General features: G+C 43.0%; 1 protein-coding gene across 1 annotated transcript; it reads left to right on the forward strand.

Annotated features, from left to right (window-relative positions):
• The first annotated feature begins 45108 nt into the window (after nt 1–45108).
• pth1r (parathyroid hormone 1 receptor) lies at nt 45109–231861 on the forward strand. The gene is made up of 14 exons (XM_055228263.1): nt 45109–45121; nt 45226–45257; nt 59864–59966; nt 102039–102149; nt 117177–117295; nt 148087–148181; nt 160044–160230; nt 191120–191273; nt 193525–193585; nt 214591–214657; nt 215362–215456; nt 225618–225759; nt 225989–226030; nt 228615–231861. The coding sequence occupies exons 1-14, from the start codon at nt 45109–45111 to the stop codon at nt 228984–228986; spliced, it is 1593 nt and encodes a 530-aa protein (XP_055084238.1). The 3' UTR covers nt 228987–231861.
• The last annotated feature ends 12332 nt before the right edge of the window (nt 231862–244193 follow it).

Raw genomic sequence — 244193 nt, forward strand, 5'->3', positions numbered from 1 at the left:
GGGAGCTAACATGGCCAAGACCAAAGAATTGTCAAAATGCACAAGAGACAACATTGTAGACCTCCACAAGGCTGGAAAGGGCTACGGGGCAATTGCCAAGCAACTTGGTGAAAAAAGATCCACTGTTGGAGCAATTATTAGAAAATGGAAAAGGCTAAACATGACTGTCAATCTCCTTCGGCCTGGGGCTCCATGCAAGATCTCACCTCGTGGGGTCTCAGTGATCCTAAGAAAGGTAAGGAATCAACCCAGAACTACACGGGAGGAGCTGGTCAATGACCTGAAAAGAGCTGGAACCACCGTTTCCAAGGTTACTGTTAGTAATACACTAAGACGTCATGATTTAAAATCATGCATGGCACAGAAGGTTTCCCTGCTTAAACCAGCACATGTCTAGGCCCGTCTTAACTTTGCCAATGACCATTTGGATGATCCAGAGGAGTCATGGGAGAAAGTCATGTGGTCAGCTGAGACCAAAATATAACTTTTTGGTCTTAATTCCGCTCGCCGTGTTTGGAGGAAGAAGAATGATGAGTACCATCCAAAGAACACTATTCCTACTGTGAAGCATGGGGGTGGAAACATCATGCTTTGGAGGTGTTTTTCTGCACATGGGACAGGACGACTGCGCTGTATTAAGGAGAGGATGACCGGGGCTATGTATTGTGAGATTTTGGGGAACAACCTCCTTCCCTCACTTAGAGCATTGAAGATGGGTCATGGCTGGGTCTTCCAACATGACAATGACCTGAAGCACACAGTCAGGATAACCAAGGAGTGGCTCCGTAAGAAGCATATTCTGGAGTGGCCTAGCCAGTCTCCAGACCTAAACCCAATAGAACAAACTCCGTGTTTCTTAGCAACAGCCCAGAAACCTGACTGATCTAAAGAAGATCTGTGTGGAGGAGTGGGCCAAAATCCCTCCTGCAGTGTATGCAAACCTGGTGGGAACCTACAGGAACCTCTTGACCTCTGTAATTGCAAACAAAGGCTACTCTACCAAATATTAACATTGATTTTCTCAGGTGTTCAAATACTTGCAGCAGTAACATACAAATATATATATATATATATATATATATATATATATATATATATATATATATATATATATATATATATATATATATATATATATATATAAAAAATCATACAATGTGATTTCCAGATTTTTTTTAGATTATGTCTCTCACAGTGGGCATACATCTAAGATGAAAATTTCTGACCCCTCCATGATTTCTAAGTGAGAGAACGTGCAAAATCCCAGGCTGTTCAAATACTTATTTGCCTCACTGTATATTAAGGCTGTAAAATCCCTCACCACACACTTCATACACTTTTCTCAGACTGGCATCAACATTTTCTTACATTTCTCTCTTGTTTAAACACTCTCAGAGTTTGTAGATTTTAAAACATAAGCACAGTATTATAGAACAAAACCAAATACTACTGTACTGTAAATAAAAATGACAGCTTTCAGAAATACTGTAACAAATTGAATTTTAATGATCAACCTACGCGGTTGGACACATAAGAAATGATTAATAGTGACTCAGGTGTATTTCTCAGTTTTTCTCGTATTTTCTCAGTTTCTCAGTTCCTCTGACCACGCCTCTTCGTCCTGGCGCTGCTCCGCTGTAGTGTCTCGTAAGGTTATTTTTCCTGCAGTCACTGATCCACAAAGCTATCCTTACTTGTTGCGGTCAGTTACAACTCTTTTTGCATCCTTGTTAAAACTTATTGCTGCTGCCTTATGTTATTTTCCACCTTCTTTATGTTGAGTTTACATGCAAAGTCTCTAGTGGAGGCGCGTGTTAGCCGCCCTGCATTTCTGCGGCACATTTTCAATCATCAGAATGGCGCGAATCTGGCGTTGATGCGGCACGTCTTGAGCGTTCAGGCGTCAGGCGCTCTGTTTGTGCGTCCAAAAGTTGAAAAAGTTGAACTTTTAACATTTGATGCTCAGCGTCAACCAATCAGAGAGTATGCTCCAGTGACAAAGCAACATCATTATCTGGAAAAAGTAGAAAGACATCAGCCACAAACTAGCGGCAACTTATTTATGCTGGGTGTACCGGCTAGCCTAAAGGTCAATCACGGATCCAGACACGCCGCAGAGCTGATCACCTCCATTGATGGGTTTTATGTAATAAATACACTAAAGTCACTCTCTCAACCTGCTTTGCATCGTTCAAAAAGATGGGGAAAACAAAACATCCAAAGGCACTCACAGAATGCAAAGGACACTCTGGACGTGCTCATATCGCTTTGAAATGCATTCTTATTTTGAGTGGGCTTGACTCTCCGCAGATCTGACCTGTAACTTGGCTTAGTGTTGCCACCTGCTGTCTCCATGGAGATAGATGAGTTTAATGCCACACTGTGAAACATTCCAGTCAAAGCAATAACATCTCCCTCCATAGTGAGCAAGATTCAGTAGGAGCTAGGAGCTCTATGTGCTGAGTGAAAAATACCTTTTTTTCATATGCAGATTTCATAGAATATTTCTCTCTTAAACAGCTCAAAACACTCTGTTGCACCTTGTAACATCATTTAGTATTCTGTGTTTTTAAAGGTTTGAGCCCAGACTCCTCAGACTCTGATCACACACGGCTCATTTAGTCCATTTTGACCTTTGGAGCTACTCCACTCCACACGATTTACACTACCACACAACACCCTTCGATTTACACCACCACACAACACCACCTGATTTACACCACCACACATTACTCAATTTACACCACCACACAACACCACCCGATTTACACCACCACACACTACTCAATTTACACCACCACACAACACCACCCGATTTACACCACAACACCACACCACCGCACAACACCACCCAATTTACACCACCACACACCACCACCCGATTTACGCCACAACACCACAGAACACCACCCAATTTACACCACAACACCACCCGATTTACACCACAACACCACACCTCCACCTGCTGCAACGATGGAGACTGAGTTTTCATATGTCTAATGCCACCAGCACTGCTCCGACTTTACTACTACCTCCAGTACCATGTTTATTCCTCTGCTCCAAATCAGTGAAATACTTCAGGCCTGTACAATTAAATATTATTCATTTATTTTATTGTAATGTAAACATAATTTTGAAAATGAGCTCTGACAGTTGGATTTGTGCATGCTGAAGCTGTCACTCACAAACATCTGCCATGAAGCGCTAACTCCCAGGTCCAGGCTGAATCACCATTTACTTTGGACAGTAAGTGAAAGATTCCTGGGATTCCTTGTTGCTAATTAAATTTCCCCAGCGTGTGTTCATGGACCACATTAGCTGCCATATACCACGGTGAGCCATGTGCTAGCTTGCGCGTTAATGGTGCAGGCTTGGGTTTCGTGAGGCCGTTAGCTTAGACCAGGCCTATGTTTGGCTCAGGAAAGGGTCTTGTTTTCATAACTCCCAGTGACCTCTCCTCTCCTCTTCCTCCCCTTCTGCTCTCTTCCCCTCCTCCTCTCCTCTTCCTCCTTTCCTGCAGGTAGTATGGCACTGAAAGATACACACTGTATCTTTAACCAGTATAAAATAGTTACGTGTTTGAAAAAATCTGAGTTCTGAGAGTAAAGCAGTTCAAACGAGGTTTACAGCAATAACTGTTGGCAGCAAAAAGTGAACATGATTTAAGCACTGAAGTAAAGGAGTGTCTTGCTCAAGTACTGGAGATCAAACCATTGAGTTAATGTGTGAACAGCTCTACATGTGACCAGACTCATGTGAAACTAAAGCATTAAACAAGTAAACAAACCAACAAACAAGACATAAACTAAAGCAGTAAACAAACAGAACAGTTTCAAATTTTTCTGTGGAGAAGGAACTGTTTATTTTAAAGTGGGTGTGTTTATTAACCCTTTATACTTCAGTGTTATGTTACAACGGAAAACAAAGTGATTTTTTCATTTGAGAGGTTTGTATGAAAGGAGAAATTGGTCCTCTGGTCAGGGACAGCTTAAAGAAAAAACAAAGTATTGGCGCGGTGTCTCAATTGTCTGTTTTAAAAGAGTGAAAAACAGAACTGGTTCATTCGTTCTTATTTAGAGTGAGGACTGGTACCTCACTTATGCAATCTGAAAATCTTCATTATTCACCACGATGAGCTTGTAAGCACTTTTCACAATATTCCAGACCAGAGCGGAGTTCTGACGGTAAAGCTAACAACAGCTAACAAACTAACACCTGCCTATTCCTATTTACCTTTCTAATGCTGACAGGACACAGCAAATGTATTTTGACCTCAAGATCTGCTTCTACAATAGATCTGTACTGGACACAGACTAGATAGATCGATAGATAGATAATACTTTATTGTCAGATCAGAAATCTGAAATTTGTCTTGCACATAAAACAGTGGCTCCTTTGCTACACATTAACATCACAACACATGCGACACAGACACTATACAAACAGTACTGACTGGACACAGTCTGTATAAAGAAGTGGACTAAGTGAATGTGATGTCACCACAGTGTTCAGCTCCAAATGAAGCTCATCAAGACTAACAGTTTGGTCAAAAACTACAATTGGTGGAAGAATGTAAGTACCTTGGCATCGTAATCGACTCACATATTAATTTTAAGTCACATGTTAAACAAACCATCAAAAGGGTCAAATTCAATTTATCAAATTTCAGATTCATCCGAAATTCTATGTCCACACAAGCAGCCAATATTTACATGCACGCCATGATTTTCTCGCACCTGACTTACTGCCTGATGAGCTTGTCCCAGGCCAACCATACCACACTCAGACCACTACAATCACTGTATAAACAGACACTCAAAGTTCTAGACAAAAAAACATGCCACATCCATCACTGCAGCATTTTATCTAAATATAATATTTTAAGTTGGGAGAATCTGATAAGATTCACAGATGCCTGCTTTGTTTATAAAATCTTACATGGACTCGCCCCTCCACCGCTCAATGACTTTGTTAGCCTAAGATCAAGCTCAACCCGCATCACTAGAGGAGCCTCAATAGGAGACTGTCTGATTCCATTCAAAAAGACAGCATTTGGTCAATCAGCCTATTCTGTTAGAGCTTCTAAAGGGTGGAACAGCATCCCTACAACTATCAGGGAGCGCTCCACATACAACTCTTTTAAGTCTCAATTTAAATGTTGGCTTTTAACAAATCAGACCTGTCAACACCAAACTCCTGCTGCTGCCATCTAGTGTTTGTCCCTTTGCATGTGCGCCTCTGTAATTCTGCTTCAACAAATCTTTTTATTGGCCCTTTGTTTATTTTCTTGTGCTTTTTTAACATAATCTTTTACTGTTATTAATTGCATGCTGTTTTTAATAACCTGTCTGTTTTAATTATTTCGTTTGTCTTCGCTATGATTCACTTCGCTTGTCTTTGCTATGATTCACTGCTCAAGACTTAATGCTTTTCTACCTTTTTACCACACCTGTAAATGCACATTTATTTTTATTTTATTCTATGTGTCCTTTGTAAATTATTTAAATTTGCAAGGAGCCATTTGTACATCATGGCACCGGACAACAGATGAAAACTAGCCTCTTGGCTAATTCTGGCATGTTAAACAGTTACTGTTGGTCAACATGCACTTTCCGCTATAAATAAATAAATAAATAAAGTTATAGGAGCCAAATTGGAGCAGAGTTCCATATTTGGAATTCCCGTGAGTATCATAGCAACCAAAGAACAAATCTGGAGCGAGACTGTAACGCCCTTCTTGCCCACATCACTGGTTTAGCAGGGAGCAGGTGCTTAGCAACACTGTCAATCAAACCTGTTGCTAATGCTAGCTGGAGAGACCTCGGGAGCAAGAAGACGCCTGATTTGTCTGTTAATTTTCATATCTTGATTTACAGACACAATAGTATAAATAAAATCCCCAAGATCATCACTGACAGACGTTGGTGCAAAGTGTACTTCATCATGTCTCATCTCCTTCATTATAGTCCATCAAAAACACACTGTTTTTACACTGCCATTTTTATTTGAAATAATAACATGGTGTTATCTTAGCTGTAAATCACTGCTGAGATGTCACTTTGACATGTTGACAGTGGTCTGACCAGGCTCGCCTGACCAGGCATGTCCAACTGGGCCTGGGCTGAAATGTTGTGTAAATGTCCCTGTTTGGGCTAGTTTCATTTGGGCCATTTTTTTGTGGGCCAGTTGCACTCTGCATTAATCTTGTGGTGGGTCTCCAGCGCTTGTTATGCCAGGAATCCCCCCACTGCTCGGACCACGTTCTGTTGTTGTGTCTTTAGGCAAGACACTTCACCCACATTGCCTAGTATGAAAGTGGTGTGTAAATGATTGATAGTGGTCGGAGGGGCCAATGGTGCAGATTGGCAGCCTCGCTTCCATCAGTCTACCCCAGGGCAGCTGTGGCTACAACAGTAGCTTATCAAGTGTGGAAGTGAATGAAAACTGAATATAGTGTAGCGCTGTGAGAGGCTTTGACAAGCCTGTGAAGCTCATTACAAGTGTAAGGCATTATTATTATTAAATATTATTATTATTATTACTACACGATCCCATCTAACCTCTCCCCTCATTCACCCTGCTCCTGTCTCACCCCCTCTCTCCTCTCTCTCCACCTACTCTTCCTACTCCAATCTCTCCCCCTCTCTCCTTTCTCTCCTCTCTCCCCCTGCTCCTGTCTCTCCTCCTCTCTCCACTCCCCCCCACCCCTCCTACTCCTGTCTCTCTCCCTCTCTCCTCTCTCTCCTCTCCTCCTACTCCTGTCTCTCACCCTCTCTCCTCTCTCTCCCTGCTCCTGTCTCTCTCCCTCTCTCCTGTCTCTCCCCCTTTCTTCTCTCCCCCCTCCACTCTTCCTACTCCTGCCCCCCCCTCCTCTCCCTCCCCTCTCCCCCTACTCCTGCCTCTTCCCTTCTCTCCTCTCTCTCCCCTCTCCCCCCACTCCTCGTACTCCTGCCTCTCCCCCTCTCTCCTCTCCCCCTGCTCCTGTCTCTCCTCCTCTGTCCTCTCTCTCCCCTCTCTCCTTTCTCCTCCTGCCAGGGCCGTTTACACTCACAGCTCCACCTCTCAGACTCACTGGGTTGACTCCCGCTGTTTTTGTAATCCTGTTTTAATTTGGTTATTATTATACATGCAAAAGGAATCAGGCCTGTTTTACATAAGTAATTTGTAAAATAACTGTAATTAAAATGTTTTGAATTTTTATGTTGTTGGTAGCAATGCTTTATTCTGTTAAACAAAAGCAGGCCTAATATGGTCCCATGGGGTACACTATCTATGTCAGAGGGCATCATTGATAAGAAAATGTACAAAATCATTTATCGAAAAATGAATTTAGATATGTACAGCAGTGTTGTGTTTCATAATGCACTGCTCTCTGTTCTCTGTTCTCTGTTCTAATGTTGTTTCCTCATCACAAACAGATCTGGAGTTGTGTTTCTTTTATTCACACATGTTTAACACACAAATCCTGCAGACTTAGGTGTTCTTCTGTCAAACAGAAAACACTCTGTTCCACTTTGTGATGTCATGGGGTAATACAGGAAGTGTGCCACTGTTTTTTACACCTTCACTAGAATCATTTGGATCATTTCAACCCTGGAATTGACTATCCCTACTGAACTAAAGGTAAAAGGAGCTGTTAGGTGGAACAGAGCATTTTGAGCTTTGGAGATGTAGACAGACTACTAATAAAGTGTCTGTGTAATCCCTCAGTCGTAGAGGTCTGATCCATAGTAAAAGCCGAGGTTAAATCTGTCAACTGGACATTTTGCTGCTCATCCAACCTGCTTCTTCAGTTCTGATCAGATTGCTGGTGGACGCTGTCCTATATCTATCTGAAAGGAGGGGCTACTTACACTGAAATTGTAAACAGTTATTATTTCCAGTTTCAGTCTTAATGGCCTCCATTCAACCTTTAATGGTCCTACTAGCTCACCCTATTTTTCTCTTTGTTTCTTTTGTTTTAGGTCTGAGGATGGAGTTGTAGATGGAGGAGAGATTATGTCTCAGGTCCCCATTCCTGTTTAAGGAAGTCTTTCCTTTAACTCCCCTCTCAAACCATTTATTTTCTCCGGCTAAGATCTTTACCTCACTATCTTCATGTGATTAGAGGCTTTGTGATTCAAGATCTGGAACCCTTTACTGCACATATTAATGCTGTGGATCCAAACATCAAGTTCACACGGGAAGAGTCCAAAGAGAACTAACTGGCCTTCTGAGATTGTGCAGTAACAATAGGAGAGGACAGGTGTCTCCAGGTAGAAGTCTTAAGGAAACCCACACACACTGACCAATACCTGATGTTTGATTCACATCATCCACTGAAGCACAAACTTGGAGTTATCTGTACACTACAGCACAAAGCTCAAGTGGTGCCCCCAAACACAGAGGAAAAAATGAAGGAGGAACAACACGTGGAGGAAGCCTTCTCTACTTGTGGATATCCAAAATAGGCCTTCAATAGATCTAAGAGAGTGCAGGACAACAGGGAATCTGAACCTAGAAGGAAAGTTGTAACTATCCCTTACACAGCTGGTGTGTCTGAAAAGCTTCAGAGAATTTTCAGACAGTATGAGATTCCAGTCTCTTTCAGACCTACAGACACTTAAAGACAGAAACTGGTTCACCCAAAGGACAAAACCCCATGCCATAAACAAAGTAATGTGGTCTACTCCATTCAGTGTAATGAAGAGTACAGTAGGCGTTACACTGGAGAAACTAAACAGCCACTCCATAAGAGAATGTACCAACACCTTTGAGAGAACAGCTCAAGACCACAGTCTGCTGTACATCTCAAAGCCACTAACCACTCCTTTGTAAGGTACAGATCTTAACCAGAGAAAATAAATGGTTTGAGAAGGGAGTTTAAAAAAAGCTTTTTTTGTTAGCAAAGAGAATCCTTCCTTAAACAGGAATGGGGGCCTGAGACGTAATCTCTCCCCCATCTATAACCCCATACTCAGACCCAAAACAAAAGGAACAAAGAGAAGAAAAGGGTGAGCCAGTAGGACCATTAAAGGTTGAATGGAGGCCATTAAGACTGAAACAGGAGACTGGAGACTCACTCCAGGCAGGTGAATATCTGACCTCATTCAGGTGAATATGTGACCTCACTCAGGTGAATATCTGACCTCATGCAGATGAATAACAGGTGAATATCTGATCTCACAAAGGTGAATATCTGACCTCACGCAGATGAGTAACAGGTGAATATCTGACCTCACGCAGAAAGGTGAATATCTGACCTCACGCAGATGAATATCTGACCTCTCACAGGTGAATATCTGACCTCACAGTTGCCTTTTCCATTGTGGCACTGATCTCAAAACTAAATCATTTCTTTACAGACCACAGCATTTTTCCAGCTGCTTTTACTTTTTGTCACAGACACACTGCACATTTTACACAAATAAAACTAGGGCCAAAACACATATCAGTTAATTCAATTTTAAGTTTAAAACGATTTGTTTGGAAGAAAATTTGATTTTTTTAACTCCACTTTCTTGCATGATAAATACAGAGCGTTCTATGGCCTGAGATCACACCTGCAGAACACACACCTGCAGAACACACTCACAACCACAGAACACACACACACCTGCAAAACATACACACCTGCAGAACACACACACACCCGCAGAACACACTCACACCTGCAGAACACATTCACAACCACAGAACACACACACCTGCAAAACATACACACACCTGCAGAACACATATACACCTGCAGAACACACACCTGCAGAACACACTCACACCTGCAGCAGACACATACACACACATCTGCAGAACACATACACACCTGCAGAACACACTCATACCTGCAGAACACACACCTGCAGAACACATCTGCAGAACACACTCACACCTGCAGAACACACACACACACACCCACACACACACACACACACACACCCACCTGTAGAACACACTCTCACCTGCAGAACACACACACAGACACCTGCAGCAGACACATACACACACATCTGCAGAACACATGCACACCTGCAGAACACACTCATACCTGCAGAACACACACCTGCAGAACACATCTGCAGAACACACTCACACCTGCAGAACACACACACCTGTAGAACACACACACGCCTGCAGAACGCACTCTCACCCGCAGAACACACTCACACACCTGCAGAACACACACATCTGCAGATCACACTCACACCTGCAGAACACACCTGCAGAACACACACACACACCCACCCCCACACACACACACAATGGACAAATGTACCATGCTTTAGCGGCTGAGTTTGGGCCCAATCCGTTTGGGCCTAGTTCTTATGGGCTTGCATGAACGCTTCTTTAGAAGTGATGTGCTCTTTGTGTTTGTAACTCTCAGAGAAATGGGGAGTTTATTCCAGTGCCAGAGGGACTCCCCACATCAGCCTCAAGTTTAACATAATTGTTCTGGTTAAATGAATGTAACATCAGTGTTCTGGTTTGATTAACATAACATCAGTGTTCTGGTTAGATTAACATAACATCTGTGTTCTGGTTAGATCAATGTAATGTCAGTGTTCTGGTTAGATTAATGTAATGTCAGTGTTCTCGTTAGATTAACATAATGTCAGTGTTCTGGTTAGTCATTGTAACGTCATTGTTGTGGTTAATTTATCTCATTCATAAAATGGAGATGGATTTTCCCGCTCACCAGTGAGTGAAATATCATAACTTCTCTATATGGATATTAAAGGTGATGCAACTTTTTTCTTTACTACATAATTCCATACATCTTGCTTCATATATTTGATGTCTTCTGTGTGGTTATAAAATGAGTGCATGAAATGAGTGTCCAAATTTTTAACTGGTCATGTAATATACAGTTAGACCAGCTGTCAGACACGCAAAAGGAAATGTGAAGTTACAAATTGATAAAAAAAAGTTCTGTGGTACATTGCCTTTGAATTTCACAAAGGATCTTCGAATTTTTTTTAAAAACAATATGGCGTCATTCTTCACACGTTAATGGTAATATGTCACTGTGTTGAACATGTCTGATGGCTGGTCTTGTTGTCTCTGTATTTAAAGTCTGAGATCTTAAAGGGATTGTCATAGTAATAAAGACATTTAATTGGCTTTCATATCACATTTGATTTAAATGAGCGCACACAGTTTGGCCAAGGTCATTCTAATCCACATTACCACAAACGCGAGGGTCACCAGTTCAAAACTCCAAGAATTACATACTGTTGCTGTGTCCCTGGGCAAGAAACTTGGCCCTATATAGATTTCAGAGTTGGGAATAAAGCTGTTTAAGTATAATGGTGTTAGTAACATTGTGTCTGTACAGCTGTAACTTGTGATGGTGTGGTTTTGAGCAGTGTGGAGGAGAATAGAACTCTGGCTCTGATGCATTTGGTGATTTGGTGGATTTGCTTTGAGAGAATTTATGGTTTTGGACTGGAAAAGAATGGCATTAATTATTAACAAAAAAGGTCTAATATATATGGCACAATATGCAAACATAAAATAATATGAAGGAGAGATAAAATTAGAATATCATTACATCATCATCTAAACACATAACATTACATAAGCCTCATTTGTATTCAGTGTTTGTGTTTTTGTGCGGCTTGTTCAGTGGATCACATGGGCTCCACTTATAGAGCACATATTACACAAAGACCTTTCAATCGTGTTATAAAGTCCTCTCCTTTGAAAAACATTTGGAGCTGTGTTTTGTTTCATTTACATTTGTTAATCCATGAGTCTAAAGTCATCTCTGAGAGCTCAAAATACTCAATCTCTGATAAAACTCCAGATCTCTGATAAAACTCCAGATCTCTCTTTGCAGTTTTTAAACCATGAGACACTAAACTCATTCTATGCCAAATTTACTTGCACAGCTCTATCAGCAAGACAGAACACGTTTTTAAGAAGACTCTAGTCCACTGGCTCACTCCCGGTTCACAGTCTCACTCCTGGTTCATTATATCACTCCCACATACTGTCTCACTCCTGGTTCACAGTCTCACTCCTGGTTCATTATATCACTCCCACATACTGTCTCACTCCTGGTTCACAGTCTTACTCCTGGTTCACTGTATCATTCCCACATAGTTTCACTCTTTGTTCACTTTTAATAGCATAGCATTTCGGTCGCTGTCAACTCCCTCCCTGTGTTATACCTGAGGAAGGTCAGAGGGACTGAATTGTACTAATAAAAGTGAACCAGGAGTGAGACTGTGTGTGGGAGTAAGACAGTGAACCAGGAGTGAGACAGTGTGTGAGAGTCTTCTTAATCATTTTTTGAAAACATGGTGCGTGTCTCAATTTGGCTGAACTGAATCATATTCATTGAGCCAATGTTCGATGTTTAAGACCCTCAGCTTCTCCACGTCTCCACATCTCCATGTCCCTACATATCCACATACCCACATATCCACATCTCTACATATGCACATCTTGACGTCCCCACATATCCACATCTCTACGTCCCCACATCTCCACATCTCCAAGTCCCCAAATCTCCACATCTCCTCATCTCCACGTCCCCACATCTCCACATCTCCACGTCCCCGCATCTCTACAGCTCCACGTCCCCATATCTCTACATCTCCACATCCCATATCTCCACGTCCCCACATCTTCACATCTCCACATCTCCACATCTCCTTGTCCTGATGTTTGTGCTACAGGAGAGAATGTTCAATGTTCTGACACAATATAAATACTGGGAATGTTCTAGAGTCAAATTTTACATTAAAACATTTAAAGAAGGTTTCCAAACTGTGAATATAAATCTACTCAACTATGTTTTAGTTCTTACGGGGAATGTGAGCTAAATGTCTCTGATTGGACAGTGTAACTGTCCTTCTGTTAATCAGTCTACGTGGTGTTACTGTAGATATATCTCGATCACAGGGCCTCAGCATGATATTAGTTTTTTCATGACTGTATGTCCTGAGACAGCAGAGACCCTGTGTGTCCTAGCTCTTGTTGATAACAGCTCTGGGGGAAGGCAGGGAAGGAGGAGCAGGGGGGAGTTTGGGTGAAAGACGAGGGGCATAGGTGGGTACGGGGAAGAGTTCTGTATAGTTGATGCCAGAACTCTTGATCGCACTATATTAGGTGTGAGGGGAGCCATCTTAATTCCTGATCTGATGAGGCTTTCTAGATGGTTGGGAAGGGCCATGGGTGAAGGTGGGGAGGAAAAAGAGAGTGAGGAGTCCCTAGAGGGAGTAGATGTAGCAAAGGGGACCCAGGGCTGGTCTGTGGGCAGGGAAGGTGATGGGGGTGCTGCTTGGACTGAAACCTCTGCTGGGGCAGACAGGTTCAAGGCCTGTAACGAGGGCCATGGAGAAAGTAACGCTGGAGATGCATCCTTCACTTTTGAATGTGGTGGTGCTGCTTTTTTTTTTCTCTGGGGGAGGTAGTGGTGCTGCTGAATCCTTTGCCGGGGGAGATTGTGGTTGTGAGCGGCGGCAGACAGATCGCCTGTCTACCGCCACTCTTTTGCCAACGTCATTGCTCATGTTTTGTGACAAAAATCTATTTTCTGTGTGTATAGTAACATCAACATCAGTCTGTGACAGTGGTAAAAATCAGTTTGTAAGCTGTATTTTGAGTGATGTAACTATATTAGCATTGTCTCTTATCATTTGTTGCGTTGGCTTGAAATTCTTGTCTTTACAAAGTTTTGGAAAAGACACCGTATCAGGTTTAATTTGAAAGTAGCAGTTTTTTCACCCTCTTCTCTGAAAGTAACTGTGGGTTGCTTACCACTGGAAGGCACAGGGAGAGTTTGGTGAAGTCTTTTTTCAGATTCTAAAACAAATATCTCTGCTTGTAGCTCATTAATTTGTTGTTGAAAGTTCTGGCAGCATTCACAGAAACAATACCTTCTGTTTCTTCCCCCGGACATGTCGCTGGCTCGTCAGAAATTTAGTAAAAAAATGTAAAAATGGTTTAAAAGTCTTGGTTTACTTAAAAGAATCATAACTAAACAAATCTCCCAGCACTGGAAGAGGTAAAATGATTAAAAAGCAAAGTAAGGAGGGAAATTTACATAAATGTTCCATGCTAGCAATGTGACTGAAACACCAGGGCGTCAAGAACATCCATCCGTTGCGTTCTTTGAGTGCCTTTGGATGTTTTGTTTTCCCTGTGCCTTTGTGAACGATGCAGACCAGGCTGAGAGAGTGACTTTAGTGTACCGGTATTTATTACATAAAACCCATCAATGGAGGTTAACAGCTTTGTGGAGGCATGTCTGTATCTAGCTGGAACCAGCCTTTATGCCAGCCTGTGCACCCGTCATAATTAAGGTGCCAATAGTTTGTGGCTGATGTTTTTCTACTTGTTCTGGATAATGACATCGCTTTGTCACTGGAGTGTAGTCTCTGATTGGTTGACACTGCGTGTCAAAAGCGAAAAGGTTCAGCTTTTTCAACTTTTGGACAGAGCGTCTGACGCCTGAATGCTCGAGATACGCCGCAGAAACACAGCACAACCAAGACGCGCGTCCACCAGAGATGCATGTAAACTCGACATAAAGAAGGAAGAAAATAACATAGGACGACAGCAGTTTTAACAAGAACGCAAAAAGGGTTGTAATTGCCCGCAACAAGACCTTTGTGTGGATGGAGTCTACTTTAGCTTTGTGGATCAGTGACTGCAGGAAAAACAACATTACGAGACATTACAGCAGAGCGGCACCAGAACGAAGAGGCACAGTCAGAAGAACTGTAAAATATGCATGAGTCACTATTCATCATTTCTTATGTGTCCAATCTTGTTGGTTGATTATTAAAATTCAATTTGTTACAGGGTTTCTAAAAACTGTAATTTTTATTTATCCCCTTAGCATTCTGGGTGATTTTGGTGAAATTGCCTTTGTTCTGACCTCTCCAAATTAAAATAATCACCATTATTGAACCCTCAGTAGTAACTGCACTAGTTTGGGGTCTTTGTAAAGGTAACACCCTATAGTTTTACCCACAGGTGTCAGAATCACTGTAAGTTTGTCTGCTGAGCATTTATACACTTTGAAACACACATAAAAAAATTTTTTTCTCATCCTCGCCAAAAAAAAATTGTGAAAATGAAGGTGTAGAAAGCTGCAGTGGGGAGCTGGGGACAAAAATACACGACACCTCAACTGACAAGACTGTTGACCACTTACATTTCAAATTTGAGGTCAATACCTATAAAAATGAGAGTTTTACAATCATTTTATCATGAGTAAGTCCAGGCCTCTCCAAACATAAATGAAGACATTTGGAGAACGTTTGGAAAAAGTGCAATAACTTTTGAATGTTTCAACCCACAGACATCAGTGAGGGCTCTACTGAAAACTCACACTGAGAGGAGTCTGTATCTGCACACCCAGCTGCTCTATTACTGTACATTTATATATCATATCAAAACACAATATAAAATGTATATTTGTATATAAAATACAGTCAAAACAAGTGCTATGGGTCAAAATAAATATATATTTACAAACCACACACTGCAAACAATCAACAAACACACAAACGCTTCAAAATGTAAACAAACACACTGGAAACTGAGAACACACTGTACATGATCGTACAGTGAGCCAGTCATTCTGCAACAGTGGCTCAGTGGTTAGAGCTTTGGTCCCGCAACCCGTAGGTTGGAGGATCGAGTCCCACTCGGACCAATTTCTGTCATTGTGTCCTTACTTCTGTCATGTGTGTCCTTAGGCAAGACACTTCACCCAAGTGGTGTGTGCGTGATGATTGGTGTTCCGCAGTTCATGGGCTTTAAGAGGAAAACATCACTAAACGTGTGTAATGTAACAGCTTGATTCTACAAGGGGGAGAGTGGGGCGTACTCTTCCAGTCATCTGTAGCTCTCATTCAGTGTCCGCGGCTCCAGTAACCCACAGCCCCCACCTTATTGGCCAACTTTGGTGTCAATCACAAGCTAACAAGTTTGTTTTGCACTGAGGAACAAAGTTGGCGCTGTCAGAAGTTTATTATGCCTGAAACTGACAAAAGAAATGCAGAGAAGCGACAGAACAGATTTCACTTTCCTGCAGCAGATTGGACATGGAGGCTCTAACTTCCTTTGTGGACATAATTTCTTGACTGGATTATATTCTCTGGACCTTTACGGAACGAATGAGACCAACTTTGTGTGAATATGTTGATGTTCGCGGGCAGGCCGTCGGAACGCTAAGTGGTTATAGTACAATGTAGTATTTGGTTTTGTTCTATAATACTATGCTTATTTTTTTTTTTAATCTATGAAGATTTGAACTTTGAGAGAATGTTTGAGAAATGTGAGAAAATGTTAATGCCTGTTTGAGAAAACTGTGAAAAGTCATCATTTATTTTTTCTTTCTGCATTTCACACATGACCTGGGGACAACCACTCAAAACTATCTGTACAGGAATGTTTATTATTTGCGTATTGTTCCCTTTCAAATAAGCTAATAAATATATATAATAGTATATTCTAAATCTTAATTCTCATTGCTGCCAGCGGAGGAAATTGGAAACATTGATGAAGTTAACGGAAAATAAGGTTCAGCACCGATGTGATATGTGTGTTTTGTGTTGACTTTTATGTGAAAGTTTTTGGTTCAGCTGAAGTTTTAAATGTGTTTTAGAAATCATGTTGTATGTTTGTACCGCGGGTCAAAGGTCATATATGGACATTTTCAGACTTTCAGCCTCAAATGCAGCAAGGCATAAAAAACATGTTTGAGAAGTAAAGCTTAAGTAAGAGCAGAGTGGGCTTTCCATGTCAACAAGCTTCAGAAAGGACATAAGGATGGGCCTTATATATTCACATGTAAAGATGAGTCAATACACTCATATAAAGATGAGCCAATACACTCACATGTAAAGATGGCCCAATACACTCACATATAAGGATGGCCTATATACATTCACATATAAAGATGAGCCAATACACTCACATATAAAGATGGACCATATAAACTCATATATACTGTAAGGATTGGCCATATACAATTACATATAAGGATAGGTCATATACACAGGGCTTTTGTCCTAGCTCATGTGTGTTTGTCTGTGCCCCATAGCTGCTTAAAAAAACCCCCCCAAAACCCCAAAAACAAAACAAAACTTTTAACAGAAATGAAACAATGCACCAAATGTGGAGACTGTAGGAAATATAGGAGCTGGAAGTGAAATTAGGTCTGCAACATACTTAATATATTTATGGGACAAAGTGGGCCTTTGTCCCTTTTAATATCACCTTTTAATTTAATCAAACACACTCGTTACTTTCTTTTTGATGAAGTGATTAGAATTTTGTCTTTCTTTTCCCCATTTTTATTTGACAAACCCACAAACCCAATGTGACATTAAAGCATCATTCTGAAATGTTCTGTAATAGCTGTGATTAGCGTTCTGGCCCTCATCCCGCCAGACATCTTTTTTCTGTTTTTTTTTTTGTTAAGACGTTTTTTCTGTCCATGCTCCAGTGAAGGTGACCATCTGCTGCAGAGCGCCGCCTCCACGCACTGTGTCACACAATGAAACACCTGATAATTAAGAAGCTCCAATTAGTCCACAATGAGGGCCTTTTATTTACAATTACAGCTCAGTTTTTACCATTAGCAGCCTTGTGCAAACTCAGTCTCCTTGTCCCTAATGACGAGACACTGCAGGCCGTTAGAGGAGCTCTGATTGGTGCTTGGGGGTCCGGCTCATTGTCGCCGCTCGCTCAGACCTGCTTGGGGAGCGCTGATTGCCGACTGTCTCAGAACTCATTTTCATCACAAGGAAAGCGAAAAGTCACAAGGTCACAATGGCGTCATTTGAGGAGGTGAGCAATTAGACGAGCTGTACCCAGACAAGTATTTCACATTTACAACAAGAGATAGAGGTCTAAAGCAGGCCTAAACCAGGAATAAACCAGTACTGAACAAGGTCTAAACCAGGACTGAACCAGGACTAAACCAGGACTAAACCAGGACTGAACCAGGACTGAACCAGGACTAAACCAGGACTGAACTAGGACTAAGGTAGGAGTGACCTAGGACTAAACTAGGACTAAACCAGGACTAAACCAGGACTAAACCAGGACTAAACCAGGACTAAACCAGGAGTAAACCAGGACTGAACCATAACTAAACCAGGAGTGAACTAGGACTAAACTAGGACTGAACCAGGTCTAAACAAGGTCTAAACCAGGATTAAATCAGGACTGAACCAGGACTAAACCAGGAGTGAACTAGGACTAAAAATTAGGACTAAACTAGGACTAAACCAGGACTAAACCAGGACTGTGTGTCTCTCTGTCTGTCTGTGGGTTTGTGTCTTTGTGGGTTTGTGTGTCTGTGGGTTTGTGTGTCTGTGAGTCTGTGGGTACTTGGGTCTGTGCATCTTTGGGTCAGTGGGTCTTTGGGTCTGTGGGTCTATGGGTCTGTGGGTCTGTGGGTTTGTGAGTCTGTGGGTCTGTGGGTCTGTGGGTTCTTGGGTCTGTGGGTCTGTGGGTACTTGGGTCTGTGGGCCTTTGGGTCTGTGGATCTGCGTTTGTCTGTGGGTCTGGGTCTGTGGTGTGTGGGTCTTTGAGTCTGTGAGTCTTTGGGTCTGTGGGTCTTTGGGTCTGTGGGTCTGTGGGTCTGTGGGCCTTTTGGTCTTTGGATCTGTGGTTCTGTGGGTTTGTGAGTGTTTGGGTCTGTGGGTATTTTGGTCTTTGGGTCTTTTGGGCTGTGGTCTGTGGGTCTTTTTGTCTTTGGGTCTGTGGTCTGTGGATCTTTGGGTCTGTGGTCTTTAGATCTGTGTGTCCTTGGACCTGTAGGTGTGTGGGTCTTTAGGTCTTTCGGTCTGTGGGTTTGTGGATCTTTAGGACTGTAGGTCCTTGGGTCTGTAGGTCTGTGGGACTGTGGTGTGTGGGTCTTTGGGTCTGTGGGTCTGTGGGTCTTTGGGTCTTTGGGTCTGTGGGTATTTGGATCTGTGGGTCTGTGGGTCTATGAGTCTGTGGTGTGTGGGTCTTTAGGTCTGTGGGTTTTTGGGCCTGTGGCTCTGTTGGTTTTTGGGTCTGTGGGTCTGTGTGCAGGTTTAATTTACCGATTGGACAAGATGATAATTAACTGTATGTGTAACACTGCACAGTAATATTCACCAATGTGAATGAGATGTATTTTCTGGGAGGGCATCTGGCCTTTGCATGAACCAGGTGCTGAATGATGAGACTGTAAGTTAATGTGACACAGTTCAGTGGGGCAGATACGGTGACATTATAATTATAACCAGAGTAATGGAGCTTCAAACGAGCTTCCACATACAAAGGGCATTGTGGGTAATCTGTGACAGTGTCTCAGTGTGTGTCATGATGTGCAGTGGGATTCAAACTCAGCTAATGCTAATGCTAATCTAATGTGATTTGATAATGCACCACCTTCTGTGTCAGCTGCATTGCCAGATTTAGGCTTTTAATCCTGTTGCTGAGCGCTATCGACTTGTTCAGTTTGGTCCAACTGTTCTCACCAGGAAAATGTTTGGAAAAAATTGTTAGAATTTTAGAAATATGGTTAGTTTGGGATCCTGTTTTACATTTTGATTTGAATCCACCATTCCATTTCGAGTCATTCAGGTGAATCTGAATCAGTACAGAGGAAATACTGAGGCTCAAGTAAACAAATATTTAGGATTCAAGCAGCATTCCAGATGTGGATCTAAAAACATTACTAACTGCTGATTTACAGATGAAATCGTCCAATTATATTGAGTATAGGGGGACAGTGGCTCAGTTGGTAGTGTTTGTCCACTGATATGAATGTTTGAATCTCATCGACATTAACATCACTGGTTGAGCGGTCAGATCCACTGAGTCAAAGATTGGTTTTGCAATTCCAGCTCCCACAGATGAATGCTGTTGGTGGGTCCTTGGGCAACACACCTAACCTAGATTTCTTTTCTAGTTACAAAGTGTATAATGTTCTGAGTCATTAAAGAAATGATCAGGTTGAGCATTTGTGAGTTTACCTTTGAGGTATTACAGAACACATAATCAGAATATGGAGAACTGTCTTTTGCTCCCGTTTGGGAGACAGACCTCACTGCATTATACAGTCTGAAAACCACTAAATGTAAAACAGTAAAAAAAATATATTTTCAAACCTTGAAAGAATAAGCCAGATGAAGAGCTTAAAGTTTAAAGATCTTAAAGGCCCCTTTGGCTCGTCCCATTAACACAGATCCTTCAGTCACTTTAGAACAACTTTGAGAAGACCATCTCCAAGACAAGCATACCAATGTGTCCCATGTATTTGTCCTGATTTACAAACAATAAAATGCTTTTCAATTGCAAACAGTAGTGCTGCTATGCTGTGCCAACCTGATACTCAGTCATTATCTTAGGCTACGTCATCAGAGGTATAATACTCCTTACAACATAAGAACAGGCTGGCTTGAATGGACAGTACCATAATGCAGTTTAAGGGTCCATGTTCCGCAGTGATGGGAAATAAATGTCACCAGTTTGTGTTAAAACTCACTGATACAGCTCTTCCAACTCTGATACCGATTTCAATACTTTGGTTGCAAGTGTTTGCTGATACCTGATATCAACTGATACCACTGTAGGGACTGAGGATGACCTTTAACCCCAAACTGAGGATGACCTTTAACCTCAAAAAATATAGTTGACTTGTTACAAAAAGAATCCATTTGTGTTATGTAATAGTTTATCCTCCAAGTAACTACTGAACAGATGCATCAGACAGTAAACAGTCTATATCAAATTAAAGGCACAACCAGGATTAACCGTTATCACGAGACCAGTATAAGGGGCCAATATCACAAAACTGATATCATGGGCCAATATTGTGGGACTGATATGACCAATATCCAATATCGGGGGCCGATATCAGAAAACCGATATCATCTGATCCACCTAAATTTCCTGGATTGGTGCGTCTCTAGAACTTTGGAGCAACTTCAATTTATTCTACAACAGTTTGATTCACTGCACCGTTAATACTGTAATGATTTTGTTTATTTCATTTTGATATAAAGAACATTTGAGTCTTGATGATGTACATATATGTACACATACACATATGTATTCATGTGCTAGTATTGTGTACATATGCCAGTGTTGTGTACATATGATTGTGTTGTGTACATTTGCTGGTGTTACGTTCATTTCGTAGTGTTGTGTAAATATGCTGGTGTTGTACATGTGCCAGTGTTGTGCACATATGGTTTGGTTACATTTGCTGGTGTTGTGTACACCACTCTCTGTTGGCACTCTGTTCTGTGTCACTGGGCATTTTGGAGGTTTTGTTTTTTTCCAACACAATTCTCAGATGTGCCCTTTTCCTGACTCGTTATATGTGTGAATGTTGACTAAAGCATGCTAGCGTAAATGTGCTAGGGCATGCTACCAGGAGCCATTGCATCTGCCTGTTTTAAAGTGAGATAGAGTGTCTCTGTTTGGAATCAATCAGAGCTGTAAAGCCCCGACTCGTAGAACAGCGTGTTTATGTGATTCCTGACATCAGACACATCAGGGTCTTCCGTTTATTCATTCATGAGTTTTTGTGAAAGCTCTGGGCATTTCAAGGCCACATACCTTTTTTCCTTCCATCATTTTTGGGCAAATGTGTGATTTAAAAATAGTGTCCATTAGGTCAAACCTGGTCTCGTCATAAATATTACACAGTTCTATTTTCTACCACCCACCACACTCCCCCATAGCAAAAAACATTATACAAAGCAATCAATGAAAATGACACATATTTAAAGGGGCTCTGTGTAACTTTTCTGGGGGAGGAGCTGCGTATCTATCTCCATGGAGACAAATAGGTGACAGCACCTGGCCAAGTTACAAGTCAGATCTGTGGACAGGCGATCCCACTCACAAGTGCTTAACAAGTGAATTAAGAACAATAAAATCAAGTGTATAAAAAATCTAAACAGTTCAATGCAAACAGTTCAATGGAACATTTCAGGCAAATATAGACAAAAAGTTACAATGCGTACCTTTATTAAAGTACATCGTCTGAATATTAGTTTGTCGATGTTATCAGATTCAATCTCATAGAACCTGAAGCTTTTTGGTTTTGAAAAATCCACGCACAGGAACATGAATAAAACATGTTGCTATGTTGCTTCATCAACATCAGGCATAAACAAAATGTCACTACTCAATTTTAAAGGGATTACGGTAGAGTAAGCTGCAGTAAAGCTGCCTTACTGTAGATGTTGGCTAGCTGGTAGTGGCTATATGACATGCTAGCATCAAATAACCATATCTTTCCAATCTATACCGCTAATCCACACACGCACTTAATCTGCATTTTAATGCCTTTGCTATAATAGTCATGCTAATGCTAAGAGCTATGTTTATCTTTGTGTTTTTCATAAGCTATTGTCTGTAAACCTTTATGGGATAACGTTATGTAAGCAGCTCATGTTTGCTCATTTACATAAGAGGAATAGTGCTTTTAATTCATCTGACTAAAGCGTAGACGTTTTATTTTTATTATTGATATGGCAAATAGAACACTCCCACCTGGCGCTAAGAGAAAATGGACACTTGGTTGTGGATGAGATCATTGAGCTGCTGATGTGTTAGCGACATAACGGGCCTGGCTAAATGGAACCTGCCAATCGCTTTTGTCTGCAATGTTTACAGCAGTATAACCTGTGTAACTGTAAATACGTTTGGAAGGAATCCTGAATAGAATAGACCCTGTTATTTGTGAGACAGACTAAAAGATAGTAAGAAAAAAGAACAACTTTTTGAGCCATAATGAGAAAACCCGTAAATGAGGAAAGATGTTAAATAAGAAGGACAAAATAACAAGGCTGGACAATATAGAGTGTGTATATATACTGTATACATATATAATGTGTGTATATATAACGTATGCATATATAGTGTAGGGAACGCCTTGGGGTCCCACCGGAGGAGCTGGAGGATGTGTCCGGGGTGAGGGAAGTCTGGGAGTCCCTGCTTAGACTGCTGCCCCCACGACCCGTCCCAAGATAAGCAGAAGAAAATGGATGGATGGCTATATAGTGTGTATATAATGTATACATTTATAGTGTACAGACAGTGTACATTTTACTCACAATGAAAAGGTTTCAAATTTGCTTTTTTGAAAGTCATATTTGGACCATAGGCTGTATATATAAATGGACATAGCTAACCTTTTAGCCGCTGCATTCCAAATTGGACGTGGTGATGGGCGTGCTTCAACTCCCTCGACTCTAGCTCCAATTCATTTTCTACGGAAGAACTGTGGCCACTTTCCCTGTAACTGCTGCTGTCGCCATTTTGGTCTTAAAATGTTCGTATTAATCCGCTCTACGTAATCCTGATTAATAACAGACAGATCAGGTGCCCCTGCTAGTGTTAGTAACAGGTTTGCTTGACAGTGTTGCTGCTAAACCAGTGGTGTGTTTATCTTTAATGCTCTGGATTGCCTCTTTGTTTGCTATGATACTTGCAGTCGCTCCAAATTGGCCGCTATAACTGCTAGCCTCAATGAGTTTCATTTGGAGTTGAAGGCTGTGGTGACGTCACACTCAGTCCACTTCTTTACGCAGTCTATGATTTGTACAGTTGTGGCTCAGTGGTAGAGCTTCACACTGTAAAAACTAAGGTTACATACGTAACTACAGTTCTATGAATCCTGGATGACTGCCAGAGGCGGTGCTTCAAGCACTGAATGACCACTCTTGCACATGCACAGGTCCAGGTTCCATTGACCCATGTGAGGCTATATAGTCACCTGACTCCGGAAGCACAGTCCCTTATCCTTCTCACGAGAGCACGAGGATTCCGAGGGACAGAGACCTCTGGCAGTCATCTGGGATTCATAGAACCATAGTTACATACGTAACTTTCGTTCTATTTCATCCGTTCTGATCGCCAGAGGCATTGCTTCAAGCACTGGATGACTTGTAACAACATGGTCACGAGGAATGCACAGACCACGTCAAGCAAAACCTATGTGGAGGGTGAGGTCCAAGAGGCTGCAGCAGAGACTCTGGTTGAATGGCATCTCACACCTTCAGGCATCAGCTGCCCCTACGAGGCATCAACATGTTTAATGGTCTCTACAACCTACTGAGAAAGGCACTGTGTAGAAAGAGCCTGACCCTTATGTGGACCGGCATAACACACACACAAACTTACCGACCATCGCATATCTGCCGTAACCTGTATATAAGCCTCCAATAAGCGAACAGGGCATAAAGGTTCTGTGGTAGATTCCGTGCCAAACCTCGCCAACTGGAGCGGTTGGGCACCTGCAGAAGATAACACCTTAGGGAGGAAAGAGACATTAGGCCAGAGAGTTACGCCTGAGCCACCAGCATGCCATCTACAGCAGGACTCATTGACAGACAGAGCCTGCAGTTCACCCACACGCTTACCCGAAGGCCTGGTGATGAGAAATGCAAACGAATGTAAACGACAGCCACTTAATGTCTGCCGTGTAGGTGGGTGAAGCCATCTGGCACCTTTCAAGAAATGAAAAATGTTCTTATTACTGCCCACAATGCTACCATTCACACCACTGTGCCAGCAAGATATTGCAGCCACAGATACTTTGAATGTCGAAGGCGACAGACCGCAATCCAAATGTTTCTGTAAAAAATTTTGAAAATTTTGAGCTAAAACTCTAAGCTAGCGGAGACTGAACAGCGCACCACATCTTGTCCACGTCTCCTGCACCATTTCTCAAACAGCTTCCACCTTTTCTGTTTCTGTACAGCCACCACATTGATGGTGCCCAGGCATTACAGATTGTCTGTCCTGGCGGGAAGGCGCATTGGAGAGCTGCAACAGAGTCTGTGCAGAAGCTGGAACCAGATCCTTGCTGGCCAGAATGGAGCAACCAGCAGAAGCTTGTGTCCCTCCTGCAGAACTCTCAGGAGATTTTTATAAATCAGGGGAAAAGGTGTAGATGGGAACGTGAGGCCAGTTGTGAGCCAGTGCATCCTGACCCAGTGGGCTGGTGTTGTCCCTCAGAGAGAACCAGAGAGGGCAATGGGTCACTTCCTGCGAAGCAAACAGGTCCACTTCAGCCCTGCCAAAGACCCTCCAGATGGTAAATTGTTCAGCCACATCTGCATCGGCCGTAATGAAAGTAGCCTCAATGGAACCACACTGGAGACAGTGTTTAAGGCCATCCCCTCCAAAAAACAGTGTCCTGCATTGGGGCCAGATTGCTCTTGTCCATATTCACACAAAGACCTAAACGGCTAACATGATCGAGTACAAGTTCTGTGTTGTGAATGGCCTGGTCGCAGCTGGGTGCACAAATCAACCAGTTGTTGAGGTAAGGTAGAATCTTCAAACCCCACACCTGCAGGGGAGAGAAAGGCCGCTGCCACCACTCAAGTGAACACCCTGGGTGATAGGGACAGCCCAAACGGGAGGACCCTGAACTGAAAATGTCTCCCCTGAAAAGCAAACGAAGGAACTTCCAATGATTGTGTGCCATTGGTACATGAAAATAAGCATCCTTCAGATCGATCGTTGTGAACCATTCACCTAGGGAAAGTGCTTGAAGCACCTTTGAGGTGCGTAGCATGTGAAACGGCATGAGTTTTAAAAACACATTGAGACCTCACGGGTCTAAAACTGGACGTAGGTTGCCAGTTTTCTTCGGGAAGAAAAGAAAGTATCTTGAGTAAACCTGGAACCACAGATAATCCTCTCAAGGTTCTCCTACACATCTCCGTCAAGGGAGATTGTGTTAACCAGACCTGCCAACGGACCTGGGTCCGGGCGGATAGCAGTCGTCCAAGCTCTCTTGACATAAAGCAAATGCTTGAACAGACGTGTCGACCAAGCCTTGCGTAGCCATGTCGATATTAGAAGCCTCTCATGAAGTCGCTAGCCCCAACAATAAATGGGATAGGAAATTGCCAATACGACCCATGCGCGCCCCAGAATTGTAAGCCTCACACAGCAATTCGTCAGTAACCCTATCATTGGGTCTCAGAGCCTCATCTGGAGCCACAATAAGAGAGCCCACAGCTAGTTCAATCACCAAAACCTAGGCACATCCTGTACGGCAAGAAGCCTTCCATCAGACATTGGTTTAGAAAACACTTTTTTATCTGACCAGCAGGCATGTAGTTCCTTAATATACTTCGTAGAGGGGGAAACCAAAAAGGAAGACGCAGAGCCCTGTCATCTAAAAAATGTACTTGAAGCCATAGGCTGCGCCGTTGGTGCCTTCAATTGTAAACGTGCAAAAGCCATGCGTAAAGCTGAGTCATTATCACCTCCCTGACAGCAGGTGGAGTTCTGTGAGCTCAGCTTTGATATGTCAAAACACGCATCCAAACCGTGTCCAGTATGTGGGTCAGTGTCATGGAAGTGCGTATCTGATGCCGCCACAGACAGGGCATTGTCCTTGTAAACAGAAACCAAATCCCGCTGAGCAGCTTGCTGGTCCCTATCCGTAGTCTGTGTAGTGGCTTCCCTAAGCAAACCTTGAGGCCGCGGTGACAGCCAGAGTGGGTCCTGGGCTGTAGCTTTGTGACACGCTGGAAGTTTATTGAGGACAAATAGGCTGAGATCCGATATGCGTTTGTTGTTGATTTATTTCGACGAACACGCAGGCACACGGAGCATTCAGCAGCGCAGCAGAGAAAATAGAACATGAATTGACATAGATGGATGTAACAGGTTATGGCATAATAGGTAAATGGAAACAAAGCTTGTGGTCAACAAAAATTACGGCTACTCAGCCCTGACTCACGACACTGTGCCCCAAGCAAGTGTTGCCTTTTCACACGTACGTGCATGCGCACCTGCCCATGTGAGCCCTGCTCCCTTGGCTCTCAACCAATCACACACACTCACAGAGCAAACACTGTGCACCCCTCTACCTGTCTCCTACAGTCTGCATGGACTCAATGAGAGCTTTCATTCTAGTGAGCTCTGAAGTAAGACTATCCACCTTTGAGGATAATCCCGCAGAGCGATCCCCTTTGCTACAATTAAGCAGAATAGGGGAAGCGCCAACAGCAGAGCGATTTCTCACCACCTTCCCGCTCATTGGCAACTGGGTGTCCTGTATATCAGAGGGCGCCAAGGTCCCTGCTCCTCCAAGCGGCCAGGCGGTCAGCATGCAGGGATCTAGGCATAATGCGGCAATTCATGCTTGCTTGAACCGAACACGGTTCTAAAATAACAATGATAGTTTAGTCGAATGCAGCAGTAATCAACACAAAAGTCAAGCTGAAATGGCAACAAATACAAACCAGCTCCAATGAACCTACTATTCAAATCTAATAGAAGTAAACAAAAATAACTCCAGATTTCTGTTCAGCACTGTAGCCAGGCTGACAAACTCCCACACTGCTAATGAGTTCACTGCTAATGACTTTCTTAAATTCTTCGATTACAAAATTACAACCATTAGAGACAAAATCAACAAAGCTACTCCTAAAATCAGCTCTAAGCAAATCCAATCTGTAATACCAATATCCCACATAGATCGTCTAATAATATTAGATAAATTTACTCCTGTTGATGAGGTAGAGATTACCTCAGCCATCATGTCGTCCAAACCATCAACCTGTATGCTCGACCCTATTCCAATCAGACTCCACAAAGAAGCCCTCCCCCAATAATAGATTCCATCCATAACATAATAAATATGTCGTTAGAAAATGGCTACATTCCTCAGTCCTTTAAGTATGCTGTGATTAAACCCCTTTTGAAAAAACCTAACCTAAATCCTGATGAACTAGCCAACTACAGACCTATCTCTAATCTTCCCTTCCTCTCAAAAATTCTAGAACGAGTTGTGGTGAAACAGCTCTGCAGGACAATAATATATTTGAAAAATTTCAATCTGGATTCAGAGCTCACCATAGCACAGAGACTGCACTGCTTAAAGTAACAAATGACTTACTACTAGCTGCTGATAATGGGCTGGCTTCAGTCCTGGTCCTACTGGACCTCAGTGCAGCGTTTTACACCATTGATCACAACATTCTACTGCAGAGGTTAGAATATGACATTGGAATCAGAGGGACCGCCCTCAAATGGTTTAAATCCTATCTATCAGATAGGTACCAGTTTGTTAGTATAAACCAGAGCACCTCTCCCTGTTCTAAAGTAGCCTGTGGTGTTCCACAAGGATCTGTGCTGGTCCAATCCTATTTACTCTGTATATGTTGCCATTGGGTAACATTATCAGAAAACATGGCATTAATTTTCACTGCTATGCTGATGACACTCAGCTGTACTTATCAATGAAACAAAATCAGACTGATCAAATAGATAAACTAAGTGCCTGTGTGAAGTACATCAAAACCTGGATGACCTTGAATTACCTGCTCTTAAATCCTGAAAAAACAGGGGGCATTGTCATTGGTCCCAAAGGTCAAAGAGATTCTCTGATTCTCAAATAATCTCACTCGACAAAGTGAGTATAGCTTCGAGCCCTACTGTAAAAAATCTTTGAGTCCTATTTGATCAAAATCTCTCATTCACAGCCCATACAAACCTAGCTTGTAAAACCGCATGCTTTCACCTGTGAAATATAACTAAAATTAGAAATATTTTACCTAAAAACGATGCTGAAAAACTCATCCATGCATTTGTTACTTCCAGACTTGATTACTGTAATTCTCTGCTCGCTGCCTGAATCAAATTCAAAGTCCTCCTCCTGACATACAAAACCCTAAACTGTATGGCCCCATCCTATCTGCAAGATGCTATTGTCCCGTACCAGCCAAACAGAGCACTTCACTCTCAGAATGCAGGACTACTACTGGTTCCTAGAGTGTCCAAAAGGACAGTGGGAGGGAGAGCATTCGTTACCAAGCACCTGTGCTATGGAATCAACTCCCTGCTGATGTTAAACAGGACCCCACAGTCTCTGTATTTAAGACCAGGCTTAAAACCTTCCTCTTCGGTATAGCTTATGACCAGGTTACTTAGGGAGTGACATAAAACCTGTGATAAGATAGGCTGCAGTAGGAGATAACTAGCTGGGGGAAGTATGGCAACCTGAGCACTATCCTGCTTCCTCCTATTTTCTCCCCCTGTGGAGAAAATAGGAGATCAGATGCCCTGATGACAGCTGGACCATCTCCTCCTCCCCGCCTGGCCCTCCTCCACCCGCTTCCCTCTCCTCCTCGCCTGGCTCTCATCCTCCTCGCCCGGTCTTCCTCCTCCTCGCCTGGCCCTTCTCCGCCCCCCTCCCTCCTCCTCGCCTGGCCGATTTTTCTTGTTTTGTCTGATTTTTCCTGTTGTTTGATTTTCCTGTTTGTTTTTGTGTGTAGGCAGCACGGTGGCTGAGTGGCAGCACTCATGCCTCACAGCAAGAAGGTTTGGTTCGATCCCCGGGTCACCCAGGCCTTTCTGTGTGGAGTTTTGCATTTTTCTCCCTGTGTCTGGATGGGTTTCCTCCGGGTACTCCGGTTTCCTCCATCAACCAAAACATGAACGCCCTTCGAGACAACTGTTGCTGTGATTTTGGGCGTTACAAAAATAAAATGAATTGAATTGAACCCAGTATTGCTTCCAACAAAAAATGCAGAAACTACTTACCATAGACTATCTTTGTGAAAACATGCACCTCACTAGTGTCGCTCCAGGTATTCGCCAAGGCCCGTGCAGCTTACGCAGCCCCTGAGGAGCGAGTCACACTTGCTACCTCGGCTGTGATATACTTCAATCACAGGTCATGGAACTTTGAGCAATAAGCTGCCACCAAAGAAAGTGGGAAAACAATTGTGGTACGAAATAGTATCCGCGAGTGGCCACAACACACTCGACCTAAGCGAGAAGAAAAAAGGGACTGTGCTTCTGTAACTATAACTGTATCACCGAGTCACCAACAGGTCATAGCTGAATTTGTTGTTATTACTTCTCGACCAGCCATGGTTCTCGACCGGAAAAAGGTGGTTTGCCCTCTCCGGGTGGGTGGTGAGTCTCTGCCCCAAGTGGAGGAGTTCAAGTATCTCGGGGTCTTGTTCACGAGTGAGGGAAGGATGGAGCGTGAGATTGACAGGCGGATCGGTGCAGCATCTGCAGTGATGCGGTCGCTGTATTGGTCCGTTGTAGTGAAGAAGGAGCTGAGCCGGAAGCACCCTTAGGGATAGGGTGAGGAGCTCAGTCACACGGGAGGAGCTCGGAGTAGAGCCGCTGCTCCTACACGTTGAGAGGAGCCAGCTGAGGTGGCTCGGGCATCTGCTCAGGATGCGTCCTGGACGCCTCCCTAGGGAGGTGTTCTGGGCATGTCCCACCGGGAGGAGGCCCCGGGGAAGACCCAGGACACGCTGGAGGGACTATGTCTCTCGGCTGGCCTGGGAACGCCTTGGAATCCCACCGGAGGAGCTGGAGGACGTGTTTGGGGTGAGGGAAGTTTGGGAGTGCCTGCTTAGACTGCTGCCCCCGTGACCCAGTTCCAGATAAGCGGAAGAAAATGGATGGATGGATGGATACTTCTCGACCTGCGCAAGCGCAGTGCATGAACCACCACCACTGGCAGTCGGAAGGGTTGAAATAGTATCAATTTTTGAGATTGTGCCCTTGAGCAAGACACTGTCTACTTTAATGTATGGCCCAATCTGTTTGTGTGATTGAATGGTCTAGTGTTGTCATGATATTAAAATTTCAAACTCCTTTTCAATTTTAAGGAATAGACTTGATAGTGATCTCGATACCACAATGATAAAAACTCTCTTTTGACACTGTGCTGTTCCCCATTAAATTTTGTTTTCTATTCCCAAGTGGCCTTATATGTGTGTAATCCCTGTCCAGTAGGTTCATAGTGGTCCATGGGTGTATACTAGTCTGTGGGTCTTATACGAGTGAAAGATATAGCCCAGCTTTTTAGTATTGATACCAGAAAAAATTAGAATTTAGTTTCAATACTAGTTTTAGTATTGATTTGTGCCTTGTTTTCAATTCTTCTGATAGTTCTAGAGTGGTTTTATACTGACGTTTGCAGATGAGTGCATGTCGTCTCACTCAGAGCCTCAAATGTCCAGATTTTACTGTTGGACTCACAGACACAGACCACATTCTAACTCTCTCATATATTACTTGTAATTACAGGGGCCTGTGCAGTTACCGTAAATTGTGTCACCGCTGTCATATCCAACAATAATTCATGTGTTTGGGAGGTTCTGCTGCCAGCACAATGTCTCCACCAGGGACAGAAGTGTGGCCTGTAATTAGGGGGTAAATGCTGTGCTGAGCCTGACTGTGGTGTGCAGCGTCTCCAGAGGACTGGTCAGGGTCCGGATCTGTGCTGTCAAACACTGGCCCCAGGATGACCACACATGAAACACAGGGAGCATGTCTTCATTGTTTTAGAAAAAAAAATTAAAAAGGGGTATTGTATGTACCATAATTATAATGTCATAATGTTCCCTCATCAGAAACACGGCTGAAGAAGTCACCTGTGCAGTGTGTTTGAGCACTATTCAAACACTCCATACAGTGAGCAAAGTTAGCAATTAGCATTTTTTTCAACTGAAAAAATGTGAATGGAAATCTGCTGCTGCTGCTGCTGCTGCTGCAGAGAAATACAAACAGAGGCTAAAGACTCTAGAGAGGCTAACAGCTCTGTACAGGCTAACGGCTCTGCACAGGCTGACAGCTCGAGGCTAACAGCTTGAGGCTAACAGCTCTGCAGAAGCTAACAGCTTGAGGCTAACAGCTCTGCAGGTTTAAATAGGAAGTCACTGAAGCTTTTTTATTAATTCATTATTATTATTCATTATAAATAATATAAATAAATTATATAAACCTTTATATCAGTGATGTAGTAAATCGAATGTTCAACTATTATCTTGGTGGACTCCCTTCTACAAAAAACGTACTTAGACCAGATATAACTTTTACAATTTGCATATACAAATTGTGTTATGTTATATTTTACTATTTTAAACAAAATAAAAATGTGTTACATAATATATCTGAGCGACAGTACTTTGCCTAATACGACTTGAGTGTCCCAGTCTGATCTTTTACTGCGTTCTCTTCTTCAACAGTTTAAACACTACAGGACAGGATCCTGTTACTTTTCCAGCCACTTTTGGCAACTGGCCTCTCCTCATTTTTATTTAGTCAAAGAAACTGTCCAGGAAAGTCCAGTAGCCCTGAGGGATTCGAGTTTGAATTGGAGCCAACAACAAGGAAGTAAGTGTTAGCCGAACGGTGCAAAGAATGGCAAGGGACCAAATCCTTGTGCTAAACAAACAGAGCAGTGTATGGCTGTATAGACGAGCGCCGACTCAAATAGTTTCCCTATTTTATTTATCATGATGTGATGAAGTGGGACTTGGAAACTTTAGGAATTTTGAAAAGTGAAAATTTGGCCTCTGGACGTCTCCTTTGGATAACACAGGGGGGCATTACAGAAGGGCTGTGAGACCTGCAGAGCGTGATTTGATTAGCGGTTAGCAGTGACACAACATGCTAGTTTCTGGTTCAGGTGTTTTGTGCAGATGGGCTTTTAAACAGTAATATCTGTGTTTTGCTCTGGGACATTTGGAGTTTTGTTTTATTACTAAGACACAACTCTCTCTAAGTGACTCATTTTATGACATTTAAATGATCTCAGAAAAGCAAACACATTCCTGCGTTTACTTATTTAGAGCTAGACTTAAGTTAGCAGGATTGTTTACTTAATTCAATTCAATTCATTTTATTTTTGTAACGCCCAAAATCACAGCAACAGTTGTCTCGAAGGGCGTTCATGTTTTGGTTGATGAGGGAAACCGGAGTACCCGGAGGAAACCCATCCAGACATGGGGAGAAACATGCAAAACTCCACACAGAAAGGCCTGGGCGACCCGGGGATCGAACCAAACCTTCTTGCTGTGAGGCATGAGTGTTGCCACTCAGCCACCGTGCTGCCTACACACCAAAACAAAACAACAGGAAAAATCAGACAAAACAAGAAAAAACGGTCAGGCGAGGAGGAGGGAGGGGGGCGGAGAAGGGCCAGGCGAGGAGGAGGAAGACCAGGCGAGGAGGAGGAAGACCAGGCGAGGAGCAGGAGAGCCGGGCGAGGAGGATGACAGCCAGGCAAGGAGGAGAGGGAGGCGGGTGGAGGAGGGCCAGGCGGGGAGGAGGAGAGGTTCCAGCTGTCATTGGGGCAATTATTTAGAGCTAGATTTATTTAGAGCTAGACTTAAGTTAGCAGGATCAGTTAGTTATTTAGAGCCAGACTTAAGTTAGCCTGATTGTTTACTTATTTAGAGCTAGACTTTAGTCAGATAATTTAATTATATAAAGCTAGACTAAAATTAGTGTGATTGTTGACACCACCAACACCACTACCAACACCAACAACACTAACACCACCAACACCGGTGTCAACACCACCAACATGAACACCAACAACACCGTCACCACCACCAACATCATCAACAACACCATCATCAGCAGCGGTGAAGGTGGTGGTGGGTTGGGAGGTACTCACCCGAAGGGAGAGATACGGCTGTGTTCTTCTATGGGCAGTAGCGTCGGTCCAGATGTTATGTGAAAACAGGGTCAAACGATGTCATTACTAAAAGGGGCTTGAGGTGACGTGTGACTCCTGAGCTCTGTAAACAGCGACTGAGTGATTGTTTTAAATGAGTCAATGTGTGAGACAGTTTGAGGTGTATACTGGGTAAATGGAATTGCAGACTTCAGGCTGGAGTGGGCAGCAGAAGAAGGGGGCAGCAGGAGAAGGGGGCAGCAGGAGACGGCAGGAGGGGAGGGCAGCAGGAGAGGGCAGGAGGAGGGGACAGGAGGTGGCGGCAGGAGGAGAGGGCAGCAGGAGGAGGGGGCAGCAGGAAGGGGAAGCAGGAGAGGGCAGGAGGACGAGAGGGCAGGAGAAGTAGGGGCCAGCAGGAAGAGAGGGCAGGAGGGGATTGCAGGAGGGGGCAGCAGGAGGAGAGGACAGGAGGAGGAGGGGGCAGGAGGAGGAGGGGGCAGGAGGGGCCTCCCTGTCGCCCCCTCCTTGTCGCCCCCTCCCTGTTGCCCCTTCCCCCTTTCCCTCTCTCTGTTGCCCTCTCTTCGTTGTCCCCTCCCAGTCTTGCCTGCCCTGTGCCTCTGTTTCAGAGTTACTGTGGCTTCTCACTGATGTCACTGATAAATGTCTATTGTTGCTGCTTAATGGTCCAATATTACACAAAGTGTATTATTGCTTCTTCTTCTTCTTCTTGTTGAGCCTCTGAAGTTGTATTTGAAGTGATTCATGTTTGAGAGATCTTTAATCTCTTATTTTTAAGACGCCATTTTGTCGATCTACCCACATTTTCACCTCCATCGGTAGAAGCCCACTGTGACGTTTGTGCTCACTGCGACTTGCGCGCCCACTGCAATGTAGGCGCCCACTGCGATGTACATGCTGTGATTTAATATGTGTAAATTATAACATAATGATCCATGAGGGTCAGAGATGAGAACTATAGAGACACAAGCACAACAGGGCTGCTTTAAGCCCTGTTCTAATGCTGTTTCCTCCTCAAAAACATACCTGGAGTTGTGTTTTGTTTCATTCATACATGTTTGAGTAACCCTTTATTATTAGTCTGTCTACATTTCCAGCTCAAAATGCTTGATTCCTCCTTGTGATGTCACAGAGTTTTCAAGTTAAGAGCTCCTTTTACCTTTAGACAGGGTAAATCAGAAATTACTTCTTGACAGTTACTTTTTACTCTTACTTGAGTAATTTCTTGGACCACTACTTGTACTGTAGTTTGAAGTGGGACCTGGCTCCAAATCCGCCCCATAACTGCTTGCCTCGATGAGCTTCATTTGGAGTCGAATGCTGTGGTGACGTCACACTCATTTAGTCCACTTCTTTATGCAGACTTCACTTTTATTTACTTTTGTTTCCCCAAATACTTTTTACTCTTTCTTGGGTCACTTTGTACTTTTATTTGAGTATTATTTTGAAGTAGCATTACTTTGACTTGAGTACATTTTTGTCTCCTCTACACCTCTGCCCCAGATGATACTTTTCAAGACCATATTCGCCCGTGTGTTTTGACGTTCAGCTTCATCTCCTAAAGACACAGGTGGATTTAGAAACTTCAGCAGGAAGATTTAACAACGTTTATTTAAAGAGGTGCAAAGTGCAAAATGATGGTTCAATCAGTCGATGAGTTGAGAGCAGGGTGTTTGCCATGGTCCATGGGCTGAGCAAGAGTAGCAGAGTCCAGGGAGCGTGATCACAGAGATATGTGGACGATCTGGCGCTGAGTGTCAGGTCCTGGCTCCTCTTATCCTCCCCAGGTGCAACTGATTGCAGATTAGCTCTAGGTGTGCATGGGAGGAGCCAAAATCTCCGCCCCAGCTCCAGGCTCAGACACAGAAGGGAGGGGAGAAAGTACAAAAAAGGGCAGAACTGACAGGGATCTTGACAGGAATGAGAGTTTGTAAGGACACATTTAGCATCTCACAGTTTTTAAATAACATAATTTTCTCCACAAATAAAATCTTCAGTTTTATTCTGCAGATAAACATCTAACTCTGTAGCTTAGATCTGTGCAAACATGTTCTGAAATGTCTGTGTGTGTCAGATGCCCTCCATGTGCGTCACACTTCCTCTTGGCTGGCCTGGGAACGTCTTGGGGTCCTACCGGAGGAGCTGGAGGATGTGTCTGGGGTAAGGGATGTCCGGGAGTCCCTGCTTAGACTGCTGCCCCCATGATCTGTCCCCGGATAAGCGGAAGAAAATGGATGGATAGATGGGTAGACTTGGTTTTATCCTAGTCCTGGTTTAGATCTGATTTAGACTTGGTTTGGTCCTAGTCCCGCTTTAGTCCTGATGTAGACTTGGTTTGGTCCTAGTCCCAGTTTAGTCCTAATGTAGACTTGGTTTGGTCCTTCTCCCAGTTTAGTCGTGGTCTCGTCCAAGTTCCGACCCAATTTATCATTAAAGAGGAACTATGTATCTTTTCTGGTGGGAGGGTCCATCACTAACTTGTCTCCATGGAGATCATGTTGCTTTGTCTGAAAAATTCCATAGTATGGCATTTAATCACATCTAGCTTGCATTTATTCAGTTATCTGAGTTTTTATTGTTCAAAAATTCCAGAAAAACACACATTCTTACTGTGAGTGGGGTTGCCTCTCCACAGATCTGACCTGTAACGTGACCTGATGCTTGTCTCCATGGAGATTTTTATATTTAATACAATATTGTTGAACATTCCAGGCAAAGCAACTACACCCCCACCACCAGAAAAGTTAATTAACTTTAAAGCATAGCATTATTTTGCAGAATGAAATTTGTTAAAGAGGGGATATTTTTCCATCCATCCAATTTCTTCCGCTTATATAGGGCCGGGTAATGGGGGCAGCAGTCTAAGCAGGGACTCCCAGACTTCCCTCACTCCAGACATGTCCTCCAGCTCCTCCAGTGGGACCCCAAGACGTTCCCAGTCCAGCTGAGAGACATAGTCCCTCCAGCATGTCCTGGGTCTTACCCGGGGCCTCCTCCCAGTGGGACAACCCCAGAACACCTCCCTAGGGAGGCATCCAGGAGGCAGCCTGAGCAGATGCCCGAGCCATCTCAGCTGGCTCCTCTCAACGTGTAGGAGCAACGGCTCTACTCCAAGCTCCTCCTGTGTGACTGCGCTCCTCACCTATTTCTAAGGGTATGCCCAGCCACCCTGTGGAGTAAACCCATTTCGGCGGCTTGTATCCGCAATCTTGTCCTTTCAGTCATTACCCAAAGCTTATGACCATAGGTGAGGGTAGGAAAGTAGATTGACTGGTAATCTAGAGCTTTGCCTTCCGACTCAGTTCCTTCTTCACCACAACGGACCGATACAGCGACCGCATCACTACAGATGCTGTACTGATCCGCCCGTCAATCTCACGCTCCATCCTTCCCTCACTCGTGAACAAGACCTCGGAATACTTGAACTCCTCCACTTGAGGCAAGGACTCACCACCCACCAGCAGAGGGCAGGCCACCTTTTTCCTGTTGAGAATCATGGCCTTGGATTTGGAGGAGCTGATTCTCATCCCAGCCACTTCACATTCGGCCGCAAATGGGCCAGTGCCTGCTGCAGGTCCTGGCTCAATGACGCCATCAGGACAACATCATCTGCAAACAGTGGAGATGATATCCTGTGGTTCCCAAACCAGACCCCCTCCAGCTGCTGTTTGTGCCTAAAAATTCTGTACTTAAATATAGTGAACAGAATCGGTGGCAGAGGGCGGAGTCCAACATGCACTGGAAACAGGTCTGACTTACTGCCATCAATGCGAACACAGCTCCTGCTCCAGTTATACGGGGATCAGACAGTCCTTAGCAAAGGGACCTGGACCCCATACTCCTGGAGCACCCCCCAAAGGACACCACGAGGGACATGGTCGAATGCATTCTCCAGGTCCACAAAAAACATGTGGACTGGTTGGGCAAACTCTCATGAAACCTCGAGGACCTGATGGAGAGTATAGAGCTGGTCCAGTGTTCCACAACCAGGACAAAAAACACACTGCTCCTCCTGGATCCGAGGTTTGACTACCGGTCAGATTCTCCTCTCCAGAACCAGGTAAGGAAAGGAAAAGACCATGTCCCCAGCCTCCCCCACGATCAGGGAGAAGCTGTTCCGGAGGTATGAGTTGAAGACTCCCCTGACAGAGGGCTCTGCCAGGCGTCCCCAACAGACACTTACGATACGCTTGGGCCTGCCAGGTCTGTCCGGCTTCCTCCTCTGCCAGCGGATCCAACTCACCACTAGGTGGTGATCGGTTGACAGCTCTGCCCGTCTCTTCACCTGAGTCCAAGACATGCGGCCGGAGGTCAGATGACACGACAACAAAGTCCATCATTGACCTCCGACCTAGGATGTCCTGGTGCCACGTGCACTGATGGAAACCCTTGTGCTCGAACATGGTGTTCGTTATGGACAAAATGTGACTAGCACAGAAGTCCAATAACAGAACACCACTCGGGTTCAGATCAGGGAGGTCGTTCTTCCCAATCGCGCCCCTCCAGGTGTCACTGTCATTACCCACATGGGCAATACAGTCTCCGGTCGGCGCACTGTCTAGTACCCTTCCCAGGTACTCCAAGAAGGCTGGGTACTCTGCACTGCTGTTTGGCCAGTAGGCTGCCACAACAGTGAGAGACCTGTCCCCGACTCAAAGACGCAGAGACGCAACCCTCTCGTTCACTGGGAAGAACTCCAACACAAGCCAATGAGCAAGCTCACACTAGCTCACCGCCTCTCCCCGCGGGTAACACCAGAGAAATGGAGAGACCAGCCCCTCTCAAGGAGTTGGGTTCCAGAGCCCAAGCTATGCGTGGAGGTGAGGCCGACTATATCTAGTCGGTAACATTCAACCTCCCGCACAAGCTCCGGCTCCTTCACCCCCAGCGAGGTAACATTCCATGTCCCCAGAGCCAGTCTCCATGTCCGGAGAGCCGGTCGTCGAGGCCTCCACCTTTGACTGCCTCCCAGATCTTTCTGCACCGGCACCTTACAGATTCTCCCATGGGTGGTGGGTCCATGTGAGGACGGCCCCACATCGTTCCTTTGGGCTGAGCCCACCCAGGCCCCATGGGGAAAGGCCTGGCCACCAGGCGGTCGCTGCCGAGCATTCACCCCAGGCCTGGGTCCAGGATTGAGGCCCGGTGATGCCGGTCCGGGCGACGTAAGTAGCCTTGATTGTTCACTTGACATAACAGGCTTCTGAGCTGCTCTTAGGTCGTATTCACACTAGCACTGGTTAGTACGCTTTAATCGAACTCTAGTTCTTTTGGCCACAAAGTCTGGTTTGTTTGGTCAGGTGTGAATGCGCAATCGAACTCTGATACAGTCCAAAAAAGCGAACTCTGGTCCGCCAAAAAACCTAGGTAAGTGAACTCTGGTACGGTTCGAATGCATATGTGAACGCCAAGCGGACCACAGGCCACTCCAAAGACAGGAAGCGGATTACATGCAGAGCATTCTGGGTAAATAAAACCAAAACAAACATGGGTGCAAAGCTAGCGGAGTGGAGAAATGGCTCGTGGTCATTACTATATCATTACTAAAACCTGACACCACGCCATTTTGTTTACATTTCCCTGTGGAAAAGAAGTTGCGTTGTATTGACCAATAGACGAGCGGCGTTTCTTCTTCATGTTTTTTTTGTCTCGTTTCCTTCCATGGTTTTTGGTACAGCGCCACCACATGTGAAGGATTAGACAAGCTTCTCAAAAGGTTTGGTTCGTTTGACAAAAAGCAGTGTGAAAGCAAACCACTCCAGTTGAAACTGTTAACAATGTTTCAATTTTGGTCCCGAATCGAACCGAATCTACTGGACTATTAGGTGTGAAAATGACATTAGTCTGACCCGTCCCTCTAGACCTGTTTGCCGTGGGTGACCCTACAGGGGCATGAAGCCCCCGACAACATAGCTCCCATCATTTGGGTGCTCAAACCTCTCCACCCTGTTAAGGTGGCGGTTCAGGGAGGGGGGTATTCTTTTTTTTTTTTTTAATCTTTATTCCATGTTCTAGTGCTGTTGTCTCATCAAAAACAGACTGAAGAGGTTTTAGTTACCAGTGCAAGCCTGTACAAGGCTCCACCCACAAGCCTATGTCACCCATGCTCCCACACGGCAATTGTTCCTAAATATAGAATAACATGATACAAACTGTACACAGCAACTTGACAAACCTGATGTGATGTGCAGTAGTTTCATTAGTGGGATGTAGCTTATTGTGTTGTGATATTGCTCTGAAGGGGGAATGACTTAGCACCATGATCTGCCCGTTAACATAAGCCTTATAGTATGGCAGTGGTAACATTTAGTTTGGGGCAGCCCCTCTCCTCTATCTCCCACTGGGCTATAATTGAATTTAAAATGAAAAAAGAAAACACAGCAGTTCTCCATTAGGGTCTAATAAAAATATAATTGTGAATCCTGGTTTCCGTGTCTGTGAATAGATCTGAACCCAAACACCTCTGGACTTGTTTCTTTGTCTCGAGCTTTGGGCTGAAAGCTGAGCTTCTAAAGTGCCTTATTCTCCATAAGGGCTGTGCAGGAAATGGCTTTGGTCAACCACAGCTTTGAGTGAAAAAACTATGCTTCGTAATGTTCCGGAACCCAGTGTCTCCGACACAGCCAGAGAGACTATATATAAACACACTGTTCTAATGCTGATTTTACTTTGCGTGCAAAAAACCCTCAAAAACTCAATGTTACGAGGTCACTCTGTGGATACACTTCAGTGTGTGCCTGTTGTAATGGAGCTCAGCTCAGTGCAAACTCTCCATTCACTTTACCAGGGACTTTTCAAAAAAAATCAAATAATTAAAATTAAGACAAATTAAGACTTCAAAGGCATTATGGAGGCTAACCAGCTATGTACTAACCAGCTACATGCTAACCTACAACATGCTAACCAGCTAAATGCAAAACAGATACGTGGTAACTAATATCCATAACACAACAGTCCAAATAGCACATTTAAAACACAAGATCCTGTGAACTGTTTTAATAACTTTGTGGTTTCTAAAGCTTCAAAAACAGATTTTAAAAGTTTTAAGTTTTAAAAGTACAGGTCTTGTGCTGTTAGTTCCACGTCACTGATTAGCCCTGAGCTTTAGACTTTTAATATTGTTTTTTTTTTTTTTTTTTTTTAAACTTTGGTTATTGTAAATTTTAAATTCCCTGTACCTGATTTTTTCCCATTTATTTAAGAAAATGTGTCCTGCCCCAGCACAGATGTATCGTATAAACAGCTCTTGAGGTGAAAATAAGTCTGCTGCGTGCTGTCTGAATCTAATTATAAAGCATTTTATTGTCCAAGAATCAAGAAGTGGACGTTAGCATGCTAGTTGTTGTTAGCTGTACAGTCCTGGCAAAACTCCATTCTGGTCTCGTTGTGGAAAGTTGTGAAAAGCTCTTAGAAAATGGTTTAGATATTCAGAAAAGACAGTAAAATCTGGTACAGCACCTTCACGTCTCTTATGAAACATCTGTGTACAAAGTGACAGCAGAGAGCCCAAGATATTCATCAGTTCTTGCACAAAGTGAAGCAGTTATAATGAAGCTGATTGTTTCTAGCATTGCAATGATTATATTAATGACCAAAAGAAACACAAACATAAACTTCCATTTTTATTTCATTATTTGTGTTTATTATTGGAGGGCCTCAAAGAGATTCTGGAAAACCATCCGACGCCTCAGGAGGGGGAAGCAGTTCTTCACCAACAGGAGACCTGCTGACCTCGACTGGGAATGTTGTCGGATGGTGGAAGGAATACTTTGAGGATCTCTTCAATCCCGCTGTATTGTCATCCCAGGAGGAAACAGAGACAGACTCGTTGGCAAGCTCCTCTGTGGCAAGGCTCCGGGGATGGATGAGATCCATCCTGTTTATGGTCTCTGGATGTTGTGGGACGTCTCTGCAACATTGCGTGGCAGTTGGAGAAAAAGGTCGCACCCTTTGCAGGTGGGTGACGAGTCCTTGCCTCAAGTAGAGGAGTCCAAATATCTCGGGGTGTTCCCAAGAAGTTTATCAGTGAGGGAAGGATGGAGGTTGAGATTTACAGGTGGATCGATGCATCGTCTGCAGTGATTCGCTTACTGTATCGGACTGTTTTGGTGAAGAAGGAGCTGAGCTGGAGCTGATTTACTGTTCAGTCTATGTTCCTACCCTCACCTATGGTCATGAGCTTTGGGTAATGACTGAAAGGGCAAGTTTCCTCTGCAAAGTGGCTGGGTGCTCTCTTAGAGATAGGGTGAGGAGCTTGGAGTAGAGCTGCGTGTTTATGTAATGTTTTTATTGTGTTTGTGTTCTTGTGTTTTTGTAGTGTTTTTATCGTGTTTGTTCTTGTGTTTGAACTGCTCAATCAAGTTGCCTCCTGGATATTAAAAACAAATTATACTGATTGACAGATTATTAATCTGTGTTATAATATTAATTAGAAAAAATGAGGTCATCCATCAGGCTGTGAAGTATTGATCCACTTTTGGCTTTGACATTTAATCAAATTGACACAAAAATGAAAGGTAATGAGACGACATCTGAACTCAAACTGAAGCATCTGGTCACTGTTTCGATCAGTGTTTGAAGTGTTGTGGTCAGTGTTTCTGAAGTGTTGTGATCAGTGTTTGAAGTGTTGTGGTCTGTTGTGGTTAGTGTTTCTGACTGTCCTAAAATATTGTGTGCTTTTCAAAGCTAAACCAGATTTGCCTGAATATAACTCTGTGTTTACCTGGTTAAACATATGGCCCATTAGATGTTTAAATTAGAAGTGGATGTTTTGCCAAAATTTAGCTCTCACAATATTAACTTTTCAGCACCAGGCAAACACCAGCTCACAGCCACTCTGAGCCCGCGGCCCCTCTCAGCCCACTGTCCCTCAGAGCCCTCAGCCCCTCAGAGCCCTCAGCCCCTCTGAGCCCCTCTGAGCCCCTCTCAAGCCTGCCCGCAGCTCCCCTGAGCCTGCCCTCAGTCTCTCTGAGCCCGCCCGTGGCCCCTCTGAGCCTGCCCATGACCCCTCTGAGCCTGCCCATGACCCCTCTGAGCCCAGAGTCCCTCTGAGTCTGAGGGCCCTCTGAGGCCTCACTGAGAGCCCTCTGAGAGCCCTCTGAGCTTGTGACCCCTCTGAGGTCCCTCTGAGGTCCCTCTGAGCCTGCAGTCCCCATGAAGTCCCTCTGAGACCCCTCTGAGCTCGCTTTCCAGAAGGAGCAGGAGGGGCAAGGGGAGCAGAAGGGGCATGGGGAACAGGAGGGGCAGACGCTGAATGCAGGAGGGGCACAAGCATTACCCAGAACCCCCCCTCTGCAGACATCAAATATTGTCTTTGGTAACTACAGTGGTCCGGGGACTAAAATATTGATAATAGCACCATATGAATTCTGCTCTTGACATAAACACTGTTAGAGTGGTCAGATCCATTGACCCATTGGCGGTGCTGTCGTTGTGTCCTTGGGAAAGACAATTAACTCCCCTATCTTCAGTGTCTGTGTACACTGGTGTGTGAATGGGTTTGTGAATGTGTGTGTGTATGTATGTGGGAATGTGTGTGTGAATGGATGAGTGTGATGTAAAGCGCTTTGAGCCTTGAAGGTGGAAAAACGCTGTATATAAAATCTGACCATTACCACATGTGATAGCAAGCCACAGGGGTGTTGCTTCCCAACTGGTAAGACAGGTGTTAGCTGGGGAGCCCAAAGTGAATAGGGGGCCTGTATTAAGTTTGTCGTAAAGGTTGTCTGTCACGGCCATGGGGCCCGGGTTAAGTTAAATTCAGTGATATTATCCTGCTTGTTTAATGTGCGGTGTTCCATTTGTATGGAAGCTTTATTAGCCCACACAATGCACGATGCACTGACAACACAACCAAGACAAACTGGTGCTGGAGTTAAGTGGAACAAAACAATTAATCCACTTTTTTCGCTGTCACTATCACTGTGAAGATATATATCCCAGACCCCCCCCCTTCCCCACAGGCACTAGGCACTAGGTTTAGCAGCTCTATTTCCAACTTTAAACTAAAGCTAGACTAGTACCAACCTGGACTAAACCTGGACTGAACCAAGACTGAACCAGAACTAAATCAGGACTAAACCAGGACTAAACCAGGACTAAATCAGGACTGAACTAGGACCAAACCAGGACTGAACCAGGACTGAACCAGGACTGAACCAGGACTGAACTACAATTAAACCAAGACTAAACCAGAACTGAACCAGGACTAAACCAGAACTAAACCAGGATGAAACCAGGACTAAATCAGGACTGAACGAGACTTAAACTGCACAGTCCACACTCATGTTGTGAATATGATGACGTGAGTTGTGTGTCATTATGAAACAACTGTCAGCTCTGTCTTAAATGGTTTCGAAGCTGAGCTCTGGTCATAAAAAGAGCATGTTTTATTTGGCTGTTACCTGGACGGTCCACATATTTATTTAAATCTATTTATTGTTATGGTTTTATTTTCCATTTGATCCTGTCAGCGCTCACAGATGCTGCAGTGATCCAGACTCTAGATAATGTCCTCTGTAAATAACAAAAGTCTTACTGTCTTGTTACAGAAAAATCGAGCTGTGCCTGTAGACTCATATTCTGAAATGCATGCGGCTCCTGTGTATCTGTATTAGTTAATCTTCTGTCAGATGTTAATGATGTTGGAGTTCTTTATAATGAACTAAATCCTACTTTTTAAACAATTGTCAGAAAAATTGCAGTTAGAATTTTTAATCAAAAATGCTAATGACTTAGCACTTGTGGCGTCAAATGATTTTACCTGCCCAGCCCATCCAGCACAACAAACAGGTCCAAAACACAACAACCACAGGTCCACAACACAACAAACACAGGCACAAAACACAACAAATACAGGCCAAAAATACGACAAACACAGGCCCAAAACATAACAAACACAAGTGTAAAACACAACAAACACAGGTCTAAAACACCGGCCCAGAACACAACAAACACAGGCCCAAAATACGACAAACACAAGCCCAAAACACAACAGACACAGGCCCAAAACATGACAAACGCAGGTCCAAAACACAACAAAGACAGGTCCAAAACACAACAAATACAGCTCCAAAACACAACAAACACAGTTCCAAAACACAACAAACACAGGTCTAAAACACAGGCCCAGAACACAACAAAGACAGGCCCAAAATACAACAAACAGAGATCCAAAACACAACAAAGACAGGTCCAAAACACAACAAATACAGGACCAAAACACAACAAACACAGGTCCAAAACACAACAACAAATACAGGTCCAAAACACAACAAACACAGGTCCAAAACACAGTGGAGACTTGGAACATTATTACCCCATGCCTCAGATTCAGACGGACCTGTATTACCCCATACTCCAGACTCAGACGGACCCTTTTACACCATGACACACAGATCGCAAACTGTTCAAATGAGAGTGGTTAGGGTCCTTGTCCTATCTGCCCCCCTCTCTCTTTCTGCCCTCTCCCTCTATCTGCTCCTCTCTCTCTCTGCCCTCTCTCTCTATCTGCCTCCCCTCTCTATCTGCCCCCACTCTCTTTCTGCCCTCTCTATCTGCTCCTCTCTCTCTCTCTCTGCCCTCTCTCTCTATCTGCCCCCCTCTCTCTCTCTGCCCCCTCCTCTAAAAAAGTAACAGCATGTTTCAGTTGGTGAGATGAAAATAGAACGCCTCTCGTCTGTGGAAGAGTCTGAATGTGCAGGGCTGGTAAACAGTGGCCATGTTTTTCCAGTCGTGGCTGTTTACTTAGCGTGTCCATCGGCGGCTGTGTTCTGTGTCCGTCGGCGGCTGTGTTCTGTGGGCCCATTGAGCTCGAGGACTGGACACTTTTGAGCATCCCAAAGTGAGAGAAAACATTGATGGACTGTGGTCTTATGGTTTTGTTGAGACTTGGCTGTGTTCTGTTTACTTTTTCATTTTAAGAATTGCTTTTTATATACCAACGCTGGAGACAATGTACCCAACAGGTTTAGGGGCTAGAAATGGACTTTTACCTGGAAAAGTTCACATGACAGGCATTGCTTTTTTCTAGTTTATAATATCGCTTCCTAGTTGAACATGGGCATTAGATGGAACATACATATGCATAATTTCATAACTGTTACCTAGCAACCATAATGTAAACAAGTGACAAAAATAAACAGCTCAAGTTTTATGATTAAACAAAAATGAATGACAACAGATTTATTTAGTTATTTAGTAAATTATTGTTTAAAGTAAAAACAAATATTTTGTGGAAAATGTATCTGTGTTTTAGATGGTAGATAGTTTTTTTTTTTTTTAGAGTTTTTGGAGTTTTGGGAGTTTTAAGGGTTTTTAGAGTTTTTAGAGTTTTTGGAGGTTTGGGATTTTTTAGGGTTTTTACAGTTTGGGATTTTTTTGTGTTTTGGGAGTTTCTGGAGTTTTTGTTCTAGCTCACAGAGGCAGAGAGATTCAGTTTTAGAACTCACTGCTGCCTCATGCATTTTTGTCCTTATCTTTTCAATGTTTTTATCACAAACTGATGTTAAATGTATTTACCACAGATTTTGTCCCACCAATCCAAGTAAAACACAGAAGAACATGAAACTGTCATGGGCTCAGTTTGTAAATGCATTAGGCTTGATACAGAGGCTAGTGTCTCCAGGCAGGTCTTCAGCTCTTAGGCTGATCTGTCTGTGTCAACTGGTGTTTATTTGCTATAAATCTATTGAATTTTTAGATTTATAAGGAGCCCAAATTGCATTAACAACAAGGAATAAGTCACACAATTTTATCATTTGCCAATTTATAGACTTAAACTGCCACAGAGTTTCTACCTCTGGGCAAACTTACTCATAAAATTCAATAAACACGTGTTGATGAAGCAAAATACAACTCCAGGCATGTGTTAGTCTTTATGTGTCCTGAGCTTCACCAGCGTCACAGCTTCATGGTCCTCTGATGAAGCTTGTTCACACTGTTGTGGAATTTCTAATGGTCAAGAAGTCTTAAAGATATAAGAATAAACAGAGAAGTTGTCTTGAATCAAAGGTCTGGTTTATTGAATCAATTGTGCACAATTGTCAAAGAGCTGTGTCCCTAACGGTGTCGTCTCGCCCTCAGCTGACAAATGTAAATAATACAGAGTATTTATACCACCAAAACAATCTTGCCAGTTTGGTCTAATCGAAGCGGCTTTGACGCCAGACACAAAAGACATAACAACATAACAGATAGTATTATGAAGGTTAGGTCAAAATGATCCATAGTAATACAAATAAAGATTTATGCTAAAGAATGCCATAACACCTCTTCCACCGCCACAGACCTACTCAACCCAGAGATGTGACAAAGATCCATCTGAGCCTCTTCTCCAGTCAACTTCAAGCATGTTAGCATTTAGCATGATGAGCATTTAGCATCATGCACTAAACTGTGGCTAATTCAAATGAAAGAGTTTTAATTTGCATAAATCAATTTGCTTTGTAAATTCTGAGAAAACTTTAATGTGGTTATGTTGAGCTTGTATGTTGATCACTTTATGTGGTTGCGGTCTCCATCTTCGAAATACAGCTGCTTCTATCACCCAGTGCATCTGTTTATTTTCTGTGTTCACTTTCAAAATAAGAAAATACATGAGCCATTAGCCTGTATGTTCAGACTTCACCTTCAGAATGTTACCCACTGTCTCCACTGACACACACACCCATCATAACCCCCTTCATTAACATGTGCAGAGCCGAACACACTTTATACAGTTTTTGAAAACACTGGGGCGTGGCTGTAGACTCAGACTTGTATCAGATCTGCCTTATTAAGGTTTTTTGTAAAGGCGAGCCGTGGCGTCTGGTCGTTGCCTGGTTAAATAATAAGTAGAACAATCATCGTTTGCGCTTTTCACTCGCATCCAGGGAGTCGCTTTCAGGCATCTCAAACATTGGAGCTGTCCTCGCATCAATGAACCACACGAGGATTTCATTTGGTGATTTATTAAAGACAGAGCTGGAAAGTAACAAAGACCAAAATGAAAAGTATTATGAGGAAGAGCAGTGTTAAAGCCTCAGTGTGTTATAATCACAGATTGTATGAAGAAGTGGACTAAATGAGTGACATCACCACAGCATTCGGCTCCAGTCAAATGAAGCTCATCGAAGCTAGCAGTTATAGGGGCCAATTTGGATCAGAGTTTCAACTGCAAGTATCATAGCAACCACAGAGCATAATATCTTATATATGTAGATTAGATATAGTGTATATTTTGTATAAGCAGCTCTGGAGGTCAACATAAGTCTGCTGTGTTTTGTCTGTGTGTAGTTATAAACTGTTTTACTATGAGAGGATCAGGAAGTGTGCAGTTAGCAGACCATTTCTTGCTGGCAATACTCGGCTTTGGTCTTTGAGAGTTGTGTAAAGTGCTTATGAACTCATCATGGTGAATAATTAGGATGCTGAGAATGCAGTGAGGTCAGTGAGGAGTAATTTGTCCTGTTTCAGGTACAGCGTCCTTAAGAACATTTTCCTCTTCTTCTTCTGCTGCCTCGGAGCCTACTCTGCACAAACACTCGTTGCATGAATGGTCTGGATGAGAGTTTGATTTATTTCACTTACATCTCTTGAGTTTGCTTCTTCGAACACTGTAACAAACCTGAACTCAGAACATTTATAGAAAATCTGCCCTTTTTGAGTTCAGGGGTCACTGCCCCGAGTGCTCCAATGACCACGGACATCACTGATACCTTCACCTTCCAGGCCTTCTCCAGCTCTTCTTTGAGTCCATGGTATTTCTCTAGTTTCTCATGTTCCTTTTCCTGATGTTCCCATCACTCGGTTCTGCAATGTCCACCACAACGGCTTTGCTCTATTGTTTATCCACCACCACAATGTCCAGTTGGTTTGCCATCACCATTCTGTCAGTCCCACAAGATCTTGGCTCGATCATTCTCCACTACCTTTGGGGGTGTTTCCCACCTTGACCTTGGGGTTTCCAGTCCGTGCTCTGCATAGATGTTTCTGTACACCATGCCCACCACTTGGTTATGCTACTCCATGTATGCTTTCCCTGCCAGTATCTTACACCCTGCAGTTATGTGCTGGATTGTCTCAGGGGCCTCTTTGCACAACCTACACCTTGGGTCTTGTCTGGTGCGGTAGATCTGGGCATCTGTCAATCTAGTGCTCAAGGCCTGCCCCCGTGCAGCCAGGATGAGGGCCTCTGTGCTGTCCTTCAGACCAGCTCTTTCACGCCATTGGTACGATTTCTTGATATCAGCCACTTCAGTTATGTTCCGGTGGTATATATATATATATATATATATATATATATATATATATATATATATATATATATATATATATATATATATATATATATATATATATATGTGTGTGTGTGTGTTGTCTTTTATGCATTTGGTTTAATGAATAAGTTAAATAAGTTTATAAATGTAAAATGTATTAAGAAGTTAAAATAAGGGTCTGTAATACTGTATAAATGTTTTGCATTATTATTTTATGATTAACTGTAGTTTAGATTAAAATATATATATATATATATATATATATTGCGGGACGTTTCCACTTTCGGTTTACCGCACCACTTCCGGTTTCCGGTCTAATGGAAAACGAGAGCGCGTGTCATCTGGCATGGGGCTAGTCACAATCTGTCGCCATCCACCTTGAAACTCGCACATGGCAATGCCGTAAGTTGTAAATATGTTAATTGATGTCTAGAGAGTTATATTTTTGTATTATTTAGGAAAAATATGAAGTTTGTTCAAAGATGAATGTATATTACGTTTGTGTCATATGTAGTTCATTCACTAAGAGCATGTTATTGTACCCTTACAGTTTTTACCGTTTGGAGAAGGAAAACAAAGCAACAAAACGTCCCCTGTGGTCCTGGTCCTTCTTCAGTGATTTATCTTGGTGTCATATTGATGACATTACAGTAAAAAGGCAGCATTTGATGTTTCATCGTGGTCAAAATGGCAGCCAGCACCAGATCTACAGCAACCAGGAGCAATATCACGTCATCATCTTTAAGCAGTGTTGCCCGTGCTCGAGCTAAAGCAGAAGCGGCAAAGGTGAGAGCATCATATGCAAGCAAGGAAGCACAGCTAAAAGTAGAAAAAGTGAAAATTGATGCAGAGCTAGAAGTGCTAACGCTAAAAAGAAAAGCAGATGCTGCAGTGGCTGAAGCAGAAGTGCTAGAGGAAGCAGAAGCAATTCAAGATGGGATTGAGGGCAGAAGATCAGTATCAGACAGAGCAAAGGAATATGTGCAGTCTCAAATGAACTTTAGTAAACCTCAAAGTTCCCCACCAGTGTCAACTGTCTATCACCAGGAAGTACTCCCAGATGCTACATTCATTACCTGGCACTCACCTGAAAATGACATTTTAGAGCTACCACCTATTAGCAGTAAGCCAGAGCTCAATAATCACGATACAGCTTTGCCCATTCAAAGTACATCTGGTCCTCCTGAAGTCGAGACTAAACCAAAAGTTGAACAAAATAAGAATGTTCTCAGCCCATTCTCCAACTCATTCACGCCTCACTATAATGCCCCTGCAAGCATGTCACATCTATCTGAGCCATTTGCACAATACATGGCACGTCGTGACTTAATCACTTCAGGACTCTACCAGTATGATGACAGGCCAGAGAATTTCAGAGCATGGTACTCCTCATTCACCGGCTCAACCACAGAGATCTGTCTCACGCCAACTCAAGAGCTTGATCTCATGACGAAATGGTTGGGAAAAGAGTCAAGTAATCAGGTGAAGCGCATTCGAGCGGTGTACATCAATAACCCCATAATAGCTCTGCAGAAGGCCTGGGAACGACTTCATGAGTGTTATGCAGCTCCTGAAATAATTGAAAAAGCGCTGTTTCAGAGACTGGACAGTTTTCCCAGGTTAACAGCAAAGGACAATGTGAAGCTGCGGGAGCTAGGGGATCTCTTACAGGAGATCCAAGGAGCAAAGGAGGATGGATACCTCACTGGTTTGCTCTATCTGGACACTTCTCGAGGAATTGGACCAATTGTCGACAAACTCCCATATGCACTTCAGGAGAAATGGATGTCACATGGTTCACAGTACAAAGAGGACAATCACGGCTGTTTCCCACCTTTTGACTACTTTTGTAAGTTCATATGCAGAGAAGCAAAGAAATGCAATGATCCAAGTTTCAGCCAGCAAAGTAACCAAGCATACTTGAAACTAGAAAGACCTAACATAAAGAACTTTACCTCTGCAAAACTGATTGCTGTGCACAAAACAAACATTACATCCTCTAACAAGGACATTAACAAGAACTGCCCACTGCACAACAAACCTCACTCACTCAATAAATGCAGGACATTCAGGAACAAGTTACTGGATGAAAGAAAGGCCTTCCTCAAAGAGAAAGGAATCTGCTTCAAATGCTGCGCTTCAGACACTCATCTCGCTAAGGACTGTAAATCTACAGTAAAGTGCTCTGAATGTGATAGTACAAGACACGACACAGTCATGCATCCTGGTCCTCCACCACGAACCAACAAGGCTCCCACCACCCCTGCTCAACAGGATGGCGGGGAGGGAGAAAACTCTGATGGCATCGAAGTAACTACAAGCTGTACAAAAGTATGTGATCCAGGTCAGTGGGGTCGTTCTTGTTCTAAAATATGTCTCACTAAGGTGTACCCTAAAGGTTACAAAAGCAGTGCAGTTAAGGCTTATGCGATCCTAGATGACCAGAGCAACCGTTCCTTAGCTAGGCCTGAATTCTTTGAACTTTTTAACACTAAAAACGAACCTGTCTGCTACAACTTAAGAACCTGCTCTGGCCTTGTAGAAGCATGGGGCAAAACAGCTGAAGGCTTTCAGATTGAGTCTTTAGATGGGTCAGTAGTAATACCACTGCCTCCTCTTATTGAATGTCAGGACATTCCTAACAATAGAAGTGAAATCCCAACCCCAAGCGCAGTATTGCACCAACCACACCTTCGGTCCATAGCAAAATACATTCCAGAGTTAGACCCAGAGGCACAAATACTCCTGCTACTAGGGCGAGACGTTTTACGTGCACATAAAGTCAGGGAACAAGTCAATGGCCCTCATCATGCACCCTTTGCCCATCGCCTAGATTTAGGGTGGGTCGTAGTAGGGGAGGTGTGTGTAGGTAATGCCCACAAGCAAACAGTTAGCTCATTCAAGACAGTAATTCTTGAAAATGGCCGCCCCACACTTTTCGGACAATGTGATAAATTTATGCAACTCAAAGAACTGCCACATCCTAATAGGCCGAGCAAAGCCCAAGAGCAAACTCTAGGACAGACAGTTTTTAACCGCACTGAAAGTGACAATAAGCTAGCACCCTCCATCGAGGATGCTCTCTTCTTAGAGATAATGGACAAGGGCATGTACAGAGACGATGACAATAGCTGGGTCGCCCCTCTCCCCTTTAAAGAGCCTCGTCTGCAAATGCCAAACAATAGAGACCTAGCACTCAGTCGGTTCTCTTCCCTAAAACGAAACATGCAGAGGAAACCCCACATGCAGCAACAATACGTGGAGTTTCTAGAAGGTGTTTTCTCTAGTGGCCACGCCGAAGTAGCTCCTGCACAAAAGCAGGGAGAGGAGTGTTGGTATCTTCCTACATTTGGGGTTTACCACCCTCAAAAGCCCAACAAGATCAGAGTAGTTTTTGATTCAAGTGCCCAGTACTCCGGTGTCTCACTCAACAATATGCTTCTTACTGGCCCTGATCTAAATAACAGTCTCATTGGGGTGCTCCTTCGCTTCCGCAAAGAAAGCATTGCAATAATGGCAGACATACAGCAAATGTTTCATTGTTTCAGGGTACGTGAGGACCATCGCAACTACCTCCGTTTTCTGTGGCATAAGGACAATGATGTGAACAAGGAGGTTATTGACTATCGAATGAAAGTCCATGTGTTTGGTAACTCACCATCTCCTGCGGTAGCTGTTTATGGACTGCGCAAGGCCATTCAAGCAGGAGCAAAAGACTATGGGGCCGATACAGTTAAGTTTGTGGAGAGGCACTTTTACGTCGATGATGGCCTGATCTCTGTGCCTTCCCCAGCCGAAGTAATTGACTTGCTCCAAAGAACTCAAGCCTCACTCGCTGAGTCCAATCTGCGTCTCCACAAGTTTGCTTCCAACTCTCAGGCAGTCATGAAGGCCTTTTGCCCCGATGATTGTGCAGCAGTTTTGAAAGACCTAGATCTTGGTGGCGAAGAAACTCAATCACAGCAAAGTTTAGGTCTCATTTGGGAAACAAAGACGGATACTTTCACTTTCTCAGTGGCTGCCACAAACAAACCATTCACTCGGCGAGGTGTCCTGTCATCTGTTAATAGTGTCTTTGATCCTTTGGGCCTCTTAGCGCCAGTCACAATCCAAGGGAGGGCTCTACTCCGAGAGCTCACCTCAGAAAGTTCAGATTGGGACACACCACTTTCGGAAGATAAGCAAAGTAAATGGGAAACATGGAGAGATTCTCTCAAAGACTTAAAAGAACTCCATGTCTCAAGAATGTACACACCTACCTCTCTCAGTCAGGCAAAACACAAAGAACTCTGCCTATTTTCAGATGCTTCAACCAAAGCCATTGGCGCTGTAGCCTACTTAAAAGCAGTTCAACAAGACAACAAAGTTGAGGTCGGATTTCTTATGGGCAAGGCGAGACTTGCTCCCCAGTCAGAACCCACCATACCAAGACTTCAACTATGTGCTGCTGTCTTGGCTGTTGAGTTGGCCGATCTTATTCTGGACGAGTTGGATGTAGAATTTGATGCTGTTCACTTTTACACGGACAGTAAGGTAGTCTTGGGCTATATCTACAACCAATCAAAGAGATTCTACACGTATGTTCACAACAGAGTGCAGCGCATTCGACAATCCTCAAAGCCAGAACAATGGCACTATGTGTGCACTGAACAAAACCCAGCAGATCATGCTTCACGCTCGCTGACGCCATCCCAACTAAACGAAACAACCTGGTTTACTGGACCTTCCTTCATCCATCGTCCACCTGCAGAGTCAAAACAAGAAAGCAGAAACTTTGAGGTAGTTGAACCAGACAAAGACTGTGAAATCAGGCCACAAGCAAAAACTTGCGCCACCCACCTCCAAATGCTCACCTGCAAACCCTTTGAGCGTTTCTCCACCTTCAAGTGTTTAGTTGGAGCTATAGCGTTCCTCATCCACATTGCAAGATCTTTTAACGGCATTAACCCAAAAAGTGAATGTAAAGGTTGGCACAAATGTAACTTACCTCGCACACAAGATGAAATGACTCAAGCAAAGCATATTATTCTTCAAGAGACTCAAAAGGCCACCTTTGGGAAAGAACTGTCCGCCCTTAAAGCTGGTAAATTAATCTCCAAACAGAGTACCCTGCTAAAACTTAGCCCGGTCCTTGACAATGGTCTTATTTCAGTTGGAGGCCGACTCAAACACTCTGAGTTCGAGAACTTCGAAAAGACTCCAGTAGTTCTCCCCAAAGACAGCCACGTCTCGCTCCTGCTCACTCGCCACTACCATGAGCAGATCAAGCACCAAGGCCGTCACCTGACAGAAGGGGCAATCAGGGCAGCAGGTCTATGGATATTAGGTGGCAAAAGACTTGTTAATTCAGTGATCCACAAATGCATCGTCTGCCGCAAACTACGTGGAAAACAGGAAGAACAACGTATGGCAGATCTTCCCCCTGAACGACTTAAAACATGTCCTCCCTTTAGTTACGTTGGTCTTGACGTTTTTGGACCTTGGACTGTAACTACCAGACGTACTAGAGGTGGACAAGCACAAAGCAAGCGTTGGGCCATCATGTTTACTTGTATGAGTTCTAGAGCCGTGTATATTGAGGTGATCGAGTCTTTGGATACATCCAGCTGTGTAAATGCCCTAAGACGCTTTTTTGCACTACGAGGACCCGCTGAAAAACTTTTATCTGACCGTGGGACTAACTTTATTGGAGCTTCTAAAGAGCTAGGAATGGACCAAACATTGGAACAGTATCTAAAGGACCAAGGTTGCAGCTGGGAATTCAACCCGCCACATGCTTCCCACATGGGAGGCTCCTGGGAGCGCATGAGAGGCATTGCTCGGACTCAATGCTACTCCAAAGTAAGGTACAACTCACTCACGATGTGTTGTGCACACTCATGGCCGAAGTCACCGCAATCATAAATGCAAGGCCGCTTCTTCCAGTCTCTTCCGACCCAGATAACCCCTTCATTTTGTCCCCTTCAATGCTGCTAACCCAGAAAACGTGCCTTTCACCCCCTCCTGGAGATTTCCTGGACAAAGACCTTTACGCCAAGCACTGGAGACAAGTTCAGGCTCTTGCCAACCAGTTCTGGACGCGCTGGAGGCGAGAGTACCTACCCACACTACAACAGAGACAGAAATGGACTGTATCACGTAGAAATCTGCAAGTTGGTGATTTAGTTTTGCTCAAAGACAAGCAGGCCCCACGCAACAGTTGGCCCATGGCTAGAGTCACTGCCACGTTCCCAGGAAAGGACAATCATATAAGGAAGATCGAGGTTAAGGTAAACGATCAAGGAGGTGTAAAGACTTTCATGCGGCCAGTTACTGAAGTTATTCTTCTTCTACCAAAGGACAATTCTTAGGTTTAGTTCATATTAGTGGCCCCTTAGAGGCCAGGCGGGGAGTGTGTTGTCTTTTATGCATTTGGTTTAATGAATAAGTTAATACATTTTACATTTATAAACTTATTTAAGAAGTTAAAATAAAGGTCTGTAATACTGTATAAATGTTTTGCATTATTATTTTATGATTAACTGTAGTTTAGATTAAAATATATATATATATATATATTGCGGGACGTTTCCACTTCCGGTTTACCGCACCACTTCCGGTTTCCGGTCTAATGGCATGGGGCTAGTCACAATCTGTCGCCATCCACCTTGAAACTCGCACATGGCAATGCCGTAAGTTGTAAATATGTTAATTGATGTCTAGAGAGTTATATTTTTGTATTATTTAGGAAAAATACGAAGTTTGTTCAAAGATGAATGTATATTACGTTTGTGTCATATGTAGTTCATTCACTAAGAGCATGTTATTGTACCCTTACAGTTTTTACCGTTTGGAGAAGGAAAATAAAGCAACAAAACGTCCCCTGTGGTCCTGGTCCTTCTTCAGTGGTTTATCTTGGTGTCATATTGATGACATTACAATATATATATAGAAGCTGACAGTGGAGTTCCAGCGTCTCCTTGTTTCACATTGAAATAAATATTCAAAGAGTAACACTTTAAAAGGGCAGGAGTAACATGTTGTCACCTCGTCCGCCTTGTTCTCTCTGTGACGGACAGTGTGACACAGCTCCACTGTGGTTTAAGTGTAAGCTAATGTGACCTTTAGCTTAGCACCACAGAACTGTCACTTTTCTGGGCCAATTTAGCTTATATGATGTTTATAAAACGTCAAGCCTGGACAGTCCAGACAGGTCAGACTGAAGGAAACAGCTCAGCCTCACATCACTCTGCCTCTGTTCAGCTTATATATAAAAACATGAAATTGTTTGTGCAGGGAGGAGGGAGGGCTAAACTTTTAAATTGTATTTTACTGTGTCACATTTGACTGTAAATTAAAAGTGGACTATGCAACTTTTACCGGCAAAGATCACCATGGAGACAACCTGATGGCAGACTATCCTCCAAAAAGTGACCTAGTACACCTTTAATACATTTACCAATAAATTCACAAACAACATGAACGCCTCTATGACGTTTCCTCATTACAGAAGTTGACTTACACTTAAACTTATACTAAAGCGGTGGACTGAGGGGTTGTGACTCCAGCCTAATGAAGCTGGTCCAGGCTAGCATAGTAGCTAATCTGATGACATATTTCCATATATGGAATTCTGGTCGCAGGTATCATAGCAAGTCGTCAATCAAACCTAGCGGGAGTCGATCTTGGGCAAAGAAGGCGCTTCATTGGGCTGATGTTTATACCTTGGTCTAGGGAAAAAAATGTGAAATAAAAACTCCAGGATCTCCAGGAACTCCAGGTTAAAAGCAACATTTTAAGATCAGAATAATGAACCTGACAGCAGCAGTTACAAAGAGGGGTGACGCTTTTTACATAGAGAGTGAACTGGGGCCAGAGTTGAATCACTCCCATGCTCACTTGCTGTTTGGAACGCGGCTGCTGACAGGTTAGCAATGTCCATTTATATAAGCTATGATTTATACTGGCATCTGTTTGTTTGAATGTGAGCTTAAATATCTGAACAAATGAGACTCATAAAACCTCACACGTGTGAGTCTGTTTACATTCACAGAACACACGTGGGAGTAAATCACGAGTGAGTTTAAAACAGAACATGGGTGTGAGTAAAACAGAACATGAGTGTGAGTAAAACAACACGAGTGAGAGTAAAATAGAACACGAGTGTGAGAAAAACACGAATGTGAGTAAAACAGAACACAAGTGTGAGTAAAACAGAACACAAGTGAGAGTAAAACAACACGAGTGTGAGTAAAACACAAGCGTGAGTAAAACAGAACACAAGTGTGAGTAAAACACGTGTGAGTAAAACACGAGTTTGAGTAAAACAGAACACAAGTGTGAGTAAAACAACACAAGTGTGAGTAAGACACGAGTGTGAGTAAAACAGAATGATTTACTCACACTCATGTTTTACTCGAGTAAAACAAGCGTGAGTAAAACAGAACCCAGGTGTGAGTAAAACACGAGTGTGAGTAAAATACAAGTGCGAGTAAAACACGAATGTGAGTAAAACTGAATATAAATGAGTAAAACTCAAGAAATGATATATTCTTGGTTTTGTTCAGTTTGTTGGAGCTGATGAACCAGCTGAGACATCTGAGTAATTTACTGTAAACACAACTGGACTACATATATAAGGTAAATGATAAAAGTAATAATTTTTACACAATTAACAAAAATTAGATCTGATATACAGACTTCAGTCAGTCAGAAGTCCATATTACACTCCACGACAGATCAACATGTTGCAGAGTGTGATATGGGCATTTGAGGCTCCAACCTTGCAATATACAAAGCATTGGTAACATGGTAGGAAAAGTGCCTTGCCCAAGAACACAACAATAGTTTTCATGTTGAGAGCTGGGATAGTCCCAGGTCTAACGTGACTGCCAGCTTGTTTTGTTAATGACGCTAGCCCTGTGCACTAAATGTCTGTCTTTAGAGTGCTATTTTTAACTTTATTGGTGGTAGTGGCTTTAGTGTCGTGCTAATCTTATCCACATTTGTCTTGAATTGACTTTCATGTGAAGTCACAATTTCCTGTCTTGTGTTTTGAGTTATTTTGAGTTCTGTTCCAGTCTGAGAATAACATGGTCTGAAGTTTACAAAATAACATGGTGTGAAGTCAACAATGGCATGTGGACATAGTGCACTCAGTCTTGTTGTTGTTGTATTTTCTTGTATTTTCTTGTATTTTATTGTCTGGATTTTGTTTGATCAGAAGCAGCTTTACAAATGAGACTTTCTAATTCTAATTCCCTTTGGTAAAAGTATGTCTGGTTCCATAGTGACATATCTGTCCCATCAGAGGTGAAGTATTCAGTAGTTTACTGTAGGTGCTGGTTCTGGTTTGGTTTTGGTTTGGGTCAGCATTAGTTAAGTTTCGTTTAGTTTCACCCCGGACGAGAAGGTTACCAGTTTGATAACCCACTTCCTCTAGTTTATGATGGATTAAAAGAACCTTTGAACACAAAGGTGTTTTATAGTTTTTGCTTTAAAAATAGTTTGCATAATTTGATAATAACATAAATATTTAATCTTCAAGAAACGTGACTCCTCCGTCAGTTTGGAACAGTGTTTTATAAAAAAAAAAAAAAAAAAAAAACAAGCACGTTTTTGACTCATTCATGTTTCAGTGTTACAATCGTTCATGTTTCAGAGTGTTGTAATGGTTCATGTTTCAGAGCTTTAGAATCATTCATGTTTCAGAGTGTTATAATGGTTCATGTTTCAGAGTGTTATAATGGCTCATGTTTCAGAGTGTTATAATGGTTCATGTTTCAGAGTGTTATAATGGTTCATGTTTCCGAGTGTTATAATGGTTCATGTTTCCGAGTGTTATAATGGTTAATGTTTCCAAGTGTTATAATGGTTCATGTTTCAGAGTGTTATAATGGTTCATGTTTCCGAGTGTTATAATGGTTCATGTTTTAGAGTGTTATAATGGCTTATGTTTCAGAGTGTTATTCAATTCAATTCATTTTATTTTGTAACGCCCAAAATCACAACAACATTTGTCTTGAAGGGCGTTCATGTTTTGGTTGATGGGGGAAACCGGAGTACTCGGAGAAAACCCATCCAGACACGGGGAGAAACATGCAAAACTCCACACAGAAAGGCCTTGGCGACCCGGGGATTGAACCAAACCTCCTTGCTGTGAGGCATGAGTGTTGCCACTCAGCCACCGTGATTTTGTATGTCAGGAGGAGGACTTTGAATTTGATTCTAAGCTCGACAGGAAGCCAGTGCAGATATTTTAGTACAGGACTAATGTGGTCTCTTCTTTTAGTTCCTGTTAGGACTCTGGCCGCTGCATTTTGGACCAACTGGAGGCTCCTTATAGTACTTTTGGGGCAGGCGGTGAGCAGAGAATTACAGTAATCAAGTCTGGAAGTAACAAATGCATGGATGAGTTTTTCAGCATCGTTTTTAGGTAAAATATTTCTAATTTTAGTTATATTTCGCAGGTGAAAGTATGCGGTTATTCAAGCTAGGTTTATATGGGCTGTGAATGAGAGATTTTGAACAAATAGGACTCCAAGATTTTTTACAGTAGGGCTAGAAGCTATACTCACATTGTCGAGTAAGATTATCTGGTCCGACAGAAGATTATCTGGTCCGACAGAGTGTTATAATGATTCATGTTCCAGAGCTTTGTAATGGTTCATGTTCCAGAGCTTTATAATCGATCATGTTTCAGAGTGGTATAATTGTTCACATTTTTATCTTTGTTTTTTTTATCTGTGTTTGTTTGTTTTTTATGCTGTTGATTTTCTTTTTTAGCAGTGCTGACCCATCTCCAGATTAGACATTGAATATTATGGAAAACGTTTATGTGATGATGTAGCAGTAAGGTATGAGCGGGGTTACCTGTCCATAGATCTGACCTGTAACATCACCTGGTTGCGCCACATGTTTGTCGTCACAGCAATATAAGTGTGCCGTACTGTGGAAGACTCTATGCACTGTTGTCTCAGCGGATATTGAACCCAAACCTTATGGACAAACTGTCCATTGCCTGAGCACTATTTTTGAATCCACAGAACTCATGATTTTTCAACACAGGACTGACCAGAACCGTTTCAGGTCTACTCTGAGAATGTGGGGCGTCTGGGAGTTGAAAATAAATAATTAAGTTAAAAATAAACGCCGCCTATGTCGGTGCCATTATGTGTGAGATTATTCTGAGCTGTTTCTGCTCCTCGTTTAGGTTCACGCCGACGACGTGCTCACCAAAGAAGAACAGATAGGCCTTCTGTACAAAGCCAAACGCAAATGTGAAGGAAACATCAAGTCCAGCAGCTCCAACAGAGGTGAGTGTGTCTATGTCTATATATCTATATATAACAGAGGTGAGTGAGTCTACGGGACCGGCTATCCATCTATCTATCTCTCTCTCTCTCTCTCTCTCTCTCTCTCTCTCTCTCTCTCTCTCTCTCTCTCTCTCTCTCTCTCTCTCTCTCTCTCTCTCTCTCTCTCTCTCTCTCTCTCTCTCTCTCTCTATATATATATAATATATATATATATATATATATATATATATATATATATATATATATATATATATATATATATATGTAATATCTCCATGACGACTGACGTGTCATGTCATCGCTGTTGTGTTGTGGTTGTTTCTTAGGCCTTAGTCTGAACAGTAGAGTTCACTCAGACTGCTACTGTACAGAACAGGACTCTGGACTGCTTTCAGACGGACCATGGATAGAATCATTTTAATAATTAACATTTAGTGTCTTATAAACATGACCAAGCCTTTAAAGTTACACTATGTAACTTTTGAGGTGAATGGTCACATGTTTATATGGCACTATCCACCTTACACTGAACAGGCACTTTTTTATTGTTAGTGAGATCACCTCTCCACAGATCTGACTTGTAACTTGGCCAGGTTTAATGCCATAATGTTGAACAAAGTAATATCATCCTTATGGAAATGAGAAGGTGTCAAAAAAGTTACACTGCAGAGCACGTGACTGTGAGTCATGTGACTAAGTCGTGTGACTAAGTCATGTGACTGCAGTTTCTCAGATTGAAACTAAACATTTGACATCATTTTTTCTGAATAATAAAAAAAAACCCCATCAAATCCACAAGAACGGTTCAGATGATGAAGCTGAGACCAAACGTGGTGTGATTCTGTTGAAGAACGTTTCTGTCTGCGTTCCAGAATGAGCCCGTTGCAGCCTGAGGCTTTATTGATTTGACCCTTTGAGGCTTTAGTAGTGTGACCCTCAGAGGTTTTAATAATTTGATCCTCTGAGGCTTTAGTAGTTTGACTCTCTCGGGCTCCTGTACTCTGAGTTAGCCGGACTTTTGATGCTGTTATGGGCAGAGATTCAGGACTGGAATTGCTGACCCCAGTTCAGTTTATGGTTGTGGGACTTGAACTTTGACCTGAGACCTTAAAGGAGCTGTATGCTATGGTTTTAAAGGAGGAGTATTCTATTTTGACTTGAAGAGGGTTAAACATGTTCAGATCAAACATCAAACAAAAACACTGGACATGATGGACATGTTATTTATGTTATTTATTTCCACGGGGAGATCTAATGAGAGACCAGACTTTCTCCCTTTCAAACACAGAACAATACAAACAAAAACAACAACAAACCAAACACCTGCATACGTCCATTTAAAATATTATTTTTAAAAAAAGTGATTATATATGTTTATCATTAAAGTGCTGCCGTGGCGCCGGTCTGTCCAGTTTTAGATGTGCTTGATCATCCAATCCAATCTCTCATTTGGGTTGCCAGTTTCAATAACGGAATCCAGATGTTTTAAACCTAAAGTGCCTCTCTCTCATTTGAATAGTCAAACCCCAGAAGCTACAGCCAATTCGGGCTCAGTGCTAGTGCAGCCTCTGCAACTCTGAACATGAGGCCTGTCCATATACCAAGAATGAGACACACTTGTATGTGTCTCTATCTGCAGGTCAAGGCTGTTGACACAGAATCATGCTCTGGACACAGGGTCAGGCACTGGACACAGGGTCAGGCTTTAGACACAGTTTGTGTGTTCTGTAATAGTTAAAGCATCTTTCCAAAAACATGTCAAAAAAGTTTCAGAGCTGACGTCATCGATGGCAGTAAACCTTCTTCAAATCTGTTTCTTTAAACATAATTATATTTGTTTCATTATCACAATATCAAAGTATTTGAAACACACATGTGACAATTATTACTTTTGAAACATCTCTGAAATATTTGTATAGACCCTTTAATGTTCCCCTGAGGACTTGTACCTGACACACGCTGATCACCGCCAAGGCTCTGAGTGACCACATTTGAACATCCCATAATGCAGGAGGCTTTGATGAAGAGGAGGAGAGACAGAAGAAAGCGGACAGGGCAGAGGACAAGAGGCCGTGCTCTGATTGAACCTGATTGGTGGAAGATTATGGTAATTGATTGTATAAGCACTACTCTGAATGACTTCAGGGGTCGCCAGACCTGAACCTCTGATTCAAGTCGAGTCAAACACTAAAAACCGAAAGATAAAATTCTAAAGGGAACATTTTAGTGTATGTGTTAAAAGATTTGTGTGTGTGTGTTTTGTTTTGTTTTTTTTGAAGAAGAATTCAGATGAGCTTGATTGACAGGTGGATTAGCCAATCAGGGACAGACATGGTCAGTCTGTTTCTAAATAAATACAAACTTGCTAGTAAAAAAAGATGATTCTTAAATGATGTGTGCAATGGGAGTTTAGTTTCCTGGAGCTGGGTTTGCAAGGCACTACGATATTAACATAATAATAATTAGAATGTCTCATTATTTATGTTTAAATTTTTTTTGCGTTTTCTTGATCTTGATATTCAGACATTATTTTACCAAAGCAGCAGAAATGCGCCAAAATGTGCTTTTAAATGTTTAAGTTCAGATAGGCCAAGAGGCTTTTTCAGATGTTTGCTGCCTGTCCAAGAGGCTTCTTCAGCGGTTTGGTGCTGATCCTTGAGGCTTCTTCAGACTTGTGGTGTTAATCCAAGAGGCTTCTTCAGATGTTTGGTGCTGATCCAGGAGACTTCTTCAGTGGTTTGGTGCTGATTCTAGAGGCTTCTTCAGATGTTTGGTGCTCGTCCAAGAGACATCTTCTGACGTTTGGTGCTTGTCCAAGAGGCTTCTTCAACCATTTAGTACTATATGTAAACTTATATAAATGTATTTCTCTGTGACAGTGTTGTGTCCATCCCCAAGCCTGGATAAAACAGGAGCTTTGTCCATTTGCACAATAGAAGCCTGACAATGATTCATTTACAACAGAGCATCATTACAGTATGATTATCTGAGGCTCTAAAAACAGGAATGATCTCTGTTTTTATGACGTGTTCAGGCTCTGGACACCAAGGCTCTGGACACACAGGTTCTGGACACAGGGTCAGGCTCTGGACTCAAAGGCTCTGGACACACAGGCTCTTGACACACAGGCTCTGGACACAGGCTCTGGACACACAGGCTCTGGACACAGGGTCAGGCCCTGGACACACAGGACAGAGCCTGACACAGGGATCTGCAGATTTATGCACAAAATCACTTGGAAAAAGTTTTGATCCCAACCGCTTCCTGCTCTTGGAACAGATTTTTAAAAGTACTGTGGAAAAAATGCATAAACACATTCAGTTTTCTAGTGATGGTGACCTATCCATGGGTCAGTGTGATGAAAAATGTGAACCATTGTTGTAGCAACCAGCCATTTAAATCCAAATATTATTATATATACAACCCCAATTCCAATGAAGTTGGAACGCTGTGTAAAACTTAAAAAAAATACAGAATACAATCATTTGCAAATCTTTTTCAAACTATATTGAACTGAATAATTCAATTCAATTCATTTATTTTTGTAACGCCCAAAATCACAACAACAGTTGTCTCGAAGGGCGTTCATGTTTTGGTTGATGGGGGAAACCGGAGTACCCGGAGGAAACCCATCCAGACACGGGGAGAAACATGAAAAACTCCACACAGAAAGGCCTGGTGACCCAGGGATCGAACCAACCTTCTTGCTGTGAGACATGAGTGATGCACTCAGTCACCGTGCCGCCAAGACACAAAAAACAAAACAACAGGAAGAATCAGACACAACAGGAAAAATCAGACACAACAGGAAAAATCAGACACAACAGGAAAAATCAGACACAACAGGAAAAATCAGACAACATAAGAAATCGGCCAGGCGAGGGGGAGGAAGACCAGACGAGGAGGAGGAGAGCCGGGCGAGGAGGAGGAGAGCCAGGCAAGGAGGAGGTCCAGCTGTCATCGGGGCATCTGAAAGAGATACACTCCACAGGGGGAGTGGGACAGGGGACAACATGTGAATAGCATTGCTGATGAGAAAATAGGGCAAAGTAGAGGATAGTGCTCAGGTTGCCATACTTCCCCCAGCTAGTTACTCCTACTGCAGCTTATCTTATCCCGGGTTTTAATAACCCTAACTCCCTCACTAAGTAACCTGGTCATACGCTATACCGAATAAACTACAAAGACATGATATTTAATGTTCAAACTGATAAACTGATTATTTTTTTATGCAAATATTAACTCATTTTCAATTTGATGTCTGCAATGCATTCCAACAAAGCTGGGACAGGGGTATGTTTACCACTGTGTTAGATCAGCTTTCCTTTTAACAAGAATCAAGTGTTTGGGAACTGAGGACACTAATTGTTGAAGCTTTGCAAGAGGAATCCTTTCCCATTCTTGCTGAATGTACAACTTCAGTTGCTCAGCAGTCCAGGGTCTCCATTGTCATATTTTGCACTTCATAATGCGCCACACATTTTCAATGGACAGTCCAGACAGGTCTGGACTGCAGGCAGGCCAGTCTAGTACCCGCCCTCTTTTACTACAAAGCCACGCTGTTGTAACACATGCAGAATGTCGCTTTACATTGTCTTGCTGAAATAAGCAGGGATGTCCCTGAAAAAGACATTGCTTGGATGGCATACCATACCATCACAGATGCTTTTGAACTTTGCGCTAACAATCCAGATGGTCCTTTTCCTCTTTGGCCCACAGGCCATGACATCCATGATTTCCAAAAACAATTTGACATGTGGACTCGTCAGACCACAGCACACTTTTCCATTTTGCGTCAGTCCATCTCAGGTGAGCTCGGGCCCAGAAAAAAAAGGGTTTCTGTGTGTTGTTGATATATGGCTTTCACTTTGCTTGGCACAGTTTTAACTTGGCCTTGGAAATATAGTGACAAACTGTGTTAACTGACAATGGTTTCCTGAAATGTTCCTGAGCCCATGTGGTAATATCCTTTACACATTGATGTCTGCTTTTAATACATTACCGCCTAAGGGTCACGGACATTCATTGTTGGTTTTTGGCCTTATGTGCAGAGAGTTCTCCAAATTCTCTAAATCTTTGGTGATATTATGGACCTGATGAAATCCATAAATTCCTTGCAATTGTATGTTGAGAAACGCTGTTCTTAGACTGTTGGACTATTTGCTCACACAGTTGTTAACAAAGTGGTGAACCTCGCCCCATCCTTGCTTGTGAATGACTCACCTGTTTCCATTTAACTTGATCACTTGTGGAATATTCCAAACAGGTGCATTTCTCAACTTTCCCATTCTTTTGTTGCCGCTGTCCCAGCTTTATTGGAATGTGTTGCAGGCATCAAATTGAAAATGAGTGAATATTTGCATAACAACAATACGATTTATCAGTTTGAACATTAAATATCATGTCTTTGCAGTTTATTCAATTCAATATACGTTGAAAAGGATTTGCAAATCATTGTATTCAGCAGCGTCCCAACTTCATTGGAATTGGGAATGTGTAATATTATCTTCTGAAGAGTGAAAAGATTTGAATATGTTGTGCATAACTGGAAGCTAAAATGATTAAAATAACAGTTTTGTGTTGTAAAAGTGAGCTGAGTTCCATATTTGGAATTTCGACCGCGAGTATCATAGCAACCAAAGAGCCATCAAGTGGGACTTGATGTTTACGTTCTCCCTCTGCTGTTCTGCTCTGACGTCATTGTGGCTCTTCACTGTGGCTTGTGGAAAGCCCTTATTTTTGTGGGTGCCTTTGAACGCCCCCCCTCGACCCCTCCAGTACCCCCCCCCCCCCCCCCCCCGTGGTTGTGCCATTTCAAAACAGCCTCGCAATCGCAGTGTTTACGATTCTTGTGTCAAACCTGTTCTGTTATTTTGTCTTAAAGGTGATGTACCTAATTTTCCCCTTGTACCTCCCCAGTACAGAGCTACTGTACGAGCAGCTCTTGAGGTCATAATGAATTTGCTGCATGCAGCCTACATCTAATTAAAATGAGATTTATTGTCTAATAATCAGAAATTGTATGTTAGCAGTGCTTATAAACTCATTGTGGTGAATAATTAAGATGTTCAGAATGCATAAGGTGAATGAGGAGTAACGTTGGACCAAACTGTTTAAAATGAACTTGTTTTGTGTTTCATGTTTTGAACACAGTAAACATCAGGTAAAGCGCCTTTGCCCCGGGTCATTGTGGCTGCGCTGGATGGGCCGACCACAGAAATAATATTACAGTTCTAAATGAAACACATGATTAAAATATTTCGTCGTTCGCTGACCCCGCTCTGGAAGTTTTTGTGGTGAGGAGCTGGGCTGTGTACATAATGATTTGGTTTGGAAGAGATGGGAGTTTTTGGGGCTGCATTGGTCCAGGCACCATGGCCTTTTGTCTGTGATGTTACTGTGTTTTTCTGTGATATATCTATGTGTTTGTCTGTGATGTTTCTGTTTGTATGTATGTGATATTTCTGCGTGTGTATCTGTGATGTTACTGTGTTTGTGATATTTTTGTGTGTTTATCTGTGTTGTTACTGTTTGTCTCTGATTTTACTGTTTGTCTGTGGTATTTCTGTGTGTTTGTGATATTTATGCGTGTTTGTCTGTGATGTCACTGTGTGTTTGTGATATTATTGTGTGTTTGTCTTTGATATTTCTATGTGTTTGTCTGTGATGTCACTGTGTGTTTTTTTGTGATGTTACTGTGTTTGTGATATTTCTCTGTATTTTTCTGTGATGTTCCTGTGTTTGTCAGTGAAGTTACTGTGTGTTTGTCAGTGATATTTCTGTGTTTGTCTGTGATATTTATGTATGTTTGTCTGTGGGGTTACTGTGTATTTGTCTATGATGTTACTGTGTTTGTCTGTGATATTTCTGTGCGTTTGTCTGTGACATTACTGTGTGTTTGTCTGTGATGTTACTGTTTGTTTGTCTGAGATGTTACTGTGTGTTTGTCTGTGATATTTCTGTGGTTTGTTTGTGATACTTCTATGTGTTTGTCTGTGATATTTATGTATGTTTGTCTGTGATTTTACTGTGTGTTCGTCTGTGATGTTTCTGTGTGTTTGTCTGTGACGTTACTTTGTGTTTGTCTGTGATGTTACTGTATGTTTGTTTGTGATATTCCTGTGGGTTTGTCTGTGATATTTCTGTGTGTTTGTCTCTGATATTTCTGTGTGTTTGTTTGTGATGTTACTGTTTTTGTCTGTGATATTTCCGTGTTTGTTTTTGACGTTACTGTGCGTTTGTCTGTGAAATTTCTGTTTGTCTGTGATATTACTGTATTTTTATTTTTTTTTATTATTATTTTTTTTTTGTGATGTTACTGTGTTTGTGATATTTCTCTGTGTTTTTTATGTGATACTGTGTTTGTCTGTGATGTTACTGTGTGTTTTTCTGTGATATTATTGTGTGTTTGTCTGACATTTCTGTGGTTTGTGATATTTCTATGTTTGTCTGTGATATTTCTGTGTGTTTGTCTGTAATGTTACTGTGTTTGTCTGATATTTCTGAATGTTTATCTGGGATGTTTCTGGGTGTTTGTCTGTGATGTTACTGTGTGTTTGTCTGATGTTACTGTGTGTTTGTCTGTGATATTTTTGTGTGTTTGTCTGTGATATTTCTGTGTGTTTGTGATATTTTTGTGTGTTTGTCTGAGATATTTATGTATGTTTGTCTGTGATGTTACTGTGTGTTTGTCTGTGATGTTACTGTGTTTGTCTGTGATGTTTCTGTGTGTTTGTCTGTGACGTTACTGTGTGTTTGTCTGTGATGTTACTGTATGTTTGTCTGTGATGTTACTGTGTTTGTCTGTGATATTCCTGTGTTTTTCTCTGATATTACTGTTTGTTTGTGCCGTTACTGTATGTTTGTCTGTGATGTTACTGTGTTTGTCTGTGCTGTTACTGTATGTTTGTCTGTGATATCTCTGTGTGTTTGTCTGTGATGTTACTGTGTTTGTCTGTGATATTTCTGTGTGTTTGTCTGTGATATTTCAGTGTGTTTGTGATATTTCAGTGTGTTCGTCTGTGATATTTCTGTGTGTTTGTCCGTGATGTTACTGTGTGTTTGTCTGTGATATGTCTGTGTGTTTTTCTGTGATGTTATTGTGTTTGTGATATTTCTGTGTGTTTGTTTCTGATATTTCTGTGTCTTTGTCTGTGATATTCCTGTGTGTTTGTGTGTGATATTTCTCTGTTTTTCTTGATGTTATTGTATTTGTCTGTGCTGTTACTGTGTGTTTGTCTGTGATATTTCTGGGTGTTTGTGATATTTCTGTGTGGTCGTCTGTGATATTTCTGTGTGTTTGTCCGTGATGTTACTGTGTGTTTTTCTGTGATGTTACTGTGTTTGTGATATTTCTGTGTGTTTGTCTCTGATATTTCTGTGTGTTTGTCTGTGATGTTACTGTGTTTGTTTGTGATATTTTTCTGTGTTTGTCTGTGATATTTCCTGTGTGTTTGATATTTTTGCAAATTTGTCTGTGATGTTACTGTGTCTTTGTCTTTGATATTCCTGTGTGTTTGTCTGTGATGTTTCTGTGTGTTTGTCTGATATTACTGTCTTTCTTTGTGATTTCTCTGTGTTATTCTGTGATGTTATTGTGTTTGTCTGTGCTGTTACTGTGTGTTTGTCTGTGACATTTCTGTGTATTTGTCTGTGATGTTACTATGTGTTTGTCTGTGACGTTACTCTGTTTGTCCGTGATATGTCTGCGTGTTTGTCTGTGATATTTCTGTGTTTTTGTCTGTGATGTTACTGTGTATTTGTCTGTGATATTTCTGTGCGTTTGTCTGTGATGTTACGGTGTTTGTGATATTTCCTGTGTGTTTGATATTTTTTCGTATTTGTCTGTGATGCTACTGTGTCTTTGTCTGTGATATTCCTGTGTGTTTGGCTGTGATGTTTCTGTGTGTTTGTCTGTGATATTACTGTGTTGCTGAGCTCATGTTTTGAAGAGGCTCCTCAGTTTTCTTCATGAGGTTTGATTGAAATTCTCCTGCTCTTCAGAGATGATTGTAGAACAAGAGCCTCCAGATGGGTCTCACTACAACAGACACATCGCTGCTCCTCATGAAGAGCCATATTTGTTTACTGGGTCATGGGTTTTTACGCCAGTCATCAGAGCACACAGAGGTCACACAGAGGCTTGTATAACTGTGTAGATAGAGATATATCAGTATTTCATTATCAACATATCTGAAAATATAAGAACAAATTTCCACTAACACCACCTGCTTGTCGCCATGATGATGTTGCCACTTTGCCTGAAATGTTCCATAGTATACTATTAAACTTTTCTATCTCCTTGGAGACAAGCAGATGATGCCACCAAGCCACGTTACATGTCAGATCTATGGCGAGTCTCCTCCAGTCACTGTAAGAATGCTGTTTAACTAAGTGTCATCCTGTAGAACATTCCAGACAATAACATTTCTGATCAATAGTGGATGCATCATCAGAGGTTACACAGTGCAAATTTAAAGCTAACTGTGGCTAACCTAAAGGACCTATGAGCTCTTTGGAGTCAGCAGCTCATGAGGTCAAAATAATCTACTGTGTTCTGTCTGCATCTAATTACAAAACATTTTTATTAGGATAAGGTGTGGTTAGCATGCTAGTTTTTGTTAGCATGACCATGATGACCAATTTTCACTCTGGTCTTTGAAATGCACTAAAGTGAGGAGTAACTTTGGACCACTGCAAACTGTTTCAAATTAACTTTGTATAGAGCAAGGGTTACCAACATTTTTCAGAATCAGAATCAGAATCAGAATCACTTTTATTGATCCCCGAAGGGAAATTCTCTTAGTTAACAAATGCCACAACCACAGGATAGAATTTAAGAATAAGAATAAAAAGTCATTTAAATAAGAATAAAATTGTGCAATAAGAATAAGTGTCATGCAATAAGAATAAAGTGTCAAGTGTTAAACAAAATAAATAAATAGATCATCACACAAAATCACACACTATTTACATCTATGTACAAAGTGGAATATTGGAGTATTGAAGTGTTTGGTTACAGAACGGAGTTTAGCAGTTTGATGGCGACAGGCAGGAAAGATTTCCTGTGTCTCTCAGTGGAGCAGCGTGGCAGTAACAGTCTGTGGCTGAACGAGCTCTTCAGATTGGCCAGCACCTCGTGGAGGGGGTGGAGGGGAGAGTCCAGAATAGTCCTGACTTTGGTCAACATCCTCCTGTCCGACACAACAGTCAGAGAGTCCAGCTCCTCCCCCACAACATGACCAGCCTTCCTGATGATCTTATTGAGTCTATTAGTGTCCCTCACGCGCAGACTGCTGCCCCAGCAGACCACAGCGTACATGATGGCACTGGCCACCATAGACTCATAGAACATCCTGAGCATCGTCCTGCAGATGTCAAAGGACCTCAGCCTTCTCAGGAAATAGAGGCGGCTCTGGCCCTTCTTATAGACTGCGTCCACGTTTCTGCTCCAGTCCAGTTTATTGTCCAAGTACACTCCCAAGTACTTGTACTCCTCCACCACGTCCACACTGACCCCATGGATGGAGATGGGAGTCACAGCCGCTTTGGTCCTCCTCAGGTCCACCACCAGTTCTTTTGTCTTGGTCACGTTGAGTTGAAGGTAGTTCTTCTCACTCCACGTGACAAAGTTGTCCACAACAGTCCTATACTCCCTCTCGTCACCACCGCTGATGCATCCCACCACTGCAGAGTCATCAGAAAACTTCTGAAGGTGGCAAGTCTCACTGCAGTAGCTGAAGTCCGTGGTGTAGAGAGTGAAGAGGAAGGGAGAGAGGACTGTCCCTTGTGGAGCCCCGGTGTTGCTGACCACTCTGTCTGACACACAGCCCTGTAAGCGTACATACTGTGGTCTTCCAGTGAGATAGTCCACAATCCAGGACACCAGGGAGTCCTCCACCTGCAACACCGCCAGCTTCTCAGCCAGCAGAGCCGGCCTGATGGTGTCAAAGGCACTGGAGAAGTCAAAAAACATGACCCTCACAGTGGCAGCCGGTGTGTCCAGGTGGGGGTAGACTCTGTGGAGTAGGGTCCACAGAGCTACTTCATGGGTACTGAGTCAGACGAAGGGCTACCAGTTTGATACGCTCTTCTGACATAACAAATTTGCTCAGTTTGCCTTTAGTTATACATTATTAATAATGATTAATAATAATCATCTGTGTGAAGACACCGATGCGCTTCCTGGTGGGTAGCTAGCGTGGTAGCTTTTGTGACATGTAGTGAAGTGTCTTTCCACATTGTGCCACTTTGCCATCGCCAGAGTTGCCCCGCTAATGAGACACATACAGGTTTCTTGTACAGTCATAAAAAAAAGAACTCCTCTTCCCATTCGTTGTGAAAGTGATAGATTTTCTTTCTTTTTTCTGCCATGTTTTTGGGGTGAGAAACTGCATTCAGCGCCCGTCTTCACAGCGCCTGCAAGCTTACTATCCACGAGCACTGATTTTGTCATGCGTACAATACTAATCTTTGAACTAGAGTAGGTCAGAGTTAACCTTAACATATTTAAAGTAATGAAATGAATGAAAATACTTTTAAGATATTGTCATTTTTAAATGTAAATGCAAGGGTAATAAATAAAAAAATAAAAAATAGCAACAGAATAAGATAAAATTTTAGATGCAGACTCTTTTAGACTCTTACAGAAGTGTGAGTGTTATGGGATCAGAGGGGTGGTTAATAGTTTGTTAAAAAGCTACTTAAATAACAGGCTTCAATATGTAGAAATTAATGGAACAGTATCACTTCATAAAGCTCTATCGTGCGGAAGTCCCCAAGGATCTGTGCTGGGTCCAAAATTATTCATTCTTTATTGGAATGACATTTATAAAGTTTCTAGAATATTGAAGCTGATTATTTTTGCAGATGGCATAAATGTATATTGTTCAGGATTTGATGTTGATCAGTTAATTTCACAAGTTGAAACAGAGTTGATACAATTTAAAAAAAATGTTTGATTTAAATAAGTTATCATTGAATGAGAAGAAGAGAAAATTAATGATTTTTGGAGCTAGTACAGTAAATTGTAATGTAAAATTGTTTTGGAATGAAATTGAAATAGAATGGGTTTATGAGACAAGGTTCTTCGGAGTGATCATAGATCATAAGATATGTTCGAAACCGCATATACAGTACATCAGGAGTAAAATGTCAAAAACTGTTGGTGTACTTCATAAAACCAAATCTGTATTCAATAAGAAATGCCTGCATATATTATATTCATCACTTTTGCTTCCGTATTTATCTTACTGTTCGGAAATTTGGGGAAATACCGGTAAAACATATGTAGATCCTATAATTAAATGACAGAAAAGGGCAATAAGAATTAATAAAGCAGGATTCCGTGATCCAACTAATGAACTATTTATAAAATCAAATATATTAAAATTTACGGACATAGTTAAGTTAAAAATTTTGACAATTCTGTTTTGTGTTGTGAATAAGGATATCCCCATAGGAATTCAGTCCTTCTTTAAATTAAGAAGTAGTTACTATAATTTAAGAGGTTTCCTTCGGTTTTGAATCCAGAAAAATAAGAACTAATGTGAAACAAAGATGTGTGTCTGTTTTAGGAATACAATTTTGGAATGATCTCAATGATGAATTTAAGTTAATTAAAACTCTGTCTAAATTTTAAAAAAAAACTTTAAAGCATGAATTCATTCATGCATATACATTGCAGTAGGTCATATGAGCCAAGATATTTGTGTTTAAGATATTGATTTAAGTAAATAAATTGTGTTATGTTACTGTATTGTGGAGTTATGTGTTGGTCAGGATGGGCTTACATAAGCATGTGGCTTCAGCCCAATCCTTTTTTGGTTGTAGTTAATGAAGGAAATGTTTTTGTTTTGTCTTTTTCATTAAAAAAAAAAAGAAAAATGTAAACAACCAAAAATCACAGCTCACTAGTGAGTTGTGGTATTTTTAGAACTGGCATGCTGGCGACTCATATAAAGTGTTCTGATTTATGCCTTTATTACATTAAGCCTTTAATCGCCATGGTACCTCCAGCGGATCCAGCAGAATTGGATCCATATGAAGGAGGCTGAACGGACCTGGCAGGCCCAAGTGTACAGTGAGGGTCTGTTGGGAACGTCGGGCGGAGTCCTCTCTCAGGGGGATTTTCAACTTACACGTCCGGGAGATCTTCTTTCTGATCCCGGGGGAGGCTGGAGACATGGATTCTGAGTGGGCCATGTTCTCTTTCTCTATTGTTGTTTCGGCTGCTTGTAGCTGTGGTCGTAAGGTACCTGGCGTGGTGGCAACCCCCAAACCCGGCGGTGGACACCGGAAGTTAGGGATGCCGTCAGGCTGAAGAATGGGTCTTATCGAGCCTTATCAGAATCAGAATCAGTATCCTTTTATTGCCATTGTTTGTGAACACAGTTCACAAACTAGGAACTTACGTCGGTGATAAAGTGCAACATAAAACACACTGAATAAATACAAATACAAATAAGGGCATGCACAAAGTTAAAAAAGATATGCTTAAAAAAAAAATCTAATAAAATACTTAAAGGCAGAAAATATATACAACAGCAGCATCAGAACAACAGAACAACAGTGCAAACATGGCTTGTGGGTGTCCTGAGGGAGCTGATGAGTTTGGGGGGATCAAAGCGTGCCATGACTGGCACAGTCACTGAGGCAAAAACTTGGGATTGATAGATAGATAGATACATACTTTATTAATCCCCAGCCAGGGAAATTCACCTGTCCAGCAGCAAAACAGAGACACAACACAAATTGCACACAGGTATAAAATCACAAAGAATACAAAGATAATAAAGTACACCCGATCAACAAGAGCTGTTATACAGTCTTATACAGTCATAGCAGCAGGAATGGCTGATCTACTGAACCTCTCAGTTCTACAGTGCAGCGAGAGAAGCCTGGTACTGTGGCTGCTTCTCTGAGCTGACACAGTCTCATGCAGCGGGTGTCTGCTGTTGTTGAGGATGGTCTGCATCAGACTCCTCATCCTCTTCTCCACCAGCTCCCCAACAGAGTCCACCCACCCAGCACAGTAATGCTGTTTCCCCAGCACACCACTCCAAAAAACACAGCACTGGCTACAACAGAATGGTAAAAAGTATGCAGAGACTCATTACTGACATCAAAGGATTTAAGCTTCCTAAGAAAGAAGAGTCTGCTTTGTCCTGTTTTGTAAGCTGCAGTTGTGTGCGCTGACCAGTTCAGTTTGCTGTCAAGATGAACTCCGAGATATTTATAAGACTGGACAACCTCAATGCTCTCACCAGCAATTACAACTGGATGATGGGGAAGGAGTTTCAGTCTACGGACGTCTACAATCATCTCCTTTGTCTTAGATATATTTAGAACAAGACCGTTTCTCTCACTCCAGACTGTGAAGGCAGCAATAAGGTCTCTTTACTCCATTTTGTTCTCTCCTTTTACACCACTGCTGTATCATCTGAATATTTCTGGATGTGACAGGATTCAGACTTATATGTGAAGTCAGCAGTGTATAGAGTAAAGAGAAACGGCGACAGTACTGTCCCCTGCGGGGCCCCAATGTTTGTCACCACTGTCTCAGAGATATTGCCACCCACCCTGACGTACTGTGGACGTTCTGTGAGGTAGTTGTGAATCCAAGTGATTAACATGGGATCCACTCCAATCACCTCCAGCTTTCCTCTCAGAATTTGAGGTTTGATTGTATTGAAGGCACTGGTGACGTCAAAGAACATGAGTCTAATTTGGAAGGAGTTTGGGTGAGGCCATGGGGTGTTTTCATCTTTTGAGTATGTTTCCTTTAAAATGGAGCTAAAATAATCACCCTCCGCACTACACACACCCTCCATAGTCATATACAAACCTCCCCAGTACTGTCTGAGTTTTATTGATGAGTCTGACTCAGCATGTCAGCGAGCCCACCCACAACAGAGGCCCCACTCTGGACCTGCTCATTACAAAAGGAGTAAATATTTCAAATGTCAAAGTGGTAGATCTTGCTCTGTCTGAGCATTTCTGTGTCTTATTTGATCTCTCCATTATTGCCAAGCCAGTGGCTGGTCACAGAAAAGGGAGTGCTGGAGGGCCGAACGAGAATGGCGCAAGTCAAAGCTCCAGGTTTATTATGAGATTTACAGAGAAAAGATGCACATGTACAACCACAGTTTATGTAGAACAAGGGAGAGGTATTTTTCTAACATTATTGGAAGTTGTAGTAACAACTCTCTTGTCCTGTTTGCAATAGTAAACAGATTAACAAACCCCACAGCTCCGCTGCTGTGAGAATTAATTTCCACATCTAAGTGCAATGAGTTTGTAGTATTAATGACAAGGTTCAGGGCATTAAAAATGCCATAAATTTCACAACACAAATAAGAACCCAGCACCCACTTAGACACTTAGCGCTGATTCATTTTGCACCTGTAACTGACAAAACTGTCCAAGAGATTGTCACCAGTCTGAGTTCATCTACATGCTGCCTTGATGTTTTACCCACTAAATTTCTAAAGTCTGTGCTCAACAGTTTGCTGTCATCACTCACTTGCATAGTTAACATGTCACTTCAATCTGGAACATTCCCAAGAGCTTTGAAAACAAAAGTTACGTATGTAACTATGGTTCTATGAATCCCGAATGACTGTGTCATAACGGGTGTGTGTAGCAGACCAAGGGATGCAGACTCGGGGCAGATTTACAGTATTGATTGTAACAATTGAACAAAGTACGAACAGCGGGTAATCCGGAGGTGAGCAGGTGAGCAGGTGAGCAGGAACACAGGAAACACAGGGACCGGGGACATGAAGGGACCACAGGACGACAGGCAGACCAGACGGGCGTAGGGCAGAGCGGGCAGGAGACATCCAGGGCCGGAGCACGACAGGAACACAGGGATGACAGGAACAAGTGAGGACGACAAACACAGCACAGACAGGGTGAGTCCAAACAGATGATCTCGCCCCGAGTGTCTTCTCCCATCTCCTCTTATCCATGGCAGGTGAGGTGATTAGCCAGATAGACAGCAGGTGCGCACGAGAGGAGCCGAGAGCTCCGCCCAGCTCCAGGCACAGGCAGGTGAGGGAGGGGGAAGAGCACACAGGGAGAAAAACCAGGAGCGGACAATGCGGATCATGACAGACTGCTTGAATGCTTCAAGCACTGAATGATCACTCTTGCGCATGCGCAGGTCGAGATTTAATAACAAATTCTCCTATGACCTTCCGGTGACCCACTTGAGGCTATATAGTCACGTGACTCCGGAAACACAGTCCCTTAACCAGGGGTGTCCAAACTTTTTGCAAAGAGGGCCACATTTGGTGAGGTGAAAATGTTTGGGGGCCGACCATTCAGCCTGATCATTTTTTGAACCATTAATATTACATGCAAATTAACTATTTAATTATTTTTGTTTTACTTTTTATTGCAAATGGCTTTCACCTTTCACAAAAATAATGTAAAAAACAGTAAACATTTAAACTGTGGTTTTGATAATCACAATAAAAATACAATTACTGAGATTTTAGAATTTATTCACCTCAGAAGGCGAACAAATAACCTGCACTAAGAGTGAAACTGAGATCTGGACTGTAGTAAATAAACCAGGTCTGGCTCAAAGACAGTGGTATTGATGCGCAAAATGTCACACAGGTGAGAGTCAGACTTGTCCTCGCACCAAGGATGTCTTCTCACACAAATATGTCGAAACAAACAAAGTCAGCATTTTCTTAGCAAAAGTTCAAATTTCTTTAAACCTGTCTTTATCCAGTTGTCGATAAACGTCAGCGAGTTTGAACACGTGTATTACCGGTCAACAGTGCAGACGGGCCACACATAATTTTTTTTATTCCAGAGGCTGTGGGCCAGTGGAAATTTGTACAAGGGCCGCAATTGGCCCCCGGGCCGGACTTTGGGTATGCCTGCCCTTAACCTTCTCGTGAGGGCACAAGGATTCCGAGGGACAGAGACCTCTGGCGGTCATCTGGGATTCATACAACCGTAGTTACATACGTATTCTATTTCATCTCTTCTGACCGCCAGAGGCAGTGCTTCAAGCACTGGATTACTTGTAACAACATGGTCATGAGGAATCCACAGACCATGTCAAGCAAAACCTACCTCATAGCAAAGCATGATGCTCGCATTGCACCCCATCCATGGGGGACCGCTACATTCACCCGGTAAAATCTGGCAAATGTGGAGGGTGCAGTCCAAGAAAACGCAGCACAGATCACATTCAGGGGAACTCCATGCATAGCAGCCCAGGAGGTAGAAAGGCCCCTGGTGGAATAGCATCTCACACCTTCGGGCATCAGCCGCCCCTGTGAGACATAAGTATGTTTAATGGTCTCTACAACCCACCAAGACAGACGCCGTGTAGAAAGAGCCTGACCCTCACATGGACCGGCATAACACACACTTTCTGACCCTCGCATACCTGCCGTAACCTGTATGTAAGCCTCCAATGAGCGAACAGGGCATAAAGGTTCTGTAGTAGATTCCGTGCCAAACCTCGCCAACTGGAGCGGTTGGGCATTACCTGTAGAAGATAACACCTAAGGGAGGAAAGAGACATTAGGCCAGAGAGTTACATCTGAGCCATCAGCATGCCACCTACAGCAGGACTCATTGGCAGACAGAGCCTGCAGTTCACCCACACGCTTACCCGAAGCCATGGCGAGGAGAAATGCAGTCTTAAATGACAGCCACTTAATGTCTGTCTGGGCAATAGGCTCAAATGGATGAGCCCGCAGAATCTCCAGGACCAACGAAAGGTCCCATGATGGAGCCAGTGGCTGTGTAGGTGAGTGAAGCTGTCTGGCACCTTTCAAGAAACAGGAAACATTCTTATCACTGCCCACAGTGCAACTGTTAACGCCACTGTGCCAGCAAGATATTGTAGCCACATATACCTTTAATGTCGAAGGCAACAGACCACGATCCAAAAGTTCCTGTAAAAACTCCAAAATAGCAGAGACTGAACAGCACGCCGCATCTTGTCCATGTCTCCTGCACCATTGCTCAAATAGCTTCCACCTATTTGTAGATGTACGGACTGGGGTACAGAGGAACTCTCTCACAAAAAAAAGTAATGTAGTCTACTCCATTCAGTGTAGTGAAGAGTGCAGTGAGCATTACATTGGAGAAACTAAATAGCTACTCCATAAGAGGATGTACCAACACCAGATTGGGGTCCTCTGGACCCAGTCCCGCTGTACATCTCCATCTCAATGTCACTAACCACTCGTTGGAAGATAGTGAAGTTCAGATCTTAGCCAGAGAAAAGAAATGGTTGAGAGAGGAGTTAAAGAAGCTATTTTGTTAGGAAAGAGAATCCTTCCTTAAACAGAAATGGGGCCTGAGACATAATCTCTCCCCCCATCTACAACTCCATCCTCAACCCAGAACAATGAGAACAATAGCAGGGTCGTTAAGGGCTGAGTAGGGTAGTCTCAGCTGAAACTGGAGACAAAAGCTGTTTACAGTTTCAGTGTGGGTAGCCCCTCCCCTCAGATAGATTGAAGGTAGTGGCCACCAGCATTCTGACCAGAACTGAAGAAGCGGCATGGATGAGCAGTCCAGTTGACAGATTTAACTTCATCGTTTGCTATAGAGCTGATGTGCCTTGACAAAAAGTTCCATTTTTGTCTCATCTGTCCATAGGACATTCTCCCAGAAGTTTTGTGGCTTGTCAACATGTAGTTTGGCAAATTCCAATATGGCTTTTTTTATGATTTGTTTTCAATTCAATTCAATTCATTTATTTTTGTAACGCCCAAAATCACAACAGTTGTCTCGAAGGGCGTTCATGTTTTGGTTGATGGGGGAAACCGGAGGAAACCCATCCAGACACGGGGAGAAACATGCAAAACTCCACACAGAAAGGCCTGGGCGACCCGGGGATCGAACCAAACCCTCTTGCTGTGAGGCATGAGTGTTGCCACTCAGCCACTGTGCTGCCTACACACAAAAACAAAACAACAGGAAAAATTAGACAAAACAAGAAAAATCGGCCAGGCGAGGAGGAGGAAGGTCAGACAAGGAGGAGGAGAGCCGGGCGAGGAGGATGAGAACCAGGCGAGGAGGAGGGCCAGGCGGGGAGGAGTTGTTAAACAATGGTGTCCTCCTTGGTTGTCTCCCATTAAGTCCACTTTGGTTCAAACAACGATGGATGGTGCGATCTGACACTGATGTTCCTTGAGCTTGAAGTTCATCTTTTAATCTCTTTAGAAGTTTTTCTGGGCTCTTTTGTCAACATTTGTTTTATCCGTCTCTTTGTCATCAATTTTCCTCCTGCGGCCACGTCCAGGGAGTTTGGCTACAGTCCCATGGATCTTACATTTCTGAATATGTGCAACTGTAGTCACAGGAACATCAAGCTGCTTGGAGATGGTCTTATAGCCTTTACCTTTAACATGCTTGTCTATAATTTTCTTTCTAATCTCCTGAGACAACTCTTTCCTTTGCTTTCTCTGGTCCATGTTGAGTGTGGTACACACCATGTCACCAAACAGCACAGTGACTACCTGTAGCCCTATATATAGGCCCACTGACTGATTACAAGATTGTAGACACTTGTGATACTAATTAGTGGACACACCTTGAATTAACATGTCCTTTTGGTCACATTATTTTTACATTATTTTCATTTTTTTTTAGGGGTACCATCATTTTTGTCCAGGCCTGTTTCATGAATTTATTTTCTTAAATAATTCTGTTGAAGCATGGTTGAAAAGCAATGTCTGACTTTCAGTGGTTAAATTTCAAATAATTTTTAGTTATTATTCCTTTTGTCAGAATCAAGTTATTTCTGTGACTATTGTGAGTTTTTCTTTCATTAACCAATGGGTACAAACAATTTTGTCCATGTCTGTATCAGTCATGATCCTGTTAGATCTGAGTGCTGCCTTTGACACTGTGGACCATGGAATTCTCTTACAGATAGTAGAGGACTGGGTGGGCATCTCTGCTACTGCACTAAACTGGTTTAAGTCCTATCTAGAAAACAGGGAGTACTTTGTTGAAATCGGAAAATGTGTCTCAGATAAAATGTCCCTGACCTGTGGTGTCCCCCTGGAGTCAGTCCTGGGACCCCTGTTGTTCTATCTCTATGGGGTGACAGTGGCTCAGTGGTTAGAGTGTTGGTCCCCCAACCCGAAGGTCAGAGGATCGAGTCCTGCTCGGACCAAGTTCCGATGGCGCAGATTGGCAGCCTCGCTTCCGTCTGTCCCAGGGCAGCTGTGGCTACAATAGTAGCTTACCATCACCAAGTGTGGAAATGAATGAATAATGACTATAGTGTAGCGCTTTGACAAGCCTGGAAAGCGCATTACAAGTGTAAGCCATTATTATTATTACATGCTGCTGACTAGAACCAGAAAGTACAAGCACATAAGTCCTGTGTTCAGGTCTCTGCACTGGCTTCTTGTAGCTCAAAGAAGAGACTTTAAAGCAGCTCTGCTTGTGTACAAGTGCCTCCATGGCCTAGCACCAAAGTACATCCCCGACATGTTAGTGCCATATGAACCATCTCGCACTCTGAGGACTTCAGGGACAGGCCTCTTGCTGGTGCCCAGAGTTAGGACTAAATATGGGGAATCACTGTTTCAGTTTTATGCAGCTAAAACCTAGTCCTCTACTTTCACAATATTTAAATCCAGGCTGAAAAGAGTTCTGTTTAGCTGTGCTACACTCTTCTGTTTTAATGTTAATTTTATGATCATTATTTGTGATTATTTATGTTTTGATTTGTGTGATTTTAATGTCTTTCTTATTCTGTAAAGCACTTTGAATTACTTGGTGTACGAATTGTGCTATACAAATAAACTTCCCTTACCTTGCCTTGCCATGAAAGAGGAATATCGACGGCCTCAAAGAGATTCAGGCAAACCATCTGACACCTCAGGAAAGGGAAGCACTGCTTCATCAACACTATTTACAGTGAGAGAGCAGAGAGCTGTTGACCTCGGGATATTGTCGGGTGGTGGAAGGAATACTAGGTTTCCTTAATCACACCGTCATGTCTTCTGAGGAGGAAGCAAAGACTGTTGAACCAGAACCCTGAAGCCTTTGAGGTGGCTGGCAGAGCTCCTGGGTGGCTAGGCTCCGAAGGTGGACAAGATCTATCCTGGGTACCTTAAATCCATGGATGTTGTGGGGCTGACTTGGCTGACATGTCTCTGCAACATTCTGGCCAGAGACATGTTAGCCAGAGACGGTACCGCTAAACTGACAGACTGGAGTGCTGGTCCCACTGTAAAACAAGGGGGACCGGAGGGTGTGTTCCAGTTACAGGGGAATCACTCTCCTCAGCCTTCCCGGTAAGGTCTATTTCAGGGTACTGGAGAGGAGAATCCAACTGATAATCGAACCTCGGTTTCAGGAGGAGTGTGGTTTCCGTCCTGGTCGCGGAACACTGGACCAGCTCTATACTTTCCATTGGGTCCTTGAGGGTTCATGGGAGTTTGCCCAATGAAGTAGTGAATTAGATTCCAGAGGGAGCAAGCCAGATCGAGATTAGTGGACTGTAGAGCCCTATTCAAAAGGGACAGGCTGGTTTCCAAACTTGCCATGGGGGAGTGGGGAGTGGGGAGTGGTCAGGCTAAGAAATATCTGAATGATTAAAGTTTTACAAGTACAAAGAGAGTGGAATAAATAAGTGGAATTGGAAATATGCACAGATTATAACTAAAAGTCAACTGCTATTGTTTTAGTCTCATTTAAACTGCTGCTATCCTTAGTGTGCAGTAGAGAGGACTGTGTAACATTTGTGCCACCTGATTGTCTCGATGGAAATGTTCTTTTGCCTGGAATGTTCCACAGTGTGACATCTTATCTGTTCACATGGGGACAAGAAGGCTGAGTTACAGGTCAGATCTGTGGGGAGCAGAGCCCATTTGCAGTAAGAAAATATGTTTTTTTTAATAGTATTTTTAAAAGAAATAAAACTGAACTAATGCCATACTTTGAAACATTCTCATTGTTTAACTGTGTACACAACTGTGACTTTAAATGACTAAAGCATTTGTTTCTGTTAAACCTTTGAAGTTGAGCGCCTGGGACCAAACTTTAACTCAAATCTTTTTCCAGTGTGTTCCCTATGCCTTCTGAATCTTTCAAACATCAACGCATGCTAAACAGGCTAATGCTATTAGCACACGCACAGCCCTGTCAGGAGTGCACAGTTACCTTGTTGCGCTGACCTCCATCATGTCAAATAGATCCTGACAGGGTAAAAAAGCCAGCTCTCTGCCCCTTTGGCACGTAGACAGCAGCTAGATTGGATTTGTGAGTGGTGAGCGCCTTTCATGCCCCTCGAGCAGATCTGGCCCACGACATAGGTGCTATAGGCAAATACAAACTGATGAACTAATTTGTCTGTAGTTTTATTAATGCCCATTACCACAGTGATAACCCACACACAGAGACCTCTCTGAAACAATATTCGTTAAGTTTCTATCCCGGGACCTTTAATTATCAGACTGATGTGCCAAAAGCATCTTGGCAGAAGTTACCCAATATTAGAGTATGTATATCCGTGGGCAGGAGGGAGGTTGGGGCGGAGGCAGGCGCAAAATCCGCGAAGTATAGACTTTTCTCAGACAGGCATTAATTTTTTCTCACATTTCTCTCTTGTTTAAACTCTCAAAGTTCAAACCTTTGTATATTATAGCCCTCTTCCTCGATGATCATTTTAAATGTGTTGTTCACGTGCCTCTGCTCCAGCGGTATCTGCATTCCGTGCATCTCCGTGCACAGAAACACTTAAGTCCAAAGCGTTTCTGAAATTTGTCGGTGCAGAATGTTTCATCGACATTGTGGGTTTTGTTGTGGAGAAAACTGGCAAACATACAGTACTTCAGAGTCACACTGTAATCGAACATTTATGGAAATGTAACCCTAATATTTTGTTCTCACCAGTCTCTTGAGGCTATGGTTTGGCAGGTTACAGTTAGATTTAATATGATGTATTTTCATGCCATCTTCCTTACTTAAATAGACCAGCGCGGTAGGTCAGTGTAAAGCTCATCTTTATTCACCAACTTAGCTCATCTCACCTCATGTGCGCCCTGTGCACCTTCATTCTTGTTACATTTTTATAGGTGCGCTCCTCAAATGTGCTGTACAATATGTAGGAACCAATATTATTATGAAGAAAGTAAATAATGTATCCAACATAATATAATAAATGGCATTCATTGATAATAATTAAGTACAAAGTAATAAACTAAATGTTAATGACCCAAATAAATGTTAATACATAAAATAATATACGTCAAAAAAAATTAAAGGTTACAGAAATTTGGCTGAACACGTTCTATACTGTAAAGGAAACACTGCATCCTAATTGGCTAAGGGATGTCCCTTAGCCAATTGGGACACAGTGTGTATTCATGTGCTGTAAAAAAAAAAAAAGCATGCAGAATTGCATTTTTTTTTTTTTTTTTTTTTTAATAACGTTACAGCATTTTACAGCATGACCCAAGGACAAAATCAATTTATGAAGAACATTACAGATGACACTAGTGACAAAGTGACACTAGCCATTTCCAAATTAACACCAAATGACACCTGTTATGAGGCTGTTACGAAGATCCAATCCTGTTCAATCAGACAGAGAGAGTAGCTGCTGCAGTCGAATGACTTCCCACCGACATCCATGCCAATAAAAACTCTAAACGCTCACCTCCATGTGAAAACAGGGTTATGATGCCACAACCATCCCCTGGCAAAAAGGGATAAGCCTCAAATGTTATCAAACGGGCTGGAGACAATGGGACATCCCAAAACTATAGCAAGCTGGCGAGTTTGGTTTGGCGAGTTTGATTTGATGAGTTTGATTTGGCGAGTTAAATTTGGCGAGTTTGATTTGGTGAGTTTGATTTGGTGAGTTTGATTTGGCTAGTTTAATTTGGCAAGTTTGATTTGGTGAATTTGATTTGGTGAGTTTAATTTGGCGAATTTGATTTGGTGAGTTTGTCGAGAAGTCGTATGAATGTGTCAGTAATCTTCTTCCATTGGAGTAAATTGACTGTAGACTCACTGCAATAGGTTTTTACTGCACAAAATGTCCCCAAATATCATAAACTTAAAAGGGTGAGAGCAGCTGCGGCCTCTGTGCAAGGAAGGGGAGTTTGTTTGTTTTTTGGAGGACAAAAGGAAGAAGCTGAAGTAGCAACATTGAAGGTTATTCTTATAATAATAATAATAATAATAATAATAATAATTTAATTTATTATCTCCCACCATTTTCACACTATGAGGGTGAAGCGGACACAATGACAGTTTTTGCCACTGGATCCCTCCTGTGGCTCTTGGTATTCCCAGCGACCTCGCAAGTCCTGGCCAGACCCAGCCCTGCTCCGCCTCTGAGATCTGACCAGATCAGGTTATTTATTAATTTATTATGGTTTATTTTTTCTTGATTGTGATAAGATCATGTCCTTCCTTGACATATTTTTTGTGTTTTTGTTCTTGTTTTGTCCTGTTATTCTCTCGTGGGTCCTTTGTTTTCTTTTATCTTTGTCATATTTAATAATAGTTTTAAAAACCTGTATGAAACATGTCTTCCTCCCTGGTGGCTTGTACCGTGTCCACCTGAACGGGCAGTTTTGTTGAACTTTAGCTAGTACACAGACATTTAAATGCCCATTAGCCTGGGAGTGAACTGAGTTCATGTTCTTCCTCCTCCTCACTTGCTCACAGATGTTGTGGCTGATTCCACGACCCCTTTTGGGAGGTTGCACACGTCTGTTTCTTTCACATTACATTCCAAGATATAAGCATATGAACCCTGGTACACAGCCAGTACAGTACAGCCAGGATAATTCCCATAAGGCTTTGTGCTTGGGTAAGAACACAGCGTCTATCTGGAAATGCCGGTTTGAGATTGGAACTTAAATGGCACAGCAGCATTCTGAGCGAATTAATGAATCAAGATGTGTTTTCCGAGAAAAGGACGCAGGTGGAAAGCATTTAAAGATCAGGGGGTTTTACAGAGTCGATAAAATTCACGGTTTAATACAGCACTAAAACATTAGCACTGTGATTTTTGTCACTAATCTTTGTGTTACATAAAAGAGGAATCAAGGGTTAAACGGAGATGTGTTAGAGCAGGGGTCACCAACACTTGGGGGCGCCATGTCGCCCCCAAGCCCCACATGAGTCGCCCGGAGACCGGTTCTAAAAATAGCACAACTCACTAATGAGCTGCATCTAAAATTTAATTTGATTCCGTTGCTGATTTGATTTTTTTAAATCACCCTTGTTTATATACATTTTAAAATGACAATATCTTAAAAATATGTTCATTATACGTGAAGTTTAGATAAGTTAAGGTGAACTTTGACCTACTCACTTCAAAGGTCAGTATTGTGCGCGTGACAAAACCAGTGCTCCGCTCACGAGCGCTGTGAGGATGCGCTGAATGCAGTTTCTTACTCCAAAAGATGGTAGAAAATAAAGAGATCACTTTCACAACGATTTAAGACTGTAAAAGAAACCTGCGCGTATTTCATCTGCAGAGCGACTGTGGTGACGGCAAAGCGGCACAATGTGGAGGGACACTACATCTCACAAAGCTCCACACTAACTACCCACGGGGAAGCACACTCCCCACGGGGACGCACACTATGGACAGAACAAGCCCAGAGCTAAATGCAGCCTAGGGTAAACAACTTTCATGACACATGAAAAAGTCACACAATGCAACCGAGATTTATTTAAAAATATGTAAGCTTATTTTTCTTTAACATTACATAATTGATAGTGAAAATGGGACACTTTTCCTCTGAGATGTAGTGATGTGTCATCTGGAAATTTAACAATTACCAGGATTAGTAAAGTTAAAGTGCTGAATACTGATATCTGTTTCCCTCCTTGCTCATTGTTGATAATTATTTTGAGTAATCATTAATGTGATCAGTGTCTTGAAACATGATCAGTGTGTTCACATAGATGATTATCATTTATCATTATTAATAATGTATAACTAAAGGCAAACTGAGAAAATTTGTTATTTCAGAAGAAAAAAAAAAAGTAGCTCTCAGGTTAAAAAAGGTTGGTGACCCCTGTGTTAGAGCATGGGGATGATACAGGGCCAGACTGAGATGTTTGAAAATGAACTGAAGTGGGACAGGAGACATGTAGACAGAGGAGGAAGAGAGTGAAAGGAAGAGAAGGAGAGATGGATGAAAACAGTGCAAGAAGAAGAGGAGGAGGAGAGGAGATGGATGAAAAACAGAGTGAGAGAGGATGAGGAGGAGAGGAGATGGATGAAGAGAGTGAGAGGAAGAGGAGGAAAGTAGATGGCTGAAGAACAGGGTGAGTGAGGAAGAGTGTTAGGTTGAGGCTTTACCTAAGTGAAAGTATTTCCTGACTGCGTGTGTGTGAGCTTGTGATGATGAGGAGTGAGTTGCCTTGAGGACAGGTGCAGAAACAACACACAAAATGGACTCTTCATTGTTGGTGATTCAGGATTTTATTTCAATTATTTCATTTAACTGTCCATCCATCAATTTTCTTCCGCTTATCCGGAGCCGGGTCGCGGGGGCAACAGTCTAAGCAGGGACTGCCAAACTTCCCTCACCCCAGACACGTCCTCCAGCTCCTCCGGTGAGATCCCAAGGCGTTCCCAGGCCAGCCGAGAGACATAGTACCTCCAGCGTGTCCTGGGTCTTCCCTGGGGCCTCCTCCCGGTGGGACATGCCCAGAACACCTCCCTAGGGAGGCGTCCAGGAGGCATCCTGAGCAGATGCCCGAGCCACCTCAGCTGGCTCCTCTCAACGTATAAGAGCAGCGGCTCTACTCCGAGCTCCTCCCATGTGACTGAGCTCCTCACCCTATCCCTAAGGGTGCGCCCAGCCACTCTGCGGAGGAAACCCATTTCGGCCGCTTGTATCCGCGATCTTGTCTTTTCGGTCATTACCCAGAGCTCATGACCATAGGTGAGGGTAGGAATGTAGATTGACCAGTAAATCGAGAGCTTCGCCTTCTGGCTCAGCTCCTTCTCCACCACAACGGACCGATACAGTGACCGCATCACTGCAGACGCTGCACCGATCTGCCTGTCAATCTCACGCTCCATCCTTCCCTCACTCGTGAACAAGACCCCGAGATACTTGAACTCCTCCACTTGGGGCAGAGACTCACCACCCACCTGGAGAGGGCAAACCACCTTTTTCCGGTCGAGAACCATTGACTCAAGGAGCTGATTCTCATCCCAGCCACTTCACACTTGGCTGCAAACCGCCCCAGTGCCTGCTGCAGGTCCTGGCTCGATGAACCCATCAGGACAACATCATCCGCAAACAGCAGAGATGAAATCCTGTGGTTCCCGAACCAGACCCCCTCCGGCCCCTGGCTGTTCCTAGAAATTCTGTCCATAAATATAATGAACAGAACCGGTGGCAAAGGGCAGCCCTGGCGGAGTCCAACATGCACCGGGAACAGGTCTGACTTACTGCCGGAAATGCAAACACAGGTCCTGCTCCGGTCATACAGGGACCGGTCAGCCCTTAGCAAAGGGCCCCGGACCCCATACTCCCAGAGCACCCCCAAAGGACACCACAAGGGACACGGTCGAATGCCTTCTCCAAATCCACAAAACACATGTGGACTGGTTGGGCATACTCCCATGAACCCTCGAGGACCCGATGGAGAGTATAAAGCTGGTCCAGTGTTCCACGACCGGGACAAAAACCACACTGCTCCTCCTGAATCCGAGGTTCGACTATCGGTCGGATTCTCCTCTCCAGTACCCTGGAATAGACCTTACCGGGAAGGCTGAGGAGTGTGATTCCCCTGTAATTGGAACACACTCTCCGGTCCCCTTTCTTATACAGAGTCTGCCACTCCAGTGGTACTGTCCCCGACCGCCACGCGATGTTGCAGAGACGTGTCAGCCAAGACAGCCCCACAACATCCAGAGACTTGAAGTACTCGGGATGGATCTCATCCACCCCCGGAGCCTTGCCACCGAGGGGCTTGCTAACCACCTCGGTGACTTCAGCCAGGGTGATGGACGAGTCCGCCTCCGGGTCCCCAGTTTCTGCTTCCTCCTCGGAAGACATGACAGGGGGATTGAGGAGATCCTCAAAGTATTCCTTCCACCGCCCGACAACATCCCCAGTTGAGGTCAGCAGTTCTCCACCCGCACTGTAAACAGTGTTGGTGAATGACGGCTTCCCCCTCCTGAGGCGTCTGACGGTTTGCCAGAATTTCTTTGAGGCCGTCTGATAGTCCTCCTCCATGGCCTCCCCGAACTCCTCCCAAGCCCGAGTTTTTGCCTCTGCAACTGCATGAGTCGCGGCACGCTTGGCCCGCCTGTACTCATTGGCTGCCTCAGGAGTCCCACGAGCCAACAAGGCTCGATAGGACTCCTTCTTCAGCTTGTCGGCATCCCTTACTTCTGGTGTCCACCACCGGGTTCGGGGATTGCTGCCGCGACAAGCACCACAGACCTTACGACCACAGCTACGAGCGGTCACATCGACAATAGAGGTGGAGAACATGGCCCACTCGGAGTCCATGTCTCCAGCCTCCCCCGGGATCAGGGAGAAGTTCTCCCGGCGGTGTGAGTTGAAGACCCCTCTGACAGAAGGCTCTGCCAGGCGTTCCCTGCCAGCGGATCCAACTCACCACCAGGTGGTGATCGGTTGACAGCTCAGCCCCTCTCTTCACCCGAGTGTCCAAGACACGTGGTCGGAGATCAGATGACACGACAACAAAGTCGATCATCGACCTCCGACCTAGAGTGTGCTGGTGCCACGTGCACCGATGGACACCCTTGTGCTTGAACATGGTGTTTGTTATGGACAAACTGTGACTAGCACAGAAGTCCAATAACAAAACACCACTCGGGTTCAGATCAGGGAGGCTGTTCTTCCCAATCACGCCCCTCCAGGTGTCACTGTCGTTACCCACATGGGCGTTGAAGTCCCCAGGAGAGCAACAGAGTCCCCAGTCGGTGCACTGTCTAATACCCCTCCCAGAGACTCCAAGAAGGCAGGGTACTCTGCACTGCTGTTTGCCCCGTAGGCCGACACAACAATGAGAGACCTGTCCCCGACCCGAAGGCGCAGTGACGCGACCCTCTCGTTCACCGGAGTAAACCCCAACACGAAGCGGCTGAGCTGTGGGGCAATGAGCAAGCCCACACCAGCTCACTGCCTCTCCCCGCGGGCAACGCCAGAGAAATGGAGAGTCCAGCCCCTCTCAAGAAGTTGGGTTCCAGAGTCCAAACTGTGCGTGGAGGCGAGGCCGACTATATCTAGTTGGTAATGCTCAACCTCCCGCACAAGCTCCGGCTCCTTCCCCCCCAGCGAGGTGACATTCCATCTCCCCAGAGCCAGTCTCCATGTCCAGAGATCCAGTCGTCGAGGCCCCCACCTTCGACTGCCGCCCAGATCTTCATGCACCGGCCCCTTACGGATCCTCTTGCTTGCGGGTGGTGGGTCCACATGAGGACGGCCCCACGTCACTCCTTCGGGCTGAGCCCGGCCGGGCCCTGTGGAGAAAGGCCAGGCCACCAGGTGCTCGCTGTCGAGCACCCACCCCAGGCCTGGCTCCAGGGTGAGGCCCCGGTAGCGCCGGTCCGGGCGACATAGCTTGCCTTGTTTTTTTCATTTAACTGTTTCTGTATTAATTTGAAAGCTATTAACAGACTCCAAACTGTGTAAAACTCTGCTGTCAAGCTTTGAACAGGAACGAGAACAGCCACATCTCTGCTGTTCTGCCCTCCCTCCACATCACTCCAGTCCTCTCCTTCCTCATTTCCTGTTATATTTGTTTCATGTTGTATTTGTTTCATGTTGTTGCTTGTGTTGTTTTTGTTTCCTTCCTAAGCACTACCCACTCCCTGCTATACCAGCGGTGCAGGCAGGAAGGGGCTTCAACAGCCTTACTCCAGATTGGCTCTTTGGTTACTATGATACTGGTGGTGGGGATTTCAAATATGAAACTTGTGTTTGTTTTGTGTTGTATTTGGTTTGTGTCTGTTTCGTGTTGTATTTGGTTTGTATTTGTTTCGTGTTGTATTTGGTTTGTGTTGTGTTTGACAAAACGAATCAGGTGCCTTCTTTCCCCGGGGTCGCTCCTGCTAGAGTTTGATTGACAGGTTTGATTGACAGCGTTGCTAAGCGCCTGCTCTCTGATAAACCAGCATTGCAGGTGGGAAGAGGCATTGCCTTCAACAGCCTCGCTTCTGATTAGCTCTTTGGTTACTATGATACTCGCTGTCAGAATTCAAAATATGAAACTCTGCACCAAATTGGCCGCTATAACTTCTAGCCTTGATGAGCTTCATTTGGAGCTGAACGCTGTGGTGACGTCCCATTCAGTCACTTCTTTACAGTCTGTGGTGTTGAGGAAGCTCTTACACCGAACAGCAGTATGTGCTCTCTCACATAATGAAAGAAAAAACTCTGTCCTGTAACTGGCCAAAGGTTTAGAGTGAAGACAATTGGCCGGACTTGGACGACTGAGGGACACAGACAACAATCCCTGTAACTGTTAAAGCTGCTCTGCGTAACCTTTCAGGTGGTGTGTGTGCTCAAGTCTTATGTGACCCTCTCATATAAACACAGGGACGCTCATGTTCTGGACATATGTACAACTCAAAACATGTGATTCAAGTTTTTCAGTCCCTTTGTACCTCACATTTTCTCTGTAAGAACAATACACTCATCTGTACAACCTCCAAAAAACATTAGGACATTCACATCACAACAGAGGCTCAGCTGGTAGAACGCATTCTCACTGATTTGAAAGTTGGTGGTTCAAATCGTGCTCTCGACATAAACATGAGAAGGTGAGCAGTCAGATCCACTGACACACAGGTTGGTGGTGCGATTCCAGCTCCCACAGATGAAAAACATGGCAATCTCTTTCTGCTTGTCTTGGAGTAGCTGACGGCTCTGGACTCTCCCTGACCCTGTTGTTTTGTGCTGTTTTCTGTCGTTCTCTGTTGTGGCCAGACCTTGAGATCTGGCCTCTGCATTTTTAGACCCTGAACTTTTTCTCCATCTATATTTGTCTTCCCTAACCACCCACACAGTGTTAGCACAGCTTTAGTTTCTTAGACCATAAACCTCTGGCTGTTGTGTCTCATGATTTTTTAATGTGGCTACGATTTGAACAAAGTTAGTGTTATTTAAAGTTGATTAAAGTGAATCAGACACATTTTAATATTTTTTTTAATTATCACTTAATATGGTGGAATAGTACACACCATTAATATTTGTCATAGTTTTAAGTGCCATGTATTTGAGCCTGGAGCCTTGGGTGAGTCTGGACCATAGACTGAGTAAAGAAGTGGACTAAATGAGTGTGATGTCACCACAGTGTTCGGTTTCAAACGAAGCTCATCGAGGCTAGCATTTACAGGGGCCAATTTGGAGCAGAGTTCCATATTTGGAATTCCCATGAGTATTATAACAACCAAAGAGCCAATCCGGAGCGAGGCTGTTGAACGTAGCACCCCTTTCCGCCAAAACTTAGCCACATTGTTAATCAAACGTGTTAATCAATGCAAGCGGGAATGAAGGGAATGAAGGCACCTGATTTGTCTGTTATTAATGTTCATATCTTGATTGACAGACACAATAGGGAAATAAAACCCCAGGATCATGTAGAGCGGGTTAATACGAACATTTTAAGATCAAAATGACGAGTCTGACAACAGTAATTACAGTTACACAGTTTTTACTTTAAGTGAATTGGAGCCAGAGTTGATGAAGCCAGAAGTGTGCCAATCATCACTTCGTGTTTGGAACACAATGGCTAGCAGGTTAGTTATGTCCATTTACATATGCAGTCTAAGCTAGTAGGTTAGCTCTGTCCATTTATATATGCAGTCTATACTAGCAAGTTAGCTCTGTCCATTTATATATGCAGTCTATGCTAGCAGGCTAGCGTGGTCCATTTATATATTCAGAATGTGTTGACTGTGTACTATCTGCATCTAAATATAATGTTTTTTATTGTCTCATAATCAGGAAGTGCACTGTTAGTATGCTAGTGATAATTAGGATGCCCAGAATTAATAACAATAATAACTTTGAAAGACTGCACTGTTTAAAATTGACTCGATCTGTTTTTCATGTTTCTCAGGCAGTAAAAATCAGATACAGCTCCTTTAATGTAATAAATCATAATCAAAATAAATGAATAAAACCTAGAAACACAAGCCAGTAAATGTAATGATGTCAGCTGTGTGTGAGTCAGATTAGCACTCCGACCTGTCAGATGAGAGCTTGAACCGGTCAGATGAGCGCTGGGACCGGTCAGATGAGCACTCCGACTGGTCAGATGAGTGGTCTTTGGTCATTTTGGTTTTAATGGGGATTTGATCATGTTTTGTTCTCATTTCCACATCTTGTTCACTGGCAGAGGGCGTTTTATTATTTTGATATTCTGGACCTCGTTGTGGGCAGTTGGAGGGATGTGGCTTGAGTGAATTCTCCCAGCGTTGCACAAACAGCCATCCTCTGGAGCTTGTGGTCAGCTGTAGAATAACATGGCTGTCGTTATAAAACAGTGAATTTAAAGCCATGGGAAAATATAAGACCACTTTTGCATCACAGAATCTGCCGCGGTTTTGAAATTAGCTGTAATGATGTGTTTTTAGCCGAGGAGGAAAGGGGACAGAAGCGGAAACTCAAACTACGGCAACTCTACAGGATCATTTTTCAGGTTAAAGTACATAGAGTGGTGTAGTGGTTAGTACTCTTGACTCACAGCATGGAGGTCCTTGGTTTGATTCTTTAACAAGATGTGACTTTTCCATCTGCTAATTATAAACTGGCACACTGTTGTAGTTCTATTTCCACTACTGTCCATTTATATATGCTGACCACGACGACACACGCGCACCCCCCCCCCCCCCCCCCCCCCACACACACACACACACACACCCACGCACGCACATACAAATACACACACATACACAAGAATATTTGTCAAAGTATTTTTGATCATTAATCAGATCTGGGGAGAGGCAAGCCCTCTCATGAAAAGTAGAAAAAACTCAAAGTTATATAGTGCAGCTTTATGCAAACAATCGACAACAAAGTGAATATTTTAACATTTTGACATTTTTATTCTGAAATTTACTATGAGATTTGGCCTTTGGATCCCTCCCTCCCTTGTACTTCTCCTGCTCCTCCTGCTCCTCCTGCTGTTCCTCCTCCTGCTCCTCCTGTACTCCTCCTGCTCCTCCTGCCCCTCCTGTTCCTCCTGCCCCTCCTGCTTCTCCCGCTCCTCCTGTTCCTCCTGTACTCCTCCTGCTCCTCATATGACTCCCATTACACGAGTATGTAAATGAAAGCGATGGTAGAAGTGTCCTGTTTCTGTTAGTAGGTGGTCTTGTGGTCAGAACAGTCCCAGGTGATGTGGTCAGTGCTCTAAATACAGCATCCTGTCTCGTCCAATCGCTCAGCCACTCGGCTCCTGCTCTTTCATTTGTGACAAGGGAAAAACATGAAAACACTTGAAGCCAAACCATCATGGCTCCTATGTTCCGTTGCAACATTTGATTACAGGAATGAGAATATAATAGCCCTGGTGCAAAGCTGGGGGATAGCCGGAGTGTTATCCCAAGCTAGCTATTAGCGGTCACGAGCTAGCATATGTTTTCAATAAGACAATAGCTTTGCCAAACCAAAACACGGAAGCTAAAGCCAGGAGTTCAGTGGAGAATGTGGAACTTGCTTCCTAGCGCCGCCATCTTAACAGTTAAAAGACTACAAGTATTGTGCTTTTGAACTGTGAGATTTTCTTTGATGGCATCTCCGTGGGATTCAGCGAGGAGGGCGGGGTGTGTGTGGAGTGTGTGTGTTGGGGGGGAAGTGGGGGTTTAGTATCTTTAAACTGGTGCGGAAACGAGGCTAGAGACGGTTTCTGTCACATTTACACTGAGCTGAAATTAAATTATATTTAAACTGCAAGCAGTGATTAAGGGCTCGTGCATATTGTTCCCCATTATGAAGAGCCTTTCTGTGATTTCTTTTACAAGTCCTTGACAAATAAATTAGATTTTTATTTTTTACAAAAAAATTGAAGGGGGTGCTATAGAGCCATCTTAAAACATAGAGCCCTGTTTTGCATGTCTTTATGGCCAGCTCAGAAATATGCACAAACACATCATTGGGCTCATTCAAATCCAACAGTGACAGTTTGTGATTTTTTTTGTTTTTTTTTTCTTCCAAAACTGGACATTTTGTTGAAAAATAACCATGATGATGCCCAACATTTTATTTAAAATCACCATGACGACAGCCAACTTTTTTTTTTTAAATGGCCATGACGAGGGCCAAAATTTTATTTAAAATGACCATGATGACACCCCACATTTTATTTAAAATGTAACTGATAACCTTTTATTGCACATGGGTTTGACTCAAAGGCACAGTGTAAAGCTCATAAATCAATAAAACTACAGATTAATAATAAAGTGTTACTCAAACATGTGCGAAATGTGTGGAAAAAAACAAACAAAAAACAAACAAAACAACTCCAGGTCTGTTTTTGAGGAGATAACAACATTAGAACATGGATTAAACCCCACAAGAGTCATATGTGTGTAATACAGGATCTTTAAGTCTATTTCCAAAGAATCAAATAAAAAACTGACATCGATCAATATTTGGGACAAAAATGTGTAATATTTTTTTTTCCGCATGTGCTCCAGCGAAATATTTAAAATGTGAACCGCATCTAGAAGAATAATTCAAATCCAAATAACAAAAAAATTTAATTTATATAAATTCAAATTTCTCATCATTCTGAAACCAATGGATACAGTAAAAGTGTAAAAAAGTAAAGTAAAATAAATAAACTTGAAGCAGTGTCAAAGGCTCCTCACGCCCCTTGCGACTGCAGAAGGGTGTGCTTCAGTGGGAGGGCTTTCTACCAACTCTGTCTTGATATTTGATAAGAAATCGCAACTATCACATGGGAGATAAATGTTTCATTTTTATTTTATTTATTTATTTTATATATTGGGTCTGTTTAGATCCGATGATGTTTGCAAAAGTTTCCAGGATATTTATGCTTACAAAGTGGCAGCTTCACTAAGAGCTTGTTATGAACACACCCTGAGACTTATGGGCATTGTTTTAACAATGTTTGACCCCAGATATGTCCTGATGATGCTGCCTCAGTTTGGAGTGTGTCGGATAAAAACCCTAGAGAGTTTGGTAATGAACGAGGGCTATATTTTGGACATTTGCATAATTTCTTTGTACCAAACTTCATTGGATTATGTCTAACAAAATAATTTTACATTTTGTTGACTTTTCCATACAATTACAGCATTGTTATGTGAATATGACAACACAATTATTCAATCAGAGAGCAGAATGAGCCTGACATGACTCTCTGATTTGGGTTGCCAAGTTCAAAGCTGAAATCCAGTTGTTTTACACCTAAAATGCCTCTCTCAGATCTGAGTGGTCACTGCCTAAACCCCAGCACCTGCAGCCAATCAGGGCTCAGTGAAGCCTGTCCATATACTGAGAATGAGACACATCTGTATGTATCTCCAACTCCAGGCCCAGGCTCTGGACACAGGTCTGTAAATATACTGGGAGACAGTGGCGCAGTGGTTAGAGTGTTGGTCCCCCAACCTGAAGGTTGGAGGATCGAGGGCCAAGTTCTGTCCTTAGGCAAGACACATTCACCACTAATACGAAAATGTGCACAAATGATTGGAGGTTGATGGCGCAGATTGGCAGCCTTGCTACAGTCAGTCTGCCCCAGGGCAGCACAGCTGTGGCTACAATAGTAGCTTAACATCACCAAATGTGGAAATTAATGAATAGTGAGTATAGTATAGTGTGTTGAAGCCTGTAAAGTGCATTAGAAGTGTAAGCCATTATTATTATTACTGAGAATAAGGCACATATATGTCTCTATCTGTAGGTCCAGGCTCCGGACACAAGACTGTCCACATCATGAGAATGAGATACACCTGTATTGGTCTCTATTGGCAGGTCAAGGCTCTGGACACAGGGTCAGAAAACCTTTTTTTAAACTAAATCATTATTGGCGCACTAAGTCTGGTCTTATCAGTGAGGTTATGTTTTCATTTTGAGTGTATTTGCTGGTCATGTGAATAATGTACAGTACCTGATTTAATTTTATTTTTTAATTCTTGTTTTAACTTTTTTCAGACAGCACCAGAGATACCAGTCACCAGGAAGTTCATAATGATTACTTTTTGATCCAGAACTCCACATTCTCCAGGTCTGGGGTTAACTGGATTGGGAACATACAAATATGTCTGAATTCTTCTAGTTTTTAAATGATTTTTTATTGAGGTACAACACTGCAAAAGAGCAAGCCTCCCTGCCTTGTTCTGTACAATGAACTGTGGCAAATGGCTTTAATAATACCTTTAAAGAGAAGCCCTCAGGGAGACATTAGTGCTAGCAGCTCCCAGACTCGCCTATATATTCTGTGTCCTTTTGTGACAAGTAAATCCCTCTTGGTATAGATGAGTCAGTATGTCTCTCCTTTTACTACATCCCAGAGCCATTAGTTTGAAGTAGCAGCGTTACCTTTTGTCAAATTGGTTTACACAATGAGTAAACTGCTTTGTGTACATTGTGTTGTTATTTTGTGTTGTTATTTGTTTTTAAAACTTTTGAATCTGAAAAAGCTGATGCAAGGGGACATCACTATATGCACTTTTTCTCTCTTGCTTGTCTCCATGGCGAGGTTACTGCTTTGGCTAGACTGTTCCACCGTATGGCATTAACACATGTTATTAAAAAAATGTACCTTTTGCTTCATTTAAACTTGTTTAATGAAACCTGTTGAGTTAGTCCCTCTAAGTACTCACAATACCTGTGATTGAATTTCCCAGAACTGTAACAGATAAAAGTTCAGAGGTCTGCTGTATTGTTTTTAAGTCCATAAATCAAAATCCTCACATTTCTACTGTCAGAGCACATTCATCATGAATTCTAACCCTCATGATCATGACTGCTAACCCTTGTTACTATGAATGCTAACCCTCATCATGACTGCTAGCCCTCATCATGACTGCTAACCCTCATCATGACTGCCAACCCTCATCATCATGACTGCAATCCCTCATCATCATGACAGCTAACCCTCATCATCATGAGGGTCCATAGTGCACCTTTAATTGAGACTCATTGTGACAATATGGCCACTCTTCAATCCAAGAGAAACGTGTTTACATCTGGGGAGTATTTTATATTCCACAAACCAGCAGCACTCTGATTGGCCATGCTTGGGTGGCCCACCCCAGTGATAAATGCTAGCGCTAACCTAAGCTAAGCCCGCACTTCCTGATTATCGGAAAATAAAAGGCTTTATAATTAGACACAGTCAGTGTGCTGTGGACATTTATCTGTACTGCACAAACACATGGGACCATCAAGTACAGGGTCTATAAATAAATATGTATACATACTTTAATATATATATGTACTTTGAAAACACTTCACTGCTAGGTGGTTCTTTTCATTTATCTTTGAGACCTTTAATTTTAAGAGCAGAGCCGTTTGTTGTTCACTATTTGACATCTGACCTCCAGCTGAATCAGAATCAATGTCTGTGTACACTGGCGTATGAATGTGTATGTGTGTGCATGTGAAAATGTGACCGTTTACATTCATCTGTTAGTCAGCTGTAGCTTATATGAACTACGGAAAATAGGATTTGATTCGCTGAGGTGGGGGGATGGACAACATCAACCATTTTGTGTTATAAATCATTATTTATTTAAAAAGCACATTACTTTTTCCTCAAATTGATCCATCTCTTAAATTAAAGGCAAGGCAAGTTTATTTGTATAGCACAATTCGTACACAAAGTAATTCAAAGTGCTTTACAGAATAAGAAGGACATTAAAATCACACAAATCAAAACATAAATAGTCACAAATAATCATCATAAAATTAACATTAAAACAGAAGAATGCAGAATAAAAACCTTTCAGTTGCTAAACAGAACTGGATTTAAACATTGTCAAAGTAGAGGCCTGTCTCACATCTTCAGGAAGACTGTTTCAGGTTTCAGCTGCATAAAAAGTGAAACGCTGATTCCCCATGTTTAGTCCTAAGTCTGGGCACCAGCAGGAGGCCGGTCCCTGAAGTCCTCAAACTGAGAGATGGTTCATATGGCACTAACATGTCAGAGATGTACTTTGGTGCTAGGCCATGGAGAGACTTATACACAAGCAGAGCTGCTTTAAAGTCTATTCTTTGAGCTACAGGAAGCCAGTGCAGAGACCTGAACATAGGACTTATGTCCTCGTACTTCCTGGTTCTAGTCAGGATGCAAGCAGCAGCATTTTGGATGTACTGCAGCTGTCTTAAGGCTTGTTTGGAGAGGCCAGTGAGTAGGCCCTTACAGTAGTGTAACCTACTGCAGACAAATGCATGGATAAGTCTCTCTAAGTCTGGTTTTGACAGTATACCTTTGATATTTGCAATGGTTTTTTAGATGGTAAAAAGCTGCAGATGTTACTGATTTGATGTGGCTGTTAAAGTTCAAGTCTGAGTCCATTATTACCCCTAGATTTCTAGCCTGATTTGAAGATTATAGAGAGAGAGACTGGAGGTGTCTGCTAACATTTTCTCTATGTTTCTGTGGGCCAAAGATGATGGCTTCAGTCTTGTCTGAGTTTAGCTGGAGAAAGTTGTTTTGCATCCTCACACTGATCTGTTGGATGCAGTGGCAGAGTGAATCCACTGGTCCATATTCACCTGCTGCCAGTGAGACATAGATCTGAGCGTCATCTTCATAGTTGTGGTAGGACACATTATTGCTGCGTATTAACTGGCCTAATGGCAGCATGTAGAGATTAAACAACAGGGGTCCCAGGATTGACCCGTGGCACAGGTCAGGGACATTTTATCTAAAACACATTTTCCGATTTCAACAAAGTACTCCCTCTTTTTTAGATAGGACTTTAACCAGTTTAGTGCCGTACCTGAGATGCCCACCCAGTTCTCTAGTCTCTGTAAGAGGATCCCATGATCCACAGTGTCAAAGGCAGCACTCAGATCTAACAGGATCAAGACTTAGACTTTGCCTGCATCAGTGTTCAAGTGGATCATTTACGGTCATTTGTCACCTTGATAAGAACAGTCTCAGTGCTGTGGTGGGGGTCTAAAACCTGACTGGAAAACATCAAAGGAGTTGTTCATTTGGAGAAAGTTGGTAAGCTGTTGGTAAGCATCTTTTTCAAGGACTTTGCCTAGAAACGGCAGATTTGAGATTGGTCGGTAATTGCTTAATATTGTGGCATCAAGACTGCTCTTCTTTAGGAGAGCCTTGATAACCGTAGTTTTCAAAGCTCTTGGGAGTGTTCCAGATTGAAGTGACATGCTAACTATGTAAGTGAGTGATGACAGCAAACTGTTGAGCACAGACTTTAGAAATGTATTGGGTAACACATTAAGGCAGCATGTAGATGAACTCAGTCAGACAGTTTTGTCAGTTACAGGTGCAAAGTGAGTCAGCTCTAAGTGTCTAGGTGGGTGCTGGGTTGTTATTTGCGTTGTGGAATTGATGGCATTTTTAATGTCCTGAACCTTGTCATTAAAGAATACTGCAAACTCATTGCACTTAGATGTGGAAATTAGTGCTAACGGCAGCAGAGCTGGAGGTTTATCTTTTTACTGTTGCAAACAGGACATGAGAGTTGTTACTACAACTTCCAATAATGTCAGAAAAATACCTTTTACATAAAGTGTGGTTGTACATGTGCATCTTTTCTCTGTAAATCTCATGATGAACCTGGAGCTTTGACCTGCGCTTGGCCCTCCAGCACTCCCTTTACTGTGGCCTGACCGAGTCATCATTCCTCCATGGCGCTTTCTGCTTATCTTTAACCATTTTAACCTTCATCGGGGCAATGGTGTCCAGAACATTCAAAACACTCGAAGTCACAGAGTTCAACAAATCATCAACATTAGAACATGAGGCATTTTCAATTTGTATAATTTCCATGAACAGTGCACCTGTGTTATCATTTATGTGTCTCCTTCGAACAACTGCAGGACCAGCTGCTGGTTTGGGAATAACAGACAGTTCAAAAAAGACACAGAAATGATCAGACAAGGCAACATCCACCACATTGACATTTGAAATATTTACTCCTTTTGTAATGAGCAGGCCCAGAGTGTGCCCTCTGTTGTGGGTTGGCTCGCTGACATGCTGAGTCAAACCAAAGCTTTCAAGGACAGAACTGAGCTCTTTAGGGTTTCTGTCAAACACATTATCCACATGTACATTAAAATTACCTGTAATGACTAAACCATCAAAGCCTGTGCATACGACTGAAAGCATCTCAGTAAAATCATCAATAAACTCAGACAGTGCTAAGGAGGTTAGTATTTGACTAAGTAGACTATGGAGGGTCATTTATTTTAGCTTCATTTTAAAAGAAACATACTCTAAAGATGAAAACACCCTAAATGATAACTTATGAGTAACTACATTTTCTCAAAAAAAAACCCCCAAAAAAACGTGCACACACACCTCCACTCTTTCTGTTTACTCGTGTTTCAGATTAAAATTTGAAGTTTGGTGGAGTTGATTCCACTAGAATTGCATTACCTGTGTTTTGAGCCATGTTTCAGTTAAAAACATAAAATCAAGATTAAAAGAAGAAATAAAATAATTAATAAAAAATAATTAAAAATTACTTGTTAAATAAAGATCTGACATTGAGCACAGCAAGTTTCAGATTAGTTTCAGTAGGACTGGATGTTATCTTCTTACAGGGAATGTGAGCTAAATTCCTCTGATTGGACAGTGTGACTGTCCTTTTGTTAATCAGTCTTAAATTAAAAATAAACAAATAAAGCTTTCAATGTTCATTTCCCAAGTACAATCAAACAGATTAATCAGGGCCATTTAACACAAAAATATATCAAACTATTCCCCCTAACTCCAGACCACAAGGCTCCAGTTCACTTCACATCTTCAACAGCCTGGCTCCTTTGGTTGCCATGATACAGTCAGAACTCATCAGTGACATGGAAATGACTGAATCTTGATCTAAACTCCGAGACTCACCAGCTCTTTTGAAAACACATTCTGGTTGATTAACAGCATATCCAAAAATGAAATTTGAATTTGAATTTATTTGAATTTGAATTTGAATTTTATTTGAGTATGTTCATAAATCATGTAATACATGTCATTACAGTCCATAAATAAAATAAATTATCTTCCACAAAAAACATTGAACATTCTCAAAAGGGATGTGGGAAGAAGTGTACACTTATTCAATCCCACCCCGTTCCTCTGATTCAAACTTTGAACAAAAATTTCATCCAGCTTCCTTTTACTTTACTTCTTAGTATTAACTACTTTTTCTTCTTCTTCTTCTTCTTCTTCTTCTTCTTCTTCTTCTTCTTCTTCTTCTTCTTCTTCTTCTTCTTCTTCTTCTTATTATTATTATTATTATTATTATTATTATTATTATTATATATTCATTATTCTTGTTATTCTTATTTTCCTTGTTCATGTTATTATCACAAAAATCACCATAATCTTTCCTGTACATCATCACTGAACCATTCTATCAACAAAAAAGTATACATATAACCACTGCTACCATTAATTAGGATTTTCTTTTGGTATATCTGGACAGAATATGACATTTATACAGTTTTTTAAATTGCCTAATATTTGAACATTGCCTTAAATCTTCACTCAGCCCATTCCATAATCTGACCCCACAGACTGAGACACAAAAGCTCTTCCTTGTAGTGTGCACTTTAGCGTGTCTAAATTTTGCCATTCCTCTAAGATTATAATTCCCTTCTCGCTCACTAAATAAGTTTTGAATGTTTGGAGGCAATTGATAATTTCTTGCTTTGAACATAATAAGCATGGTTTGGTATTCCACCAAGTCCTCAAATTTTAGTAATCTAGACTGTGAAAATAAATAATTTGTGTGCTCCCTAAATCCCACTTTGTGCACAATTCTAACTGCTCGTTTTTGAAGAATAACTAAGGGTTGTATATTTGAAATCAAAATAAAAAACAAAAAACAAACAAAGTTTGTTTGGTTCTGATTGGGCAGAGGTTGTTTTTGTGTCTGTTCAGATGGGTTTTGCTCACCCGAATGGGACGGCATCGTGTGCTGGCCAGAAGGTACCCCGGGCAAGCTGGTCTCCACGCCGTGTCCCGAGTACATATACGACTTCAACCACAAAGGTGAGTCTCTGTGTCTCTACTAAGGTAAAGATATTTATTTATTTTTTTACTGTTAAGTCAAAGCTAATGTCCCCTGTTTTTTTTGTGTGTGTGTGTGTGTGTGCTCCACTGACCAGTCAGAACAATGCTCCACTGATCTATTTGGACAAAGACAGGAGCATGGCTCTTGTTTAATGATTGATAAAAAAAAACAAAAAATCATTGTAACTTGGAAAATGCAAAAAATTATGATAATTCAAAATGCCTAAAAACATGAATGAGATTATGAACAATTTGTACTTTTAGTTTTCTTTATAAAATATATACAGACTGTGATATTTTCATGATTTCTATGGACATTACATTGATTTACATTTTACAACATTGATCAGAACCAAAATGACCAGTACCTTACCTAAACTGACCCATTTCTTAAAGCAGCACTTGGTAAATTTCTATAGCTGTTAAAGTTAAAGCCACACTTTGGAACATTTCCACAGAGATAGATAAGCTTTATGCTATACTGTAAAACATTATAGCTAAAGAAAAAACAGAACCCATGGAGACAACTCTTTAATCTCAATTTTGATTTTTTTTTTGCTTTGTGGAGACATTACATTGATTTACATAAATCTTGATAATACTGACCCAAACAGTATCTTTTATCATTACGAACCTCCACCTAAATTACCCCAACCCTGTAATACTGATTTACCCACAACAACCTGACAGAGAAAAAAACCCATTCTGTAACGACCTGACAAAGACCCCAGTCTGCAAAAATGACTTGACAAAGACCCCACTCTGTAACAATGACCTGACAAAGAAAAGACCTCAGTCTTTAACAACGACCTGCCAAGGAAAAGGCGTCAGTCTGTAACATCGACCTGACAAAGACCTCAGTCTGTAACAACAATCTGAAAATGAAAAGACCCCAGTGTGCAAAAACAACCTGAAGAAGAAAAGACCCCAGTCTGTAACAATGACCTGACAAGGAAAAGACCCCAGTCTGTAATAACGACCTGATAAATACTCCAATCTCTAATAAGGACCTGACAAAGACCCTAGTCTGCAACAATGACCAAACAAAGACCCCAGTCTGTAATAACGACCTGACAAAGACCCCACTCTGTAACAACGACCTGACCAAGACCCATGTCTGTAACAACAACCTGACAGAGATCCCAGTCCAATTCAATTCATTTTATTTTTGTAACGCCCAAAATCACATCAACAGTTGTCTCAAAGGGCATTCATGTTTTGGTTGATGGGGGAAACCTGAGTACCCGGAGGAAACCCATCCAGATACGGGGAGAAACATGCAAAACTCCACACAGAAAGGCCTGGGCGACCCAGGGATCGAACCAAACCTTCTTGCTGCGAGGCATGAGTGTTGCCACTCAGCCACCGTGCTGCCTTCACACAAAAACAAACAGGAAAATCAAACAACAGGAAAAATCTGACAAAACAAGAAAAATCGGCCAGGCAAGGAGGAGGGAGGGGGCGAAGGAGGGCCAGGCGAGGAGGAAGACCAGGCGAGGAGGAGGAGAGCCGGGCGACGAGGAGAGGGAGGCGGGTGGAGGAGGCCCAGGGGGGGGAGGAGGAGAGGGTCCAGCTGTCATCGGGGCATCTGAAAGAGTTACACTCCACGGGGGAGTGGGACAGGGGACAACATGTGAATAGCATTGCTGATGAAAAAATAGGAGGAAGCAGAGGATAGTGCTCAGGTTGCCATACTTCCCCCAGCTAGTTATCTCCTACTGCAGCTTATCTTATCCCAGGTTTTAATGTCACTGCCTAACTCCCTCACTAAGTAACCTGGTCGTAAGCTATACTGAAGAGGAAGGTTTTAAGCCTTGTCTTAAATACAGAGACTGTGGGGGCCTGTTTAACATCAGTAGGGAGTTGATTCCATAGCACAGGAGCTTGGTAACTGAATGCTCTCCCTCCCACTGTACTTTTGGACACTCTAGGAACCACTAATAGTCCTGCATTCTGAGAGCGGAGTGCTCTGTTTGGCTGGTACGGGACAATAGCATCTTGCAGATAGGATAGGATCCGTTTAGGGTTTTGTATGTCAGGAGGAGGACTTTGAATTTGATTCTAAGCTCGACAGGAAGCCAGTGCAGATATTTTAGTACAGGACTGATGTGGTCTCTTCTAGTTCCTGTTAGGACTCTGGCCGCTGCATTTTGGACCAACTGGGTGAAACCGATTCCATCCAAAAGCATTACTGAGGCAGTCACTGCTGTTATCAATATGTATGTTGAAATCTCCTTATAACAATCCTTTCCCAATTCAAAACTAAACTTGAAATGAAATCAGATGGACCAGGAGGTTGATAAATTATTATAAATATAACAGCTTTTTGGTTTTTCCAATTGGGGCACGTAATGGAGAGTGCAAGGCTTTCAAAGGAGAGGTATGTATAGTTGGGTTTGGGGCTGAGAATTGGACTGGAATGAAAGATGACGGCGACACCACCACCTCAACCTGTGCTCCGGGTACTCTGAAAGTTCATGTGACTTGATGGTGTAGATTTGTTTAGTCTAACATAATCATTTTCCAGAAGCCATGTTTCAGTTAGGGCTAGCAGATCAATATTAAGGTCGCCAATTAGTTCATTTATTAAAAGGGATTTGGAGGAAAGAGACCTGATGTTTAGCAGTCCACATTTTACACACTTATCATTTTGTTTATTTGCGGCACATTTATTTATTTTTATTAAGTTATGAGATCTGACAGCTTCCTTGTCAGTGTTTAGGGGTGTTTTATTTGTGCTTTTTCTACGTGGGGTCTCTGTCTGTTTGGAGCTGTTCTCGCTGACTGAGCTGTGCCTCACTGGTCTAAACTGCTCCCTAACGTCACTATAGCTGTCACGTCACTAGAGCTATTCTGCGTGCTAGACTTACCTGGTCAATCTAGACGAGCAATCATATTCTGAGCTAACAGGGCGGAGCCAGCCTGCGTGGGATGGATGCCGTCTCTACGTATAAGCCTAGGCTTCCCTCAAATGCCCTCCAATTATCTATGAAGACGACACCATTCTGCGGGCACCAATTGGTCAACCACTGGTTGACTGCTGAAAAGCGGCTGCACATTTCACAATTGGTGTAGGTTGGGAGGGGGCCAGAGAAGTACATGGACTCCGACATCGACTTAGCCAATTCACAGACTGCCGCTATCTGTAACTTAACCACCTCTGACTGACCGCACCGAGTATCGTTACCCCCCATGTGTATAACGAACCGGCGGCACCTATTCTTACTTTTCTTTAAAAGCCTAAGATTTCCCTCAATGTCACTCAGTCTGGCTCCAGGATAACACCGCGTGGAAGCTGCAGGCAGTTCCACGTCCCTGACTATCGAGCTCCCTATGACTAAAGTGTCCCGGGTCCAGCTCAGGGGAGCAAATCTGTTCTCGACGGCGAGCTCTCTACTCTCAACCCTATGTCCCTGGTCTGCTACAGTCCTATCTTTAGCCCTATGTCCCTGACCTGTCCTAGTCCTACACTTTCTTCTAACTGTCACAAACCTGCCAACCACGGGTTGCGCTGGGGGGCTAGTCTCGCTAGCTACGCTAAAGCTACTGCGGTTTGCAGTCCCTACTGCTGCTACCTGACTGTGACTCAGGGTCAGAGCCTCCATTGAGCGGATCCGCGTTTCTAACTCTGAAACCCTAGCCTGCAGGACTGCCACTATACTACACTTAACGCAGCTGTCCCTATCATCGTCAAATAAGCCAGGGTCATCACTCCACATATGGCAACCAGGGCAGGGAAGAGCGAGAGAAGCGGAGGAAGGTTTAGCCATGATGCTAGTCGACTAGGCTAGTTCAGGCTGAACCGAGAGATAGAGGGGCTTAATCCACGAAGTACAGAGCAATAGATGCTGAATAAAACTTTTGTGGTTTAACGAAGTATTCAGGCACTAGTGTAGATGTTAAAAACTGCTTTTTAAACCGTAAGGATTCATGGATTAACAATTTCAGGAGAGAGACGCTAGATATACAACTCACAAAACAGAATGCACTCACCCGGAAATGACGTCAGATCAACAATCCTCACCAATCCTCCATAACAAAGACCTGACAAAGACCCCTGTCTGGGGTCTTTTCCTTTTCAGGTCGTTGTTACAGTTTGTAAAAACAAACTGACAAAGACAACCAAGTCTTTAAAAACGACCAGAAAACGACCCCAGTCTGTAACAACGCCCTGATAAATACTCCAGCCTGAAGTAATGACCTGACAAAGACCCAAGTCTGTACCAACAACCTGACAGAGACCCCAGTCTGTAACAACGACCTGACCGAGACCCCAGTCTGTAACAACGACCTGACAAAGACCCCAGTCTGTAATAACAAACTGACAAATACCCCAGTCTGTAACAATGACCTGACAAAGGCCTCAGTCTGAAAGAACAACCTGACAAATACCCGAGTCTCTACCAACAACCTGAAAGAGACTCCAGTCTGTAATAACGACCTGACAAAGACCCTAGTCTGTAACAATGACCAGAAAAAGAAAAGACCCCAGTCTGTAATAATGACCTGTCAGAGAAACCAGTTTGTAAAAATGACCTGACAAAGAAAAGACCGCAGTCTGTAACAACAAACTGACAAAGAGCCCGGTCTTTAAAAACGACCAGACAAAAAACCCACTCTTTAACAACGACCAGACAGAGACGCCAGTCTGTACCAACGACCTGACAAAAACCCCAGTCTGTAATGACTACCTGAAAAATACTCCAGTCGGTAACAACGACCTGACAAAATCCCCAGTCTGTACCAACAACCTGAAAGAGTCCCCAGTATGTAATAAGGACCTGTCAAAGACCCTAGTCTGTAACAATGACCTGACGAAGAACCCAGTCTATAATAACGACTTGACAAGGACCCCACTCCGTAACGACAACCTGACAGAAACACCATTATTATCTCTAATAATGACCTGAAAAAGACCCCAGTTTGTAACAACGACCAGACAAAAACCCCACTCTTTAACAACCACCAGACAGAGACCCCAGTCTGTACCAACGACCTGAAAAAGACCCCAGTCTGTAACAATGACCTGAAAAAGAAAAGACCCCAGTGTGCAACAACAACCTGATAAAGAAAATACCCCAGTCTGTTTTTTTTTTTTTTTTTTTTTTTTTTTTTTTTAATTTAACCTTTATTTAACCAGGAAGGTCCCATTGAGAGTAAAAACGTCTTTTTCAAGGGAGTCCTGGCCAAGAGGGAGCACATTTCAAAACAAGTACATACAAACAAACAACGTTAAAATTGCATAGATCATGAAAAACAGTTGCACATTATTGAGACAGTCTGTAAGGCTTTGAGTTTAGTTTTCAGTTCAGTCAATTTCCAGTCTTTCTGCAACAAGTTCCAAGTAAAAGGTGCAGAGTGAACAAAGGCTTTCTTCCCCAGCTCTGTGCGGGCAAAAGGAACAGACGGCAACAACTGATCGTTTGATCACAAGGAGTAAGAGCCACTATTTTTCCTTGTGATCAAAGTACAAATATAAGGAGGCAGCAATCCAAGTATAGCTTTGTAAATAAAAGTGTACCAATGCCCCTGCCTTCTAGTGGCCAGAGAAGGCCATTGTACTCTTAAGTACAAGTCAAAATAATAATGGGTCATAGATCTACAGTTGGTAATAAACCTCAGGGAAGCATGATACATTGTGTCCAACATTAGAAAACATGAAGAAGAAGCATTCATATACAGAATGTCACCATAATCTAGCACAGATAAAAAGGTTGCAGTGACAAGATGCCTTTTTACTGCAAAAGAAAAGCACTGTTTATTACGGAAGAAAAAAAAACAAGTTTAAGTCTCAGTTTCTTTACAAGTTTTTCTATGTGTGGTTTAAAGGTGAGGGAGTCATCAATCCAGACACTAAGGTATTTATATTCATGAACCACCTCTATGACATTTCCTTCAAGGGTGGACACCACTGGAATAGGCTCAGGGACCTTCTTCTCTGTAACAATGACCTGACAAGGAAAAGACCCCAGTCTGTAATAACGACCTGATAAATACTCCAATCTCTAATAAGGACCTGACAATGACCCTAGTCTGCAACAATGACCAAACAAAGACCCCAGTCTGTAACAATGACCTGACAAAGACCCATGTCTGTAACAACAACCTGACAGAGATCCCAGTCCATAACAAAGACCTGACAAAGACCCCTGTCTGTAATGACGACCTGAAAAATACTCCAGTTGGTAAAAAACCTGACAAAGACCCTAATCTGTAATAACCCTCTGTAATAACCCTAATCTGTAACAACAACCTGACAGAGATCCCAGTCCATAACAAAGACCTGACAAGGACCCCAGTCTTTAATGACGACCTGACAAACACCCCACTTTGTAACATCGACCTAACAAAGACCTCAGTCTGTAACAACAACCTGACAATGAAAAGGGCCCAGTCTGAAAGAAGACATGACAAAGTCTTTAATAACGACCTGACAAATACTCCAGTTTGTAATAACAGCCTGACAGAGACCCCAGTCTAAAACAATGACCTGACAAAGAAATGACCCCAGCCTGTAATAATGACCTAAAAAAGACCCCAGTTTGTTACAACGACCTGACTGAGAAAAGACTCCAGTCTTTAACAACAACCTGACAAAGACCCCAGTCTTTAACAACGACCAGACAAAAACCCTACTCTTTAACAATGACCAGACAGAGACCCCAGTCTGTAATGATGACCTGAAAAATACTTCAGTTGGTAAAAACGACCTGACATTGACCCTAGTCTGTACGAACGACCTGACAAAGACCCTCCTTTGTAATAGCGATCTGACAAAGACACCAGTCTGCACCAACAACCTGAAAGAGACTGGAGTCTTCAAAAACGACCTGACAAAGACCCTAATCTGTAATAACGACCTGACAAAGACCCTAATCTGTAATAACGACCTGACAAAGACCCTAATCTGTAACAATGACCTGACAAAGAGCCCAGTCTTTAATAACGTCTTGACAAAGACCCCACTCTGTAACATCGACCTGACAAAGTCCCCAGTCTGTAACAACAACCTGACAAAAACCCCAGTCTGTAATAGCAAACTGAAAAAGGCTCCAGTCTGTAACAACGACCTGACAAAGAACCCAGTGTGTAATAACAAACTGACAATGAAAAGGGCCTAGTCTGAAAGAACGACCTGACGAAGACCTCAGTCTGATACTCCAGTCTGTAATAACGCCCTGACAAAGACCCTAGTCTGTACCAATGACCTGACAAAGAAAAGACCCTACTCTGTAATAACAACTTGATAATGACCCAGTCTGTAATAACGACCTGACAAAGAAAACACCCCAGTCTGTAACAAAAGACCTGACAAAGAACCCAGTTTGTATTAACGACCTGACAAAGAAAAGGCTCCAGTCTGAAAGAACGACCTGACAAAGACCCCAGTCTGTAACAACGACCTGACAAATACTCCAGTCTGTAATAACGACCTGACAAATACCCCACTCTGTAACAACAACCTGACAAAGACCCCAGTCTGTAATAACAAACTGACAATTACCCCAGTCTGTAACAATGACCTGAGAAAGACCCCAGTTTGTATTAATGACCTGACAAAGAAAAGGCCCCAGTCTGAAAGAACGACCTGAGAAAGACGCCAGTCTGTAACAACGGCCTGACAAAGAAAACTTCCCAGACTGTAACAAAAACTTGACAAAGACCCCAGACTGTACCAACAACCTGACAGAGACCCCAGTCTGTAACAACGACCTGACAAAGACCCCAGTCTGTAATAACGACCTGACAAAGAGCCCACTCCGCAACGACGACCTGACAAAGACCCCACTCTGTAACAACAACCTGAAGGAGACACCAGTCTGTAATAATAACATGACAAAGACCCCAGTCTATTACAAAAACAAAGAAAAGACCCCAGTCTGTGACAGCAACCTGATAAATAAAATACTCTAGTCTGTAATAACGACTTGTTAATGACCCCAGTCTGTAATAACGACCTGACAAATAAAACTCCCTAGTCTGTAATAAAAACCTCACAAAGTCTGTACCACAACCTGAAAGAGACCCCAATATATAATAAGAACCTGACAAAGTCCCCACTCCGTAACGACGACCAGACAAAGACCCCACTCTGTAACAACAACCTGACAGAGACACCAGTCTTTGATAATAACGTGACAAAGACCCCAGTCTATAACAACGACCTGACAAAGAAAAGACTCCAGTTTGTAATAATGACCTAAAAAAGATCCCAGTTTGTAACAATGACCTGACTAAAAAAAGACCCCAGTCTGTAACAAAAGACCTGACAAAGAACCAAGTCTGTATTAACGACCTGACATAGAAAAGGCTCCAGTCTGAAAGAATGACCTGACAAAGAACCCACTCTGTAACATCGAACTGACAAAGACCCCAGTCTGTAGCAACAACCTGACAGAGACTCCATTCTGTAATAACAACCTGACCAAGAAAATGCCCCAATCTGAAAGAACGACCTGACAACAAACCCAGTCTGTAAGAATGACCTTACAAATACATTACAATCTGTAATAACGCCCTGATCAAGACCCTTGTCTGTACCAACAACCTGACAAAGAAAATACCCTACTCTGTTATAACGACTTGATAATGACCCCAGTCTGTAATAATGACCTGACAAAGAAAACACCCCAGTCTGTAACAAAAGACCTGACAAATACTCCAGTCTGTAAGAACAAACTGACAAAGACCCCAGTCTGTAACAACAACCTGCCAAAGAACACAGTCTGTATCAATGACCTGACAAAGAAAACTTCCCAGTCTATAACAAAGACCTGACAAAGACCCCAGACTGTACCAACAACCTGACAAATACCCCAGTCTGTAACAACGACCTGACCGAGACCCCAGTCTGTAACAACGACCTGACAAAGACCCCAGTCTGTAATAACAAACTGACAAATACCCCAGTCTGTAACAATGACCTGACAAAGGCCTCAGTCTGAAAGAACAACCTGACAAATACCCGAGTCTCTACCAACAACCTGAAAGAGACTCCAGTCTGTAATAATGACCTGACAAAGACCCTCATCTATATCAACAACCTGACAAAGACCCCAGTTTGTAACAACAACCTGTCAGACCTTAGTCTGTACCAAAAACCTGAAAGAGACCCCAGTCTGTGATAACGACCTGACAAAGACCCCAGTATATAACAACGACCTGAAAAAGACCCCAGTCTGTAACAAAGAACTGACAAAGACCCCAGTCTGCGACAACAACCTGACAAAGAAAAGACCCCAGTCGAGAATAACGACTTGATAATTATCCCAGTCTGTAATAACATCACAAAGAAAACATCCCAGTCTGTAACAAAGACCTGACAAAGACCCCAGTCTGTAATTACGACCTGACAAATACTAAAGTCTGTACTAACGACATGACAAAGACCCCAGTCTGTAACAACAACCTGACAAATACTACAGGCTGAAAGAACGACCTGACAAAGACCCCAGTCTGTAATAACGACCTGACAAATACTCCAGTCTGTAATAACGACCTGACAAATACCCCAGTCTGTAACAACAAACTGACAAATACTCCAGTCTGTATCAACGACCTGACAAAGACCCCAGTCTCTAACAACGACCTAACAAAGAACCCAGTGTGTAATAACGATCTGACAAATAATTTAATTAAATTCATTTTCATCCATCCATCCATCCATCCATTTTCTTCCGCTTATCCGGGGCCGGGTCGCGGGGGCAGCAGGGACTCCCAGACTTCCCTCACCCCGGACACGTCCTCCAGCTCCTCCGGTGGGACCCCAAGGCGTTCCCAGGCCAGCCGAGAGACATAGTCCCTCCAGCGTGTCCTGGGTCTTCCCCGGGGCCTCCTCCCGGTGGGACATGCCCAGAACACCTCCCTAGGGAGGCGTCCAGGAGGCATCCTGAGCAGATGCCCGAGCCACCTCAGCTGGTTCCTCTCAACGTGTAGGAGCAGCGGCTCTACTCTGAGCTCCTCCCGTGTGACCGAGCTCCTCACCCTATCCCTAAGGGTGCGCCCGGCCACTCTGCGGAGGAAACCCATTTCAGCCGCTTGTATCCGCGATCTTGTCCTTTCGGTCATTACCCAGAGCTCATGACCATAGGTGAGGGTAGGAATGTAGATTGACCGGTAAATCGAGAGCTTCGCCTTCCGGCTCAGCTCCTTCTTTACCACAACGGACCGATACAGCGACCGCATCACTGCAGACGCTGCACCGATCCGCCTGTCAATCTCCCGCTCCATCCTTCCCTCACTCGTGAACAAGACCCCGAGATACTTGAACTCCTCCACTTGGGGCAGAGACTCTCCACCCACCCGGAGAGAGCAAACCACCTTTTTCCGGTCGAGAACCATGGCCTCGGATTTGGAGGAGCTGATTCTCATCCCAGCCGCTTCACACTCGGCTGCAAACCGCCCCAGTGCCTGCTGCAGGTCCTGGCTCGAAGAAGCCATCAGGACAACATCATCTGCAAACAGCAGAGATGAAATCCTGTGGTTCCCAAACCAGGCCCCCTCCGGCCCCTGGCTGCGCCTAGAAATTCTGTCCATAAATATAATGAACAGAACCGGTGACAAAGGGCAGCCCTGGCGGAGTCCAATATGCACCGGGAACAGGTCTGACTTACTGCCGGCAATGCGAACACAGCTCCTGCTCCGGCAGTAAATTCATTTTCAATTCAATTCAATTCATTTATTTTTGTAACGCCCAAAATCACAACAACAGTTGTCTCGAAGGGCGTTCATGTTTTGGTTGATGGGGGAAACCGGAGTACCCGGAGGAAACCCATCCAGACACGGGGAGAAACATGAAAAACTCCACACAGAAAGGCCTGGTGACCCGGGGATCAAACCAACCTTCTTGCTGTGAGACATGAGTGATGGCACTCAGTCACCGTGCCGCCAAGACACAAAAAACAAAACAACAGGAAGAATCAGACACAACAGGAAAAATCAGACACAACAGGAAAAATCAGACACAACAGGAAAAATCAGACACAACAGGAAAAATCAGACAACATAAGAAATCGGCCAGGCGAGGGGGAGGAAGACCAGACGAGGAGGAGGAGAGCCGGGCGAGGAGGAGGAGAGCCAGGCAAGGAGGAGGTCCAGCTGTCATCGGGGCATCTGAAAGAGATACACTCCACAGGGGGAGTGGGACAGGGGACAACATGTGAATAGCATTGCTGATGAGAAAATAGGACAAAGTAGAGGATAGTGCTCAGGTTGCCATACTTCCCCCAGCTAGTTACTCCTACTGCAGCTTATCTTATCCCGGGTTTTAATAACCCTAACTCCCTCACTAAGTAACCTGGTCATACGCTATACCGAAGAGGAAGGTTTTAAGCCTGGTCTTAAATACAGAGACTGTGGGGGCCTGTTTAACATCAGCAGGGAGTTGATTCCATAGCACAGGAGCTTGGTAACTGAATGCTCTCCCTCCCACTGTACTTTTGGACACTCTAGGAACCACTAATAGTCCTGCATTCTGAGAGCGGAGTGCTCTGTTTGGCTGGTACGGGACAATAGCATCTTGCAGATAGGATGGGGCCATACCGTTTAGGGCTTTGTATGTCAGGAGGAGGACTTTGAATTTGATTCTAAGCTCGACAGGAAGCCAGTGCAGATATTTTAGTACAGGACTGATGTGGTCTCTTCTTTTAGTTCCTTTTAGGACTCTGGCCGCTGCATTTTGGACCAACTGGAGGCTCCTTATAGTACTTTTGGGGCAGGCGGCAAGCAGGGAATTACAGTAATCAAGTCTGGAAGTAACAAATGCATGGATGAGTTTTTCAGCATCGTTTTTAGGTAAAATATTTCTAATTTTAGTTATATTTCGCAGGTGAAAGTATGCGGTTTTACAAGCTAGGTTTACATGGGCTGTGAATGAGAGATTTTGATCAAATAGGACTCCAAGATTTTTTACAGTAGGGCTAGAAGCTATACTCACATTGTCGAGTGAGATTATCTGGTCTGACAGAGAATCTCTTTGACCTTTGGGACCAACGACAATGACCTCTGTTTTTTCAGGATTTAAGAGCAGGTAATTCAAGGTCATCCAGGTTTTGATGTCCTTCACACAGGCACTGAGTTTATCTATTTGATCAGTCTGATTTGGTTTCATTGATAAGTACAGCTGAGTGTCATCAGCATAGCAGTGAAAATTAATGCCATGTTTTCTGATAATGTTACCCAATGGCAACATATACAGAGTAAACAGGATTGGACCAAGCACAGATCCTTGCGGAACACCACAGGCTACTTTAGAACAGGGAGAGGTGCTCTGGTTTATACTAACAAACTGGTACCTATCTGATAGATAGGATTTAAACCATTTGAGGGCGGTCCCTCTGATTCCAATGTCACATTCTAACCTCTGCAGTAGAATGTTGTGATCAATGGTGTCAAACGCTGCACTGAGGTCCAGTAGGACCAGGACTGAAGCCAGCCCGTTATCAGCAGCTAGTAGTAAATCATTTGTTACTTTAAGCAGTGCAGTCTCTGTGCTGTGGTGAGCTCTGAATCCAGATTGAAATTTTTCAAATATATTATTGTCCTGCAGGTGGCGGCAGAGCTGTTTCACCACAACTCGTTCTAGAATTTTTGAGAGGAAGGGAAGATTAGAGATAGGTCTATAGTTGACTAATTCATCAGGATTTAGGTTAGGTTTTTTCAAAAGGGGTTTAATCACAGCATACTTAAAGGACTGAGGAACGTAGCCATTTTCTAACGACATATTTATTATGTTATGGATGGAATCTATTATTAGGGGGAGGGCTTCTTTGAGGAGTCTGATTGGAATAGGGTCGAGCAAACAGGTTGATGGTTTTGACGACATGATGACTGAGGTAATCTCCACCTCATCAACAGGAGTAAATTTATCTAATATTATTAGAGGGTCCATATGGGATATTGGCATTACAGACTGGATTTGCTCAGAGCTGATTTTTGGAGTAGCTTTGTTAATTTTGTCTCTAATGGTTGTGATTTTGTAATCGAAGAAGTGAAGAAAGTCATCACAACTAATGTTCGAGGGGATAAGAGACTCATTAGCAGTGTGGGAGTTTGTCAGCCTGGCTACAGTGCTGAACAAAATCTGGGGTTATTTTTGTTTACTTCTATTAGATTTGAATAGTATCTAGTTCGGGCTTTCCGCAGAGCGGCCTTATAAGTGAGCAGGCAGAGCTTCCATGCCTTCAGAGACTGCTCAGAGCGCGAGCGGCGCCAAAGCTTCTCTGTGCGTCTTACATGTTGTTTGAGTGTCCTGAGCTGTAACGTGTACCATGGAGCCGGAGGTCTTGGTTTAATGCTTTTCTGTTTTAGCGGAGCTACAACATCGAGAGCAGATTTTAAGGTGAGCATTGTTCTGTCAACCAATTGATCAGTGACAATTGGATTAAAATTATTACCATTGTCACATGACATATCTTTCAGTAATGGCTCAATAATTTCTTTAAACTCTGTAACCGATTTATCTGATAATGTTCTTTTCATTATAGTTTTTTTCTGTGGGGCTGGATAGTCTTTTAGTATAAATTGAAAGGTAATTAAGAAATGGTCAGAGAGTATAGGGTTTTGAGGAAGGACAATTAGATCATTAATCTCAATACCATAGGTTAGAACGAGATCTAGAGTGTGATTGTGACAGTGAGTCAGCTTATTCACACTCTGGGTGAAACCGATCCCATCCAGGAGTGCACCAAAAGCATTACTGAGGCAATCACTGCCGTTATCTACATGAATGTTGAAATCTCCAACTATAACAATCCTTTCCCAGTTCAAGACTAAACTTGAGATGAAATCAGAACACTCTGTCAGGAAGTCGGCATATGGACCAGGAGGTCGATAAATTATTATAAATATAACAGCTTTTTATTTTTGTAACACCCAAAATCACAACAACAGTTGTCGAAGTCTCGAAGGGCGTTCATGTTTTGGTTGATGGGGGAAACCAAAGTCCCCAGTATGAAAGAATGACCTGAGAAATACCCCAGTCTGTAACAACGACCTCAGAAATACTCCAGTCTGTACTAATGACCTGACAAAGTCCCCAGTCTGTAACAACAACCTGACAAATACTACAGTCTGTAATATCAATCTGACAAAGACCCCAATTGGTAACAACGACGTGACAAAGACCCCAGTCTATAAAAACGACCTGACAGAGACCCCAGTCTGTAACAATCACCTGACAAAGACTCCAGTCTGTAGCAACGACCTGAAAAAGACCCCAGTCTGTAACAACGACCTGAAAAAGACCAGCGTCTGTAACAACGACAAGACCCCAGTCTGCAACAACGACCTGACAAAGACCCCAGTTTGTAAGATTGACCTGACAAAGACCTCAATCTTTAACAACAAGCTGACAAAAAAAACGTCCCCAGTCTGAAACAAAGACTGACAAAGAAAACACCCCAGTCTGTTACAATGACCTGACAGAGAAAAGATCCCAGTCTGTAACAGTGACTTGATCGAGACTCCAGTCTGTAACATAAACCTGACAAAAATGTCTGTCTGCAACAACATCCTGACAATGACCCCAGTCGGTAACAACAACCTGACAGAGACCCCAATCTGCAACAACGATCTGAAATCAAAAGATGCCAGTCTGTAACAACAACCTGACAGAGACCCCAGTTTGTAACAACCACCTGACAACGACCCCAGTCTGTAACAACAACCTTACCGAGACTACAGTCTGTAACAACGACCTGACAAAAATTCCACTCTCTAACGATGGCCTGACAAAGAAGAGACCCCAGTCTGTACCAACGACCTGACAGAGACTCCTGTCTGTTCACAGATTTCACACAGAATTGAAATACACACTTGACAGATAGATTCAAATTTAATTTAATTGATTTATTTTATTATTATTATTTATTTTTTGGTACAGTATAAATTAGACAGAAGTTTATTTAATATTATGAGTAAATCTCTAAACGATTACCAAATGTGACCTATCACCATGGCTATAGTAGGTCTAGTTTGAATAAAGCATTTTGTTCTTTGGACTTTTAGGACAGGCGTACCGCCGCTGTGACCACAACGGGAGCTGGGAGCTAACCACCACAAACAACAAGACCTGGGCCAATTACAGCGAATGCGCCAAGTTCCTGTACAACCAGAGTCACAACAAGGTATGGCTCATTTGAATAAGACCAATGGATGTGATGGCATGAACGTCATGCTTGCCATTTTAATGTGACAAAAAAGACTATATGAACGCCATGCTCGCAATTTTAATGTGATGAATGTATGAGACGGTATGAATGAGTCCAGTTCTGTGGCTGGACTCAGACACAGCCCTTGTTGGAGCAACACAATGATGGAAGCATGAAAAAACAAGGCCATATCTGGATCTTTTCTTGTCAATAGCAAACTAATTATCTTGTCTGATGTCTGATGTTTTTCCTGGGATCTGCTGTTATCTTTCCTCCAGTTTCAGGGTCACTGCCTCGAATGCTCCATTGACCACTGATGCCTTCCCCTTCCAGGCCTTTTCCAGCTCTTCTTTGAGCGCCTGTTATTTCTATAGTTTCTCATGGTGCTTTTGTATGATGTTCCAATTACTTGGTTCTGCAATATCCACCACAATGGCTTTGCGCTGGTGTTTATCCACCACCACAATGTCTGGTTGGTCCATTACCATTGTGTCAGTCTGTATCTGAAAGTCCCACTGTATCTTTGCGCGGTCATTCTCCACTACCTTTTGGAGGCATTTCCCACCTTGACCTTGGGGTCTCCAGTCTCCAGTACTCTGCATAGATGTTTCTGGACACTATGGCTCCACTTTGTTATGCCGCTCTGTGTATGCTTTCCCTACAGCATCTTACACTCTGCAGTTATGTACTGGATTGTCTCAGGGGCCACTAAGCACGTCATCTGTTGGGGCCTTGTCCTTGATTTACATATGCGCCTTGGATGTTTCATCCTGGACAGTGGCTCACACCCTCACTAGAACTTGGCCTCCTTCCTTACAGCTTGGGTACAGTCTCAGGGTGCTGGATTTGGGATGGAACTCCTCATGAATGGTCAGAAGCTTTCAGGTCTTCACATCTGTGGTCTGTATTTCCTCCTTTGCAGCTTATGATTCCTGCAAGGTATTTGATTACTGGCAGGGTGTAGCTGTTTATTACAGCATGGCCCTGCTGTAATACATGTTGTGGTAAGCATGCCAATTGTTTCTAAGCTCATTGTGGTGCTGATTAGAATGCATAATGTTAAGAGGGGTAACTTTTGCCCACAGTGAAAATGTCTTAAATGTTACAAACTAGTACTAGTTTCTGCTTGGTTTATACCTGGTTTAGTCCTGGTTTAGTCTTGGTTGAGTCCTGTTTTAGTCCTGGTCTAGTCCTGGTCTAGTCCTGGTCTGGTCTAGTTTAGTCCTGGTTTAGTTCTGGTCTAGTTCTGGTTTAGTCCTGGTTTAGTCCTGGTTTAGTCTTAGTCTAGTCCTGGTTTTTGGGCCTGGTTTAGTCCTGGTTGAATGCTGGTTTAGTCCTGGTTGAGTCCTGGTTGTGTCCTGGTTTAGTCCTGGTCTAGTCCTGGTTTAATTCTGGCCAAGTCCTGTACTAGTCATGGTTTAATCCTGGTTTAGTCCTGGTTTTGTACTGGTTTAATCCTAGCCAAGTCCTGGTCTAGTCCTGGTTTAGTTCTGGTTCCGTCCTGGTTTAATCCTAGCCAAGTCCTGGTCTAGTCCTGGTTTAGTTCTGGTTCCGTCCTGGTCTAGTCCTGGTTTAGTCCTGGTTTAGTACTGGTTGAGTACTGGTTTAGTCCTGGTTTAGTCCTAGTTTAGTCTTGGTCTAGTCCTGGTTTAGGCCTGTTTTAATCCTGGTTGAGTGCTGATTTAGTCTTGGTCTAGTCCTGGTTTAGGCCTGTTTTAATCCTGGTTGAGTGCTGATTTAGTCCTAGTTGAGTCCTAGTTGAGTCCTGGTCTAGTTCTGGTCTAGTCCTGGTTTAATTCTGGCCAAATCCTGGTATAGTCCTGCTTTAGTCCAGGTTTAGTCCTGGTCTAGTCCTGGTTTAATCCTGGCCAAGTCCTGGTCTAGTCCTATTTTAGTCTTGGTTCCGTGCTGGTTTAGTCCTGGTCTAGTCCTGGTTTAGTCCTGGTTCAATCCTGGTCAAGCCATTGGCTAATCCTGGTCTAGTCCTTGTCTAGTCGTGGTTTAGTCCTGGTTTCGTCCTGGTTTAATCCTGGTCTAGTCCTGCTTTATTCGTGGTTCAGCCCTGGTTTAGCCCTGGTTTAGCCATGGTCTATTCCTGGTCTAGTCCTGGTTTAGTTCTGGTCTAGTCCTGGTCTAGTCCTGGTCAAGTTCTGGTCTAGTCCTGGTCAAGTTCTGGTCTAGTCCTTGTCTAGTCCTGCTTTAGTCCTGGTTTCGTCCTGGTTTCGTCCGGTTTTCGTCCTGGTTGAGTCTTGGTTTATTCCTGTTTTAGTCCTGGTCTAGTCCTTGCCAAGTCCTGTGATAGGTTCACCTTTTTAACCTATATTACAGTTCAAAAGAGAAGAGAAGACAAGAGAGATTATTTTGTCTCAATATTGAGGAGAAAGAGCGGGGAGGCAAAACCTTCAGTTTACAACCTCACTCCTTTCTGAAGTTTCCACCGTCTTTCTCCTCCTTTTATTTAGTTAGGGACCCTAGTTACAAATGCGTTCTCAAGGGATGGGGGACATAGTTTACATACTTTGCAAGCAGAATAAAAACATATGACGAGATTCACAGAGAAATACATTTTGTTTTCGCATCTCCAAAGGTCATTCCCAAGATGTTTCTGTTTCACACATTCAGAGTGACCTTCTTCCCGTGGGATCCTGCAACTTTCAAAAGATAACTTCTGCAAGACTCAAGAACAAACATTAGTGCAGATTACATAGTTTACATAGTTGAAATGAATATAATGATTATAGTAACTACAGTTACAGTACAGTACCTACAGTACCTTTAAAATGAACAGTGAAATAACATCATATAACTTGAATATATATTTTGAATCCATCATTCCCTCCTGTTTATCGAACTGTGATTTGGAAGTGCTCCTTCAGGGTTCTCGTCATTACTGCCCTCCAATAGGTACATCTGCACCCCTTTGTCCTCAGGTGCGGGTGAGATGGCAGCGGTTATTAACCTATTGATCAGGGAACGAAGACAAGGAATACAACAGCATCCACACAAGGTTAAAATAGCTACAAACACAGCGATTGATACTAGGACCGATGAGACCAGTGCTCTGCAGCGCCCAAACCCCCTTAGCCAGTCATCCCAGAAGGGGGTACTCAACCCAGACTGCTCCTTTAAGCGTCTATTCATCGCACGCAGGCTGCCTATAGCTCTAGTCAGGCTTCCGTCTGCAGCGGTATTGTTAGGGATGACCACGCAACAGCTGGCCCCAATAACAGAACAAACTCCTCCTCATTCTGCCAGGAGCGTGTCAACAGCTATGCGGCATAAGTGAGGTGGCGCTTAGTTGCTCGTGCACTGCTTCAAACCCCTCCTGTGTGTAGTTTCCCAATTTTTGTAGTGGATGTAGTTGATTCTGTCTACGTTTTTTATTGGGAGTGATTGGAATTATAGCGGCTATTAAAGGAATATTTTCAAATCCTGTGGCAATTTGATTAGCTAATTTATATTTATCAGGAACCCCTCTGGGCACTCCAATCGCATGGTTTTCAGTAGATTGTTGTTCAATCAATGCTGTTAATTGTTCTTGTTCTATTGACATTACTTCTATAGGTATGATCAGATTAACTAAAGCGCATACTCCAGTAAATTCATTTGGCATATTTGCTCGAAGTATTTTCCCTCCACAGTACCAGTAGATGTCACTGTCACTGGGTAGTGCTTTATTTGTAGTCAGATTTTTTTTTTCACATAGATTTCCATCAATATTACCTAAAACATTCGTTACCGAATTTGAGCGTTGGATACAGGTGTAATTTCCTTTTGGTAATTTGGCCTCAAATTTTGGTTTGTTTCTCAGGCCTAGTTAGTGGGTACACTGCATCCCACTTTGCGCACTCTGCCTCTGGTACTGTTTTAGTTAAGATATCCTCCACACAGTGCACTGTTAACTCAGGAGGTGTTGGTACCATTCTCAAAAGCGGTCTGGGTCCCATACAAGCAATACAGTCTTTATTAAAGTACTTTGATGCCTGTTCTATCATTGTTAGCCAATTGTTTCCAAAATCAGATACACCAGTTGCCATATTGAACACTTGTTCTTTAGTAAAAGTTACTGTTGCTTTAATTTTTATTCCGCTACTTTGCAGCCTGGGACTCAGAACCGGTTCAGGGGTTTATAACATTTCACATATAATTAATTTGTAAATAGGATCTATCCCTGATACATGAGCTCTCAGCAAAAACATCCAACATTCTTGACCATTATTAGTCAAATTTTTCTTTATGTTATTTATTGTTACCAGTAGATTGGATTTGGTTTTGGCTAAGGTTAGGAGCTCTGCCTGCCTACCTGCCGATATATTTGACCTATATGCTTTACCATCCCCACTGTTGATACATGTGAGACACCATGTGTCAAAATTGCTGCATATTTAAAAAGATTTTTTGGTAAAATAGGTTTTCCTTCTGGTAGTACTAATGTATGGAAAAGTATCACTAGTGTCTAATTTGGAGGAGTAAAATGCCACTGCTCTGAGCTTATCCCCATGTTTTTGTGTTAAAACTGACGTCATAAAATGACGTCTACCATTTGCACAAAAGGTTTGTCATAGTCAGGAAGTGCTAACACAGCACTAGAAACTAAGGCCTGTTTTACTTCTGTAAATGCTTTTTCACTCTCCTCTGTCCATTGTAGTTTGTCATGCATATTTATTGTCACATCATACATCATTTTACTCAATGGATGGGTGATTTCAGCATAATTAGCTATCCACTGTCTACAGTAATTAGTTAATCCTAGAAATGACATCATTTGTTTCTTTGTTTGAGGTTTTGGTGCTTTAAGTATAGTCTCTTTACGTCCTGCTATTATTGTACGGCCTCCAGCACTCAAACTATGTCCTAAATACTTCACTGTATTTTTGCAAAGTTGAAGCTTATTTTTACTCACTTTATGGCCATTTTCTGCTAGGAATTTTAGTAGAGCAATTGAATCAATTTCACATGATTTTCTATCTGGGGAAGCCAAAAGTATGTCATCCACATACAGAAGTACTTGGCTTCCTTTAGGTGGGTTAAATTTTGCTAAGTTAGCCGACATTGCCTGTGAATATATTGTTGGACTTTCACAATAACCTTGTCCTAATCGTGATAATGTATATCTACGTCCCTCAAAAGTAAATGCAAACCAGAATTGACTATCTTTATGTATAGGCACAGAGAAGAAAGCATTACTAATGTCTACAACTGTAAATACCTCAGCATCTGATCTGAGTGAATTTAATAGTGTGTGTGGATCTGGCACACACGGTGCTCGCTGAATTACTGCATTATTTACAGCTTGTAGGTCCTGTACCATTCTCCATCCTGTAGATGGTGCTTGTTTCTTCACAGGAAATATTGGACTATTACAAGGTGAATCATCACACTCCACTATTACCCCTGCTTGTTTTAAGCTTTCTATTTCTGGTTTAATCCCCTCTATAGCATTAGGTTTTAATTTATACTGTTTCACACAAGGTCTGTATTCAGATTTGGGTCTAATTGTTACTGGTATTACCCCTTTAATCAGACCTACATCAGATGGCCCTTTTGACCACAAACACTTTGGTATGTCACTTAATATGGCCTCTTCCTCTTGTGTAAGTTCTAATGCATTTCAGGGAAACAGTTCTTCCTCATCATCTGGGTGAATAACATATAAGTTGTTGTTGGTCTGAACTTCATCACGACCCAACAAATTTAACGGGCAGTCAGGGAAATACAATACAGCTAGTTTTATTGTCTTTCCCTTCGGATCTTGTATCATGACAGGTTTTGTCAGTGAAACATGTGTAATTTCTCCATTTGCTGCTCTCCCCACTGTGTATCATATGTGGGACTTTAGTTTTCATGGTGGTTTTGCACACACCAGTATCACACAAGAAAGAAATTTGTACCCCATTAACTAGTAGATTTTGTTTGTTAGGCCCGAGCCCCTACAGGGCGTAGGGCCTATTGCTTCCGCAACGATGAGTGCTTCGCGCGCAACTTCGTGGCAGCACCGCGACCTTGCACAGACTCCTGTGTCCTAGCAACCCATGCCGTAGGCATGGGACATGCATATTTGTACTTGCTAGCATGTCAGCGTCAACATTGAGTCAATGGGCGAAGCCCATTGACTCAATGTTGACGAGACGCAGCGCGAAGCGCTCATGTCTCCAAACACACTCCTGGCATCGAGCCCTATCCAAGCCCCCATGCCGCAACTTCGTGGCAGCACCGCGACCTTGCACAGACTCCTGTGTCCTAGCAACCCATGCCGTAGGCATGGGACATGCATATTTGTACTTGCTAGCATGTCAGCGTCAACATTGAGTCAATGGGCTTTGACTCAATGTTGACGAGACGCAGCGCGAAGCGCTCATGTCTCCAAACACACTCCTGGCATCGAGCCCTATCCAAGCCCCCATGCCGCAGGCATGGGCCATACTTATAACTGCTAAAATGAATGGAAGTCAATGGGAGGTCAATGGCGGACCCCGACGCCATGGCGAATGACTAGCGCGTTAGCGCTCGTCATTCGCCATTGACCCCACGGTGACGTGGGGAAAGTCGAGAGCTTTCAAAAAACGTATAATATGTCATTGTAATGTTATCGGATATATTGTTTTTGCTAAAAATATTATTCTTATTAGGCCCGAGCCCCTACAGGGCGTAGGGCCTATTGCTTCCGCAACGATGAGTGCTTCGCACTCATCGTTGCAGACTGTCTTCACGAAGTTGCGCGCTTCGCGCGCAACTTCGTGGCAGCACCGCGACCTTGCACAGACTCCTGTGTCCTTGACATTGAGTCAATGTGTTGTCCTTGACTGACACACCGGAAGTCAGCCATCTTGGATTGAAAATTCCAAAATGCCGACTCAGCGTTTTCGCTGACCTCGCATTTTCGTCAACTCCTCTGAAGGCGCTTCATCGACTGGGCTGAAAATCACTGTACATCATCTAGACAAGTGGGGCATCAAAAGTTATCCAATTCATGATGATGCCTATCACGGTTTCCGTGCGGCGAAGCCGCAAAATTCCATCGGAATTTTTGCAATTTTCAAATTTCAAAATTTGCTCCCGTTTGCGCAAGCAAAGTCCGATTTTGCTCAAATTCAAATCAGTTGTAAAACTTTCCAGCCTAAAGCTACTCTTTGTGACAGAAACTAAATTGGCGCGATAGCGCCCCCTACAGAACATCTAATAAATTTGTATGGAAGGCCGAAAATTTAGTTTTCCCAAATGTTACCAAATTTGACACAAAATTCCATTGGGTCATCCCAATCAATAAAGTCAATAACACCCATGTGTTTTTTTGCACCGTGTTGCCATGGCGATGCGCCAAACTACCAATGTTATCCTAATGGGAAACCTCCAAATTTTTCCCATTCATGGGAAAAATATTAGTTTCATGGAATAATGTGAAATTTGGCACCATGACTCTTCATGTCATCCTGTTCAAAAAAGTCAATGGAACCCATGTCATATTTTTCACTGTGTTGCCATGGCGATGCGCAAAAGCGCCCATGTTATCCTAATGGGAAAATTTCAAAATTTTTGTACATTTCAAAGTCTTATAACGACATATTACCGTCAACGACGAACACAAAATTTTGCACAGTGATTCTTCAGGTTGTCCCCATCAAAAAAGTCCTGGGGGCCAAGTTTGTATTTTGCACGGTGTTGCCATGGCGATGCCTTGAAAACCCATGTTTTTGCATTTTGTGCATCAGCACTTCCAATGTGTTTTGACTTGTTTGGTGACAAGTGCAGCACAAAGCCGCAATAAAAAAGGGACAAGTGGCACGTTAGCGCCACCCACAGGGAGTGCCGGGTCGGCCGAGTGCGAAGCACGGCCCGCGAGGGCCGTTCGATGCCGCTTGCGGCTTTAATTATTTTTTTTTTTTTTCTTGGTTCTTCTGCTTTTTGAGCAGGAATTTGACCCCCTGAACATATTCAAAAACTCACCAAATTTTGCCCATAATTCAGGTCTGGCGAAAAATTTATTTTTTTATGTGGTGCTTCATTGGACATAAAAAAATGGCGCGACAGCGCCCCCTGCAAAAGTCAAATTTTTGACGTCAATGGGAGACGTCGACGTCAACTTTTTCATACAGCCACGAAATTCGGTACACGCATTCTTCAAGTGATGCCAAACAAAAAATATTATTATGGCCACGCCCTCTCACGCACCGGAAGTCGGCCATCTTGGATTGAAAATTCCAAAATGCTGAGTCAGCGTTTTCGCTGACGTTGCATTTTCGTCAACTCCTCTGAAGGCGCTTCACCTGCAGAGCTGAAAATCACTGTACATCATCTAGACAAGTGGGGCATCAAAAGTTATCCAATTTATGATGATCCCTTTCACGGTTTCCGTGCGGCGAAGCCGCAAAATTCCATCGGAATTTTTGCAATTTTCAAAAGTCAAAATTTGCTCCCGTTTGCGCATGCAAAGTCCGATTTTGGTCAAATTCGAATCAGTTGTAAAACTTTCGGGTCTAAAGCTACTCATTATGATAGAAACTAAATTGGCGCGATAGCGCCCCCTACAGAACATCTAATATATTTGTATGGAAGGCCGAAAATTTAGTTTTCCCAAATGTTACCAAATTTAACACAAAATTCCATTGGGTCATCCCAATCAATAAAGTCAATCAGACCTATGTCCTTTTATGCACCGTGTTGCCATGGTGATGCGCCAAACTGCCAATGTTATCCTAATGGGAAACCTCCCAATTTTTCCCATTCATGGGAAAAATATTAGTTTCATGGAATAATGTGAAATTTGGCACCATGACTCTTCATGTCATCCTGATCAAAAAAGTCAATCAGACCCATGTCATATTTTTCACTGGGTTGCCATGGCGATGCGCGAAAGCGCCCATGTTATCCTAATGGGAAAATTTCCAAATTTTCGTACTTTTCAAAATGTTATAACGTCTTATTCGCTTCATTGAGGATTGTCAAATTTGGCACAGTGATTCTTCAGGTCATCCCCGACAAAAAAGTCCGAGGGGCCAAGTTTGTATTTTGCACGGTGTTTCCATGGCGATGCCTGGAAAACCCATGTTGTTGCATTTTGTGCATCAGCACTTCGAATGTGTTTTGACTTGTTTGGTGAAAAGTGTAGCCCAAAGCCGCAATAAAAAAGGGACAAGTGGCGCGTTAGCGCCACCCACAAGGAGTGCCGGGTCGGCCGAGTGCGAAGCACGGCCCGCGAGGGCCGTTCGATGCCGCTTGCGGCTTTAATTATTTTTATTTCTTCTTTCATCTGCTCTTTGAGCAGTAATTTGACCCCCTGAACATATTCAAAAACTCACCAAATTTTGCCCACAATTCAGGTCTGCCGAAAAATTTATTTTATTTTTATTTTTATGTGGTGCATCATTGGGCATAAAAAAATGGCGCGACAGCGCCCCCTGCAAAAGTCAAATTTTCGAGCGTCAATGGGAGACGTCGACGTCGACTTTCTCATACAGCCACGAAATTCGGTGCACGCATTCTTCAAATGATGCCAAACAAAAAAGATTATTATGGCCACGCCCCCTGACGCACCGGAAGTCGGCCATCTTGGATTGAAAATTCCAAAATGCCGAGTCAGCGTTTTCGCTGACCTCGCATTTTCGTCAACTCCTCTGAAGGCGCTTCACTTTTACGGTTTCCGTGCGGCGAAGCCGCAAAATTCCATCGGAATTTTTGCAATTTTCAAAAGTCAAAATTTGCTCCCGTTTGCGCATGCAAAGTCCGATTTGGCTCAAATTCGAATCAGTTTTAAAACTTTTGGGCCTAAAGCTACTCATTATGTTAGAAACTAAATTGGCGCGATAGCGCCCCCTACAGAACATTTAATATATTTGTATGGACGGCCGAAAATTTAGTTTTCCCAAATGTTATCAAATTTGACACAAAATTCCATTGGGTCATCCCAATCAATAAAGCCAATCAGACCTATGTCGTCTTTTGCACCGTGTTGCCATGGCGATGCGCCAAACTGCCAATGTTATCCTAATGGGAAACCTCCCAATTTTTCCCATTCATGGGAAAAATATTAGTTTCATGGAATAATGTGAAATTTGGCACCATGACTCCTCATGTCATCCTGATCAAAAAAGTCAATCAGACCCTTGTCATATTTTTCACTGGGTTGCCATGGCGATGCGCGAAAGCGCCCATGTTATCCTAATGGGAAAATTTCCAAATTTTTGTACATTTCAAAGTCTTATAACGACTTATTACCGTCAACGACGGACACAAAATTTTGCACAGTGATTCTTCAGGTCGTCCCCGACAAAAAAGTCCGAGGGGCCAAGTTTGTATTTTGCACAGTGTTGCCATGGCGATGCCTGGAAAACCCATGTTTTTGCATTTTGTGCATCAGCACTTCCCATGTGTTTTGACTTGTTTGGTGACAAGTGCAGCCCAAAGCCGCAATAAAAAAGGGACAAGTGGCGCGTTAGCGCCACCCACAGGGAGTGCCGGGTCGGCCGAGTGCGAAGCACGGCCCGCGAGGGCCGTTCGATGCCGCTTGCGGCTTTAATTTTGTTTTGTTTTTGTTTTTGTTTGTTGTATCACACGGATTGTTAATGGTGTTTTATAAGCTGTGGAATTTAAGGGCTCGGCATTCTTTGTATGCAAGACACAATAATAAACAAACTAAAGTAAAACCAAACTAAAAAGTAGAGTAACTTTTGGTAAGGTGCGTCAGCACCCTAATGCAGCTTGTAAATCAACTAGTATTTTTCCTTCCTGTGTTTTTTCTTGGTCATAAGCCTGTTGATCTTTTGACTAGGGACTCTAACCCCGTCAGCAGGACTCTAACCTGCTTCACTTTCAGGACTTTAATCTGATATAGCTGTTGACCTTTTGCCTCACTTCTAGTTTGTGTAGTTTTCATCTGTGTAATAGCTCTGTTGCCTCTTGATACGGGTGATACGGGGGCGGGGGCACTTGTTGCTCCCCTCCCGCTACTGCTCCCTCTATCTCAGCTTGAGCCTGCTGTACCGGTGTTTCTGGCTGAGCCGCTATTACAGTGGTGAAATGGTGAAATCATCTTCCTCCTTTGTATTAAGCATAATTTGTTGCTTACGCTTTGCCTCTGTTTGGCCTTTTTCTCTGGCTTGTGCCAATTCCCACCATTTTTCCAAATGATAGTATAGTATAGTATAGATAGTATAGTATAGTATAGTATAGTATAGATAGTATAGTAATGATAGATAGTTTACACATATCATATTCTTTATTTTTGCATTTTTCCTGTATTTTATTTTGTATTTTATTTTGGAGCTCCATTATTTTAGAAGATTTTAACTCACCTTCAAATTTATATTTTGTTACCCACAAATCTAACTGTGTACATTTTTCAGGATATTTTGCGTGCACGGCTTTCTAGTCTTTTACTTTTGGTGTCAATTTTGTAGTTCTATTTCCCATTTTTATTTCCTCAAATTTAGTCCAGCTTTTAACTCCTAGGGAGGTCTCTATCGCTGGAATACAACAACAACAGGTTGGTACGAGTGATTAGTGTGGTATCTCTCACTTTAGCCTCAGCAGGCGGAGAGATCTTGCCTCTGCATCCACAGAAATACACCGTATTTCCCCAACCTTTTTGGTATGAGATTCGTCACCTAGTGGTTCAGAATCTCCACTCACACGTCTCTCTCTCTCACACACCCTTGCTTTTTATTCCACGGTTTTGTACCAGCCAGTAAAATGTCACTATTTTACTCGGTAACGGGACTCCGCATCCGTCCCTCTTATCACGGTTTTGTACCAGCCAGTAAAATATCACTATTTTACCCGGTAACGGGACTCCGTATCCGTCCCTAGTACTACTACTACTATTAGTATTAGTAGGTTTTAGTACCTAATTGGAGCCTAGGATAATTAGGGTTTCTCTACGCGCATGACCCCCAGTCATACCGTTTTTTTTAAAGCAAGACTTACTCACTCGTTTCGTCTCTCTCCCTCGGTATCCCGTCAACCTTTAGACTCCAAAAGATATCGAAGAGACCAGTCCTGGAAAAGGTCTCATGCTGTGGCCACAGTCTCTCCTGGGTCTCCGACATCCGCTGGAGTCCTCCGGTATATTGGGATCCGGCTCGAAGGACCAAGTTGATAGGTTCACCTTTTTAACCTATATTACAGTTCAAAAGAGAAGAGAAGACAAGAGAGATTATTTTGTCTCAATATTGAGGAGAAAGAGCGGGGAGGCAAAACCTTCAGTTTACAACCTCACTCCTTTCTGAAGTTTCCACCGTCTTTCTCCTCCTTTTATTTAGTTAGGGACCCTAGTTACAAATGCGTTCTCAAGGGATGGGGGACATAGTTTACATACTTTGCAAGCAGAATAAAAACATATGACGAGATTCACAGAGAAATACATTTTGTTTTCGCATCTCCAAAGGTCATTCCCAAGATGTTTCTGTTTCACACATTCAGAGTGACCTTCTTCCCGTGGGATCCTGCAACTTTCAAAAGATAACTTCTGCAAGACTCAAGAACAAACATTAGTGCAGATTACATAGTTTACATAGTTGAAATGAATATAATGATTATAGTAACTACAGTTACAGTACAGTACCTACAGTACCTTTAAAATGAACAGTGAGATAACATCATATAACTTGAATATATATTTTGAATCCATCATCCTGGTTTAATCCTGGTCTAGTCCTGGTTTAGTCTTGGTTGAGTCCTTGCAGAGTAACCTGATGGACAGGTCAGGTCCTGTAGATCCTGTTTTTTTTTTTTTTTTTTTAAATACAGAGATAACTATTCCATCAGGTGTAACACTAATCTAGCGCTGAGTCTCCAGGAGCTGAGGTTCTGCTCAGAAGTATGCGACGTCCAGCAGCGACAGAGCGACAGTGTCATTATCTCCACGGCAACGCAGCCAATTGAGTTTGGGTTTAAGGTTTAAATGAGATACAAGAACTTATACTGTCAAATTATCATATATATTTATACTGGTACTTTTCCACTTGCAAGACCCAAAGCACTTTACATTAAGAAACCCCATACACACACACACACACACACACACACACACATACACATACACATACCCCCCCCCCACACACACACACATGAACCCACACACAAGTACACCCCCACACAAATACACCCCCCCCCCCCACACACACACACACACACAGACACACACATTTGAGTCTGACAGCAGCAATTAGAGAGAGAGGGGCCACATTTTTTCAGTGTAAAGTAAATAGGAGCCAGTGTTGATGGAACAGGAAGTGTCAATCACTTCCTGTTTCCTTTGTCCATTTATATTTACTGTGTAGTCTAAGTTTTTTATGGTTATTAAAAAAAACATAAAAATACATATATCAGTATTACTATTTCAAATTTAAAATTATGATCCACAGGTGCCATAGATTATAACTGTACCAGACAAAAGCACAGTATGTCTTCTCTAAGCTTCTTGTGTTGGCACAGTCGCCCTGGGGCAGACTAACAGAAGCATGGCTGCCAATCTGCGGTGATGACATTTTGGCTAAACTGTGCATCTGCTGCTGGTAATGTGATGTCCTGGTGATGTTGTAAAACTGGTCCCAGTGCTGGCATAACAACTTCACATAGTGTTTGAAAGTAGCATGATTATCTCTCTCTCTCTCTCTCTCTCTCTCTCTCTCTCTCTCTATATATATATATATATATATATATATATATATATATATATATATATATTTATATATTGACAGCCACATCAAATCAATAACATCTGCAGCTTTTTACCATGTAAAAAACATTGCAAAAATCATTATTTATTTACATCTGTTCTGCACTGATGTTCATTAATGTGCATTGTCCCTATCAAATAAATAAATAAATAAATTCATTTTAAAAAAGGTATACTGTCAAAGCCAGACTTAGAGAGAATTATCCATGCATTTGTCTCCAGTAGGTTAGGCTACTGTAACGGCCTGCTCGCGGACCTCTCCAAACGAGCCTTAAGACAGCTACAGTAAAGCCAGAACGCTGCTGCTTGGGTCCTGACTAGAACCAGGAAGTATGAGCACATAAGTCCTCTGCTCAGGCCTCTGCACTGGCTTCCTGTAGCTCAAAGAATAGACTTTAAAGCAGCTCTGCTTGTGTATAAGTCTCTCCATGGCCTAGGTCCAAAGTACATCTCTGACATGTTAGTGTCATATGAACCATCTCGCACTCTGAGGACTTCAGGGACCAGCCTCCTGCTGGTGCCCAGAGTCAGGACTAAACATGGGTAATCAGCATTTACGTTTTTTGCATCTAAAACCTGGAACAGTCTTCCTGAAGATGTGAGACAGGCCTCTACTTTGACAATGTTTAAATCCAGGCTCAAAACAGTTCTGTTTAGCTATGCATATGACCGAAAGGTTTTTATTCTGCACTCTTATTCTGTTTTAATGTTAATTAATGTTAATTAATGTTAATTTTATGATGATTATTTGTGATTATTTATGTTTTGATTTGTGTGATTTTAATGTCTTTCTTATTCTGTAAAGCACTTTGAATTACCTTGAATTTACTTTTTGTGGCTCTTGGCTCGGTCCAGCTCTGCAGATTGAATTTGTAATTCCTGTTTATGGATGTACCTCTTTACATTGTGGCATAAACCTACTAAATTTGAGTCCATAGAAGAGACTGTTTTCAGACATTTGTCACTAATTTATCTTGTGTTTTTAATTACTTTTATTAAATGGTAGAACAATTATGTGCAATTTAAATTTTAAAGTCCATGACCTCAGTGTCTCCAGATGCGAGGAAACATGTTCAAATCTAATAGAGCTTTTACTGGTAACAGCTTGTAGTGCTGCATTCAGACCACGGGGTCAAAATCATGTTGGATGCATCTAGTTGAACATCTCCAGTTGAACATCTCCAGTTGAATCCCTCCTGTTGAACATCTCCAGTTCAACGCCTCTAGTTCAACATCTCCAGTTGAACATCTCCAGTTGAATGCCTCCAGTTGAACATCTGCAGTTAAACATTTCCATTTGAATGCCTCCAGTTGAACATCTCCACTTGATCATCTCCAGTTGAACACCTCCAGCTGAACATCTGCAGTTGAACATCTCCAGTTGAATGTCTCCACTTGAACATCTCCAGTTGAATGCCTCCAGTTGAACTCCTTACATTGAACATCTCCAGTTGAATGCCTCCGCTTGAACGTCTCCAGTTGAACGCCTCCAGTTGAACATCTCCAGTTGAACATCTTCAGTTGAACATCTCATTGAAGATCTCCAGTTGAACATCTTCAGCTGAACGCTTCAAGTTGAACATCTCCAGCTGAGCATCTCCAGTTGAACATCTTCAGTTGAACGCCTCAAGTTGAACATCTCCAGCTGAACATCTCCAGTTGAACATCTCCAGTTGAACATCTCCAGTTGAACATCTCCAGTTGAATGTCTCCAGTTGAGCACCTTTGTATTATCAGGTAAATGCCTCCTCCATTGCGTTTTGCCAGTACATTTGGCTGTTTTGATTTGTTTTATCTTTTTGTCTCAACCAGCGATCAGAGTGACAAGCGCTCTCCAAGACAGTGTAGCCAAGTAACTAAAGTACTTTACTGAAGTATACATTTGAGATATCTGTACTTGGCTTAACCTCCTAAGACCTAATTTCTCTTTGTTATTTGGGCTGACTGGGACCTAATGAGTGTAAATACAAAGAATTATCTTTTTACATTATATAGTTACTGAGAAAAGTGATGTAAAACAAACGTCCTCATATGTGGACTTTTTTATCATTTTGATAAAACATTTGAATAATGATCTGCAAAAACTATTTATTAAGACCCTGAACACAGCAGCATTTGTCCTGGATGTAAAAACAAAATGAGAAACAACAATTGTGCCTCTTGAAACAATGTGTCTCATGTGAAGTGCTGTTGACATATGCCTTCACAAAAAAAAAAAAAAATATATATATATATATATATATATATATATATATATATATTCATACGGCTACCCGGTGTCTCCCCTCTCCACCTGTCAGACAGCAGGAAACCTGGTGCCTTTGTATCTCCCAGTACGTTACCCTTGCCCACGTGAACCTCGCCCCTTACGCATTGCCATAGCAACCAATACATCATATGGCTCCTACACAACCAGCCCCTTAATTATTACATAATAATTACCACAATTACAATCAGTAATACAAATAGGAGACAAACATGTAGAAACAACATTGATGATGCTCACACTTAAGTGTCCGCTCTGAAAAATGTTCATGGGAAAGTGTCCAAACCCATATGGCAAGTTCAGTCAAACTGATTCAAGTCCAAAGTCTTGAGTCCAAAGACACAAAAAAGAAATCCACAAAAATCGAGCCATTTAGAAGGGTCCAAAAAGGCAAGATAAAAAAAGATATAAAGAATACTACTGAAGCCAGCATGTCCTTAGCCAACCTCAGCCTCCTGCAGCAGACAGAGTTTTGTGATGGGCCGGTCCAGACAGCTAGTCCTTGTTTTTATCTGCACCCAACGAACAACTCCTCCTTTAGAGCACAAGTCGACTAGTTCCTTGTATAGCAAGAGTGCTTGTTCCTCTGTAGCCACCGAGACAAGGCAATCATCCACGTAAAAACAGTCATACAGCGCGCTTACTGTATCCTGACTGTAGAGGTGCCCATAGTCCTCTGCACATCTCCTAAGGGCATAGTTTTCACAGCTAGGTGACGATGTAGCCCCAAACAAGTGCACTTTCATCCGGTACACAGCAGGTTCTAGCTCCAGATAACCATCCTGCCACCAGAGGAACCTCAGCAGATCCAAATCGTCAGGAGTGACATAGACTCAATGTCAGCCATTATCACCACTAACTCCTTTCTGAAGCGGGTCACCACCCCGATGAAAGAGCTGGTCAGATCTGGACCTTGCAAGAGTTGAGCATTCAAAACTTTCCTTGGTAAGAAGCTCCACAATCAAACACGACTCTTAACTTTCCTTTGGTGGGATGGTAAACACCATGATGTGGGATGCACCACACTTCTCTGTGCAGCAGCTCCTCCATAAACATTTTGTATTCACAGAAAAATGTTGGGTCTTTCTGCAGCTTTAGTTTGAGATTTTTTAAGCGCTGCTCAACCATTTTCCTGTTATTTGGCATGCAAGTGGTGCTGCGCCGCAGTGGCAAACTGATCTGATAATGGCCATCCAGGTGTTTTACAGAGTTGGTGACTGATTCCATGAACTTTAAATCTTCTCTTGACATGGCAGGCTGCTCATCCAGACTGTTCTCTGGAAAATCATTTATAAACTGCTGCTGCCATAACTCATCCAACTGTACAACAGAAACAAATTAACAGTTATGTTTTGCTGCTCACTATCCATCTCTTCACTGCCTCCGCCCAGTGGTCCATTTACTGTCCATCCCAGCATCGTTCTAGTGGAAAATGGTCCTCCATCCACACTACAGACCACCTCCAATGGCTCCAGAGCTCTTGGCATGTTATTTCCTATCAAGAGCTCGATTCCTGCATTGATGTGTGGTAAATGAATGTGTCTCACGTGAGGCCATTGCTTAATATCACTTTTGGTTGGGATATTTCCTGTACATACTGGCATGGACTCCTGTGTGTAGGCTTTGGGCAACCTCAGGAACTCTTCTCCATCTAATGCTGCAACCTCCAGTCCAGACACCATGTTACTGTTGACAACCTTCTCTTGGCCCATCGTCCGTAGAAGAATATGCCCTTTTCTTCCTGTTATGTAAAGTTTGTGTAGCAGGCTCTCAGTGCAAAACACTGCAGTGCTTCCTTGGTCCAAGAATGCATATGTGGTGATTATTTTGCTTCCCATTTTGGACTTAACTTGAACTGGAACGATAGGTAGTTTGCAGTCTTGGTCTCCAACCCCTGTAAGGCCACTCGACACCAGCATGTTGCAGGCTTCCGTGCTCCTCTCACTCTGTTCAGCACCAGGCATTCTCTCTTTGTGGAGGACAGTGGGATGTCTCAAGCTGCACTTTGAACCGTTCTCCTTCAGGAAGTCCATCCTTTTCTCGTGTGCTATTTTTCCCAACTGTGCACAATTAATCAATGTGTGTCCTGCTCCACAGCAGATGCAAACATTACTTTCAGGCGTCTTCATTTCCTTTTCATTTCTTGCAGACCAAGGCTTGTTCCCTGCTGGACCGACGGTGGTAGCAAAACTGGTACTTTTCAATCGAAGTTGTGGCTTAGGTTTGTTTAATACGGGAGGATCTTGGATGTTTCTAAAGACTGGATCGGTGAGTATGCGCACTTGTTGTCCAATGAAATCAGCAACATCTTGAAATTGAGCTCTCCGTTTCTGCCGTTCCTGGAGCTCGCAGGTGTGGTTCCGCCACCTGTCTCTGAGCTTATAGGGCAGCTTCATTATTATGCTCAACATGTTAGAGGGCATGTCCAAATCATGGAAATACTGTACATCCTCCATAGCATTACAGCATCCTCCAAGAAACAGGCTGTAGTCCTGCAGCATCTTTACATCCTCAGTTTTAATCGGAGGCCATGACAGAGCTTTGTCCATGTAACAAGACGCCACCTTTTGCTCATCACCGAACTGTTGCATTAATAAACTCTTATCTTTTGTATAGCCTTGTTCTGGATTCATGTATTGGCAACTCCTGACTAGTTCTTTTGCATGGCCTCTTGTATGCTGTTCCAGGAAGTACAAATGATCAGAATCATTTGACGTGTTCTTCTCAACTCCATTTTCAAATGCTTTTATAAATGTGTGGTATTTCAGAGGATTACCATCAAATACGGGGATCTCTCTTTTTGGCAGAGCTGCGAGGCATTGTTGTTGTATTAGCAAAGTTGTTATTTCATTTTGCCTTTCCATAATACCAAGAACATAATTTTTATTGTCAATATCCAGTGCATTTGTGTCAATATCTGAGGTAAGTTGTCCGTGCAGTGAAATAACTGGCTCTGCACCGTACATTGAACATTGGGAAACTTGCTTGTGAGTTGTAATTACAGCATTTGCAATACCAGTCTGTTTTATTAAAGGCAATTCATCCTTGTTTATTGTTGTACTTTGTTTTGCAGATGCTGGAGTGAAAATAGGTGCAGTCACATTTAATGGCGGTTTACACTTTTTCAGATAGGAATTCATTCCATCTGATACTCTTGAAGTTCTTTTTCCACTTGTTATGCTTTGAGTTCTGAGAATTTCCAGTTTTGCCATTTTTTTCTGCCATTTCAGTTTCAAGTTGTAATTTTTCCTTCCTTTTTCGCAGCCGCTCTTCCTCTTCCTCTAGTGCATGTCTCTCATTGAGTAGGTGTTGTCTTGCAGCTAATGCAGCTAGCTCAGCTTCGGCCTTTAGGCGTGCAGAAGAGGCTGTAGAGAGCAGGAACTGTGAGGTTTTATTACTCCCAGCATTCGAAGCACTGTCTCTTGGCTCTATGTCATCTTCTGTTAAAAACTTGTCAGACATTTTTACCATATTTGATTCAAAACACATAAATTCATAATTTTCAGTAAAAACTTGTTTGTGTGTATTTCGTAGTGGATTTTCCTTTGGTTCAGTGTACATGATTTCATCAATTTCATTTAAACCTTGTTCATTTGAGTTTTGTTCAATGTTCTCAATCCATTGTTTTGCATAATTTTGATATGTTTCTGTGTATTTCATTATGCTTGCAAACCATTCATTTTGTTTGACAACTTCGTCTTGAGGCATTAAAGGCAAAAGTTCACTCTGTACAGCATTAGCACAGTCACACCATATATTCAATTTCACCAGAGAATCCTTTACTTGATACACATTTTCCTTTTGTTTCATAAGAGCCTTTATACCAGGTATCAAGCCTTTTATTTTATTCACATGACCTTTGCGTTCATTTTGTAGTTTTTCCACCTTATACATTAGTGCCTTTTCAGAGAGTTTGCGTTCACGCTTTCCAGTCTCCATTTTAGGTAAATTTTATTCATTTATTTATTTTCAGTGAAACGTTGCAATATACCCATTAAAATAAACACAATGTATATTTAATAACTTTCTGTTTCAACAAATTGGCACAATCATCATTTCCATTGAAACTCCAGGGCATCGCATTATTTAATCCACGGCACCGTGACGTCACTCGGAGTGCATAATTTATTATCCGAGCATTTTCCTTTTCAAAGTCCATAAACAAACAACACTTAGGTCTGGTATTTGATGCACGGATTCTCTGTCCGCAGACAACGCAGCAGGTGAGCTTACCTGCTCTCCGCAGAATGGCGTTTGGTTGCCCCGTTGCTGATTGGCACAGCTGTACTCACTTAGCATCGTCCTGGCGCGTGTTCAATATTGCGAGCATTTAGTTAAATGCCTTTTTCGTTGACAAAATGTAGCGACTATAAGTCTGTGTCGCTTCGAGAGGAGTCCCGGTCCAGTACCTCGATCTGACGCGCTGTTATTTGGAAAAACTGAATGACTCACGAAGTGCGTTTTATGGTGTTTTAATCAGTTGGTTCCACAGTATCTAAGCAGGTTACGCATACAAAGATGGTAAGTTGTAGGCCTACAGAAAACTGGTATGGTAACAAGCATAAAAATAAAACGGTCAACGAAAAATATGGCTACCCGGTGTCTCCCCTCTCCACCTGTCAGACAGCAGGAAACCCAGTGCCTTTGTATCTCCCAGTATGTCACCCTTGCCCACGTGAACCCTTATGCATTGCCATGGCAACCAATACATCATATGGCTCCTACTATATATATATATATATATATATATATATATATATATATATATATATATATATATATATATATACACACACAAAAATCTAAACATTCTAAACTCTTAAAATTTTTCTAAATTGAATATATTTACATTGTTGCTGTTCTTGTATGCTGCTATTCTTCTTCTAAAAATTTGCATTGTAGCCTAGACAACCCAAAATGTGTTGGACACCAGATCCTAGAAAGTTAAGTATATTCCAAAGTGTATATTTTTCACTTTTACTTCAGTACATTTGAGAGCATTATCTATTCTTTCTACTACATTTTTGAACAGGACAGGAAAAGTATTTTTTATTATTGTGTGAGACCTGCTGAAAGGACATTTTACTTTTTAAGTACATTTTGAAACAAGTACTTTAATAATTTTACTTAAGTACCTTTTTCATGTGATACTTACTTACATTTACTTGAGTAATTTTTTGCTCCAGTATCTGTAATTTTACTTAAATAACACATCTGAGTACTTCTTCCACTGCCCTGATGAGGTAGATTTGTTTTGTTGGTTTGTCATCAAAGTGCATAACATGTAGGGTCGTCAAAAGAATTGAAAATCGGATACTTATTAATACTAAAAGTAGTAACAAAACTAGATCCTCATGTTTCACAGGTATACTAAAAAAGTCCCATTGACAGAAATGAACCTTTCCTGAATATGTTTATTATGATGTTGAGATGTATCTTCCCCCCCCCCCACACACACACACACACACCCCCACACGCCCATTGATCACTGTGGAAGACACACTCACACCCATGCACCAATGTGGAACACACATGCACACACACGCACACACAGACCACTATGGAACACATATACACACACATGCACTCACACACACACACACACACCCCCGACCACTATGGAACCTACACACACACACACCCCGACCACTATGGTACACACACACACGGTCCACTATGGAACAGAACAGACACACACACAAACTACTATGAAACACACACACACGGAACACTATGGAACACACACAAAGAGACACACGGACCACTATGGAAAACACACACAGACAGATAGACACACATGGACCACTATGGAACACACACACAGACACACACATGGACCACTATGGAACAGTCTGTTTCTTAGTATCGAAATTGACTTTTTTTGGATCATGACAACACTAAAAAACATTTTTAAAAAAGCCACACTTTCACATGAATCAAAGCAGTTGATATTTATCCTCCCATGTGCCCTGGCTCCTGTGGCTGGAGGATGTGGTCCAGGGGCGTTTTTTCAGGCCTTTAGATGTTTACCATCCTGGAGTCCCCAGGGAGCCCAATCCAGTCTGCTAATGACAAATACATATGGGCCCATGGGAGCCCCCTGCCCACACCCCAATCACACACCACAACTGAGGCCTCCAGACTGGTGCTAAGTGCTAACAGCCGTGTAGCATTCGGTTACATCATACACACACACTCATGGGAAAAAAAAGTTAGAGGTACAGATTTGGTTATCATTCCTGCCAAACCATGGGCTGAAAAAATCAAAAGGCTGGCCCCACCCAAGCTTCCATGTCAAATTCTAGTTCCATGTGTGATTTTCTCGGCTGCTGGGTAATTCTGTCATGGAGGGGTAAAGAAAGATTGAAAGAGGAGAATGGAGAGAGTGAGCAGTGGTCAGGAGGACTGTTTGCTCTAAGGTGCGCGCGTGCGCAATTGCACACTGCTGACACGGTCTCCGCGCACAGAAAATCTGTGCTGCGCACAAAAAAATCAAACCGGAATTGAAAATAAAATAAACACACAACAATTCATTCTGCGCTATTTTTCAATGTGAGTCAGTGAGTGTGACCGGTGACTATCTGCTCCAGACAATTATATGATTCACATACATATTTGCGCAGCTTATCCACGTCATTGACAGGCGTCCTCATGCGCCGTTACCACAGTTTTAGCCTATGGCCGTGTCCCAATTCGCCAAATGCATCCTTTGAAGGGTCCCTTCGAAGTACTCTTCAAAGTGTAGTTTGTAGGTTCTGGTCGAGAATCTGCCCTCCTCAGTGTATCCGCCATCTTGCTGAAGTGGGAAAGGCCTACCCCACGGACCGCACTTCCACCGCTGTCTTTGAGCGTATGATACGCACATTACATACGTTATTTTTAATGATTTATTATTTAATAGAAGAAAAGTCAAGATGTCGTCGTCACAGCCATTTCTTTTTTTTAGATTGAATATCAATAGGCAATTATAATGTTCAAGGTGATTTTTTTCTCATTTGTAGATACTTCATGACTTTAAAGGGTTAACAAAATATACCTTGTGAAAACGTAATAACAGAGACAGAGGTGTCATGATGCCTGCATTTTCTGTCTCCCTGTGTGCTCTCCCCCTCCCCTCACCTGTCTGAGCCTGGAACTGGGCGGAGTTCCTGGCTCCTCCCACACGCACCTGGAGCGCATCAGCGCAATTACCTCCCCCTGCTGGGGAGCAAACGTGGAGCCAGGACCAGACACTCAGTGCGAGATCGTCTGCTTATCTACATCCTGTTCGGTGCCGGTTCATCTGCGTATCATCATCCACATCCTGTCTGCTTCACTGCTCCAGCTCCCGCACTCCCGGCTCCGCTCCCGCCTGGCTTCCCCGACCTGGTATGCTACTGTTTCACCTTGTCCCCTGCACACTACGCCCCTGGACCTCGCCCTGCACCCTGCTCCTTTCCCTGGCTCTGGTCCACTGGTCTTTGCCTCTGTGGTCCACGTTCCAGGACCCCGGCTCATCCTCTGCACCTCGCTTCGGCACCGTACTGCACGCTCCGCTCCTGGATCCTGCCCTGGACTCTGGCTCCTGTTCCCCGCTGGATTAATTATCGTGTTTGAACTGAATTTCACCATTTTGTAAATAAACACTGTAAATCTGCCCCGAGTCTGCACGTCTTTGGTCCTCCCAACCCCACCGGTTACGACAAGAGGTAACAATATAATTTTCACATTCATAGTCTATAAACCAGAGAACACTTATTAGTTGTACATAAAGTGGGATATTGCAGTTTAACAATTTGGTATTTTGGCCAGTGGCTACACCATTTTAATAACAGTAGAGGGCACTGTTTCCCTTCTATGCCGTGCCAGTTCTTTCCATCTTATTATTGTGAGGGATTTTCTAGCAGTGCAGCGCTACATCAAACTAATATCTTGATTTACTAACACGAAGGTAAATGACACGTGCCACCAGATGGGCGCAGACCTATGGAATGTACCTGAACACATGAAGATTTTTTGCACGTCTCAGGACCCTCTTCTATCCTTTCCTGAGAGTCCGTTGCTTCATTGTTCACATTACCTGTGTGGATCATTAAACTCTTCTGACTTTATGTTTCTCTTGGTCTTTGACGCTTACAATAGAAACAAACATTCTTACATTATTCTTATTGCAGTAATATTTTCTAATGATAATAATGTCTTCTTATTGTCTAGCAATAACTGCACATTCCTTTATTCCCTATAACTCCCCTCCTTTTTAATCATCAAACACACTGTACAGATCTTTATTCAGATTTAACAGTTTCATGTCGCACTGTTGTAGATGAAGTAAACCAGTACGAACATTTGAACATATATTGCGCAGCGGACTCCATTTTCTTCTGTTTCTTGCGTAGTCGCAGTGCATGATGGGATATAGAAGTGCGTGAAGTGTGCACAGATGCACGCTTCGGTTTCGTCCGATCTCCATGGAAACGGTGAAAAGGGAAGGGCAGGTTTGTCGGGCGCATTCAGTAGGGTGTGTTGAAATGGGACAGCTCTTGTCGCGCCGAAAATGATGTAACTGCCCTTCGATGCACACTTCGAATGGTGATCCTAAGGCCAGTTTGGCGAATTGGGACACAGCCGATGTGGCTGATGTGGAGTGAAGACTCGCTAATGATTGTAAGTGTGTAACCCCTTAACATTCCGATGGCCCGCCCTCGGACGCACTGTTACGCCCTGTTTTGTAGCAGTTTTGCGTTTTAAACATGACGAAACAGACAAAACAAAGGAAGTATGCGACCGAGGACACTGTGGATGTTTGTACAAGTTAAACTAGAGGCATCTCGGACCCGGAGCGGTTTGTGGAACCGAGTGAAGATCTCATGGTGGACTCAGGAGCAGAGGACCTTATTTTTTGATGGATTGGATGAAGTTCCTGATCAGTAAGCGTGGTTTATTCTGCTATTGACTTAATTGTGGGTCAAATATATTATGTGTAATCATTAGCATTAGCTAATGCCAATCTGCGCCCCCCGACCACCACCAATCATCACGCACACCCCACTTGGGTGTAGTGTCTTGCCTAAGGACACAATGACAGAAGTTGGTCAGAGCGGGACTCGATCCTCCAATCCCTAACCACTGAGCCACTGTAGCAGAATAAGTGTCACACTGTACAATCATGTACAGTGTGTTCTTATTTTGCAGTGTGTGTTTGTTTACATTTTAAAGTGTGTAAAGTGTGTGTGTGTGTGTTTGTTCAGAGTTTGCAGTGTGTGGTTTGTAAATATATATTTATTTTGACCCATACCACTTGTTGTGAATATATTTTATATACAAATATCCATTATATATTGCGTTTTGATATGTAAATGTACAGTAATAGAGAAGCTGTGCAGATACTGATTCCTCTCAGTGTGTATTGGTCATAGAATACTATCTCTAGTTTATGAGTTGTAAAAATCAAATGATCGTATCATATACTGAAAAAGAGTTAACGGACTGTCTCCCGGACCACAGTAGGATAATCTCACTCAAAGCTTCACACAATGGCTTATACTCATAATACAAGTCAGAGCTTTATCATAAAAATGTTAAGTGTGTTTTCAAGATTGGAGTTTACAGTTGTCTTAGTTTGGTTGGAAGCTCATGTTTTTCCATAGTTAAAATTAAATATTTATACTTCCAATAGCATTAACATACTACACAGGTCATGAGCAAGATTTTTGTCATTTTCATTGTATAAGTGGGCTAAAGCACTTAATTAAAAGTCTTATAACATAAATGTAAATGCGGTAATTTGATTCTTTTAATAAACCATTTAAATTGGATGGATGCGATGCAGCATGACCAGTATGCACGTCTGATGTTGCTCACAGTGGTCCATGGGACCGCTCAGGGAGTTTGTGTGTTTGCTCAGACTCGTAAAAAATTAGAGGGAGCATTGGTCTGGAGGTCTGCGTGAACGTGCTGAGAAGTGATTACGTGATTGGACGATGCAGATGGAGGTTAGAACAGTTGGGGAAAGATTGGGCAGAGTAAGACACGATGCATCCAAGTCCAACGAGAACAAATATAGAAACAGAAATAAGCAACTTTGAAAAGAACATTTAAAAGTTTCACTGTTTTATGTTATTATAGTCCCTCAAAAATAATCTGCGATGGACACACCCTCATTTATTTTATTTTTATTACTTTATACATTTTAGGCATGCACAGAAGACATCAGATATATGAAGCAAGATATATGGACATATGTAATAAAGAAAAACATGAAATAACTCTCCCCTTCCTGAACCGCCACCTTAATGTGGTAGAGGGGTTTGAGCACCCGAATTATCCTGGGGGCTTCATGCCCCTGGTAGAATCACAAATGGCAAACAAGTCCCGGGGGACTGGTCAGACTAAGAGCGGTTCAGAATGCCTTCATGATTAGTGAGACAACGAGGTTTACTACATCGCCAGACTGGCGTCACTGGGGCCCTGCTAGGCTGTGTGGATCTGTAAGGAGCCGGTGCATCGAGATCTGGACGGCAGTCGAAGGCAGGGGCCTCGACGACTGGATCTCCGGACATGGAGACTAACTCTGTAGACATGGAATGTCACCTCGCTGGGGAAGAAGGAGCCTGAGCTTGTGTGGGAGGTTGAGCACTACCGACTAGATATAGTCGCCCTCACCTCCACTCACAGCTTGGGCTCTGGAACACAACTCCTTGAAAGGGGCTGGACTCTCCATTTCTCTGGTGTTGCCTGCAGGGAGAAGCGGTGAGTTGGTGTGGGCTTGCTCATTACCCCACAGCTCAACCGCTTCGTGTTGGAGTTCACCCTGCGCCTTCGGGTCGGGGATAGGTCTCTCACTGTTGTGGCGGCCTACGAGCCAAACAGCAGTGCAGAGTACCTTCTTGGAGTCCCTGGGAGGGTACTAGACAGTGCAACAACTGGTTATTAGGAAGAACGGCCTCCCTGATCTGAACCTGAGTGGTGTTTTGTTATTGGACTTCTGTGCTAGCCACAGTTTGTCCATAAAGAACATCATGTTCGAGTACAAGGGTGTCCATCAGTCCAAGTGGCACCAGTACACCCTAGGTCGGAGGTCGATGATCGACTTTGTTGTCATGTCATCTGACCTCCGGCTGTATGTTTTAGATACTCAGGTGAAGAGAGGGGCAGAGTTGTCAACCGATCACCACCTGGTGGTGAATTTGATCCGCTGTCGGTAGATGAAGCCAGATAGACCTGGCAGGCCCAAGTGTATCGTGAGGATCTGCTGGGAATGTCTACTGGAGCCCTCTGTCTGGGGGGTCTTCAAATCACACCGGGAGAGCTTCTTCCTGATCCCGGGGGAGGCTTGGGATATGGACTCCAAGTGGGCCAGGTTTTCCACCTCTATTGTCGATGTGGCTGCTTGTAGCTGTGGTCGTAAGGTCTGAAGTCACCGAGGTGGTTGGCAAGGCTCCAGGGGTGGATGAGATCCCGAGTAACTCAAGTCTCTGGATGTTGTGAGGCTGTCTTGGATGACAAGTCTCTACAACATCGCATGGCGGTCATAGTCTCCTCCCTTTGCTTTGTTGAAAAACATTTAGTAGTTATAGAAAAAAGTTTTCTTTCCTATATAATTCTGTATATCTTACTTCATATATGTAGAAAGTAGTAAAAATAAAATGAAACACACTGAATCAGAGGGGGACGAGTTTTGAAAAAAGAAAGAGGCCTGTGATTTTAATCATAAGTTCACTTCAACTATGAGAGACAAAATGAAAAATGAAATTACATTGTCCATCCATCCATCCATCCATCCATTTTCTTCCGCTTATCCGGGGCCGGGTCGCGGGGGCAGCAGTCTAAGCAGGGACTCCCAGACTTCTCTCACCCCGGACACGTCCTCCAGCTCCTCCGGTGGGACCCCAAGGCGTTCCCAGGCCAGCCGAGAGACATAGTCCCTCCAGCGTGTCCTGGGTCTTCCCCGGGGCCTCCTCCCGGTGGGACATGCCCAGAACACCTCCCTAGGGAGGCATCCAGGAGGCATCCTGAGCAGATGCCCGAGCCACCTCAGCTGGTTCCTCTCAATGTGTAGGAGCAGCGGCTCTACTCCGAGCTCCTCCCGTGTGACCGAGCTCCTCACCCTATCCCTAAGGGTGCGCCCGGCCACTCTGCGGAGGAAGCCCATTTCAGCCGCTTGTATCCGCGATCTTGTCCTTTCGGTCATTACCCAAAGCTCATGACCATAGGTGAGGGTAGGAACGTAGATTGACCGGTAAATCGAGAGCTTCGCCTTCCGGCTCAGCTCCTTCTTTACCACAACGGACCGATACAGCGACCGCATCACTGCAGACGCTGCACCGATCCGCCTGTCAATCTCACGCTCCATCCTTCCCTCACTCGTGAACAAGACCCCGAGATACTTGAACTCCTCCACTTGGGGCAGAGACTCACCACCCACCCGGAGAGAGCAAACCACCTTTTTCCGGTCGAGAACCATGGCCTCGGATTTGGAGGAGCTGATTCTCATCCCAGCCGCTTCACACTCGGCTGCAAACCGCCCCAGTGCCTGCTGCAGGTCCTGGCTCGAAGAAGCCATCAGGACAACATCATCCGCAAACAGCAGAGATGAAATCCTGTGGTTTCCAAACCAGGCCTCCTCCGGCCCCTGGCTGCGCCTAGAAATTCTGTCCATAAATATAATGAACAGAACCGGTGACAAAGGGCAGCCCTGGCGGAGTCCAACATGCACTGGGAACAGGTCTGACTTACTGCCGGCAATGCGAACACAGCTCCTGCTCCGGTCATACAGGGACCGGACAGCCCTTAGCAAAGAGCCCCGGACCCCATACTCCCAGAGCACCCCCCAAAGGACACCACGAGGGACACGGTCGAATGCCTTCTCCAGATCCACAAAACACATGTGGACTGGTTGGGCATACTCCCATGAGCCCTCGAGGACCCGATGGAGAGTATAGAGCTGGTCCAGTGTTCCACGACCAGGACGAAAACCACACTGCTCCTCCTGAATCCGAGGTTCGACTATCTGTCGGATTCTCCTCTCCAGCACCCTGGAATAGACCTTACCGGGAAGGCTGAGGAGTGTGATTCCCCTGTAATTGGAACACACCCTCCGGTCCCCCTTCTTATACAGAGGGACCACCACCCCAGTCTGCCATTCCACAGGTACTGTCCCCAACCGCCACGCGATGTTGCAGAGACGTGTCAGCCAAGACAGTCCCACAACATCCAGAGACATGAGGTACTCAGGGCGGATCTCGTCCACCCCGGAGCCTTGCCACCGAGGAGCTTGCCAACCACCTCAGTGACTTCAGCCAGGGTGATGGACGAGTCCGCCTCTGGGTCCCCAGTTTCTGCTTCCTCCTCGGAAGACGTGACAGTGGGATTGAGGAGATCCTCAAAGTATTCCTTCCACCGCCCGACAACATCCCCAGTCGAGGTCAGCAGCTCTCCACCCGCACTGTAAACAGTGTTGGTGAAGCACTGCTTCCCCCTCCTGAGGCGTCGGACAGTTTGCCAGAATCTCTTTGAGGCCGTCCGATAGTCCTCCTCCATGGCCTCCCCGAACTCCTCCCAACCCCGAGTTTTTGCCTCTGTGACTGCCCGAGCCGCGGCACGCTTGGCCCGCCGGTACTCATCAGCTGCCTCAGGAGTCCCACGAGCCAACAAGGCTCGATAGGACTCCTTCTTCAGCTTGACGGCATCCCTTACTTCCGGTGTCCACCACCGGGTTCGGGGATTGCCGCCGCGACAAGCACCACAGACCTTACGACCACAGCTACGAGCAGCCGCATCGACAATAGAGGTGGAGAACATGGCCCACTCGGAGTCCATGTCTCCAACCTCCCCCGGAATCAGGGAGAAGCTCTCCCGGAGGTGGGAGTTGAAGACCCCCCTGACAGAGGGCTCCGCCAGACGTTCCCAGCAGACCCTCACAATGCGCTTGGGTCTGCCAGGTCTGTCCGGCTTCCTCCTCCGCCAGCGGATCCAACTCACCACCAGGTGGTGATCAGTTGACAGCTCAGCCCCTCTCTTCACCCGAGTGTCCAAGACACGCGGTCGGAGGTCAGATGACATGACAACAAAGTCGATCATCGACCTCCGACCTAGAGTGTCCTGGTGCCATGTGCACCGATGGACACCCTTGTGCTCGAACATGGTGTTTGTTATGGACAAGCTGTGACTAGCACAGAAGTCCAATAACAAAACACCGCTCGGGTTCAGATCGGGGAGGCCGTTCCTCCCAATCACGCCCCTCCAAGTGTCACTGTCGTTACCAACATGGGCGTTGAAGTCCCCCAGGAGAACAACGGAGTCCCCGGTTGGTGCACTGTCTAGTACCCCTCCCAGGGATTTTTAAAGAATTTATTTGCAAATTATGGTGGAAAATAAATATACAAAAGTTCATCTCAATACTTTGCTATATACCCTTTGTTGGCAATGACAGAGGTCAAATGTTTTCTGTAAGTCTCCACAAGGTTTTCACACACTGTTGCTGATAGTTTGGTCCATTCCTCTATGTAGATTTCCTCTAGAACTGTGATGTTTTGGGGCTGTCGCCGGGCAACATAGACTCTGAACTCCCTCCAAAGATTTTCTATGGGGTTGAGATCTGGAGACTGGCTAGGCCACTCCAGAACTTTGAAATGCTTCTCTCTCTCTCTCTCTCTCTCTCTCTCTCTTTGTCCTGTCTTTCTGTCTCTCTTTGTCTTTTCTCTCTGTCTATCTCTCTGTCCTCTCTCTCTTTCTCTATGTCTGTCTGTCTCTGTCCTCTCTCTCTCTCTCTCTCTCTCTCTCTCTCTCTCTGTTTGTCTCTCTTGTTGACATTTGATTATTGACTCGCATGTTCTCTGCTGTGGTCTTCAGGAGGTGTTCCATCGGCTGTACCTCATCTACACCGTGGGCTACTCCATCTCTCTGGGCTCGCTGATGGTGGCCGTGCTCATCCTGGGATACTTCAGGTCAGTTCCTTTTCTCTTTTTCCAGTTTCACAAAAACATTTCATGAGGTCAAGAGAAGGTGCAGGAGGAGATGTAGGAGGAGACTTTGACTCTCACATTTTATGTATCTGTACTTTACTTAACTACATTTTATAGTGTATACTTTTTACTTTTACTTCACTACATCTGAGAGCACTACCTGGACTTTCTACTCCACTACATCTTGAACTGCCCCATCTACTGGCCAAAACTACCACTACATGACATCACAAGGTGGAACAGAACATTTTGAGCTTTGGAGATGTAGACAGACTAATAATAAAGTGTTACTCAAACATGTGTGAATGAAAGAAAACAACTCCAACTCTGTTTTTGAAAAGGGAACAGCATTAAAACATGGATTAAAACTACAAGAGTCAGTTTGTGTGGTATAGGACTTTTAATGTAGTTACCATCTCAAAGCCACTAACCACTCCTTTGAAGATAGCAAAGTTCAGATCTTAGCCAGAGAAAAGAAATTGTTTGAGAGGGCAGTTAAAGAAGCCTTCCTTTGACAGAAATGGGGGCCTGAGACATAATCTCTCCCCCATCTACAACTCCATCTTCAGTCCCAGAACAATGAGAACAAAGCAGGGTCATTAAGGGTTGAACAGGGTTGTCTCAGCTGAAACTAGAAACAATAGCTATTTACAGTTTCAGTGTGGTTAGCCCCTCCCCTCAGATAAGGCAGTGGCCACCAGCATTCTGACCAGAACTGAGGAAGCGGCTTGGATTAGCAGCGAAACATCTTCACTCCTACAACAATTTGTCCAGTTGACAGATTTGAACTTTGTTGTTTGCTATGGATCAGACCTGGATGACTGAGGGTCTACACAGACGTGTAGTTACTTAGATTTTCAGGCCAGTATGTTTTAGCCTGAATAATTAAAGGTGGAACTAGGAAGTGCATCTGGCAGAAAAAAAAACGTACTATTTTATTTTTCATAATTAGCCGTTAGATCAGGGCTGTCCATGTCTAATTATGGCTCAGAGGCCCACTGCAGTGCTCAGACTGATTTTTGTTGGCCCTCATGCCTCCTCCTAAACTGGCCCAATTGATCAGGAAGTATTTTTTACTGCAATATGAAGAGATTCCACCTCTATAACCTGAATGATCACAGTGCATTATGACACAGATCTAAACATAACCTTCCAAGTCTTATTAAAGGTGTAATGGCTTTGTCAAACCTGTGTTAAATGCACCATTTGACTCCCTGTATCGACACTGGTCTGTGGCCCTCCCTGTCAAATTTGTTTCAGTATGCAGCCCTCAGTGAAAAAAGTTTGGACATCCCTGCCTTAGCTGAAACCCAGGTGCTGCCTCTTGTTGTGGGGCTGTCTTCTGGCCTCATTGCTGCAGGAGTCAGTCACACGATGACATCACAAGGTTGAACAGAGTGTTTTCAGTTTGAGAGAAGAACTCTAGAAGTCTAAATATGCAGGGTTTGTGTTAATGTGTGAATAAAACAAAACACAACTCCAGGTCTGTTTGTGATGAGGAAACAACATTAGAACAGATCAGATGTTTTAAAATGTTTTGTCACCATTATATTGAGTGAGGCAGTGTAAATGAGGCTTTAAATACACTTGCTAGCTTAAAAATTGAGGAAAAAAAACAGTTTGAACTCTAAAATGGTCTTATAACTTAAAAGAAAAAAAACAACAAAACACACACATAAGAGATCTTCTTTGCCACCTAATGATGTCAGAAGTTGTGTTTATAGTTTACAGTCGACCCTCGCTATATCACGGTTCACCTTTCGTGGTTTCGCTGTTTCATGCATTTTTCAAGTGCAATTTTGTACAGTGAAATGCCACAATGAGGAGAGTTAGGGTTGGACTATATAAATAAATGGACATAGCTAACCTGCTAGCATAGACTGCATATATAAATGGATGTAGCTAACCTGCTAGTATAGACTGTATATATAAATGGATATAGCTAACCTGGTAGAATAGACTGTATATATAAATGGATATAGCTAACCTGCTAGCATAGACTGCATATATAAATGGAGATAGCTAACCTGCTAACCTCCGCGTTCCAAACAGGAAGTGATCATGGGTGCGCCTCTGGCTCCATCGACTCTGGCTCCATCGATCGACTCTGACTCCATTGACTCTGGCTCCAATTCACTTTCTACTGAAAAACTGTGTCCCGTCTTGCTGTAACTGCTGCTGTCAGACTCATCATTTTGGTCTTAAATGTTCGTATTAACCGCTCTACATGATCCTGGGATTTTTATTTCACTATTGTGTCTGTAAAGCAAGATATGAACATCAATAACAGACAAATCAGACACCTTCTTTCCTCCTGCCAGCATTACCAACAGGTTTGATTGACAGCATTGCTAAGGGTCTCTCCCAGCTACACCAGTGGTTCAGGTGGGAAGAGGCATAACCTTCAACAGCCTCTCTCCGCATTGGCTCTTTGGTTGCTATGATACCCGTGTTCGGAATTCCAAATATGGAACTTGGTTTCAAATTGGCCGCTATAACTGCTAGCCTCGATCAGCTTCATTTGGAGCCAAACGCTGTGGTGACGTCACACTCAATGGATCTTTTTCTATTATTAGTTTTTATATCAATATTATGGTTTCCACTGAAAAAATAAAATTCTAATGTGTCTGTTATTGTTTAATCCTAAACACAGATGGCATAATGAGACTTTAAGAGATGAAAAACAAGTATTTTATAACAAAAACTGAAAACATTTGGTCTCAAATTACAGCATTTCAGATCCACTGACCCACAGGCCGGCGGTGCGATTTCAGCTCCCACAAATGCATGCTGTCATTGTGTTAGGCCCCCCCCCCCCGCCTCACTTCACTTACTGTGTGTACTCCACATACTGTGTGTACTCCACATACTGTGTGTACTTCACATACAGTGTGTACTTTACATACTGCATGTATTTACCCTTCAAATACTGCATGTACTTAACATACTACATGTACTAACCCTTCACATATTGTGTGTACTTCACATACTGCATGTACTTCACATCCTACATGTACTAACCCTTCACATACTGTATGTACTTCGCATATTGTGTGATACTACATGCACTAATGTATTTTCCAAACCTTAGGACTGAGCCGAGCGCAAACCTTTTGACACAAGACAAGAATTCATGATCCGAGGCAAATTAATGCAGGGCACACTTGTCGTTGTTTGCTTATTTAGTGGAGCATGGGGAGTATCAGGATCCACGTGAAGGTCTTGTGTTCTGATGCTGCCAGCGGGGGCAGCGTAGGCAGGACGAGCAGGATGGGCAGAATGACACCCAGCTGGCACTAGCCAGCGATGGAAGCCAAATTGACTTTAATAAGTTCTCCCATGCGAGCATCTGACATTCTAACTACTCTCAGTGTAAAAACTACACCCTCACCCTGATTTACACCACAAACTACACCCCCACACTGATTTACCCCACAAACTACATCCCCACCCTAATTTACCCCACAAACTACAATGAAATGTGTTTATACAATGCTCTAGCAGGGGGCACTGTGCTTGCATATGCTGGAACACTCAGGAGAATCGGTATGTATCAAGATAAAAACAAGGGAAACTAACGTCAAAATGGCAAAATGTGAGCACAAACATATGGACTTTAAAAACACGGAGGAACTACATCCTTTTTAAAGTGTACACACACCAGAGGCTTTGGAGCTCAAGGGATTAACTGTAACATGTATTTTTAGACACAAAAACAATATTTATCTACATTTATATATTTGAGCATTATAGACTATGAGTATATATTTATTTGTTTTACCAGAAGCATTCAAAAGAGATGTTTCATAACAATATTAAAATCTCACTGTAAAATGGCATTAGAACGACATTAGCTCTTTGACCAAACACAGAGAGGCTGAAACGGAAACACATTTCAGGTAATTGGTTCAGTCGCTGTTTCACCAAGGGAAATATTGACGCATTCATTTTCGTCCACCAGTTTCTGAATCAATACATCTCCCAGGGAACGAACAGTTTGTCAAATATCAAACCCATAACAAGGTCGCGGGGGGCACACAGCCCCACAGCTTGTACCATTAGCCCATGTGTGTTTTTGACAGAAAGACAGAAGCAGATTTCTGGCATTAAGACGAGACACTGCAGGTGAAAAAGAAGCATCTTTAAGCCTATACCTAATTTTTCCATGTGATTTTGTTTGTTTTGTATCAGCACGTTAAAGCAGCTCTCAAGGTCAAAATGAGACCGCTGTGTCCTGTCTGCATCTACAAATGTTAACATGCATGGACATTTGCATTACCGTGATGACAGTACACAAAAGCATTTATAAACATGACATAGAGCCAGGTTTAAATTTGGAAAAAAGAAAGGAAAAAATAACAAGACTGAAAAACACCGCACACTGATTTGTGCTGAATCAGTGAAGCTAAACTGTTGATCTGAGGAGAGAAGAGTTTGTTTACTTCAAAACGGCAGACGACCAATGAGCTCCTTCACTACAGTGTTAAACAGTCACATTTTTATACAGTGTTTTCCACCTTCAAGGCTCAAAGTGCTTTACGTCAAGGAACCTTTCACCCATTTCATACACACATTTAGACACCAGTGTAGACAGACGAGTGGGGTTAAGTGTACTTGCCCAAGGACACAACGACAGCATCCATCTGTGGGAGCTGGAACTGTACTGCCAACCTGTGGGTCAGTGGATCTGACTGCTCTACCAATGATGCTTGTGTCTAAAGTGGGATTCAAACTGCCAATGTTCAGATCAGTGGGCAAACACTCTACAAACTGAGCCACTGTCGCCCAATCTAAACTAATCTGATTGGCTGGTTGTGTTTGGAGTCTGTAATAAATGTAACTTAAATAGATATCAACACATCCTTTGGTTCAATCTGTCAGAGTCTTGTTGAATACAAGATACTCTGAGATACTTTCAGGGTGATGCTCATGGCCTTGTGAAGGAAATGCATTTTGAATGTTTACATATCAAGATTAAACTGACAGAAGTTTGTGTTGTAGCGTCTCTGTTTACAGGAACCAGCAGAGCACGACACCTTCGTAGTTTATGTTTTAACTCTCATGGTGTAGTTTATGTTTTAACTCTCATGGTGTAGTTCATATTTTAACTCATGCGCTGTAGTTTAAGTTCCAACTCACTTGGTATAGTTTATGTTTTAAATCTCTCGTTGTAGTTAATGTCCTAACTCTCTTTCATTGTAGTTTATGTCCTAACTCTCAGTGTAGTATAAGCTCTAACTTTCTCTTTCTCTGTGTAGTTTATGTTCTAACTCTCTCTCAGTGTAGTTTATGTTCTAGCTCTCTCGATGTAGTTTAGGTTCTAACTCTCCATCAGTGTAGGTCAGTGTTTAGGTTCAAACTCTCAGTATAATTTATGTTCTAACACTCTCGGTGTAGATTATGTCCTGACTCTCTCGGTGTATTTCATGTTCCATCTCTCTTGGTGTCATTTATGTTTTACCTCTCTTGGTGTAGTTTATGTTCTTACTCTCTCTTTCTGTAGTTTATGTCCTAATTCTCACGTTGTAGTTTATGTTCTAACTCTCTCAGTGCAGTTTATGTTTTAACTCTCGGTGTAATTTATGTTTTAAATCTTTCTCGTTGTATTTTATGTCCTAACTCTCTCTCAGTGTATTTTATGTTCTAACTCTCTTGGTGTAGTTTTTGTCCTAACTGTCGGTGTTGATTATATTCTAACTGTCTGTAGTTCATGTTTTAGCACTCTTGGTGTAGTTTATGTTCTAACTCTCTCTGTGCAGTTCATGTCCCAACTCTCTCGCTTTGTAGTTTATTTTCTAACTCTCTTGTTTTAGTTTATATTCCAACTTTCTATCTGTGTAGTTTATGTCTTAACTCTCTCTCTCTTTGTAATTTATGCTCCCCTCTCAAACCATTTATTTTCTCTCACTAAGATTTGAACTTCACTGTCTTCAAAGGAGGTGACATTCCATGTCCCCAGAGCTAGTCTCCATGTCCGGAGATCTGGTCGTCGAGGTCCCCGCCTTCGACTGCCACCCAGATCTCTCCGCCCCCTCATGGCTCCTCTCGCAGGTGGTGAGTCCACGGGAGGACGGCCCCACGTCGTTCCTTCGGGCTGGGCCCGGCCGGGCCCCGTGGGGAAAGGCCCGGCCACAAGGCGCTCGCTGCTGAGCACCCACCCCAGGCCTGGCTCCAGGGTGGGGCCCCGGTAATGCCATTCCGGGCGACGTAGCTGGCCTTGTTGTTCTGGACCAGCTCTATACTCTCCATCGGGTCCTCGAGGGCTCATGGGAGTATGCCCAACCAGTCCACATGTGTTTTGTGGATCTGGAGAAGGCATTCGACCGTGTCCCTCGTGGTGTCCTTTGGGGGGTGCTCTGGGAGTATTGGGTCCGGGGCTCTTTGCTAAGGGCTGTCCGGTCCCTGTATGACCGGAGCAGGAGCTGTGTTCGCATTGCCGGCAGTAAGTCAGACCTGTTCCCAGTGCATGTTGGACTCCGCCAGGGCTGCCCTTTGTCAACGGTTCTGTTCATTATATTTATGGACAGAATTTCTAGGCGCAGCCAGGGGCCGGAGGGGGCCTGGTTTGGGAACCACAGGATTTCATCTCTGCTGTTTGCAGATGATGTTGTCCTGATGGCTTCTTCGAGCCAGGACCTGCAACAGGCACTGGGGCGGTTTGCAGCCAAGTGTGAAGCGGCTGGGGTGAGAATCAGCTCCTCCAAATCCGAGGCCATGGTTCTCGACCGGAAAAAGGTGGTTTGCTCTCTCCGGGTGGGTGGTGAGTCTCTGCCCCAAGTGGAGGAGTTCAAGTATCTCTGGGTCTTGTTCACGAGTGAGGGAAGGATGGAGCGGGAGATTGACAGGCGGATCGGTGCAGCGTCTGCAGTGATGCGGTCACTGTATCGGTCCGTTGTGGTGAAGAAGGAGCTGAGCCCAAAGGCAAAGCTCTCGATTTACCGGTCAATCTATGTTCCTACCCTCACCTATGGTCATGAGCTCTGGGTAATGACCGAAAGGACAAGGTCGCGGATACAAGCGGCTGAAATGGGCTTCCTCCACAGAGTGGCTGGGCACACCCTTAGGGATAGGGTGAGGAGCTCTGTCACACGGGAGGAGCTCAGAGTAGAGCCACTGCTCCTACACGTTGAGAGGAACCAGTTGAGGTGGCTTGGGCATCTGCTCAGGATGCCTCCTGGACGCCTCCCTAGGGAGGTGTTCTGGGCATGTCCCACCAGGAGGAGGCCCCGGGGAAGACCCAGGACACACTGGAGGGACTATGTCTCTCGGCTGGCCTGGGAACGCCTTGGGGTCCCACCGGAGGAGCTGGAGGACGTGTCTGGGGTGAGGGAAGTCTGGGAGTCCCTGCTTAGACTGCTGCCCCCGCGACCCGGCCCCGGATAAGCGGAAGAAAATGGATGGATGGATGTCTTCAAAGGAGTGGTTGGTGGCTTTGAGATGGAGATGTACAGCGGACTGGGGTCCAGAGGAACTCTCGCGCCGGTGTTGGTACATCCTCTTATGGAGTAGCTGTTTATTTTCTCCAATATAACGCTCACTGTACTCTTCACTACACTGAATGGAGTAGACTACATTACTTTATTTATGGCTCGGGGTTTTGTCCTTTGGGTGAATCAGTTTTTGTCTTAAAGTGTTTGAAAAAGACAGTAATCTCAGCCTGTCTGAAAATTCTCTGAGTTCAGATTCCCTGTTGTCCTGTTTTCTAGCTCTCTTAGAGCTATTGAAGGCCTGTTTTGGATATCCACAAGCAGAGAGGGCTTTCTCCACATGTTGCTCCTCTTTCACTTTTCCTCTGGATTTGTACGCACCACTTGACCTCTGTGTTGTAGAGTACAGATCACTCCGAGTTTGTGCTGGAGTGGATGTTGCGAATCAATCAGCAGGTATTGGTCAGTGTGTGTGGACTTCTACTATGGGCCTACCACCGTCAAAGTGGCAAGAGAGCTGGAAAATATTGCCAAGAAATTAGCAGAGAATAAGAATCACTTACGGTTTAACCTCAGATGTAGACAGAATCAGTTAATACCCAGGGTATTACAGAAGAAAGCACCTGAACCAGGGCAGAAAGCAACCAGCTTAACTCACCGCTACCTTAGGAAAATGCTCAGCCTTAAAATCAGCCGTCTGAATTTTCTTGAAGTCTGAACTTAGTCTAAAATAGAAAGCTTAAAAATAGGAGTAGCCACCTTAGCCCCAGAAGAAATAGCCCAGAGGATCTACAATTGCATAGCCATAGGGCTGTTGAAACAACATGAGGAAACCAAAAAACGTCACATTAGGAAGTTCATGCAACTACAAGAACAAAGAAATCGGAGAGACAGGAGGAAAGGGGATGGACTCGACCATCCTAGGAACAGGGAATACTGGGTGAAGACCTTGTCAGACCATGAGCTTACTCAGTCAGAGAGAGAGAGGTACTTTCCAAACTTCTCTCTAACTTCCAACCAGATCACCACAGTGGACTACATTACAGCAGTGGAAACAGCCATTAGAAACAATAAGCTTACAGAGGCAGAAGCTGGTGACCTGAGACTGAAAGGAAAAGCCACACTGAGCAGCACCAAACCTCCTCCCTCCAACATAATATCAGAGGAAAGGAAGGCTCTCACTGCTCTAGAAAAGGACGACAGCATGGTCTTTTTCTCCCCTCAGATAGATATAAGGCAGTGGCCACCAGCATTCTGACCAGAACCGAAGAAACGGCTTGGATGAGCAGCGAAACGTCTTCACTCCTACAACAATTTGTCCAGTTGACAGATTTGAACTTCGTCTTTTGCTATGGATCAGACCTGGACGACTGAGGGTCTACAACAGACATCTCTTGTTTTATATTCCAGCTTTCTTTCGGTGTAGTTTATGTCCTAACTCTCTGTTGGTGTAGTTTATGTCCTAACTCTCTGTTGGTGTAGTTTATGTCCTAACTCTTTCTCTTTCTGTAGTTTATTTTGTAACTCTCTTGGTGTAGTTTATGTTCTAACTCTCTTTCGGTGTAGTTTATGTTCTAACTTTCTCTGTGTATATTTTGTTCTAGCTCTCTTGGTGTAGTTTACTTTTTAAATCTCTCAGTGTAGTTTATGTTCTAACTCTCTCTGTTTAGCTTATGTCCTATCTCTCAGTGTGGTTTATGTCCTAACTCTCTCTCGTTGTAGTTTATATCCTAACTCTCTCTCGGTGTAGTTTACGTTCTAACTCTCTCTGTTTAGTTTACATTCTAAATCTCTCTATGTAGTTTACTTTCTAAATCGCTCGATGTAGTTCATGTCCCAACTCTCTCACTTTGTAATTTATGTTCTAAATCTCTCGGTGTAGTTTATGTTTTAACTCTTGGTGTAATTCATGTTTTAACTCTCTCTTACTCTCTTAGTTTATATTTTAACTTTCTCAGTGTATTTTCTTGTTCTAACTCTCTTGGTATAGTTTATGTTCTAACTCTCTCTCTCACTGTAGTTTATGTTCTAACTCTCTTGGTGTAGTTTATGTCCTAACTCTCTCTCTCTGTAATTTATGTTCTAACTCTCTCTATGTAGTTTTTGTTCTCTTTTTTCCTCTTGTCTAAACAGTTCCCTATCACAGCTTATGTCCACAGTCCTGATTAACTGGGCACAGGCCCAGGCAGTGCCCATGTCCCTCACCTAAAGCACCGGGAGTCACTCCAACGGGAAAATGAATGAAATTTAATAAACATGGCTAAAATCTGAAATGACTTTTTGTGATGTACACACTTCAAGACGGGACAAGTATTCAAAACATTCTCCAAACAGTTTTGTATTACACAGGCGTTTCAGTATATACTCTTGCAGGTGTTTCAGTATATTCTCCTGCAGGTGTTTCAGTTTACACTCATGCAAGCGTTTCAATATATAGTCCTGCAGGAATTTCAGTAAATACTCATGTTTCATCCTCAGGTTTTAAAGAGACGTATTAGGCTCTTTTCAGGTGTTGAATCATGATACTTTTATTTTTACAAACTGCTTCATTGATTTAAAATGGTTTAAAGGTGCTGTTATCAAAACTCAAAACCTAAAATGTAAATAGTTTGCAGTGATCCAAGTATTCCTCACTTTGCTAATGCATTCATTTTAAATGTTCACACCAATGAGGTCTTAAAGCTAACATCTATTAAGTTTATTACATGCTTTTGCCAGTAGAGGGCAGATGTAAAACTTGTCCCCTGACCCTCCCCCCTCCCCTCACAAAATGCAAATTTCTACTTTCCTCTCAAAGTGTACAGTCTGCAGCAGAAATCTGCACGCATGATCTCACCTCACACCACGCCCCCTTTACCTTTAGCAATAGCGCTTCCCCTGGAGCTCCCTTCTGAGAATACACAGAACAGGCCAAAACGTCCTTCTTTTTCTTTCTTTGTTGTTTTTGCTGAAATATGGCAGCATATAAAACATGTAACATTAGCAATCATTAAAAAAAGACGTGTATTTAAGTACTTTAGTTCTGCTTTACCCCCTACACTCTGTGAACTCTGTGAACGACCCAAAGTCTAAATGTCTAAATTACAGAGGTGTGGAGGTTGCAAGACAATGCAGAGTTACCCAAACGTATGAATCACTCCAGATACAGCTAAAAAAAAAAAAGACAAACAAACATTAGCTTCTACATTAGCTCTACAGTTAATTTTTGTCTCGTCTCCTTTAAACCCACAATCTTGTTTAGCATCTGGTATTTATGTGTATCCAATTAAGATAAGTGTTTTCTAATGAGTAAAAATACCTTCAGACTGTAGAGAGGAGTGAAGAATTCACAGCAGTAATTGTACTGCTCTAAATTTACATGCAGTAAATAGACAGCATGGTTCTTAACATAATGATATGTGTGATGAGATCCACTGCAGGATGAGGACAATATGAAAGAGATTTTATCTGGTCAATACTGTGGCTATTTCTGATTTTTAAACCAGCCAATTAAACACTTGTACAATATTCACACTGAGTTCTTTGTGAAAGATAAAGCATAACAGGTACAGAGTTATAGGACACCACAGACTGTAAAGAAGTGGCCAAAGTGAGTGTGATGTCACCACAGCATTCAGCTCCAATTTAAGCTCATTGAGGCTAGCAGTTATAAGGTGAGGCTATCAGTTATAGGGGACAATTTGGAGCAGAGTTCCATATTTGGAAACTTGAGTATCATAGCAACCAAAGAGCCAATCCGGAGCGAAGCTGTAATGACACTTCTTGCCACCGCTGGTTTAGCAGGGAGCAGGTGCTTAGCAACGCTGTCAGTCAGTTGCTAACACTAGTGGGAGTGACCTCGAAGAAACAAGACATCTGATTTGTCTGTTATTAATGTTCATATCTTGATTTTCAGACACAATAGTGACATAAAAGCTCCAAGATCATGTAGAGCGGGGTAATACAAACATTTTAAGACCAAAAAGAATCTGACAGCAGCAGTTACAGACAGAGGGGACAAAGTTTTTCTATAGAAAGCAAATTGGAACCAGAGCCGCTGTGGCAGCAGTCTAAAGAGGGACTCCCAGACTTCCCCACCCAGACACTTCCTCCAGCTCCTCTTGACGGAAACCAAGGCATTCTCTTGCCAGCCCTGAGACATAGTCCCTCCTGCATATCCTGGGTGTTCCCTAGGGCCAAGGGGTTTTTGGGTATTTTTCTGCCTTTTTACAGATAAATACCAAAAAGGACCAAATCTTCAGCTAACCTTTTTCTACTTTCTGCTGTAGTCCTGTAGAAATCCTTGTCATCTAAATAAAATGTTTATTTACCTAATACACATTGTGGTCACCTAAGACTCCATCGACTGATTAATCGACTAAACTTTGACCACAGCACTAATGCTCTTAACCCTGTTTTGTTGTTCTCTCTCTCTTAGGCGTCTGCACTGCACGAGGAACTACATCCACATGCACCTGTTTGTGTCCTACATGCTACGCGCCGTTAGCATCTTTGTCAAAGACATTGTCCTTTACTCTGGCTCAGCGATCGAAGACATGCACCGCGTCACTGTGGAAGACCTTAAGTCCATCACAGAGGCGCCCCCTGCTGACAAGACACAGTTTGTGAGTACAAAATAAATAAATACCTGTAGCATGTAGGGTTGGATAAACATGCAGAGAATGTGAGGTGAAAGGAGAGAGTGTGGGCTTTGTTGGAGTTGTTTTGTCATTTGCAATTTGATGTTTTTTCAGAAATGTGAAAAAAACCCCAAAGTATTTCTGTATAAATTAAATGACCTTGGACCCTTCATTCAGGGTCCAGGGTCTTGACACCAAACTGTCCAGTGCAGAGGTCACGGTGCGAAGCAGCTTTCCTCTTTATTTTATTATTTTAAGATGTGGTTCACCCCCAAACCCAGGCTGGTTTTGACTAGAAAGCTCCAGAAAAAGCATTAACATTTTCTGAAATAAGATTATTATTATTATTATTATTATTATTATTATTATTATTATTATTATTATTATTATTATTATTATTATTATTATTATTATTATTATTATTTCTGGCTGAGAGATTAAAGGTTGTGAAGTTTTGCTTTTTTTCATTTGAATAAAATGTTTGTAGTTGATCTTTTTTAACTTTTACTAAATTAAAACATGAAGAGAGAGGAAAATACATGATCTTTCTGCTCACGGGCCCCTGGTTTAATATAATAATAATAATAATAATAATAATAATAATAATAATAATAATAATTACTATAACTATTCTCGTTTACATTGCTCATATAAAGTTGTTTTTGGATATAGACTCAAACAAATGCAGTGTGAAATGTCACAGCTGCAGCTCCAGGTGCTGTTCAATGATTGATCAGATGTGCAGGCAAAAGATTTAAACATGATTGTTTCTTTTATTAAGTTTTACAATACATATTGTGATGTTGAATGTTGTGATGTAAAATGTGCAGAGACTACACAGACCTGTACAGACCATACAGACCTGTGTAGACATGTACAGACCATACAAACCATATAGACCTGTGCAGACCTGTACAGACCTGTACAGACCATACAGACCATACAGACCAAATAGACCATACAGACATGTACAGAACATACAGACCAATACAGACCACACAGACCCTACAGACAACACTACCATACAGACCTGTACAGACCATACAGACCTGTACAGACCGTACAGTCCATACAGACCATACAGACCTGTATAGACCACGCAGATCATACAGACCACACAGACCATACAGACCATACAGCCCTGTACAGATCATACAGACCAGTACAGACCACACAGACCATACAGACCACACAGATCATACAGACCATACAGACCTGTACACACCATACAGACTACGCAGATCTGTACAGACCATACACACCATACAGACCATACAAATCATACAGACCATACAGATCATACAGACCATACAGATCATACAGACCGTACAGACCATACACACCATACACACCATACAGACCATACAGATCATACAAACCGCACAGACCATACACACCATACACACCATACAGATCATACAAACCGTACAGACTGTACAAGCCATACAGACCATACAGGCAGGAAGTGAGCCTGTATGGTCTGTATGGCCTATACAGCTCACTTCCTGCCATACAGGCAGGAAGTAAGCTAATACTTCTAGACTACTTCTCTCTTTGTCAAACTGTCCATAAAATAGTTTGTGTCACTTTACTGGGCCCAGCTTTATCTCCAGCATCATGTTCCATCCTTCCAAGTGTTTAATAAAAATCTCTGTTTTGAACACTGATCTCGAGTCAGATTTGTGGAGTTGGCTGTCAGGATGTGAGTGGTCCCAGGAGGAGGGGTTTCTGTAAGCCTCACCTGCTTTTCCAGCACAGAGGTAAATAAACTGTTTTCCTTCTTTTCTCTAATTGCCAGCTCTTTACAGTGTGCCAGCTCTTTACAGAGCACAGGACTGGCTCTGCTCTCAGGCCTGCGTGGGTCAATATAGGGTTTTTGTACATGGTCATAGAGGTGGGTAGTACTGAGTTACATTTATACTTGAGTAACTGAGTAACATTTTTATTGCAGTAACAGTACTGTTACTTCAGTAAAATGATCTGAACATTTGTGTTTCTTGCTCCTTCAGATATGATTTTGTTGGCTCATCCTTGTGTGTTTATCCTTAAAGCTACAGTGTGTAACTTTCTGGAGGTGGCACCGTCACCTGCCTGATTTCATGGACATAGAAAACAAACTTCTCCATGGAGATTGCTACACTTTATGCCATACATTTCCATGGAGACAAGCAGGAGGTCTGCCTAGAGAACACGTGTTTTTTTCTACATTTTTTAGCTCAATGAAAAAAAAAAAAACAATTAAAAAAAAGATTTTATTTGAGTTGGTATTTTGCTAAGAAACACATTTTGTACATTATTGAATATTCTATTCTTTCACTTCTAAATATGACACAACATCCTTTACTCTTATGCTGCGTTCTAGATAGAGGCCTTTGCATTTGAGGCAGACACCTCGTAGATGCACATCGGAGAAAAATACTTCAGTGTTCAGGGCGTCCGTTGCATCCAACGAGTGACTAGAGTGTCCAACCCCCAAGTGAACAAAACAACCAGCGAGTGAACAGAATGAGCAACAAGTGCATACAATGACCAATGAGAGAACAGAGGGTCCAACCAAAGAACAGACTGACCAGAAAAAAAATCACCCAACGAGTGAAGGTCGAACAGAGCGCCCAACAAGGGAACAGAGTGGCCAATGAGAGAACAGAGTGTCCAACGCCTAGAGAGAGTGTCCAATGAGTGAACAGAGTGACCAACGAGTGAACAGAGAGACCAATGAGTGAACAGAGCAACCAACGAGCGAACAGCGTGATCAACAAGCAAACAGTGTCTCCAATGAGCAAACAGAGCGACAGAACAGAGCGTCCAACACAGGAACAAGGCATTCAAAGAGTGAACAGGGCGTCCAACAAGTAAACACAGTGTCCAACTCCTGAACAGAACAACCAACGAGTGAACAGTGAAACCAACGAGTGAACAGAGTGTCCAACAAGGGAACAGAGCTTCCAACATGGGAACAGAGCATCCAAAGAGTGTACAGAGTGTCCAACAAGCAAATAGAGTGACCAACAAGCAAACAGTGACCAATAAGTGAACAGAACGACCAACAAGTGAACAGAATGAGCAACAAGTGAACAGAACAACCAATGAGAGAACAGAGGGACCAACAAAAGAACAGAGAGACCAACAAGTGTCCAACAAGTGTCTAACGAGTGAACAGAGCAACCAATGAGTGAACAGAGCATCCAACGAGCAAACAGAATGACCAGTGAGAGAACAGAGTGAAAAACGAGTGTATGCTCAAGACGCACCGCGTCAACGGCAGATCTACGCCGCTCTGACACTTGAAAATGCGCTGCATAAACACAGGTTGGTCAAGATGCATGTCCACCATAGACTTTTGCAAACTCCATGTAAACTCCATAGCCCTGATGCCCCTCACGCCCCTGATGCCCCTGTATGACACACCATTAGTTATTTTTGAGCAGCAGTTTTACTGTAATTGTGACATAGCCTGAGTAACACATCACCTGAGCCTGAGAGACACCAGGAACTGATAAAGGCCATGAGAACAGAGGGGTTTGAATGAGAGTGGAGCGAATGAGAGGAAAGCGAATGAGAGGTTAGCAAACAAGAGGGGGGTGAATGAGAGGAGAGCGAATGAGAGGGGAGTGAACAGAAAGGTTAATTAAGACCTTGGGTGCTTGGCCTTTGAGCCCACCTTTGGTAGACTGAATGGACTAGAGACATTTCATTTGGACAAACAGGAGTGAAGACAGCGTGGGCCGCGGTGATGGTTCGAGATCCACGGGGAGATTGAGTAAGACCATGGAGGAGAGATCAGGGACGGGAGACCAGGGACAGGATACGAGGGACAAGAGATCAGGTAGGGGAGACCAAGTGTGCGGAGAGACTTGTTGGCTATTTTAAGTGTGGAGATTTGTTGTTGGCTGTTTTAAGTGTGGCGACTTGTTAGCTGTTTGTGGCAGCATGTCCTGCAGCTGTAAGGACGGATGTAGAAGAGACAGAAGGCCCCAGTGACCTCCGAAAGTCTGGGAGGACCTGTGGATCTGATGGACTGAATGGAGTAGTAACAGAGGCAGGTGTCAAACCTGCCTGAAGTGCAGGGGTCCTCATGGGCTGTACACTCAGGGATGGGAGAGTGCTGTGCACTGGCCCCTGCTGTTTGGGTGCAGGTTGCTTTGGGGAGAGAATGGTTCAAGTGACTGCTGGAATTGTTCTGGACTCAGGCTGGACTCAGGCTGGACTCAGGTTGGACTCCGGCTGGACTCTGGCTGGACTCTGGCTGGACTCAGACTCGATTCAAAAGCCTTAACTGTATCTTTGAGTGGTATTTATCATGGACTCTAAACCTTTGCTATTACATGTTATGAACCTCATCTAAGTTTTCCTTATTGGTCTCATGCTTCATATGGTTCACTTATAATAAGCTCACGTTGGGCCATAAAATCCTCTGTTCCTCCTCATCATATCCTGGTCCCGCTACCATAGCTTTACTCTTACTTCAATACAGTTTTGGGCCCCTCCCCCCTCTTTTACATTCACTCTGTTATATTCACTCTGTTATATTCACTCTGTTATAATCACTTTGTTATAGTCACTCTGGTATATTTGCACTTAAAGCTAAAGATTATCTTGACAGTTCCATTGTGCATCAGGCCTCAGAGCCTCTAAACGCAGAAGAGATGTGACTTTGGACCCAACAGAAAATAAAAAGAAGTCAATGAAGTATAAATAAACTACCTCTTACGTGTTATTACACGGGATGCTTGAGGAAGAGGCAGAGGCGAGTGCTGAAGGACAGGCGCAGAGCGACAGGTGCAGAGCAACAGGTGCAGAGCGACAGGTTCAGAGCCACAGGTGCAGAGCCACAGGTGCAGAGCCACAGGTGCAGAGCCACAGGTGCAGAGCCACAGGTGCAGAGCCACAGGAGCCAAGCAAAGTAATGGACCTGGCAGAGCCAATGGGAAAAAGTCCCTGTCCACACATACAGCAAGCTACCATTCAGGTCTGTGAAACTACAACAGTTTAGTGCTTGTTTAGTCCTGGTTTAGACTGGTTGGGTCCTGGTTTGGTCCTGGTTTAGTCCTGATTTGGTCCTGGCTTGGTCCTGGTTTGGTCCTGGTTTGGTCCTGGTTTGGTCCTGGTTTAGTCCTGGTTCAGGCCTGGTTTAGTTCTGGTTTTAATGTGGTGTAAATGTGCACAAATTTAATATAAACTATAAAGAGTTTATTTTCTGTTTGAAGAAAATTAAGCTGTTTAAAATCATAATTTTATTGACAAAATTATATAAAAAAGGCCAAACACAAATTTGTTCTTACATTTCTTTGCGTTTGTTTCAAATTGCATCTTTAGAAAACAGTGCTTGCATAAAATCTGTTTTATTTATAACATTGTACTAAACATTAGTGGGCCGGGATTTTCTGACCACAGTGATTTACCCTCAAACCAGAAGACTGCAGGTTCAGCCCCCCCCCCCCCCCCCCCCCCCAGTGCTGGTCCTTTTATGTAGCGGTCAGTAGAAGTGGTCAGGTGTTGTGTCAAAGTGGAGGATCAGCCTGTGTCATTGGCACAGAATGTTTCTTCTGCATCACTTCCTGAGTACTAGCCCCGGCCTCTTTTAGGCACTTTGAGGATTTGAACTTAAAATACAAAAAGTCAGAGGTCGGGCACTCTAACCCTCTGTTATACTGTGCTTTATGGTGAAGTCAGAGGTCAGGTACTCTAATCCTCTGTTACACTATGCTCTATGGTCAGGTCAGAGGTCAGGCACTCTAACCCTCTATTACACTGTGCTGTATGGTCAGGTCAGAGATCAGGCACTCTAACCCTCTATTACACTGTGCTTTATGGTCAGGTCAGAGGTCAGGTTCTCTAACCCTCTGTTACACTGTGCTCTGTGCAGTACCTGGAGTGGCCACTAGTTGATCTCACAGGTTCAGTTTCAATGAGACAAAATAAATTCTAATTGAAAGCTAAGATTCATTTTTTAGCAAATCGCCCAGTGCTAATATCACCTGAACTGTAAACAAGTGAAGAATGCCGAGGAAGGGCATCTGGCACAAGCAGCATGTCCCTTTGTAAGCAGATGGTGGTGGGTGTTTTGCAGCAGTGGCCATGAAGATGAAAGATGAGACAGATTTCTTACTGTTCTCAAACTATAGCTGCGGTCGGAGCCGTTCTGTTTAAAAAAAAAGAAGCTGAGCCCACATTCTCACAGTGGCCCAGACCTACAGCATCGGCACCATGGCCCACTTTACCAATGCTCTGTGTTTGAATTCATCTAAACTCAATATAAAATAGAAAATCTGCCAAGAATATATAGTTTTCAACTTTCAGATCCACTGTTTTTAGTATTTTTGGGGATTATATTTAATTATATTGAACTACATTTATATCTAAAGCTGAAACGAATACATAAAATGTTCAGAACAGGAGTTAATTTTAAACAGTGTGGTCCAGAGTTACCCCTCACTGACCTTCAGAGTGTGGAGAGTGTGGTGTACCTCCCTGACCTTCAGACTGTGGAGTACCTCCCTGACCTTCAGAGTGTGCAGACTGCGGAGTACCTTCCTGACCTTCAGAGTGTGGCGTACCTCCCTTAACTTTAGAGTGTGGAGTACCTCCCTGACCTTCAGAGTGTGGAGAGTGCGGAGTACCTCACTTACCTTCAGAGTGCGGAGTGCCTCACTGACCTTCAGAGAGTGGAGTACCTCCCTGACCTTCAGAGTGTGGAGTACATCCCTAACCTTCAGAGTGTGTAGTACCTCACCGACCTTCAGAGTGTGATGTATCTCCCTGACCTTCCGAGTGTGGAGTACCTCCCTGATCTTCAGAGTGTGGAGTATCTCACTGAAGGTCAGTGAGTTTCTTAGTCTGAGTGTTGTGGAGTATAGATGTAAAGTGATTTGTGAGTCACTTTGGTCACCATGGTGGTTGTGTTGTGATCTGGTTGGCGGTTTGAATTCCGTTCCATAAAACCATCATTAGTAGAGGGGTCAGATCCTCTGACTCATAGTTTGGCAGTGCAATTCCCTCTCACCCACCCACTGGATGTTGTCATTTTGTCCTTGGGCAAGACACTTAACCCTCCTCACCCCCAGTGGACTGTATGAATGTGTTCGTGAATGTGTGGTTCTTTGATTTACCTTTTAATGTGGTTCTTGTATTAGTTTGTCAGCTCACGTTGCAGCCAGTTGTGAATTCTTCTGGACGTGTTTACAATGTTAACCTTGAACTTATTTTCAAACACATAAATTATAAAAATAATCACAAAGTTTGAGGTAAGCTGCAGTTTTCCCAAGGCTGCTCTCCTGAAACATTCCCTATCCCAAAATAACAACATTCTGTCGATGTCAATGTGTTTCAGAAACACAGGGTCTGTCTCATTGCGGGGCCTGCTTAGCCATGCCGCTGTTAGCTAGCTTGTCACCTTCATGAGTGGCATGCCAGTGTAAATGTATATAGGACAGTGGGTGTGTGTAGCAGGTCTGTGTAGCGGTTGTGCGGTGTTAGCGTTAGCATTATGCTGGCAGTGGTTTGTGCAGCTGGAGAAACTTGGACATTGGCACTGCAGCTTATGGAGGAGGAGAGTCTTTACTGGAACTGACAGTTTAAAGTTTATGCAAAGTCCTATGGAACAGAAAGTAAGCTGTGTTTTAGCGGTGACTGTCAGAGGAGGAGGGGCTTATCTCAGAAGAGGAGGGGCTTATCTCAGAGGAGGAGGGGCTTATCAATACTGTGGCCCTGGGGCTGTGATGATAATTTGATCAGAGACTGCAGAGAATGAGTTTTCTAGAGGCTGTGCTTGCTAATGTGAACTATGTGTCACCGTGGTAACAGTTAAACATTCCTCCATAGACATACATGCAGAACCTCACCCCACGTGATGTCACTGCATAGTATCAATGAAGATGTTATTGCTTTGCTTGGAGTGTTCCACTGTATGGCATTAAAGTTATCTATCTCCATGGAGATGGTTGACACATTAGAAGAAACAAGTCCACTGACATCTGGGGCTGGAGCTGATTCCCATTCCCACCTTTACGTTACAACACTATAAACATCATCAACAGAGCGCTGCATTTGGTCCCTCCCACAAAGATCACCAGATCACACCACACAACGCTGCCCAATCATACAAGTGTCACCCATTAAGAAAATAAAACTGGAGAAGGAAGTGCGTAATCACAGTGGGCATGTACTGGTGGAGGTGAAAACAGGGGTAGATGGACAAAATGGCATCTTGAAAATAAGATTAAAGATTACTCAAAGATGAATCACTACAAATACAACTTCAGAGACTCAATGATGAGGAACAGTCAGAACGTGGCTGAAGCTCCAAACATGATATGGCAGAATCGGTCTGATTTAAAATTGTACTTTGAATGTTATTCGTTTAATTTACATGGCTATTCCATTATTCTTTTGTTGCCAGAATTGAAGATTTTGCAGCAGACCACCGTGTTCACAGAGGAGGAAATGTTAAGCCTGACACATTCTGAAGCTCAATATATCGCTACACAGAAATACTCTGATAAACAATGATATTGAAACGGCTTTAAGACGCTGACACAAAAATTTTAAGGTGGTATCATCTGAATGAATGTGTTTTTAAGGTGGTATCATCTGAGTGAACATGTTTTTAAGGCGGTATCATCTGAGTGGACATGTTTTTAAGGCTGTATCATCTGGGTGAACATGTTTTTAAGACGGTATCATCTGAGTGAATATGTTTTTAAGACAGTACCATCTGAGTGAACATGTTTTTAAGGAGGTATCATCTGAGTGAACATGTTTTTAAGTCATCTGAGTGAAAACATTTAAATAACATGAGCAGCAGCAGATTTATGGCAGAACGAGGCTGAACTTCTCCACAGACATGACCACGTGTTACAACAAAAACAACACAAATCTCTGTTATTACAAAGAAACTGTCACATGAGAAACACTGGGCCCGAAAGGTAATGATCCTTCTTTCACATATGGAATTTTAAATGGATGTGTTGATATGCGGATTTATTGATTATAGTGACAGGTCCACCGGGTGGGTGGTGAGTCTCTGCCTCAAGTGGAGGAGTTCAAGTATCTCGGTGTCTTGTTCATGAGTGAGGGAAGGATGGAGTGTGAGATTGACAGGTGGATCAGTGCAGCGTCTGCATTGATGCGATCGCTGTATCGGTTCGTTGTGGTAAAAAAGAAGCTGAACCGGAAGGCAAAGCTCTCGATTTACCTGTCAATCTACGTTCCTACCCTCACTTATGGCCATCAGCTCTGGGTAATGACCGAAAGGACAAGATCAAGTATACAAGCAGCCAAAATGGGTTTCCTCCGTTGGCTGGCCGGGCGCACCTTTAGAGATAGGGTGAGGAACTCGGTCACACAGAAAGAGCTCGTAGTAGAGCTGCTGCTCCTACACATCGAGAGGAACCAGTTGAGGTGGTTCGGGCATCTGTTCAGGATGCCTCCTGGAAGCCTCCCTTGCCTCATGAGACCCGAGCTCTTGCATGACATGCTTTATTAATTTCTTTTTGTTATTTGGGCTGATTGGGACCTGATGAGTGTAAATGCAAAGAATTATCTTTTTACATTGTTGTTTCTGAGAAAAAAATATGTAAATAAAATGTCCTCATATGTGGACATTTTAATCATTTTGATAAAACATTTGAATAATGATTTGAAAAAAAAAACTATTCATGAAGACCCAGAACACAGCAACTTTGGTGCTGAATGTAAAAACAAAATGAGAAACAACAATTTCACCTCTTGCAACAATGTGTCTCATGTGAAGTGCTGCTGACAAGAGCAGGAAGAAAAATTTAAAAAAGTTATATTCTAAACATTCTAAACTGTTAAAGAAATTCTAAATTGAATATATTTGCATTGTTGCTGTTCTTGTATGCTGTTTTTCTTCTTCTAAAAAATTGCATTGTGGCCTAGACAACCCAAAATGCGTTGTCCATATATGAGGTCGCCAGGTCTCAGGAGGCTATGGAGGTGTTCCGGGCATGTCCCACCGGGAGGAGGCCCCGGGGAAGACCCAGGACACGGTGGAGGGACTATGTCTCTTGGCTGGCCTGGGAACGCCTTGGGGTCCCACCGGAGGAGCTGGAGGATGTGTCCGGTGTGAGGGAAATCTGGGAGTCCCTGCTTAGACTGCTGCCCCTGCAACCCAGCCCCAGATAAGTGGAAGAAAATGGTTGGATGATGGATGGGTGACAGGTCCACTGACTGCTCCCGTATAGGACCTCACAACTTATGGTAAATGAAATACAGAATGTGTTGAACGTTCTTTGGCAAGAACTCGGCTCTAATTAGCTGCTCTCGGCTTGTTTACTGCAGCTAATGAGAGCTGGATTTATACTCACACTTTAATGATGTCACCCATAAAAGGGACAGTGGCTTTTACTTCCCTGTTTTGAACCGGTTTAATAAATAAACTCTGTATATTTATAATATCTGAGAGTTTAATACTGTATAACTAGCTGGAGATCACAGAGCAAACACTGAGCTCGCCTCGTATATGAGCCTCTACTGCGTCCAGCTCCAACAGAACTGGCCCCAACAGAACCAGCCCATAGCCCAAATAGAACTGGCTCCAACAGGACTGGCCCCAACAGAACCAGCTCCAACAGAACCAGACCCAACAGAACTGGCCCCATAGGGTCCAGTTTGACCATAGAATGGAAAAAAGTGAGTTTGTTTTCAGAAGGAGCTTTTTGACTCAATTTAAACAGTATTTATAATAATAATAATAATAATAACAATAATAATAATAATAATAATTATTATTATTATTATTACTAGTAGTAGTAGTAGTAGTAGTAGTAGTATTTTATTTATTTTAATTGTATTTATTTTATTTATTTTGTATTGATGGAGCCATAATATAACAGTATTTTTCTGTTAAATAATTTGGAATAATCTCTGAGTTTTTAAAGTAGTGCCTGGAGTGTCTATTTTTAGAATGATCCTGTATGCTGAAGCCGTTTCCCTTGGCTGAGCTCAAAACACTCCACTTTGTGATGTCATCTGGTGGTAATCTAGAAAATGCTCCTCCTCCTCGTTTTAAAGTCCAAACACGTTCACCATTTTATTTATTTATTTATTTTTTATTTATGCCAAAATTGGTTTAAATAGATGATACTGACACCTAATATGCACCACAGACATCTTCATGTGTTTGTTTCTGCTCTATTCAAACTCATCATAGATTCATAACTTGCTCACTTTTTCCATTTCATATCTTAATGGAAAACTAAAACTAGAGAGTGACCAATATCATTTTTTTCACGGCTAATGCTGAGGCCAATTTTTAGCCGATATGTTGGACTGATTTACATTTTTTTTACCCCAAATTCTGTAATTTGGCTTCACTGTAAACCTGTCGCCTCAAAAAAACTTTTCAGCATTATCTTTGTTTGCATGTTTTTGTTTGGAGTAGGATTAGCTGTGTTCAGAATATAAACATGTATTTGACAAAGAATCGACCGAGGCCACAGTGACAGTGCAGCTAACAGAGGCAACTAGAGGCTAACAAAGGCTAACAGAAGCTGTTTGTAGAACTGTGCAATGAGTATAAGGGGCAATATTTTGTATGGTGCAATAATGGGGAGTGTACAATGAGTGTAGTGTGCAATTTTTATTTTGGCCCTTGGGACAAGGGATGGAAATGGACCTTTGGCTATAATCCAGTGTGTTTACATTCAATTCAATTCAATTCATTTATTTTTGTAACGCCCAAAATCACAACAACAGTTGTCTCGAGGTTGTATCATTCAGGTTGTATCATGTCTGTTCATTAGCATGTGCATTGTTCCAGTCAAATAAATAAATAGAGCCTGGAGCCTGGACCTGGACAACCTTTATGAGTCTGCTAATTTGAGCACATGGGACCAGCGATGCAGAAGAAATCAATGTGGTACTAATCCGGCTACTGTCAACACAGAGACATGTAATAGAAATGGTATTATTAACAGGCCCCTGAACCAGATTAAATGTCGGGAGATATATCTCCAGATTAAATGTCACCTTCCATGTTCCATATTAAATTGGCTTGTTACGATGGGCTTCATGTCATTGTTTAACTGTGCATTATTTAACTTTTTTTCAGTGAGGGGTTCGTTACCTGACGTAGTTGTTCAGGCTCTGACTGGAATGATCCAATGTTGTCTTTATCCAGTAGGTAGAGTTCATATGGCATCACAACATTCACATGTTCCTATAGTTAAAACTGAGCTGGAGGACTTTTGACTGTAAATATATATGTATATAGCTAATCTGCTAGCTGCCAGGTTCCAAATGAGAAATGGAGTTGGGCGCACTCATGGGCGAGTTACATAGGCCACAATTTCAGATTAAATTCAGTCTAAGCAGGGAATCCCAGACTTCATTCACCCCAGACACGTCCTCCAGCTCCTCCGGTGGAACCTCAAGGCATTCCCAGGCGAGCCGAGAGACATAGTCCCTCCAGCATGTCCTGGGTCTTCCCCGGGGCCTCCTCCCGATGGGACATGCCCAGAACACCTCTCTATGGAGGCATACAGGAGGCATCCTGAACAGATGCCCGAGCCACCTCAGGTGGCTCCTCTCGATGTGTGGAAGCAGCGGCTCTGTTACTGAAATCCTCACCCTATCTCTAAGGGTGCGCCCAGCCACCCTGCAGAGGAAACTCATTTCGGTCGCTTGTATTCACGATCTGTCCTTTCAGTCATTACCCAGAGCTCATAACCATAGGTGAGGGTTGGAACGTAAATTGACCGGTAAATCGAGAACTTTGCCTTCCGGCTCAGCTCCTTCACCACAACTGACCGATGCAGCGACCGCAGATACTGCAGATGCTGCAGATGCTGCAGATGCTGCAGATTCTGCACCAATCCACCTGTCAGTCTCACGCTCCATTCTTCTCTTACTCGTGAACAACACCTTTTTCCGGTCGAGAACCATGGCCTCGGATTTGGAGGAGCTAATTCTCATCCCAGCCACTTCACACTCGGCTGCAAACCACCCCAGTGTGTGCTGAAGGTCCTGGCTTGATGAAGTCATCAGGACAACTTCATCGACAAACAGCATAGATGATATCCAGACACCCTCTGTACCCTGGCTGCGCCTAGAAATTTTGTCCATAAATATAATGAACAGAACTGGTGAGAAAGGGCAGCCCTGGTGGAGTCCAACATGCACTGGGAATAGGTCTGACTTACCGACGGCAATGCAAAAACAGCTCCTGTTCCGGTCATACAGGGACTGGACAGCCCTTAGCAAAGGGCCCCGGACACCATACTCCCAGAGCACCCCCAAAGGACACCATCAAAGCACAGCCTTCTCCAGGTCCACAAAACACATATGGGCTGGTTGGGTAAACTCCCATGAACCCTTGAGGACCCGATGGAGAGTATAGAGCTGGTCCAGTGTTCCACGACTGGGACAAAAACAACACTGCTCCTCCTGTATCTGAGGTTTTCGACTATCGTTCAGATTCTCCTCTCCAGTACCCTGGAATAGACCTGTGATTCCCCTGTAATTGAAACACACCCTCCGATCCCCCTTCTTGTACAGAGGGACCACCCACCCCGGTCTACCAGTCCAGCGTTACTTTCCCCAACCGCTAAGCGATGTTGCAGAAACGTGTCAGCCAAGACAGCCCCACAACATCCAGAAAGGTACTCAGGACGGATCTCATCTACCCCCGAAGCCTTGCCACAGAGGAGCTTGCCAACCACTTCAGCCAGGGTGATGAACGACTCCGCCTCCGAGTCCCCAGTCTCTGCTTCCCCAAAAGACATGACGGGGGGATGAGGAGATCCTCAAAGTATTCTTTCCACCGCTCGACAACATCCCCAGTCAAGGTCAGCAGCTCTCCACCCGCACTGTAAAAAGTGTTGGTGAAGCACTTCTTCCCCCTCCTGAGACGTCGGACGGTTTGCCAAAATCTCTTTGAGGCCATCCCATAGTCCTCCTCCATGGCCTCCTCGAACTCCTCCTAACCCCGAGTTTTTGCCTCTGTGACCGCACAAGCCATGCTTGGCCTGCACAAGCCGACAAGGCTCTATGGGACTCCCTCTTCAGCTTGAAAGCATCCCTTGCTTCCAGTGTCCAAACACCTACAACTTTAGTTTGCAAGGTGATAGAACCAAACTTTAAAATGTATGTTGTACAAATCCCCACGCCCTATTTTGTACAGCAAGAATTGAGTTGATATCTACTGTGGATTTTTCACCATTTCACTTTTTAAGTTTTGTGTGCCTATGGGAAATTGCATTGAATTCCGCCTAAAGTCATAACAGACCTTTACGATATGCCAGGTCTGTCTGGCTTCCTCCTCTGCCAGCGAATCCAACTCACCACCAGCTAGTGATCGGTCAAGAGCTCTGCCCCTCTCTTCACCCAAGTGTCCAAGACACACGGCCGGAGGTCATGTTTAATGCCATACTGTGGAATATTCCAGGACAGCATTAACAGTTGGCCAGAGACAAGCAGCACCCTCCTCCTGAAATCAATATTACTTTCTTGGCTAGCACTGGCAGCTAACAAAACCTCAAGGAAATGTAGCTATTCCCCAAGCTATTAAATTTTTTTAAAAGAAACAGTGAGTTATGGAACCAATAAGAGTAATTTCATATCTGCGGGTTTGGCGTTTTGGGTTGACATTTAGAAATGAATCATAGTCAAATAAATTTAAATGGCTTTAATGTAGCACTGTGTCCAACACAGAGGCTCATTATCAGAACAATGCACAAAGCTCTGCCGTGTTGCATAATGCAGTGTTCTCAGGAGCACAGCGCTGCTTGTTGATTGACTGAACCAAAACATTGAGCTAAAGTGGTTTGGAAAATCATAAAAATAGAAATCCTTGGAATATGATTGAGTGATACTCGAGAGGAAGTGATTTAAAAAACAGTTGTACTTTTGATCAAAGCACATGTGTTGTTTCCTTTTTAGAAATTAATGAACAAGAATCATTTGCATCGTTTCTTATTTTTTATTTATTTTAAATTAAATTATTTATCTGATGTATGTCTTTCCCAAGGACTAAGTAGATGTGTCTCAGCAACATTTGAACATCCAACATTCATTTATTTTAATAGATTCTGTTTCCAGACCAAGGTTTATTTTGTTTTCATCCCTGACAGTTTGGACTGCTCCATAGGCCTCAGAGTGGTCACGTGAAGCTGCTGTCACATGATTGGTCAGCTGATTTAAACCATTTTTGAAGCTGTCTCCCTGCCAGTGGAGGCAGAACTGTCACGGTTCCTGCCTTGCTCTCCCCGTGTCTTCGTCTTCCCCCCTCCCTCACCTGTCTGTCTCCGGAGCTGGGCGGAATCCAGACTCCTCCCACGCGCACCTGCTCCCCATCAGCGCAATCAACGCCACCTGCCGTGGATAAGAGGGGTTCGGACGAGTCACTCGGCGCCGGAACGTCCGCGTGTTTCACGTGATTATACTTTTGGCTTTGTACTTTTGATTCATGCTCGTCCTCTGTGCCTCACTGGAATCCTTTTGTCCTGCTCCAGATATCCGTCCCAGAACCTGCTCCGGACTACCCCAGCACCCGCACCTCCGCCCTGGTATGTCCTGTATCCTCACTGCCGTGCACTGTGTCTCCCTACGCTCACGAACCTGCACCCACGCTCCCCAGCTACGTTGGACCTATGAACTCTGATCTATATGGACACTTCTATGAACTTTGTTTTTGATGAACATTTATTGTAGCTACGTTTGACCCACGAACTCTGATCTCTATGAACTTTGATTGCTATGAACATTTATTGTAGCCACGTTGGATCTACGAACACTTATTGAGATTAAAGACATTATAAAACTTTGTGAGTCTCGCTACTCTGGTCCTTACGCCCCGCTGGTTACGACAAGAACAATGGTGCCATCTGCAGTCCGACTTCTTCAAGACAGGTTTTAAAGTCCCAGTATTTCCGTTGCCTTCTTAATCCAGTGTTGTCCACTTTTTCCGCTGATATTTGCTCCATCCCAGTCCATAATGTGGAGAAACACCTGGGATATTGTCCTGAAGAAGTTGGACTACAGGTGGCGCTGTTGTCCTGCTTTTATCATTAGGAAGACAGCACCAAAACCTGTTTAAATCAGCTGACCGGACACATCACAGCAACATCACATGACCACTCTGAGGCGCAAGTGAGCAGTTCAAACTGTCAAGGATGAAAAACAGAATCTATTAAAATAAATGATCAAAGATGAGGCTCATTAAAGATCTAACCTTCATCTGGTGCACCAGGGCTAAATGTTCCTTCGGCTGTAATATTATTATTAAGTATAGCATTAAATGTATCTATTTCTTTGGATAATGTTCTGCGGTATGGATTTATCTTTTTGTTTCCATGGAGACACGCAGGTAATGTACTTCTAGAAAGGTACATGGTGTAGCTTTAAAACAAATAATTATTACACATAGTAAAGCTTCTCCAGATAATAAAGCACTTTTCAGTTCTATATTTAATAAGAATGTACAAAGTGAGATGGGCTTTGCCTCTGTGTGTATGTCAGGGGAGGCGCTATGTGGGCTCAATTAAAACATGTCATGTATATCTGTGTTTAATTAATCTTTGGCCTCATCTGTCATTAATAATAAATACACTCAGCTAATAACAGTCCCCCTAGGGCCCCATACCAAGTATGTATGCCAACACAAGTCTGTGTAATCCCTCAGTCATCCAGGTCTGATCCATAGCAAAAGATACGTACAAACTGTACTTGTATTACAGCAAAAGGCAGTGTTTAAATCTGTTAACTGGACAAATAGTTGTAGGAGTGATTTGTCCAGTTGACAGATTTAAACTTCATCTTTTGCTGAAACACAAGTACAGTTTGTACGCTAACAGCATGGACTGCACAAGTGTGAACTGAGAGTGGGCAAATTAAAGGATGCATGCTGTTGTGGTGTCCTCCATGTTACTCAAGTTCTTTGGGTTCATGTTCCTCAAGTTTCTTGTGTCCATGTTCCTCATGTTCCTTGGGTCCATGTTCTTCATCTTCCATAGGTTCATCTTCCTCATGTTTCTTATGTCCATGTTCCTCATGTTCCTTGGGTCCATGTTCTTCATGTTCCTTGGGCCCATGTTTCTCATATTCCTTGGGTCCATGTTCCTCATGTTCCATAGGTCCATGTCTCTTATGTTCCTTGAGTCCATGTACCTCATGTTCCTTGGGTCCATTTTTCTCATGTTACTTAGGGACAAGGAACATGAGAAACATAGACCCAAGTAATACACCTGAGGTCCATGTCCCCCATGTTCCTTAGGTCCATGTTCCTCATGTTCCTTGGGTCCATGTTCCTCATGTTCCATAGGTCCATGTATCTTATGTTCCTTGAGTCGATGTTCCTCGTGTTCCTTGAGTCCATGTTCCTCTTTTTTCTTGGGTCCATTTTTCTCGTGTTACTTAGGGACAAGGAACATGAGAAACATATACCCAAGTAATACACCTGAGGTTCATGTCCCTCGTGTTCCTTGGGTCCATGTTCCTCCTTTTCTAGCCTCCTGTTTATTCATGTTCCTCATGTTCCTTGGGTCCATGTTCCTCCTCTTCTAGCCTCCTGTTTATTCCTGTGTTAAAGTGTTTTCACATCTTGCAAAGGCCAGAGCCAAGTTTTGCCATAATGATAATGCAGTAATTAGCATTCTAACAGCGCACCAGCCTTACTTCCTGGTTCTCTGCCAACACTGTATAATTAGATGCAGACAGCTGACAGCAGTCTATATATATCATATATCTGTACTGTGTCTGTGCCAAAATAAATTACACTGAGCTACACAGACTGCCAGTGTTCCAGCTCCACATCTTCAGTGTAAAGTGCTCTTTACTCTGGTTCTTTTGCTTCCTTTGGTTAGTCTGGTTCTTCTGGTTTCTCTGGTTTAAAACTCCTTCAGATGACTACACACCTGAGATAAAAATACAGTGGTCTCTCATTTATCGCAGGGATTACATTCTAAAAATAACCAGCAATAGGGGAGAGCTGCGAAGTCAGCTTTATTTTTTTATTTTATTTTATTATTATTTATGTTTTAAGGCTGTAAAACCCTGCACCACATACTTTATACACTTTTTCTCAGACAGGCATTAACATTTTCTCATATTTCTCTCTGGTTTAAGCAATCTTCATACCTTCATATATTATATCCCCCTTTCTCGATGATCACTTTAAATTTGTTTAAACTTGTTCATGTGCCTCTGTTCCTGCGGTATGCGCAGAGGCAGCCTCTCCGTGCAGAGGAACACTTTTAAGTCCAAAGCGTTTCTGAAATTTGTCAATGCAGAACATTTCATCAACATTGTGGGTTTTGTCGAGAAGAAAAATTGCAAACATACAGCACTTAAGAGTACACTACTAGCGATTCTGTAACGCATTCTGTACTGTTGTCATGATCCGCACTGTCCGCTCCTGGTTTTCCTCCCTGTGTGCTCTTCCTCCTCCCTCACCTGCTTGTACCTGGAGCTGGGCGGAGCTCTCGGCTCCTCCCGCGCACACCTGCTCTCCATCTGGCTAATCTCCACACCTGCCATGGATAAGAGGAGATGGGGGAAGACACTCGGTGCGAGATCGTATGTTTGGACTCACCCTGTCTGTGCTGCGTTTGTCGTGTTCCCTGGATTCCTGTCGTCCTCACTTGTTCCTGTCGTGCCTACGTTCCTGTCGTGCCTGCGTTCCTGTCATCCCTGTGCCCTGTTGTGCTCCGGCCCTGGATGTCTCCTGCCCGCTCTGCCCTACGCCCTTCTGGTCTGCCTGTCATCCTGTGGTCCCTTCATGTCCGTGGTCCCTGTGTTTCCTGTGTTCCTGCTCACCTGCTCACCTCCGGATCACCCGCTGTTCGTACTTTGTTCAATTGTTACAATAAATACTGTAAATCTGCCCCGAGTCTGCATCCCTTGGTCCGCTACACACACCCGTTACGACAACTGTACAGGAGACACGGCACATCACTTAGCCAGTCAGGACGCAGAACACAATGTGGGTTCATGCTCTGTAAAAAACAAAACAAAAAAAACATACAGAAAAATCTGTGAAACAGGGAGGCCGCGAAATGTGAACCACGATATAGTAAGGGACCACTGTATGTATGTGTTAGGGCTGATTTATGCTGAGTTGCCCACGGGCAGAACATCACAATATGGGTCCAGCACATAACAGGCCAGATGAGGTTCTTCTACATGCTACATCCATGTAATGTTGTTCAGAGTTTTAGGATGGGTTTAGTCCTGATCTACTTTTGGTTTAGCCCTGATCTAGTCTTGGTTTAGTCCTGTTCTAGTCTTGGTTTAGTTTTGGATTAGTCCTGATCTAGTCTTGGTTTAGTTTTGGATTAGTCCTGATCTAGTCTTGGTTTAGTTTTGGATTAGTCCTGATCTAGTCTTGGTTTAGTCTTGTTCTAGACCAGGTTTTGTTCCTAATTTAGTCCCAGTTTAGTTCTAATTGTGAGAACAGTCCGAAGGTCTTCTATGAACTGAGTTGCTTTTAAGCCTGATTTGTTCCAAACCCAAAATGTTTGAAAACAAGCTAACGGTTTTATCCCTGTTATAGTGTTGTTCCCTTCTCAAAAACATGTACCTTTTTTACCTTCATTCACACTTGTCTCATTTATTGTCTCATTGACTTTATTTTTACTGTTTTAAAAACATAAAAAAATGAACGAGTTTATTTTAAACAGTGTGCAGTTCACAACTCTCTGCAGTGTTTTGTCTTGATCGTAAAGCCAACAACAACTAGCATGCTAACATGTCCTGATTATCTGACAATAAAATACTTATACTATAGATCATTGCTAGAAAAAAAAGTATGTATATATATATATATATATATATATATATATATTTTTCAAGTTTTAAAACATGAGCTGCAGAGTCAAAGCTGCTTAAGAGCACCTTTAAGGCCAAAAGCAAAACAAATCATGCATAATGAGTCCTTTAATAATATTTGAGTTTGAAATTAGCCTTGCAAAACAAATTAGCATCTTCCACAGTGAGAGGTCAGAGGTCAATATTAGTTTGGATGTAGCATGTAGCAGGTTAACAACATTAGCAGCATTAGCGTTGCTGTGTAGTGTCCAGCACAAATATTTTGAATGTTGCACTTTGTTTTGGACTTGTTCAGTTTGCATTGGCACCTCTCCTCCACCAGACATCTGCTTTCGCTCCGAGCTAAATCTGAACCAATCAAAAGAAAAACACAGGTAAATAAAAAGTTCCTCTGGGGGAAACAGAGAACACTGAAACATTCATTTTCAAATCAACACTTTAGATTTGTCAAGTTTCAAACGGTCTTTTTGTGTTGACGGAGTTAGATAGTAATTTAAAGGGTGATGGACGATGCTGGAAATGGTTCAGAGGGAGATGGTTCAGAGTACTTGAGATGCTTCAGAGTACAGGGAGAAGTTTCAGAGTACTTGAGATGTTTCAGACTACTGGAGATAGTTTAGAGTACATGGAGATGTTTCAGAGTGCTGGAGATGTTTCAGAGTACTCGAGATGCTTCAGAGTATTAGAGATTGTTTAGTGTACTGCAGATGTTTCAGAGGGAGATATTTCAGAGTACTGGAGATGGTTCAGACTACTGGGGATGTTTCAGAGTACTTGAGATGTATCAGAGTACTGGAGATGGTTCAGAGTACTTGAGATGTTTCAGACTACTGGAGATGGTTCAGAGTACAGCAGATATTTCAGAGGGAGATGTTTCAGAGTACTTAAGATATTACAGAGTACTTGAGATGTTTCAGAGTACTGCAGATGGTTCAGAATACTGGAGATGTTTCAGAGGACTGGAGATGGTTCAGAGTCCTTGAGGTGTTTCAGAGTACAGGGAGAAGTTTCAGAGTACTTGAGATGTTTCAGACTACTGGAGATAGTTTAGAGTACATGGAGATGTTTCAGAGTGCTGGAGATGTTTCAGAGTACTCGAGATGCTTCAGAGTATTAGAGATTGTTTAGTGTACTGCAGATGTTTCAGAGGGAGATATTTCAGAGTACTGGAGATGGTTCAGACTACTGGGGATGTTTCAGAGTACTTGAGATGTATCAGAGTACTGGAGATGGTTCAGAGTACTTGAGATGTTTCAGACTACTGGAGATGGTTCAGAGTACAGCAGATATTTCAGAGGGAGATGTTTCAGAGTACTTAAGATATTACAGAGTACTTGAGATGTTTCAGAGTACTGCAGATGGTTCAGAATACTGGAGATGTTTCAGAGGACTGGAGATGGTTCAGAGTCCTTGAGGTGTTTCAGAGTACAGGGAGATGTTTCAGAGTACTGGAAATGTTTCAGACTACTGGAGATAGTTCAGAGTACATGGAGATGTTTCAGAGTGCTGGAGATATTTCACAGTACTGGAGATGCTTCAGAGTATTGGGAGTGGTTCAGATGTCCAGATGTTTCAGAGCACTGGAGATGGTTCAGAGTACTTAAGATGTTTCAGGGTACTTGAGATGTTTCAGAGTACTGAAGATGTTTCAGAGTACCAGAGATGGTTCAGAAGCAGATGTTTTAGAGGACTGGAAATGTTTCAAAGGACTGGAGATGCTTCAGAGTATTAGAGATGGTTAAGAGTACTGTAATGTTTCAGAGGGAGATGTTTCAGAGTAGTGGATATGTTTCAGAGTACTTGAGATGTTTCAGAGTACTTGAGATATTTCATAATAGTTGAGATGTTTTAGAGTACTGGAGATGTTTCAGAGTACTTGAGATGTTTCAGAGTAGTGGATATGTTTCAGAGTACTGGAAATGGTTCAGAGTACTTGAGCTCTTTTAGAGTACTTGAGATGTTCTAGAGTACTGGAGATGTTTCAGAGTACTAGAGATGTTTCAAAGGACTCCAGATGTTTCAGAGTACTTGTGGTAATAGATCCAAAAGATCCCAGACTGAAAAGGTCAAGAGAAGGAGACTCGCTGCAGTGGAGTGGCCAGGGCCTGTTCTGAAGTGGCCTTTTTCAGAGAGAGATTTTGAATATTATTTGAACCGTGGACTATCGAGACAGTTTGTCAGAATGGCTTGTCACATGGTGCACTTCCACAGATTGTTATTAAGTTTGATGTTGTAAGTTTGATTAATTTTCTAGTTGCCACTAACCTATGTTCCCTCTAATTTCTTACGAGTCTGAGCAAACACACAAACTCCCTGAGCAGTCCTATGGACCACTGTGAGCAACATCAGACATACTGTGGTCATGCTGGCATCGCATCTATCCAAGTTAAATGGTTTATTAAAAGAATATAATTACCACATTTACATTTCTGGTATAAGACTTTTAATTAAGTGCTTTAGCCCACGTATACAATGAAAATGACAAAAATCTTGCTCATGACCTGTGTAGTATGTTAATGCTATTGGAAGTATAAATATTTAACCACTTAGCGTTCCAACGGCCCGCCTGCGGGCCGTCGTCTTTACGTTACAAGTTTACAGCAATGTCCGTGTATTTCTGCGTCACCCACACGAACAATCTACACATCAAATGAAAGCTGCGGCATTCATCTTTCTGAATATGTAAACCATTTACACCTCTAATCACCACAGTGCTGACAGGAAAGCCGTTTTTACAGAGAAGTCAGAAATGTGGATTTTGACTTCACTTACCATTGAGCGCTCTGGTTCTGTCAAACATCAACATATTCACACAAAATTGGTCTCATTCGTTCCGTAAAGGTCCAGAGAATATAATCCAGTCAGGAAATTATGTCCACAAAGGAAGTTAGAGCCTACATGTCCAATCTGCTGCAGGAAAGTGAAATCTGTTCCGTCACTTCTCTGCATTTCTTTTGTCAGTTTCAGGCATAATAAACTTCTGACAGCGCCAACTTTGTTTCTCAGCGCAAATAAACTTGTTAGCTTGTGATTGACACCAAAGTTGGCCAATAAGGTGGGGGCTGTGGGTTACTGTAGCCGCAGACAGTGAATGAGAGCTACAGATGACTGAAAGAGTACGCCCCACTCTCCCCCTTGTAGAATCAAGCTGTTACATTACACACGTTTAGTGATGTTTTCCCCTTAAAGCCTATGAACTGCGGAACACGCTGATGCATGACATGCAGTGGTTTACTGTAAACAGACGGAGTTTGCTGCGCGCGTAACAAGCCGAGGCTGGATATAAATATCCGCGCGTAAAATTACGCGTGCGTGTTGCGTAATTTTACGCAGCAGTTTTGCGTTTTAAACATGACGAAATGGACAAAACAAAGGAAGTACGTGACCGAGGACACTGTGGATGTTTGTACAAGTTAAACTAGAGGCATCTCGGACCCGTGGAACCGAGTGAAGATCTCATGGTGGACTCAGGAGTAGAGGGACCTTATGATTTGATGGACTGAATGCTGTTTCTGATCGGTAAGCGTGGTTTATTCTGCTATTGATTTCTTTGTGGGTCAAATGTGTATCATGTGTAATCATTAGCATTAGCTAATGCCAATGCGCAATGCTAATGGGCCCCCGACCACCACCAATCATCACGCACACACCACTTGGGTGAAGTGTCTTGCCTAAGGACACAATGACAGAACTAAGGACACAATGACAGAAATTGGTGGGAGTGGAGTGGGACTCGATCCTCCAACCTTCGGGTTGCAGGACCAAAGCTCTAACCACTGAGCCACTGTTGCAGAATGACTGTCACTGTACAATCATGTACAGTGTGTTTTCAGTTTCCAGTGTGTGTTTGTTTACATTTTGAAGTGTGTGTGTGTGTGTGTTTGTTCACTGTTTACAGTGTGTGGTTTGTAAATATATGTTTATTTTGACCCATGCCACTTGTTTTGACTGTATTTTATATACAAATATACATTTTATATTGTGTTTTGATATGATATGTAAATGTACAGTAATAGAGCAGCTGGGTGTGCAGATACAGATTCCTCTCAGTGTGAGTTTTCAGTAGAGCCCTCACTGATGTCTGTGGGTTGAAACATTCAAAAGTTATTGCACTTTTTCCAAATGTTCTCCAAATGTCTTCATTCAGATATGTTTGGAGAGGCCTGTACTTACTCTTGATAAAATTATTGTAAAACTCTCATTTTTATAGGTATTGACCTCAAATTTGAAATGTAAGTGGTCAACAATCTTGTCAGTTGAGGTATGGTGTATTTTTGGCCCCAGCTACCTACTGCAGCTTTCTACACCTTCATTTTCACAATTTTTTTTTGGCGAGGATGAGAAAAATCTTTTTTTATGTGTGTTCCAAAGTGTATAAATGCTCAGCAAACAAACTTACAGTGATTCTGATGCCTGTGGGTAAAACTATAGGGTGTTACCTTTACAAAGACCCCAAACTTGTGCATTTACTACTGAGGGTTCAATAATGGTGATTATTTTAATTTGGAGAGATCAGAACAAAGGCAATTTCACCAAAATCACCCGGAATGCTAATTTTAACTATGGCAAAACGTGAGCTTCCAACCAAACCAAGCCAACTGTAAACTCCAATGTAGAAAACACACTTAACATTTTTATTATAAAGGTCTGACTTGTATTATGAGTATAAGCCATTGTGCGAAGCTTTTGCTGTGCACTGAGTGAGACTGTCCTACTGTGCTCTGGGAGACAGTCCGGTAACTCTTTTTCAGTATATGACACAATCATTTGTTTTTTACAACTCATAAACTAGTGACAGTATTCAATGACCAATACACACTAAGAGGAATCTGTATCTGCACACCCAGCTGCTCTATTACTGTACATTTACATAACATATCAAAATACAATATATAATGTGTATTTGTATATAAAATATATTCAAAACAAGTGGTATAGGTCAAAATAAATATATATTTACAAACCACACACTGCAAATAGTGAACAAACACACACACTTAAAAATGTCAACAAACTTTGTGTCCTTAGGCAAGACACTTCACCCAAGTGTGTGCGTTAATGATTGGTGGTGGTCGGGGGGGGCGCAGATTGGGATTAGCTAATGCTAATGATTACACATAATACACATTTGACCCACAATTAAGTCAATAGCAGAATAAACCACATTTACCGATCAGGAACAGCATCAAGTCCATCAAATCATAAGGTCCCTCTATTCCTAAGTCCACCATGAGATCTTCACTCGGTTCCATGAACCACTCCGGGTCCGAGATGCCTCTAGTTGAACTTGTACAAACATCCACAGTGTCCTCGGTCGCGTACTTCCTTTGTTTTGTCCGTTTAAAACGCAAAACCGCTGCAAAACAGTGCGTAACAGTGCGCCCGAGGGCGGGCCGTCGGAACGTTAAGGGGTTAAAAAGCACTTAGCATCATTAGCGAGTCTTCACTCCACAACGGCCACATCGGCTAAAACACTGATAGCGGCACATGAGGACGCCTGTAAATGACGTTGATAAGGTGCGCAAATACGTATGTGAATCACATAATTGGCTGGAGCAGCTAGTTGCCGGTCACACTCACTGACTCACATGGAAAAATAAACGCAGAATAAATTGTTGTGTGTTTATTTTATTTTCAACTCCGGTTCGATTTTTTTGTGCGGAGCACAGATTTTCTGTGTGCTGAGACAGTGTCAGCAGTGCACAATTGCAATTGTTTAGAGGGAACAGTGCCACTAATCCTTCTGTTTGGGTCTTGATAAAATGGCAGATCTTTACTTCGGTGGTATTTGGTGTGAAAAGTTTGAGAGCCGCTGTATTAGCTCTGTGTAGCTAAAGTTTGTCCTCAGTGAGCCCCTGTAGAAACTCTGATGTTTGGTTGTGTGATATATTTACTCTAACACTATATGGAGCGCTGTGGTGATAATAGAGAAACAAATCAGTTTTATATAAAGCTTTTTTACAGTAACTCAAAGATGCTTCACGTCATAGAACAAGGATAGGACGAGCAGAAACACTCAGGCTAATAACGGCGAACCGTTGTCAGGGGAGTCACAGGCTTTGGGGAGAAGGTGAGATCTGAGCAGTGTTTGAACCTGTTAAAAAATTAAACACGAGGAAACATATGGGATTTAGTTAATTAGCCTTAAAGAGGGGATATTTTCTTCTATTGGGTATTAAAGAGGGGCTATTTGACTTCTATGGGCTATTAAAAAGTGGGTATTTACTTTAGTTTTTTTTTTTTTTTTTACTTCTATGGGGTAGGAAAGAGGGAGTATTTACTTTCATGGAGTATTAAAAACTTCTATGGGGTACCAACCCCTTATAATTCTGGGTCATTTTGGAGAAATTGCCTTTGTTTTGACTTTCAAATTAAAATAATAACCATTATTGAACCCTGAGTAGTAAATACACAAGTTTGGAGTCTTTGTAAAGGTAACACCAAATTGTTTTACCCACAGGTGTCAGAATCACTGTAAGTAAGTGTGGTCAGCATTTACACACTTAGGAACACACATAAAAATGGATTTTTCTCATCCTCACCTAAATTTTTTTGTTAAAATGAAGGTGCAGAAAGCTACAGTAGGTAGCTGGGGACAAAAATACACTGTATCTCAACTGAAAATATTGTTGACCACTCACATTTCAAATTTGAGGACAATATCTATAAAAATAAGATTTTTACACTCATTTTATCATTAGTAAATCCAGGCGTTTTTATGGAGGGACTTTTGATGTATCCAGATTTATCCAAACCTTTCCAAACCTATCCAAATGGAGACATTTGGAGAACGAAAAATTGCAATAACTTTTGAATGCTTCAACCCATAGACATCAGTGAGGGCTCTACTGAAAGCTTACACTTCAAATCTGTATCTGCACACCTAGCTGCTCTATTTCTATGCATTTATATAACATATCAAAACACAATATAAAATGTATATTTATCTCTAAAATATAGTCAAAACAAGTGGTATGGGTGAAAATAAATATATATTTGCAAACTCCACACACTGCAAACAGTACACAAACACACACTTCAAAATGTAATCAAACACACACTGCAAAAAAAGCCGTTTTTGCAGAAAAGTCAAAAATGTGGATTTGGACTTTATTTAACTTTGAGGGCTCTGGTTCTATCAAACATCAACATATTCCTACAAAGTTGGTCTCATTTGTTCTGTACAGGTCCAGAGAATATAATCCAGTGAAGAAATTATGTCCACAAAATAAGTTAGATCCTCCATGTCCAATCTGCTGCAGCAACTTTTTTTGCATTTCTTCTTGTCGATTTCACATATAATAAACTTCTGACAGCACCAACTTTGTTCCTCAGTGCTAAACAAATGTATTAGCTTGTAACTGACACCAATGTTGGCCAATAAGGTGGGGGTTGTGGGCTATTGGAGCCCCAGACAGCGAATCAGTGCTACAGATGACTGAAAGTTTACACCCCACTCTCCCCCTTGTAGAATCAACCAGTTACATTACACATGTTTAGTGACATTTTCTCCTTACAGCCAATGAGCACCGGAACACAACAATGTATGGCATGCCATGATTTTGCGTAAACAGATGGAGCTTGATGTGTGCGTAAACGAAGCCGGGTGGATTCAGAAATCTGTGCGTAATGGCTGCAGCAATTTTACGTTGTACACATGACGAAACGGACATAACAAAGGAAGTACGCGATCGAGGACACTGTGGATGTTTATACAAGTTATACTAGAGGCATTTCGGACCCAGAGCGGTTCGTGGAACCGAGTGAAGATCTCATGGTGGACTCAGGAGTAAAAGACCTTATGTTTTGATGGATTGGATGCTGTTCCTGATTAATAAGTGTGGTTTATTCTGCTATTGACATAATTGTAGGTAAAATATATCATGTGTAATCATGAGCATGGCTTCTGTGCACATTTGTGTTTTTACTTAGGCACATGGGTGGCGTTGACCTATAAGATGCGCTCAATGGCTGTTACGATACACAAAAGAAAGGAATGGTACAAGACTTTTTTTTAAGAGATAAATTAAATGATATAATGAAATTTAATTAAATATCAAATAAAAAATAAAATTAAATAAACATCAAATTAATACATTAAAATTAAATAAATATCAAAATAATACATTAAAATTAAATAAATATCAAATTAAAACAAGTAATTTAGCAATTTGGTACCTTATATGATGCTCAGTGCTTGCTGCTTTAAGTGACATTTTGCCATGATCCGCACTGTCCACTCCTGGTTTTCCTCCTGTCCTGCTCTTTCCCTCCCTCACCTGCCAGATCTGGGCTGGGCTCCTGCGCGCACCTGCAGCCCATCAGTGCAATCAACTCACCTGCTGCGCATAAAGGGAACTGGGAGAAGAGACTCAGCGCGGAATCATTGTCGTGTTCTCTTCATCATTGTTGTGTCACGTCTTTCCTGCCTGCGTTCCTGTCGCCCCTGTGTTCTTGTCGTGCTCCGGTCCTGGATGTCTCCTGCCTGCTCTGCCCTACGCCCGTCTGGTCTGCCTGTCGTCCTGTGGTCCCTTCATGTCCCCGGTCCCTGTGTTTTTCCTGTGTTCCTGCTCACCTGCTCACCTGCTCACCTCCGGATCACCCGCTGTTTGTACATTGTCCTTTTCCTACAATAAATCCTGTAAATATTCCCCGAGTCTGCATCCTTTGGTCCGCTACACTCACCCGTTACAACACATTTACAATTGTTACATTGTTGTTAATATTTGACACGTTTATGCTGAAAAAACTTCAGCATGTTATCAGCGTGACTGAGGTGTAATGAGGTGGGGTCTTAACTTATTTGGCTTCATACTGTCCGCTGCCAACATTTTCAGACACAGCAGACACCGGTCTGTCCTCGTGTCCCACCGGAGTCACGGTGAAGCCAAGTGCTAAATATGCTTCATCAGACTTCCTCGTCTTATTTTTCGGGTGACTTTACCTCCGTCTATCGCCCCTGGTATCTCACCGGGGGCGCGCCCCACTATTTGAGAACCACTGCTGTAGATCAAAGGGTAAAATTCTTATATGCACAAAAAGGCCTTTAGAGAAACTCTTGTTTTGGAGTTGGCAGAGGCAGGAGCCATCAGAACACAGCAGGAAGAAGGAAACAGGGAGAAATCTCATTGTCTTGTGTACATCAACCTGGGCAGTGACAAGACACACAGGGCAGGTTGAAGTGCAAGAAGTGACATGCCAAAACTCCAGTGAAATGTTTAACCCACAATATAATAATATATGTGCTTCCAGCAACAAAGACACTGCTATAATGACTGGCACACAGAAGACCAGCCATAATCATGTGCAGTGATTTTGAATTTGTAATGTGTGTTTGTTTGCATTTTTGAAGTGTTTGTGTGTGTGTTTGTTTATTGTTTGCAGTGTGTGGTTTGTAATTATATATTTATTTTGACCCATACCACTTGTTTTGACTATATTTTATTTTATACATTTTATATTGTGTTTTATGCTATATAAATTTACATCAGTAATAGAATACTCTAAGTGTAAGCTTTCAGTAGAGCCCTCATTGATATCTGTGGGTTGAAGCATTCAAAAGTTATTGCATTTTTTCCACACGTTCTCCAGATGTCTCCATTTGGATAGGTTTGGAGAGGTTTGGATAAGTTTGGATACATCAAAAGTTCATCCATAAAACGCCTGGATTTACTACTAATAAAATGAGTGTAAAAATGTTTTTTAATAGATATTGTCCTCAAATTTGAAATGTGAGTGGTTAACAATATTTTCAGTTGAGATATAGTCTATTTTTGTCCCCAGCTACCTACTGTAGCTTTCTGCACCTTCATTAAAAAAAAAAAAAAAAAAAAAAATCTTTCTTTTTCTCAATGGAGGATGAGAAAAATCTATTTTTATGTGTGTTCTTAAGTGTATAAATTCTTACCAGACATAGTTACAGTGATTCTGACACCTATGGGTAAAACTATAGGGTGTTACCTTTACAAAGACTATTGAGGGTTCAATAATGGTTATCATTTTAATTTGGAGGGGGCAGAACAAAGGCAATTTCACCAAAATGACACGGGGTTAAAGAGGGTTAAAGAGGGGGTATTTACTTCTATGGGGTATTAAATAGGGGGTATTTGACTTATTTTTTGGCTGGGGCCGTGGTAGGTCCAGACTCAGACCATTCTCTCCTTGTCCTCCACAGAACTGAAACACTGCTTCAGTGAGAGAATGGAGACTCCTCTGTGAAGCCTCGTATTCTACAGCCTCAAAAACTCTTTGATACGTTTCATTTCTTTCATAGTGGCTGCTGTGCATTTTTATAACAAGCACTTTGTCTGAAATGCTGGTTTTGACATGCTCCATCTCTGCACTGATGGGACAATGGGCCTGAGTCCATCATGAAGAGTGTGTCCATGTGTGTCTCCATATGTGTGTCCATGCTCACGTGTGTGTGTGTCCATGCTCATGTGTGTGTGTCCATGCTCATGTGTTTCTGTGTCCATACTCATGTGTGTGTCCATGCTCATGTGTTTGTGGGTGTTTTAGTTTCATAAAACATCTTTCAGTCTAAAAGTTTGTATCTTGTCGTGTCTGCTCTTGTCTTGGTCGTCTAAAAATATAAATGATGATAATGATGCAGCTGCCATTTTGAACATTTTGCTTAACCAAATTCCTACACTGAAAATGCTGTGTCTGGGGTTTTTATAACGTTTTCAGTAGCGATGGGCAGATCGATACCGAATATTGTTACATCAGTATTGACAGATGTATCAAAAAGCATAAATTCTCAGGGATAAAACACATTTTAATACAAAAAGTCACTGGTAGCTGCATCACATAGACATTATTACTCGCTTTTGTATCAGAACAAAAATCACTGTTCTGTTCCATCTCCAGGTTTCATCATGTATACAGATACACTTAATTATATCCTTAGGGAAATTCATCCTTGACCTTTGACCCTTGCATAAATGCCGGCATGGTCAGCCTACTATACAGGATTGTACAGATGTGGAGGTGTTTGGCTGTGCTAACACTTGGCTCGATTTGTTTGCTAGCTTATTTACTATCAGACGGTTAGTGTGTTGGACATATATTGATGTGTTCTCTCCCACAGATCGGCTGTAAGGTCGCCGTGACCCTGTTCCTCTACTTCTTGGCCACTAATTACTACTGGATCCTTGTGGAGGGGCTATATCTACACAGCCTCATCTTCATGACCTTCTTCTCTGATCGGAAATACCTGTGGGGCTTCACTCTGATTGGATGGGGTGAGTGAACATGCACATCCCTCCTTCTCTTTCAAGGAACTGTATATAAGATTGCCATTTTGAATCCAATAAATGTGACCAGGCCCACTGACAGAAGTATAGAGGCCCGGTGTAAGAAGTCTCACATAGCCCCTCCCTCTAATATAAATGAATGGAAAGAGGGTCCAATTCTGGGCCCCTAAGACAGTCATCGTTTAGCCCTTAGTGACTTTTAGCCCTTAGGCCCACCGTGACGTTTAGCCCCTTGTCCCACTGTGACGTTTAGCCCTTCATCCCACCATGATGTTTAGCCCTTCGTCTCACTGTGACCTTTCACGACACATGAGACCATGTCTGTGGCCGTACTCAGCTTTAATTCCCAGATCTATTAAAATGCATCTGGTGTTATTTTTATTTATTTATTTTTTTTAGAAAGACGTTTTTTTCTTCAGATCATGTTGAAGTATAAAATCTCTACTTAAAATTCTAACCAGACAAAACACTGTGGTGTTGTTCTGACTCCAAATGAGATTACAGACATTTTGAGCAGATAAAACATTATGGTCCCTAAACTGTGCCCTGATGATCTGGGTAAATGCTGATGTTCCTCAAAAGACATCTCTGAATTTATAGGAACTGGAGACACAAAATGGTGGCCGCGGTTTAGATTCACATTTGGAGGTCAAATTTCAGTATAAAGTTACAAAGTTGTCATTAGCTCCAGACCAGTGCAGTTTAACGACTTCAGAACACCAGAAGTGATTACCATATTTGGAAAAGGAATATACAGTTTGTCATGTACATATATGGCCATCAACTTTCATAATTCCACTGCAAGGCTAAAAATGTTGACGAGTTTCCACATGTTTTTTGCTCTATATAAACCCACCGTATGAGACTATATATTTAGCAAAGCTAAGCTGGTTTTGTGATTTACTTTACAAAGATGTTTGAGTTTTGTTGAGATTACATTATTAGTTCTAACGATGGTTTATGACACTTACTATTGTCTCTATTATTAAGATTCACTAAACTACTATTGAAAAAGTAGTTTAATGAATCTTAAAGGGGCAGGACCCATTTTATTTCCTGGTAACCCTTTAAGGACTGAGCACATTATAGACCACTATAGCTTGCCTAGAGATTGGAATAACTTTGGAGCACTGCAAACTGCAAACACTGAAGCCAATTATCCAATCAAAATGCTGAATGAGGGTTAAATAACACCAAAAGCTCTCTCTGTGATGTGACGTATGCTCAGTCTGTGTGCACTAAAGGCATCCCAGGTTCTTTGTGTTACTTTTTCTGCACCAGGAGCTTATTATTTTTTATCAGCATCAGTAACAACAGCAACTGGACCCTGTTCAATGTAACGTGCAATGAAGTGTGCTCTGTGTAAATCTTTCAGTGGATATTTACTCAACTGTTAATCTCCAGAATCGGGCTGGACAAAGGAAATGATTTATCAAAATGCACTGGAGACTTTGTGAAGGAAAGGTACTTACGCTGTCAGAGTCCTGTCCAGAGTCCTGTCCTAAGTCCTGGTCAAACTCTTGGTCAGAATCCTGGTCAGACAGTTCTGTTCAGAGTTCTGGTCAGACTCCTGGTCAGGTCCTGGTCAGGTCCTGGTCAGACTCTCGGTCAGGTCCTGGTCAGACTCCTGGTCAGATCCTGGTAAGGTCCTGGTCAAACTCCTGGTCAGACTCCTGGTCAGGTCCTGGTCAGGTCCTGGTCAGACTCCTTGTCAGACTCCTTGTCAGACTCCTGGTCAGAGTTCGTGTCAGAGTTCTGGTCAGAGTCCTGGTCAGACTCCTGGTCAGACTCCAGGTCAGTGTCCTGGTTAGAGTCCTGGTCATGGTCAGAGAGTGCAACATGGTTAGATGTGGGCCCTTCCCTCCTGCATTGTAAACACTGCATATTGACACACAGGCACAGTCCTGTCCAGAGTCCAGGTTAGAGTCCTATTCAGAGTCAAGGTCAGAGTCCACGTCGTGGTCAGTGAGCATGGGCCTCTCCTCTCCTGCATTGTACACACTGTGCACATGGACACACAGGCACAGCGCTTACAATGTGGATGTGGCGCTGTCCCAGTTCTTCAAAGAGAAACTGAAGCATAGTCACAGTTTTACTTTTACTTTTAGAAATGTTTTTCAGTCTCTGTGGAGAAAAAAAACTCCTGACTGCCGCCTGTGGCTCAGGAGGAATGTTTTAGGGGAAGTCTGGAAGGTTTTTCTTGTTGGTGACGTTCGGAATTGTGTCTTTTTGATTTCAGGAGTACCAGCCATGTTTGTGACAGTGTGGGCCACAGTGAGAGCGACGTACGCAGATACAGAGTGAGTCTGATATTTGGGAAATGTGAAACATGCACTTTGTAGTTAAGGTGAGACATTAGCCTTCACAGTGATGAGAATGTATCTATGTTGTTTCTTTTTAAGTTTGTTATTTGTTTTTGTTTTTTTGCACAAAACACCTTTAATTGAATAATATATAAAACAGATAGATAATGCCACACTGTGGAACATTCCATGAAAAGCAGAACCAACCCAACCCAGGATTTCCACCTGATAAGTTATATAGTTCTTCTTTAAAGCCACAGTATGTGACTTTTTTGCCAGAAAATAAAAATAAAAAATTCTCTTGGAATTTAAAATTCTCAAAAGTAAAAAATAAAATTGTCCTTTAAAAACACATTTGGAATACTAAAGGCAGTTTTTGTCCCTGTCACAAAGTTTTAACCTTTCACATGAGCAGATTCCACCTGACAGGATTTCAGCTTTTAGTTTTCTCCCAGAGCCTCAGTGTTTACTCTGCTGCAAAAGAAGGGGCAACGCCACAGACTTTATACAACTGAGTGATTGCAGAGTCACATACAGTCACATGAAGCTCCTGTGGGGAGCAGCTATTGGAACAATCTGGAGCCGAGTTGCATATTTGGAATTTTGACCGCAAGTATCATAGCAACCAAAGAACCAATCAGGAGTGAGGCTGTGGAAGGTAACGCCCCTTACCACCTGCATCGCTGGTTTAGCAGGGGGCAGGCGCTTGGCAACACTGTCGATCAAGAATAAAGTTTAATGCCATACCTTAGCCTCACCTACAGAGTTTTATTCAGCCCTCAAACGTTATCTCCAATCTAACTGCAGCCTGTATGAGCTAACAGCACAGCTGCTAACAACATGAGAACGAGCTAACAGCGCAGCTGCTAACAACATCAGAACCAGCTAACAGTGCAGCTGCTAATGACATGAGTACAAGCTAACAGTGCAGCTGCTAATGACAAGAGCCCATTTGATTTGTCAGATAGCGGTTCAAAGTGGCATTTGGTCTGTGTGATTTCCTTGGTTGTCTAAAAACACTGATTAGCATGCGGTAAGTTGGTTAAAATGTCCATTATGACAAATCAAATTAGCCAGAGAAAGGTTTCTATTTCTTCTTTGCCTCAGATCAGCTGGAGAGCGAGGCCCAGAGGGGAAACAGGCTCTGGTTGAAGCATATTATTTTGTAAAGGTTACCATGACAGAGTGATCCACCGCATATATCTGGTTTGAAAAGGTTTTTTTATGTGACTGTTCCAGAGCCTCAGGTGAGGGAGGGAGGAGTGGACATGGAAGGAAAGAAGCAAGAACATATATGAAAAAAGATGGACAAGATATAAAATCAAAAATATAAAATCACACCACTTACATTGCCCCTCCCCCCAAAATCAACATCTATTTAATACTACTCCATTCATTCCAATGAGAAAATTTCTGACATTGTTACCCCTGCATTGTTGGAAATAGAGGCATGTCTTCTTTGGCGTTTTTGGTCAGTATGATGAGAGGCATATGTGTACCAAATTTCAATGTTCTATGACGAACAAAATTTTTTCATTCCAGTTAACCAAAACCCATGCATTGCAATGAGAAATGTCAGACGTTGCCATTGCAACATTTGCAAATAGAGATATGTTCTAATTGGCTTTTTTGTTTGGTATGGCAATAGGGATGTCCATGCCAAATTAGTAATTTTTTTGAGTACCATTCAAAAATTCAAGGGGGAGCTGTGGAGCAATGTAATGTTTGACATATGTAAATTGCACATAATTTCGTTCAGATCAACAGTTTTAACAAAATGTATATTAATGCCGTGAAATAGGGCACTGCATGTTTGAGTTACGTGCCATTTAAGACTTCAAAAACATATTTTTTCTTTGCAGGCTGGCCCCATCCCATTTTATGACTTAGAAAATTCAGGAGAGTAGCCTATATTCCAACCTCCTCTCCCATAGGGGTGAAATTCTAGGTGCCGCCGTCGAGTCGGGCCATGGCATCAACTATACAGAACTCTTCCCCGTACCCACCTATCCTCCCTCGTCTCTCACCCAAACTCCTCCCTGCTCTGCCTCTTTGGCTCTCACCTGGTCCCTCAACCAAACTTCCCCCAGCTCACCCTGCCCTGCCCTCCCCCAGAGCTCTTATCACGAAGAGCTAGGACACACAGGGCCTGCTGTCTGAGGACAATCCTGATGAAGATAATATCATGCTGAGGCCCTGTGATGGAGCTATATCTACAGTTACACCACGTAGACTGATTAACCAAAGGACAGTTAGACTGTCCAATCTGAGATATTTAGTTCACATTCCCTGTAAGACGATAACATCCAGCCCTACTGAAACCAATCTGAAACTTGCTGTGCTCAATGTCAGATCTTTATGTAACAAGTAATTTTTAATTAATGATTTTATTTATTCTTTTAATCTTGACTTTATGTTTTTAACTGAAACATAGCTTGACAAAAACACAGGTAAAGCAATCCTAGTGGAATCAACTCAACCAAATTTCAAATTTGAATTTGTGCGGAGAGATCTGGGCGGCAGTCGAAGGCGGGGACCTCGACGACCGGATCTCCGGACATGGAGACTAGCTCTGGAGACATGGAGACTAGCTCTGTGCGTGGAGGCTTCACCTCCACGCACAGCTTGGGCTCTGGAACCCAACTTCTTGAGAGGGGTTGGACTCTCCATTTCTCTGGCGTTGCCCGCGGCGGCGAGCTGGTGTGAGCTTGCTCATTGCCCCACAGCCTAGCCGCTGCGTGTTGGGGTTCACTCCGATGAATGAGAGGGTCGCGTCCCTGCGCCTTCGGGTCGGGGACAGGTCTCTCACTGTTGTGTCGGCCTACGGGCCAAGCAGCAGTGCGGAGTACCCGGCCTTCTTGGAGTCCCTGGGAGGGGTACTAGACAGTGCACCAACCGGGGACTCCGTTGTTCTCCTGGGGGGACTTCAATGCCCATGTGGGTAACGACAGTGACACTTGGAGGGGCGTGATTGGGAGGAACGGCCTCCCCGATCTGAACCCGAGTGGTGTTTTGTTATTGGACTTCTGTGCTAGTCACAGTTTGTCCATAACAAACACCATGTTCGAGCACAAGGGTGTCCATCGGTGCATGTGGCACCAGGACACTCTAGGTCGGAGGTCGATGATCGTCTTTGTTGTCGTGTCATCTGACCTCCGACCGCGTGTCTTGGACACTCGGGTGAAGAGAGGGGCTGAGCTGTCAACTGATCACCACCTGGTGGTGAGTTGAATCTGCTGGTGGAGGAGGAAGCCGGACAGACCTGGCAGGCCCAAACGCATTGTGAGGGTCTGCTGGGAACGTCTGGCGGAGCCCTCTGTCAGGGGGGTCTTCAACTCCCACCTCCGGGAGAGCTTCTCCCTGATCCCGGGAGAGGTTGGAGACATGGACTCCGAGTGGGCCATGTTCTCCACCTCTATTGTCGATGCGGCTGCTCGTAGCTGTGGTCGTAAGGTCTGTGGTGCTTGTCGTGGCGGCAATCCCCAAACCCGGTGGTGGACACCAGAAGTAAGGGATGCCGTCAAGCTGAAGAAGGAGTCCTATTGAGCCTTGTTGGCTCGTGGGACTCCTGAGGCAGCTGATGAGTACCGGCGGGCCAAGCGTGCCGCGGCTCGGGCAGTCACAGAGGCAAAAACTCGGGGTTGGGAGGAGTTCAGGGAGGCCATGGAGGAGGACTATCGGACGGCCTCAAAGAGATTCTGGCAAACCGTCCGACGCCTCAGGAGGGGGAAGCAGTGCTTCACCAACACTGTTTACAGTGCGGGTGGAGAGCTGCTGACCTCGACTGGGGATGTTGTCGGGCGGTGGAAGATTCCTTTGAGGATCTCCTCAATCCCACTGTCATGTCTTCCGAGGAGGAAGCAGAAACTGGGGACCCAGAGGCGGACTCGTCCATCACCCTGGCTGAAGTCACTGAGGTGGTTGGCAAGCTCCTCGGTGGCAAGGCTCCGGGGGTGGACGAGATCCGTCCTGAGTACCTCAAGTCTCTGGATGTTGTGGGGCTGTCTTGGCTGACACGTCTCTGCAACATCGCGTGGCGGTCGGGGACAGTACCTGTGGAATGGCAGAACGGGGTGGTGGTCCCTCTGTATAAGAAGGGGGACCGGAGGGTGTGTTCAAATTACAGGGGAATCACACTCCTCAGCCTTCCCGGTAAGGTCTATTCCAGGGTACTGGAGAGGAGAATCCGACCGATAGTCGCACCTCGGATTCAGGAGGAGCAGTGTGGTTTTCGTCCTGGTTGTGGAACAATGGACCAGCTCTATACTCTCCATCGGGTCCTCGAGGGCTCATGGGAGTATGCCCAACCAGTCCACATGTGTTTTGTGGATCTGGAGAAGACATTCGACCGTGTCCCTCGTGGTGTCCTTTGGGGGGTGCTCTGGAAGTATGGGGACCGGGGCTCTTTGCTAAGGGCTGTCCGGTCCCTGTATGACCGGAGCAGGAGCTGTGTTCGCATTGCCGGCAGTAAGTCAGACCTGTTCCTGGTGCGTGTTGGACTCCGCCAGGGCTGCCCTTTGTCACCGGTTCTGTTCATTATATTTATGGACAGAATTTCTAGGCGCAGCCAGGGGCCGGAGGGGGTCTGGTTTGGGAACTACAGGATTTCATCTCTGCTGTTTGCAGATGATGTTGTCCTGATTGCTTCTTCGAGCCAGGACCTGCAACAGGCACTGGGGCAGTTTGCAGCCGAGTGTGAAGCGGCTGGGATGAGAATCAGCTCCTCCAAATCCGAGGCCATGGTTCTCGACCGGAAAAAGGTGGTTTGCTCTCTCCGGGTGGGTGGTGAGTCTCTGCCCCAAGTGGAGGAGTTCAAGTATCTTGGGGTCTTGTTCACGAGTGAGGGAAGGATGGAGCGGGAGATTGACAGGCGGATCGGTGCAGCGTCTGCAGTGATGCGGTCGCTGTATTGGTCCTTTGTGGTGAAGAAGGAGCTGAGCCCAAAGGCGAAGCTCTCGATTTACCGGTCAATCTACGTTCCTACCCTCACCTATAGTCATGAGCTCTGGGTAATGACCGAAAGGACAAGGGCTAAAATGGGCTTCCTCCGCAGAGTGGCCGGGCGCACCCTTAGGGATAGGGTGAGGAGCTTGGTCACACGGGAGGAGCTCGGAGTAGAGCCGCTGCTCCTTCACGTTGAGAGGAGCCAGTTGAGGTGGCTCGGGCATCTGCTCAGGATGCCTCCTGGACGCCTCCCTAGGGAGGTGTTCTGGGCATGTCCCAACGGGAGGAGGCCCCGGGGAAGACCCAGGACACGCTGGAGGGACTATGTCTCTTGGCTGGCCTGGGAACGCCTTGGGGTCCCACCGGAAGAGCTGGAGGACGTGTCCGGGGTGAGGGAAGTCTGGGAGTCCCTGCTTAGACTGCTGCCCCCACGACCTGGCCCCGGATAAGCGGAAGAAAATGGATGGATGGATGGATGGATGGAATTTGAAACACGACTAAACAAAAAGGGTGGAGGTGTGTTTGCATTTTTTAGAGATAACTTAGTTACTCACAGATTGTCATTTGGGGTGTTTTCATCTTTTGAGTATGTTTCCTTTAAAATGGATCTAAAACAATGCCTCTCCATACTCTACTTAGTCATATACAAACATCCCCAGCACTGTCTGAGATTTATTGATGAGTTTACTGAGATGCTTTCAGTCGTATGCATGGACTTTGATAGTTTAGTCATTACAGGTGATTTTAATGTACATGTGGATAATGTGTTTGACAGAAATGCTAAAGAGCTCAGTTCTGTCCTTGAAACCTTTGGTCTGACTCAGCATGTCAGCGAGCCTACCCACAACAGAGGGCACACTCTGGACCTGCTCATCACAAAAGGAGTAAATATTTCAAATGTCAATGTGGTGGATGTTGCTCTGTCTGATGATTTCTGTGTCTTTTTTGAACTGTCTGTTTTTCCCAAACCAGTGGCTGGTCCTGCAGTTGTTCGAAGGAGACACATAAATGATAAAACAGGTGCACTGTTCATGGAAATGATACACTTTGAAAATGCCTCATGTTCTAATGTTGATGATTTGTTGAACTCTGTAACTTCAAGTGTTTTGAATGTTCTGGACACCATTGCCCCAATGAAGGTTAAAATGGTTAAAGATAAGCAGAAAGCGCCATGGAGGAATGATGACTTGGTCAGGGCACAGAAAAGGGAGTGCCGGAGGGCCAAGCGGGAATGGCGCAAGTCAAAGCTCCTGGTTCATTATGAGATTTACAGAGAAAAGATGCACATGTACAACCACAGTTTATGTAGAACAAGGCAAAGGTATTTTTCTGACATTATTGGAAGTTGCAGTAACAACTCTCGTATCCTTTTTGCAACAGTAAACAGATTAACAAACCCCCCAGCTCTACTGCCGTTGGAACTAATTTCCACATTAAAGTGCAATGAGTTTGCAGTGTTCTTTAATGACAAGGTTCAGGGCATTAAAAATACCATAAATTCCACGACGGAAATAACACCTCAGCAGCCACCTAGACACTTAGAGCTGATTCACTTTGCACCTGTAACTGACAAAACTGTCCAAGAGACTGTCACCAGTCTGAGTTCATCTACATGCTGCCTCGATGTGTTACCCACTAAACGTCTAAAGCCTGTGCTCAACAGTTTGCTATCACCACTCACTTGCATAGTTAATATGTCACTTCAATCTTGAACATTCCCAAGCGCTTCAAAAACTGTGGTTATCAAGCCTCTCCTAAAGAAGAGCAGTCTTAATGCCACAACATTGAACAATTATCGACCAATCTCAAATCTGCTGTTTTTAGGCAAAGTCCTAGAAAAAGCTGTTATTAACTTCCTCCAAATTAACAACTACTTTGATGTCTTCCAATCAGGGTTTAGACCACACCACAGCACTGAGACTGCTCTTATCAAGGTGACAAATGACATCTGCATGAACACTGATGCAGGCAAAGTCTCAGTCTTGATCCTGTTAGATCTGAGTGCTGCCTTTGACACTGTGGATCATGGGATCCTCTTACAGAGACTAGAGGACTGGGTGGGCATCTTGGTATGGCACTAAACTGGTTCAAGTCTTATTTAGAAAACAGTTAGTACTTTGTAGAAATTGGTAAATGTATCTCAGATAAAATGTCCCTGACCTGTGAGGTGCCCCAGGTTTCAGTCCTGGGACCCCTGTTGTTCAATATCTACATGCTGCCGTTAGGCCAGTTAATACGCAGCAATAATGTGTCCTACCCCAACTATGCAGATGACACTCAGATGTATGTCTCACTGGCAGCAGGTGAATACGAACCTTTGGATTCACTCTGCCACTGCATTCAACAGATCAATGTATGGATGCAAAACAACTTTCTTCAGCTAAACTCAGACAAGACTGAAGTCATCATCTTTGGCCCACAGAAACATGGAGAAAGTGTTAGCAGTTACCTCCAATCTCTCTCTCTCTCTAAAATCTTCAAATCAGGCTAGAAATCTAGGGGCAATAATGGACTTAGACTTGAACTTTAACAGACACATCAAATCAATAACATCTGCAGCTTTTTACCATCTAAAAAACATTGCAAAAATCAAAGGTATACTGTCAAAGCCAGGCTTTATTTTATTTTATTTTATTTATTTAACCTTTATTTAACCAGGAAGGTCCCATTGAGATTAAAAACCTCTTTTTCAAGGGAGTCCTGGCCAAGCGGCAGCAGCAAATAAAAAATGCAGTTACATAATTAAAAAGACAAGATAAGAGAAAAAGACAAGTGCATGTTGTGGAGTCAGCCTCGAGACCTCTCAGTTTAGATTTAAAAGCATTCAAGGAAATCAGCTCTGTCAAGTTCCAGTCTATCTGCAACATGTTCCATGAATAAGGTGTAGAGTGGACAAAAGCCTTTTTGCCCAGTTCAGTGTGAGCAAATGGAACAGAGAGCAACACATAATCTTGTGAACGAAGAGAATAAGAATCAGCCCTTCTCTGTGACAGTAAGGAACAGATGTAGGTCGGCAGTAGTCCAAGCATTGCCTTATAAATAAAACCGTACCAATGAGTCCTCCTTCGAATGGCCAGGGCAGGCATCCCACTCGAAAATACAACTCACAGTGATGTGTCATTGCTTTAGAGTTAGTAATGAACCTTAACGAAGCATGATAAACAGTGTCAACCATTCAAAGACATTGAGCTGAAGCATTAATATAAAACAGATCTTCATAATCCAACACAGAGAGGAAAGTCACAGCGACAAGTTGCTTCTTTACTTCAAACAAAAAACACAGCTTCTTTCGAAAATAAAAACCCAAGTTTAATCTCAGTGTCTTGACAAGGTTCTCCATGTGTGGTTTGAAAGAAAGAGAGTCATCCATCAATACACCAAGGTATTTATACTCATGAACCACCTCTATGTTGTGTCCTACAAGAGTGGACACTGTGGGGATTGTATGAGGCCTCTTCTTGCAATTAGAAAACAACATAAGCTTTGTTTTATCAGCATTGAGAACTAATTTTAGTTGATGTAAAGATTGCTGGACAGCAACAAAGGTTTTCTGCAAGGATTCAATGGCCTGATCAAGAGTTGATCTACAGCAGTAAATAACTGTGTCATCAGCATAAAAATGTATATTTGCATTGAGTCCCAAATTATTGATATAAATAATGAATAGGAGGGGACCTAATCTAGAACCCTGTGGCACCCCCTTGTGGACAGTAGCCAATTCAGAACATAGAACTTCATATTTAATGCACTGGGTTCTATTACTCAGATAATTAGAGAACCAATCAACTGCTTGCTCTGACAGTCCTGACTGAAGAAGACTTGTCTTTAAAACAACATGATCGACAGTATCAAATGCTTTTGACAGATCAATAAAAAGTGATGCGCAATATTGTTTCTTGTCAAGAGCAACACAAATAACATTTATCACCTTCATTGCAGCTGTAACAGTGCTATGTTTTTTTTTTTTTTCTAAAGCCTGACTGATATTTTGACAAGATTGAATTGGAAACTAAAAGGTCTTTTAATTGCTCACTTACAAGAGATTCAAGAATTTTGCACAATACTGATAGATTAGATATTGGTCTATAATTAGTTAAAATTGCTTTCGATTGTAAGGTTGAAAAGAATTGTCAGAGGTTCTACCACAAAATCAGTTGCTAGTTTCAAAAAGTAAGGCAAAGTATATCTCTGACATGTTAGTGCCATATGAACCATCTCGCACTCTGAGGACTTCAGGGACAGGCCTCCTGCTGGTGCCCAGAGTCAGGACTAAACATGGGGAATCAGCGTTTAAGTTTTATGCTGCTAAAACCTGGAACAATCTTCCTGAAGATGTGAGACAGGCCTCTATTTTGACAATGTTAAATCCAGGCTCAAAATGGTTCTGTTTAGCTGTGCATATGACTGAAAGGTTTTTATCCTGCACTCATCTCTTTTAATGGTAATTTTATGATGATTATTTGTGATTATGTTTTGATTTGTGTGATTTTAATGTCTTTCTTATTCTGTAAAGCACTTTGAATTACCTTGTGTACGAATTGTGCTATACAAATAAACTTGCCTTGCCATGGGACATTTTCGCTATGCCAATTTTGTGGCTTTGCACCGGCAACCTCGTGCATAATACAAGTATGGTGTAATAGACTTTTTGGGAAGTTTTGAGGCCTACAGTTATCTCCCCAAGTTTCATGCCAATCAGACAAAGTTGTTTCTTTTACATGTACTATAGTGGACGCTATAGTATTCAGTTTTATTAGACTTAATTGTCCATTGTATGTGCGTGACATTTTTCAATTATATTTTTTTTTAGTCTTTGCACCCCATGTCCATAATATACTGTTTTGGTCCACGTTAAGCATCAAATTATTCCCCAAATTTAATCTGAAACCAATAATGTTGACGTTTCACGTCGATGGTAGGGGGCGCTATAGTGTTCATTTTTATTAAAATTAATATTGCATTCCATTCATGACATGATTCCACATATGTGATGTGAATGTGAGCTCTGTAGGGCAACGCCCGTGGTAGTGAGAGGACATTGAAAAAACAGGAAACAAATGCGTTTTTCAGCTGCATGCTACGGGCAAATGGTGTGGAATTTTCTGAAAATGTGGAAGTTTTATGAAAAACCATGTGTCTAGATGTGGCATGTGAAGTCTGAGCTCATTTGGACCAAAAACGTGGGACTAGATACATTTTGGAAATACGCTACAAAAAAAGTGGCAAATTTTTGATCCAATATGGCCAACTTCCTGTCCATCATAGGGGAGCACTATGATGGGATTTTTTTCCTTGTCTCCATGAGCTCTATCACTGGTGCGAATTTCGACAAGCCACCGCCCCCATGTGGCATTCCCCCCGCCCGGCTGTCCCCCAGCCGCTATCCGACACATAAACCATAAAGAATATCCACAAAACATAGATGATTATTGACAATCAACATGTGTACATGCTGTATGTGGAGTTTGAGTTTATTTGGAAGAAAAACCTAGGACCAGATAGGTTTCACGTATGTGAAAGTGGTGTGGGAATTTCAATCCAATAATGAAGTAATATTTTGATGGCGAGCTACACCAAAAAAATAATGAGTGTGGACCTATGCCTGTGCGTGTAACGTATTTTTCAGTGTTTTGTTTTTTTTTGGAGTCTTTGGGCCCCTGGTGGCCAACGGTGGAAAATGACCCATGGCCATAATGTAATTTTTTGGTTCTTCTCATGCCACCAATCGATTCCCAAAATTTCATAGGAATTAGATAATGTTGGTGTTTCACCTTTAAGGTAGGGGGCATTATAGTGTTCATTTTGATTAATATTAATATTGCATTCCAATCATGATGTAATTCCGCATAAGGAAACAAAGGCATTTTTCAGCGGCGGCGTACAGGCGAACGTGGATGTTTTATGAAAACCCATGTGTCTCGATGTGGCATGTGAAATCTGAGCTCATTTGGACCAAAAACCTTGGACTAAATACGTTTTGAAAACACGCTGCGAATGAAGTGGCGAATATTTAATCCAATATGGCGGACTTCCTACCTGTCAAAGTGCTATAACTGTGTTTTCTGCTTCTCTCCATGAGCTCTATCACTGGTGCGAATTTCGTCCAAATCTGAGTCGGGCCTCCCTATTAATTTGAAAATCTAAAAATTTCTAGGTGGCGCCGTCGAGCTGGTGTGCATCGGACATTGTCGCGATGCCAATTTTATGAAATTTTTCACCGAGCCGGTCGATCCTATACCCCTCTGTGGGACTTTTCGTCGACGTTCAGAGGGTGAAAATTGCGAGAGTTTGGGCAGAAAAATAATAATAATAACAAGAAACTGAGGAAGAACAATGCCCCTTGCCATCAATTCGTGAGTGGCAAGGGCCAATAATTAAAGCTGCAAGCAGTGATTAAGGCCCTTGCGACCACGGGTTACATGCCACCATGGAGTTCCTGCCTCTCGTTCCTGCTTACATCGCCCCTCCCCACCAAAATCAGAGACTGAGTAATACTACTCCATTCATTCCAATGAGAGCATTTCAGACATTTTCACGCCTGCACGGTTAGTAATAGAGGTATGTTCGGTATGATGTGGGGAGTATGTGTAAATTTTTTTCTTCCCAGTTGACAACAAAAACATGTATTTTAATGAGAAATGTCAGACGTTGCCATGGCAACAGATTTCCAAAAAAGGTATGTTCTCATTGGCTTTTTTGTTCAGTTTGTCAAGCCAGATGTCCATGCCAAATTTCAAATGTTTTTGACAAAGTAATTTTTTTGGTCCTATTCAAAAGTGTAAGGGGGCGCTGTGGAGCAATATAATGTCTGACCTATGAAAATTGTATATCATTACATTAAGAACAAGAATTTGAACAAAACGTATATTAATGCCAGGAAATGTTTGAGTTACGGGCCATTTAAAACTTCAAAAAACGTCTTTTTTCTTTGCAGGCTAGCCACACCCACATTTTTTTACTTAGAAAAATTCAAGAGAGTAGTCTATATTCCCACATAGATCTAGTTCATTTTGACCAATTTTCAAGTTTCTTGCATGAAAATCCACGGTGTAAAAACTTCAAATGTGAGAGTGAAAATTTTGAAAAAATGGGGTTCCGCCCACAATGGCTGACTTTCTGTAGGGTTTAGAGTGGGGTTATAATATAATTTTTTACTTGTCTTGATATGTGCTATGCTTGTACTAAATTTCATTTGTCTGCAGTGAAAAAGGTCTCTCATTGCCCTAATATATTTTGAATTTGGAGGTGGCGCTATTGAGTCATTTTGAAAGATTTTTTTTTTTTGATAATAATTTATTTTTCACCAAACTTGAATTTTGAGTACAATAAAATTTACTTTTTGTTAACGTTAAGGGGGTCAAAAATGGTCTCAAAGCGATTAGTATATTAATAATAATGACTTTTTTTTCTCCACCCATTATTTTTCTCCTAAACTATCAAAACTACACTCATTTGACTTTCTCATATTTTGCCCCTCACAAATAAGGTCTCTGTGAAAGGTCCACAACAAATCGATTGTCTTCTACGAATTTTCGAACATGAAATTTGAAAAGGGCGTTAGAGAGTCATTTTGAGAGATAGAGCCATGATTTGCCAAATTTGAAGTGTTTGGAATGAAAACTTTTTGAGAAGATGTCCTAAATGCGAGGGTGTCCGCTTTTGTCATTCCCAGGTTTGATCCAATATGGCCGACTTCCTGTACGTTTTAGGGCGAGGCCATAATATCATTTTTGTCATGTTCTGACATGTTCTATTTTTTGATGTGAATGTCACATTTTTACATTGACTTTTTTCCAGGTCAGGCTCCCATTGGCCCAATGAAAATCAAAGTTTGAGGGGGCGCTACCGAGTCGTCTTTCCTTATTTTTTCTTGGGGTCTTTTGTGACAATTAGAGATCGTGGAGTTCTAATTTTGATCCCACCAACTGGCGGGGCATGTTTACTACTTGATTTTTGCCATTCTCCATGCTTCGGACGCGGTTTTAATGAGTCGCCAGGATGTTGTCCCAGGGCCAGGCCTAATAATGGAAATTTTTTTTCCACCCATTATTTTTCTCCTAAACCATAACAGCTACAGTCATGTGACTTTCTCACATTGTGCCCCATCACAATTGAGGTCCCTGTGATTTTTTTCACAAGTCCAAGACAAATCGATTGTCTTTTTGAAAATGAAATTTGAAGAGGGTGCTAGAGAGTCATTTTGTGAGATAGAGCCATGATTTGCATATCATTGTGTATGTACGCTGTATTAGCTTTTTCCCAACAAAAATGTGTGAAAGAGAGATATTTTATTGAAATATTACTATATCGGGGCATGTTTACTACTTGATTTTTCCCTCGCTGGGACGTTGTCCCAGTGTCACGATCCGCACTTTCCTGGTCCCTGTTTTGCCTCCTACCCTGTTCGCTTCCTCCTCCACCTGCCGGAGCTGGGCTGAGCCCCTGGCTCCTACCGCGTGCACCTGCAGCCCATCAGCGCAGTCAACGCCTGCTGCTGTGGATAAGAGGAGCGAGGACCAGAACGTCCGCGTGTCTCACGTGAATACTTCTGCCTGTCTTGCTTTTGCAGTTTTGCCCTTTTTGTATCCTGCTCGTTTGGTTTTCTGTATGTTACCCTTCAGACCTGGTTCTCTGGACCCTCCCGGCTTCCGCGCTCCCGGCTCCGCTCTGACCCTGCCTCTCCACTCCAGTACAGTCTTGTGTAGTCTCGCTCCCTGCACCCTACGCCTCTGGATCTCGCTCCGCTCTCTGCTCCTGGTTCTGTTCCTGGTTGTCCTGTCTCCGTCTCCGCACCCCACGCTCCCGGACCCCGGCTCATGCTCTGCTCCTCGTGCCGCCCGCACTGTTGGCTCCGCTGCGCCGCCTGCTCTGCCCTCGGATCCTGGCCTGCACCCCGTCTCCTGTTCCCCACCAGATCAACTCACATTCTTGTACTTTGATTGACAAACTGTTACAAGTCCACGACAAATTGATTGTTTACTATGAATTTTTGAAAATGAATTTTGAACAGGGCGCTAGAGAGTCATTTTTTTTTAATAGCACCATGATGTGCATATCAATGTGTTCAGCTGACAGATGTGCATAAATGCTGTATTAGGTTTTTCCCAACAAAAAATCTGTGAAAGACAAATATATATTTTTTAATATTCCAAATTTTTTGTTGAAAATTCACCATGACCACAATCAAAGACATATTCAAAATGTAATTGATCATCTTTAATCACACATTGGTTTAATGAGATTTGGCAAACTTAAAGTGTTTGCAATGAAAACTGTCTGAGGAGATGTCCTTAATGCGAGGGTGTGCGCTTTTGTCATTCCCTGGTTTGATCCAATAGGGTCAACTTCCTGTACATTTTAGGGCCGAGCCATAATATCATTTTTGTCATGTCCTGACATGTTCTATTTTTTTATACAAGTCAAATCAAACTTTGAGGTGGCGCTACCGAGTCATTATTTTTTCTCGAAATCATTGGCGACAATTAGAGATCCCTGAGTTCTAATTTTTGACACCACTCACTGCCATGTCGGGGCATGTTTACTACTTGATTTTTGCCATTTTCCATGCTCCGGATGCGGTTTTAATGAGTCCCTCGCTGAGACGGAGTCCCAGGCTCGGGCCTAATAATGGAAATTTTTTTTCCACCCATTATTTTTCTCCTAAACCATAACAGCTACAGTCATGTGACTTTCTCACATTGTGCTCCATCACAAATAAGGGCCCTGTGAAGTCCACGACAAATCGATTGTCTTCTATGAATTTTTGAAACTGAAATTTGAAGAGGGCGCTAGAGAGCCATTTTGTGAGAGAGTGCCTTGATTTGCATATCATTGCGTTCAGCTCACAAATGTGCATAAACGCTGTATTAGCGTTTTCCCAACAAAAAATGTGTGAAAGAGTAATATTTTTTTTTTAAATATTCCGAATATTGCGATTTTGTTGAAAATTCACCCTGACCACACACAAAGTCATATTCAAAATGTTATTGATAATCTTTAATCACACATGTGTTTAGTGGGATTTGGCCAAATTTGAAGTATTTGTGATGAAAACTGTGAGAAAATGTCTATAATGCGAGGGTGTGCACTTTTGTCATTCCTGTGTTTGATCCAATATGGCTGACTTCCTGTACATTTTAGGGCGGAGCCATAATATCATTTTTGTCATGTCCCGACATGTTCTATTTTTTGATGTGAGTTTCAGATTTTTACGTTGACTTTTTCCGAGTCAGGCTCCCATTGGCCCCATGAAAGTCAAAGTTTGAGGGGGCGCTACCGAGTCGTTTTTCGTTATTTTTTCTCGGGGTCTTTTGTGACAATTAGAGCTCATCGAGTTCTAATTTTTGACACCACTCACTGCCATGTCGGGGCGTGTTTACTACTTGATTTTTGCCATTTTCCATGCTCCGGACGCGGTTTTAATGAGTCCCTCACTGGGACGGAGTCCCAGGCTCGGGCCTAATAATAATCCCTGACCCTGACACCTCATCTCTGACACTGACACATTATCCCTGACTCCTGACACATCATTCCTGACCCATCATTCCTGACCCTGACACATCGTCCCTGACACTGACACATTGTCCCTGACCCCTAGCACATGGTTCCTGACCCTTGACACATCATCCCTGACACATGGTCCCTGACCCTGACACATGGTCCCTGAACCCTCACACATGGTCCCTGACACTGACACATCGTCCCTCACCCTTAACACATATCGTCCCTTATCCTAACAGAATATCCCTGACTCATTGTCCCTGACCCTGACACATTGTTCATGACCCTGACATATTGTCCCTGACACTGACACACTGTAGCTTATCTCTTGACCCCTGACACATCGCCCCTGACCCCTGACACATCTTCCCTGAGACTGACACATCGTTTCTGACCCCTGACTCATTGTCCCTGACCCTGACACATTGTTCATGACCCTGACATATTGTCCCTGACACTGACACACTGTAGCTTATCTCTTGACCCCTGACACATCGCCCCTGACCCCTGACACATCTTCCCTGAGACTGACACATCGTTTCTGACCCCTAACACATTGTCCCTGACCCCTGACACATCGTCCCTTTCCTCTTGACCCCTGACACATCATCACTGACACTGACCCATCGTCCCTGACCTCTAACACATCGTCTCTTTCCTCTTGACCCCTGACACATCATCACTGACACTGACCCATCGTCTCTGACCTCTAACACATCGTCTCTTTCCTCTTGACCCCTGACACATCATCACTGACACTGACAAAGGACTCCATGTTTCACCACATCTACTGCTTATTCTGTACACCAGCATCATCCAACCTGTCCTACTGTACTGCTCACCATGTTTTCTTACCATGCTCACAGTTAAAAACCGTAATTCATTTACAAAAATAACCCACCTAGCAGCAAAAATCATTGGTCTCCCTACTCCCAGTCTGTCACAGTTAAACTCTAAAGCCATCACTCGTATAGCACAGACAATAACACAGGACCACACTCACCCACTGCACCGGTACTTTACTCTACTGCCTTCAGGACGACGATACAGGACTCTCAGATGTAACAAAGCACGCTTCACGCGTCTCATACCCACAGCCATTATTAACTTGAACAATCTATAGACTACGGAACTCTAATTATCATTATGCACTTTTACAATGTCAATTACCTGCCTTTGTGTTTGTCCAATATATGTGATGTGTTTGTGTGGCATTGTATGTATGTATGGCGTTTTTCTCTGTGTGTTTTTGACTGTGAAGACAAATTTCCCCTCGGGGACAATAAAGTAACTAACTAACATCGTCCCTGACCCGACACATCATCCCTTTCCTCTTGACCCCTGACACATCATCACTGACACTGACACATCGTCCCTGACCCCTGACACATCACCCCTGACACATCACCCCTGACCCTCGACACATCATCCCTGATCCTAACACATCGTCCCTGACACATCATCTCTGACCCCTGACACATCATCCCTGACCCCTGATACATTGTCCCTGACCCCGCAGAGGCCCAACATGACCAGTAGAGGCCAAATGCGAGATGCAGAGGCCCAACATGAATCACAGAGGTCAAACACGACCCCGCAGAGGTCCAAACGTGACGAGGATAGGTCCGCAAAGGCCCAAACGTGACCTGCAAAGGCCCAAACGCGACCCGCAGAGGCCAGACGCAACCCTCAGATGCCTAAATGCAACCCGCAGAGGCTTAAATGCGACCTGCAGAGGCCCAAACGCGACCTTCAGAGGCCTAAATGTGACCCACAAAGGCCCAAACATATTTGTAATAATACAGGACAATTGTTTTTCAAATCAGTGTGTGTGTTATTGTACTCTAGCCCCTTGTGACAAGAATGTTTGTGCTTCGACAGTGAGATTTGGAGTTTGCGTTTTTATTAAAGAATATAAAGAATGGAAACACCTTTAATAACTTTAATAAAGTATGAACAAACACTGAACTCATAATGAACAAAAGGCAAGGCAAGTTTATTTGTATAGCACAATTTGTATTAAAAGTAATTCAAAGTGCTTTACAGAATAAGAAGGACAGTAAAATCACACAAATCAAAACATAAATAATCACAAATAATCATCATAAAATTAACATTAAAACGGAAGAGTGCAGAATAAAACCTTTCAGTCATATGCTCGGCTAAACAGAATTGTTTTGAGCCTGGATTTAAACATTGTCAAAATAGAGGCCTGTCTCACATCTTCAGGAAGACTGTTTTAGCTGCGTAAAACTGAAACTCTGATTCCCCATGTTTAGTGCAGTGAAGATATCTGAGCACAGGACTTACAGTGAGGCAAATAAGTATTTGAACACCCTGTGATTTTGCAAGTCCTCCCACTTAGAAATCATGGAGGGGTCTGAAATTTTCATATTGGGTGCATGTCCACTGTGAGAGACATAATCAAAATATATATATATATATGAAAACCACATTGTATGATTTTTTTAAATAATTTATTTGCATGTTACTGCTGCAAATTATTATTTGAACACCTGTCAATCAACTAGAATTCTGACCCTCAAAGACCTGTTAGTCCACCTTTAAAAAGTCCACCTCCACTCCACGTATTATCCTAAACTAGAAGCACCTGTTTGAGGTTGTTAGCTGCATAAAGACACCTGTCCACCCCATACAGTAAGACTCCAAATACTAACATGGCCAAAGAACTGTCAAATGCACAAGAAACAAAATTCTAGACCTCCACAAGGCTGGAAAGGGCTATGGGGCAATTGCCAAGCAGCTTGGTGAAAAAAGATCCACTGTTGGAGCAATTATTAGAAAATGGAAGAAGCTAAACATGACTGTCAATCTCCCTCGGACTGGGCCTCCATGCAAGATCTCACCTCGTGCGATCTCAATGATCCTAAGAAAGGTGAGGAATCAACCCAGAACTACACGGGAGGAGCTGGTCAATGACCTGAAAAGAGCTGGGACCACCGTTTCCAAGGTTACTGTTAGTAATACACTAAGACGTCATGGTTTAAAATCATGCATGGCATGGAAGGTTCCCCTGCTTAAACCAGCACATGTCTAGGCCCGTCTTAAGTTTGCCAATGACCATTTGGATGATCCAGAGGAGTCATGGGAGAAAGTCGTGTGGTCAGATGAGACCAAAATACAACTTTTTGGTCTTATTTCCACTCGCCGTGTTTGGAGGAAGAAGAATGATGAGTACCATCCAAAGAACACCATCCCTACTGTGAAGCATAGGGGCGGTAGCATCATGCTTTGGGGGTGTTTTTCTGCACATGGGACAGGACGACTGCGCTGTATTAAGGAGAGGATGACCGGGGCTATGTATTGTGAGATTTTGGGGAACAACCTCCTTCCCTCAATTAGAGCATTGCAGATGGGTCGTGGCTGGGTCTTCCAACATGACAATGACCCGAAGCACACAGCCAGGATAACCAAGGAGTGGCTTCGTAAGAAGCATATCAAGGTTCTGGAGTGGCCTAGCCAGTCTCCAGACCTAAACGCAATAGAAAATCTTTGGAGGGAGCTCAAACTCTGTGTTTCTCAGCAACGGCCCAGAAACCAGACTGATTTAGAGAAGATCTGTGTGGAGGAGTGGGCCAAAATCGCTCCTGCAGTGTGTGCAAACCTGGTGAAAAACTACAGGAAACGTTTGACCTCTATAACTGCAAACTGTAACGGCTACTCTACCAAATATTAACATTGATTTTCTCAGGTGTTCAAATACTTATTTGCAGCAGTAACATACAAAAAAAATATTTAAAACTTTAAATCATATAATGTGATTTTCAGATTTTTTTTTTAGATTATGTCTCTCACAGTGGACATACACCTAAAATGAAAATTTCAGACCCCTCCATGATTTCTAAGTGTGAGAACATGCAAAATCACAGGGTGTTCAAATACTTATTTGCCTCACTGTATGTGCTCGTACTTCCTGGTTCTAGTCAGGACCCGAGCAGCAGCATTCTGGAGAGAACTCCGCCTAAATATGCAGGGTTTGTGTGTTAAATCTGTGTGAATAAAACAAAACACAACTCCAGGTCTGTATCTGATGAGGAAACATTAGATCAGATTTCAGTCAGAGCCTTTTCAAACTTTGTGACTCATTTCACATTCTGACCCTTAAAAGGTTTTCAGAACCGTCATCTCTGTGGAAGTGTTCCTGCTTCGCCTGGAATGTTCCACAGTGTAGCATTAAACCTGTCTACCCTCTATTATTCTCTTGCAGGTGTTTTTATTGCTTAGAATCAAGGCACTTAAAAAAAAAAAAAAAAAGATTTGGCTGCCACAGACAGTTTGGATGAGTACACAGACACTGTGACGTCATACATTCAGTTCTGTGAGGACAGTATCATTCCATCATGTACCAGGGTGACTTTTAACAACGATAAACCCTGGTTCACATCCAGACTGGGATATTTAAGGAGGGTAAAGGAGATGGCTTACAGGGCCGAAGATCATGACGGCTACAGGTGTAGCAAGTATGCGTTTAGCAAAGAGGTGGAAAAGTCTAAAGCGAAGTACAATACACGTCTGGAACAGCATTTCTCCACCAACGACTCTGCTTCTGTCTGGAGAGGTCTTAGGCAAGTCACCAACTACAGGCCCAAAGCCCCTCCTGCTGCGGACAACAAACAATTAGCAGAAGAGTTAAATAGCTTTTATGTGAAGTTTGAGGTCTCACACCCCTCCCCACCTCCTTCACCTTCATGGACATTACAGTCAAACCCACCTCGGACCCCTCCTCCTCCCCACTGCCCTCACAGTTTTGGAGCAGGACGTGACTAAGTTTTTCAAGAAGCAAAACCCCCGTAAGGCCTCAGGCCCAGATGGTGTCTCTCCCTCCACCCTTAGACACTGTGCTTAGGAACTGGCTCCTGTCTTCACAGACATCTTTAACACCTCCCTCAGTCATGTCACGTCCCAGCCTGCTTCAAGCTGTCCACCATTGTCCCCGTCCCCAAGAAGCCCAGGGTCACCGGACTTAATGACTACAGACCTGTGGCGCTGAAATCTGTAGTCATGAAGTCATTTGAGGGCCTGGTCCTGCACCACCTCAAGTCCTTCACTTCCCCCCTCCTGGACCCTCTGCAGTTCACCTACAGAGCCAATTGGTCTGGAGACGACGCCATTAACCTGGCCCTTCACTTCATCCTCCAGCATCTGGACTTTTAACTCTGTGCATGCCCTTATTTGTATTTGTACTTATTCAGTGTATTTTTATGTTGCACTTTATCACCGCAGCAAGTTCCCAGTTTGTGAACTGTGTTCACAGACGATGGCAATAAAAGTCTTCTAATTCTGATTATAATTGATTGGACCTGGTAGTGTTGCCTGCTTGTCATCATGGTCATAAAAAGTTTAGGGCTATACTGTGGAATATTCTAGGTAAAATTCATGAATATAGGTGAAGAAAAAAGGTAATTCATGGAGACGAGTAGGTGTTTTTGCTGTAGCAGAAAAGTTCCAGAGTGTCCCTTTAAAGCTTTACTGTAATGACCCGAAAGCTGTATGTTTATTCACTCTGCTCATTTTCTTTCCATTTGGGCCGTTTGCAGGTGCTGGGACTTAAGTGCAGGCAATTTAAAATGGATCTACCAGGTGCCCATCCTGACGGCGGTGGTGGTGAGTCCTCTTGAGTGCCCACTGAGTGCCCACTGAGTGCTCACTGAGTGCCCACTGAGTGCCCACTGAGTGCTAAATGGCCCAATCTGCTGGGATGCATTAGCATCCTGAGCCTTTGAACCTTCTCATTTTAGCTAGTCCCCTCTGCTATTACCTGTTAGCTACCCCCTCTACTATTACCTGTCACCTAGTCCCCTCTGTTATTACCTGTCACCTAGCCTCCTCTGCTATTACCTGTCAGCTCACCTCCTCTGCTATTACCTGTTAGCTAGCCCCCACTACTATTACCTGTCAGCTGGCCCCCTTCGCTATTTTTTGTTAGCTAGCCTCCTCTAATATTACCTGTCAGCTAGCCCCCTCTCCTATTACCTGTTAGCTATCCCCCTCTGCTATTACCTGCCAGCTAGCCGCCTCTGCTATTACTTGTCAACTAATCCCCTCTGCTGTTGCATGTTTGCTAGTCTCCTCTGCTATTACGTTAGCTAGCCCCCTCTGCTGGTACCAGTTAGCTAGCTTCCTCTGCTGTTACCTGTTAGCTAGTCTCCTCTGCTATTACCTGTTGGCTAGCCCCCTCTGCTATTACCTGTTCGCTAGCCTCCTCTGCTATTACCTGTAAACTAGCCATCTTTTCTATTACCTGTCAGCTAGTCCCCTCTGCTGTTAGCTAGCCTCCTCTGCTATTACCTGTTCCCTGTCTCCTGCAGGTTAATTTCGTCCTCTTCCTCAACATTATCCGAGTGTTAGCGACGAAGCTGCGTGAGACCAACGCAGGGAGGTGCGACACGAGGCAGCAGTACAGGTGAGGGTCGCTCGAATTATTTAAACAGGCTCAGAGTTCAAGTCTGGAGTTTGATTTTTATGTATTTATTTTTTTTGATGAAAGTGACCTGTATAATGAAACTAACAAATATAAAGTCTTGAAAAAAATATATTTTTTGTCTCTCTCTCTCTCTCTCTCTCTCTCTCTCTCTCTCTCTCTCTCTATATATATATATATATATATATATATATATATATATATATATATATATATATATATATATATAATATTTATTATGGTATTACACAGCTCAGAGACATTTCAGTCTTATGAGCGAGTTCTCAACAAAGTTTAAGAAAAAATGTATCCAAACTGTGTCTCCACAGCTTTTGTGCCAGTTGGCCTCTGTCTCACGAGGATTTGATTCACAGCTCTCTGGCCCAATTTTGATAACTCCATCCAACAGTATATCAAATAGAGTGTTTATTACCAGATGGGGCTTGGTTCCACCTTGTGATGTCATCAGGTGGTAACACAGGAAATGCCACTCTGTGTTTTTAAGGCCTATATTCCATAACCATTTGTTCATTTTTAACTGTTCAAGTTGTTGCCTGTAAAATCCATTTGAATTAAGATGATCACAGCTATTATTTTAGCCCTATTTAAACTGCTTCACAATGCTACAGTGAGCTTCACAATGACAAACCTATTTGAAAACCCAAGTTAAAATCTAAGAAGCTGCTGGACCAACTCTGTAAAACAAGGAACAGTGAATGAACCTTCTGAGTGAACACTGTTCACTGGACAGTAGACGGGGTTTTAAATAGAAAACAAATCAAATTAAAGCCGCAAGCGGCGATGATGGCCCGCACCCCCCCCCCAAGCGACCGCCCAGGGCCAGCCCCTGCCCCCGCGCAGCATTCCGTCTGCCTGGCCACCCCTCGGCCACTATCCACCCCCCTTCACACCGTTTCTATAGAGCAACGTGGCAATCGCATTATAATTGCGGTCCACGGCGTTGCACCGGCAACCTCGTGCATAATAAAGGTATGGTGTATTGGACTTTTTGGTACGATTCGAGGCCTACAATTACCTCCTCGAGTTTTGTGTCCAATGGACAAATTTGTGTCTTTTACAAGTACAGTAGAGGGCGCTATAGAGACCACTGGCCATGTGCTCAATACTGTTCTCTATTCAAAGTCTTATTCTGCATCAGTGGTTAAAATTTGAACTCTTTAGGCTGATCCACATGTCCGTGAGCGGGAATCAAAGAAACAGGAAAAGAAGACGTTATTCGGGAGGGGCGTACAGACAAACAGCGTGGAAAATGTGGATATCATATGAAAACTCATGAGTCTAGATGTGGCATGTGAAATCTAAGCTCATTTGGACAAAAAACCTGGAAGTAGATACGTTTTGAAAAGGCCAACCCCAATAGGGGTCAAATTGTAGGTGGCGCCGTGAAGCAGGTGGACATGGGACATTGTTGTGATGCCAATTTTATGAAATTTTTCACCGAGCCGGTTGATCCTATACCCCCATGTGAGACTTTCCGTGCATGTTCAGGGGGTGAAAAATGCAATAGTTTGAGAGGAAAAACAAAGAACAATGTTAACATGCAGCATGGCCCTGGGCTGTGTGGCCCTGGCTCCATATGGAGGGGGTCTGTGGCTTTGCACCAGCAACCACGTGCATAATACAGGTATGGTGTAATAGACTTTTTTGCCCCTTTTGAGGCGCACAATTATCTCCCCAAGTTTCATGCCAATCGGACAAAGTTGTGTCTTTTACATGTACTATAGGGGCGCTCTAGTGTTCAGTTTTATTAGACTTAATCTGTTAATTACATTAATATCCAACTGATGCATCTGTGATTCAAATTTGAGCTGTGTAGACCAATGTATGTGCGTGTCAGACATTTTTCAATTATTATTTTTTTGTCTTTGCACCCCTGGTGGCCAACTGTGAGAAATAACTGATGTCTGTAATATAATTTTTTGATCCGTGTCATGTAGCAAATTTATTTCAGAAATTTTGTCTGAATCTGATAATGTTGACGTTTCACGTCTATGGTAGGGGGTGCTATAGTGTTCATTTTGATTAAAATTAATATTGCATTCCATTCAAGACATAATTCCACATATGTGATGTGAATATGAGCACTGTAGGTCAATGCCCATGGTCATGAGAGGACATTGAAAAAACAGGAAATGAAGGTGTTTTTCGGCGGTGTCGTATGGGCGAACAGTGTGAAATTTGTTGAAAACATGGATGTTTTATGAAAACCTATGTGTCTAGATGTGGCATGTGAAATCTGAGCTCATTTGGACAAAAACCTAGGACTAGATACGTTTCATAGACATGCAAGTCAAAGTGCCATGGGAATTTCTTTTCAATTCATTGTACCCCTGCTGGCCAACCGTGAAAAATAACCTATGGCCATAATATAATTCTTTGCTTCCTGTCATACATCCAATTTATTTCCCACATTTTGTGGATATTTTATGAAAACCTATGTGTCTAGATGTGGCATGTGAAATCTGAGCTCATTTGGACCAAAACCCTGGGACTAGATACATTTTGGAAATACGCAACGAAAAAAGTGGTGAATTTTCGATCCAATATGGCCGACTTCCTGTATGTCATAGGGCAGCAGTATGTTTGGCTTTTTTGCTTGTCTTCATGAGCTTTATCACTGTTGGGAATTGTGTTGGGGTAGGGCGAAATATGTGTGTCGGCTCCCAATTAATTTGAAAACGTTGAATTTTCTATGTGGCGCGGTCAAGCCGATGTGCATGGGACATTGTTGCAGTGCCAATTTTCTGAATTTTATCTCCCCTTTGGGGAGAAAATAAAAAATAACCACCGCCCCATGCAGCATTCCCCCTGCCCGGCCACCCTCCGGCCGCCATCCACCCCTCTTCACATCGTTTCTATAGCGCAGTGTGGCCATCGCATTATAATGGCGGTCCACGATGTTGAACCGGCAACCTCATGCATAATACAGGTATGGTGAAATGGACTTTTTGGTACGTTTTGAGGCCTTCAATTATCTCCACAAGTTTCATGCCAATCGGGCGTGTTCAGTAGGTGGCGCTAGTAGGTCACTGGCCATGTGCTTATTATGGTTCTCTATTCACAGTTTTATTCTGCATCGGTGAAAAGAATTTGAGCTTTTTGGGTTGATTCATATGTCTGTGAGCGGGACTCAAATAAACAGGAAATGAAGTCATATTTTGACGGCGTGCCACACATAAAGAATATCCACAAAATGTGGATGATTATTGACAATTAACATGTGTACATGCTGTATTTGGAGTTTGAGTTAATTTGGATGAAAAACCTAGGACTAGATAGGTTTCACATATGTGAAAGTGGTGTGATAATTTCAATCCAATGATGAAGTCATATTTTGAGGGCCTGCTACACATAAACCATAAAGAATGTCCATAAAACATGGATGATTATTGACAATCAACATGTGTACATGCTGTATGTGGAGTTTGAGGTTATTTGGATGACAAACCTAGGACTAGATAGGTTTCACGTATGTGAAAGTGGTGTGGGAGTTTCAATCCAATAATGAAGTAATTTTTGGATGGTGAGCTACACCAAAACCATAATGAATATTGCCAAAACGTGGATGATTGATGAGAGGGCGCTATAGTGTTCATTATGATTTGAATTAATAGTACATTCTATTAATGCCCTGATGTCACATGTGTGATTTGAATTTCAGCTGTGTAGACCAATGGCTGTGCGTCTAAGAAATTTTTTAAATGTATTTTTTTTGAGTCTTTGTGCCCCTGGTGGCCAAGTGTGTAAAATGACCTAACCGAATCCGATAATGTTGACGTTGCGTCTATGATAGGGGGCGCTATAGTGTTAATTTTGATTAAAATGAATGTTGCATTCCAGTCCAGACATAATTCCGCATATGTGATGTGAATGTGAGCTCCGTAGGGCAATGTCCGTGGTCGTGGGAGGACATCGAAAAAACAGGAAACAAAGGTTTCGGTGGGGGCGTACGGGCGAGCCGTGTGGAATTTGTTGAAAATGTGGATGTTTTATAAAAACCCATGTGTCTAGATGTGGCATGTGAAATCTGAGCTCATTTGGACCAAAAACCTGGGACTAGATACGTTTTGAAAACACGTTGCGAATGAAGCGAATTTTTGATCCAATATGGCCGACTTCCTGTCCGTCATAGGGCAGCACTACAATTATGTTATTTGCTTCTGTCCATGACATCTATCACTGCTGCGAATTTCGTCAAAATCTGAGTCTGGCCGGCCTGTTAATTTGAAAATCTCAAAATTTTGGTGGCGCTGTCAAGCCGGTGTGCGTGGGACATTGTTGCAATGCCAATTTTATGAAATTTTTCGCCAATCCGGTCGATTCTATACTTATATGTGGGACTTTTCATCGATGTTCAGGGGGTGAAAACTGCTATTGTTTTGGCGGAAAAATAATAATAAGAAACCCGGGAAGAACAATGCCCCTCGCCACTCCAATTAAAACTGCAAGCAGTGATAAAGACCCTTGCGACCACAGGGTACACCCCACGCCCACCATCGCCCCTCCCCCCCAAATCAGCGTCTAAATATTACTACTCCATTAATTCCAATGAGAGAATTTCTGACATTGTCACACCTGCATGGTTGGAAATAGAGGCATGTCTTCATTGGCTTTTTTGTTCAGTATGATGAGTGGAATATATGTACCAAAATTTCAATGGTCTATGACAAAGTAAATTTTTTTCATCCCAGTTAACCAAAACCCATGTATTTCTATGACAAATGTTGGATGTTGCCATGGCAACACTATTGCAAATAGAGATATGTTCTCCAATTTTCAAGTTTCTTAAATGAAAATCCAGTGTGTAAAGAATTCAAATGTTACAGGTAAAACTTTGAATAAATGGAGTTCAGCCCACAATGGCTGACTTCCTGTAGGGTTTAGGGTGGGGTCATAATATATATTTTTTACTTGTCTTGACATGTGCTATGTTTGTACCAAATTTCATTTGTCTACGATGAAAAAGGTCTCTCATTGCCATGATGCAATTTGATTTTTGAAGTGGTGCTTTTAAGTCATTTTGAAACAAAAAATTTTAGCACATGACAATTCAAAATTTTTCACCAATCTTGAATTTCAGGTCATAGTTGGATTAGTGTAGAGCATCTATTTAGTCTACAACAAAGTCCAGTACTCTGAACCCCATGCATTTCAATGACACATTTATTATATTACCACGGTAACATGGTTGCAATAGAGGCATGTTCTCATTGGCTTTTTTGTTCAGTATGTCAAGCCAGTTATCCATGGCAAGTTTCAAATGTTTATGACAAAGTAATTTTTTTGGTCCCATTCAAAAGTTCAAAGGGGCACTGTGGAACAAAACCATGTCTGACCTATGTAAACTGTATATAATTTCATTCAGATCAACATTTTAAACTAAATGTATAATAATGCCGGGAAATAGGACACAGTGTTTGAGTTACACGCAATTTAATACTTAAAAAAATTGCTTTTTTATTTGCAGGCTGGCCTCACCCACATTTAATGACGTAGAAAAAAGAGAGAAGCCTATAATCCCACATAGATCTAGTTCATTTTGACCAATTTTCAAGTTTCTTGCATGAAAATCCACGGCGTAAAAATTTCAAATGTGAGAGGTGAAATTTTGAACAATGGTTTAGGGTGGGGTCATAATATAATTTTTTACTTGTCTTGACATGTGCTATGTATGTACCAAATTTCATTTGTCTACGATGAAAAAGGTCTGTTTTTTTTTTTTTTGTTTGTTTGGGTTTTTTTTTGAGGTGGCACTATTGAGGCATTTTGAATTATACATTTTTTTGAACATCAATATAATACATTTTTCAGCAACCTTGAATTTTGGGTACAAATTGATTTTTCGTTAACGTTTCAATCCGGAAAGAATAATAATAATAATTAAAACTGCAAGCAGTGATAAAGGCCCTCGCCACCCCTTGCGACTGCAGGGTACATGCCACCGCGAAGATCCTGTGTTTCGTTCCCGCTTACATCGCCCCTCCCCCCAAAATTTGCATCTCAGTAATACTACTCCATTCATTCTAATGAGAGAATTTATGACATTGTCACGCCTGCACGGTTGGAAATAGAGGCATGACTTCATTGGCTTTGTTGTTCAGTATGACGAGTGGAATACGTGTACAAAATTGTATTGCTCAACGACAAACACAATTTTTTCATCCCAGTGAACCAAAACCCAAGTATTTCAATGAGAAATGTCAGACATTGCCATGGCAACACCTTTGCAAATAGAGGTATGTTCTCGATGGCTTTTTTGTTCAGTATGGCTATAGGAATGTCCATGCCAAAATTCAAATGTTTGTGACAAAGTAATTTTATTGAGTACCATTCAATAGTTTAAGTGGGCGCTGTGGAGCAATGTAATATTTGACATATTTAAATTACATATGATTTCGTTCAGATCAACAGTTTTAACAAAATGTATGTTAATGCCGGGAAATTGGACACTGCATGTTTGAGTTACATGCCATTTAAAAGTTCAAAAAACTTTCTACTTTTCTTTGCAAGCTGGCCACACCCACATTTTATGACCTATGACAGAATAGTCTGTAATCCCACGTGGGTATAGTTAATTTGGAGCAATTTGCAAGTTTCTTGAATGAAAATCCACGGCGTAAAAAAATTCAAATGTGAGAGTGAAAATTTTGAAAAAAATCTGCCCACAATGACCTACTTCCTGTAGGGTTTAGGGTGGGGTCATAATATAATTTTTTACTTGTCTTGATGTCTGCTATGTTTGTACCAAATATCATTTGTCTATGATAAAAAAGGCCTCTCATTGCCGTAATGTATTTTGAATTTTGAGGTGGCGCTATTGATTCATTTTGATTTTTTTTTTTGCCAAACTTGAATATTAGGTCCAATAAAATTGACTTTTCATTAACGTTCAAAGGGTCAAAAATGGCCTCAAAGCAGTAAGTATAATAATAATAATGGACACCCATTATTTTTCTACTAAACCACAACAGCTACAGTCATGTGACTTTCTCACATTGTGCCTGATCACAAATAAAGCCCTTGTGAATTTTTTCACAAGTCCACGACAAATAGATTGTCTTCTACGAATATTTGAAAATGAAATTTGTAGAGGGCGCTAGAGAGCCATTTTGTGAATATATTCAAAAAATTGCGATTTTGTTGAAAATTCACCATGACCACACCCAAAGTCATATTCAAAATGTAATTGATAAGCTATAATCACACATGGGATTAATGGGATTTGGCCAAATTTGAAGTGGCTGTAATGAAAACTCTGGGAGGAGATGTCCTGAATGTGAGGGTGTGCACTTTTGTCATTCCGGGGTTTGATCCAATATGGCTGACTTCCTGTACATTTTAGGGCGGGGCCATAATATTATAATAATTATTATAATTTAATTAATTAATATTAATTAATATTATTAATTGAATTAATATAATTCTATTTTTTGATGTGAGTTCAGATTTTTATGTTAGCTTTTTTCGAGTCGGGCTCCCATTGGCCCCATGAAAATGAAAGTTTGAGGGTGCGCTACCGAGTCGTCTGTTTTTTCTCAGGGTCTTCGGTGACAATGAGAGCTCATCGAGTTCTAATTTTTGATACCACTCACTGCCCTGTCGGGGCGTGTTTACTACTTGATTGTTGACATTTTCCATGCTCCGGATGCAATTTTAATGAGTCCCTCGCCGGGACGTTGTCTCAGGAAACCAAGGAAGAACAATGCCCCTCACTATCACTGCATGAGTTGATAGGGTTCAATGCCAGGAGTGTGTTTGGGGGACATGAGTTCGTTGCACTGCCTTTGTCAACATTGAATCAATGTTGACGCTGACATGCTAGCAAGAAGCTAGCAAATATGCATTTCCCGTGCCTATGGCATGGGTTGCTAGGATATTGAAGTCAGGGCAGGGGGCAAAGGGGCACAAGAAGTTGTGCGCGTTGTGAAAACAGACTGCAACGATCGTTGTGGAAGCAATAGGCCCCATTGCGGAAGCAATAGGCCTTACTGGCTCGGCCCTAAAAATAATAATAATAATAATAATTTTTAGCAACAACAATATATCCGATAACATTAAAATAACATATTATACGTTTTTTTAAAATCTCTCGACCTTCCCGACATCACAGTGCGGTCAATGGCGAATGATGAGCGTCGGGGTCGTCCATTGACTGCCATTGATTTCCATTCATTTTAGCAGTAATAAATATGGCCCAAGCCTGTGGCATGGGTGCATGGATAGGGCTTGATGGGGGACATGAGTGCTTCGCGCTGCCTTTGTCAACATTGAGTCAATGGCCGATGTTGACGCTGACATGCTAGCAAGAACAAACATGCATATCCCATGCTTATGGCATGGGTTGCTAGGATACTAGTGTCAGGGCAGGGGACAACGACTTCGCCGATGCGCTCATCGTTGCGGAAGCTATAGACCCTGTAAGGGTAAGCCTAATTAAAACTGTTGTTTTGCTGTCGTCATCCTAAAAAAAAAAAACTTGCTTTACAGACTCTCATAGCCAGAGAATATACTAATTAGACAGATAAGATTTACTCAAATACACACACATGCAGGATGGTCCACAGAAATGTGGGGGCCCGGGACAACAAGCCTCACCTGGGCCCCCTCTAATATAAATGAAGAGGATAAAAGTCCAATTCTACTTGAATACAATGGTACCAGACTAAACCAGGATTAAACCAGGACAAAACCAGGACTAAACCAAAACTAAACCAGGAGTAGACCAGGAGTAGACCAGGAGTAGACCAGGACAGAACCAGGACAGAACCAGGACAGAACCAGGACTACACCAGGACTAGACCAGGATTAGACCAGGATTAGACCAGGCCTAGACCAGGAGAGACCAGGATGGACAGCTGCACTTATGTCCAGGACTAAGGTGCATCCATTTGCAGATAGAGTAAAAGTCTGTGGGGCCAGAGCCCTCTCCAGACTGAGGGACAGATGGGGTCTTATCTGGGGTAGAGCAGTAATAAATATGGCCCATGCCTGTGGCATGGGTGCATGGATAGGGCTTGATGGGGGACATGAGCGCTTCGCGCTGCCTTTGTCAACATTGAGTCAATGGCCGACGTTGACGCTGACATGCTAGCAAGAACAAACATGCATATCCCATGCTTATGGCATGGGTTGCTAGGATACTAGTGTCAGGGCAGGGGGCAACGACTTTGCCGATGCACTCATCGTTGCGGAAGCTATAGACCCTGTAAGGGCTTGAGCCTAATTAAAACTGTTGTTTCGCTGTCGTCATCCTAAAAAAAAAACTTGCTTTACAGACTCTCATAATCACAGAATATACTAATTAGACAGATAAGATTTACTCAAATACACACACATGCAGGATGGTCCGCAGAAATGTGGGGGCCCGGGACAACAAGCCTCACCTGGGCCCCCTCTAATATAAATGAAGAGGATAAAATAAAACCAGGACTAAACCAGAACTAAACCAGGACTAGACCAGGAGTAGACCAGGAGTAGACCAAGACAGAGCCAGGACAGAACCAGGACTACACCAGGACTACACCAGGACTAGACCAGGATTAGACCAGGCCTAGACCAGGAGAGACCAGGATGGACAGCTGCACTTGTATCCAGGACTAAGGTGCATCCATTTGCAGATAGAGTTCAAGTCTGTGGGGCCAGAGTCCTCTCCAGACTGAGGGACAGACGGGGTCTTATCTGGGGTAGGAGTCATCCAGCCAGGATATGCGTCCACAGAATAGGGTCAGGGTATAGGAGGTGCATTGAGGGTCCAATCATCACTGGGCTGTCAGCGGCCAGACATACTACTATTGTGTCCCTGGACAAGGCACTTTGGCCACATTGCCAACTCATGTTAGCATGCAGATACAATGGGAAAGGCATCTGACAAAATAGTCAGAAAAAAGTACTTTTTTGTAACTCCTGACCACAAATCTAAAATCCAAAAGGTCTTAATTGCCGAGTGTACAGCCTCACAGTAAAACAAAAAGGTGGCTGGAGATGCTTTTAAAACTTTAATCAGCCTCTGTTTTATCCTGATGATTACTTGAGTATCTTCCAGCCGTGTCACTGTTACAACACAGACTGGGATCATCATTAAGAACACTAATACATCATTATATTTTACTGATCATTTTGCAGGAAGCTTTTGAAGTCTACGCTGGTCCTGATGCCCCTATTCGGAGTCCATTACATCGTCTTTAATGCCATGCCCTACACAGAGATCTCAGGCATACCGTGGCAGATTCAGATGCATTATGAGATGCTCTTTAACTCCTTCCAGGTAAAAAAAAAGCGGGAGAATAAGCCCGAAGCATGTTTATTAGGTCATACATGCTACATACATATTTATGTGTCCTTTTCCACATGTGAACCACAGCTTTCTGCTGGCCAGTTGTGGTCTTTGAAAATGTGGGGGAATGGAGGAATTATTTTGATTTAGCCAAACATGTAAATTATCATGTGAGTGGTTTTGTTGGAGATGTGTTAATGTTAGTGCTGTGTTTTTACAGGGATTCATGGTGGCCATTATCTACTGCTTTTGCAATGGAGAGGTAGGTGTTTTGGAAATGAGATGCAAACAGTTGAAAGCACATTCACACATTCAAACGGTTGAGCTGTTTAAACTGAGTAAAACTTAGAAGGACTATGCCACATGAGACCTTACTCTTTACTTTACTTTTGAACGAATGCTGTAGTATTTCCATTGCTGTAGTATTTCCATTGATTCAACAGGCTGAGCATTCTCTGAGGTGATGACACAATCCCGACTGAGAAATAAGGAAATACACATTTGAAGTTGCATTGGTTTAATCCAAGAAATGTTTTAATTAGGTAGAACATAAGGCTTCAGTGAACTTGAAGCAGAGGCCACAGCTCCGTCAGACTCACCAGAATGTTCTGTTTGGTCCCTGAACATAAACTAAACTAAACATTTGAGTGACCAAAGTATGTATTAATCTCAGAGGCTTCCTTTAAAGTAATGGTACCTGATTTTCACACCATGAAAAGCAAAAGACGTGAACAGCTTTTTCAGTCAGTGAAGCAAAGCAGAGTGAACTGTCAGCCTAACAGGATCAAGGCAGGAACAAACAGGAAGGAGGCAAAACCAAACAAGAAAGAGGCAGGAACAAACAGGAACAAGGCAGAAATGAGGCAGGAACAAGGAGGAACAAGCAGAAACGAGGCAGGAGCAAACAGGAACAAGGCAGGAGCAAACAGGAATGAGGCAGGAACAGACAGAAACGAGGCAAGAGCAAACTGGAACAAGGCAGGAACAGATAGGATCAAACAGAAATGAGACAGGCACAAACAGGACTAAGGTAGGCACAAGCATGAACGAGGCAGAAAAAAACAGGAACGAGGCAGGAGCAAACAGGAACAAGGCAGGAACAAAGAGGAACGAGGCAGGAGCAAACAGGAACTAGGCAGGAACAAATAGGAACGAGGCAGGAACAAACTGGAACAAGACAGGAAAAAATAGGAACAAGCAGAAACGAGGCAGGAGCAAACAGGAACGAGGCAAGAAAAAACAGGAACAAGGCAGGAACAAACTGGAACAAACAGGAATGAGGCAGGAGCAAACAGGAACGAGATAGGAAAAAACGGGAACAAGGCTAGAACAAACTAGAACTAACTGGAATGAGGCAGGAACAAACAGGAGCAGGGCAGGAACAATCTGGAACAAACAGGAATGAGACAGGGACAAAAAAGAAAAAGGCAGGAACAAACAGAAATGAGGCAGAAGAAAACAGGAGCGAGGCAGGAGCAAACAGGAGTGAGGCAGGAACAAACAGAAACGAGGCAAGAACAAACGGGAACAAACAGGAATGAGGAAAGAGCAAACAGGAACGAGGCAGGAACAAACAAGAACGATGCAGGAACAAACTGGAACAAACACGAACAAGGCAGAAGCAAAAAGCAACAAAGCAGGAAAAAACTGCAAAAAAGAGGAACAAGGCAGGAACAAACTGGAATGAGGCAGGAACAAACAGAAACGAGGCAGGGAGAAACTGGAACAAACAGGAAGGAGGCAAAAGCAAACAGGAGCGATGCAGGAACAAACAGGAACAAGGCAGGAACAAGCAGGAATGAGGCAGGAACAAACAGGAATTAGGTAGGAACAAACAGGAACGAGGCATGAGCAAACAGAAACACACAGGAATGAGGCAAGAACAAACTGGAACAAGGCAGGAACAATACAAGAATGAGACAGGTGCAAACTGGAACAAACAGGAATGAGGCAGGAACGCGGCAGGAACAAATAGTAACGCGGCAGGAAAAAACTGGAACAAACAGGAACGAGGCATTAACAAACAGGAACAAGGCAGGAATAAGCAGGCACGAGGCAGGAACAAACAGGAATGAGGCAGGAACAAACAGTAATGAGGCAGGAACAAACAGGAACGAGGCAAGACCAAACAGGAACAATGCAGGAACAAGCAGGATCGAGGCAGGAACAAACAGGAGCGAGGCAGGAGCAAGCAGGAATGAGGCAGGAACAAGCAGGAATAAGGCAGGAACAAACTGGAACAAACAGGAACAAAGCAGGAACAAACTAAGCAGGACTCAAACTAAAAGAATCAGTAGATATATTTTGCTTGTCTCACACACACAGCCACAATAATTTAAAGACGACTTATGACTCAGCTCTGTAAAGTTGTGAAATTAAGCTGCAGCATTCTTATTCATATTATCCATTTTAGTTTATCCTACAAAAATAATGACCCCAGTCCACAGAACGGAGCCAGTCTGAAGTTTAAAAGTAAAAAGGTGAGAGTAGAGCTTCATATGTCTGTTTACATCCATGATCCACATAGTGAGGATCAGGCTGAAGCTGCTGCAGATTACTGAATTTGATATGTTTAAGACTGAAACATCCTGTTGACTTAAGTCATTTCTTGTCCAGTTGACTTTTCTGTCATTCTCTCTAGACCCTGCTACACGTATAGGCACCATGGTCCTCAGCCAATCAGCAACCCACATTGCCCTTATGTCATCTTATTAACATAGGCATTTTATTTATATGTATTTTCTCCAAAATGTTAAAAACTGACTTAGGTGAATACACAATGAGCCTAACAATATTGTCTCCAAAACAGATCTTTCATTAATATCTGCTTTTGTTCTCGACGTCAGGTCCAGGCCGAGATAAAAAAGTCATGGAGCCGTCGAACACTGGCATTGGACTTCAAACGGAAAGCTCGCAGCGGCAGCAACACGTACAGTTATGGCCCCATGGTCTCCCACACCAGCGTCACCAACGTCACAGGGAGGGGCCCCCTGGCTCTGCACCTCACCACCAAACTGGGGCCCCTCCCTGTCAACGGGCACCGTAACCTCCCTGGGTACGTCAAAAATGGCTCCGTATCAGAAAACTCCTTACCTTCATCAGGACATGAGTTACATATTCCCGAAGAGGAGCAGCAACAGCAGCTACCGCAGTCTCGGCTAAATGAGCTAGAAAAGCCAGCAATTCTCGTAGAGGAAGAGCGAGAAACAGTCATGTGACCAAATGCTGTAATTCTATTGGAGGAAAATAAAACTGGAGCATTGTTGAAGACATCTCAGGGTGAAATGGACACTGCCAGCTGTTTTTGTCCCCATGAATCAAGCCGGAGCGTCGGCGTCTGATGGACTTCCAGACGTTCTCTGATACAGGGACTGTGTTATAAAAGAAATGGCCTTCTGCGAAGGAGTACACTGGCCTAGAAGGGTCAAAGCCGACTAAAAATCACAAAGAAAAACAAAACTATAACAGGTTTTCATAATCTGACTTGGCTTGGTGGGGGAGATCCTATGGTAAATATGTTTGTAGTTTTACATCAGTTGTAAAGGAAAGTTGAAAAGGAAAAGTACAAAAATACAGGAAGTAGCAGTGAACTTTAAAACAGAATCCCTCGAAGTCATCAACACCCAAAACAAGAACACCCAACACTCCATCTGATTTACACATAAAGAAGGCATTTATGTAATCATATAATTATGTAATCTGATTTACACATGAAGAAGATATTTTTGTGGCAGTTTAAGTCCCATTTCACTAAACAAAAGTGTTATATTTAGTTATTAGCTATATTTATTTGTATTAGTCTAATTATAACTATAACTTTTGCATAATTTAAACATGCTTTGGTACTTGTTTACATTATGGTTGCCAGGTAACAGTTGGAAATACGTCTATGTAGGCCTGTCATGATCCCAATGCAACTTATGGTTCAGTTTATGAAAGTTGGACAAATATTTTGTTTTGGGATCAATATTCATATTTATTATACACGTATCTATATGATTTTCAGATTTGAGGCGCAAAAGTTTGAATTCTTAACTTGTCTGACTTATTACAGACTCAGACTTACGACTGCTATTTATTTCTTGCAGCTCATGATTTTTATAATATTTAAATCTGCTCTTGGATTTTTGTGTCATTGCAGAAATGAGTTTTAATATATCAATTATCATTTGTGAACTTCAAAATGTCTTTTTATGACAGGCCTACCTCTATGTATGTCCCATCTGCTGCCAGAATCCAACCAGGAAGGCAAACTATAAACTTCACCAAAATAAAAAATAAATAGAAATCTAGGCAAGAGTTTTTTTAGTAAAATCTTTGATGAGTTCAAGTTTATTTCTATTTCATTTTTAAAATGACTTGAGCTGAATAAAGAGCTTCATATAAAAGTAAAAAAAAAAACAAACATATACAGATAAAATGACACATAGGGAAAGAACAGTTAAACACCTGTATGTCCTGTGTAGTGTTAAATGCCAGGGAGAAGAGATTATATAAGAAAAATAACCATGGCAACTTTATTTTAGTGAAATGAGTCCAGACCAGTCATAAGGTTCACCCCCGGACTTGTCTGTAATTGGTGGGTCTGACAGGAACCACTTACAAACATAATCTCACAATAACTGTTTGAATAACTGCGTCAGAGTCTGGGTGAAGCTGGTTCTTGAGGTTTGAGAGGTTAAGAGCAGAACAGGCTTCATGTTTTCACCACCTCCGTTAACCTTTGATGAACAAAAACCCATTTGTAACTTCAGTATTAAATTTTGCTATAAAACATCATTATAAAACCATAATCTGGAAATGTGCAAAACAAATCACTTTTTATTGTCGCCATAACTAAATTAAAACATTTTATAATTATGAAGCCTTTTCCTTTAGAGAATTATTAAAGCAAAGAGAACAACTATGATCACTGTCATAATGTTACACCGGAACAAAATAATTTGCCAGATATAAGAACTCTGTGATACACTGCCATTCCCTTTGTAATGTTAACAACAAATAGCATACTAACACTGCACTTACTGATTATTGGACAATCAAACCAGTGGTGGAACGTAGTAAAGTAAAAATACTAAAGTATTGTAATAAAGTACACATTTTAGGTATCTGTCTTTTAAAAAATCACCACATTTGAAGCTTTATAAAACCTCAAAATCTGTGTGAAATAGGTGGCCCTCGCCACTCACTCAAGCACACCGGCTCGACAGTGCCACCTAGAAAATTCAAAATTTTCAAATGAATTGGGAGCCGACTTGCACTTTTCACCCTAGCTCGACGAAATTCACACCAGTGATAGAGCTCATGGAGACAAGCAAAAAAGCAAAGTGCTGCCCTAGGGTGGACAGGAAGTCGGCCAAAATGAATCGAACATCCACCAATTTTTTCGCTGCATGTTTTCAAAACGTATCTAGTCCCAGGTTTTTTAGTCCAAATGAGCTCAGATTTCACATGCCACATCTAGACACATGGGGTTTCATAAAACATCTACGTTTTCTCCAAACTCCACACGGTTCGCCCATACACCGCCACCGAAAAACGCCTTAGTTTCCTGTTTTTTCGATGTCCTCTCACGATTAGGGGCACTGGTCACCAGAGCTCACATTCACATCACATATGTGTGATTGGGGCATGAATAGAATGCAATATTAATTTTAATCAAAATGAACACTATAGCGCCCCCTACCATGGGGGTGAAGTGCCAACATTATCGGATTCCTACGAAATTTGGAGAATAAATTGGGTGCAAGACGTGGACCTAAAAATAATATTGTGGGCATAGGTCATTTTTCACGCTTGGCCACCAGGGGCGCAAAGACTCCAAAAAAAAAACATTAAAAAAATTCTTACACGCACATACATTGGTCTAGACAGCTGAAATTCACATCACACATGTGATATGAGGGTATTAATAGAACATACTATTAATTTTTATCAAAATGAACACTATAGCGCCCCCTACCCCAGAGGTGAAACGCCAACATTATCCAATTCCTACGGAATTTGGGGAACCAATTGGTGGCATGAGAAGAACCATAAAATTACATTATGGCCATGGGTCATTTTCCACGGTTGGCCACCAGGGGTGCAAAGACTCCCAAAAAAAAAAAAAAAAAAAAGAGTGTATTAATAGAATGCACTAAAAACTGTTTTCAAAATGAACACTATAGTGCCCCCTACCCCAGAGGTGAAACGCCAACATTATTCAATTCCTATGAAATTTGGGCAATCAATTGGTGGCATGAGGAGAACCAAAAAATTACATTATGGCCATGGGTTATTTTCCACGGCTGGCCAACAAGGGGTGCAATGAATTGAAAAGAAATTCCCATGGCACTTTGACATTCATGTCTATGAAACGTATCTAGTCCTAGGTTTTTCATCCGAATGAGCTCAAACTCCACATGCCACAGAGGTTGTTTATCAATAATCATCCATGTCTTGGAAATATTCATTATGGTTTTGGTTTAGTTCGCTGTCAAAAGATTACATCATTATTGGATTGAAATTCCCACACCACTTTCACATACGTGAAACCTATCTAGTCCTATGTTTTTCATCCAAATTACCTCAAACTTCACATACAGTATGTACACATGTTGATTATCAATAATCATCCACGTTTTGGGGATATTCTTTATGGTTCATGAGTAGCATGCCCTCAAAATATGACTTCATCATTGGATTTAAATTCCCACACCACTTTCACATACGTTCAATGTGAAACCTCTCTAGTCCTAGGTTTTTCATCCAAATTACCTCAAATTCCACATACAGCATGTACACATGTTGATTGTCAATAATCATCCACGTTTTGGGGATATTCTTTATGGATTATGTGCACCACACTGTCAAAATATGACTGCTTTCCTGTTAATTTGATTCCCCCTCATGGACACATGGATCAGCCTAAAAAGCTCAAATTCTAACCACTGATGCAGAATAAAACTGTGAATAGAGAACCATAATGAGCACATGGCTAGTGGCCTCTATAGCGCCCCCTACAGTATTGGTAAAATACCCAACTTTGTCTGATTGGCATGAAACATGTGGAGATAATTGTGGGCATTAAAAGGGGCAAAAACGTCAATTACACCATATCTGTATTATGTACGTGGTTGCCGGTGCAAAGCCACAGACCCCTCTCATATGGAGCCAGGGCCACACAGCCCAGGGTCACATTGCATATTAACATTGTTCTTCATTTTTCTGCCCAAACAATTATATTTTTCACCTCCTGAACATGCAGGAAAAGTCTCACATGGGGGTATAGAATCGACTGTCTCAGCGAAAAAATTCATAAATTTGGCATCTCGAAAAACTCTCATGCTCACCGGCTCGACGGCGCCACCTACAATTTCACCTCTTTGTTAGAGGAGGCTGGTAAATTTTTGAATACATGCACACAAATCAGAACAGTGATAGAGAATCATGGGACAAGCATAAAAATGAATTGAAGCACTGCTCTAGGACAGACAGGAAGTCGTCCATATTGGATTGAATATTCGCCACTTTTTTTGCCGCATGTTTTCAAACTGTATCTAGTCCCAGGTTTTTGGTCCAAATGAGCTCAGATTTCACATGCCACATCCAGACACATGGGTTTTCAAAAAAATACATGTTTTCTTCAAATTCCACGGTGTTTGCCTGTACGCCTCCGCCGAATAATGCCTTAATTTCCTGTTTCTTTGATTCCCGCTCACAGACACATGGATCAGCCGAAAAAGCTCAAATTCTAATCACTGATGCAGAATAAAACTGAGAATAGAGAACCATAATGAACATGTGGCCAGTGACCTCTATAGCGCCCCCCTACAGTACAGGTAAAAGACACAACTTTGTCCGATTGGCATCAAATGATCAAATGAGATCATTGTGGGCCTCAAAAGGGGCAAAAAAGTCCATTACACCATATCTGTATTATGCACGAGGTTGCCGGTTCAACGCCGTGGACCGGCATTGCAATGCAATGGCCAAACAGCTCGATAGAAACTGTGTGAAGGGGGGTGGATAGCAGACAGGGGGTGGCCGAGTGGGGGGAATGCTGCGCGGGGGCGGTGGCTCACCCCGGGCGGTCGCGTGGGGAGTGGTTGTGCAGGGGGAGAGGGCCATCATCGCCGCTTGCGGCTTTAATTTTACTTTTTACTCCTAAAGTCCATTTTTAAACAGGTACTTTAATACTTTTTACTTAAATAGATTTTTTTTCATGTGATACTTTTACTTTTACTTGAGTATTTTTTGATCAGGTAACTGTACTTTTACTTGAGTACTTCCACCACTGAATAAAACACTTTTGACTGATGTGCAGACAGAACACACAGACTTATTGTGACTCAGAGGTGCTTAAAGCTGACTATATCTCTGCACCTCATTTTGATCAAACACATGGAAAAACTACTGCACCTTAATTGTCTTTAATGCTTTGTCCACATCATATGTCCCTTCCAGTCCACCGTAGAGAATTCTGAGTGACCTCTCAGTGAAGAAATTGGACCAAAACAGTATCACAGACTTACAAAGCTTAAAGCTTCATGTTTTTGTTGTACAGTGATAACAACCCACTGCAGTGTTAAAGGGGACGGTACTCAGGTAATTGTTGTAAGCTCAATAAAACAGCATATCACTCCTCATTGTTAGCATTAGCATGAGCGTTGATTATATGCCAGGTTCAAAGTTCTTTTCTTGTTTCATTTTGCTTTCTGGAGGCATATGCTAGCACACATGGTAATGACAGAGCTTGTTAGCATGTCTCCATGTTTTCAAAGCATCACGGTGCACAGAGCGGCCACGCTTCTGCAAGAATGTTAATTAAATGGAGGTCTGCAAAACCCCTTTGAATTCTTAATGCTAGATATGCAACCAGGAAAGCCCAAAATCCAGCTCAGTGTTCTGTCTGACAGATGAGCTCATGTTATTTGCTGCTTATTTGGAACTTGTAAATATGTCATGATGTTTACAAAGATCTCAAAAGTTTTAATTCTCGTGTTGAGCTCACGGTGCAAATTAATTATAATGTGTCTTTTGTTTCAGTGTTGTTCCATTATGTACATAGTGTTTAAGAAACAGCGCATTGAAACTAATGTTTATGAGGTGTCTGGCCCAGAATAGCACTTGGGTTACTTGGTTGTCATGTAGGCTGTGCCATATTAAAGCAGCACTGTGTAACTTTTCATGTGGTTCTCATTCAAAGGGAACCACATATATTCAAGAATATATATATATATATATATATATATATATATATATATATATATATATATATATATATATATCAGTTATAGGGTGAATCTGGAGCCGAGTTCTTTATTTGGAATTCCTACCACAAGTATCATAGCAACCAAAGAGCCAATCCAGAGCGAGGCTATTAAAGGTTATGCCCCTTCTCGCCCGCACCGCTGGTTTAGCAGGGAGTAGGCGTGACCTCAGGTTATGTCCACAAACAGTCTATGGTACAAGCTGTATTTCTTAAACAGGGCCGTATTCATCTGTGTTTTAGCAGCTGAAATGTTCTTGTGTTATTGGACCATCAAATTGGGTTTTCAAAAGTTGTTCTGAAGAAATATATTTTTTACAAAGATGAATTCTGAACACTCCATATGTTTCAGTACCGTTTCACTCAGCATGTGTGAGGCACCTTGTTTCTCTTTTGCTTTTAAAAGAAATTGACACAAGATAAAACTTAAAACATATCTCTATATAGACACATTAATATACTGTTATTTTCTCCAAATGAGTTTACATAGTGTTTCTAAATATGTATAAAATGAATATATACAGATGATATGAAATGATACATATGTGAGGGGGTTTCAGTGTTAGTCATCTGACTCTAAGGTTTTATTTTTGTGTTTTAAAGTCCAGGAAGAAGCAGAGCAGCAGATTCACACTGAGAAACCACATTCATAAAGAGAATTTTCAGGCTTTTTAACTGACTTCTACTCAAATAGTTTCCGATAATTGGATGGAGAAAATTAGTCCATTAAAGTTTAATTTTTGGCACTTTGGACTCTCCATAGAAGTCAAACTAGGCACAGCATTAATATTTAGGAGTGTTTAGCCCTGCGTTCAGGACCACATCTCTGGGGTTAGTGCGTCTACTTCTGGGTTTAAACTCTAAATTAAATAGACTTCATGAAATGATGCTGTTTGTTTCTTCATCTCTGCATGACCCAAACATTGGCTTAATGTCACTCGTTGTTAGCGGCGGTATCTCTTCGTTGGTGGAGATGTTGATTCACCTGCTGAAACGATGATATTTGTTTTTTAAGTAATCAGAGGTCTCATTTGAACCTGAAACATCCCAGCTCTTTCTACAAAGTCACATTTTTAATGAAGGAGAAATGCCTTTGACGTGAAGGGTCATTTGTTTTGACCATTTCATTAATTGGGCATATTTTAATAATATGTAGCCTATTTGAGTTTAAAGCTTCAGTAGGACAAAATATGCAATAAACACATTTAAAGTAATAAACTAAAGAAGAAAAAAATACATAAACAAATGTCACTATGATCTGTTTATCACATACACTTTATAAACGTCTAATAATTAAAGTGAGTTCAGACTGAATTAAAAGGAAAAAATCACACAAATATATGATGCCAATTACCATTAGTCTTAGCATTGCAGTATCGCTTAATACAAGATGTACAAGTACAAGTTCAAGATGTAAAAAATATGTAAAAAATAATTAACCATTATCTTCAATCACACCTTGGTTAGCATGAATCAAAATGGGTAGTGTGATTTTAGCTCATGAAGGTTTCAGAACAGCTACAGAACAGTTACCATTAGCCTTTGGGAGTGTCCTGAACACATAACATAGTGGCTAATGCAAATTGTCTAGCTTAGTCTTAGCAATACAATAATAGAGTTATTATTTCCTTGGTATTAATTTCCTTACCAAACATTTTAAAGTTGCAGTTTATGTTAGTTTCATGCCTTTCACACAGCTGTAAAACATAAAACACAAACAGTTTCAGACCTTCCACCTGCCGACTGAAGTTTTAAGTTCATTTGGACCATTTCTACACAAAAAGCCAAGAGTCTATGTTTAAGTGAAACACAGCATGACTTTGCACGTGATATTTTAAATATTTTCCAAACGAGTTCGAGCACTTTACCGATCTCTGCAGAACTTGTCTTTTGATTGTAAGATGTAAACGATTGTGCATCAGGATCACTGTAATATTCAGGCCAATAAGCATTCAGTATTTTTGTGTTTTTTATTTAAATGGCCATTTTGAAGTCCAGGCTGTGGCTCCACCTCTCTGTGGCGTCTCTGTACATATCTGTGTTTAAATAGGTTCGGATGTTTCCAGTCTGATGTTCATGTGAATAAAAGGACGTTTACTGTTCAAACAGCTCAGGCTTTATTATTTCAGATTCCACACACACGTTTCCATGGAGACGAGGACGTGACACAAGCCAAAACAAATACAAGTTAGATCTGTGGAGAGGCTACCCTGCCCCTCAGAGTAAGAATCATGTTTTTTGAGGTATTTAGGGCAATAAAATACTTGCATTTGAACAAATCTGAGTTAGATACATTTAATGCCATACTGTGGAACATTCCAGACAAAGCATTAACATCGCCATTATTGATGGGACTTTCGGCCCATTTATGGAATCCAAATCTTTTCGATCTGTTAATTTCAAAGAACCCCTCAAAGGACTGCCTCTTATTGTTTTTTTGTTTTTTTTCCATCCATCCATCCATTTTCTTCCGCTTATCCGGGGCCGGGTCGCGGGGGCAGCAGCCTAAGCAGGGACTCCCAGACTTCCCTCACCCCGGACACGTCCTCCAGCTCCTCCGGTGGGACCCCAAGGCGTTTCCATGCCAGCCGAGAGACATAGTCCCTCCAGCGTGTCCTGGGTCTTCCCCGGGGCCTCCTCCTGGTGGGAAATGCCCAGAACACCTCCCTAGGGAGGCGTCCAGGAGGCATCCTGAGCAGATGCCCGAGCCACCTCAGCTGGTTCCTCTCAACGTGTAGGAGCAGCGGCTCTACTCCGAGCTCCTCCCGTGTGACCAAGCTCCTCACCCTATCCCTAAGGGTGCGCCCGACCACTCTGCGGAGGAAGCCCATTTCAGCCGCTTTTATCCGCGATCTTGTCCTTTCGGTCATTACCCAGAGGTCATGACCATAGGTGAGGGTAGGAACGTAGATTGACCGGTAAATCGAGAGCTTGGCCTTCCGGCTCAGCTCCTTCTTTACCACAATGGACCGATACAGCGACCGCATCACTGCAGACGCTGCACCGATCCGCCTGTCAATCTCCCGCTCCATCCTTCCCTCACTCGTGAACAAGACCCCGAGATACTTGAACTCCTCCACTTGGGGAAGAGACTCACCACCCACCCGGAGAGAGCAAACCACCTTTTTCCGGTCGAGAACCATGGCCTCGGATTTGGAGGAGCTGATTCTCATCCCAGCTGCTTCACACTCGGCTGCAAACCGCCCCAGTGCCTGCTGCAGGTCCTGGCTCGAAGAAGCCATCAGGACAACATCATCTGCAAACAGCAGAGATGAAATCCTGTGGTTCCCAAACCAGACCCCCTCCGGCCCCTGGCTGCGCCTAGAAATTCTGTCCATAAATATAATGCACAAAACCGGTGACAAAGGGCAGCCCTGGCAGAGTCCAACATGCACCGGGAACAGGTCTGACTTACTGCCGGCAATGCGAACACAGCTCCTGCTCCGGTCCTACAGGGACCGGACAGCCCTTAGCAAAGAGCCCCGGACCCCATACTCCCAGAGCACCCCCCAAAGGACACCACGAGGGACACGGTCGAATGTCTTCTCCAGATCCACAAAACACATGTGGACTGGTTGGGCATACTCCCATGAGCCCTTGAGGACCCGATGGAGAGTATAGAGCTGGTTCAGTGTTCCACGACCAGGACGAAAACCACACTGCTCCTCCTGAATCCGAGGTTCGACTATCGGTCGGATTCTCCTCTCCAGTACCCTGGAGTACCGGGAAGGCTGAGGAGTGTGATTCCCCTGTAATTGGAACACACCCTCCGGTCCCCCTTCTTATACAGAGGGACTACCACCCCGGTCTGCCATTCCACAGGTACTGTCCCCGACTGCCACGCGATGTTGCAGAGACGTGTCAGCCAAGACAGCCCCACAACATCCAGAGACTTGAGGTACTCAGGACGGATCTCGTCCACCCCTGGAGCCTTGCCATCGAGGAGCTTGCCAACCACCTCAGTGACTTCAGCCAGGGTGATGGACGAGTCCGCCTCTGGGTCCCCAGTTTCTGCTTCCTCCTCGGAAGACGTGACAGTGGGATTGAGGAGATCCTCAAAGTATTCCTTCCACCGCCCGACAACATCCCCAGTCGAGGTCAGCAGCTCTCCACCCGCACTGTAAACAGTGTTGGTGAAGCACTGCTTCCCCCTCCTGAGGCGTCGGACGGTTTGCCAGAATCTCTTTGAGGCCGTCCGATAGTCCTCCTCCATGGCCTCCCCGAACTCCTCCCAACCCCGAGTTTTTGCCTCTGTGACTGCCCGAGCCGCGGACGCTTGACCCGCCGGTACTCATCAGCTGCCTCAGGAGTCCCACGAGCCAACAAGGCTCGATAGGACTCCTTCTTCAGCTTGACGGCATCCCTTACTTCCGGTGTCCACCACCGGGTTCGGGGATTGCCGCCGCGACAAGCACCACAGACCTTACGACCACAGCTACGAGCAGCCGCATCGACAATAGAGGTGGAGAACATGGCCCACTCGGAGTCCACGTCTCCAACCTCCCCCGGGATCAGGGAGAAGCTCTCCCGGAGGTGGGAGTTGAAGACCCCCCTGACAGAGGGCTCCGCCAGACGTTCCCAGCAGACCCTCACAATGCGCTTGGGCCTGCCAGGCTTTCTCCTCCCCCAGCGGATCCAACTCACCACCAGGTGGTGATCAGTTGACAGCTCAGCCCCTCTCTTCACCCGAGAGTGCCAAGACATGCGGTCGGAGGTCAGATGACACGACAACAAAGTTGATCATCGACCTCCGACCTAGAGTGTCCTGGTGCCACGTGCACCGATGGACACCCTTGTGCTCGAACATAGTGTTTGTTATGGACAAGCTGTGACTGGCACAGAAGTCCAATAACAAAACACCGCTCAGGTTCAGATCGGGGAGGCCGTTCCTCACAATCACGCCCCTCCAAGTGTCACTGTTGTTACCCACATGGGCGTTGAAGTCCCCCAGGAGAACAACGGAGTCCCCGGTTGGTGCACTGTCTAGTACCCCTCCCAGGGACTCCAAGAAGGCCGGGTACTCTGCACTGCTGTTTGGCCCGTAGGCCGACACAACAGTGAGAGACCTGTCCCTGACCCGAAGGCGCAGGGACGCGACCCTCTCGTTCACCGGAGTGAACCCCAACACACAGCGGCTGAGCTGTTGGACAATGAGCAAGCCCACACCAGCTCGCCGCCGCTCCCCGTGGGCAACGCCAGAGAAATGGAGAGTCCAACCCCTCTCAAGAAGTTGGGTTCCAGAGCCCAAGCTGTGCGTGGAGGTGAGGCTGACTATATCTAGCCGGTAACGCTCAACCTCCCGCATAAGCTCAGGCTCCTTTTCTCCCAGCGAGGTGACATTCCACGTCCCCAGAGCTAGTCTCCATGTCCGGAGATCCAGTCGTCGAGGTCCCCGCCTTCGACTGCCGCCCGGATCTCTCTGCATCCGCCCCGCATGGCTCCTCCCGCAGGTGGTGGGTCCTCGGGAGGACAGCCCCACATCGTTCCTTCGGGCTGGGCCCGACCGGGCCCCGTGGGGAAAGGCCCGGCCACCAGGCGCTTGCTGCCGAGCACCCACCCCAGGCCTGGCTCCAGGGTGGGGCCCCAGTAACGCCAGTCCGGGCGACGTAACTGGCCTTGTTCTTTTTCTCTTCATGGGGGGCTTCTGAACCGCTCTTAGTCAGACCCGTCTTCCAGGACCTGTTTGCCATGGGTGACCCTACCAGGGGCATGAAGCCCCCGACAACATAGCTCCCAGGATCATTCGGGCTTTGTTTTTTTTATTTATTTAAATGGGACAGTGCATATTCATGAACATACAAATGTAAATATGCCAGAATTAGCCCGAAGGCTACTTTACATCTGTAGCCCTTGGCAGGTTAGTGTCGTAACAGGTGCAGGAAGGACCAAGAGGTGTAGACTCGGGGCAAGGTTACAGTGTTTATTTACAAAGGCAGTGAAAGTCAGTCTTAATAGTTCATATAAGTCCACGCGGAGAATCACGGAGCGGGAGGCAAACCAGGCGGGCGGAGTGCAGATCGGGGACGAGGAAACCGAGACCGGGGTGCAGGCAAGAGCAGGGCGAGACCGGGGCAGGCTGGTCCGGCGTAGTCCAGAGAGCGGAGTCCGAGCCGGAGACCAGGAGAAGACAGGTAGCGAGACGGAGGGGTGACTTAAACCGAAGCCGGAGCGCAGAGGCAGGAGCAGGGATGAGCGAGGACAGGGATGTTTACACGCGGACGGTCTGGCGCCGAGTGTAGTCTGCCGAGCCCTCAAGTACTCAGCAGCAGGTGGCGGTGATTACGCTGATGCGCTCCAGGTGCGTGCGGGAGAAGTCTGAAACTCCGCCCAGCTCCGGGCAGACAGGTCGGGGAGGGGTAGAGAGCACGGGAGGACAGGAACAAACGGGCGTCATGACAGTTAGAGAGATAGAAAGAACAAGAAAATACAAGTTCATACAATAAACAAAAGAATTGATTGTCCATTACAATTCATAGGACAGACATGGATGAAACACACAATGAAACACAATCATAACATACAACACTGACATGTACATAGTAGCATTGTATTGTATGTGTTCATATGACAGAAGCCAAAGTGAGAACTTATTTTATACAAACTTATCACAGAGGCACAGCCCAGGCTTAGATGTGTTTGAAATGGATCTGTCATGATCCCTGTCAGTCCTGCTATTTTTTGCACCTTCTCCCCTCCCTTCTGTGTCTTAGCCTCGAGCTGGACGGAGATTTGGGCTCCTCCTGTGCACACCTGGACCTAATCCGCAGTCAGCTGCACCTGGGGAGGATAAGAAGAGCCAGGACCTGACACTTAGTAACAGATAGTCCGCATATTTGTTTGCGTTTTCTATCAGAACAATAGCATTGACAGTATAGCTGAAGCAGTGACTGGTTACATTGACTTTTGTGTTAAAACTGTAATTCCCCATAAAAATATAAAGGTATATCCAAACAATAAAGACTACATTACATCAGACATCAAAAAATGCATCAGACGTAAGAAGCAAGCTTTCCGGTGTAAAAACACCTTGGAGCTGAAAGCAATTGACAAAGAACTGAGGGGGTTAATAAGAGTAGGGAGGGAAGAGCATAACAGGTGGGTCAGGGATGAACTTAACACCAGAAATTCTAAAAAACTGTGGGATGTTGTTAAAGACCTAACCAATTTAAAACCTGACAGGAGTGGGCTGCTTGTCCTGAAGGAACATGAGAAAGCCAACGAGCTTAACCTCTTTTACAAATGTTTTGAATCTTAGGGCCCTTCAGGACCTCCAGACTGGTCTTCAGTCATAGATTTTAACTCTACCCAAAACAGTCTTGTTATTGACCCAAACAGGGTTACTACTGCCTTCAAAAGACTGGACACCAAAAAGGCCAGTGGGCCGGATGGGATTTCGCCGTTCCTCCTTAAAACATTTGCTGAGGAACTGACCTCAGCATGGACCCCTTTGTTCCAGTTTTCAGCTGACACTGGACTGATTCCGAGCATGTGGAAAAAAAGCAATTATTATTCCTGTACCAAAAAAACCTTCTTCAGTGGAAAACAATGACTTCAGACCAGTGGCTTTAACATCAGTGACTATGAAAGTGTTTGAACACATTATGGTTGGTTTCTTAAAGAGGGACGTGAAAGATCATTTAGGCCCTTACCAATTTGCATATAATGATAACAGAAGCACTGATGATGCTCTTATTACAACTTCACACTTTGTTCTAAAGCATTTAGAAAACCCCTCCTCATATGCTAGAATATTATTTATGGACTTCAGTTCAGCGTTCAATACTATTTTACCTAATGTTTTAATTAACAAACTGTTGCAGATGGGTGTTAACCACTATATTGCTAACTGGTATCTTGCTTTTCTCACAGATAGACAACAACAAGTTAAAATTAATTCTACACTATCTGACATCCAGGTTATAAGCACTGAGGATCCCCCAAGGTTGTGTGAGTTCACCTCTCCTCTTCACACTTTACACAAATGACTGCAAAAGCAAGCAATCAAAGAATTACATGCTAAAATTTTCTGATGACACAGCTATTCTTAGCTTACTTCATAAAAACACAGACATTGGTGTCTATAAATCGGAAATTGAACAAGTGGTAAAGTGGTGTGAAGAACACAATCTTGTCTTAAATGTTGACAAAACAAAAGAAATGATTTTTGATCCAAGATTTGTTGGTGATCACAGTTTTGTTGCAGTTAAGGGTCAGAATATAGAGCAGGTGGGTTGTTACAAGTATTTCGGGGTGTATTTTGATTCTCAACTTAACTGGAGCAAGCATGTAGAATTTGTTTGCTCATGAGTCAGTCAGCGCCTGTACTTTTTAAGAAGATTGAGGGTGTACAGAGTGCACAAAAATGTAATGCTTCATTTTTATCGAGCATGTATTGAGTCTATTATTACTGTCCGTTATGGGATATCTACCTGGTTTGGCAACCTATAACCTATAACCTATCTGTCAAACTGAAAGCTCAAATCCTAAGCTTGACTAATAGGGCAGGTAAAATAATTGGCATGGCCCCCTGTCCTCTTCAGGAGATCTTTCAAGACACACTAGTGAAACTGGAGAGTAAAATATGTAATGACCCGACTCACATCCTCCACAACCAGTTTGAGTTAATGCCCTCAGGAAGAAGGTACAGGGTCCCAACCATCAGACTAAACAGGTTTAAGCACTGATTTATTCCGCTTTCAGTTTCCTTGCTAAACTTGAAGAAATCATGCTCTACGGTATGGCCATCAGGGACTATGCAATACTATATGCACATAGGCTTTGGGAATATGCAATACTGCCCATAGGTAGGCTCCAGGGAAGGTGCAATATCTTTGGGCACTTACAGTGAGTAGGTTTCGGGGATGTGCAATATATATGTGTATATATATATATATATATATATATATATATATATATATATATATAGGCTGGATCCCTGGATAATAGGCTTTCCGCCTATTATCCAGGGATCCAGGTCTGTGGTGGATTGTACAATTGAGTTCTGAACATTGGCTGTGGAGGTGGACTGGACCAACAGCGTGCTAAGTGGTGAGTACCTGTATTGTGGCAAACAGGGAAATTTTTTGGCCACCTGTTCGAACAAAAAGGGGGTGCCCATCAGTAGGACTAGGAGTACTGGTGAGTCAGCAAGACATCCCAGAGAAGAAAAACA

Source organism: Periophthalmus magnuspinnatus, chromosome 17 (assembly GCF_009829125.3).
Source record: "Periophthalmus magnuspinnatus isolate fPerMag1 chromosome 17, fPerMag1.2.pri, whole genome shotgun sequence".
NCBI lineage: Eukaryota > Metazoa > Chordata > Actinopteri > Gobiiformes > Gobiidae > Periophthalmus > Periophthalmus magnuspinnatus.

What these genes read in the sequence shown, in the direction of transcription:
- pth1r (XM_055228263.1), top strand. An exon ending in GTCCAGCAGCTCCAACAGAG is followed by an intron (nt 59,967 to 102,038) that starts GTGAGTGTGTCT and finishes GTGTCTGTTCAG; the next exon opens with ATGGGTTTTGCTCACCCGAA. An exon ending in TGCTCTTTAACTCCTTCCAG is followed by an intron (nt 225,760 to 225,988) that starts GTAAAAAAAAAG and finishes GTGTTTTTACAG; the next exon opens with GGATTCATGGTGGCCATTAT.